The sequence below is a fragment of the Lissotriton helveticus genome, chromosome 6 (assembly GCF_964261635.1).
Source record: "Lissotriton helveticus chromosome 6, aLisHel1.1, whole genome shotgun sequence".
NCBI lineage: Eukaryota > Metazoa > Chordata > Amphibia > Caudata > Salamandridae > Lissotriton > Lissotriton helveticus.
This window is the reverse complement of record NC_136067.1, coordinates 1937483772-1937772129: the sequence shown is the minus strand read 5'-3', so window position 1 is coordinate 1937772129 and position 288358 is coordinate 1937483772. Positions and strand designations below refer to the sequence as shown.

General features: G+C 45.4%; 1 protein-coding gene across 1 annotated transcript; it reads left to right on the top strand.

Moving 5' to 3' along the window:
* Positions 1–98639: 98639 nt before the first annotated feature.
* TRIM35 (tripartite motif containing 35) lies at positions 98640–272010 on the top strand. Its single transcript, XM_078649936.1, has 6 exons — positions 98640–101639; positions 170282–170377; positions 187537–187767; positions 207013–207035; positions 218110–218231; positions 271319–272010. Exons 1-6 carry the CDS (start codon positions 98763–98765, stop codon positions 271885–271887), a joined length of 3918 nt encoding a protein of 1305 aa, XP_078506062.1. The 5' UTR covers positions 98640–98762; the 3' UTR covers positions 271888–272010.
* The last annotated feature ends 16348 nt before the right edge of the window (positions 272011–288358 follow it).

The following is a 288358-nucleotide window of genomic DNA, read 5'->3' as shown; positions in this document are numbered from 1 at the left end:
AGCCATTTCAAGGCGACACCTGCCACACCCACCTTTGAAAGCCGTTGGGTCAACACCTGATGGTCGACGGTGTCGAATGCCGCACTCAGATCCAGGAGGATCACTGCCACTGATCCTCCCGAATCTAAGATGCGCCTCGATTCCTCAACGACCGCCAGGAGGGCCGTGTCGGTGCCTTGGCCGGGACGGAAGCCAGTCTGCGAGTCTCGGAGCAGACCATTCGACTCTAAAAAGTTGGACAGTCGATGGTTAGCAAGCTTCTCAGCAATTTTGCTGAGGCCTGGCAACAGAGAAATGGGCCTAAAATTGGCCAGCTCAGCCGTGTCAAGGTTAGATTTTTTTAGAAGAGCCTTGACCACGGCTTTTTTCCAAGTGGGTGGCACCAAACCACGAGAGAAAGAGGCGTTAATCAGGTCCGTAATGGGCCCTACCACCGCGATTGCCGCTTGCTTTAAAATTTTAAAAGGGACTGGGTCCGTGGGGGAACCGCTTTTTATGGAAGCTATGGCTTTTAATGTTTCACTTTCTGAGACTGGGCCAAACGTGTCAAGGGAGAAAAGACACTCTTTTGTCCCAATAAGGGGGGGTTCTTCTTGGATCCCATGAGGTATAGCGACCTGGGGTAAAGAGTCTAGTATTTTTACGATTTTAATATGAAAAAAGTTGGCCAACTCCTTACACCTCTCAGGGTCATGGGTGACTGCTGGTTCAGGAACTTTTAGCAGTTCTTGCACCACCTTAAAGGTCTCCCTGGAGGAGTTTGAGGCAAGTTGTATTCGCTCCTCAAAAAATTGTGCTTTTGCCAGGCGGAGGGCTGCTTTATAAGCTCTAATCGCTGTCCAGTAGTCCTTACGCCTGGCAGCATCAAATTTCTTCCTCCAGGCCCTTTCCAGTTTCTTGCATCCTTTCTTAAGCAGGCGGAGCTCAGCCGTGAACCAGGGGGCTGAACCAATTCGTTTCTCCCTCTTCTGTAAGGTTTTCACCGGGATGAAGCCATCAAGCGAGGCATTCAACCATCGGTTGAGGTCAGCATCTCCTTTAATCGGGTCTGCCTCAGATGTAGGTTGTGAATTTGCCAAGGCGTGGGTCCAGTCACCAATCGGTAATCTGGACCATATGCGGTCCACCACCACCTCTTGAGGTGTCGGTTTTGAGGGCAGATTGATTTGCCATTCCATCGACACTAAGGAGTGATCTGACCATGGGAGCGGAAGGGCTGGCCTGGCCCTCAGCCGAGGGATGTTCGAAAAGACCGGATCCAACAGATGGCCCTTCACGTGGGTGGCTCCTGTGTTGACTAACCGGAGCTCACAAGCAGACAGATCTCCTTTGAGGTCTGCCGCAATCATATCTGCAGTGTCCTCAAAATGCAGATTCAAATCCCCTAACACAATGAAGGAAGATGTGGATGTTGCCAAGAGTGTTACCGTTTCCATCACAGAGCTTACAAAGTTGCTGACCTTACCCGGGGGTCGGTAGATCAGCAGGCCAGCCAATGTGACCGTTGGTGATATCTGTATAGAAAAGTGGCAACTCTCACAATCTGCCACCAAACCCCTCCAGACCCTGCAATTAAGGTTATCACGATAGATAACGGCGAGTCCACCCCCTCGTCCCTCAGGTCTATCCAGATGACAGATAAGGTAGCTTGGGGGGAGGGCGAGTACGATGTCCGCATCAGAACTAGAAGTAATCCACGTTTCCGACAGAAACAAGATGTCTAGTTCATGCTCTTGAATAAGAATATTAATTTCTACGGCATGACACGGAAGTGACCTGCAATTAAGCAGGCCCCATAGCAAGGTGCTTTTATCTGGGTGAGGATGAAACAATACGTCCAATCCTCGTGGGGATAATACCCGAGCACCCATGTTGCTAACAGGGTAATTTTCAGGGGGAATGATGCGTAGTGCAAGTAGCTCCTCTCGTGAGTAGATGATACGCAGTGGTGGAGATTTTGACATAGTGCCAGGCCCTAGGCCCGTCTGAGCCCGGACGAGCCCAGACGGGCAGGACTCTGGCTGGACTCCGGCGTGAGTCCGGCGACTCCACTGCGCGTCTCCGCTGCGCGTCGACATGGCGAGCTTTAAGTAGGGCGTGGATTCCGGTCTGCGAGGCTAGTGCGCTGGCCGAATGTCGCCACGAGGAGTCCCTGCCTCACCCAAGATGGCGGTCGCCGTTCTGAAGTGTGTCCAGAGAGCTAAGTGAGTCCGCTCCCAACAGCGGTGCTTGTTAACTTTTATGTGGGGGTAAGCGCTATGTGTCAGGTCCCAAAAACACTATTTACACCCTAAAAACCAAACAATATTAAAAAGCGCAAAGCGCTGCCAAAAATAGAGCCTGAAGTTTTAAAAGCGCGAGAGCGCTGACAAGTATACTATGAGCGCGTCAAAATCTTCCTGGAGCGCGATTCGAGTGCCTTAGTTCAAGGCAGAGCGAGCCTAGAAGCTCACCTTAAGTAGGGCGTGGATTCCGGTCTGCGAGGCTAGTGCGCTGGCCGAATGTCGCCACGAGGAGTCCCTGCCTCACCCAAGATGGCGGTCGCCGTTCTGAAGTGTGTCCAGAGAGCTAAGTGAGTCCGCTCCCAACAGCGGTGCTTGTTAACTTTTATGTGGGGGTAAGCGCTATGTGTCAGGTCCCAAAAACACTATTTACACCCTAAAAACCAAACAATATTAAAAAGCGCAAAGCGCTGCCAAAAATAGAGCCTGAAGTTTTAAAAGCGCGAGAGCGCTGACAAGTATACTATGAGCGCGTCAAAATCTTCCTGGAGCGCGATTCGAGTGCCTTAGTTCAAGGCAGAGCGAGCCTAGAAGCTCACCTTAAGTAGGGCGTGGATTCCGGTCTGCGAGGCTAGTGCGCTGGCCGAATGTCGCCACGAGGAGTCCCTGCCTCACCCAAGATGGCGGTCGCCGTTCTGAAGTGTGTCCAGAGAGCTAAGTGAGTCCGCTCCCAACAGCGGTGCTTGTTAACTTTTATGTGGGGGTAAGCGCTATGTGTCAGGTCCCAAAAACACTATTTACACCCTAAAAACCAAACAATATTAAAAAGCGCAAAGCGCTGCCAAAAATAGAGCCTGAAGTTTTAAAAGCGCGAGAGCGCTGACAAGTATACTATGAGCGCGTCAAAATCTTCCTGGAGCGCGATTCGAGTGCCTTAGTTCAAGGCAGAGCGAGCCTAGAAGCTCACCTTAAGTAGGGCGTGGATTCCGGTCTGCGAGGCTAGTGCGCTGGCCGAATGTCGCCACGAGGAGTCTCTGCCTCACCCAAGATGGCGGTCGCCGTTCTGAAGTGTGTCCAGAGAGCTAAGTGAGTCCGCTCCCAACAGCGGTGCTTGTTAACTTTTATGTGGGGGTAAGCGCTATGTGTCAGGTCCCAAAAACACTATTTACACCCTAAAAACCAAACAATATTAAAAAGCGCAAAGCGCTGCCAAAAATAGAGCCTGAAGTTTTAAAAGCGCGAGAGTGCTGACAAGTATACTATGAGCGCGTCAAAATCTTCCTGGAGCGCGATTCGAGTGCCTTAGTTCAAGCCAAGAAAGCCCTACTACGTTACCAGTGTGTAAGGAGGATAGTTACGATGTTTGTGGATATTTGGTACTCTGACTGTGTTTTGTTTGTTTCCTTGTAAGGTAAACCCAAGGGCTTCTCAAACTCTGCAAGTCACGATCCATCCCGTGAGTCACCACCCATCCACCCAAATCACCAGTCGCTGACGCTACTGACCAGTGGTTGTTCATCTCCTTCTACTCCCACTCCCTGTACCAATACCTTTCCCCCTAGGGCTAATTGCTCACATCCTGTTTCTTCCAGGTGTGGAGGACTAGCTCACGGGGTGTGAGCATGCAGGCTTCGCTCCCATGGACCCCTGGATTTCAGGCAAGTGGTGCTGGCCTGCCAATATCTCTAGGTAAGTCAAATCACCAAATACACATATATCACATATATATTTTATCTCATCCCGCCACTGGAATAACTGTTTTATAATACTTTTGGATCATTAGCAAATCCCTTTTTGCTTATACGTATTTTTTGTTTTATATTACCGTGGTGTAGGAGATTTTGTGCATTTTATGTTTATTCTGTGCATTATTAACAACGTGGAGAATCGGTTTCTACACCCGAATCTACATTTGTACTCTGGCACGGTGGTAGTGTTTTTTAAACATATTTTCATATGACTTATTAAAGTGCATTTTTACTGGCATATGCAAGCTAGGCCTCAACCAGGACGCAACAGCATCTTGTTCAAAATGGATGCCACATTCTCGGTTTAAAATTTCTGCTGCAAACATTCAAGCAGTTGTCCTCAAAAAAAACTTCCTAATATAAGCTCAGTATCGTATATTATTCAAGGTCTCTTCCACGCAGTACTGCATTCCTTCATAATGGCCCACTGTTGTTTTGTAACTATTTTGTTTTGACATCTCGGGGTGACTTGAGCCTCACCTGGCTGACCTAATGTTCAATAATGGCTTAGTGTTTATAGCGTTACCACTTTTGATGCTTAATATTTCTGTAATTTGATTTGTTAAATTGTATTATTTTGCTCACCCCATGATAAATCTGCACTTTCAATATATTCCTGTGAAAAGATTTCTTATATAAACCCCTGCATTTTGGGGTGAGCTAGATGGCTTTCCTATGCTAATAAGTATGCTGTCAATTTTCTTACTCATTTTGCTGCTCATTTGGAGCTAAGCATTTCCCTCTAATTTTACTATTTTTCTGAACTGATGGCCTTTATTGCAATGAATATATGCGCCTGACTTTTAATGATCATGTATTGTGCCCTTTAAATTTAACATTCCGCTCTAGAACTCACTCATTGAGTCTGTCCTTTCTTAATCAACTGTTATTTTTTGGATGTTGTTTGGTACTTCATCTAGGGTCACATTGCTTCACGAAATTGAGGTATCACACCTAACCTGATTCATCCACCCTTGGGCATGCTGTTGAGGTGCCTTTTAGAATGTCGAATTTTGGAGTACTCCCCAGCGCCCAAAAAACTTTGGGAGCAGAGGATGGGTGTTTCTTTAAGAGTTACCTTTTCATTTTTGTCATGTCCTTAGACTGGTTTTCTATCTGCATTCCCGAGTCAACTGATTTTGGATTATTTGCTATTTTGCTGAAACTGCAGTTGCTTTCCTGAGCAAAAAGGATTGTGTAAGTAAGATGGAATGATTCATGGGTTTGAGAGTGTTTGGTGTACATATGATGCACTGGGGGTTCTGTAGTTGAGAGTGAGGCTTATGGTTTGTGTTGAATGATGAATAGTTATACTGTATGTGATTTTTTTGGTTTTGTACTGCCAATGATTGGTTCAATTGCTGACTTAAATACTGTGATTTTCATGTACTTGTCTCATTTCTGATTTGCCTGAAAGATTTTCGTTTTATTATTTGCCGAGTATGTAATCTGATTCATTGTAGTCCAGGATCAAAAGATGTTGTTGAACTTGTCTGGAAAGGTAGTGTGCTTTGCGAGGCACTGCATTCACACAGATAAGGATTTTTCTGAATTAACATGTTTTTTCTCAGGATTTTGTATGACTAATTTAGGTTGGTGTTATTTGCTCCTCATTTCATGGGAGTAAAGTACACTAGTCAGAGATAAATTGCCGCTGGACGGGAGTCTACTTTTAGAGTAAATCTGAGTTTGACAAGTGCTGCGGAGGTACTAGTCTTGTTTCTATTGTTTGGTAGATTCTTTTCATTCTACTTTGCTAATTTTCTACTATTTAAGTTGATCAAACAAGTTTATTTGTTTTTTGTAGGTGCAGCCCCTTTCTTGTCAAGTTGTGCATTGTTCTTCCATTCTCTGAGTCGTACTATGATTGGTAAGTCAGCTGAGGAGTCGCACTGGGATTGGTGAGACGTCCCCACAGAGTCGTGCTGTCATTGGTTAGTTGTTGTTGTAATCGCGCTATGATTAGTTGATTTTCTGCATAGTTACACTGAGATTGATTGATTTTTTTTTCTTGTTTTATGAGGATTTTGGATGATATTGAATGAGAAAAAGGCTGCTACATTGAAAAAGCGTTAAGTCCCTAGCGTACCTGCAATGGAGGTTCAAACGATTCGTGTAGAACATAGGAAATGGTGACAGATGTTGAGTACCATACATGTACCTTGATTTGTGATTGGCAGGAGTATACCTCTGGTAATAAAGGTTTACACTTTCCTTTTCCGGGAACCTTTAATAGTAGGAATCGCAAATTCTTAAGGCAAACAACGAATGAGCGCAAGCCACTAGCTCTATTTGTAGTTAGAGAAATGGGATTGAATAACTACAGAATGACAATGAAGAAACAAGATAAGGGTTCGTTTAAACAGTGGTTGAAAACAAAGTGGGACAATCAGGAGAGATGTTAGAGAGGATATGGTTAAGGGACTGAGAGTCTTTCCTGCCATAGCCAGTGCAACAGCTGACAGAAAGAACGCTGATGAGGGTGACAGAGAGATTTGGAAGAGGAAGTAACTTTGATAATTATTTTGGGAATTCTAGATCTCCATATACAGATAATATTCAGAGACAAACACAGAGACCTGACATGGCTGTAGCGGGTGAACCAGCAACATTTACTTACAGTTGTGCCAACTGTATTTGTATGAGTGCTCTGCCTGAGAGTACTAGGCAAAGCAGTCATAGTACTATCAATGATATCTCTGCTTCCACTTTAAATACTGTGCTTACTGCTGTGCTTGATGCTGTGTCTGCTGCTGTGTCCACTAATGCTTCTGCTGTGTCTACACTTCCAAAAGAAAGAGATGTTAATATTGGACCCTTGAAGAATGGATATGGAGAAATGTTACAGGGAGCAATTGACTAACATAGACTAATGTCATATAATGTAGATGAAATAGATACCTGATCAGAGAAAAAGCAAGGTGTGTGAATGAAGAACATATAAAACTTGAACAATGAGCTGAAGAGTAGGAGGCTGAAATAAGTAGTTTGAGACACAGTGAAATTACAAAATTAATTTGTTTGCAGCACAAATAAAGAAAATGGGTCTGCTTACTTTACATGCTCACATTACAGGTTTAGTTGAGAGAACTAGAGATTGGAGCGATCAAAAGAAATTCAAAGAGTAGTGGAAGAAGAAAGTTGCCACTAAAAAGAAAACCACCAAGCCAGCAAAGGAAGCGAAGGTGACTGTGAGTGATTCAGAATCAGAAACAGTGATGGAGTTTCCTTTAAAGGAATTACATGCTAATGTATTATGCACATTTGCCTTGGCTTAGAGATGATCTTTATGCCATCATGACACATTTTCGGAAATTGAGAATAAACTGACAAGTGATGTAAAGAGGTTTATAGATTGTGACAATTTCGAAGACGCTTTGGATTGAGCAGAGTCTGATGGGTTGGATGACTAGAGTATCAATTACATGTTGAAGTACACCAAGATTGTAGGGACTGTTTTGATGTGAAGCAGAAAAAGAATATGGAGAAATTGATGGTGTCACAAACAGAAAAGATTGCGAGAAACAATAGACACCAGGTGATGGGTTCTTATTCAGATTGTCTGCAGCCTGATAATTCTGCAATGAATGGGACGCAGACGCAAGTCCTGCAAGGTGTCAGGGTGAGAAGTGAGATGATGCAGTGTCAAGGTCAAGGCAGGGCAAATGTGTATAATTCCAAAATGAATGCAAATATTAATTTGTTAAAGAAGAGGAGTGCTTGTCATTTCTGTTGTAAAATGAGACACTGGAAGCCCAAGTGCATACAGAAACCTGCTGGGACCCAGAATGATTTTTTTTCCTAGATGCAGCAAAATATAAAAAAGTTGCAGAACCTGTTTGCTGTCCCATCCCAACCAACTCCCATGCAGAATGTGCAAAATTAAGGGCAGTCCATGCAAATATGCCCACGGTTCCGGTACTGCAGCAAAACATGAGAAGGAAAATGCCATAGAATCCAGGGTACCCACAGAATCCATTGATCCAGAGAAATTATTTTCTCCAGTTTCCATTAGATACAAATTCACAATGACGGTGCCTAAGAGGGAAGAGGATTGCATGCGTGGTGCTGCCCTAAAGGTAGACCAGAGTGGCCCATATGCGGATGGTGCGGAGAATGGCCACCCAGTATTATTCTTAAATGCTACTGATGCTACCCACTCTACTGTTCGTTCTGTTGAGGTCATAAACCTAGCCCTCTCGGGAAAAGAAGTCCAAGTTCTAGCCAGTAGCAATAAAAAGATTTATAATCAGGTTTAAAATAGGATCAATAGGAAGCAGTCACTAGTTCATATTGTGTGATTCAAGTATTTTTAATTTGCTTGGCAGAGACCTGCTTTGCAAGTTGAACTGTGTGATTTACTGCATACAGATGGTGTTGCAATTGAAACACAAGATGAAGATTCAGGGCCTGATTATGGATACAGCGGTCCAATAAACCGCCATAGTCACGGTGACAGTGCAAGCACAACCACGTCGGCGGCCCGACTGCCCTATCACAAGTTGGGCGGTCGGACTGCCATGGGACCTCCGCAACCGTCAGGGACCAGAGATCCTTGGCCGTGTTGCGGCAGTCTGAAAGCTGCGATATGCTTGGTGGTGCCGCTGCTGCACCGCCAAGCCTATTACAAATTTTCTCTCCACCACTGTTTTCATGGTGGTGAGCAGCGGTGGAGAGTAAACAAAAGGGGCTCTACAGAGCCCCCTGTTGTATTCGGCCATGGTGTGCATGCAAATGGAACATGTTGTGCCCAGCTGTGTGCATCCACCCCAGTTCCGGCACAGCATAGACTTCAGAGTCCATGCCATGCAGAAACTGCCTTTGATGCTCCCAATGCAAAGCTTTTTTTCAGAGACACCGCTGTGGGACCGCCAAAGAAATGCATGCCAGACACAAGACGACTCATAATCTGGTGGGCGGTGCTCACACAGCTTTGGTGGTATGGGAGTGGAGCGGGCATCGTGGCAGTCCCACTCTTACACCGCCAAAGTCGTAATCGGGCCCTCAGTCTTTAAAATAAAATCACAAGATTCAAGAGCTCATCTGTTATTAGTCCTTACATAAGATGGCAAATATGACCTGCCTATGGATGTAAGACATACAGGAAAAGAATTAGGATTGATAAAAAGTGAAATCTCAGTCAGAATTCTGGTCAAACCTAATGCTGTTTTCCCAGACTTAGACAATATAAACTTTCAAAAGAAGTAGAAGAAGGAATTATGCCTGTCATAGAACAAATGATAATACAAGGTACTTCATGGAAGGTGCTTGGTAAGCCTTTAAATTCTCCTGTGATGGGCATTAAAAAATGAGTGGTAAGTGGAGGATAGTGCAGGACCTTCAAAAAGTCAACCAAATTGTGATCCAATATTGTCTGGTGGTACTAAATCTTTTTGCAGTATTGTTTGAGATTCCGAATGGTATCCAGTCACTGGCTAATGCCAAGTGCTCTTTTCCCTTTCTCTGAATGAAGATTATCAATATCATCACATTTCTGCTCCAAAATAAAATCGATGTTTGGTGTCACATCCTGCATGGCTGCAATTGAATGTCATTAACTTTTAAGTCAGATACTATCGTTTTTTAATGCTACAATTTCTTGTTTCAATGAATGAGCTGCACCATCTGGGCGATTCCCTTCTCCTATTCTGTTATAGTGTCTGTGTTTGTTTGCTTATCTTCTTAGATGCACACCGGATGGGCCTGAATATGCGCTATTGAGCACCTGGCCCACGGAGATTGGATACACAGATCTATTGGATCATCTTGCATTTTAAATTCCCTCGTCCTGTGGCCTGAGGAGTCCTCGTCTACGGTATCCATAAGAAGCTATTGGTAAGCCCTTTTCCTCTGCACGGGACCTTGGAACGGGCTCTTGCATCTCCCAGATCCTTTATACTTTTTTTTCATCCTCATTCTTTTGTTTAGATGATCATCCCAGATCCCGTCTCCTCTTTCAGATCCTGCGTGTTGAGCTGGTCTCAACTAATCTCTTCTACTGCAGTGTATTTATCTCAAGGCCCCTTATCAAGGTATATTGTGCATGTGTTTGTGAATAAACCTTCTTGGCTAATACTTGTCTCCATATTCACACTTTTAAACTTCACTCAAACTTGGGTGAGTCTCCCTCAGTCTTCTATCTACTGCTATCCTATTTCTGTGCAAAACCAAAGGGGATGATGGATGGAGCGTTTGAGCAATGCAAACACTCAACCCCAGTCAACTGATCTGGGTTTAATCCATCATCGTTCTTTAGCTCACTGCGCCACCCCAGTTCAGACATGGCCATATGCAAATCAGTCTGACCCTGTGCCTCATGGGAACAGTCCAAATGTGTGACTCCCTTTATATGTTTTGTCTGCACCAACGTAATTATGTTCTCTGTTATTGTTGCAAACCTTGACTAAAAAACTCTTTTTCCTAAAAATCTCTCCTATCTAATTGGGGGGATTGTCCCATTAGCTTAGCGATGGTCTCAGATATTGGTCACTTTATAAGCACCCTGATATCATTTTCAGGCAGATTGACTGTTGATTTGGTTATCGCTCTCCCCACCGACCTGCCTGTTATCTGCCCTCAGGGGCCCCCTTTTGTCGGAGTGATCACATCCTGCATGGCTACAATTGAATGTCATTACATTTTTAGTCAGATACTAAAGAGAGATTTTGAAAGTTTACAGTTACCCTTTAACTCTGTCTTGGTCCAATACATGGATGACCTGTTAGTGGAATCAAGGAAAAAAGAAGACTGCACACTACTTGCAAATTCTCTACTGAATCATCTTGCTCACAATGGTCACAAGGTCTCTCCCACAAATATGTAGTTCTGTAAATAAAAAGTGATTTTTCTTGATCATCACAATGAAAAGGGTGCAAGGAATGTCTTGAAAGAACACACTTCTACAGTCCTGAAGATGAATCCTCCAACCACCCTAAGGAGGTGAGGATGTTTTGAGAATAGTTGGCTACTGGTGACAATGGATTCAACCATGACTGCAAGCTTGTAATATGACTACCTCAGATTGATATCAAAGATATGGTTCCATTTGATAATGAGTGTTTGAAGGTCTTCTGAGACTTAAGAGAAAATATATGTGGAGTACCAAAGATGTTCCTTTTGAAGTGACTCATCGGATTTGGTTTTTGTGTGGGTTTTGTCTGAGAGACCATCAAGGAACATTAAAAACTGCCTATGCAGTGTGTTCTATTTCTAAAATGATTGAAGCATCATACTGGTCTGATGCAACTTTAGCACAAGTGGCACAGTTGAATGCTCTAACAAGAGCCTGCTGCCTAGCATATACATTGAGCATGACAATTTACACAGACAGCCAGTATGGATTTGGAGTGGTACACAATTTTGGGCAGTAATGATCACAAAGGGGTATTATGATATTTTCTGGTACTCCCATCAGGAATGGGCCCTATAATCTTGAGCTCTTGGACGCAATACAACAACCGAAAGAGATTGCAGTGGTCAAATGCATTGTTCAAAAAGCTGGATATGACATAGTCACTATGATCAAGTGGCTAGGAACTGTGCAACTGTGAAATAGAATGAGCGAATCACAGCACAAAAAACAGAGCAGAGATCTACGGAAATAATGATATCTCAAGTTATGTAACTTGTTTCTTGTTAAATCCAATACAAACCACATTGAGTGAACTGAGGGACCTCCAGGAAGAAATACCAGAGGATGAAAGAAAGAGATGTGAGTTGACAGGCTGTAGTCAGGACTACAATGACTTTTGGGTCATTTCTGATCCCTAATATGCATTTCCGAACCTCATGTTACATCCAATGGGCCATTATTTACATTTTAGCAATCAATGAGAACTAGCTCTGGTTTAAATTGTTTGTATGTCTGCGGGTGGAGGAAAACCATTAGGTTTTATGAAGGCCCTCACCCACCAACCTAGTTGGTGGCATGCTTCATCATCGGGCCCCACCCAAGGTACCAAGTGTACCTCAGATGTGCATCGACGCCAGATTACTGCGGAGCGGGTTTTTTGGGTCGTGAGGGTGCTGTGAGTGTGCTCTGAGTGAGGTTTAAAATACTGTCCTGGGTGTCCCAAAGACTGTTTTAATGGTGGGCCCCAGGCAGTCAATAAAAACAAAGGCTTTCGGACGTGCACAGTAGGCTTATGGCCTCCGACGTCCTGTGCAGTCAACTAGTTTCAGCCAGGCCTTTTCTTCTACTGGCTTTCGTCAGGACCTTATATGTGTAGGGTGTTACAGGGGTTTGTATGAGTTTGTCAGTGCCCTGTGTGTAAAGCACATGCTACGGTGCTTATATGTGCAAGAGGTGTTTCCTCTCGAGCTGTACATGTGGGGGGTAAAAAAGGACAGACATAACATTTAAGTCAAGGCTCCTTGTAGCAGGCTAAAAGCATTCAGTGAGGCCGCGCTGGGTGCCTAGAGGTGACCACCGACAAGGCGATAGTGTTGGTGTCAGTGCCGGGCAGTGAAAGTGTGGCCGGTCTCACAATATGCGTAATTATATGTGAAATTAGGCCTAAGTACCGTAACCGGAGTTGGCGTAAACAGTGGTGAAGGAATAAAAAACATTAAAACGGAGTTGGTTACACCTGATTTTAGCGAACAACTCAGCATGGAGCTCAGCAGGGGGCAAGGACCATCTGCACTCTAAATTGGGAGAAGAAAAGGAAAAAGACTGTTAGGGGAGGGGGGTAGTCTGGACCCAACAAGGTAACGGTAAAAGGATGCACACACAGACACGGCCTGGGGCAGCATGAATGGAGGCTGTACCGTTAACAAAGTCGAGTTCAGGTACTTACTGCGCGATGTCGCTGGGCCCGCAATGAACCTGTTGTCCGGGCAAAGGCTTCGTGAGAAGTGAGCTTCAGAGTAGAGAGCGCTTAAATACCAGTAGAAAGTGCCAGGTGTTGCTTGTTAGTTGTGTCAGGTGTTCTGGCCTGGGCACGTGTAACAGGGTGTGTTCAGCTTCCTGTTGTCGCGAGGAGATGCCTGTAGTAGAGGAAATAGAAGAAAGACTCGCATGCAGGTGTATGTTCAGCTTCCTGTTGTCTCGAGGTGATGCCTGTAGTAGAGTAAATAGAAGAAAGACTCGCATCCAGGTGTATGTAGCGCTCTCCTTATTTATTTTCATGGCGCAGTTGAATCTCTAGATCGCTTACATGCGCGTGCAAATGTGTGGTCATCTAGAAGAGTGCTAATCCATATAGGGGAGTCGCGCTCCATCTGTGCACTATAATGGTTACCATTATTTACATTGCCATTCTCATGTGAGGAGGGATAGTGTCATATAGCTACTATATATCTTTATAATGCGTTAGGTTAGCATAGGCACATTACATGTTTAAACGCCGTTTTTCCTTTTGCTACTTCTGCACACGACACTTAATTGTTGATTTAGCTTTCAACCTAGTAGTTCGTTGTGATTTACATGAGAATAATATGTTATTACTCTGATATCAGCTTTGCTCAATAAACTATGTCTGTACAGAGAGTGCTGAAGCTTCAGGAACAACAAGATACTGAATTGTTATGAGGTCTGATCTTCGCGCCTTCATAGACATAACATAAGTGCAGCTTCTGCCAACTTTGGCTTTAAGGCGGGTTTTATATTGCTTTGCTTGAGGCACACATAACACACTTGATGCTGTTCGCATGCAGAGAGAGCTGGTGTATGCTGATGTGATCTCTTCATTCTAGGATCCTGAGGTATGGGCCCGCCCTAATTCAACCCAAAGAGACCTTCTTAGCTATTAATATAATATGTGTGTTAGGGAGGGTGAGAAATAAGTGTTGTTAACTCTTATTCATTACAGCATGTTAACATGCTGTCACCATTCGCTTTTTATGGACTAGTAACTATGCTGATAGCCTTGCTTTTGATAATATGTTTCCTTGTATTATCTAAGATACTGCGCCTGAGAAGACGGCATTAGTAAATAAACATTTCAAATGCTCACGTGTTCTTCTTTACTCCATGTTCTGGTTTGTAATGATTGTATAACGAAATAGTGCTCATGTGTTCCACGTAACCTGAGGTATTGTAAGCTCATGTTCTGGTTTGTCTAAACATTGGGAGTTTGTTATGACCAATGAGACACTGTAGCTAGCTCGGTAAGGGGTTTGTTGGGTACTAAGGTGAGTTTTGGGTCACCCTAATTCGCTGAGGTTCCAATCCTCTGTGCACAGTTCTGTGGGAGAACAGAAACCCTGCTACATGGCGCCCGTACGTTGGTGGTCTTATATCATGACACTCGAGTAGTATATCATTCAAACCTTAACCCCTTCACTATCGTTTCCGGAAAACGGTAGTGTCGGTGAAACCTACCTATTTTTTGAAATAGGTCTTTTCAAGCTTGAATCTATCTAAAACGGTTTCCTTGACTTACTACCCAGTTGTGCTACAAAGTTTTCTTGGTTATTCAGTAGTTCCGGTGATATCATGGCTGTGGCCATTGCGCAGCATAGTCGCATTGCGGTGCGCAACCATTTACAAACTTACCAAGTCCCTTTGGAAGGCATGGCTGTGATATTGGTGGTGTGTGCAGATCCGGCGTACCCTTTCGAGCTGTTTTACTCGTGGGTCACATTTCCGGAGGTGGACGCGAATTCTCAAGTGTTCCTCCACTACACACCCTCCCTTGTACCGGCTGAATATACACCGTATAGGGCACTGGAAATACCTATTGATCATTGGCAGCATCGCGTTTGGTTTGATGGCGCCCTCCCCCACTCTTTGTCAGCTGCGAGGTTAGGTCCACTTTCCATTCCAGGTACAAATTGGCCTGCTTTGGGTGGATTTACCCCGCACCCGAATCACGGCGCTTGTCCCCTTGCTGATATTCGCAGACTACACGTTGTCTCGATTGCTGTGATTCGTGCATTAGTGCAATACATAGGTCGTCATCTCCCGGGTGGTCCCCCCGGGGGTGCGGCCATTCAAACGGAACGTGGCGGTTTACGCCTGAATCCGGTTATGGTAAATTCGGTTTTTGGTCAGCGTCCCGTTGATAACGATGACTTCCCTTTCTGGCTTGCCGAGAAGTTTGACCAACTGGAGGCTGTGTTTCCGAATTCTACTCCTGCTGATAAACATAGAATGTTGACGATTACTTTACCAAAGGATTTAACTCCTGAGCTCGTTGACTGTGAAAGCTGGGGAAAAACTTTTGCGGCCGTTTATACGAGGTGTTTTGGCACCCCGTCTATGACCGCACTGCCTGAGATCGTTAAACGTGTTCAGGATGATCACGGACCGGAGGCAGCGGTTGAATTGGGTATGCGCCTGTGTGATTCGTTTGAGATAGTAAGTGATCTCACACTCTCCAATATTAAAGGAGATGCGGTGAACTTTCAGGTGTCGAATGCTTTGGCTGCTCTGCCCGATGCCGATAAACCCCGACAGTTAGCGAAGATAGTTGTGGCCGCCTATAAGACGATTGGCCGCACAAGTAGAGGTCTGAAATATTTTCCTGTCAAGGAGAAAAAACAACCACAAGGACAGTCTGCTGCGGCAGATGTCCAGCCCAAGTCCAAAAAACAAAATTGGCCTAAAAAACAGACACAGGGGAAGCAACAAAAGCAGACTCAGGATTCTTATCCTGCAACACAAGTTCCCGCGCCGACTGAAAAAGTTTATGATTTGCGCGATCGCGCGATGATTAAATCGCCTGATCGATTTCAGGTTTCTGATCAACGCTCTCCTCGTTCCTTTCAGGACTCATCGGCCCCGAAAACCGGTGGAGGAGGAGGCGGTAGGGGACGTGGTGGCCAACAGGGACGTGGCCAGTCCCGCCAGACAGACGGCGCGGCGAAGCAGGAGGATTCTACGCCTAAAAGACCACAGTTTGCGAAAAAGAAAGTCGCAGCCTTAACAGCGCATCGATATGCCACAGATAGTGAGAACGCGGCTTCGGAATCTGACGTGGGCTCTGACCTTGCTGGACAGCGCGGCGGAGATTACCATAGTCAGAGAGGCGCTGCGTCCACTACTGAGGGTGACAGCGACTGATGTCTACGTTGTGATTGAAACAGCCGATACGAGACTTGCTCCCCCTGAAAGACTTTATGAAATTGTCCTGTTAATTGAAGGTGACATACAGCGTACCGTAAAAGGGGTGTTTTGGGAAAATCTGTCTTCTACGTATGATATTTTGCTTTCGGAGGCTGACTGGCCCCCACCTTTTGTGCTTGCGGCGCCGCGAGGGGAGGAGGTAATCCTCCCCAGTTTCGCGAACACTGTCTCGAAAGAGCATGCGCAGCATTTTGCAGAATAGTGGGCTCGGGCTCTCGCACCGGCTCTGTACCGTAACCAATGTGGTTGGGACAAATTATCCCCTTGCCACGAAATTCCGTTGCGGTCTCTGCCGCAGCCTCAACCTCAATATCCCATTCGGCGTGAAGCCAGAGCTTCCGTCGCGGAAATCCTTGAACAATTAGAATATCAGGGAGTTATTGAAACGTGTGTGTCACCGATGAATAATCCTCTTTTTACTGTGACCAAGCCTGACGGATCATATCGTTTGGTATTGAATTACCGGCATTTGAACTCGCATTGCCGTAACTGTGCGGTACAGAATACTCACGGCTCTGCCCTAGTGGATAGTCTCGTGCGTAAGCGTTTTAAGACAACGCTTGACATATCCAACGGTTTTTATGCCCACAGATTGGACAGCTTTAGCTCCCAATGGACCAGTTTTACATGCGCTGGGGTCCAAAAACAATTCCGGCGTCTCCCAATGGGCTATAAGAATAGTCCTGGTATTTTTACCGCACGCATTGTCTCTATTCTGGAGGCACTCGACCCAGATGCTTGTTCGTATGTGGATGACATATATCTCACAGACGACGAGATTTGGGAGCATCTATGTCATGTAAATTCTGTTATTTGTAACTTTGCAGACATGGGTTACAAATTTAACTTTGCTAAATCGCACATTGCTGAACACACGGTGTTGTTTCTGGGCTATGAGCTCAACAATGAAGGTAGAGGTTTGGCTCCTCACTTCTTGGAGAAATGCGCACAGCTGCGCGCTCCAACTACACTGAAAAAATTACAGTCTTTGCTGGGCTTTTTAAATTTCGGGAGGACATACATTCCGGAATATGCCCAGCGTATCAAGCCTTTGTATGCTTTGATACAACCAAATTTTTCAAAATCATGCTGGCTGCCTGAGCATTCAGCCATTTTGCAATCCTTGCAGGCTGATTTGCTCGCTTCTAAGTTCTTACTGACTCGTGACAACCATACCAACCTGGTGATACGAATAATACCTGGGACGGTGGGTTTCACGTACCTGACATTTAATGAAGGAGACACAGTTCCTATTGCTTACAAGTCACACTTGTACACTTCGGCGGAAATGCGGTTTCCCACTGTGGAAAAGGTTGTAATAGCTGTGCAGATGGCTATTCTTAAGGAACGAGCCCTGTCACAGGGGAAACGCATGTTGGTTGTAACACTCTGTCCTCATTTGGAGGCAGTCACGAAAGCCAGTGTACCAAATTCAAAAGCTTTGCACCCTTGGTGGATTCAGTGGGCTGCGTCCTTGACGTCCACGGATGTCACGTTTATTTTTGACGCCTCGTTGCGGTCGCAAGAGTACTTGCAGTATGAGTTTATTCATCCTGCTCCTCTAGCTATGCGACCTTTGGAGGACTTCCATTGCATCATTTACACTGATGGTTCGGCGCAGGTTGCGCATGGCTCTAAACATGCCTACGTTTCCGCATGCACCATTGTGGTCGGTGCTATGTTGAACGATGAGTTCATATCCAGGGAAGTGCACACGTTGCCACTGGGAGATTGCACCGCACAATTGGCAGAGCTTCGTGCTCCCTTACTAGCGTTGGAGTACGCAGATCCTAGTGTTACTACTCTTATTGTAAGTGATTCTTTCTACTGTGTCCAGTCTTACAATGAAAACTTGTTCTTTTGGATTCAGAATGACTTTTGTGGTTCCAAGGGTAGCACAATAAAACATAAAATGATCTGGGTTTGAGTGGCTGAGCTTAAGGCTTCGTTGCCGCTCGTTTTTGTAATTCATACTCTTGGCCACCAGCGTGTGGGAGTCCACGCTGTCGGTAACTCGCTTGCTGATGAAGCAGCGAAATCAGCAGTGTCTACATACTTAGTTGCAGCAGTTACACGGTCCAAAAGTAAGATTGATAGTGACATCTTGGCAGCTGTTGCTGCCACTGAGAAGGGAGGTAAACATCCTTCGGGGTTCCCTTCGAAGTACACATACCACTTAAGTCCCGAAAAGGTTCCTTTTGTGAAAATTCCTGATGTTGGTGAACGTTTGATTCCCAACGCGGATCGCAGGGCAGACTTGATTACTGTGGCTCATGAAGGTGTGGCGTCTGCGCATGCGGGCGTCTCAGCCACTGTAACTCAATTACAACAACGTTTCTGGTGGCGGGGACTGTACAAACAGACGCGTGATTATGTCCTTCTTTGTGACATATGTCAGCAGATTAAACCTTCGACTGCTGCGCGTCCGCCACAGACACAGTTGTACATATCTAATAAACCACTAGGTTGTGTTTATTTAGATCACTGCGGTCCTTTTTCATCTGATACTGCGTATAAGTACATCTTAGTTGCAGTTGATTCATGCACACGCTTTGTGTGGGTCTGGCCCCATCGCAGCGCTGATTCACGGACTGTCATTAGAGATTTGCGCATCTTTGTAGGGATTTTTGCCTGTGGTACCTTCCATTCGGATCAGGGTCCGGCTTTCGCCTCTAAGGCGTATAAGGATGCCATGCTTTCGATGGGGGTCCAAGTCAAGTTTTCGTCTCCCTACAGACCTGAGGGTAACAGTGTAGTGGAGCGAATGAACCGTGATTTAAAGCAATCTTTGACAGCTCGAGTTATAGGCACTGGCAGAAACTGGCTAGCCCACCTCTATGGCGTGCAGCGTGCTCTTAATAATCTCCCTAGAAGGTCTCTGGGTGGGCGGACCCCATACGAAATGCTCTTTGGCATCAAGATGTTCGTCCCTGACCTTGACGGTCTAGACTGCGTGGCTCGCGCCTCGACCTTTGACGTAGATGAACATTGTACTGTTTTACAGAATCTACAAAAGACCAGAGACAGTCTTGCAAAGGAACACTTGCCCTCCATGTCGGATGTTGCGTTGCAGATCCCGGTAGTCGGCTGGCTACCCCAAGTTGGAGAACTGGTTCGAGAGAAGATCGACAACAAGAAAGAATTTGGTCCTTCCTATCGAGCTCCGGTTCCAGTGCTTGGAGTGAAGGGCACAAGAACAGTCATTTTACCACCACTTCCTGGTCGTAAGGAAAACAGGTTTATCTCAATTGACAATGTCAAGATACACAGAGTGGCCGATTCTTCTTAGTATGACACCGGCTGTTTCCTGTCCTTCCATTGTGAGAACTTCAGTTTTGCCCACTGCTTCTAATCATGAAACTGAAGTAGCCATTGAATTACCTGCGATTTCCAGTCCTTTATTAAGTACTTTGCCCGGTACAGACCTTGCTGAAATTGACTATACTTACCCCACTGACTTGTCCATGCCTGACCTGCAAGCACGTTTGGCCACAGAATCCAGATTTTCCTTTGACTCTGTTTCCAATGCCTCGAAGAAACCTTCACGTTTTGCAGTTTATGCTACCTTATTTAAAAACATTTTTTAATTCCCCCTTGGACATATATTTGGCTGGTGCTTTTTTCGATATATCTTTTTATGTCAATTGGTTTTGTATTTTATTTTTTCCGATTGGTAAATGGACACTATGTCGAGGAAAGAACATGCATTCGCCATCTCAATGGAACTTTGGCCCCTCTTTCCTCATCGCATTCTGCACATAGACTGAGAAGAGACTTGACATTTGTTAACATCACTGCTTGGCCTGTCCTTGATGGGATCGTGTGGGATGCCGTTCGATTTCAAATTCATGGCCCTACGGAGGTTGTTAATGTCCCTATTTATTTATTTTCAAGCTTATACCGCGCTGGGAATCGACTCCCTGGGGAGTATCTCCGCGCCTTTGGCAACATCAGAAAGCAAATAGCCCTGTCATGTGTTAATAATGTTCCACAAGTTTCAATAATTAAATAGAAAAGTTTTTAATTTTTTCCTGAAAGGAAGATGTTCCCTGCAGGCTCTGATTTCCAATGGAAGTTCATTCCAAAGTTTCGGGCCTGCCACTGACAGAGCTCTACCACCTTGTCGTGTTTTCCAGAATCTGGGGACACATAATAGTTCATGGTCTCCAGATCTCAGAGTTCTTGCGGGAATATATGGGATGAATTTCTCTGTTAAGACCACCGGGCCACTGCCAGACAGGCACTTATGGATAGTGCAACAAGTTTTAAACAGCACTCTCTGTTTTATGGTGAGCCAGTGGAGTTTTTTAAGAAGCGGTTTTGAGGGGGTCCTGGCCGGGGCATTAAGAACAAGGCGGGCAGCCGTGTTCTGCACAACTTGAAGTCTAGCGATGACCCCTTCATTGTGCTTAGAGTTAATATGGGGGATGTGGTGAAACAAAACATACGTTCTGATGATTGGGATGTTCAGGCCGTAGAGTCTTTGTTTTCTGATTTGAAATACTATGCTGCCTTTGATGCTGAAGATTTATATTTAGAATCTGCTAATTATGGTGATTTGTTTTGCTTTCAACATTTTGGCAATCACTTCTTACATAAAACAGCTTCCAGAAGGAATACTGTAAATTTTACACAATGGGAGCATTGCCCAGCTCCTAAACAAAGCAGTTCAAGTACTTTTTTGAAAAAGTACACTTATTTTACTGACTTCAATCAGTCTAATCCCGAGTCCTTTTATTTTAAAATGACACAGAAGCCTATGTCCAAGGTTAGACTTACCGATACCAAATTATTGTATTCGAAGTCCTTTCTTGATCAGCTGGCTGTTGGCGGTTATGAATTATGGAAGGAAACAATTGACCTAAAATCAGTTTGGGGTTCTAAAAACTGGCAGGTACAAGGCGCTGAGGCTTTGCACCGTGCATGTCTCATCCGGAATCAGATTTTGTTTTTGAATTCTACTATTTCACAAACGACATGCTTTGGATTGGCTACTGCTAAAAAACTAAATTTTCCTTCTATCCCCGAGTTAGAGGAATATTCAGGCTGGAGTAATTATACTCGATTTTCGATTAGGGACTTACAGACCCTATTGCTGAATTCTTCCTTTAACATATCCAGTATAGACCCTAAAGGTTGGCTAGTGTGGCACAAGAGTGCTGATTCTTGCCAGCACCGTTTTCTGGGTTTGTCTGACGGCTTTGCTCAGGTTAAACCAGATTCACGTTTTGAAACTGAGCATTCTGTCACAACTTACTCTGTGGGTAAATTATGTCAAACGTGGCTGAAACATTCTAAATTATCTGCAGTTAAATTTACATCTTGCAAAACTAAATGATGATGTTGATTTAAATGATTTCATAAAAGGCCCGGCTAGTGGTAGGTCGAAAAGATGGATATATGCTGTCTACAATGAAATCTGGAAAACATCACAGATTGAAGCGGCAACACGACTTAGGGCTATAGATCAAGCAAATCTAGAGAAAGTGCTTGCAGTGGTAGACAATAGTATTAACATGCTTTCTTCCCGCATTTACACTTTAGATAACATTGTGTCTTCTGTAGTGGATATTGTGCATGATGAAGTATCTATGTTGTACCATGGTCAGAATCAATTACGTTCTATCATGCAATTTGCATGGACCCTGCAAACGCTTAAAGCTGGCAAGGTGCCATGGAGCTACATGAATGTTTCCTCTCTCTTTGCCCCCTTTAATTTGACTGACAAACAACGCTTGCTTTCTATGCGAGATGCTTCTTTTTCTATGTTACATATTGAGAAGTTGGAGTCCTTGCCTTTTTCTGTGGCAGAGGCCTCAGCTGCAACGTGGCTTATCCACGGTCTGATAACATTACCTTTTGCTTTGTATAAATTTACTAACTGTATGAAATATGTTGCCATAGGTCGCTATGAGCCTTTGGGCAGTGGTTTTCTCCATGAAGTATGGTCCCTTCCTTTCACTTATAGATGTTTGAAGGACGGCCAGGAAGTTTATCTAAATGGGGAGGAATGTACAGCAACTCCAGATCACTCGTTAATCTGTAGGCACATACAATTACACGGTTCTTGCAACCAGGACCGACCAAACTTGGCCTGTGTTTTAAAAGGCACTCCTGTACCAGCAATCACCCCGACTTTTACCTTGTTGGGGAACGGGAGTTATTTACTTTTGAATAATGTAGATTGTTGCGGGTTAATTAAAGGTGTAGCTTATGTGGTAACAGTAAGTGAACGTGTCGTTTGCTGCAGAAATGTCTTGTACCCACCCACACATGAAAATAGGGAGGTTTCCATTTGGCCACGCATACCAACCTTGAAGGCAGAGTTCAACGGCATGACTAGACTGAGGGCTCTATTGTCCCAGAAAGAAGTGGCCTTGAGTTCGGCTCGGGAAACTTTCGTGCTTCACATAGCTAACACCCGGACTGAGGTTCAGGCCCTTTTAAATACTGATTTACCGTTGCATTTTGGCGAAATGATACATTCTATCTTTAACGCGTCCTCGACATCTGGGCTAGCGCATTTTTTTAAAACAGTTAGCAACGGCCTTGTGACTTCATTTGAAAAGATATTTGGAGTGATCCCTACTTTCTTTCATTCCATTTTTTCGAGTCTGTTTGGTGGATTCCCGGTTTTACTGGCACTAGCGGCAGGCGTCCTAATTGTACTTTGCTTCCTTAAATATGGATGCCCCACATGTGGAAGAAGCCGCCCAGCCCCTGCTGCCGCTGTTTCGCAACCGGATGCTTGAATATTTTGGCACACTGCCGCTTGCGATTTTGAGCACGGCATATGGATTATCGTTTCGATTCTCCTACTTCACCTGTGTCCAACCTGTGTTTCACTGCCTGAGTTGTGATTTTGATTGGGCCATTGATTTGTGTCTCTGCGGACCGGTTTCTCCTGACGTCGATTTTAATCAGCTGATGAGTCCTATCACTACTCACGAGTTGGTTTGTTCTGACGAAAGGATTATGGCCTTAGCAGCGGTGCATGGACTAATGGGTCCCTGGGACTTATTCGCAGCAGCGCAGGATTTCTTGGAACTGAGCTTTCTTGAGAACCCACCGAGTTGTCCTCTGATGGTAATAGAGGCTCCAATACTTGAGGAACACGTATGTTCTTTTCCACTTTTGAATTGGATGGCTGAACTGTTTTCGGATGAAGACGGTGATTTCATGCTGGAGGCTGTTGCTGCATATTTTGCTCATACGGTCTTGTCCTAAAAACTTTTCCATGGTTTATTTCCGGCCATTTGACTTTCAGCTTACATATTTTGCGATTTTTGTTACATTGATTAATTTCCCAGATCTATTGACTTGAGCAACATATTAGAATTTTTTTAAGTATTTTCATGGCTCGCAGTTCTTGAACTCTGCTTTCATGAAGTTGCCCTTATCTTATCTTATCCGTCCTCAGATCATGGGGGGGTGTCATATAGCTACTATATATCTTTATAATGCGTTAGGTTAGCATAGGCACATTACATGTTTAAACGCTGTTTTTCCTTTTGCTACTTCTGCACACGACACTTAATTGTTGATTTAGCTTTCAACCTAGTAGTTCGTTGTGATTTACATGAGAATAATATGTTATTACTCTGATATCAGCTTTGCTCAATAAACTATGTCTGTACAGAGAGTGCTGAAGCTTCAGGAACAACAAGATACTGAATTGTTATGAGGTCTGATCTTCGCGCCTTCATAGACATAACATAAGTGCAGCTTCTGCCAACTTTGGCTTTAAGGCGGGTTTTATATTACTTTGCTTGAGGCACACATAACACACTTGATGCTGTTCGCATGCAGAGAGAGCTGGTGTATGCTGATGTGATCTCTTCATTCTAGGATCCTGAGGTATGGGCCCGCCCTAATTCAACCCAAAGAGACCTTCTTAGCTATTAATATAATATGTGTGTTAGGGAGGGTGAGAAATAAGTGTTGTTAACTCTTATTCATTACAGCATGTTAACATGCTGTCACCATTCGCTTTTTATGGACTAGTAACTATGCTGATAGCTTTGCTTTTGATAATATGTTTCCTTGTATTATCTAAGATACTGCGCCTGAGAAGACGGCATTAGTAAATAAACATTTCAAATGCTCACGTGTTCTTCTTTACTCCATGTTCTGGTTTGTAATGATTGTATAACGAAAGAGTGCTCATGTGTTCCACGTAACCTGAGGTATTGTAAGCTCATGTTCTGGTTTGTCTAAACATTGGGAGTTTGTTATGACCAATGAGACACTGTAGCTAGCTCGGTAAGGGGTTTGTTGGGTACTAAGGTGAGTTTTGGGTCACCCTAATTCGCTGAGGTTCCAATCCTCTGTGCACAGTTCTGTGGGAGAACAGAAACCCTGCAACAATAGCATGAACAGAACTTTCAGAAAGTACTGGCAATAAAACATTCAGAAGCGTGATAGAAGATTTTTGTCAGAGTTAGGGTAATTCCTCCCCGCTATATCGTTCAGATTAATATGCTTGTCTATTAAGATCCCCACTTCATTTGGACTGCCTATTATTTATCTGACAAAATTGGTAATATAAATATTAACAATTTCTTTCGATAAGACAATTGTATAAGCATGGAATTCAGCTAGGAACTGTTAAACTCTGTCTCATGAGCACTTTTATTTTTATCTAACTGACTATGGATTTTTGCTCGATCACTACAGATTATTCAACTTGCCCTAGGTACACGCCTTTTTTTAAATTCTTCTGTAGTACTTTATGTGGTTCACATAAATACTTTTTTGCTCAAATTCTCTTGTCCCAAGATATGCAGGATTTCATTTATAGTGTTTTAGCATATGCTCTTCTTTCCACATTAGAATCCAAGGGCTTGATTTAAGGTTTAACACATGATACTTCGTCCATCAGGGAGGTGAAGGACATTACCTGTATGCCAAATTTAGAGATCATTGTCGGCCCAGAAGTCATCTCTGTATATCAAAGGGAACTGCCGTCAAGGGGGTACCTTTGAATATACAAAATGTTTGGTGGACAGCCTCTGTCAGTTTTGACAGCTGTTCAACAAACTTCCCCAAAGTTTTTGTTATTCACAAACAAACTCCCAAAGTAGCAGTTTGTTTTATGAAAAACAAAAAAATCTAATTACACGCACACCCTAGTCAGAAACTTAATTTATGTCAAAAGGGCCTGCCTTGTAGCAAGTAAATGTCAAGTGACAACTGTGAAAGCCCCGGTCTTTGTCCTCACAGTGAGGCCTGCACCAAACTCAATGGGAGGAAGGCTACCCCCAGAACTGCTTTTGAGTGACTACAGTGGATGGGACTGCTCATTACCCGGGCCGCACCTCTGGATGGTCACACAGGCTGTGCACATGGGGATAAGGTTTACCCCATCTTGGAGTTTGAGAAGGATAGGAAATGTGGGATTGTTAGCAGTAGGGCTGTATCTGGGAACCTTTACCTTATTGGTTAGGAAGTGCCCACATGTCAACCCCCATTCACTAGGTGGTGCCAAGCATAAATGTTTTACCCCAAGCCACAATCCCCAGGACACTTACTGGACTTTACGCAGCCCTTGTAAATATGGGTCCCCGTCAAAATCAATTGGTGTTGCGGTGGAACGCCCACAGCACCACCCATTGCCTTCCCCTTTCACGCTAAGTATATCGTGAAACTGTGCCTTATTTACGAGGCACTGTTAAGCCACTTTAGGTTGCCTTAAGCCTGCCTTGTAAATAAGGCAAAGCACATTTCGCTAAGGAACGTCACTGAAAGTGGCATTTCTGTGGCAATAAGGACTTGTAAATATGACCTAATTCCCATTCTGTATTAGGAAAACTTTCAGAGGGAATTTGTTAATGCTTCAGAGCTCCAGAGGGACCACCTGCTTCAAGTATCCACCCTTCCGTTAAATGGAAGCAGCGGCCAGCTAGAGGGGGAGCTTTCTTCTCACAAAGTGACAAATTCACTTTCCACATTGGAACTTCGAAGAAATTGCAATGCTTTTCTTTAAATCAAAAAAAGTGACAAATAGCCTTTATAAAGTGGGACTTAGAAACGTATTCGAAATCTTTGACTTTTCACTAGGACCACTTTACTTGTTGTATCTGTCCAGGACTCTATTGTGGTCAGCTTCAAATCATGACTAGGTCTCACTCTACCACTGCCATAGATTATCATGAGCTCTTTCTGCTTTTCGGTTTTGTTTATGTATGTTTATGTAATGTTTTGACTTTATTATAACTCAGCATTACATGTTGGTACTGCATAAATACTTTAAACATTGCCTCAAGTTAAGCCTGTCTGATTTGTGACGTAGCTACCTAGGGTCTGAGCTCATGTTAATTCATTAAGTTTGAGGGTTCACCCTGTCAAGAAGTGTTATTATTCCTTGAGGTGGGCACTCGCCCTCGCTCACACCAAATAATAATCCGCGGGAGGGAAGATGAGGACAGAAGCGGAGAAGAAGACGAGGACAGAAGAGGAGAAGTGAGGGGAGGAGGGAAGATGAGAGGAGAGGAGAGAGAAGGGAGGAGAGGAGTGGAGTGGAGAAGAGAGGAGAGGAGAGGAGAGGAGAGGAGAGGAGAGGAGAGGAGAGGGGAATTGAGGGGAGGGGAACTGAGGGGAGGAGAGGAGAGGAGAGGGAAGGGGAGGGGAGGAGAGGAGAGGAGAGGGAAGGGGAGGGGAGGAGAGGAGAGGAGAGGAGAGGAGAGGAGAGGAGAGGATAACATGAAAGGGGCTGAATAATATGAGTTAAGAGGACACAGGACTAGATGGGAATGAACATCAAGATAGGAGAGAAAAAAGAAAAATTTGAGTAGAAGGGACTGAACATCAAGAGAGAAAAGGGGACAGGATGGGGGAGAAAAGGGGAGATGAGCGGACATGCAAGAAATAGAGTTTAACAAGGAGGAGCGGGAACCTGGAGGAAATGAGAGAGGAACAGTGAGAGTGAGAGGAATTGCCTTTCAAAAATGTCACTCTCTTCTATTTGACCATTGGGATCAAGAATTGATTTTGTGATTTCATAAGCAATGAGTCACTCTGGATAATTATGTGATCTTTATTGAGTTCGAGGGTTCACCCTGTCAAGAAGTGTTATTATTCCTTGAGGTGGGCACTCGCTCACACCAATTATTAATCTGCAGGAGGGGAAGGGAAGATGAGGACAGAAGCGGAGAAGAAGACGAGGACAGAAGAGGAGAAGTGAGGGGAGGAGGGAAAATGAGAGGAGATTAGACGGGAGGAGAGGAGACGGCAGGAGAGGAGAGGAGAGGGGAAGAAAAGGAGAAAAGAGGATAGGACAGTAGAGGAGAGGAGAGGGAGAAAAGAGGAGAGGGGAGGAGAAGAGTGGAGAGGAGAAGAGAGGAGAGGGGAGGAGAGGGGAAGAAAAGGAGAAAAGAGGAGAGGACAGTAGAGGAGAGGAGAGGGAGAAAAGAGGAGAGGGGAGGAGAGGAGCGGAGTGGAGAGGGGAGGAGAGGAGAGGGGAGGAGAAGAGAGGAGAGGGGAAGAAAGGGAGAAAAGAGGAGAGGACAGTAGAGGAGAGGGAGAAAAGAGGAGAAGGGAGGAGAGGAGAGGAGCGGAGTGGAGAGGGGAGGAGAGGGGAAGAGAGGGAGAAAAGAGGAGAGGACAGTAGAGGAGAGGAGAGGGAGAAAAGAGGAGAGGGGAGGAGAGGAGAGGAGCGGAGAGGAGAGGAGAGGGGAGGAGAGGAGAGGGGAGGAGAGGGGAAGAAAGGGAGAAAAGAGGAGAGGACAGTAGAGGAGAGGGAGAAAAGAGGAGAAGGGAGGAGAGGAGAGGAGCGGAGTGGAGAGGGGAGGAGAGGGGAAGAGAGGGAGAAAAGAGGAGAGGACAGTAGAGGAGAGGAGAGGGGAGAAGAGGAGAGGAGAGGAGAGGAGTGGAGAGGAGAGGAGAAGGGAGGAGAGGAGAAGGGAGGAGAGGAGAGGAGAGGAGCGGAGGGGAGAGGAGAGGAGAAGGGAGGAGAGGAGAAGGGAGGAGAGGAGAGGAGAGGAGCGGAGGGGAGAGGAGAGGAGAAGGGAGGGGAGGAGAGGAGAGGAGAGGAGAACATGAAAGGGGCTGAATATCATGAGTTAAGAGGACACATGAGTAGATGGGACTGAACATCAAGAGAGGAGAGAAGACAGAAAAATGAGAGTAGAAGGGACTGACCATCAAGAGAGAAAAGGGGACAGGATGGGGGAGTAACGGGGAGATGAGAGGACATGCAAGAAATATAGTTTAACAAGGAGGCGCAGGAACCTGGAGGAGATGAGAGGGGAACAGGGAGGGTGAGAGGAATTGCCTTTCAAACATGTCACTTTCTTCTATTTGACCATTGGGATCAAGAATTGATTTTGCGATTTCATAAGCAATGAGTCACTCTGGATAATTATGTGATCTAAAAGATAAACATAAGAAGAGATTAATCAATCAAAGATGAAACTGTTTTTGCCCTAGCTTGCGTATTAAACGATTCCCCTAGCAATAAGCGTACATCAGGCAGGTTTTTCATTCATGTGTAACTTTACAAGGCCAAAAGGGTATAATGGAATGAAGCATCTCACTTTGCAAATTTGTTTAGCAATGTTTTTGTACAGGAAGTAATTTCCTGCAAGGCCGAGCCTTGATTGCAGAATTAGTCATGAGGCTCATCTGGGAGAAGATCACGGTCATGTATATGTACTCTGGACATTCATCTGCCCACTCGGTCGCTATTCACAGGGTTCTGCACTTCATGAGATGGTGTTGCTAGAGTCTAGAAGGACATGTGGGGGAGCTGTGGTCTAATTGCTGTATTGTGCACTGTTTATATTTATTTAAAAGTGTTACATGGCACAGACCTTTTGTTTACTTCCGAACATTGGTTGTGAGCATTCCCTTAGCAGCCCAGGTTAACACCAGAACCTGGGCTGCTATGGGAATTCACAAGGGCATATTATCAAGCCCATTATCGCCGCTTTGGCGGCAGTTTCCTTCTGATAAAAGCGGCAATTATGTATCGTCCTTTCTTGATAATATGGCCCCTAGATTTTTGGGAGGATGCTGTGGTTAGAGTGAAGTCTGCACTGGGATGGCTTAGTACAATATATTTCAATTGCTTCCCACATTTTCTTGGACTTCACTTATTGGCAGCCCAGAACAGTCTGAGTTTGAGTCCTTTTCTGGATTGCATGCAATCTAGCTCTGTCCCAACACTTGGGTCAAAGGTTGCTACAAAATGTTTTCCTAGGACTTCCAAATATATCCCTCCATTGCCTTGGCACCGTCTGTATCAGGTTTTTTTAAACAGATTTTATTTGTCAAATATCAAATATAATGCGGAGCTCTGTACCCCAGATAACTTCCGCCACAATAAACGTACATAGTCATGACTATGACCTTTAGAAAAAATGTTCAAGGAGAAAAGGAAGGAAATACAGAAAAGAAATTAAGCAAGAACAAAAGAAAAGGAAGCCACAACATAATAACACTCCTCCAATTGCACTATTACCTTCCCTTAGCCTGTACGCCACTCTTGCACACTCACTAACATGTAAAAGATATTGCTACACCTATAGCTTCTTGTCACAGAAACTTAAATATTAACTGAGTCTATAACATCTGCAGTGGACAGGGGTCCAACTGCAGGCCCCGATAGTCCACCCCCCATCGTTTCCAAATTCTGAAATGTTTTTGTGTGCAACCCCTTGCTTTGAAAATGGGGAATTCCAACCCCATACAGAAGTCCAGGCCATTCTTCCAAGCGGACATCGAGGTCGCAACAGATGCCCTACAAGATTTTGCAATGTCTCTTTTGGCCAATGTAAAACCTAATAACATAAGGTAGCATTTATATATGTTGCCCCCAACCCCCTCCATAATATGCAAGAGTGCCAGCCTTGGTAAGGAAGGGAGGTCCCAACCCAATACCTCCGTGAGGCAAGCCATAACACCTCTCCAAAATGTTGCTAGGGCAGAGCAGTGCCATATTGTGCGCATTAGAGTTCCCTCCTCCCGTTCACTCTGGAGACACACAGGGGAAGCCACCAACCCCGGACCCTAGTATAGTAAACCCGATGAAGGTACTTGAACTGAATGAAGCGCAGGTACACCGCAATTGCAACTCCTCGAGGGGAGGCCAGCACCTCTATCCATTCCTCCCCCTCCAACGGGCCCACATCCCTCTCCCAAGCCTCTCTGAGTTTCTGCAGCATGGATGAGCTATGCGTAACTAGCAATTGGTACATTTTGGATATTTTATGGTCCTGAAGATCTCCCATAAACACCTTAGTCTCGGTCGGACTAAACTTGCGAAGAGTCTCCAAACCAACAAGACTAAGGGAGATAGTGTGTCCGCACTGAAGGTATCTGTAAAAGTGGGTCTTCTGCATCTGGAAGTACCGCTGGAGTTCTTGAAAAGGCTTCAAAACCGAACCCCGCATTACATCGCCCAAGGTAGAGATACCAATGTTATCCCCCCCACCAAACCCCGAAAGAGCAGCCAACTGCTGCAAACGTCCATTATACCATAGGGGAGTCTCCCTCGTCAACCTATCCCACCACCCCATCCTACGGAGGGCCTGCTTCCATATCTGAAACACCACCCTAGGGATAGGTGGCAAGGAGTTGCGTTGGGGTGCGGAATATAAAATAGTATGCAGGGTAAAATCCCCCATGCACCATTGTTCGACCACATACGCGGGGTCGGCTCTATCCCCATACCACCACTCATTCAGGGCAAGCAGGTGTGAAGCCATATAGTATGATTGAATGTCGGAGATAGCCAGCCCCCCACAGAATGTCGATTGAAAACATGTCCTCAGTGCAACCCTAAATGCTCCTCCCGCCCACAGGAATTGCCCCAGGGCCGCATTAACTTGCCGGAACCATTTGGGAAGGACCGGATATGGGTGATTTTGCAATTGACGCAGCAGGCGTGGCAGCGAAAGCATCTTAAAAATGGCCGAACTACCGTAGATAGACAAGGGCATATGGGACTATGCCCTAAGATCCTCCCGCACTCTCACCCACACCGGAGCAATATTTCTGTCCCAAGACACACTGAGCGAGTCAGATAAATATACACCCAAATATTTCACCCCCTCCCGTGGCGACCTGCACTGCGATGCCCATGGCCCAGATACGCTGCATCTCCCAGCACCCACAAGGTAGATTTGCGGGGGTTCATAAACAATCCTGATGACTCCCCAAAAACCTGCATAATGCGAAGAAACCTCGGACCCGTCCTATTGACATCTGTTAAAAAAAACAACACATCCTCCGCATATAATGCAATGCGGTCTGAGAGCCTGTGTGCCCATTCAAAGCCCACTTTGCGTCCATCCACACCCATGCAGCCAAGGGCTCCATAGCCAAGGTGAACAGATAGGGTGAAAGGGGACATCCCTGACGGGTGTCACGCATGATGGAAAAGGTGGAAGAAGCGGGACCCGCAATGCATACCAAAGCTGTAAGGTCTGTGTAGAGCAATGTCAGGTAAGACTAGAAGCGTGGTCCAATATTCAAGTGGCGCAGAAGTGCAAATAGATACACCCAGCTGAGGGAATCAAACGCATATCAATATCTGCTAATAACAATGCCCCCAGTTTCCCCAATCCCTGAACGGCAGCTATGGCAACATGATCCCGGTGAATATTATGGCGCGTCGCTCTTTGGGGCATAAAACCAGCCTGATCAGGGTGCACCAGGGTAGTGATATGGGACCGAAGGCAGTTGGCAAGAGCCTTGGCCAAGATTCTGGTTTCTACATTCAGCAGAGATAGGACGATACGAGGCATGTTGGTCTGGAGGTCGGTCCGGCTTATGAAAAACCACCACCTCTGCGTGTCTCCAGTCGCGAGGAAGACATCAATGCTCTCTTGATTCATCTATCACTCTGAGGAGATACCCCAGCTGTGGGAAGTATTTCTTAAAATATTTGCATGGGAAGCCGTTAGGACCCGGAGCCTTCCCAGAGCTCCAGTCCTCAAGGGCAGCACCAGCTCCTCCTCCGTGAGTGGGAGATCAAGTTCCGTATGTGCCTCATTGGTGAGGGCCCAGCAGATAAGCCTCTTTATTGGATAAACACTATGGTGAGAAATCCCCCAATTTCTTTCAAAGCTAGCAGCCATTGTACCAGAAAATGTGAGCATTCCACAGTGGGAGTGCATAGCAGTCGCCACACAGAAGTATCAGTAACATGCGGGGGTTTCCCTCAGCATCTTAGGGACAATATATTTACCCTTTCTTGCAAATCTGACACCAATTCCATGAAGGTATTTCATGAGGTTAACCCCTGCACACATGGGGAGAGACCGCTCACCCCAGACTGCGTGCCTGATTCACCACCATGATTTGCAGAGTCCTCTTCAGTTGTGGCTGTCAGCGGTGGCGCTGGAAGGGTGTCTCCACTATGTCAACCTCCCAAGGTATAAAATATTGGGCAGTTATTCAGCAAGAGGTTTGGCAATGGAATCCACCATTTGTTGGAGCTCTGGTATTTCCTTCCTCCAAATCAGGCCATGAGTAAGTTCCTACCTTCTTAGGCACTCTCTTGTGTTTTCGTGAAATATGTTTCTTCGGCATGTGCATTCTTTTTATGGAATACTGTCCTAAAAAAACTACTCTCTCAGTCAGCAAGGCTGTTAATGATTCTCAGCACCGTACAAACGAAATGGTGGCGGTTCTGCCTGCTCGGACCTTGCTGCTAAATACTGGAACGAGCTTCTCCTCCCTCTTAGATTCATCTCCGAGAAGAAAAGCCTTTTGCAAGCTCTTGAAAACTCATCTGTTTAAGCAGTAGGTTGGTGGAGCCTCCTTACTGTCCGTCTGCTTTAGTGCTGAGACACTCTCGTAGTAACTGTTGCACTTTACAACGCCCATCATTTGTTTGTTCATTCATTCATTCATTCAATGTAGAGATGTGGAGTACTCACACACAGGGCGATTATCATTGTAAGCCTCATGCTCTTGGCAAAGGTAACTCTTCGAGTCGCATTCTGGTGTTCGGAAGAGAGCAAGCATTTGCAATGCAATAGGTCTCGTATTTACGAGAGTTTGAGCTATTGGAATTGTAAATGACAATGCCTTTTATTTAAGTGTTATTTTTAAAACAGATAAATAAAAGGCATTGTCATTTATCATGCCAATAGCTTAAACTCTCGCAAATGTGAGACCTATTGCATTGCAAATGTGTTTGGCGCCCGTGCTATATAATATTTAAAAAGCGTTAGGAGAGAGCGTGTCCTGCCTGCTGTTGCTATTTGAGAAAATAGTGCTCGAAGGCTGTAATTAAAGCCTACCGAGTAACAACACTTGTAACAGGGAGCATCGCCATGGGAGGTTACAAAATGAGACAAGGTGGTACGAAGGAGGGACTACTAAGTCTATTGACCAACGAACAGCCACAGTTCACAGTGAACAATGACAAGTCAATGAAGAATATGGGCGGAGAGTGGGCGGGGCTTCAAGTCCCTACCTGAATACAGCATGCCTCGCAGAGCAGCGCATGCACTGCCCATGCTCAACCTAAAAAGGAATTGACGCGTTAGTGCGTCTGGCTAGCAGGCCTGTAATACCATCAGAGGACACATCTTAGCAGCAGAATGTAATGCATTCAAAGAAATGAAGGCGAACATTTCAGAGTCCTATTCCTGGTGACCTAATGGCACACTGATAGCAGGGTGTCTTTCCCTGTCTTGTCTGGATATTATCAGATTAAATCCTTTAATCAAGGGGAAAAGTACGGTCACCAGTGAAGAACACTGTTGTGTAAGTACACTCATGTTGGTTTGGGCTAGTACACATGTTATAGTATATTGCAAGGAATAGTATGTTTTCCATTGCCACTGTACCATACGTCACTGTGAGTCACCTCCGAATGTTCGGAGGCTACTTATGTGACGTCACATGAACTGCCGGTCAGATGCTGTTACCCTTTTGACCCGGGCAGTCCGTTCCTTCTAGCCTCTCGTGGGCCTTTACCTTTTGTAGAGATAAATTAAATCTCTTTTCTACCTTCTCCTGCGTGTCGTTCCTCTTCCCACAACAACTTGGCGACGAGGGAAACTGGAAGAAGGCTCACGAAGAGAAAATTAATAAAAATAGTTGAACCGGAGCATCTAAAGGATTGTAATACAAACAGAAGAACAAGGCACTAACTGGTAAATAGCAAAATCGTTGGTTTCGAGAGAAGAAGCAAACAAAAAGTAAGTGTGAAAAGAACGTTAAACTTTGTAAGAAAATACCGTGAAAGGCGACGATCGCATTTCCAGTCAGAGTAAATGCAATGCATGTCGGGAATGACGTAGGCATCAAACCCTGAGATATTATTGGGTGAGAGCCGGACACGTCAGACCGATGCATTACTAAGAGACGTGCTGCCATTTTAAAATAAGGAAATAGCGAATCTGACAGGAATTTCGAGCGCATAGGCGTATGGAAAAAAGGGTACAAAGAGGAATTACGAGCGTGTAAGCAAATACTTAAACAAAGTGAAATAATAAACGTGCGATAGTCAAAGACTATAACTGTGAATAACCAAGGAATTTAAAAAAAGAAAAGTGGTTGGTGAATAATTAAAACATATAAAGATCGAATATTAAAGGAAAAGGAAACCAAAAGAAAGGAAAAAAGAGTATGGCTCAAAGTAATAACTATTTCTAGAAGAGCCAGGAAAACCAAGCATGAAATGGAAGAGTTCGCTGAGAGCATTTGAAAATTACATTGTGTCAATTGATGGCAAAGGATATGATGCTGAGCGGAAAAAAGCATTATTATTTGGACTTTTAGGGAAAGCAGGACAGGAAATATTCGATAGCCTGCCTGACTATGAAAGGGGTTTTCATACCATTAAACGAATATCAGGACGTGATTAAAAGGCTTGAAAGACAGTTCTCAGAGGAAAACAATGTCATGGTAGGGAAACACAAATTTGCATTGAGGAAACAAGAAGACGGAGAGACAGTAGAAGAATATATCGCAAGTCTGCGGGTTTTAGCGACAGACTGCAAATTTGATGAAATGACTGACATCTATATAAGGGACCAATTAGTATTTTACTGTTATTCAAAAAAGTACAGGAAAGGCTATTAGCATGTAGGAACCCTAAATTACAAGAAGTAATAGATATTGCGAAAGGCATAGAGAGATTGCTAATATCTACCAAAGAGGTGTCAAGCACTAATAGTAATTCTAACGTGTTTTATTTACAGGAAAGAAAGAAATATGAAAGTAGGAGTTTTGAAAGTAACAAGAACGACAAGAAGGTAGGAGGTAAAAGTTTTAGTTGTTTCAGATGTGGATCACAGGAGCACTTAGCAGATTTCAAAGCATGCCCTGAGTTAGGGAAAAAAATGTTAAATGTAAAAAGTACGGGCATTACTCCACACTGTGCAAAACGAAAAAAACAATAGGTAATGTGAAAGTTAATGTATTAAGTGAGTTTGAGGAAGAAATGTGCGCAAATATTGTGCTGTCCATTGATGTTGTTGATGGGAAAATAAAAGGGCCCATAGGGAAAGTTATGATAGGCGATGTTGAATCACAATTCAGTGCAGACTCAGGGTCACCCATAACGATAATATCTGACACCCTATTCGAGGAAAAATGGAATGATATAAAATTGAATGAAACTGATGTAAACCCTAAAGCTTTTGGGGAATTCGATATCGACATGGTTGGTTATTTCTGTGATACACTAACATTTAAAGGAAGAGTTATTGATACCAAAATATATGTGGCTGAAAGAGGTAGAAATTTAGTGGGATGGAAAGATCTGGCCAAACTGGGAGTGATATTAAAACCCGGGGCAGAGGACCCTATAATTCTTGAAGAGGAATATGTGAATTCTATCCATGTAAATGACAATTGTGGAAATTTAAAGCAGTTATTAGAGCACTTCAGTGAGGTTTTCAAAAATGAAATAGGATGTGTAAAGGGATTTGAACATGAAATAAAACTAAAAGAGGGGGCAATACCTGTGAAACATAAGGTAAGGTCAGTAGCACTGTCTGTGAAGCAAGAGTTAAAAAATGTGCTAGACAAATTATGGGATGAAGGGGTCATTGAAACGACTGACGCATCACAGTGGGTGTCAGCAATTGTAGTTTCTAAAAAAAAAGGAGTCTGGCGAAATAAGACTATGTGTGGACCTCAGGTCGCTAAATAAAAATATCTTGATCAATTGCCACCCCCTTCCCAAAATACAGGAAATACTAACATCAACTGCAGGCTCAAAGTACTTTACATTAATAGACTTGAGATCGTCATATCACCAGGTATGTCTAACTGAAGGATCCAGGAAACTGACAACTTTTGTAACACCCTATGGGGCATTCAGATACACCAGGTTACCGTACGTATCTAGTGTCTTTCAAAAATTAATGGACATTCTGTTTGGGGACATTAAAGGCATCGAGGCATTCCAAGACGACATATTGATACATTCAAAGGATGGAAAAGAACATCTTGAAATTCTGACAAGGGTGTTGAGAATATTGAGAGAAAGAGGAATGACCGTATCAAAAGACAAGTGTAAATTCATGGAGAATAAAATTGAATATTTAGGACATGTTTTAACATCAGAGGGAATTAAACCAAAGAATGATCTTGTGAAGGCAATAAGAGATGCCCCCAATCCAAGTGATAAAGAAACTCTAAAGTCATTCATGGGGCTAAGCGAGTATTATTTAAGATTCATACAAGGATATGCAAATAAAGTTGAACCGTTAAGAAAGAAGTTACGCAAAAATGTAAAATATGAATGGAATGAAGAGCAAAAAATTGCTTTTGAAACCATCAAAAAGGATATTGCAGAGGCAAATGCTCTAAAACCATATGAACCATCACTAAAAAACATTGTCACTGTTGACGCAAGCGCAAAGGGAATAGGAACTGTATTCTGCCAGAGACAGGGTCAAACTGAGAATACTGTTGCCTTTATCTCTAGAAAGTTGAGTGATGCAGAGGTAAGTTACAGCACCATAGAACGTGAGACGCTCGCGTGCGTATGGGCTGTAGAAAAGTAAAAAAAACTTCTTATGGGGGAAGGAATTTGAAATAGTCACAGACCATAAACCATTGGTATACATGATGGATGGGTCTGGACGTGGAAATGGAAAGGCAAGTTCGAGGCTGATAAGGTTACTATCTAAATTACAGGAATATAACTTCAAAGTACGTCACATAAAGGGAGGTCAAAACAGTAGTGCGGATTGTTTGTCATGATTACCGGTGAATGATTACGAGGAAGGCGCCCTGGATGAAACAGAATGTGTGGTAGCTCATGTTGATGCCACGATTATGTGTTTAATAGTTCTATCTCAGAGAAAGAATGGTTGATTAACCAAAAGCAAGACAAGGTATTTGAGAAAGTGTTTCATTATTTATCAACAAAATAGCCTCCCATCAGGAATCTCCAAAATGAATTGAGGTGCTTCCAACAAATTAGTGATGAATTAACAATCGAGAATGGATTCCTGAAAAGATGTGACCTATTCATACCACCCACAATGTTAATGAAAAAACTCATTAATCTCGCACACAAGGCCTCCCAGGAAGCACGACTACTAAAAACATTTTAAAGACTTACTCTTGGTGGCCAGGTATGAGCAATGATATCAATGCTCACATTGACAAATGCGAACAATGCTTGAAAGCAGATAAACATTGGCGAGTGAGTAAAGGGGAAATACACATGGTAGAAATACCAAATGGACCTTGGTCAAAAATTGCAATAGACTTTGCTGGACCGTTTAATGTCTTACGGGATGATTGTAATTCTTAATTGTATTATCTGATTATTATTCAAAATGGGGCATTATATGTTTGTAAATGCATTAACCACTGAACAGGTGATACAATTCCTAAAGAAGGTCTTTGCAATGGAAGGGCAACCCAAAGTATTAGTCTCTGACAATGGTACTCAATTAGTATCAAAACAAATGACAGATTTTTTGGAAAAGTTAGGTATTAGACAAGAAAAAACACCATTGTATAGTCCTAAAAGTAATGGGCAGGTGGAGAGAATGAACAAGTTCTTAAAAGAAGGGATCCAATTAGCAATAGCCTCTAATTTGAATGTTAAAAAATACATAAGTGAAAAAGTAAGCACTTATAACAATACTCCTAATGATACTACCAAGCACACACCAATCTATTTGATGAGGGGGAGGAAATGTAACAGTGAACTCACACCCAAATTCAATGAGTGGTATAAGGATAGCAAGGTAACCGAAAGAGTAAGTGATGAAGTGACCAGGGTCAGGGAAAAAATAATTGCAAAGCAAGAGAAAACGAAAAGATATGCTGACACGATAAACATGGCAAAAGAGAAAGTACTTAGAAAAGGAGATTGGTTAATTGTGAAGAAACCGTACAAAGTAGCAAAGGGTGAGATCGTATTTACCAATCCCGTACGTGTAAAAGAGGCTTCCAAAGGTGCTGTGTTTCTGAAAGGGAAAGGATGGAGAAGTAAAGATGATGTAGTAAAGCTAAAAGCAGGTCAAGAAAAAATCATAATGAAAGGAAAGTCAAAACTAGAGGAAGGTGGTGATGATAGCATGTTGGATTTTGGTGAGGGAATGTCTGAAAGTCAAAGTTTTTATGACATGATTGAAAGCTTGAATTTATCTGCTACTGAAACAGACAAAACAAACGACTATAGTAAAGACAATACTATCATTGAGGTTGTGAATAGTACTCTAGGTCAGAACAGGTCAGATGACAAGGATGTATGCAGGGATATGCACAGGGATAATTGCAAAAGCTTGGATAACAATGTCGCACAACCAGAACACTGTCATATGATGCATCCTCAGACTAGGTCTGGAAGGGAAATAGGAATCCCTAAACGCTTCGAAGACTATATGTTCATTTAACATCTTTTCTATGTATCTTGCTGTTTCTTTTGGGGGGAAAAGGATATGTTGTGTAAGTACACTCATGTTGGTTTGGGCTAGTACACATGTTATAGTATATTGCAATGTTTAGTATGTTTTCCATTGCCATTGTACCATACGCCACTGTGAGTCACCTCCGAATGTTCGGAGGCTACTTATGTGACGTCACATGAACTGCCGGTCAGATGCCGTTACCCTTTTGACCCGGGCAGTCTGTTCCTTCTAGCCTTTTGTGGGCCTTTACCTTTTGTAGAGATAAATAAAATCTCTTTTCTATCTTCTCCTGCGTGTCGTTCCACTTTCCACAACATACACCTAAATACAAAAGACCTGTTAATCAAAATAAACAAATCAATTATCACTGGCTGGTTTAAGCAATGGTCTAGAATACAATTGGAACCTTGCATGGCAATAATCCTGGAAATACACAATGGATTTGTCCATCATTGTTTGTACAATGTACACCCAGCAAGGATTGAATTTATTATCTGAATATGTGATGATTGTATAAATATATAGATTTTAAACAGCTTTTTGTTTGCCTAAAGCAATCTTCGTGTACGGGTTGATTTGTTATAATGTTTGTGTTGAAACCTTAAACAAAAGTAAACACATTTGTTAATTTTGGTTTGTTAGATGCTTTTTTGAATGCATTAGAACGATGCCTTGATACTTTTTTATATATACTTAAGAAAATGATTTAATCTTCAGTTTGATTTATAGATAACCAGTAATAAGTTATGTTTGTTCAACTTTGAGTTAATTTATCTGGCTAGACCTTTTTCCCTTTTTGACTTGGATATTGTCAGAGTTTGGAAACAGAGTGACGCTGTTTGTCGTCAGACATTAAAGGGTTGCCTCTTCTACGGATAAAAGATGGAATTCATGCAGTTTTGTGATGTTCTCTTTAAATACTAAAAACAACGTGTCCGGAAGGCCAGTTCTTTACAGTGTTTATTTTAATCCTACAAGCCACACACAATTGGTCTACTTGTCTGTGTGCAGAAAGTGACTTAATCAAAGAAATGGGTTGGATATGAAAGGTGTTAATTAAAACCTCAGCGGGAATTACCTGAAAGTTACTGGCCCATCCTAATCTGTGCCTATAAAAACAACCTATAAGGCTCCATTTTGATACAATTTGATAGTTTATGCAACATATTGCTATGTTGTGTACTCAATATGTTAAAATCGTATGCAAGATGCACCTGTTTGGTAAAATGTAGTACCAAGGTTACCAATGAACAGCACTGTTTCGAGTGAGAAGTGAAGTGCAGTCACCTCCCAGAGACAATGTTGCTTATTCGTGCCCTGTGTTTATGGGAAACACAAGATTACTCATAGTGCCAATATCGGCAACACTCCCCATCCCTCCCACAGCAATAACTATGAGAAATAATCAGACAAGACACATTCTTAGTGGAGAAAATTGCTGCAGGTTTATTTGCATAACAAATATGCCAACATGGTGGGTTATCTTACAGGAGATCCCAGGGCAGGCAGCCCCTCGCCGCCTGCCCGCCTGATGAGCCAAATTACACCGTGGCTCAGTGGGTTTGGCACTGTTAAGCTTTCAACCCTCAAGTCTGTTTTGCTAACACCAAATAGTTTATGTTAAGGCAGTGACAGTTCTAAAGATACTGGTTCCAATGCTCTATATAAGATGTGCATTCTGATAGAGCAGAGCAATAGGGGGCGTCACGAGCGGCAGAAGAGCTGTCACGACAGGGCACGAGATGCGAGCAGCGTCTCCTGCCGAACGGGAGAGATGCTGCGTCATCGAGGTCACGCCCTGTTGGTGCCATGTCAAGGTTTCTGTAAACAGCACGGAGATCGCATTCAGAGATGGGCTGTAGACATGCGGCTACATACACACAGACCCTCATAGTGGCAAGGATGTTTAGAGCCTGAGCTAGGCGCTACAAGCGCGGATGGCCCGATCCTTGATTCCTGTTTTACCGGCTTTATTTTACATTGTCTAAAAGTAAACATATATCTAACAATTATTTTTTAGAGATAGTATTTGCATACTTACCTACTTACTTATGGTTTGTTCCTCTTTTCACTAACCATAAATAAAATAAAGTTACGCTCTCATGTCAGGAGCATCATCATGGGCGAGGTGCAGGGCAGTTGTTTGCTTACCTCTGCCGTCACACAACCCCATGCTATGCTAGGTTTATAGCATAGCCCCTATGGGGCTTATTTACAAGCCTCTTGCGCCACATTTGCGTAATTATTAACATGTGAAAAGTGACGTACGGGCAGGGACGGACTGAGAACCAAAACCGACCCTGGCAAGGTGCTCTGCCGCCCCTCCCCCCCACCCCCACGGGGGTTTGGGGGTGCAGCCGAGCTCTTTGCCAGGACCGGTTTTCTGTCGATTTTGTTACAGGGCCGATTTTGCAGCTATGCTGCAAAATCGGCCCTGTAACAAAAACGCCCCCAGGGGCACAAAACCGGCCCCCGCCCGTGCGGCGCACCAGTGGATTGCCCCGTGCCCGCTACGGCCAGTCTGGCCCTGCGTACGGGTAGCGCAAGGGACTTGTAAATAAGCCCCATAGAGCGCAGCGCATGGAGGCACGGAGGCATCCCAGCGCTAGTTGAAAAGGAACTGCTCCATAAAGGCTAGAGGTGCCATCTGAAGGCTCAAGTCTTAAGCTACTTAGAATCAGACTCTGAATTTGGGAAACATTAGGATATCTCATTGATGGGTGGCGTAGCCTAATACCTAGGTTCATGGTACCCCATTCACCCCACTCCAAAGGATAGTTCCCATAGACGGAGTGTATGCTTGCAGGAATGTAATATTCCATGGATTGGGGGGCAGGGTGCGGCTCCCTCTTCAAGCTCCAGATAATACTTCTTAGGCAGATCCTCACTCACCCATTACCTGCTCCCCCCACACACACACATAGTACTGGTACATGGGCATTCTATACCTCTCTTTATGGCCTTAGAAAGCAGGCCTATCACTAATTTTAAAAGGGAGTCCGCATGGGAGTGTCATAGAGTCACTCAGAAGTCCTATCTTCACTAAACTCCCAAACATTTGACCCTACGTGCTATTTTGCTGCAGTAGAATTGGAAACTAGCTAAACTCATCAGGAGTATTACGTCTTCTTAGTTTGAAACAATTAGATCATCTGTTTATATATATATGGTAGGGAGGGTGTGTGTGTGTCTATTATTGCATTGTTTTGCTGGTCGAGTCGAGATACGCTTTATTCGATTTGAAAAATCAGATCATAAAAGCACGCAACACGTCAATTAGTACAGACAAAATATTACAAGCAAATAAATAAAGTCATAAAACGTAAAACAAGTGTCAACAAATACAATTTCCACGGATAAAATCAATCAATTAAAAAGAGAAAACCACCATCTCAGTTTAGTGCACCTCCAAAACATGATTGATAACCATTCTCGTTTAATCGGGGTTCGGGCCTTGCATCGTTTTTCTAGTTCTGACCACCCCTTTCAGAAACTTAGCAATATGGTCACTAACAATTTCATCATCCAAAAGTTGCAGCTTGATAAAAGCGGGTTGGCAATTTCTCAAGCCTTGTGTTTTCAGAAAAGACAGAATCCATCTTTTCCTGAGTGAAGTGTAAAACTTGCAGAAGAACATGATGTGGATTGTTGTCTGTGTTGAAATATCGTCACAGGGATAATGGCATAGAGAACATGACCAATCGGAAAAGTAACCAGGGTGTGAAAGACGCCTAAACGTAGGTGCGTCAATAAAAACATGTCATATTTACTGCAAGTACGTAATAAATATGGTTGTATTCCAGTCTGAGTCAGGAGCAATTGGTTGGCTCTCACTGAAGGTTTCATGATATTAGAAGACAGCCTAATCATCTCCAGATGGTTTATGCATATTGATTTTAATTCCCTCCTCGTAATAAGGTACAGGCTATCAGGATTAGCAAAGAACTCAGGATGGCCTATATCGCACATAAAGTTTTTAATATAGGCAAGCCAAGGGATACTTTTTACTTGTTGCAGATTCTAAAATCACGTGCCGGTTAAAACCTGTGGTCACGCCTGTCCAGACCTTATGCCACAACAAGATCGGCTGTATTTTAATAAGATCTGACAGGTTTAGCACTCCCAATTCAGAATGACAAATATATGTAGCCGTACTATCAAGAACAGCTAATAGGTACCTCAAAAACTGGTTCTCAATTCGTTGAAGAGTCTCCACGTTTATAAATCCCCAAATGTCGGCTCCATACAGAGCAACTGAGATGCATTTGGCTTTGTAAGTTGTCAATAGATTGTTGATGGGACGCTGACCTAGTCTCCTAACGAAATTAATCAAGGCGCCTATAGCTTTTGCGAAGAGTAGTTTTCTACAGTTTACGACTTTTACCCATGTGGCCCGTTTATCAAAAACAATCCTCAGGTATGAAAAATTATCAAAAAATTCAAGTTTTCCTTTATTATAAAAATCTCTCGGAACTCAACACTAGGCTTACTACATTTCATGATAAAAGTTTTGGAGATATTAACATGAAAATCTAGGCTTGACATGTATGAAGCAAAGCTTGTGACGATTTTTTGTAGGGCAATTGGGGTGCATGCTAACAAGACAGCGTGGTCGGCATATACCAATACACCAACTTTCTTTTTACTGACACAGGGTAAGTCGTGACATTCCCGTGATAAAGTATCCTCAAGGCTATTTATGTAGAGAGTGAAGAGGAGTGGAGCTAGCACACACCCCTGCCTCACCCCTTTTTTAACAGGGAAGCTATGGCTGAGCTCACCGTTTCTGCCATAGCGAACCCTGGCCCTGGCCTCTAAGTAGGACTGTTTTAGGAAGTTGAATATTTGAGTTTCCACCCCCATGTCCTCTAAGATACACCAAAGCTTCTGGTGGTTAACGCAGTCGAACGCCGAGTTCAGGTCGGCAAAGCACATAAAAAGACTCCAGCTTTTTGCCTGAGTGTATTTTCCCATTAAAAGGCTCAGGTTCAAGCCCTGTTCCGCGGTGCCTATGTCTTTACGGAATCCATACTGGAGTTCTGAGATGATACCGGACTCCTTAACCCATACCTGAAGTCTGTTTAGGACCACACACCTGGCCACTTTCACTAAGGAACCCAAAAGAGAAATAGGTCTATAACAGGCCGGGTCATTGTGGTCACCTTTCTTAAAGATGGGAACCAGGATAGATTCTGTCCAGGTCGAGGTAAAGCCTTGTGTACAACAAGCCCTCAGGACCCTGGTTAAAAATTGTCTCTAAATTGTTGGTGGAATCTTGTATGTCAATCACACAGACTTGATGTTGCCTTTGCTTCCTCCTGCAAACCTTCCCGAAATGTTGAACTTTACTGGCTACCTCTTACTCTATACTTAGATCAATCTGCCAAAAAGATTTACTCTCCACTTTCTTCGGATAATTTCAAACCCCCCTGAACACATGTACTCTTGCCTGTAGTTTTATGATATTTTTCAGTTATGATATTTTTCAGTTTTCATATTGTAATTATTTAGCTTTATATTGGTCTCCTTTACTACATGTTCTTCATTCAAGTACTTACTGAATATGATGGTTTTTACTGTACTTTTTGATTAACATCTACTGTATTTTCTATATTTACTTATCCATCTTCTATGATAAATACCATGTTTTCTTTCCCTCTCTCCTCCCTTCCCCCTTCCTCCCCTCCCAAATAATTCAAAATGCTTTGTTTTTCATTGTGATATTGGCTGCCTCTATTTACTTTATTCCATTGTATGCCCTTTTCTCATATTTTGCTGATGTCACCTTATTGTAATATCTATTTTCCTTTAATAAAGCTTTCAAACATAAAAAAAAAAAAGTGGGCACCAGAGCAGAGGACAAGATTTAAAAAGGTCCACTGGTACACTGTCTGGGCCCGGGGCATTACCACCTACACTAGCATTGATGCCCAAAATCACATCATCCATTTTAAAGTCGAGGCAGATAGGGAGGTAACTACAGGAGCCCACACTGGGGCCCTCGTTGGTAACGGGGATGGCATTGTTGCAGTCGAGGCTAGAGAAGTGAGACACCCATTTATCCTCCTCGATCGTATTTGCGAAGGTTGGTGAATTTTTGGCAGCCAGGAATGGAGTATTTACAGCCTTCTAAAAACCTTTCATTTCCTTTAGGGCAGAAGCCTGCTTAAGTGCCTGCCATAATTCATGTCTAATGGCCTCTTTGCGTTTTTTAAGAGATGTGTTATATGCCGCCCTAGCCCATTTAACTGCTTCCCAATCTCTCCTCGTCTCATGCAAGGCAGATTTCAAAGCTGCGTGTGACTTGCTGAACTGGGAATCAAACCAACCTGGCCTACTGGTGGTTGTGCTTTTTTTATTTTTTTATAATTCTTTTTATTATTTTAAAACAAGGAAAAAAGGAATAGACATATCCGGTGCAATACATACATTAATAATAGGGTGAAACTGGTACTATATCAGGATAGACGTAAAGCAGCAGAAGAATCACTGAGCGGCCCGCACTATTGAGTACAAAATAAGATTTGGAGCAAGACAATCGATAAACAGTTTAGTTGCGGACTCTCAAGACCCCTCCACCCACAAAATCGAAACAACAGGAGAATCATGGCAGCCAGACACTAGAATTGAAGAACAACATCAGGATATTTCTCCAATATTGCTAGTAAAGGAGAAACTAAAAGGGAATTGAAAAAAAGGAAAAACCATATGAGCGATAACAAAAAGAAAACAATAAACCCATCCCCCCACCCTGCACCCCTGCAAACAGCTATCGCCTAACCCCCAGTAGCAGCGTGCCTGTCGCCCCAACTAACTAGGTTCTAAGAGAAGAAAAGAGAAACAGTGGGGGAGGGCATTTCTGTACGAGCTCCCGGTCCCCTTCCCACCCGCCAGAGACTAGCACCCCCCAAGATGAAAATCAATAATATCTAAAATCACAGAGAATAAATTAGGGGGAGCCATGATGCACCGCCCAACCTCCGGTGGAACCAACAGCCATTAATTTTACATCCGTTAAGGCCGTAATACCAGCTACAGTCAATCACTCTCAGCCCTGACCTTTCCGAACCATTACGTGAACCCCTCCCGGTGGGACCATTACTTCAACAGGAAAATCAAAGTGAAAAAAGAGTCTGAATAGATACAATACAAAACAGTTCAAAGTCGGTGAGTTTTCAAGGACTTCAGCAACATAGGAAACACTCATTCATGGACGGATAGTCCCAACGTAGTTTCCTCCAAGGACGCACAGTCACTGAAGATGAAAAGGATGGGACAGAAGTCCGAGAATAATCAGCCACAGGATTCTCCGGGAGGGGTACGCTAATCAAGTCTCCCAAAGTCAGCGATAATGATAGATGTGTCAATCCGTTCAAAACGCTAGGTTCAGGATGTTCCAGGAGACTATCTGAGGGCTGCAGCTCCTCTTGTCGCACGGGGTCCTCGCTCAAAGTCAGGATGATTGTCGTGGAAATTGCAGCTTGCGGTAATACCTGAGATGTAACAGGGTCCGGTTCCACGCCCTCCATGTCCAATAAGCCCATCATTATTTTATTAATCAGAGCATCCATATGTGAATGGAATGCCCGGATGGCTGCCAATACCGTCTTCGGCGACGGCTCACGCTCCGTCTGGTCCATTTCTCCACACTCAATACCGATCACATTCACTTTCCCCGGGGAGCCCGGTTTCTCCGGGGGGAACAGGCAGGAGCGGAGCGGACGGTGTCGGAGGGCGACTGATCGGTTTCTGCGGCAACAATACTTACCTCGCTTCCGTGAGCGAAGACCCCGACTCACCGAACCCTGGCCGCATCCCACCGGGTCTGCGGGTCAGGGACCTCCACCCCCGGTCACTGTCGTGCCAAGTCACTCCTCACTCGGTGTTGATCAGGCAAGATGAGCGCCGTTGAGATCGGGCAAAATAAAAACCTCCACTGCGGTAGACCGGACCCTGCTCGGACCTCACGGCCGATGTTGTGCAACTACGACACGGCCAAGTCAAAACTCGAGGCCTCGGCTATCCTGCTGGAATAGACCGCAAACTTCAACTCGACACAGCTACGTCACCGAAGCAAATTAAGTTACTGAATTTGCACCATCGGAGCGAGCGTCGGTTCAGCCACACGGAGGTCGGGCGTTAGATCAGGATTATAGACAGGATCATCTGGCAGGATACGGAGATCGGCGGAGCCGGGAGTCTACGCGGCCATCCTGATTGCAAGCTTGGCTCCTCCCCCCCGGTGGCTGTGGTTTTAAGTGTGGTTAACAGGTTGTTTTGAATGACCTTTGAGATATTACAAAAGGAGTTACAAATGATTAGGTCTGTGGCGTCTCATCCAAAAAATTCGAGAAGTCTGCTTTGCAAGTAGTCAGAAGTGACTTGGTTAGTTGTAAAGTGTCTAGCCCAGCCCATTTGATAGTATATCCGTTGGGCCTGTTAATAACAATATCTTATAAGGGCTCGATTGGCAGAGATCCTGTGGATAATGCTCGAACTGGCAAATCTAGAGTAAAACTAATTGGAAAATGATCGCTAAAAGCTACATCATGAGTGTTAAAATTGTAAATTTTGTTGGCGTATCTACTTGATATAAAAAAAAGTCAATGGTAGATAACAACCCACGACCTTTAAAAGTGCTACTAAACGGTATGGGCTGTGAGCCCAGATCATTGACAAAGCCTAGGTCCAGGGAATATTTCATCAAATTTAACGTTTCCCCAGCAGGAGAATGAGAGAAATGGGAGAAATCTATACCATCATCAGGTAGCAAGCCACAGTGACCTCCTTCCTTATAACTACAGGGGCCCAAATTAAAATCCACTCCCCAAATTATGCAATGATCTTTGGATGTATTCCCTAGGCTTACGTCCACATCCACCTGTACTTCCCTAATAACATCCCTCAAACCTGAGGCAGGGATATTATTATAAAAGTTTAAAAGGACAATACTATGATGTTTATCAATATGTATTTTTAAGACCTGGTAATAGATATTAGATGCAACAAGGAACATCCTACTTGCACTCAGCCTGTGGGATATGAAGATACTTAATCCACCCTTATTCCTCCCATGGCTGGAGGGCACTGCCGCGGTAAAGAAAGATTTAAACCCATTAATATGTATAATTTCAGTTGCCCATGTTTCCTGAAAGCATAAAACGTCAAAGTCATAAATGAATTTAAACCAGTCGGTAATGTACAGTTTGGTAATTAGGCCTACCACGTTCCATGAAAGCATGTTTAATAGACCAGACCTGAGATCTCCCTTGCTTAAACGCTTGGTAGAACCGTTATCCACGCTGGTTACTTTGGGATGAGGCACAGCGTCATTTGAGGAGCATGGGTGACTCATGTTTACATCTATTGTGTGGAGTCCCAACTCGTTATTATCTGTAGCTAGATGAGCGTTCGCCACTAGACCCGCCGGTAAGGTAAGACATTATCAGGGAGACCCAAACTTTGATAAGTGGGAGGGGACTCAACTAGATTTTCAATACTAAGTCTGATGTTAGAAATAGGGTTCATTTGATCCATAGATACCAGATTTAAGGTGGGGTGGATATTTTTTGTGGTCCTGCTTTGTGCCACAGGAGTAGGTAAAGAAACAAGTCAATCTATATCTTCTAAAGAAGGTAGAATGTCGAACCTGTTGTGAACAGGTAAGCTAAACTGTTGATGAGTATTAGCGGTTATCGGTTCCGCTGTAAAGACTGATAAGATTGATTCCTAGGGGGATAAAAATACCCCAGGGGCAGGACATTTATTCCAGATGTTGCTATCAGATCACTACCAAGTCTACAGAGAATCTCGTGTACCAAACATGTTGATTTAAAAGTAAGAACAGCACAGTCCCCAGAGAGTGTTTTTCCCCTTCTTCCTACCCAGCCTACCCTTCTTGCCATTTTGAATTCAGTGAATAAGGACTCTGTTAGCCCGGTTTTGGTCCTGAGCCAGCAGAGTGCCTTGTTTCTCATCGCCTCCCAAGAGTCAGTTGCCTGCGGGGCGAGGGTCAGTAGATTAGCTAAAACTATGGTCAATGGAGTGGCTTCGGGAGGCAGGCTCAAGTTCGCCTCTACTTTCTGCATAGAGACAACAGATGGGATAGGTGGCAGAACAGTGTCAGGGGGCTTAACACGAGCAGGGACGGAATTTAATGTTGGCCTGGAGGTGCTCCTTAATTCAATGGGTGCGTTATATAGAACATGAGGGGACTTGGCCCTACGAGGGGGAACTATTATTCTACCATCCGATACTGAATGGTTATGCAACACATTTCCAGCATATACTCCTTGACCACTACGTAACATGTCCTCAATTGCTGTTATCCTAGTTAACACATTTTTGAGTGGGGTTATAGCTGATGTGTGTGGTGCCACTAGGCCCAGACTCTCCCACGCGGCAGCAGCAGGCTGTAGTGTCTCATGTAGGCCGATCATTTTGCTAATAGCAGAGTCCAAATATTCCAGGAGCCCCCAAAATGAGGCAAGGCTGTTATCAAACAGGTCTTTTAATTGTGCAAAAACATTGTCCAGGGTTCCCCCCCCCCTAATGTCCACCTCAGAGTGCCCTGGAACACTGCATACAGAGGGGGTATTGGTAGTTTGTATGTCAGTTTGTGTGATGATAGTACGAGTTTGAGGTGCCTCGTGGGCATTTTGGTGGGGCTGTTTTTGTTCTTTTGATTTTTGGGTGCCCGCGCCTCTCCTTCACTTCCCTATAGACTCTCTTAGATTGTCCTTAGGATCCTCAGTGTCCTCACTGGGAGAGGTAAGGGTCTGCGACCTTGTTGCTATGTTTGTCCCGGATGGAATAATTGTGATAGATCTGTCAATTTCAGGGTAAGGCTGAGGGTGGCCTCTAACGGGGGGATTAGGGCAGTTCAACGGGTCAGTGCCCGCATCAATAATGCCCAGAGAATAGCGCCTCAACACAGCTAAAGGTTCAAGCGATAAGCGCCTCTCTGTGAGTGCAATCTCGTGGCAGAGCATTGATTCTGACCTAACAATGAAGGCATCCAAGGTGCCAAGCCACTCCCTTGCGCTTGCTCATTTTACTTGTACCCCCAAGCAACGGCTCGCAGCCGAGAGTGAAAATCCAAGGGAGAATTAGAAGCGCACAACGGTCAACAAAAAGGCAATAGGACATGGAATTTATTCCAGAAGGTATTAGTTAGCAGAGTAAAGACGTGTGTGATCCAGTTAGAGAAATATCAATAGTCAAAATAGTACCTTGTAAATGGCAGATCGTGATCAGAAACTACGAAAGTTGGAGGGGTGGCCCAGCCCAGTCTCCTTCGGGCGATGACGGGCAAGGACGGGCCCGCTCTTGGCCTGGGCTTAGCCTGCGCGCGTCCCGCAGAGCGGGGGCCGAGCTGAAATTTAAAGCGTCAAGGGGCGCACAGGCAGCATCAGCGTCAGCGCCTCCGGGCGCACAGGGAGCATCAGCGCCTCCGGGCGCGGTACCAAGCGTTATGGGGCTTGAAGTCCCCCCGGCGTTGCCGCTCGCTGGCTGGCTTGCGGCTTGTCTAAAATCACACAAATAGCATTTATGAGTGAGCAGCGATTAAGAATTGTTTGGTTATATCTATGTGAAATAATCGAGGTTCTTACATTGCCCACAGAAATATAGACTCAGATTATCACTTATATATAGGTAAATATACATTTAATATTCGTACTTCCACATCTACCTACCTTTAAAGTAAATATAGATCACCAGGTTATGTAGTTGGGGAGTTATAAATAGTAAATTAATGCATAAAATACTGAAAGAATGGGGACATTTACATTATAGTATTTAGAGAAAATCTCTGAGGCACATTAAGTATTATATTGCGTCTGAGATTGTCTCTAAATAAATATCCCCATGCGTTCAGTATTTTATACACATATTTTTTAAGGAATAGGGATGATGCCTGCACAAGATTAATTTAAATAACCATAATAGGCAATATAAATGTATAAATGTACCAAGACTCTCCTTTTTAGAATTAGTAAATTAATGCATACCTATATATACTCACCTTGGCAATAATCTGGATACAATATTTTTATAGGTAGGGTGGTGGAGTACCTTTTTGGCTGTGTAGGTTACCTAACAACCTAACAACTGATCTCTAGACCAGCCATAAAAGGGAAAGAGGCCTCTTGTATGACTTCAAGTGCAAGCATACATGATCTCAGTGAAGCCTTCACATGAGTGCACTCGAGTGCAACCAAGGAAGTATGTACCATTGTTGGGTATCTTCCTCCTCCAGCTTTTGGCCAGACAGGGCACACAAGAGTGAACATTGGCATGGAAATGTTGCCGAGCTGGCCACTGCCTGGCCAGTGTCATCCTAAGGATTTTGAGGGCCCCAGGCAAGACATACTTTAGGAGTCCTTGTCCGGAACAGCTTTGTATTTCATTATCCGTGTTCTCCTACTTCAATACCCATGATACCAAGCAATACTGATAATACTTTAAAGGTTCAGATGGAGAAATAGACAGATGTGAGATTGAGAGAAAGTTCATTTTCCCAAGTGGACTTTGGAAGATGAGGTCCCTGGGCAAGTGCCCACTTTGCCCATGCCTTAAAACATCTCTGTGCCAGGCTCATACTGTGGAATCCTCTGTACTCTTGGTAAAACATAGGCTGTCGTGAGTACGGCTAGTATTGCAACAAGAACGTAAAAGATGGCTACTCTACTGGACACACTACACACAGCCTTTTACCTTGGTGTCGATAGACAGCAGAGGAGTAACAAGGCTCTCTATAGTACATCACGATGCAGCAGGTATTGCCTGGAGACAACTGTAGCAAGTACATACGTTTGCCCTGTTTTGGCCTACAGACCAGAACTCACTTACACCATTGTAAAGACTGGAACTGTCCAAGTTACATTCAGAGCCAAGCCAGTTCTAGCCTGGTTGCCAACATCACTCACAGCAGTGGTGCAGGAACTAGGTGTGCGGGAGGTGCTGCAGCACCGTCATAAAACATGAGAGAGGTTATTAGGGGTGGGTGGAATATTTTATTCAGACCGCTGAATTGGTGGAATTTTGGCGACCGACACAGAGATCTGGCCAATACAAACTGGAGTTGGATCGTCTAAAGAAGGATCTGGAGGGACTATATGAGTTATACCCTAAAGATGTGTTCTCAATATTGGGTGATTTTAACCATAGACTAAATCCCCAAAAAATAGACGCATGGCAGAGTGACGTGCTAAAAGCTCATAGTATAGAATTTGCGAAATTCCCCCATTGTGTTAGCTCCACCCAAGATAAAAAGCTTGGGCAGTTGCTGGGAGCCAAGGGCCTGGTTTGTATTAACGGAAGGAAAGAACCAGATCGGCCCGCTAAACGCACCTTTAAAACAGGGCAGCAACTGTGCCCCATAGATTATGCATTTGTTCATGTATGGTGCTTCCATCTAATAAAACACTTTGAAGTACTTGAGCTACAGGGTAGCGACCATTCTCCATTGTTGATAGAATTAGAGGTAAACAGGGTCCCCTCAAGACAGAGAGTGTTACAAATGGATGTTAAATACCCAAAGCGGCTTATAACCCGGATCAGTGAAGAACATTTAGAGAAACTGAGAGCTCTCCAGTTAGTAGTTGGGCTAGAAATCCCCCTACCAGGGGAGGCCCTACCCTGGTATGAGGATATAATTAAACGACTGGTGGAGTGTCTTAGGATAAAAATCAAACGGGGAATCCATGGGCTAAAAAGTAAAGCCAGCGCACCTCCAGCCAATAAACCCTGGTTTGATGATTCTTTGTATATGTATTGTATGATGAATGTCGGAATGCTAAGGCCGCTATTAAGAAACATGAAAGAGATCTTAGGCGTAGCTATAATGATATATCATCACTAGAATTAAAGAAAGCAAGGTCAAAATAAAAGTCAACAATTAGAGAAAAAAAAAGGTCCTTAAAGGAAAGATGCTGGGTTAACTTACTCAAGGCCATGAAGAAAAGAATGTCAAAGGATTCTGGAAATTGATTAAAGAATGCACGGGGGAAGTTGTGGGATCCCTGCAGTGCTCTGTTCCAGAGGATAAGTGGGCAGTCTATCTGGAGGTACTATATGGCAAATGGCCTAGTAAAGGGGAATTAATACCGACATGCTGGCCAGAAGTTAGGGAGGATATACTAGTACACTTCACCCCAGGTCATATTAGGAGAGTAATATCTGGTCTAAACTTAACTCGAGCTGCCGGCCCAGACAACCTACCAGCAATTATTATAAAAACGAATCCCGACTGGTGGGCTGAGTTCTTTTTAAATATGTTTCATGGGATAATAAAGACAGGATTAATACCAGAAAGTTGGAAAGGGGCTATTGTTAGACCTATACACAAAAAAGGCGATGTAAATTCCCCAAAAAATTACCGCCTAATAAATCTCCTCGACATTGGGGAAAAGGTATTCTCCAAAGTAATCCTAGGCCTGCTAAAGGACTGGGCAGAGGATAACCAGATAGTACCCCCAGAACAGGGGGGGTTCAAAGAAGGGCACTCGACGGTGGACCACTGTTTTTCGCTTTGGGCCATCGCGCGATGTCGATAGAACAGAGGGGTAATTTATTCTGCTGTTTTGTGGACTTCCGCGCGGCTTTTGATCTTGTGAGCAGGGAACAGTTATGGTCAACTCTGGAAGGATATAATCTACATGGAGACCTACTGGCGATTATAAAAGCCTTACATACGGAAAACTGGGCCCAGATAATCCTGGACGAGGAGGGTGGACTATCTGGGAGGATCCAGATCGGAAATGGCTTGAGGCAGGGGTGCGTACTTGCCCCTCTGCTTTATTTCCCTGTTTTTGGCCGACTTACCAGAAAAATTGAGAGAAGTAAAAGGGGCTAGCCCAAAAGTGGGTGGTAATCATGTCTCGTGTCTACTATACGCAGACGATCTAGTGATTATGGACCTGACGCAGATAGTTCTCCAGAGAAAACTAAACATGTTCAAGGAATATTGCGTAAATAAAAAGCTAATGGTGAACATGGAGAAGACCAACATTTTATGCTATGGTAAGAATAAATCCCGGTTCCCTTGGTGTCTAGGCACAAATTTGCTTGAGAGGGTGAATGAATATAGATACCTAGTAATCTGGTTTATGAGTAACCTTAAATGGTATACCCATCTGGAGGCACTTAAAATGAGGGCATCTGCCTCAGTGAAGGGACTAAAGAAATTTAACAGTGTTTATGGAGAAAACTCAGATTGGCCGGTCATAAAAGCCTATTTAGCAATGGTCCCCCCCCCCCCAATTTTTGTACGGGGCAGAAGTGCTTTATTTAAGTGAGAAAAAAGGCTGGGATATAGAAGAAGGAAATATCCTAAAAAACGTACTCTCATTGCCAAAATCCTTTATGATACAAGCTGCAAGACTTGAGTTGGGAATTACCTCTTGGGCGGTATGGCACTAATCTGCTTTTGGCAGCGCCTAGGGTCTGAAGAGCACCAAAAAATTTCCCAGTGGTGTAAAAGTGAACTGTCCTGGGCGAAACTGACAAGAGCCGCACTAAGGGAAGCATATGGAGAATTGTGTTTAAAATTATGTCCGCAACTAAGTCACCCAAGCATAGCTAAGAAAGAATTAAGAACACTGGGAGCTGAGACTTCCCGCACAAATGATAGAGAGTACCTCTTGCGGAACGTTTCGGTGTCACATATGACTCTGGCTTGGGAATCTAACAAACAGTACCCCTATCTAGATAGATTGCCGAGCTTTCACTTAAGACGGGAGGTACTAAAAGTGCGAATGGGGATAAACCCCTGCTACGGGAATACTGAGATAAAAATGTTTATGTTGAATAGTAATGGTACCTGTACTTGTGCGTTAGGTAATCATTGCGATATTGTGCATATTTTATTAGATTGTACGGAGTTTTTAGATTTTCGGAAAGAAATTTTATGTCCGATATTTAAAAAGTATATGATCAGAAATAGGATGCAAGTCGTTAGCCTTCTTGTTGAAATGACGAACCTAGACATTGCTTGTGCTATTGGGAAATTTATGAATAAGGTCAGGGTGTTCCTCAAGTGTACAGAATGAAAATACTTTTGGAAGGATCGGGAGGGAGATGAAAGAACTGCCTGACCGAACTATTCGTAGATGGACATTTGTATCTTGTATGAAGGAAATGTGTATTTTATTATACGTATTATACCATGTTTTTAATATGATCTTGGCTATATTTTAATAGTATTTTATGTATAGGGTACACTTTTATGGTTGTAACTAACCAAATAAAGTTTTCTTACTGACTGATAGAAATCAGGGGCCATTGCTAGACTTACTGCATGTTTCATTGGCTCACTCATCATGCAGGATATTTTACCTTCGTAGTGCAAGCGAAATACTTCAGGATCTGACAAAGACGTTCTAAGTGTGGTTAGATAATGTTAAAACAATGGCACCAACAAGCATTTTCTTTGCAATAACACAGTGAATATTACAGTACATTTGGCCTCTCCCTCCATGTCCCGCGACCCAGTGATTTCTAGAACCATTCAAAAACAGGATTCAATAGATCCTTTTAAGGATCTCTGTAGGGCTCTCGTCTGAGTATATTTGTTCTGTACTTTCCGTACAGTGTTCCTCTGGCTGTTCGGGCTTGGATCTTGTTCCACAAAGACCCCAGAACACCTACTTTGTGTGAGTTACTGGCCAGGGAGGCTGAACTATCAATGACCATTTCACAAATGAACCTTCTTTGATACATGTCGGCGGGGGATAACCAGCACATACTCTACTGATTGCACAACAGCTCTGCAAGGAGCAAGGACAGATGTTAGATGGTTATACACCCCTAGAACCGTGTTGTTTGTATTTAGCAAAACTGCAGCACATTATGGATCAAACTCAACCGTGAATCCTAGCATGCCACCCCGCAGTGGCGTTGATGAGTCAATAATGTTAGGAGGTCTTAACCTGAGATTTTCCAACAAGCACCAAGGTGTACCGAATAAAAAAAAGTAGCATGTGCTTTGTCCACTGGATTGTTGTAATGGACAGGGTTAGGGGCATTCGTTTTCAGTTATTTGGGAAAGTAAGGCCAGTCAGCAAGGCGCCTCTGTGAGATAGTCTGGACTATGTTGTCCATTCTCGTCCAGTTCCTCCTCACAGCAATGTATGGCAGAGAAGCTCGAGTTTGGGATGGTATTCTGCTTGTAACTTCGCTGCATATACCATGTCCAGACATGTATACATTTGTGTAATTAGTACAAGTAAGACAGATGCGGCACTGCTGCTGTTAACATATTTTGGGTTTCCTCTTTTTCTCATGTTTGTCCTTTTTCTTGAATCTGGTGTGTGGTAGACTTCCACGCTACTGGCACACAGTGAGAATTAAACACTTGCACCCTCCATATTTGTTTATAGAGCGGTGCCCCCTTCCCTGAGCTGTTGTCAGGTAGAGGTGAGGTATTCTACCCAGTCATTACGGGTAAGATAATTTTTGTTGATCTCTGTAACACACATATTTGGTGTACTAAGCAGTGTGCGGAGCCTTTGGATCCCACATGCGTAGTCTGTAAGTCATATATGTTGTAAGTCACTGATGTTATCACACATGTTTTTGTATCTGTTCCCATTAGGTACAGTCACCTTTCTGAGAACAGGAACCGGAAGTACCAGTGGTTCCGTATGTTAGCACTAGTTTATCTTTTTTCAAATTATTTATCACATTGCAGCAGCATCTTTTGAGGTCCTGACGAAATCCCTGACACCTTGTGGGTCATCACGGCTGAAACATGTTGACCACATATTTCGTCTGACACATGCAGTTTAAATCCATACCGCAGGAGCACTGATTTTAATCCAGACAGTGAGAACACATCAATAAAGCACCTTTTTGTTCTCTCTAGTTAGTTTTAACATCACTCCCTACACATTAATGACATTTTTGTTGTGCTGCCCCCCTCACCCATACTTAGTCTCTTATTTGGTGGATTTAGACTATCCTTTCAGAGTAGACATCAAAACATCCCTGTGCTCCTCCCTCTCAGAGAGGGGGTTGTGGCTCTTGGTGGGACTAGGTTTTTCCACCAAGAGGAGAATTCCAAATGATGAAGCATGCCACCTTCGGTGGGTGAGGGATTTCGTCCTGAATTAGCACTGCCTACAGTGCTACCTTGTTCCTGAGTTATAGTTATTTTTTGTTCCTGTTTCTGAGCTGCAGCTATTTCTTGTTCCTGATTTGCACTGCTTGCAATGCACTCTTGACTCCTTGTTTCCTAAGCTGTAGCTATTTCCTGTTTACAGAACTAGCAGTGCCTGCCATGCTACTTAGATTCCAGAGCTATAGTTATTAATTATTCCTGAATTAGCACTGCTAGCAGTGCTTCCTAAATTACTTGATTGCAGAGCTATTGCTCTTTCTTGTTCCTGAACTAGCACTGCCTGCAGTGCTACCTTGGCTCTTGAGCTTTTGCTCAATTCTTGTTACTGCTCATGCACAGCCTTCAGTGCTACTTTGTTTTCTTGACTCCTGATCCAGCACTATTCTAGTATACCCTTGTAGCCTCCCCTTCTGTATATCCTTTTCCAGTCCCGGCCTTTAAACCCATTTCCTTGGTTCCCGTTCTTAGTTTGCTGTCTTTCTATTCTGCTGTCTTGCTTCTGTTACCTTGTATGTTTGTTACCTGCTTTCTGACAAGTGTGCCCTGTGATTTCCTTCCTTTCCTGTTAAGCACTCCTCCGTGCTAGCTCTTTGTCTATCGTGCTAGTGTTTAGTTCTACCCCTTTGCTGTTACTGCCTTGCGCGTTCCTGTTTGATCGCCAGGATCCGTGGGCACAGCTGACAACCTAGGTGGTGTTTCTTGTTCATTGTGAGTATTGTCTTTGAGTTACATTTATAACATCACCATAGGTATAAGCTCCACAGACCCTGCCTTTGCATGCATATGCTATATGTGGGTATTTGCAGTCAGTATCTGTAAAAGCAATTGTGGGTGAGGAACTTACTGAGCTTCAGTCTTACCTCGTGGAGCTCCTGAGTGCTTTATCCTACATTCCCTTTATTGTTAATGTTGTTTTATATATATATGTCTTGCACATCTGTCCTGGGTGTAGTTATTCTGAATGCTAAATCCCCTCCTGAGTGCCAACCCTTCCCGAGTTCTAGTTACCTTGTTCCTTTGTGCACGCTTCCTCATTGAATCCCTTTTCTCCTCTCTGACTTCCTGTGTGGTCCTAGGCAGCGCTGTGCACCCCTTCCTGCTTACTTTTCTACCCAGTCACCAGTTTGACAAAGTCCCTGACAGTCCCTGACAAAAAGATGGAAATGGCATCACAAATTTAAGGATATGAAGAAAATGTACTTGGATTTGAATTCTGAAGGACATTGTAAATTGTGTCATTCGGTAATCAACCTTCACAACAAAACTATTATCCCGCATTCCATCACTCCACATACCTTCATAACTAAAGTACCATTACTCCGCAATACCTTAATGACGCATGGCATTACATTTTATATGCTTTTACCATGCACGCTTTTACAATGAAATTCGTTGTAAAAGCATGTATGGTAAAATCATATTGTTTTTATATTTAAGTTTAAGGTAAGTATATGGTTTTAGTTTGGGTGTGTAGGGTTATATGTTTTGGCGTTCAGGGGTATTTTAAGGGTTAAGGATGGGTTTGGGTTATGGGGTGCACAGGGTATTTTTAGAATATAGGGTTGGTTTTGGTTTTTGGGTGCTCGGGTATTTTTAGGGTTAAGGGGGTATTAATGTTTTGGGGTGCAGGAGATATTTAATTTTGGGGTGATGTTGTTTTTTAGGGTTTAGGGGGTATTTAGTTATTGGGGTACAGGGGCATTTTTTGAATTTAGGGTGGGTTTGGGTTTTGGGGTGCAGGAGATAATTTTAGGGTTCAGGATGAGTATTGATTTTGGGGTACAGGAAGTTTTATTAGGGCCCAGGGAGGGTTTGGGTTTTGGGGTGCACAGGGTGTTTTTAGGGTTTAGGGGGTATTTAGATTTTGGGGTACAGGTGCGTTTTTAGGGTTTAGGGTGGGTTTGGGTTTTGGGGTGTAGGAGATATTTTTAGGGTTCAGGGTGAGTATTGATTTTGGGGTACAGGAAGTTTTATTAGGGCCCAGGGAGGGTTTGGGTTTTGGGGTGCACAGGGTGTTTTTAGGGTTTAGGGGGTATTTAGATTTTGGGGTACAGGGTGTTTTTAGGGTTTAGGGTGGGTTTTGGTTTTGGGGTGCAGGAGATATTTTTAGGGTTCAGGGTGAGTTTAGATTTTGGGGTACAGGGAGTTTTATTAGGGTCCAGTGAGGGTTTCGGTTTTGGGGTGCACAGGGTGTTTTTAGGGTTTAGGCGGTATTTAGGTTTTGGGGTACAGGTGCATTTTAGGGTTAAGGATGGGTTTGGGTTTTGGGGTGCAGGAGATATTTTTAGGGTTCAGGGTGAGTTTAGATTTTGGGGTACAGGGAGTTTTATTAGGGTCCAGGGAGGGTTTGGGTTTTGGGGTGCACAGGGTGTTTTTAGGGTTTAGGGGGTATTTAGGTTTTGGGGTACATGTGCATTTTTAGGGTGGGTTTGGGTTTTGGGGTGCAGGAGATATTTTTAGGGTTCAGAGTATAGATTTTGGGGTACAGGAAGTTGTATTAGTGTCCAGGGAGGGTTTGGGTTTTGATATTGATATGTATTTATTGAGCGCTCGTACGCCCGGGGGCTTCATGGCGCTATAGACAGGAACACAACGCGTCAGTCAGGAGTGGCAAAGAGGAACTCAGCAGAACGCTTGGGAAAAAAGCCATGTTTTGAGGGAGTGTCTGAAACTGAAGATGTTATCGCATGTTTTGAGGTGAAAGGGAAGAGAATTCCAGAAGGTGGCTGCAAGGTGGTCAAAGCAGCAACCTCCGAGACGTTTCCTCTTGTAAGGAGGGACAATCAGAAGGGATTTATGCATGGAACGGAGATTACGGGGGGGATCATATTTTTTAAACAGATCTCTAATGAATAGAGGACCAGAGTGATGTAGGGATTTAAACAAAATACACCCGGTTTTGAAAGCTACCCGTTGCTCAACAGGCAGCCAGTGTAGCTGTTTTAGGCCTAATCTGACAGACTGCCTTTTAGGTAGGTTGAGAATAAGTCTGGCTGCCTGGTTCTGAATCAGCTGGAGACGTTTTAGCTCTCCAACCTGGAGCCCGAGATAGAGGCTATTGGAGAAATCCAGCCTGGACAGAACCAGGGAGATGACAATCTGTGTGAGGGCCTCCAGGGAGAAAAAACGAGCAATTTTCTTGATTTTCTTCAACTGAAAGAAGCTAGAAGACACCACTGCGCCGACCTGCCTTTTCAGAGAGAGATCTTCACTAAGAAAAATGCCTAAGCTCTTAACTGAGGGCGACTTGGGTGGTGGGGCTCCCATGCTGGCTGGCCAGAAGCCAGGGTTCCAACTAAGTACACTCTGCCCAGGCAAGACCAGTTCAGTCTTGCCTGGGTTGAGTTTCAGATGACTGCAGCTCATCCAACTCAGGATGTGAGACATGGTGTTTTGAAACTCTGCCACTGAGTCCTTGGTGTTTAAAGGGAAGATGAGCTGCAAGTCATCTGCATAGTTGAAGATGGTTACCCTGGCATTCCTGAGAGAGTACAGCAGGGGGCGTAAGTATAAATTAAAAAGCAAAGGTGACAGGGATGAGCCCTGAGGGACTCCACAGGTGGTAGGGATGGTGGGGGCTGTAAAGGAACCCAGTCTCACAGATTGGGTGCGGCCAGTAATAAATGAGCGGATCCAGCTCAGCGCAGAGCCCCTGAGACCTGCCTGCTCGACACGGTTGACCAAGATGGTATAGTCAACCGTGTCGAATGCGGCCGATAGGTCCAGTAGCACCAGAGCCTGGTGGATCCCCTCCTCGGCATTCCGCCTCAAAGTATTCTGTACCGAAACGGTAACTGCTTCGGGGTAGAATGATAAGGGCGGAAGCCAGCCTGATTAGGCGCAAGGTACTGTGATTCTTCCAAAAATTGGGAGATGCTATTACAGACATGAGCCTCCAATAGTTTGGCACAGTACGGCAGCAAGGATATGGGCCTATAGTTAAGTGGGTCCAATGGGTTAGCCCCCGCTTTTTTTAACAAAGGAATAAGAAGAGCTTTTTTAAAGTTATCGGGGACTAGACCCTGTGAAAGAGATCCATTCATCATGGAGAGCATGCTCTCGGGGATGGCGGTTCCCACTTCTCTCAAAATATATGGGGGGCAGATGTCCTCAGGAGAGCCAGATTTAACTTTAAGAAGGAGTTTAGATTGTTTTGGGGTGCACAGGGCGTTTTTAGGGTTTAGGTGGTATTTAGGTTTTGGGGTACAGATGCATTTTTAGGGTGGGTTTGGGTTTTAGGGTGCAGGATATATTTTTAGGGTTCATGGTGAGTTTAGATTTTGGGGTACAGGGGGATTTAATAGGATTCAGGCTGGGTTTGGGTTTTGGGGTAATGGGGTATTTTTAGGGTTTAGGGGGTATTTAGTTTTTGGGGTACAGGGGCATTTTTAGGGTTGGTTTGGGTTTTGAAGTGCAGGGGGTAATTTTAGGGTTCAGGATGGTTTTGGGGTGCTGAGTGATTTTTTTAGGGTTTAGGGGTATTAATGTTTTAGGGTACAGGGGCATTTTTAGGGTTTAGGGGTATTAAGGTTTTAGGGTAAAGGAGGTATTTTTAAGGTTGTGGTGGTTTTAGGTTTTGGGGTACAGGGGTATTTTTAGGGTTAAGGGGTTGTTTGGTTTTTGGGTTACAGGTGAATTTTAAGGGGCCTTAGGGAAAAGGAGTTTTTTTAAGGGTCAGGGTGGGTTAGGATTTTGGGGTGCAGGGGTATTTTAAGGGATCAGGGTGTGTTTAGTTTTTTGGGTGGAAAGGGTTTTTTAAAAAAAAATATATATATATGTATATATATATGTATATATATATATATATATGTGTGTATTTATAAAAAATAAATAATTAAAAAATTGATATATTTAAAAAAAGATATGTATTATATAAATATGCATACATAATACACATGGATATATATATATATATATATTCACTGAAAAAAACATGGGTTAAAGACCATATATAGTTAGGAATTAGCATTTACAAAACCTTATTTTACTCACACAAAACCATTGAAATTCCATATATAGTTAGTTGCACTAACTATATATCGCGCACCCGCAATCCACTGCTGATGATGTCACATATTACATCATTCATGACATGGTCAGTGACATCACTGATGACATCACTGATGACATCTCAAATGACATCACTGATGACATCATCCAGTGACTGTGTGTTTCTGTAAAGTTTAAATATGTTTTACATATTGAAGAATGAGTAGATGTAGAAGTGTCTGGATGAAGGATTTAGTAGGTGCGTGACTGACTGTATGAGTGAGTGATTAAATGTGTCTCACTGAGTGCATGGGTTAGTGACTAAACTGTCTTAATTTGTGCATCATTATGTCTGTTCTGTAAACTGCTGCATGTGTTGATCAGTAGCTATATGAGTAACTATATGGGTTATTGATTGATTGTCCAAGTATTTGTATGGGAGACTGAGTGTGTGTGTGGCTGGCTGGGAGATGTGTGACTCTGTGCAGATCAATGTGTTCTTGTATCAATGATTGTATAAGAGAGTAAGAATGTGTTAGTATATGTTTGAAAATGTAAGGTACTCTATGGTATAGATTAGAAAATGGAAGTGTGATTGATTCTTTACAGGACTGACTAGGTGTGTGAGTAACTCCATGGATGAGTGGCAGAGTGTGAGTGTCTGTATAGGTGTATGAGTGCATATGATAGCGTTGTAAAGATGAGTGATTGTATGTATGAATGATTGTATGGGTGAATGAGTGAATGTGTGTGTAGACGTAGGAATCAGTGAGTGCATATGTAGTAACTAGTATTGGTGTGTCAATGGTTTAAAAAATTATATTCTGTATTTAACACTGGGTGTAACAGAGGTTATATTAAAGTGTGAGGAGATGCATTGTATTGTCACATGAATGATATCATCAGTGATGTGACCATTGATGTCAAATGAGATGTCATCAGTGATGTCATCAGTGATGTAATTTGAGATGTCATCAGTGATGTCATCAGTGATGTCATTTGAGATGTTATCAGTGATGTCATTTGAGATGTCATCAGTGATGTAATCAGTGATGTCATTTGAGATGTCATCAGTGATGTCATCAGTGATGTCATTTGAGATGTCATCAGTGATGTCATCAGTGATGTCACTGACCATGTCATGAATGATGTAATATGTGACATCATCAGCAGTGGATTGCGGGTGCGCGATATATAGTTAGTGCAACTAACTATATATGGAATTTCAATGGTTTTGTGTGAGTAAAATAAGTTTTTGTAAATGCTAATTCCTAACTATATATGGTCTATAACCCATGGTTTTTTCAGTGAATTTTCAAGGTTTTGTAAATGCTAATTCCTAACTATATATGGTCTATAACCTATGGTTTTTTCAGTGAATTTCAATGGTTTTTTATTAGCAAATATCAAAAGCTTTAAAATGTCAAGTACGTGGTAGGTAAAAACATTTTCGTGTTTATGCACGCTGATGTGCTTTGAACGCTGCCCCCCCCCTCTTTTCTTTTAGGAGTATTCTCTCTTTGCAGATAGTGAAGGGTAGGTAACGCAGGCCTTTTCCCCCGTTGTAATACGTCGTGCCTGCTTCCCTCTCCATTTGATTGATTGTTATCCAAGCATTTACTGTTTTGGAATTGGTTCTCTTTGGTTCATTCTCTATTTACAAACAAGCACAGAGTCGCAATACTCTGTTTAGTCTTTGCAGATAGTGAAAAATTGTTAGAAAAAACAAAAGGAATCAAGCAAAATCAGTAGGCCACTAATGGGATCTCTTTTTGACCTCGCTAAAATAGAAACATTAGGAACAACCCCTCATGAGAAATATGAAACTAGTGAGAGGAACCGAGCTCGACGCCATGATGGCTGCAAGACAGCTCGGCTCCGCCGCCCACCCCGCCCAAAATAACGACAAACCCTATGCAAATATTATAAATATATACAACACACCAGCAAAGTAACAGGGTAAAACGTTTTATTAAATAACTATTTACATGGCAGCCTGCTGCAACATCGATCCAAATGCATGCCGCCGTTCCCGGGATTTCTCCCTGACTACTCTGCGGCCTACGAGATGGAGAGGCCGGGGCGTTGACTAGGCGGGGCCTCCGGCCGCAACAACAGCGCCAACGATCGCTGCTGACGGAGGGGAGCCTTGCCGGTGAGACCACTGATCTGAAGAACCGCTGCCTGCGGTGCCTCCCTGAGCCGCTTGACGGAGGCCCCCGAGGTGCGATGTGGTGGCGCGGACTCGGAGGGGGCGCTTGGCTCCTGCCCCCTCCCCAAGTCTTGTTGCCCTGGTGTGGCCTGAGATCGCCCCCGACATAGGCGGCCGGCTCCCGGGGTCAGGCTGAACTTTTTGCCTTTTGGTGACTCTTCCATTCTGGACCTTGTCCCACAATCCGTTTGACCTGAAGACACGTCCTGCGGTGCCCTGGTCCGACCATCACATATACCTGCGCCAGGAGATGGCGTGGGGTGCACTGGAAGGGAGAGGCGGCGCGAACGAGCCTCCCCCACCTCCCCAGGTGGAGGTTTCTCAGCTGCACCCCAGCGCTTCACTCGGCCAGCTGAATTGCGCCCGCTCTTGCGGCACAGTGCCTCGCTCGGCCAGCTGAGTTGCGCCTGCTCTTGCTATTACAGCGTCTCACCCGCCATCCGGCTGAATTGCACCCACTCTTGCGGTACAGCGACAGGCGGCTGCCACGGAGCTCACGAAATGGGGGTCGGCTCCACAGACTTGGGCCTGGCCTGCAAGGATGGCTCTGGGCAACCCTGGAACTCGGACGCTTGACTGCTAGGGCATGGGCCCCATTCCCAAAAGTGTCCCCTCAGCCTTGAAGATTCTACAAGAGTCACCGGGGCCCCCGACTCCCGCAGACTTCCGGTGGGGAGCGACTGCCATGATTGCTCGCGGAATGGCCACGACGTAGCCACGGGGTGCTCCCATGCTGACGCCAGCTTCAGTCTGAAACATCCAGAAACACTGTAGACTACCAATTCGATCAGTTCCGGTGGAGCCCCAACGTGACCGGGTAGAGAAGAACTTGCCCTCCCCTCTTTGACTGATGGTTCTTGTTGCCTGTCCCTTCTGTTGTCATTTAACGGAACTTTTTGGACTGCTGAAAGGGGTTCTGTTCCAACCGCTGGTTGGTGGAGACATTTTGACTATATTCTGGACCTGCCCGGCCTCGCCCAAAATGGCGTCGGTATAAATGAGACTCGCAACTCCTTGATGTGTACTGGTTGCTCAGCCTTGATATCACGAGATATGTATGCAGTTTTGGAGCACATGGCGGGCGGGGACGGGTACTGATTGAACATTTGTACATCCCTATTGATATTAAGTTCTGATGTATTATTCATTACTGCACTATTGAAAGTTCGAATTAACGTTACTCATGGTACTTGCCCGCAAATGTATATCTAGATAATTTCATTGTAACTGGTCCTGTCGTACTTTCATTATAAAATTAACGTCCACCGATTCAGCAACTGTTAGACACCTTAATTCCTGCAACCTAATGGCCCGCCCGTTACGTTTTTCCACAGTGTAAAGGTCCCCTCATCATATACGATTCCAGTTTGCTCCGTGGCCGGCCCACGTGGTTGTAGGCCCGTATTTGTATACTGACATTTTTGCAAAAAAGAGTTTTCGAAGGAAGTATGGAATCAGCGTCATAACAATCATCTAGGTTGGTAGGATTTTAGAATAATGGCTGTTATTCCCAAACAATAGAAGACAGATAATGCAGACCCTTTGCCTGAATTTTGGATTGATTGAAATTTGTATCCGTCACACCTGCCCTTTTTCCAGAATTATTAGAAAATGGTCGACCGTAGCTTAAGGTATCTGCCGAATGTAAGGTGTGGTATTTTGTCCCATAAAATAAGACTAATTGAGAAACAAATACACGAAGAGGGAACTCGAATTTAGAGACAAACAAAATGAAACATTTTTTGGCATCATAAGAAGGGGAGGATATGTTACACAGAAAAATAATGCGAAAGGGATAGCCAAGATCTGTTGTATCACACGTTCCTGCAGCTAGTCTGATACATGGTAAGTAGAAGCTTTTTCGTGTTTGCGCGCGCTGACATCCTCTGAATGCTGTATCCCCCCCTTTCTTTTCTCCTCTGTAGGTTACATCGGAGTTCCGACTGAAGAATGGAGTGGACATGGATCGCACCGTGCTCCATGTAGGGAAAGACATAGACAAGCGCTGTGAGATATTGCATGGAGTGCAGACCATCACTGTGAACGTGAAAAATTGTATGGTGTGACTGTGCGTACATGCCCTGATTGTATGGTATGAATGTGTATGTATTCCATATGCCCGGCCTATAAACGTTCTGTTTGCGCAACTGCCGCGTTAGAAAACAACATCGTGACGCGTCACGTAACCCCGACGTATCGCGTTGTCGCGTAATGCGTCATATGACGCGCCGCGTTAGCGCACCCGGAAGTGCTCCGGTGCGCGAGGCGCGAAGCGCAGCTTCCCGGAAGCGATCCGGGGCGCGGCGCGGAGCGCGTAACGTAAGCATAACAGGGCATGTGACTTGTTAATAAAACTTTTCATTGGTTCATTTCACTTTTGGGTTCCTAATGATGTAAGGCTAGGTCATGTGACCTAAAAATAACACTTTTCATTGGTTTAGAACTATTTTTTGTCCCAAATGATGAAAACCCCTCCTTGTTTCCTCACTCTGACTTTCATCTTTGTGAGAGGAAGACCTTTTTTCATCACTTAGCAATGGCAAGTGTTGTAGCTTCAGCTGGTGCATCCCCACCACCACCACCACCTCCTAGGAAGAGAGTACCACCTCCTCAGGTGGTGGTTGAGCAAGAGGTGCCCCCCCCACCTTCTTGTTGCCTGATTCGGCCAGCTCAATCGATCGAGCATGAGACTCTGTTGTGATCTGAAGAACCGCTGCCTGCGGTGCCTCCCAGAACCGCTTGATGGAGGCCCCCGAGGGGCGGTGTGGTGGCGCGGACTGGGAGGGGGCGCTTGGCTCCTGCCCCCTCCCCAAGTTTCGCTCGGCCAGCTGAGTTGCGCCCACTCTTGCGGCCTACGACATGGAGATACCGGGGCGTTGACTAGGCGGGGCCTCCGGCCGCAACCACAGCGCCAACGATCGCTGCTGACGGAGGGGAGCCTTGCCGGTGAGAGCCACTGATCTGAAGAACCGCTGCCTGCGGTGCCTCCCTGAACCGCTTGACGGAGGCCCCCTATGGGCGGTGTGGTGGCGCGGACTGGGAGGGGGCGCTTGGCTCCTGCCCCCTCCCCAAGTCTCGCTCGGCCAGCTGAGTTGCGCCCACTCTTGCGGCCTACGACATGGAGAGGCCGGGGCGTTGACTAGGCGGGGCCTCCAGCCGCAACCACAGCGCCAACGATCGCTGCTGACGGAGGGGAGCCTTGCCGGTGAGAGCCACTGATCTGAAGAACCGCTGCCTGCGGTGCCTCCCTGAACCGCTTGACGGAGGCCCACGAGGGGCGGTGTGGTGGCGCCGACTGGGAGGGGGCGCTTGGCTCCTGCCCCCTCCCCAAGTCTCGCTCGGCCAGCTGAGTTGCGCCCACTCTTGCGGCCTACGACATGGAGAGGCCGGGGCGTTGACTGGGCGGGGCCTCCGGCCGCAACCACAGCGCCAACGATTGGTGCTGACGGAGGGGAGCCTTGCCGGTGAGAGCCACTGATCTGAAGAACCGCTGCCTGCAGTGCCACCCTGAACCGCTTGACGGAGGCCCCCGAGGGGCGGTGTGGTGGCGCGGACTGGGAGGGGGCGCTTGGCTCCTGCCCCCTCCCCAAGTCTCGCTCGGCCAGCTGAGTTGCGCCCACTCTTGCGGCCTACGACATGGAGAGGCCGGGGCGTTGACTAGGCGGGGCCTCCGGCCGCAACCACAGCGCCAACGATCGCTGCTGACGGAGGGGAGCCTTGCCGGTGAGAGCCACTGATCTGAAGAACCGCTGCCTGCGGTGCCTCCCTGAACCGCTTGACGGAGGCCCCCGAGGGGCGGTGTGGTGGCGCGGACTGGGAGGGGGCGCTTGGCTCCTGCCCCCTCCCCAAGTCTTGTTGCCCTGGTGTGGCCTGAGATCGCCCCCGACATAGGCGGCCGGCTCCCGGGGTCCGGCGGAACTTTTTGCCTTTTGGTGACTCTTCCATTCTGGACCTTGTCCCACAATCCGTTTGACCTGAAGACACGTCCTGCGGTGCCCTCGCAATGCGGCCTGGTCCCTGAATGTGTGCAGGGGGACGGTATTGATTGGATCAAGATGGCGGCTTCACACAAAGCTGACTCAAGTGTTGCTGCTGATGCTATGCAGACAAAAACTGGTTTTCAGTTTGTACATTCTTCAGGATTTTTCCATCCAAGGCTGGTTGAGAGTTTGTAGAACGATGGCTTCAGATTTTCAACATACTACTCTTCAACATTCTTCATAAATGTAACAATGTGAGACTCACTAGGAGAACAGCCGTTTATCTTTCCTTTCAAAATGCTGCCAACAATATTTTCTGAATGGAAGACACCATCTTGTAGCATAAAGGGCTGCGTCAAGGGTGGTATTGCCCAGAATGTCTTGTTTTCTAGTGCTCGTAATGACGAAGCCAGAACTGCCGAAAAGGATTCTGGTCCTGCCGCTACTTATTGGAGACATTGAACTATACTCTGGACCTGCCTGGCCTCGACCAAAATGGCGCCAGTATGGGAGCGACTTGCAACTCCTTATGACGTTCTAGTTACTTAGCATTGACGTTATGGGGGATGTATGTGGTCTTTGTGCACATGGCGGGCGGGGAAGGGTACTGACTGGGAATACGGACAACCCTATTGATGTCGATTTTTCATTATTGATTATTGATTATTGTATTAATAAAGCTTCGAAGTAATGTTACCCATGATACTCGCCCATGGTGTGCGTATGGACGATTTTATTGTAACTGATCCTGTTATACTTTCAATTATAAAATCAACCTTCACTGATCCTGCAACCGTTTGTCACGTTTAGTTTTTTCAATTAAATGGCTCGCTTGTTACATACTCCTATACCCCTGGCTTTTGAAAGACATCATCTTGTAGAATAAAGGGCTGCGTCAAGGGTGGTATTGCCCAGAATGTCTTGTTTTCTAGTGCTCGTAATGACGAAGCCAGAACTGCCGAAAGGGATTCTGGTCCTGCCGCTACTTATTGGAGACATTGAACTATACTCTGGACCTGCCTGGCCTCGACCAAAATGGCGCCAGTATGGGAGCGACTTGCAACTCCTTATGACGTTCTAGTTACTTAGCCTTGACGTTATGGGGGATGTATGCGGTCTTTGTGCACATGGCGGGTGGGGAAGGGTACTGACTATGAATACGGACAACCCTATTGATGTCGATTTTTCATTATTGATTATTGTATTAATAAAGCTTCGAAGTAATATTACCCATGATACTCGCCCATGGTGTGCGTATGGACGATTTTATTGTAACTGATCCTGTTATACTTTCAATTATAAAATCAACCTTCACTGATCCTGCAACCGTTTGTCACGTTTAGTTTTTTCAATTAAATGGCTCGCTTGTTACATACTCCTATACCCCTGGCTTTTGACCCTTTCCTACGCACGGTCTGTACTACCGCCCTCGGGCGATCTATGTAATGAACAGACTACCATTGCCGAAACACAAGGGAATGCATCTCAGAGAGATAAGTCAAGTACGTGGTAGATAAAAACATTTTCGTGTTTATGCACGCTGATGTGCTTTGAACGCTGCCCCCCCCCCTCATCATTTAGATTACCACCGCCCATTGCACAAAAGCGTACCGGGCGCTCCCCACGCAAAAAAAACAATTTCTTTTTATTTTATATTTTTTATGCCCCGCGGGGCCCTTTTAAAGCCTCCACATCAAACCTAGGGGGTCAGGGAGGATCTACTATGCCCCTTATGGTCATTTCCCCCTTTGTTTTGGCCTCCTCTTGTCTCTCGATCCTACCGAGAGACAAGATGGCGGCCGCTCCGGACTGTTTAGAATGTTGACAGACACCGGAGAGCCAATCAGCTTCGCTTCGCGAAGTTCCGTTACGCGTCAAGTACGCGAACCGGAGCGCTACCCGGAGCGCTGTTACAGATATATATATTTTTTTGAACGTTAATTTATCAAAATCCACTGGAGCACATATATTGAGACCTAGCAAAGGCACATCGGGCTACCAGTCCCTACAATTTTGCCAAGTTTCGTGCAAATCCATTCAGCCGTTCGAGCTAAAAGTGAGGCCAACCGCCCTATGGAAATTAACATGGGAAAAACGCGTTTCAGGGGCTGCTCAGAAACAAAATGTTCCATTTTCCTGAACATTTCAGCCAATTCCGTCCACAAACGCCAAAGTTATTAGACATAGAATTTTCAAAAATCCCATAGAGAAAAAATCCTAACTATATATACCTACTGGCGACCGCCAGTAGGTAATATATATGTATATATATTACCTACTGGCGATAGCCAGTAGGTATATATAGTTAGGATTGTTTTCCATAGGGAAATCGCAACATTCTATTGGGAATAACTTTGGCGCCGGTTGAGGAATCTTCCTGAAATTATCCTTAGCTTTGCCTCGCGGCGCTCCGCTCCTTCCCTGAAAGTTTGGGGGGGATTCGTCAAGCGGGGGCCGAGATAAAAGGGGGGTCCCAAAACATGTTTTCCCGATGTTAATTTCCATAGGGCGGTTGGACTCACTTTTAGCCCGAACGGCTGAATGGTTTTCCACCAAACTTGGCAAAATTGTAGGGACTGGTAGCCCGATGTGGCTTTGCTATGTCTCAAGATATGTGCTCCAGTGGTTTTTACGAAAATTAACTTTGAAAAAATATATATTGGGCTACATTGGGCTATATATATGTTAGAGCCCAAAGGCAGCCCAATGTAGCCCAATGTAGCCCAAAGATGGCCACCAGAGACAAAAAAAACTAATGTAGCCCGCATATCAGCCAGATGTAGCCCAACTATAGCCCAATGACAGAATGTCCCAGAGTGTTCTAAAGAACAACTAGAGCGCTAACAGTCTTACTTATGACAAAAGTATGGCACACCTGAAGTCATCTTGATTGGAATAAAGTGTTAACACTTTAAACATTTAATTTGCAAAGGAACAAAATGAGGGGGTTCATTTTGCCATAGAAATTATGATTAGTGCTGAAGAAAGAAAAATTAGGGCACATTTTGAGTGACTTCTCAAATCCTCTTATATTTCATTAAAACAATTCTGATATGCAGTCTCCCAAGATGGCCACCAGAGACAAAAGAGTCCAAATGTAGCCCAAATATCAGCCAGATGTAGCCCAACTATAGCCCAATGACAGAATGTCCCAGAGTGTTCTAAAGAACAACTAGAACGCTAACAGTCTTACTTATGACAAAAGTATGGCACGCCGGAAGTCATCTTGATTGGAATAAAGTGGTAACACTTAATACATTTAATTTGAAAAGGAACAAAATGAGGGGTTTCATTTTGCCATAGAAATTTTATATATATATATATTCACTGAAAAAACCATAGGTTACACACCAGTTATAGTTAGGAATTAGCATTTAAAAAACCTTTGAAATTCACTGAAAAAACCATAGGTTTCACACCAGTTATAGTTAGCTGGAAATTTTACTCGCATAAAACCATTGAAATTCCCACGTTATAGTTAGTTGGACTCACTATAACTTGCACGTCTGCAATGCACTGCTGATGACGTCACATATTACATCACTCATGCATATATTTAAATATTTAAACATTACTCGCTAATATATGTATTCACTAAGATACACTTAATAAGCCAGTTAACCAATCAATTTTTTTTTAAAAACACTGAAAAAACCATAGGTTTCAGGCCTTATATAGTTAGGAATTAGCATTTAAAAAACCTTTGAAATTCACTGAAAAAACCATAGGTTTCAGGCCTTATATAGTTAGGAATCAGCATTTAAAAAATCTTTGAAATTCACTGAAAAAACCATAGGTTTCAGGCCTTATATAGTTAGGAATTAGCATTTAAAAAAACCTTTGAAATTCACTGAAAAAACCATAGTTTTCAGGAGTTATATAGTTAGGAATTAGTGTTTAAAAAACCTTTGAAATTCACTCAAAAAACTATAAGTTTTAGTGGTGTTATAGTTAGCTGGACATTTTACTCATACAAAACCAATGAAATTGCTCCTATATAGTTAGTTGTACTAACTATATTTCGCGCACCCGCAATCCACTGCTGATGATGTCACATATTAGATCATTCATGACATGGTCAGTGACATCACTGATGACATCTCAAATGACATCACTGATGACATCATCCAGTGAATGTGGTTTGCTTCGTTATTTAAATATGCATTATATATATAGCAATTTACATTGAAGAATGAATGGATATATATAAATAAATATTTGGATGGATTGACCAATTTATAATGTCTCACTAAATATAGTGGATAGTGACTAAACTGTGTGAATATCTGTATCACTTTGTCAGTTGTTGTGTAAACTGATTCTACAGTTGGTTACTAGCTATGTGAAAGTCTATATTAGTTATTGATTAGTTAACTGAGTATTTGTATGGGAGTGTGAAAGTGTGTGTGGTTCGGTGGGGGGTGTGTGACTGTCCAAAGATCCAGGAATGCTCTAAAGAACCTAACAGAAGACAAAACAATAACGATAAAAACAGCCGACAAGGGCGGTAATATCGTCATTTTAGACACGACGGACTATGTAACTGAAGCTCATTTGCAACTTAACAATAAGAAATACTACAGAAAATTGAAACTTAATCCAACGAAACTGTTTAAAGAAAAATTGGATCAAAAACTCGAACTTTGGAATAATCAAGACCTAATCGATTTGGATGAAAAGAAATTCTTAAGCACCGAACATCCAGTTACCGCTACGATTTACTTCCTACCAAAGGTGCACAAAAACCCACTTAAACCACCAGGGAGACCAATAGTGTCATCGAAAGGGTCTTTAATGGAACCAGTTGCGAATTACATAGACTTTTTTCTTATGCCATTTGTTACCAACTTGAGCTCTTATCTGAGAGACACAACTGACCTTTTAAAACATCTTGAGGACTTATCTTGGCAACCAAACTTTCCTTTTGGTCACGATGGACGTCATATCTCTGTATACGAACATTGATAATGAGATTGGCCTAAATGCGTGTGCATTCTTCCTGAAAGAACGTGATATCCAGTTTAATAGACATAACCAGATGCTAATAGACATGATAGAAATGTGTCTAACACAAAATATCTTCTTGTTCGGGGAAGAGATATACCAACAAGTCCATGGATGTGCCATGGGTTTCTCTTTCAGCCCGGCATACGCGTGTCTCACAATGGGATGGTGGGAGCAGCAGGTGGCTTGGCACCCGGACAACGATGTGTATGTGGAAAAAATTGCAAAATGGACAACGTATATAGATGACCTTCTTATTGTGTGGGAAGGAACAAGTGATAAATTTGAAAAGTACTTCCAAATCCTTAATTCCTCGACCTCGAATATTAAGTTCACTTACCAAATAAGCAAGGAAAAAGCCACTTTCCTTGATACGGAGATCTATATCCGGAACAACAGAGTAGAAACCACACTACACAGGAAAGAAACTGCCACCAACTCTACTTTGCATTTTGAAAGCTTCCATAAACCGTCCGTGAAGGAAAACATACCGTATGGTGAATTCCTCAGACTACGGAGAATATGCTCAGAGGAAAGTGAATGGATGAGAACCTGCAAAGATATGGCACAAAGATTCAAAAGCAGAGGTTATACCAAAAACACCATAGCAAAAGGATGGCAAGGAGCAAACAAGAAAAATCGAAAGGATGCTCTGACAACTAAACAGGAAATAAAAAATACCATGAATGAGTTAAAACGGCAAAAAGAGAAATAAGATTGATCCTGGATTATACTAGGGAATCCAAACAAATTGTTAACATCCTAAGAAAAAATTGGAAATTGCTGCACTTAGACCAAACAACTGGCAAAATAATGGGAAAACATCCCTTAGTCACATTCAGGAGAGCAAGGAACTTAAAAGACAGACTAATACAGAGCCACCACCATGACCATACAAAAAAGAAAAAAGGAATCCAGTGGCTGAATACCAAGGGATTTATAAAATGTCAACATTGCAAGATATGCCAAATTGCGGTAAACAAGAAGGAAGTAATGTTACCAAATAAAAAAATGTGGCAGATAAGACAATTGATTGACTGCACAAGTACACATGTGGTATATGTGATCGAATGCCCGTGCTCACTAAAATATATTGGCAGCACAAAAAATGAATTTAAAAAGCGCATTTTGGAGCATGTGAGAGCAACGACAAACAAAGACAGGAGCAATGCAGTCGCCAAACATATGGAGGTGACGCATAACAGTGATTGGAAACTCCTAAAAGTTTATGCACTCGAATGTATTCTGCCACATGAGAGGGGAGGAGATCAGGAAAGAAAACTGAGATGAAAAGAATCAAGGCAAATCCTAAATTTTCGAACAATGACCCCATGGGGATTAAACCAGAGTGAAGAACTTTATGTACATTTATAAGTCTTCGTTGGATGGGTTGATCCGTAGTCTCAGAAAGCAGTAGCAACAATACCAAAACATAATAGAGACTGGCAATATGAAATAATGTAGATATGTTATAATATTGATGGGTAATGATGTGATGTGATGTAGGTGGCCTCCTTCGTCTACATAGACAGTGATATGTACAGTATGTAGCCCCAACAAAAATTAAGATTAATCTTATTGGTCTAGATGCACGTGAGATGGTTGCGAACACCTTTGCTATAAATCAAATAATTAGGACTGTAACTACTTGTTGAATTGTGGGAATCCTTATAGCCCACCAGAGGGCATGATTTTGAGAAATACTACGTTAATGACAAGCGAGTGGATGTCCTAATTGCAATGGGTGGTTGAAATGCCCACCAGAGGGCGTTATCGTCGTTTATCGAAAATAATTTGACATATAAGTTGGGCATAAAGAGAGCAGACCATGTTATAAACCTTGAGGGCGGATGTCATACTAGACGAATATGTACATTATAACTGCCACCTGCCACGATGATAATTTGATGCCGATAAATGTCAATATGCATGTGAAAAACTACAATTCCCATCTAACTTCCTGTAAATCCAACAGGAAGTGAGATTACGATCAGAGTTACTGATGGGTCCTTCGCAATATAGGAGGGGCATGAATTTGTTGCACTAACCGTGAACAAGCGACATTTGGTTGGGAAACGCGTTGTTGTTTTTTACTATGCTGGAGTGATAACAACAAAATTAAAAGATTGGGAAGAAGCCTTTGTGAGTGCTGACTTATTCTCTTTTCTTAAGAGAGTTGTGGAATACAATCAAGCGTGGCTCTGCTTGGAAGTCGAAGCACCGATGATACAGAGCGCCATTGGACCTAAAACTTGAGCCAAAGCTGTGGATATATATATATATATATATATATATATATATATATATATATATATACAAATATATATTTAGGCTAAGTACTTTTAGAAATGTTATGCCTTCACCACGCATGCCTGTGCGTTGTAATGGCATGCGTTGTAAAGTCATATGCGGGGTAAAAATGTGCAGGGAGATTGTATCGCGGAGTAATTGCACCCGCGTTGTAAAAAAAGCGGAGTGATGGTATGCGGACTAAATGACTGTGGGATTACGTCATATATTCGTTTAATTCACTTGTCTAATGCTTGTCTTTAAGTGGTGGTTAGGTTCTGAGCTACCTTTTCTAATTATATGGCTTTGCTGCCATACTAAGTGTCCATGGATGTAGTAGTTGTAATCTAACTTTCCACAATATCAGTGTCGATTAATGGTAGGATATCATTTGTCAGTATAACATGAAAGCATGTGCCACTGAGGGAATACATAGGCAACTGTATGAATTTGAATTGTATTGTGACAGGAATTGTGTCTAAAGTGTACTGTTGCTGCACGATGACGTGTAAGTAAAGCTTGAGCTGGATGTGCTTCTAATCTAGCAAACAATGAAACATCTGGATAGTTTGAAGCTGATTGATTGTCCCAAGAGAAGTCTCCTCACCCACTGGCATGTGATGAGGAAATGAAGAGATTTAAAGATAGAAAAGTTAGATGGAATCAGACTGAGGCCGGAAGTGGATAGGAGACACCAAGTCCTAGTTAACGCCCACCACCCTGGTGCTGCAGATGATAAGGGGCCTTAATGAAGACTCAAAAGAAAGGGAGCAAGCAGGGGCACAGTTTAGACAAGGATATCTGTAACCAAAGCATTTACCCACCAAGGTATCTTAAATAGACTTCATATGTGGTATCTAAAATTACATGCCGTGGTCTGGTGAAGGTACAGTGCTCTGTGGAAGGTACCACAACCATCCAAGCTGTTGTAAGAGGACTGAAGCTGTGACCATTGTTCTAGTCATTATTTTCAAGCTCAGTCAGGTAAAAATAAAATCACAAAAATCGTCACAGTTCAGTATGTTCCCCCTTTGAAATATAAACATAAAGCAACAACATATGAAAAGTATTTTTGAGCTATCAAGACTATTCCTGAGTTCTTTAATGCAAAGAGAGGTGGAATTGCTATGTGAAATCTGGCATAGGGGCAAGGGGTAACTGGTTTTGTATTACCTGTTGCTTCCTTGACACCTCATTCTGCGTCTGTGAATTTAAATTTTAATTTTGAACATTATTACTTTGCACAGCCTTACAGTCATTCTTCCAATGCCCCAATTTTCTGCACCAGTGACAGGGAAACTTTTTCTTTGCCTCTTCTCTGTTTCTTCTTCCCCTAGGTTTGCTCCCATTTCCTTCTCCTTGACCAAATAATTTTTCAGCTGGTTCAACTGGAGTTCCTGTTGCTCTGCTAATTTTACCTGTGCCCACATTACCTTTTCCTCTAGATTCTTTCGTCTATTGTCAATTTCGTCCCCTCAATATTTTGCATATTTCAGAATTTCATCCACAGGCTTTGCTTGCCAGCAGATTTTATGATCTTTAATCATTTGGGAAATTTCTGGCCTTAACCCTGACACAAAACGATAAATAAAATGCGTCATGTCTTTGGTATCAATATTCTCCAACCCACTGTACTGCTTGAATAGAGAGATGCACATAACCTCCTCCTGGAACCTCTCTCATTGGGCACAACCTTTCTACCGTTTCTGGTTCTTTTAGTAAATATTCAGATGTAGTGTGATTTGCCTGAGCTTCCTCCTTTTTCTTTGTCCATCTAGCTCTTCACCTGTCTAAGTCACCCCATTTTTGCATTAATGACAACAATTCTTTAATTTGCACTTTTCGACCTGACACATTCATGTTTTCCAAATCTTTGTCAGAAAATTCAGCTCAGTAAGGTTTCTCTAACACTTTAGATTTACCTTGGTCAATTCCCATGTCAGGGGCCAAATTCATTAATTTCTCATGAAAATGTTTTGTATTTTGAGTGATACTCCTGCATATTAACAATAACTCTTCTTCACTGAATGTATTTAACCTTTAAAAACCCCACATTTCCAGCAATCATTTCTTCCAATTCGACACTCAATTTAAAAATATCTAATACTTTTGGCTGGGATTTTGGCTTTTCTATTTCTCGAGACCACCTCTCTATTTCTTCTGGGGATACTACTGTGGCACTCCTCGTTCCTGTAGACGTTTCCATCTGTACTTCTCTAGAGCTTCCGGGAGTGTTTTTCCTGATCGAACCACCCACAGGTTCCCTTATTGGTAAATCCATTAGGGAAATTACCGACTCACACTTACTTGCCTGGTCATCAACAATTAAGGTTTCTTTTCTCTGCAGCTCTACAGGTGTAGTCAGAACGGGGATTTTAGGACAAGGCTGTTTATCTCCGTACAAGGGAACAACAGGACCTATAGTTACCGGAATTGTTAGGGCTTCAGGACTCTTTTTCCTGTATTTACCTAGAATGGTGTGAAGGCCAACCCTGGCCACGGGCTGGGGCAAAGAGACAGGACTCCCAAAAGTTTCAGGTGACAACAGGACAGAACAGGTGCAGGTCAGGACAGGTGATGATCAGGACAGGACAGATGCAGTTCAGGACAGGTACCCTCAGCTAAGTGTAACGCCAGCGTCACACCCCTCTCTGCGGCTAACAGCCGGACCCCGATTGGGTTATCGATAATTCTCCTCCAGCAACACCCAGATTCTTCTGACAGTGTGCTCCACCAGCACCTCTGCTCTCGATCTCCTATAGAGTGCGTTGGGTCAGTGACAGGTCAGCTATTCGGACAAGTCAGACATTCTAACTGGTTACAATGCAATTCGGACAGTGGACCACTTACACACAGAACACAGCACCAATCCAAATATCACCCAATTATTCAATTTGCAATAAATCAGCGTGCACATTCCACATGCTCCCTGTCCCAAGAGCACCACCCAAACTTGGGAAAAAGTCTATTTTTATCCTGCGTGGAAAAGCACCGCTACAGAAGTAAGTCTCCACCAGTCATAGGAGAATGAAAAGCCTTTGAAATGTCCTTTTATAGAAACGCTGAGTCGTGATGTGCAAAGGTCAATGTTCTTTTAATGGTCCACTTAAAGACAAGACACCAGCCAACGCGTTTCGTTCTCCAAACAGAACTTCTTCAGGGCTTGTATGATTCCAAGGCTAGTTCAGTGTAGTCAACAAAGGTCCCACCGTCTATTCTTTGTAGGCAACCATAGAAATAACTCCTTGCGGCAATTGCCTGTTCAGTCAATTCGAGTATCTTCAAGTCGGCGTCTTCAAATCTTCGTATCTTCGTATCTCGACACGCAATCGTCTCCAATTGGAGACGATTGCGTGTCGAGATACGAAGACGCCGACTTGAAGATACTCGAATTGACTGAACAGGCAATTGCCGCAAGGAGATATTTCTATGGTTGCCTACAAAGAATAGACGGTGGGACCTTTGTTGACTACACTGAACTAGCCTTGGAATCATACAAGCCCTGAAGAAGTTCTGTTTGGCAGAACGAAACGCGTTGGCTGGTGTCTTGTCTTTAAGTGGACCATTAAAAGAACATTGAACTTTGCACATCACGACTCAGCGTTTCTATAAAAGGACATTTCAAAGGCTTTTCATTCTCCTATGACTGGTGGAGACTTATTTCTGTAGCGGTGCTTTTCCACGCAGGATAAAAATAGACATTCTAACTGGCTAAGCCTACCTTAGTTATACCATATTCCAGGGCAATGTACCACCCCCCATGTTGCAAATTCGTGTATTCCCTTGGTTTGATTGGTCAGAAAGCGAGGAGAGGTCATCACACTATACCAGTATGAGATCATTTTCATTCAATTTAGATCAATGTTCCCGCCCATAATTTTACTTTCCCATGAATTATATTCCACCCAACAATATTAGTTTCAATTTATACATTGTAATAAATATTTGGTAAGTTGTCTTCCCCTTGTGGGGTCAAATGTTCATCTTCTCACAGATATTGCAAGTGAGCCAGGACTTGGCTGCGTTTCAATGCCAATGCTTCAGGGATTTAGAGTTCCTCTGCGCAGACGCAGCTCTTTCAAGATGGAGTTCAGAGAACACCCGTCAGGCCCAAACGCGAGCTAACAGCAAAGTCAAAGAGAAACAATTTAGAATGCGAGAATAAATGAATGCACTGTATACCACCTATCTCTACTCTATTCCCATTACTTTATTTCAACTATAGCGTTAGTGGTTAAGCAGAACTAACACGATTTAGTTAAAGCAGTAGCAGGTGCTTTAGTATGTAAAACATGAAGCAGCCATTTTTAATGCTAGTGCGCAGCTGCAAAGAATTCCCACCAAAAGCGAAAGACATCACACCACGTAGATGTGGCAGACGCATGCGCAGAAGAGTTTCCGCGTTTTCAGCGGCCATATTAATGCATTCGAGTTACGGTTAGCAAAAGCACATTGTCAAGCTTCCCCTAGATACAAAAAATGTTGTGTGGTGCAATTATTAGTAAGACAAAACATACTGATTAATACATTATTTGTTATTGCGAGAGGATTGAATCAGAGCAAGTCTCTTTACGTATAAGAGCTTGCTCCATCAATACGTTACCAAACTTTGGGTGAGTCAATATTAAAAACTGATTGGTTTTTTTTAACACACCATTACCCTGTATGTTTGTATGCAAGTGGAAGATCTTGCTCTCCTGTGAATGTTTGATGTTTCAATCAACATACACCTTGGGCACAAGACAATGAATGATAAAAACAGCAAACAATGCGACAACATATGAATTCACCTCCTAAGTATTGCAAGACGTGATTGCGCATGCACCAGTAAGGCACCGATTGTGGTGATCTGCAAGTGAGTGCCTATGTCGAGTTGCATGGATTAAACATGACACGATCACTACACATGGTATTAACATGCATGAGGATTTGTGCATGTCAGATTTTAAACAGCCACACAATGGCATATGATAAAGGCACAGCACCATATACGCAGCCAATAAATGTATAAGCAATCTGAAATTATATTCTCTTTTACAGGTCGTACCAACAGTGGCAAATATAAACCTGCCAGGGCATGCGGTTGTCAATTGCATACTACAGATGATCAATCAATCGTGCAATTAACTAGGGGTGGGCAGAATTTGTGTAGTCGCACTACGCAAAGCTCTGCAAAACGGTACAAAATCTCAGCGCGCACGTAGAAATTCCGTGAACACGCCGGAATTGCTTGTTCTGCCCGTTCGCAATGCTTTTTTCCTGTTCGCGAATGCTGTTTACGTGCTCGGGGGGAAATAGCTCACAAAAACGCATTTCGAAAGCGCAAACAAGCCAAAAATTCTGCAAAGCCACAGAATTTTTGGCAATTCTGCGTTCTCCGTGGAACGCGAAATTACCCAAATTCCGCAAATTCCACGAGCGGAATGGAATTTACCGCCCAGGCCTACAATTAACTGTATCACTGGGGGAGCGTTCCACAGTTTAATCCACACTGACGAAAGCCTGGAGGCCCATAGGAATGAATGTCGATTACCGTTTATCTGTAAATACCGAGTCCGTAAAATAGGGAAAGGGTCAAGGGTGGCAGGGTGTCACTTTGACACCCTGTTGCACCCCTGAATAGTGCTTGTGTGCACATGTGGTACACATACATGCCCTAATGGCATGTATGTCTGTCACATGGCATAGGTGTAAATGCACAGATTTGCATTTACAGAGGTATTCGTTATTTACCACCAACTAATAGTTGGTGGTAAATAACGAATCCTGTAAGCACAAAAGCACTCTTCAAAGTGCTTCCTACATTTCATTTACCGATTCGGTAAACACCGAATCGGTAAATGGTGATTCGGTAAATACCGAATCAGTAAATTTGCCACCTACATAGGAAAAGCCTATTACCAGTCAGTAACGGCCGATTTCGGCTGTTACCGACCGGTAATAGCAGTTAAAGGGTGAGTCGGAAGGAAAGAAAATAGAGATATTGGTGATGGAAAGTGTCAGGAAAATCTGTTGTTAGGAAACACATTACAGGAGAATTTCTGGCAGGTTGCAATTCACTTAGAGAGCAACAGTTGTAAAGCGTTCTGATATCCTTCGGGATCTTGTTCGCGCAATATAAAACTTCATTAAAAAAAACGAGGTTCATGGCTTGTGTGGTAGGGATGCTTCCAGTGTTTCTGAGTTAAGTGCCAGAGGCACAGAATGCCTGCATCTTTATTCATAAAGTAATTATATTTAATGATGCAAATGCCCGAAAGGAAAACATGTAGAAATGTGTTTATTTACGTTTAACATCTTCTTTCCTAAATCCTTTGCTGACTGAATGTTAAGTATTTAAAAATACCCCAATTTTTTTGTTTAATGTGTATTGTCTGACACAGTACACATGGACTTGAGTTATTGTTAGTAGGGTTCTATTTTTATTTGGACCTCAGTCTGCTTGGATCTCTGCTCGTCTGTACTGCTATTTTCCATTTGGGGATATTTTTGCTAGAAGCATTACATTTTTGTACATCTCATAATATGCTTGCGCATCTGCTTTACTGTTGCTTGGAGGTCTATTGACGCCGCGCTCATTTTAACTTTAACTTTCATAGCACAGATAGCACTGTTGGTTTATTTAACTTCAAATCAACTTGCTTGGCGTGCACAATTTACGGGCTCTTTTCCTGAGAACACACAATATTGTTTTTCTCACTGAGAGCATTTCTAGCTTATTCTAAATATTCTGGTAATTTGATTGTCTTTTTTTAAACTGGATTGTGTATTTTTTTTTGGCAATTTATGTGCTGACAGAATACAATTGATTTTCGGTTCTGTAATATTTTTGCTGACTATAGTGCAAGGATGTAAATTTAATTACATTCAGTAAATAAATCTAGTGATAGGAAGACCAAGTGAGAGCCTTTTGGTAAATTATTTTTTTTCCAGTTTTGAATTCACTTTGCCACCCACTTATTTTGTGGATAGACCCTTTTTTATTTTTCAAGAAAAGCGTTGACAGTTTTTGGTGGAGATTGTGGACTATAGGTTTAAAGAACTGTCAGGGTACCAGTTTTTGGTGGATAATTCTAGGGAAATAATTACATAATTTGGATTTTAGATTAGAGAGTTCTATGGGCAGTGTACACTGTCCTCTGGCATACTGTCGTTTAGTGCTCTGTTCTGTGCCGAGGTGATCCAGTTAAGGATTGGTGAACGTGAGAGGCTTTTGATGTGGAAGATAGAAGTGTGCTTTTAGTGTGATAAGAGGCTGTGTTATTATTGTGGATGGTATTGTACATTGTTGGTAATATTATTATTGTTGTGATGATGCTGTATTAATACTGTTAGCTATTATGTGTTAACTTTATATGTATGTTTGTGTTGATTTTTGTTGGTTTTGGTAGACTCGCTAGTCAGCTATAGGGCCAAGAGTCAGGTATAGCAGCCCAGGTATAGTGTCTGTGAAAGATTAAGCTGTGGCATTCCAGGCCCCAAAGTTTAAGTTTTTTTATTTCTTTAATGGTCAACGAGGGAGTGTGCACTAATTTGGGATGGAATAGTAGTAGTAGTTTATTTGTGCAAAAGAGGTAAACTATTTCAGGTCCTGATTAGGTTGTCACTGTTCCAAGACTAGCTCTTGGTATATTTGTGCAGTGCCACTATGCGGTAGTATACTTGTGGTGAGTTTAAATTTCCTTCCTGTTTCTCGGTGTTCACAGGCAGAGCTGTTGCTTGTTTTTTTTCCTACATGAGTATTGTATTTTGCAGCACATTGTTTTGTATTCATTCATATTGGCTTTGCATTTATTTGAACTTTATTAAGTTACTAGCAGCCCGTCCCGACGTTGTCTGGGAGCAATTAGGCTTTAGGGCCCCCGTCCGGCCCGACGTTGTCCGTGGGTCCCCCGGAGCCTTCCTCCATATATTGCAGTATTATACCTCTATGTTTACTTTGTACGCTTTTGTAACATGCACACGTCACTTTTTCCTCCTGTAATGCAGTATTATACCTCTGTTTACTTTGTACGCTTTTGTAACCTGCACACGTCACTTTTTCCTCCTGTAATGCACCGTTTAGCTCACTTTTGTAATGCACCGTTTGCTTCCTCTTGTATTTTGTTGGCTCACGATTATCATTTTTGCTTGATTTAATGTAACGCTCGCTTACTTTGTACGCTTTTGTAACCTGCACACGTCACTTTTTCCTCCTGTAATGCACCGTTTGGCTCACTTTTGTAATGCACCGTTTGCTTCCTCTTGTATTTTGTTGGCTCTTGATTGTCATTTTTGCTTCATTTAATGTAACGTTTGCTTTTGTATTTTGCCGCCGCTCACCGCTCCTAAATAAATAAATAAATAACCTACCTCATCCGCCGCTCACCGCTCCTCCCCGCCTGTCCGCCGCTCCTCACCGCCTGTGCGCCGCTCCTCACCGCCTGTCCACCGCTCCTCACCGCCTGTCCACCGCTCCTCACCGCCTGTCCACCGCTCCTCACCGTTTCTCCCCGCCTGTGCGCCGCTCCTCCCCGCGCTCATGTCCACCGGTCTTCTTCGGGCTCCTGTAAGCCGCTCCTCCCCGCGCTCCTAACGTCAGCACGCACGTCGCGGCCGGCGCTTCTTCCAAGGGACTACTTTTTTGTTGTTAAATTTTTGAAATTACGTATATTTATTACGTTTATATAGCCTATGTCCATCGGGAAACATTCTTTACAACGCAACTTTTACCACGCAGTGCCTTTAGACGCAACTTTTACAACGCAAACCATTACAACGCATTGCGCTGGGGGGCGCTCTAGGATAGGGAATAAGTTTAATTTACTATCCAACACCTTCCCTAGTGTCCACGGGTACTGGACTTGGAATAGTAAATTAAACTATTCACTATCCAGCACTCCAAAGCGCTATGCGTTGTAAAGGTTTGCATTGTAAAAACCGCGTTGTAAAGGCATGCGATGTAAAAGCATGCATTGTAATGTCATACATCCATGTCCAACTGCACACCCTGGCGATTACAACGATGTATCGGGTGTGTGGATTGGCGCTGTGGTTCCCAAGTTTACCCGCCTCAAAGGTTCAAAGTTCTTCCTTTATAATAGTAGTATAGATGATTTTAACAATGGGTGCAAAGTTGGGTAACTGTGAAAATGTGCTTGATGAACTACCTTTTTGCCAGTTCTTTAGACCTGGTGGCTTCCTGCTTGGTAATAGCTTGGAAGTAGCTCAGTCAACAAAGAACAACTATTTATTTTTTTATTAGAAAAGCACGGCGTGAGCGAGTAGCTCTGCCTCAAGGGGACGCTTAAACAGGCTTTTCTTGAACCATTGTGGCAAGAATACTACCCATGTCAACAAGAGGGGAGGACGTCGCGACAACGAACAAGAATCCAACGGTTTGAGACATTCAGATTGTGTCGCCGGCATGCTCTGGCTCCTGTCACCGATTAACTGAACCACCAAATAGCGGAACTATCATACTGCTGAACGATGAGGCCATCCGGATCCATCCAGGCCGCAGCTTACAGAGATCACCCCGGACTTCACTATATCATTTCAGAGACTCTAACAGCAGTAGACTGGGCTAAAGTCCAACCCGGCCTATGAGCCCAAGCTCCACCATGAGAGAACCTGCCAGATGGAACAACCTGTGAGTCTAAGATGGCGGAGTGCAACACCGGGAGTACCACGGCAAGAAGCCTAAACAAAATCTTGACCCAGAGCTAAGGTGCAACTGAATGAAAAAGAAGGCGAGAAGAGATCAGCATAAAGGCATACAATTACCCAGGTAACTCACCACAACTCTACCCTGACCAATCCCATCTCCATGCTGAAGCCGGGAAACCCTCTGCGTGGAGCCAGATGGCATGCCATAGACTCACACAGAGGATAACAACTTATCAACAATGAAGGGACAATAAGAGAAAAGCAGTGCCGCAGGAAAAATAAGTAAGAATTACCTGTTTTCGAGCTTTTGTAGCAACACACTTAGTATGCCTGGCCCCAAGATGGCATCTGATTTGTGACAACAGCTGACTGTCGATTGTCTGACCTTAACATGGCGCATGCTTAAGTAAATTGTGAAGCACGCAAGTCTCGGACAAATTAACATGCAAGTTCACCGGAAATTCGGACTACAAAAATATCCTGTGTTTGAGGCAATGGAGGAGTTTGTCTTGGCTTAAACTTTATGCATGCGCATTGCCAAAAGCTTTAGCCTCTAAGAAATTAAGATAACGGAGGGTCACCACTAAGTGATGCAAGAAGTCACCACTATTTTAAGCCAAAGTAGCCTGCACTACTGGAATTAAGATATCATCTAACAAAATTGACGCTGCTGGATAACTCATTCCTTCCGGAGGTACACAATGCTCATCAAACACTGCGGAAGGAGTGCTGTATACACGTTGTATAGAGTGCTGGGTATACACTGTAAAGAGTGATCTGCCTGGTTTAAAAGATCAAAGTTGACAAGGGGGGCGTGGCCAAGTTGGCGGCGTGAGCAGACGTGTTGCTCTGTCGCTCCCGCCGACGGCCCACTGAAGCACCAGCTTTTGGCAGTTTCCCGCTGCTGCCAGCTTGAGCACCGGGGCTGACTTGACAGCGGGGCTCGCGGGGATCTTCTCCCGCGAAGTGGAGTACCGTTGGAGTGTGCGGTTCTGGCGGTGCGGGGTGAGCGGCTGGTAGTGTGCCCTACCCGCAGGGTCATGCGGTGAGGCCCTGGGGTGCCTAGCAGCATGGAGAGGTGAGCGGACATCAGAGTTGTGAGCCCTGGGGGCCCGACAGGAAGAGCAACTGGCGTTGGTGGCCCGAGCCGCAGAAACTGAAATAGCAGATGACTGTCTCGGAGCGGTGCCTCAGCGGGGTCCCGCGGAAGAGGGGGAAGGAGAGGAGCCTTACCCGCCCACCATCTTGTGTCCGCTTCTGCCGGGCCTGGAAGGGCACGAGATCGGTTGAGGGCCCGGTGGCGGCAACGGGCCTTCTCGCTACGGTACTTGCATCCCTGGGGGCTGCTCCGAGGGGGCAGCTGGTGGCAGTACTTACGGCCCTCCGCAGGACGAGGGGAGACTGTGGGAGCGGGCAGCAGCCTGCCGTCTGGGTGGAGATACCGGAGGCCTGAGAAATAGAGGAGGGACCCCAGACTGCACAAATCCTCTTGGGTCTCGGCGGCGGTAAACCTGTCACACTGCGCCACGAAGATAGAAAGCGCCACGTGCAGAGAGGAGGCCAAACAACACAGAGCCCGACAACACCTGTGGTAGTGGATACGGCAACAAAGGAGGGGCTCTATCAGCGACCGGGCATCAAGTGGAGGGAAGAAGGGGAGCACCGGTAGACCTGCAGCGCTGAGAGCTTGTGGGGGACCCTATCATCTTGGCCCGCCCGGCACTGGCGTTACTACTTACTACCAAGGGTGCTGAAGGGTGGCACAACTGGGAGGCGGGAAGCCAAGCCAGCCTGAATGGAGTTTCGCCAAGACGTGGTCTGTAGCACAATATGTCCTCCTCCCGAGGGCGCAAAGACAGGACCCTCAAAGACTTATTTGTGAAAGCACTGGCTGGCCAACAAGTTAACGACATGGCAATGGGCACTGTACATCCCACACACGAGCGAGACGACGGCGCGGAACCGTTATCTCAGGCCTTCCTGGAATCCATGTTTGTCACACTGAGGGAGGATATCCAAACACTCAAATGTGACCTCACTGCAGAGATTAAAGATGTCCGCAGGGACATGGATGGTATCGGTCAAAGGGTCACCAAGCTGGAAGACAAGAGCGACAGGAGAGACACGGAGTTGGCGGCGTTAGAGCAGGAGGTCCTAAGGATCCATGATTAGCAGGTGGACCTCCAGTCACACCTCGAGGACCTAGAGAATCGCTCCCGGCACCATAATTTCTGAATTGGAGGTGTGAGGATAGATGAAGACACAAGTGACCTCTTCAAATACACAAGGTAGCTCTTCAACCACATCCTGGGCAGACCTCTGGAAGCGGACCTATGCCTAGACCGAGCGCACAGAGTGGGCCCTCCGCGGGCCCCACCGCCAGATATTCTTGTTTGCGTTCAGGACTACCGTACAAAAGAAGACATCCTCCAAAGAGCGCGCCAAATGCACCCCCTGACATTTCACGGCCAGACACCTGTCCTGTACCAGGACTTATCAGCACTCAATCTGCAAAAACGAAGAACCTTCAAGCCTATCACAACACATTTCAACAACACAATATCTCTTATAGCTGGGGCCATCCATTTCGCCTGGTGTTCCGCATGGACTACAAGCTATACCAGCTTCGCTCCTTGTCAGAGGCTTGTCGACTGCTAGGTGTAGAGCCTCCTGCGGAGGAAGGCAGTGAGGAGGGCCTTAAAGTGGACGTGGATTACTCCAAGCCCCGATGGTGCCAACAGGGCCGAAGACGCTGCCTCAAGAAGCCTCCTCCTGCCAAAATAACAAAGGGTCAGCAGTCAGCTCTTGAGACTGTCTCTGCAGAACTGGCCAAATCCCAACCCGGCTGACTTCTATAGCTCCAATTGGCCGGTTGTCAGAGTCTTTTGGTGCCCCGGGCCATTGGCGGGAGGGGGGCTATTTGAGACCACGTAGTTTACCCCAAAAATGACTCATTTCCAATCACCAACAGATGATGGACTTTATGTAACTGTTCTCTTTTCTCAATTGTTTAAGGGTATTGTTTTTGGAGGGGGGGTATTTTCCATTTTTTGGGGGGTTCCTTGTCCACCGTTTTTTTAGCCACTGCGCGCCCCAGCTTGCATCTGTCCCTACTACCCGACAGCTGTTATGCACACAAAATGTTTGGGTGGCTGGCCCACACCTAGAGCGCATCTCCCAGTTCTTCTTAAATTACCCCACCATGCTTAAGATACTCACCCTGAACGTGCAGGGCTTAAACAATCCTGTCAAGCGCAAGGCGATATTGTTCTGCCTAGAACACACGGGAGCGGATATATGCCTTCTTCAGGAAACACATCTCTTGGCGAAGGACTGTCACTGCCTCAAATCACCCTGATTCCAAGCCCCGTTGTTCTCCTCTGGCACCACGAAATCAGCGGGGGTTGCCATTTTGGTGGCGCAAAGCTTTTGCTGGGACATTTTACACAAAGAAGCTGAAATAGAGGGTGGCTCCTTACCTACCGCTTTGCATTGGGTGGCCTCACCCTCACCGTTGGCTCAATATACTGTCCCAATGAAGGCAGGAGAAGTTTCTACACACAGCGCTTACGGAGCCGACAGCTACGACAGAGTGTAGACTCCTCTTGGGGGGCGACCTGAACCTAGTTTTCGACAACGTAGTAATCAGGTCTAGCCAACTTTCTCATCAAACAGGTGCATTATCCGCGTCAGGCCTCGCCCGACTGCGCAACCTTGACCTTCATGACCTCTGGCGCTGTGCACACCCACACAGTCGTGAATTCTCCTACTTCTAAAATGCACACAAAACGTATGCGCGGTTAGACTACCTACTGGCCTCCACTTCCATCCGCACATTAGTCCAAGATGTAGACATAGGGGTGGCCTCCCTGTCGGATGTCGCACCAGTCATGGTCACTCTCATACTGCCCCCCATACAAAGCCCCTCACGGGTCTGGCGCCTCCGTGAAACCCTTTTACATCACGCAACAGTGGTAGAGCAGGTGCAGCACTCCATAAAAGACTATCTCTCCCAAAATGCAAACTCGGACACTACATTATCCACGCAATGGGTAGCGCTGAAGACGGTTATTCATGGGAACTGATAGCCATATCAACTGCGGAGAACATAGAACGGAAGCACAAGAGGGATGACCTCTCTCAGAAAACGAGAGAACAAGAGCAGATTCATCAGCGAACAGGTGCGCCCCGAGTGTGGGGTCAACTTAAAGCCATGCGACAACAGCAAGCCACTCTGGATCAGGACAGGGCGGAATACGCTTCCCTCCAGTTGAGGCATGCGTACTATATGGGGGCTGACAGATGTGGTCGGGTACTTACCCAGAAGCTGAGGGAGACTCGCCAAAAACAAGGGGTGAGCGAGCTCCAACCGGACGACGGTAGTTGGGTCTCATCCAACTCAGAGATAGCGGAGACATTCCAAAACTTGTACGCCCGGTTTTACTCTGGCGCCCGCCTCGCTCCCGAAGATGGCGCAATGTGAGGGAGACCCCGACCCCGCACGTAATCCCATAAATGAGCATAAGGACAAGCCACCCCATACAACCACTGGCTGGATCCCTTACCTCCTTTGCGGCGAGGAAGATTTAAAGAGACCCACACGGCTAACAACTGACTTTCCCCTCCTCTCGCAGAATCCCGGAAGTGACCCAGATGTGGTCCGTTGTTGCGAAGGCGGGACCCACCTCCTTAGCAGCCAATCGGGAGACGGGATGAAAGGTCACGATGTGCAAAAAATGGAAAGAACCGGATCAGCAAGGGCATCAGCTGAGGAAAGACCGGAAGAGGAGTGTCGAGGAGTCCCGGATCTGAAGATGAGCAGCGTCGACGCCGAGGGAGAAGCGGAGCACCAAGAGTCCCAGGACCTGCATAAAGACAACACCGGAACAGAAGCAGACGACGATGGAGGTCCAGAGACGTGGACCGAAGAGTGGTGGAGCCCGGAGGACGCACGAGCCGCCACAACTCTGGAGAGTTGTGGCTAGTGGCGGTACGTGGCGGAAAAAGGGCAAAGGGAAGGGGAGGAGGGAGGTGTAAGGGGCGGCAAGGTTCACATAGTTTAAAATTGGTTCTTAAGCATGGTTCCTAACCGTTTTCCTTGGTATAAAACCGCCCTCAGCTAAACCCTTCCATCATTACACATCAACCACTGCCAGCAAAAACAGCCTTAAAGCCCTCACCTACTTAAAGCCCTAGACAAAGTACAGCACTTTTCCTACCTTTTCTCCCCCCCTATTGCTTCCTGTTTCCACCTCACGTGGTTCGGTGATGGTGACATATCCCCTTTAAGCCGCGTTTTGACCATTACTCTCTTTTGTTTTGAGGCAACTCGTGGACCGGGCATACCAACTGAAACCCGTAATATGTTTCGAAGACCCACTGAGGAAGAAGTGTCCAAACAGCTGTACCAACGCCCTGAAGAGTCCTTTGCAGCTGACGTCCATTAACCTCCGAGCTCCCTCAGACTTTTGCCTTATTATCCAGACTATTTGTTACTCCCAACAACTTTATGTTTCTTTAATAAAACCCTCATTATTGACCCCATACGGCCTCCTCGCTTCTGATTCCGACCATCCCTCCGACACGCCGATTACTTAACTCCAGAGGTTTTGTCTAGTCTGTCAAAGGCTCAGGCAGACCACCTGGACCGCAACATTAGAGGTCATCGCGGCCGTATCGCGACTCAAACCAGCCAAAGCTCCGGGCCCAGATGGCTTCTCTGCCCATTTCTACAAAATGTTTTGCCGGATACTGGCCCCGGTACTCACCAAGCTTTTTAATTCATTCTTGGAACCTGGCGCGATCCCGTCGGAGATGCTCGAGACCTCCATAGTGGTCATCCCGAAACCTGGAAAGGACAGGACGGTGTGTGGTGCCTATCGGCCCATCTCACTCCTCAATGTTGACCTCAAGCTCTATACTGGTATACTTGCGGCTCGCCTTGCGCATTAAATGCCCGAGCTTATCGATCCGGACCAGGCGGGGTTCATTTCCAAACGTCAGACAAGTGACAACACTAAACGGGTCCTCCATCTCATCGAGAAGGCCTCCTGGTCGCAGGGGAATATATGTTCCTTACCGTAGACGCCAAAAAGGCCTTCGACCGGGTACATTGGCCATACCTGGAACAGGTCTTGACCCGCGTGGGCGTAGGAGAGAAATTTTGCATGTTCATCCCCAACTGCTACAAGTTCCCGACGGCGATGGTATGGGTCAATGGTCACACGGTCACACTTCCTCTCGCTTCCCCATCGAGAGGGGCACACGTCAGGGATGCCCCCTGTCGCCGCTCCTTTTTGCCTTCTACATGGAGCCACTGGCTTACCGCCTCCGCACCCATCCTGGGATCTCCGGCATTCGGTTCGGAGACTATACACACACGGTCAGCCTGTACGCTGACGATGTACTGATCTCTATATCAGACCCTCTCAACACGCTCCCGGTCTGCCTAGCGGAGCTGGAATCCTTTGCCCTGGCGTCGAGCTTTAAGGTGAACATGGCCAAATCAGTAGCGCTCGATCTCACCCTCCTCACGTCTTATACACGTGCGCATCTTCAAGCGTGCCATCCCATACAGTGTGTGACTAAGGCGATCCCCTATCTAGGGATCCAATTGTCTCCCACCCTGAGAGATATAGTACACATTAACTATACTAACCTGCGCCAGAAAGTCCGCAAAGAACTGGGCCGTTGGAGACACTACCCGCTCTCCTGGCTTGGGAAAATAGCTGCGATTAAGATGACTGTTCTGCCCCAAATCCTATAAATCTTTCACACTTTGCCCCTCTGGCCTCCCGTTGGCTGGATTAAACAGATCCAATCTGACCTTGCTCATTTTATTTGGAACGGCCGCAAGCCACGGATGAAGCAACCCTTGACGATGCTTCCTCCTGAGGCGGGGGGACTTGCCGTTCCCGACCTCCTCCTCTACTACCAGGCGGCCCAGCTGCACCACTTGGTGGAATGGAGCCGACTAGAGTCGGAAAAACACTGGCTTTTCCAGGACCAGGCGATAGTCGCTAAACCAGTGCAGGGAATTCCCTTTCTCAATAAGAAAGGCAGCCCGTCGTCCCTGTATGTGTCCCACATCACCAGGGCTACCCTGGATACATAGGATCACACTGTTCTAAAATATGACCTCACCACCTTCCCCTCGCCCCTTACCCCGCTGTTCGAAAACCCTGACTTCCAACCAGGTTGGACGCGTCGATGGCTATCAGATGGAGGGCTTTGGGATTTTGGCCAGCAGGCCAACTTTTCGATCTGAACGGAATCATACCGTTTCATCAGATGAAACTAGATTAAGGTCTCCCTGAATCTGAGAGATTTCGCTATGGTCAGATTCGCCATTGGATCCTTTATTCCCGGATGCAATCGGGGGTCAACAGGCTACTAACTCCATATGAAAAGTGGCTGGTCACCCCCACGTCTGACAAGAAACTCACATGCGACCTCTATAAAATGCTCCTTGCCTAGAATACATAAACGTATAGCGCCAGCCACGCGAGGTGGGAAAAGGAACTGGGTAGAACATTTACTCTTAAGGAATGGGAGGGAATATATTATAGATCCCGTCACTCGGCTTACCACATGGGGTTGACTGAAACTCTCACCAAACTTGCCTCCTACTGGTATTATACCCCTGAACGACTCCACACCATGGACCCCTCTCGGGAAGCCACCTAATGGCGGGGATGCGGGGAGGTGGGTACACTGGTACACCTGCTCTGGGACTGCACACACATTCAGGGATACTGGCTCCAGATCTTAGACGAAATAGACAGACACTTCGATACGCAGATACCACGCTTCCCAGCCTATGTTCTCCTCGGCCTCCCAAACCCGGTGACTGTCCCACTACGATCCCGCCGAGGCCGGCTGATGGTGATTGCACTGGGCACGGTGGTACACACCCTTTTAGCACATTGGCGCACTTTTACCAGCTGGCTACATAGGCTGTGGCACGTTTTGGGGATGGAGAAATTGACATTGACGGGAAGGAGTTCAGAGTTTGTAAAACTGTGGCAACCATTTCTGTCCCTTTAGGCCTCCGAATTTAGGGAAGTCACCTGCCCAAGGTGTCTCTTTTCTGTCTACATACACTCCTTATTCTCTGCAGTACCTTGTTAATGACACAGTTCCGTGCCGGAACGTATTGTGTGTTTTGAAAAACCTAATAAAGGAGTTAAACCATAAAAGATCAAAGTTACAGCGTAGAGCTCTCAGTCAAGAAACCTCCGAGCGGAGACATGGCAAGCACTAATTAAGTGCTGATTCCCGAAGCTAACAGCTGAACGAGCTCACCTGTAACTGAACATATGCGAAGCCCTAGAGCCGGGAAAAACTCCGGTGCTGCAATGACCGAGAAAGAAAATAAATCGAGTCTCAAGAGGATTAAGTCTGGCCTGCCAAATCCAGATTCCCCGGTCAAGAATAAGCAGGACATAACTGCAATGATGGAAGCAATTCTAGTGAAGCTAGCAGAAGTCCGTGACCTGGCAAAATCTACAAAAGAAAACAGGGACTCTAGGCAATTAGAAATCTCAGCAATCCGCTAAGAGATTAAAGAGACTAACAAGAGGGTGGTTGAGGCAGAAAGCAGAATAGGTAAGCTTGAAGATAAAATGTCCTGCACACAAAAGTCAATATCGAAGATCAAGTCATCCTCCAATGCTTATGCCAAACAATTATCAATTATCCGATTTGGAAGATAGAAATCAGAGAGCAAACTTGCAAATTTTTGGTATGCCAGAGGGCAGCGAGGATGAAGCGGGCTCCTGTGTGGCCTTCCTAGAGAAATGGCTACCGCAAGTTACTGGTCTGAGCTTCGAAAAACCTCTGGAGTTCGATAGAGCTCATAGAGTCCCAACAACAAGAATGATCAACCAGCCACATCCAAGACCCATTGTTTGTAAGCCACTAAGATATCAGCATGTAGAGCGCCTCCTTTCCTTATTGAGGAAACAAAACCACATTATATAGAACAGCAACAAAAATGTTATTGCACAAGACTATTCAAAAGCCACAGTTGATACTAGGAAAAGTTTTCTTGCTCTACGACCTAGGCTGAAAGCACTGGGATACCAATTCTCATTTGCGGGCCTTTCCAGATACCGTCTAATCGCTCAAGGTACTCCTCATTTTTTTACTGAAGGAGAAGCTATGCGAAGATTTCTGAATAAAGCTGAGGAAAACAAGAAGGACACCTCTACACCAAGCGACCCGGCGCTTAGATCGAAACGTTGACCCTCACCGATAGTATGGTAATCCAAGGCATTCTGACTTCTATTCATCTCTGGCGCTCACTGAGCTGAGTCAGACTGTTCCCAATGTTCATGTTTGAAGTGAAGTGAATATTGATGCAGTAGAAGGCAATTAAGTGTTAGAATAATAATTACCCATAGCGTTACATTGTTGTTATCTGGCTTAGGAGTGTGTTAATCCCTTGCATTAATTATCATGCATTCCACATATACCATTACAGATAATTTCGGCAGTTATTTCTGGCATTGAAGATTACCATCATTCACAATATTCTCAATGCTCTTAAGGATCTAAATACCTCATCTGCCTTAATTACTTCAAATGCTCTAAATGTGAGAAAGGTTCCAAGTGTTTCTAGACTTAAAGATAGAGGTTATAGTGGTATTTTTCATGAATATTAGGTTCACTAGCGCCTCTACAGAGGAGCGCTTTCCTTGTTTTCGCCATGCCTGTTGCTATCTTAGGTTTAGGGAAGGAGAAGTGGGGCAAGGAGGTTTGTTGTTATGTTATTTTTATTGGTACATTTGGTGTTTACTTCTTCTTTTTCCTCCTCTCTATCTTTTGTTTTTAGGCATTGGAACATTAGCTCACCACAACCGTTCTAACACCACTCATGAGTCCGGGGATCCACCCTAACAAGCAATCGTTACTAATATCACTGACACAGTCGCTGACAGAAACCATAAGTGAGTACTGCTCAACAGTTAAGGTACTTTTAGGTGTATTGAGCTAATCGAACCAACATCAGGCTCTACGTTTACAAGAAACTAAACGTTGGCAACTGAACCTAGTGCCATGTTCTTTCCCAAATAACAAATGACACACAAACACCAACAAAACATTGAAATAGTATCGCTAAACGTTAAGGGCCTGAACCACCCGGTAAAAGAAAAAAAAATCGATGCTACTCTAGCAGAATCACTATGTAGTAGTCAGTTTACGGATGTTGCCTACTCAGCTGCCATAGGGAAGAAAAACAGAGTAATAATACTGATTGAAAGGAAAGCTAAAACAGATGTAACCTCATACACGGCTGATACACAAAGTAGATGGGTGATAGCAAAATTAGAAATACAAAACACAACACTATACATAGCAATCATTTATGCTCCCACGGGCGATGACCCAGAATTCTGGGAGGACCTAGCGACACAAATCAAATCCATACCAGAAGCACAGACTTTGATAATTGCTGGGGATTTTAATCTCCTCCTTGACCCCACCCTTGACAGGAAGTCTGCTGACCAATTTAAACCAAATAAAGCTCATAAGGCCTTAAAAAAACTTTCCATTAAGTATAACTTGATAGACGCATGGAGGTTACAAAACCCAACAGAAAAAGACTACACAGTTTATTCCTTTCCACACAGCTCGTATTCCCATATCGATTACTTCTTAATCTCAGGTTACTCTACTAACAGAATGGACCAAACAACCATTGAACTGAGAGTAATTTCTGACCACACCTGTATCACTCGCTCTATAACAGATTCAACCCCCCCCTCCTCCCCCCACTTAGAGAGCCTTATGGAGATTCAATGATGACGATCTTAACTCGAAGTCAAATAAAGTAATAATTGAAGATGTGATCAATAACGTTCTATCAGAAAACCAAGGAAAATGATACCTCACACTTCACTGGATGGGAAGCTCATAGGAGTTGTGATTAAAATCAAATCAAACATGAATAAAGAAGCTAATGCCAATCTTTTGAAATTAGAGAGGGAAATATCTGGATTGGAAAAACTGCATATACTTAGAAATGACCCAGTAACTTTAGATGAAATGCTAAACAAAAAATATAACTACAACAAAATGATCAGTACTTAAACAGGGGTATGGATAAACGAACAAAAAAGCCTAAGATTATGCAAGGCAAACAAAGCTGGGAAGTAACTGGCCTCATACCTAAAGTACAAGATACAAAAGTATGGTATTAATGCCATTAAAGATGAGGAAGGTAATATACAAACTAACCCACAAAAAAAGTCACTGATACATTCAAGAACATTTACCAAAAATGATACAAAGCTAACCACAATCTCTGGCAATCGAATAATAAAGAGTACTAAGGAGAAATATCTCTTAATTCCCTATCTGAGAAATAAATGGCTCCAATTATTGGCCCAATTAACCTACAGATGCCAATACCACCACCAATACCACCACTATCAGTATCACCACCAATACTACCACCACCAATACCAATACCACCAATATCACCAATACCACCACCATTAATACCACCACCAATACCAGCACCACCACCAATACCAAGTCCACCACCAATACCACCACCACCAATACCACTGCCACCAACATGACCAATACCACCACCACCACCAATACCATCACTGACACCAATATCACCACCAATACCCCACCACCAATACCACCACCACCAATACCAATACCACGACCAATACCACCATCACCACCAATACCACCAACAGCAATACCACCACTAATACCACCAATACCACTACCACCACCACCAATCCCACCACCACCACCACCAATACCACCACCACCAATACCACCAACAATACCAATACCACCGCCAATACCACCACTACCAATACCACCAATATTACCACCACCACAAATACCACCACTAATACTACCACCACCAATACCCCACCACCAATACCATCGCCAATACCATTGCCAATACCACCGCTACTAATACCATCATCTCCACCAATACCGCCACCAACACCAATACCACCACTAATTCTACCACCACCATCAATACCACAACCACCAATACCACCAACACCAATACCACCACCACCGAAACCACCACCACCAATACCAGTACCACCAATACCACCACCACCAATACCATTACCATTACCACCACCTCAGCACCTCTCCCTCACTAGTAATAGCAGGGGCATTGTACGAGGCCACAGCTGCAGCTAAGAATATCCTTCCCTCCCTCCATGCCTGCCATGAAGCACACCCCACCCTGCACCAATAGGTGAAGCCAGGGCCCTACTACAGCTGGAGTGTTTTTTATTAGGCCAAAGGTAACAATGACATTACGCAATGCCACACTGCACACTCAAATCACGGAGAGCGCAGGAAATAAACCTCCGTGCCGCTCTTCCTCCTGAGCCGCTACAGTGTACTCACAGAGCGAAAGGTGTTGGAGTGCTTTGTTAGTGTTTATAGCTCGGATCATCACTCTCACTTCACACTTTGTGTAATTTACAACGCTTACACATCTTCTTCACTGCAGTATTTATCACTACTTTGAAGACGTCGCAGGCCGGTCTCTTCCTCTGATATTTACGATCTAACAAGCAGTCGAGAAGGTCCTTTATTGCAATAGGTTTCACATTTGCAAGAGTTTAAACTATTAGTATTGTAAATGACAATGCATATTATTTATGTTTCAAAACATAAAAAATAAAATAAAAGGCATTGTCATTTACAATGCCAATAGCTCAAACCCGTGTGAATGTGAGACCTATTGCATTGCAAATGCTTGTTTTACAATTTTTCATTAGAAGGACATACTCCAGAATTCAGCTGGTAATACCGTTACCTTACCTCTCAAAAAGAATAGATCTTTATCACCATGAAATCTCAAATGACTGAAGCAATGAAAACCGTTGACTGGCTCCCAAGCAGGCTTTACATTTGCTAATTAACCAATTGCACACATTTACGTTTCTTCCAGGTAGCTCTGTAGGCCCCCAGGCACGAAGGCTTGTTTCTCCTTTTACTGTGTGTGTGTGTCCCTTCCTCGGTTTTGCAGTAAGTAGCCTACCTCCCTTACCCTGAAGTTTGAGCCACGTCAAGGTCAGCAACAGCTCTCCAGGGACTTTAAAAAAAAAACACAGGGAAAATTGTTTTTGTAAAACTAAAGACAAGTGGGACTATCGTTTCCACCGGATCCTGCCCACTTCGACCAGTGCAGCAATGCAGAGAAACACTACATACAAATATAAACACAGGATGGAGAAGCAAGAAATTAACAAAACGCAGTATAGCATGAGGCAAACTCATTGGATAACGAGGTAAGCCGGGGTATAGTGAAATAATAATATGCTGACGTAACAAATAGATGGATACTAAAGTACTAAAAAGTTGGACTACTATTCCCAGAATGCAATTGAAAAGAACCGCTAGGGGACATACTCTCCACCGAAGTCCGTCAAATTGAAATGTATGGTCATTGGGTGAAAATGTCACGTATATTGGCGCAAGTTACGCGTGCGCGCACCCACCTAAACCGGAAGTGCTCAATTTAAAGTGAGCCAGGTGCGGAGCATAGGCTGCACGCTTCAGGCGTTTGCAGTCCAACAATCTCCCTTAACTGCTCGGTTAAGCGGGTATTCATGAGTGTGTAAGGCCTCGGCTCGTATGTTAGCGTGGCTTTATATTATGCGGAGGGCCCGTGAGACACAGCAGAGCCGGACTCAGAGTCATCAGAGGCCCCGCCTGGGCTCCGACTCCACCGAGAGAGGCGGCAGGAACCGGGTCCGTGCAGCGGAAGGCGCGGGTGCGCCTGTGGCCCCTACCCCGGGCCCCGCTGCTCCTCCGGTGGCCCCAGCTCCCCGGAGCGCGAGTGCTCCGCCCCCCGCCTCCGTTACTTCTTCTGTTAGGAGGAGGAGAAGGAAGAGCGCTACTGCCCTCGGCAGCCCCCCGCGCACACGGAGCAGGAGTGCCCGGGCCCCTCCGGGTACTCTCTCGACCCAGGGCGCACCGGCCCCTCCGGGTCCTCCCTCGACCCAGGGTGCGCCTGCCTCTCCTCCACAAAGCCTGAGTCCCGTTGTCCCTCTGGTTAATCTTGCCCCATCGATCCAGAGCGCCCCCGCCCCTCTGCTTCCTCCTGCCCCTGCTCCCCAAAGCGCCTCTGCACACGTTCTTGCCCCCTCTGTCCAGAGTGCACCAGCCCCTCTGGTTCCTCCTACCCAGAGTGCCCCTTCTCCCCTAAGCCAGAGTTCTGTTGACCCTCTGGTTCGTGCCCCCTCTACCCGGAGCGCCCCAGCCCCTCTGGTTCCGCCCTCTACCCCTTCTCGTCGAAGCCAGCGTGGCACTGCCCCTCTGGCGCTTCCCTCTACCCCGCGCTCCATCGCCCTTGTCCGTCCTGACTTTAGCCATAATTCGACTGACTCTCTGGATCGCCCCTCTACCCGGACCACAAGTGCCCCCGTCCCTCTGGTTACCCCGTCTGGACGCCACAGGGGTGCCCTCAGTCCACTGGGACCCTCCTCTGCCCTGATCCGGCGCAGGGCCTCTTCTCTGACACCCTCTTCTACCCAGGGCAGCAGTGTGCCTACACCCGTGATTCCCCTCTCAACCCTCAGTAAAAGTGTGCCTGCCCCCCTGGTGCCCCCCTCTACCCACAGCCAGACTGATCCTGGCTCTCTGGCACCCGCTTCTCACCGCAGGAAGAGCCACTCTGCCCTGGTGGCACCAACTTCTGCACAGGGTCCATTGATACCACCTTCTAGTGAGAATATTGGTGCACCGGCACTTCCAGCACCAAACTCTACCCAGAGCACCCGTGCTTCTCTGACCCCTTCTACTCAGACCAGGAGTGTCCCTGCGGTAACCCCCTCTACCCAGAGCACCCCTGCTTCTCTGACCCCTTCTACACAGACCAGGAGTGTCCCTGCCCCTGTGGTAACTCCCTCTACCCCGAGCACCCGTGCTTCTCTGACTCCTACCCAGACCAGGAGTGTCCTTGTCCCTGTGGTAACTCCCTGTACCCAGGGCACCCGTGCTTGTCCGACTCCTTCTACCCAGACCAGGAGTGTCCTTGTCCCTGTGGTGACTCCCTGTACCCCGAGCACCCGTGCTTCTCTGACTCCTACCAGGACTGTCCCTGCAGTAACGCCCTCTACCCAGAGCACCCGTGCTTCTCTAGTCCCGTCTTCTACCCAGACCAAGACTGTCACTGCTGTAACGCCCTCTACCCAGAGCACCCGTGCTTCTTTGGTACCTTCTACCCAGACCAGGAGTGTCCCTGCCCTTGTGGTAACTCCCTCTACCCAGAGCACCCGTGCTTCTCTGGTACTGCCTTCTACCCAAACCACCCGTGCTTCTCTGGTACCTTCTACCCAGACCAGGAGTGTCCCTGCCCCTGTGGTAACTCCCTCTACCCAGACCACCCGTGCTTCTCTGGTACTACCTTCTACCCAAACCACCCGTGCTTCTCTGGTTCTGCCTTCTACCCAGACCACCCGTGCTTCTCTGGTACCTTCTACCCAGACCAGTAGTGTCCCTGCCCCTGTGGTAACTCCCTCTACCCAGAGCACCCGTGCTTCTCTGGTTCTGCCTTCTACCCAGAGCACCCGTGCTTCTCTGGTACTGCCTTCTACCCAGAGCACCCGTGCTTCTCTGGTACCTTCTACCCAGACCAGGAGTGTCCCTGCCCCTGTGGTAACTCCCTCTACCCAGAGCACCCGTGCTTCTCTGGTACTGCCTTCTACCCAGAGCACCCGTGCTTCTCTGGTACCTTCTACCCAGACCAGAAGTGTCCCTGCCCCTGAGGTAACTCCCTCTACCCAGACCACCCGTGCTTCTCTGGTACCTTCTACCCAGACCAGAAGTGTCCCTGCCCCTGAGGTAACTCCCTCTACCCAGACCACCCGTGCTTCTCTGGTACCTTCTACCCAGACCAGGAGTGTCCCTGCCGTAACGCCCTCTACCCAGAGCAGCATTGCCTCTACCTCCCTTGTTACCACTGTTACCCAGGTCAGGAGTACCCCAGCGGTACCTCGTACCACCAAGAGCAGGAGTGCCTCCGCCCCGCAGGCCCCCTCTTCCACTCCGAGCAGCGGTACCTCGGCCACGCCCCTCCCTCCATCTCGCCCCGCCATGGCCTCGGACGCCGGCGCCTCCGCGAGCTTCAAGGAGGAGCTGATGTGCCCCATCTGCTACGACCCCTTCAAGGACGCCGTCACCCTTCCCTGCGGGCACAACTTCTGCCGGGGCTGCGTGAGCCGCTCGTGGGGCTACCGCGCCGACCAGGCCTGCCCCGTCTGCCAGGAGGTGGCCTCCCTGGAGGCGCTGCGCACCAACCACACCCTCAACAACCTGGTGCAGATGCTGCGCCAGGAGGAGCGCCAGCGTGCGCGCAGGGGCACCGAGGCGCTCTGCGCCCTGCACCAGGACCAGACCACGCTCTTCTGCCTGGACGACAAGGAGGTCATCTGCGCCCAGTGCCACGCCTCCCCGCAGCACGAGAACCACAAGGTGCGGCCCGTGGCCGAGACCGCCAAGGACTACAGGGTACGTGTGAGCCTGCCGTCTGTATTACCCCTTCATGTCTTGTCACTGTGATGTATTTTAGTGGTATGGTGTTTATAGCGCTCTCCTTAGTGCGCGCATCATCTTTATTATGTTTTCTTGTAAATTGCATCTTGACGTGCTCTTGTCATGCATGTATTCACCTGATTTTTCACTTTAATTTCTACATTATTTTATGCTTTTCATATTTTAAATGTACATGCATACCTTATCTCTTCTACATCACTGTTGGACTTGGCCCTCTCTGCAGGGTCATCCTCAAACTGTTTGCCTTCACCCTCCTGTTATCTGAACCCATTTTTGTTGGCTTTTAGGACTCTGCACACTTTACCTCTAGTAACCAGACCTTACGTGCTTGTGCTCTCTCCTTTAAATATGGTGATATTGGCATACACCCATTTGGCACTTTTAACTTTCCTTGCAAGTCCCTAGTAAAGTGGTACTACATGTAAGTGGGAGAGGTGTGGCGCCAGGGCGACTGACGCTGGAATCTGGGGACCACGGTTCGATCCCCGGCTCCGGCGGCAGGTTAGCCCAGCACCATGTGACTCTGGGCAATAGCTCGCTTAATCTTCCCGACGGCCCCCAGCGCCTATAGACCCTTACGGGTGATTGTGCGCTTTACAAATGTGGACTTTTTACTTTTTACCCTGTACCTGTAAATTAACCCCTTGCATGTGGCGTGAATTTTCGCGCTGTGCGGGGCAATTTAAATAGTGGGCGGGATTCGGACGGCCCCCGTCCTCACAAGCTCACCGTGATGCATGATGGCAGGGGGCCGTCATGAGCATGCAAAGGGTTAAATGCTGCTAGTTGGCCTGCATCATTTATCATGCCACCTGCTTAAATAGCCTTTTAAAACGTCTCAGGCCTGCCAGTGCAGCCTGTGTACAGTTTTAAACCTGCTATATCTACCCGGCAAATAAACCTTTTGCCAGGTCTAAACCGTCTTTTTTAATGCATACATGGTACCCATAGGGTAGGCGTCAAACTGCCCATATTGGAGATGTACCTTTTTAGATGTTCTGGTGGTGAAAAACTCTTCACTTGTGTAAGGCCTACCTCTCTCATTGGATAACATTGGGTTACCGTATTACATTTAATTAGTGGTGACTTTAAATTCAGAGCTGATCTGATTTCGGCGGAGGAGGCGGTCTTGTTTTCAATGCTTACGATCGCCTCGGCGGCTTCCTTTAGGAGTACCATTATCTTCAACCGGCTGGTGAAGATAGAATTATTGGTCTATTTCAGACCACAGCCCTCTGGTGTGAGTCTTGGTGTCAGTTGATGCCTCCACATAATTTGTTTCAAGTTGGATGCCCAATCACTGGGATCCACCATCAGCGGTTGTCAATACCTTCCCCCTGTCCTGATGAAGACCCGCCCCTGATGCCTAATAAGCTGCGAAATTTCCAAGGGTTGAAACTTCGACGTTACTGTTACTTAGTCCATGCAGTCTCCCTGACTTGAACAGGAAACTAACACTAATGTTAAGGATTTATGCATTTATGAATGGACTTGACTAATTAGTACCTGTTAGAAATGGGATCCCTGGCTGGCCAGGGCTTGCGCCAAAGTCTGTCAGAGACCACCATTCCCACGCCAGGGCAAGGGAGTTACACGCCAAGATAACCCCTGCTCACCCCCCTTGGTAACGTGGCACGAGCAGTAAGGCTAAACTCTGAGGCAATGTGAGTTAAGTGTTTGCGCACGCACCCCCAGCAACAACACCCAAGGCCCACCACAAAGGAAACTCCACACAAGGTTATGTATAAAAATATCCTTTGTATTGCACTAAACACATTAGATAAAAACACACACTTTACAATGTGCCAACAGGCACGGGCAGAATTAACAGGGGATATGTACAAGACGGGGCCACCTGGACCACTGTCAGGAATCAGCACTTTTAAAACTAGAAATACTGTTAAAAATAGCACGTTGTAGATCATAGAATAATAATCACTTTAGCACAAAATAGGACCCAAAGCACACAACCAGTAACCACTGGTAACAGGTAAGTACCACCTACGCAACCCTAACCACCTTAGGAAAAGGTCACGCAGGGAACCAGGACCTCACTAGCAACACCTGTACTAGCAAGAACAACCACCTAAGTATCACAATACATGTAGGGGTATAGGCATAAGACCATTACACATGATGCATCACAACATTCAGAGGTGTAGGGAAGGAAAACACATGATGCATAAACAAACACATTCAGAGGTGCAGCACAGAATAATTTGCAGAAATCACATAGGCATAACCATGTAGAACTGTTCCCCCTCCCCCCATCCCCCCCTGGCCAACTGGCCTCTCGGGGGCTAGGACGCCCTGTGTCCCAAATGTCAGGGCAGGCTGCAGGCAGCCAAAGAACAAGCCTAAACGTGGCAGCTGCCCACTAAGTGCTGGGCAGCTGTAGTAGGGAGCCTGGCACCAGCGTGCCTCCTGGCTCTCTGCGGGGCTCCTAAACAATCAATCACTGGGGCCAAGAACCACAGGTGAGCCTCGCTGGGCTCAAGAACAACTGTGGGGCAAAGTGGGAACCTCGGGGCCCTAAACAAATACAATGTCCCCCTGAGCCTCTCGGGCTCTGAATAGAAATATGCCCCCGAAGTGATGGAGCCTCGTGGGCTCCTAGAAATACTGCTGGGAACCGAGGGGAGCGGTCCGCTGCCAGCTGGGGCCGCTCTACTACCACCCTCAATGTCCCCACGAGCCTCTCAGGCTCTAAAGACAAATGCGGCGTCGTTTGATCCCCCCATCTGGGGCTCGAGATCACGGAAATGGCCCGGAGCCCTCGTGGGCTCTAAAGAAGAATGCCGGCTTTGTTGGAGTCCCGCTCGGGGGACTCTACAATTAAATGTCCCCTGAGCCTCGCAGGCTCTAAATGCACGAAAATGCCCCGGACCGTTGGAGTCCCGCTCGGGGGACTCTGGATTAAAAAATGCCCAAGAGCCTCTCACGGGGCTGAGGAGGGACCCGCGGGGACGCCCGCTCTCACCGGTAGTAGGCGACGTCTCCCCTCGACGGCGTTTCCTCTCGGCTCCTGGGCTGCGGGGCTTTCCCTCCTTTCACGGGAGCCCCGATGGGGGGAGAAACACCGGCTTCTTCCTTGTGGCGGCGCGGGGCTCTCCTGCAACACCGGAGCCCTTCCTGCGCTTTCAGCCGCCCTGCTCCTCTTCTCGTGCTGCGGGGGCGGTACTTCCGGGTCGTCGCAGGCAGCGTGGCGGCCCGGCGAGGAGGACAAAGAAGCCGGTGGCACAATCCGGGGCAAATGCCGGGTGGGCACCGGCTCCGGTCCTCCTGACGCCCAGCAGCAGCAGCCCCTCTTGGCAAAAGGATCCTGGAAGAGAACAAATTGCAAGGGGCCACAGCCCCTTTTTATACATCAAATTACTTTTGTCTCAGGGTGCAGGGTGGGGGAGAAAGCAGTCGCAGCTGGTTTTGGAGTACTTTGTTTTCCCCAGCCACCCTGTCCATTCACCAGGCAGGCTAGGGTCATCAGTCGCTCCACAGGGGGCGGAGCCAGCATTATGTGGGAAAGCCCAGCCCTATTCAGGTCCCAGGTGCACCACTCCCTCACATCACACATGCTAATCTCAACACTCACCACCGGGGCAGACCCATCCAGACTCCTGGAGCCAAGCTCACCAGCCAGCTCCAGCCAGACTCCTGGAGCCAGGCTCACCAGCCAGCTCATCACACGCCAGCACACTCACTGCACACCCATGTCTAGAAGTGGCACTTCCACACTAGACACATACACGCCGCATACTTCATTGCGCAGCATTCAATCACACGAGTCCGCACATACCAGACTCGAGCCTGCACACCCCACGCATCAGGAACTATCAGGGATACATACATTCCCCATGCATTCCTATGGGAGGGCAGGCCTATCTCACCACATGCACTCAGAGTGCGCACACACTTTCCACTGGGACACAGTGAAAGTGCGCAGAAACCAACAAGCATTGGAAATGCAATAGGTCTCGCAGTAGTAAAGTTTGAGCTATAGGTGTTATTTATTTTTTTGTTTTTTATTTATGTGTTGTTTTTTCTAAATAGCTAAATTAATAGCTTTCTTCTTTACAAAGCCAATAGTTATAATTTTTGTAAATGTGACACCTCTAGCATTTGGCAATCCTTGGACCTTCGGTAATGCCAATAAAGCATTATTGCCTAGCATTGCATTGTATCGTTGACTGTTTACATTCCTGGCCTACATACATTATGCAACGTTTCTTTGAAGTTACCAGACCGGACAGTTGTTGTTGTTGTTTGTAATGGCTGCTTATCACCTCAATAATAACTCCCCCTGTCTCCACCAGCTCCCTCCCGCGCGGCCCCGCAGGTCCCCCTCCCCTTGGTGTCAGGGCCCACCGAACTGCCACATGGGCACTGATAAAGAGTGATGGATGGGCTGTGGCTGGCTCCACTGGGGCCAGTGCTCGGCTGGGAGCATCTCAGTGCACCGGTGGCCAGGAGTCTGGCAGTGTGAGAGGAGGAGAGAGAGAGAGGGAGGGCAGGGGGGGGGTGTAGGGATGCGATGGAGAGAAGCAGGGCAGGGAGGGTGGCGTAGATCAAGGCAGTCTTAGAGGGAGATGAGAAGTGTGAGGGAGGGAATGAGGAATCTGGAAAAGAAAGGATTTAAAGGAAGAATAACGGGTGGAAAAGAGGAGAGACCAGTGGAGGGATTGAAGAGGGGAAGGGGAAAGGAGAACACAGCTATGGATAAAATAAATTGGTATATAGAAGAAAGAGACGTTGGAGGGAAGAGTAGAATGGAAGAGAGAATGGAGGGAAGGAAAAGAGAGGGTTTAGATTAGGGTGGGAAAGAAGGAGAGGGCGGAGGAAGGGAGCACGACAGAGGGTGGACACAGCGAAAGATACAGGGAGGACAGGAAAGGAGGAAGTGACTGTCTCACTGGAGAAGCAACAGCTGCATGAATGTCTGAGAGGACAAACAAACAACAAGTTCTTATTAACTCAGATCAAATGTGCTTTGCAAATGTTCTGCTGCAGGGGGTTAAGCGCTGTCGGGTCATCGCAGAGCTGCACAATGGTGCTTCAACGCTGGGTTTGGCCTGATGCTGGGGGGCTCACAAGTGAGAGTGACAAAAGTTTCCTAAAGGGTGACCAAATGAGGCAGGCACCAAGTTGGTCGGAGGGGTGGGATCTGGGGGAGGCAGGGAGCTGCGGCAGGTAGCGGGAGAAGGAGGTTGCCGGGTGGCTAGTATTGCAAATAGAATAAGAAGTCCTCTTATGGTGCGCCAAGCCAATGAAGCTTTTCGCCCCACAGGGGTTAACACCATGGTTTTCTAAATACTCTATTTGTGGCTCTATAATTCAAAATGACCTTCGTTATGCAGGGCCAGCATTTTAATTTTGGTTTAGGACAAAAATACATATACTATGCATTGGTAGGAGGTTGCCGGTCTGGTGGATGGGGACGGGTTGTGGTCTTGGGGATGTACGGGGCATCATTGGGGGCGTAAAAGAAATACTGCGGGGAAAGCGAGGCTCGGGAGATGGCGGGTAATGCATGAGAGGTGGGCTGCTGTTAGAGGCTGTCGGGCGAGAGCATTTGAATTCCGAAGCACGGGAAATGCGGGCGATGGTCGCGTGTAAGCACCACTTGGCACGGAGGTGCCGACCGAGTCCGGGGTCGGGGTGGCGAGACTTGTGACACCTGGGTATAAGGTCCTGGGTGTAAGATGCTGGATACAAGTGGGCTGTCGTGGTGCAGCATGTTGGAGGCGAGTATTGTACGGTGTGCTGACTCCTAGGCGTGCGACCGATGCTTCGTCCAACTAGGGGGGGGAGGCAGTGCGGGGGCAGCCACGGTGGAGTTTGGTTTCCTGCTAGACAAGCGAAAGAAGCATGGCCCCAGATCTGCAAGAATGGGCTATGACCCCCCTCGCCCCCCCTTCTTGTCCGTCTCACATGCTGCCACACCATTAACTAAGAAGCAAAGAACGACAAGTGGGAGGCGGCGGGGGGGGAGACACGCGAGCCAGGTTTGCAGGAGAGGTGTGGCGAGGGCGCATCTGTCTGCCGGGGGGCGGACGAGGGTTGGGGGCTCTGTTTTGGAGGGCGGTCTCGGGAGGGAACAAATGGTGGTGGGGTGCGGAGCGGGCGTCTAAGCAAAGGGGACAGAATAACGAAGAGGTATTGTAGGCATGACAACATCATATCGGGTGGTGGTACTCGTGGATGAAATATGACAACAAACAGTAGCAGTGGGTCAATAATTGTGTACCTCTCTCATATGAATCTGGAACAATAGTGGATAGATGCAAGGAGTGAAAACTAAAGAAGAATATCTTTCCTATGTGGAACAAGCCTTTCACCGTAACACGGCTGGCAGGGGAGGGGGCGGAGAGGGGAGAGGTGCGACACGGCAGTAGGAGGAGGAGGGGGAGGAGAGTAGGGGAGGCACGGCCTAGCGGCAGGCAGGCAGGGGAGGAGAGGAGGAGGGGGGAGGAGAGTAGGGGAGGCACGGCCTAGCGGCCGTGCAATCAAGTAGTGAGGGGGCGGAGCTGGGGGAGGCTGTGAGAGAGAGTAGGCAAGGCAGGCGGCTGGGGGCATGTGCACGCGCTTTTAAGCTCAATGCACATGCGCATTGAGCTTAAAAGTCACGGGCACTGCAAGGAATCGCCACGATTCCTTGCAAGTTAGATAAAGTCTGGATGAGCCCCTATAGTCTCGCTTGCTCGATGCGCATGCGCATCGACAGGCGAGACCTAAAAATCACCGTCACCATTAAAAGCAAAAAGTTTAGGGGTGAACCCGCCAGAAGGGCCAAGTCCAACAGTACCCCTTTGCATTTTTCGAGTATATGTAAGTTATGTCACCCTTGTACAGCACTTCGTCATGTATCGTTACAAGTCACTCATTGCACACCAGTCATTTATATACTCGCTGTATCTCTATTGTGTCACATACTGCCATCTCCATTATCTACAGTTGTATAAATACTAAGTAAATAACTTTATTTTTGCTAAATCAATTTGTTTCTTTCGGTGTGGTGTGAAATTATGATTATGACTTGTATTTCTTAGTGTATTCAATACCTTGAACAAAGCAATTGGCATACCAGATAGAACCACTTGTTTTTCATAATGAACTTACCCAGGTTCTGAGGGTCACAGGGTTACCCCATTATCTTTAACCCCTTCCATGCGTCGGACTGCCCCCGGCTGTCCGACGCCACAGTGGGTGTGTGCGTCTGTCAGCCGGGGACCATCCAAACCACTCGCACGTCATTTTTTTCAGCACCCTGGTGGAATGTCCGCCGCGGCAAAGGCATTAATGGTTTCATTTGGGAGCAGGTCGAAATATTTACTTTGTCTATAGAATTGTAATTTAAAATCCCCTTTTATTGTAACGTCAGATTTTAAAACACAATTCTGAAAATGCTACTTTTCCCCCCCCAAAGTTGCAATTTTCTTGTCTTAACCATTTAGTCCCTGTATCGTGGGTCAAATGTAACTGTAGCTGGCACTTAGTCTTATGTTTATTGCTCCCAGATAGTGAGACAAAGGCGAAATAGGTGTTTTCGCAGGATTGGCCATCTGACATGAGGGGGAGGATCTGTCACCTACCACACTTGCATATCACAAAGGCTTTGCCTGAGCGCACTCACAAAGGGTTTGACACTAGTCTTTTGTGTCCCCAGACAAGCTTGAGGCAGGAAATCCAAACCCGGTATACATCTTGGACCCCCCCTAACTCTTCAGTACACCTCTGGACTTGTGGAAAGGCTCAGATGGAATGCTGTGCTGCTCTCGTGCAAGGACTGCTCCTCTCCCCTGCTACCCGAGTAAAAATGACTGACCCTGCATCTTAAACCCAGGAACACCAGGGTGACTCTAAGGGTTAGTTGTCCTGCCTCCTGCTCAGAGCCTCGGGGACAGAAAAGGATTCAACCACTTTGAACTTAACACCTGGACTTTGTTTACTGTCAGTCTGGACACCTCTAGGCCACCCCTCTCCCCCCCCTTCAAAAAATGTATTGCCATCCCAGCCCTGGTACCTTGGAAGTGGACCTAAAGGCACTTTGCCAGCCCAGCTGTGGTCCAGGCAGAACAGACCATGCAGCCCTGCATCAGAAGTACCTCTGCATGACTCATCCCTGATGCAGGATCCTACATTGCAGCTCCTTGGAAATGCAATATGTTGGGGGCCAAGGCTGTACACCAGGAGGAGACATTCCTGTTTTAACAGATGCCCTCTCTGATCAGACTGTAGTGAACTGTACTCCACTATCTGAAAAGTCCAGTCATCTTATCCACGAAACAAACTTGGAAGTCCATCTGCATTCCCATGGTTCATTGTCACTTTATTTTGCACTGGTTGAAATCTAATCATAGCTGTGAGGTGGGCCATCAACCAGATGAGGGGGTTGTGATCCTTTTGAACCTAAAACTTTGTACCAAACAGAGCTGAAACCTTGTTAGAGGCTACACTGTGGCACAACCCTTCATTTCACTTTTGCCCCATTCTGCTTCCGATATGGAAACATCCAGCTCATAAAGGCCACTCAAGTTGAGCCAGCACTGCCTAGTTTTCCTTGTCTGAGGCATTGGGCTATACTAAAGGATGACCTTGCTCTGTGTCCTTCAAGACCGGTGCATCACATAGTGCTCTCTTTATTTCATCAGTAGTGCTCAGACACACCACAATGAAGATTACCTTCTTGGGCTGTTTTCTGGATGGCAACGTCATCAAACGGGCTTCTATGGCCCCAAAACCAGCTACAGAATTCTTAGAATAAACCAGTGTTCTCTGATTAGATGCAAATATTTGAAGAAGATTGATTCTATGCTTTCAAAATAAAATTATCACAAATACAAATTGGATAAACCTGTTTTATGTACCATTTCTTTGAAGCATTGTTTAACCCCTTGCATGCTCGTGACGGAACCATTCCGTCAAGAGCCACGGTGGTGCTGCGCTGGTGATGCGGCACTGATTTCGTGCCTGCGCGGCGCGTTCTATTGAGCGGTGGGGCTGTGACGGAACCATTCCGTCACAAGCACAGCGCCACCACGGCTCGTGACTGAGTGGTTCCGTCACGAGCAATGCAGCGCCGCGCGGCCTGTCCCCCCCCCCCAACCCCCCCCCCCCCCAGCGCTGCGGCCGAATTACCGCCGCGGCCAAGGGGTTAATACAATTATTTGATACATGCTAGTATTTCCAAAAATATTTATAATGGAACATCATTTTAACCAGGTTCATCAAGATTATGGGAAACAGGAAAATAAACAAGCTTTGGCGAAGCCAATAAGGTTGACATTGTCATTCAGATGTGGTTTTTTTTTTTTGTTTTGATATGGTTTTTGTAAAACTTTATTGCTGTGGGACCGGCCAGGCCCTCACCATTATAGCAAATATTGCCCCAAAACATTTTTGGTCTCAAAAGGCACACATTGCCACAGTAATCCCTGGCAATGAACAAAACTATGCTGTGTGGTGATATGCTCCTTGTGACAGTAGAATGCTGTCGCTCACGGTGAATCCAGCCGATAGATGGAATTTTAATAAATAAAGGTGTAGGTGAGCACCAGTTCTAAAAGTCACAGAAGTACACCCATGGTATATGTCCTTGCACTAGTGCAGATTTATGGCATTCATAAATGTATAAGAATTTACAAAAGTAGGCCTGGAAATGGTATTCCTAGAAAATAGTTGTAAACTGTACTTATAGCATGAGCAAATGTGCATGTATAGAGTTCCTTCAGCGACAATCTGCAGAGCGTTTACAAGTTCACATTTCCTTTTTCCCCAAACCTGGAAGAATTGTAACTTCTGCCATTGTCTGGAGTACATGTCCAGCCTTTTTCTGTAATGGAAAAGATTAAAGAGCTGGTGAAAACCCCTAAAACATGCAAGTCAGTAGCTTTGCACAGACTCAAAAGGGCATTCCAATGCCAAAACGTTCTTACTGCTACCACCAGCTCCAGTATGTAGATGTGTTGAGGTGGTAGTCGGTGAATTAATTGCTAGTATTCAAACCCTTCTATGGTATGAGCCTTGGCATAATCAGAGAGCCTACTATCGGAGCTCTTGTATAATGAGATTGCTGCCATAATTTATTGCCACACTACGTGGCACCAAAGGGTCAAGTGGATTTTGAAATATTTTTTTTACAGGAAAAGTGGATTTGTAAAACAACCTGTCTCATGGACAAGTAGATATTTTATAAAATTCCACACCCCTGCTTCAGGCATAGAAAATATACTATTCTCCTCCTGTGTTCTAGAACCAGTAGCCAGTGGTCAGATTAAGGGTGCTCCAGTGCTTTGCAGCAATCAGCCAGTCAACAAGCTCATGAGCGTCTGTCTTTGTGCCTTGGTTGAGGGCCCGGTACTACACACAAGCGCAAGACTGTGGCTGCTCACTTGGTCACCAACACCTTGGGGCTGGCCCAGTGGCTATGACGTAAGTGGTATGTTTTTGTTGGTGTTCGCCATTATTCATGTACCTAACGTCATATCTAGAGTGGAACAGTTCTGATATGCAGCTGCAAGAAATTACCTGTCAACATGTAAGCGTATTGGGGGGTGTGGCTTCGGCGCGAAGCGGAATGGCTGCCTGCTAAGGGAGCTCCGCGCGCCGGCACCTATATCCTGCTACAATATCCTTCATAAGCCCTCTGTGCGCCGAAAAACCCTCGCGGGGCATTGTTCGAGAGGCGAGGCACATAATTGAGGTGTTGGTGTCGGGCTGTGTCGCCGCCATACCGCGACCCTGCGATTATCGCGGCTCCGAGGAGAAAAAGGTGCCGTCTGAGTAAGCGCGAATTGGAGATCGGAGCTGCGCATCCTGGATGGGCCTCACCATTCGGTGGTCGTCTGTGGACCTGGGACCCTCATCTGCGGCGAGAACTCTACGTGAATGCGGCTTGGATCTGGGTCCGCTCACGTCGCCATGACTGTGCGCTGCGGAGGCCTGCAGGGTGAAGAGGCCTGGGCCGCCTCCCGACCTACTCTACTGGCTGCGGCATCTGCTGAGCTGGCCCCTGCCCCCGGGGGCTTCGCGCGGGACCACAGATACGCCTGCAAGGCAAGAAGGGAGAGGCGGAACCGGCGCGGAGGAGCGGCGCTGGAGGTGCCCTGACATGGTAAGAGACACAGCTAGGTGGGCTGGGCCTAGGCCGTTGGGGCGGTGCAGCCAACATTGGGCGCCATCTTCGCAGGTGTGGTGGCGCTTAGTGGGAGTCGGGCTGTCGAGTGGTGAGAGGCGCGGACCTGAGGTGGTGGGTGCTGTGTGCTTGGGGCAGTAGCAGGACTGCTTCTTGGAGGCTGGGGGGCACTACCTTGTGGACTCCTGGGCTTCCACTGGTCTGACTCTGCAGACCAGAGGGGACACGGGGGGTGGGGGGGGGGGGGACACGCTTGGCTGGAAAGAGGTGAGATCAGCGCTGCTCTGGGAGCGCGGTGTAACTCACTACATCTAGTCTCCTGTCGGGGTGCTGAGGCTGGCCCTACAAAGCGCCGGGTGCCTGGGACCCTCCCGAAGTGCGGAACAGCGAAGATCTACTGCCGGGCGTCGAGACAGTGCACAGGAGTTACTGCCTGCGTCTACTGAGTGCTGATACACTAGCTGGCTACAGAGGACACACACCTGTACACTAGATACTGCTTTGTCCTGTGAGACACTGTCCACGTTTAGACAACTAAAGAAGTGGCGTGAGAGGTTAATACTGTGGACAAAGTGGCTGATCATACAGCTAGAGACGCTACTGTATCTACAGCGGCTCCAGTTTTCGCCATGGGCAAATCGGAACCCAAGCAGGCCAAGCTACAGTTTGATAACAAGCGCACTACCCGCGCTGCGGACGGAATAGGCGACCAGAGCGACTCGCGGGGTGCTCAGGGCCCTGAAGAGAGCGCAGCAGGTGACACCAGGACTATTTTACTGGAACTCTGCGCTGGCATGAAAACAATAGACCGTATGATAGACGCGCTAGTGACCGGATTGGACATGGTCAAAAAGAAGGTGGAGAAACACGAGCATAGACTGGATGTCCTGGAGAATAGAGTATCAGACACACAGGATGCACAGGCTGAATCAAGAACACACATCCTGCAAATGGAAAAGATCTTGGAAGTCATAAGAGGGAAAAATGAAGATTTGGAGGCACGCTCGCGACGCAACAACCTGCGCATCTTTGGACAATCAGAATTGACGCCAATATCCAAAATGGAGACATTCGTTGAGGGTCTGCTGCGTGAACTGTATGGTCCTGTGCTCTCCACCGTAATGATAGTGGAACGGGCGCAACGCTCGTTAGGACCACGGCCTAAACCGGGCGCACCACCGCGCCCAATCATAGCGCGTCTTCTGAGTTACGCTGTGCTGCGGGAGGGGTGGGCCAAAGACCCGGTGGTCTATAAAGGGGACAAGCTGACCTTCTTTCCAGACTACACTCCGGGAGTCCAAGCGGCACGGAAAGAATTTGTACCGGTGAAGAAACTGTTGAGAGAGAGGCCTCTGTCCCTTACGCTATGTTCTATCCGACCAAGTTGAAGATCACACATGAGGAGCAGTAGCATATTTTCACGGACGTACAATCTGCATTGAAATTTACCAAACATATTTGCAAGAAAATGCCGGCGCTGCACATGCAGGTGGAGGCAACTGGGGAGTCTGGATTGGATGATGCGGATTAGAGATGCACGGCTGGTCCGCCATTGATACTGGTGGCCGTGGGAACTATATTGCCGGCTGGAGTCGTCCAGGTGGAGGTGAAGGTCTGACTGGTTGCTCCAGTGCGGCGGGGGGGGTGGCCGACGGGGTCTCGTAGACACTGAACAATGTTTGCTCTGAGAGACACAATATTGCATACCCATAATGTCACGCCGACATAAGGCGCATAGGGGGCTGACTGCTAAGGTCCGGCAACCGCACCTTGGTGCGGATATTCGTTGCTGAACCATTTCCCCTGGCGGGTGTTCCCGAATGTTGGGATTGTATGGAGAAAGATACAGTTAGGAGGGTGGGTGGTAGGTTTCTTTCTCGACCTGATTGGGAGGTTAGAGTGGGAGGAGGGGGGGGAGGAGTTGGGATGGGCTATGTTATTTTTAGTTTATTTGTTTCACATCACATTTCTTCAGCTGTATGTGGGTACAATTTGAGCGACTGTATGGGTTGTGAAAATGTTGGCCTGGCATGCTCATTACTCCTCTGTGAAGAGATGCGCTACAATTGTAAGTAGGTATCAGGAAATAGATGGCAGATAAGTGCAGATTATTGACCTGGAATGTAAGGGGCCTCAACTCGCCTAAAAAAGTGAGACAGGTGTTAGCATACTTGAATTGCCATATGATACATGTTGTTCTGTTGCAGGAACACACTTAACCAAATACACAGATGGTGGCATGGCGGGCAGATGGGCGGGCTTTCGGCTGGCTGCATCTTACTCTTCTTAAGCGAGGGGGGGGGTTATGATACTGGTCAAGAGGGGAGTGGAGTTTCAACCGTTGCATACGTATGCAGATGAAGAGGGCAGATGTGCTATGGTTTGTGGTCGGCTCAGTGGACGATTGATTACAATAGTAAATATGTATGGACCCATTGTAGATGATGCATCCGGTGTAGCTCGCATATGTGGGGTATTGAGGGAATGGGCGGAGACTCCTGTCTTCTGGGGGGGGAGACCTGAACACGTATCTGAACGCAGAATTGGACAAATCTAATCCCATTTCACACCGTACCCCCTAAGGTTGCTAAAAGTCTTGGATGTGCAATGGAACAATTTGGTGTCGGGGACATTTGGCGAGTGCGTAATCCACAGGTACGGGAAGGTACATATGCGACACCCGCACATGACAGCTGGTCGAGACTGGATTATTGGTTTGTAGGGACAGAGATGATGGACTGGGTGAAGGGAGTCGCGCCTCTTGCCCGAACACTGTCCGATCACAATCCGGTGCAACTAGATGTGATATTCCCGGCAGCTATATGCCCTCCCTTTACATGGCTCCTGTGATCTGAGGCACTACTAGATCCCATATATGAGACGGCGGTGAGGGAGGCCATTATACAATATTTTGAGCTAAACAAGGGCACTGTCGCAGAAGCTGCTACACTACGGGATGCCTTTAAGGAAACCATTAGAGGGGTTTGCATCAGCACGGCGGCGGGTATACTGAGATGTACGTACTCAATTGAGGAACACTGAGGACACACTGCGAGAGTTGGAACGCGAATATGAGACAGAACCAAGAGCAGACCAGCTGGCTCAACTGCAGAAATTACTTAAGGATTGAGGAACTGGCAGACACAGAAATAAAATACCTATCGCGTAGGCACACAGCTAGACGATATGGGGAGGGAGGACGGCCCGGGCGCACCTTAGCGTTTAAAATAAAGGAGCGTATTGAGCAACCGCGAATAGATAGGCTTGTGGACGAACAGGGGGGTGAACAACTCGATCCGGGCGACATTCTGGATCGGTTTAGGAACTTCTACGCTGACTTATATAAGTCGAGGGGACATGTACCGGAGGTAGAATTTGAGCAATATTTAGAAGACATAGCATGTGCCTGGCTTTCTGATGGCCACTGAGAAACTTATGTGTGCCTATAGATGAACAAGATGTTATGAATGCGATTGCAGCGTTAGCTAACGGTAAGGCGCCAGGGCCTGACGGGCTAACGGTTGAGTTTTATAAGAAGTATGCGGATATCATTGCGCCGCATCTCCTTGAGATGTATGCAGAGGCCTATAACTCGGGGAAGTTACCTCTGTCCTTAAGAGAGGCATTAATGATTACATTGCTCAAAAAGGACAAACCACCGGATAGATGCGACTCTTACCGTCCGCTGTCGTTGCTTAACATAGACGCCAAGATTCTGGCGAAGATTCTGGCGACCAGACTCAAACCCCTGATGCAAAGCCTGGTACTGTCGGATCAATCTGGTTTTATACCTGAACGATCCACATCCTATAATCTTCGAACTTTCTTCTCTATGTTCCCTGTTCTCGAGCCGTCTCTACAGGCCGCTGCAGTGCTTTTAGACACAGCTAAAGCGTTCGACTCGGTTGAGTGGCAATATTTACATTATGTATTACGACGTATAGGGTTTCCGCCGCTGTTTCTGCAATGGATAACGGTGCTATATACAGAGCCAAGCGCGCGAGTGCGCATTGGGGGGGGGGGTCTTACATCGGATCTGTTCCAAATAGGGAGGGGCACGCGTCAGGGGTGTCCACTATCACCGCTACTATTTGCACTAGTGCTGGAAGCGTTGGCATGTGTGATTCGACAGCCACACAGGAAGACAGCACTTAATTTTAATTTTCGACCGGTAGCTATATCGCTTTATGCGGATGACCTGGTTCTTTTTGTCCGATTTGTCTAGATACCGGACACAGCTGCTTAGAGAATACGTTTGCTTTGGTCGTCTTTCGGGTGTATATATAAATTGGGATAAATCCTTTATAATACCACTGACCGCGTCAACTGTCTGTCCTGACTTGGAATTCCCATTGGTATGGTCCACAGATCCGGTGAAATACCTAGGAGTCTGGGTGCATCGTGACCCGAGTGTAGTTGTCAGGGAGAATTACGGGAGGGCGTATTCGGCATTGGAGAGCCAGGTTAACACCTGGATTACGCTGTCGTTGGCAGATCGTATTGCTCTTATAAAGATGGTGGTATTGCAACATTTTCTTTAACTCTTTCTTAACATACCAATAGTGCTATTCTTTAACCCCTTGAATGCTCATGACGAGCTGAGCTCGTCATGAGCCACGGCGCTCCGGTGCTCATGACGAGCTCAGCTCGTCATGAGCCGTGGAACGCTCGCATGCGGGGATAATTCCCCTGCTGTGCTGAGCGTTCCACAGGAACGGGTGTGGCCGTGACGAGCTGAGCTCCTCATGAGCACAGGAGCGCCGTGCCTCATGACGAGCTCAGCTCGTCATGAGCATGTGAGTGCTGTGCGCGCCCCCCTCCCAGCACAGCGGGGGAATATCCCCTGCAGCGAAGGGGTTAAGAGTATAAGGAGTCAGCTGATTAGATTAGCGTGGGGGGGGCAAACATGCTTGTGTACCATGGACGATCTTGAGTAGGCGATATGAGAGGGGGGGTTTGAAGCCCCAGAATTTTATGTATATTATTTAAGTGCGCAAGCCCAGTACATATATCACTGGTACAGACCACATGCATTTACTCCGCTTGTCGCGGTGGAGGAGGGAGATGTTGCCCCGATTCCGCTACACCGTGTGATCACTCAGCGAAATCGTGGTACTCCGAAGGAAGAAATCAACGCAGTTGACGTTACTATTGCCGCTTGGTGGAAGATCGGGTACCTGGCGCAAAAGCTCCCGCTATATGCCCCATATCTGTACCTGGAGCATCATGCCACCATGTCTGTGACGCAGGAGAAGCCATCACTCCGATTGCTGCATGAGACGGGTCTCCGACACATGTCAGATATTTATCCGAATGGTTCCTTTATCGCACAGGAGGACCTAAATTATGTTAGTAACCAATCATTACTGTTCCGGTTTGCAGTGCATCGCCTACGACACGCGACCAAATTGCATTACAACACCTATCCGCAGGAACCTCCCACGTTGCTGTCTTTGCAATATGCGCTCACTACTCCTAGCAATAAAAGTTTAATATCGAAATTGTACAAAATGATAAAGCTTGAGAGTGTGGATGTTCAGGACCGGAACTGGTAACGGTGGTCTGAATGTTTTCCTGAGCCAATTTCGGAGGCAGACTGGAAATATATTTGTGGCTTGCCGGGGACGCTTAGCATGAATGGGAATTTGAGGATCATACAATTTAAGTACATACACCAGGTATACTATACCCCAGTACGATTGCATGGATATGGGTTGTGCGCATCTGCCAATTGTGCAAGTTGTGGCCGAGAAAATGCGGATTTTATGCATCTGTCCTGGGAGTGTCAGAGGGTATGGGAGTTTTAGGAGAAGGTGGGGGGGTTGTCTGAAAGATATGGTGTCTGTGGATCTTCAGTGCACTCCGCTTGTCTGTTTATTATGTTGCGTGCCGCATATTAAGGGGGTGAGTGGCAAATTCGTGCGTCTGGCCTTGCTGCTTGCAGCACGGAGAGTGGCGATTACATGGGGGCGTAGATGCAGGCCAGAGGTCGAAATATGGATAAAAGACTTGGTATATTGTAGAGATAATCTAGTGACATACGCGGAAGAACTGCCCATGATTTCGAGGCCCAGAGACATTTGGGAACCACTGCGAGTATATCTGCTTAGTCAAGATGATTCAGACAATGTCTAGAGACGAATTCAGAGGGGTTAATGATCTATTGTGTAATGTTTTGTTATAATGCTGGTGCGGGATAACACAACCTAGAATTATGCATTGTCAATGAAGTGAACTGTTTAGTTTTGTTTTCTTTTTGTTCTGTTGGGTTTTCTCTTGGGGGATTGCTACTTTATTTGAAGAGGACTAAGTTATACCAAGATTATGGTGATCTGCACTCTGTAACTGGATGGACTGTAAATACTATACTGTCTTGTGTTATGAGCAGATTCACTGCTGTGATATTGTAGACGAATGCTAGCTTTGTATTTGGACTTGTACTACAATTCAATAAAAAATTAAAAAAGAAAGCTTGGCTCCACGGGCACAGACCCTCAGTGCCTAAATTGTTTTGAGGCACTGGAGAAGTCAGACCATGAGGCCTTCTGTGAAACCTAGGGTGCGCTTGAAGCCTCACTCCATCGTGCCGAAGACAGCCAGGCCCTGATTTGTGAATGAGGCCTGGCACTGTGCGTTGTTACTAAGCAACCTTGTGCCTGATCAGGAAGGACACCAGTCAATCACAAGCAGAAACTGACCACGCAACAGGAATCGGTGATGCACACACCAGTGTCGAGGTTTCCAAGAGCCTGATGCACACCCATGGTTGATGCCGTTTAAGTCGGTGATGTGCACACTTATGTTCAAATAGCATTTACTCAATTAAGGAGGATCTTCTCAGACTTGTTCATAATTTTTCTTCACATTTTCTGAATCTGGCTGGCATTTTCGCTGTTCCGGCACAACTACTAGATACGTTATTCCTATTTCTGAGTCTGTCTGTGTGGGTTTTTAAGTTGACGTTATAATGTAAATGTTGTATTGTTTTAGAATGTTTTATGGACCAGTGTCCCAATAAACCTATTTTTATCTCTCCAAAAAAAAATGTAAGCGTATTGCTGAAAAGCTTAAAATCCTGTCTGATGCCTGGAAAAATGTACATAGTGAGGAATCTACGATTAGAATCTATAATAGAAAAGGCATTACCAAAGTAGGTAACATGTTCTCACGCCCTAGTCACGAGCAAGCTGTGCTACTGGAAAACCCTTTACGTTGTGATCACCAAGCAACTTGCCAGAAGACTACAAACCATCCAAAACTCTGCAGCCAGAGTCTTCCTCAACCTCCCACACAACTCATCACACCACATCCAAGGGAGCTCTACTGGGTCCTGATACACAAATGTGCTAATTTTAAACCACTCACATTCCCATTGGAGGCACTGCACATCCCCTGCATGCACAGCACCAAATCCAGATGAATATTCTTATTTCACTCTTAAAGCGTGGACAACTTGTAACTCCAGATCTGATCCGCCTCTTCTCTTCTTGTAGTCTGCAAAAAGCTGAAGAAATGGTTTTTTCAATTAACATGGGCTATGCAGACACACATGCTGAGGGCCGGGTTACACTCGCAGGTGATAGTGCCCTTTGCAAATACGTGTAACAATATAGTAATCTTCTGTTAAGCAAGAGAAAGTAATAAGATCAATGGCTTTTGAGGCTCTACAATAATTGACTCGAGTATAACTGTTAATTTAACCTTCAGCATACTTTCATTCTCATTATCAGCCTTCCAAATCCTAAATATTTTTGTTCCATTTATTGATCAGCTATTTTTTCCCCTTAAGTGACAAGATAGCTTCTGAGGTTCCTGCTGATGAGGTTTCTATGGCACTGCACTTTCAGACCTATTATAACCCAACAAATAACTTTTGGCCCATGGGTAATTAGGGAGGAGGGGGAGTTACTGAGCTCCAGTTGTTACAATTGGAGTTTTTGTCTTTTCCTTTTTCCTACATTTGATGTTCTGGGCTTTTATCTTACTCCTGAACCACAAATTGAGTCAGGGAAAATAATCCAAACATCCCAAGGATTGCTTGGATGGTGTGGGGGATAGAAACTCTGTGTATACCTGCAGTTAATCATGTATGTGCCAGCCAGCGCTTTTACCGGCATTGCTAGAATAATGATCCTGGGTTACAATTTTCCTTTCACTTTTTCTTCCCAGATCAGCAAGAACTATGAGGCTAATGTAGGTTATTGGACTTTCCCTTTCTGCCGGGTCATCACCAAATTGTATTACCTTTCCTTTTTTTGTTTTTTTTCTTTCTTTGTGCTGAACTCGGTTTGTCAGCCTTAGGACTTTGTGCACGTTACCAGCTTATGTGCTTGTGCTCACTCCGTAAAACATGCTAACCTTAGCTTGTACCCAATTGGCTTATTTAATTTACGTAGAAGTCCCTAGTAAAGTGCAACTGCATATGCCCAAGGCCTGTAAATTAAATACTACTAATGGTACTGCAGCACTGATGGTTCCACGCCCATTGGTAGCCCTTACAACATGTCGTCTCAGGCCTGCCATTGCAGCCTGTGTGCAGTTTTTAAACTATTTTGACCTGGCAAAGTAAACCTTTTGCCAGTCCCAAGCTGCCTATATATATATATATGTGTATGTGTATGTGTATGTTATCTTTTTTTAAATACATATAACTTGCACATAGGGGAAGGCCATTTTCAGCCCAGAGAGCAGGTGTGCAATGTATTCAAAAAGTAGGACATGTACTTTAAGTTTTACATGTGCTGTTAATAAAAACGCTTATGCTTTGTTTTTCACTTCTAAAATTGGAGTTACCGTGTTACATTTTAGAAGTGTAATTTCCCGATGGGACTAGGTAACCAGTTTGTTTGGTGTCTCTGGAATCTCAATTTAAAATCCAAACTTATGATCAAGTCAAGGGGTGTTGAATTTAATAAAATATCTACTTGTCCTGTAATAAAATCCACTTGTCCCTTTGGTGCTATGTAGTTCGGCTACAAATTATGGCAGCAATCTCATTCTGCAAGAGCTATGATATAGCCTCTGATTATGCCAGGGCTCATACCATAGTAGTGTTTGAATACTTGAAAACCCCTTATGTTGTCACTTTTCCGCAGATCTACATATATGGGCTGAAGTTAGTGGAAAGTAACAGTTCCAGGAAAAGAATGCCCTTTTAAGTCTGTGCAAACCAACTAAATTGCATGTTTTAAGGGTTTTCAACAACTCTAATCTTTTCCCATACTGAGAAATGCTGGAAATTTACTCCAGACAATGGCAGACCTAAACCTTCTTCCAGAGTTGGGGAAAGAAGTGGTCGGAGGTAAAGTGAACTTGCACACAGATTTTCGAAAGAGCAAATTTACACATGCATATTTGCTAATGCTAAAATTCAGTTCACAAATATTTACTAGGAGTACTTCACAAAAGCTGTATATCTGCACTTATACCATGGGTGCACTTTTGAGACGTTCTTTAATAATTGGGACCCAAATTTGGTCTGACGTTGACCATGACCTTTTGGGCTTATTAATATTGTCTGTGTCTGCTGCCTTCACTGTGAGTGACAGAGCAGAATGCTATCTCAAGGAACATATCCGCACCCAAATTAGTTTTGTTCAGTGCCATTAACTACTGTGGCAGTGTGTGCTTTTGGAGACCCAAATTATGTTTTGCTTGCCAATGTTTGTTATAATGAGTAGTGCCCGGCAGCTCCCACACTAATAAGGTTTTACAAAAACCATGGCAAAAAAAATCATTGACTAAGCTAAAAAGCTGACCACCAATTTGAAACCTACTGGCTTTGCCAATTCTTGTTTATTTTCGTTTCCCTTAATCCTATTGAAACTGGTTACACTGATTTTCAATTATGAATATTTTTGGGAAATAATAGCATGCATCAACACGTTACTAAATGATGCTGCAAAGAAATGGTACATTACATTTTACAGTCGTTTAGCAATATGTTGTTTTCGTCCTTTCATTTTGTTATGAACATTTTATTTTGAAAGCAAAGAATCATCAATCTTGCTTTCAAGCTTCTCAAAATATTTGCATCAAATTAGAGCATTCTCGGAGCATTTTACAAAAAAAATATAAATCTGTATTTGTAAAGCGCGAACTACTCGCCCTTGTGGGTCTCAAGGCGCTGGGGGCCCTTGTGGATATTAAGTGAGCTATTCCCCAGAGTCACATGGTGCTGAGCTGCCGCCGGAACCGGGAATCGAACCGTGAGCCCTGTGCTCTGAAGTCAGCTACGCTGGCCGCTGCAGCACACCTCTCCACATAGCTTTATATTGATAAACTTTGAAAACGTGTGTACACATTTTTACACTGGAACCACTGTCAGCAGTGCAGTCAGAGCTTACAATATTACTTAGCGCGCTAACCCTAATAATAAAGGCTTTCAATTAATGAACCATAAATACAAGTTTGAACAACATTAACATATGGATAAAAATTACCTTAACTGCAGACCGTGCCCTTAACTGATCCCTAATGTGGTACAGCAAACTGACAGCCAAAGAATTTGTGTTGTAGGGGGTGGGGCCCACTTTTCCCAAGGACAAAATACACATGAAAACTTGACCCCAAACAATATGTCTTGGGCGTTTGGCTGTAGGAATTCCCCAAATTTTTAATTGCATTACTGAAAATGGCACATTTAGAAAATTGGCATTTTCTTGCCTCTGCCTTTTGGTACCTGCAGCCTAGCCGGTCTGTGGGTCACATTACTGGGTGTAGTGTACAGTTGTGCTTTTAGCATTCCTTCTCGACAGCCACACACAATGGGGAGCTTAGGTGTGACTGGATGGGCCATCGCTTGCAGGATGGGAGGGAGAAGCTGGGCACAGCCGTACTAAAATATGAATAGGCTGTGTCCTGCCGCCACACCAAGGGCTGAATACCTCCTATAGTTAGTCTGGGGCCAGGAAGGAAGGGCATCTGTGTATTCAAAGTCATGGGTCTAGAAGCTTCTTCCCACTTTAAAGGCACAACTGTGCATAAATACTGGACCTCTGACACCACCCCTTCAGTACAGATCTAGACCTGTGGATACCTGCCAGGAAGGAGGACTACTGTGTTGCTACAAGGACTGTCCCTCTCTTGGACTGCTGCTCTAACAGAACTGTTTCCCTGCTGTGTGGACCTATTGCCCTCTTGCCTGGGAAAGAACTGGACCTGCTACTTTATCTTGAACCCAGGACCCCAGAGTGACTCCCAGGGCTGTTAGAGCGCGCAGGTCACCCGACTATGAATTTACCATACTCACCTGGGCCCATAATCAATGACATATAATTCAATCGGGTAACCTTCGCTCTACCACCAGTTTATTTTACCTACTAGGTCCTATACCAATGACTTACCAATCCTTGTCAGTGGTACCTGTAAACCTATTGGATCAGGGTGTTAGAATAATAGTAAAAAATAACATTTGCACTCATGTAATAACCACAGACTCTGGAAGTTTTAAGCTCTTTATCTAAGTTTCTTAAATGGTCATGACCCAAAGATTAAACACAAATAAACTCTCAATGAAAATCAGAATCACAATGTAACTATGCAAAAAATGTAATAAACTAATTTCAATAATTTAGAAATAGAGAATATAAGGAAAAGGACTTAATATACAATCAAAATAAGCATTTAACTATAGGGAGGGTAAAGCAAGGAAACATAAGATACGATAAAAACGATTAAACATTTAACAAAAAGGGAGGGGAGAAAGGGAACATGTCAAACTTTATCAATAGGATGGGTAAAAAGAAGGAACATAATATGCAAGCACTATTATCAATATGTAACATTTAGGGTGGGAGAAGAGAATGAAACCAACTATGACGAACCCACACGAAATTTATATTTACCTAGGAATGGTGTGAAGAACTAACCCTGGCCACAGGTCAGTTTAAAGGACAGCACCCCGAAAGTTGCAGTCCCCAGTAGGCTTGCAGGTGCAGATTCAGAAATGGGACAGGTAAAACCAGATTTGGATCAGGACAGGATCACCAAAGGTTAAGACCAGCACCCTCAGTTCAGTTGCAACACCTGCGCTACTCCCTCTCTGCAGCTAGCAGTCAGAACCCCGATTGGGTTTATCGATTTCACCGACAAAGTGCTTCACCAGCACCTCAGCTTCCCGGACCCCGATTGGGTCCGCAAATCTTCTGACAGAGTGCTCCGCAGCACTTCTGCTCTCGAAAACCTATTGAGTGCGTTGGGTCAGTGACAGGTCAGCTATTCGGACAAGTCGGACAATTTCTCTAGCTAAACCAACGCTAGTTATACTATTTTCCAGGTCAGTGTATCACCCCCCAATGTTGCAAATGTAAGGATCCCCAATTTTGATTGAACAAAGAATGAGAGGTCATCACACCACACCAATTTTTGATACTTCATTGTTGAATATTAATTTTATGTTCCCGCCCATCAATTTATTTTCACATGACATCTTTATTCCACCCAACAATGGAGAATATAACATTGAATACATTGTAATAAAACGGGTACAGTTTAGCTTCCTCTAGCAAGGTGAGGGGTCAGCTTCCCATGCACATCTTGGCTGTGACTGTCTTTGGCTTGGTTTCAATGACAAATGACTTCAGCTTCTCTCTGAAGCTTGTCATGCGCAGAAGGACTTTCAAAATGGAGTAATAACATCTCCCAGGCCCAAGATTACAATATATAAAAAGTAGAAAAGAAACCATATTAGAACACAGAATAAATGAATACACTGTATACCATGTAGCTCTACTCTATACCCATTATTTTATATTTAACTATAGCATTAGGATTAGGCAGAACAAACAGCTTGGCAAACGCAGCAGTGCAAGCTTCATGCATGTGAAAACATAGAGCAGCCATTTTAATACTACTGCGCAGACGCGAAAAGATTCCCTCCAAAGCATAGAATACGTCATGTGATTATGACGTACGCATGCGCAATAGAAACCCTCGCGTACCAGCAGCCATCTTAAATGCAAGCGTAATATGGTTAGCAAAACACATAAGCAAGCTTCTCTCGGACACCCAGTGTTTAGGTAAAAATGTGATTTTAGTAAGAAACATGTTGATTAGTACCTTTAACGTTATTCGAGATTCATGAATACAAGCTAGTCGCTTCATGTGCGAATCCTTGCTCCATCAATCCCCTCTTTGATGATATTTTATATCATCACCAATTAATGAAACAGATGCCAACTTTTCACAATTCACCCAACTCAATCTCTTCAAACTTTCTATTTTGCTTTTTTTCATTATTATGGAAATTTTTCACTTTCTCTTATATTTTCCCATTCACTTCTTCAAATTCAAGTTCATCAATATTTCTCTTTACTCCTCGCCTATTTACGAAGTATTTCTTTTTATGTTTCCGACATTTGCAACAGATTATTATTACTAAAACTAGTAAGCCTATTCTTACCATTGGCATCAGTATTCTACCTACAACTTTTTCCTACGTTCGAAAGCCAACTACCTATAGAAGAGAGACCATCAGTAAGTCTCTTCCATGTACGATCAACCTCCAGTGGTTTAAGCTCTTTTCCCAAATTAGAAATATTTCTCACATACTTCTTACTTTCAACACTTTTGTCAGGTATGTAAGTGCAACAATGTTGTGCTTTCAACATTCTACAGACTCCGCCCTCTTAGAGCAAGTCGATTTTTGTAAAACCATTGATCTGATCGCAACCAATTCGGTATTGACCATTAAGAAACCTCCAGCAGTGTCAGTTAATTAACCGATCCACTACTGTTGACAATTTGCAGATTCTGTGTGTATTTAGAGCCACTTTAGGTATCCATGCACTAAATATGTCGCCTACTAGCTCATTTACTATGTACTAATCCATTAGTTTCTTCATTGCTTCCAGTGATTTTTATCTACATGATATATTTTTGGGAAGACTGTTCCAAAATAACAACTCCCATACCAGTGATTTGGCAATTTATAATAAGCCTTGTTTCCGCATATATAATAAATTCCAGGAAACACAGGGTCAGTTCCATCTTTGAAACTCCAACCCCCAATTACCTTATAATTGTGTTCACATTCACTGGAACCAATGAATATATTGTTATAATAACGAGTTATTTCCCCGTGGAGACAGTTTCCCTTCTTTTCAAAATCCAGCAACATAGCAGCACGAGTCTTGCCATTCAGGGTAGACCCTATATTTTCAGCCCATTTAGGAATTTTATGATTCTTGTCATTTGCTTTTCTCTGGAAACTTTTCTCTACCATATTCAAAAATATCTTCTTTCTCTTGTATTGAGCATGTTAAATTATTCTTGTGTGCTTCAGCTATATCTATTGTTAGAAAATATTCACCCATGTAACGTGTTGCATCACTAGTAGTATGTACAGGATTCAGGTTACTACGTATAGGAAGTTCAGAAAATATCACATTTGAATTAGAATAGTAATACTGCAAAGGTCCTTCGAATAAACTGGCTAAAACACTACATGAAATTCCATGTTAGTGGTAAATGGTGATAGGTAACACCTTCAGCTACTGAAATAGGCAGTTTCATACAGACATGGCAATCTTCTATTTCCATAGCTTCTACATAGTGTACTAACAGATTTGCAAATGCATTTAAGTGAGTTCTGTTTTTGAATCTAGTGTAATGCAGTCTTTCCTCATCTGATGTTCTAAATCTACCTTTTGTGGTCTAATGCTAAGTGTTTCTTCTTGTGTATCTATTCTTGCAGGTGTATCTTTTGTTTGTAGCTCATCTGTATCTACTAATGGTTGCTTATTGGTATCATTCTTCATCTCTCTGCTCATTATGTAAGGGATAGCTATTGTCAGTCCTATCCAAACTATGAATACTATGGCTATACTACATACACATACTCTACAGCACATTTTTAAACAATTTCTTTTCGGTCTTCCATTAACAGCACAATCAGCCATTTCTGAATAAGAAGATTCAACCCCTCTTTGTAACTTTGACACAGCTTCTTTACCCTGTGAGAATTTCAAGTTGGTCTCACTTCTTCATCAGTTTGATCAGCAATCAATTCTTAATCACTTTCATCACGTATCTCCAAGTTTTCAAAATCTTCCAACACGATGTAGGTCCATTCAGGGCCTTTGTATTTATTATTCAATCGTTTTAATTGTGGACTTCTTCTTTTTGGTTGTATCACAGGTTGGTCAGCTTGACTTGTTATTTCATTTACCTGATCTGGTTCTTCAATAATTGTCTTTAAACGTAGTCTCAGTCTTTTGACAAACCTAGGCCACTTGTCTCCTTTTCTGAGTCTTTTAGCTGGCACTGTGCTTTGGCCTTCTTCCAATGCTCTTTTATTTTCATTCAGTTGTGGCACATCTATTTCAATGTTTTCTTCTGTGTCCCTCTCTATCTGACTAGGTCCAGGTCTTATTACAGTTTCTTCTGCCTGGTTATTAATCTGGCCTTGTTCAGGTATTTTCTGACTGACTTTGTTTTGATTCACCTTCTTCCTGAACACCTTTTTCTATGCCTGTCTGGTCCTGCTCGGGCTCTTCAAACTCTTGCTTTTCTTCTGCCTGAGCTTTCGCCCTAATGCCTGTCTGTCCCTTCTCAGACTCTGGGAGTTCTTGGTAGTGTCGATTTATCGGAGTATTTTGATCTATCACTATCTGTTCCTTCTCAGAATCACTTTTAGCTTGTATTTCTATGATCCGAGTACCTTCTTCTAAACCTGTCTCATCCTCACCATCACTCTGCCTATCTTGGTAAGTTTGACTTCTGGTTCTTACATATTCTGCAGGTATATCGATTTATTGGAATCCAATCCTCTTGATTGGTGCTCGGTTGTTCCTCTTCAGCTACTTCAGGATCGATATCTTGAGACCCTTCAGCTGCACAACCTTCAGCTTCAATTTCATCAGGTTCAGTCACTCTTTTTGTGTGACTAGCATGAATCCAGTGTGGAACTCCTGCACACTTTACAGCTGTGGTGGTAACCAAAATCACTTGACGTGGTTTTCCCCACCTCGGTGCAAGGCAAGACTTTTGAGTATGTTTCTTTAGCACTACCCAACCTGGGTTCAGATCATGTGCTGGAGTGGCTTGTCTGGCGACGGCGTCTTCCCCAACCTGGTGAGAGATGGAACGCACTTGGTCAGTCGGTTCTTTGCAGTACTCCAGTACTAAATCATCAGATATACTGATCAGCTTATGTCCTGGCACCCATGCTTGCCTCATAGCTCTTCCCATTAGTATTTCATGGGGACTCAAGCCTGTGTTCCGATCTGGAATACTTCTAAGTCCCATCAGAAAAAGTGGCAAAGCATCTGGCCACTCCAATCGGGTAGACTCATATATCTTTCCCAGTCGTGACTTGATTGTGCCATTCAATTGTTCTACCACTCCAGAAGCCTCTGGGCGATATGCACAGTGTAGTTTTTTAGGTCTCGCACGAAACGATCGTCGCTGCGAGACTCTATTGCAATCGTTTCTGCTTACAACGAGCCAAGGGAGACAGGAGACAAGTGATGTGCGTGCGTAAACAAATCAGGTTGCACGCGCTTCCTGTCTCCCATGGCTCCTTGTAAGCAGACACACACACACAGAACCCCCCCCCCCCGCTGCGCGCACACACATAGAGAACACCAGCCCGGCGCCGCGCATACACACACGCATAAAGAACCCACCCCACCCCACCCCCACGCGCACACACCCTTGCCCAGCTGGCGGCCGCGGCACTCGTCGCTCGTCGCTCACCACCACCTCCTTGATGTGCCGGAAGGACACAGTGTTTAGGCTCCAGTCCCGCAGCCGGGGGCAGCAGCAGTCGAGCAGCAGCCGGGGGTCGAAGAGCAGCGTGTCATCCGGCATCATGGCAGGAGGGAGCGGCTACCTGTCCAGCCCCGGTCGCTCTGAAGTAGCACGGTGGGTACGGGCTTCTGGCGCGTGTAGCATTGTTTATGGAGGAGGCGGCGGCTTCCGACACGCGCCTTCGGATTGGGTCGCGCGCGTGAGCGTGTAACGTAAACAGCCCACGATGCGACCCAATCCCAAGGCACGCGTCTGAATCTTCCTCTGCCTCAAGTTTAGTTTAAACATGAAAATAAAATAAATGTCAGCTCATCGGACATCTAAGGGGGAGGGAGGGGGGGGTGCTGTGGCTGAACCCCCAGCGACGGCAGCATACAGGTTGCCATATTGATACGGGTAGACGGGGCAGTCTGAAAGCCAGTTCTGTCATCTATAGGACACCATTCATATTACACGTGGTTTACCTGTTTCTGAACAGAAGTAATCCACCCCCAATGCCTCAGTCTCTTCCCCCCTCTCTTTCACCCTCACCCCCCTCACCTCCCCCGCACAATGTGGAAAATAATTTTAAGTTTGAGGATTCTGAGTGCAGTTGAAAGGCCCACCGCATTACTACAGGACAAATTAAGCATTGCTATCCCCCAGTTTAAGAGTCCTCAGTTTACGGCCTTCGAGGAAGGGCAGTCTGAGGCTTCCCACCTGGGATCGCCAGACACTGCGCATCTCAACAGCAAGCGTTTAATTCACGCCCCCAATCTTGTTCAGCTGCGCCCTGTACAACTCTTCCCTTGCCGCATTATGTCAGAAGCCTGGTGGGTTTTTGTAGATGGCTGATAGCATTGTTTTGCTAGTTTTTTTCTGAGACCAGTTTTAAATATTTAGGCCACATGATATAATTGCAGCAGGGTTTCCACAGCCTTTCATCCTCTCGGGTCGATAAATCGGACCCACTTGTTCAAATTAGTTAATAGTAACGAACACCTGTTTACCGCAGAACCTCAGTATCGAGTGCCGTGAAACATACCATGACGTGTTGTGCGGTGTTTTTTGAGTTAATAAATTGAGGTGGTGCATCAGTCCCTTGGGAGAGCTCTGCTGATGATCAGCGTTTCTCGAGTGAGTTCTCTGCAGCCAGGGGCGAGATGTCGGACGCTCTAACTCCCATCTGTCCGAGGCGTTTATGGATGTCCAGAGCCATTGAAAGTGGCTCGACGTTTCAGGTTCCAGTCTTCACCTACAGTGAGTTTTCCCTCTGGTTCCATTTTGTTCTCCGCGGTCTAGTGCTGTTCGGCTATATATTTGGGTAGTTTTCCCCGTAAATTCCACCCCTTCGCCCCTTGCTGCTTTTGGGTTTTTCATCTAGATGTGCATTAATTCCGCCTTTCACGCGCCGGTGAATACCTTCCCAAGTATAGTCGTGAGGTTGGCAGGTTCAGGGGCCCCAGGGTCGGATCTCTGCCCCGGCCGCACGTGGCCCCCTCTTCCTCGGATTCCTGGGATGCTCCAGATGTGAGCGGGGGCTGCCCACCCCCCTGGTGACGTCTGAGGGGCTTGGCCAGAAGTTACAGGTACGAGAACACCTTTCACTGGGAGATAGACAGCAGTGTGGTAGTACGTCACTTCCGCTGTCTTTCGCAAGGATGGCACATTTTCCCTGTGTGCCCCCTACTAATTGTGCCCCGCTCCACTGACGAAATATGACCCTCATACTGAACTGCTTTCACGTACCCACACACCCCTACCTTGGCACTAGCTCCACCCCATGAAAATGACATTCAGGAAAGACATTCAGGAAATACATGCATAAAAATGTTGTCTTTACTTCCGGTCCACACTGGAAACGTTCATTTCCAGCTGTCTTTGCAATCTTCGATCCGGCTGCTTCAGTTCTTTTGTGTCATGGAGCCTCCTCAGACCCTCCACCATCAGCTATAGGCCTCTCTGTCCTGGCAATCTCAGCCCTGGGGACGGGACATGCTGTCAAGAACCTAGGGTTTGTCAGTCAGGCAAACAAAACTTTATTTGATTTGTTAAAACCTTAAAAGTACACTTCCCACATTTGTGTTTGTGATTGATAAAGATCTAACTTGTACTTCACAAGTCAAAAGATCTGGCAGTCTGGGCTTGATATGCCAACCTAAGATAAAGAGAACCCGTTGGGGCGGCAAGTCTTTCTCCTACCAGGCAGTTAAACTATGGAACACCCTGCCCACCGAGCAACGCCTGGACACAAACAAGATCCGTTTCAGAAAAGCACTAAAAACCTGACTCTTTACCATGGCCTAATTGGTAGTTCCTTCCTTATTCCTCCTACAGCGCCAAGATGCCTCGGCATAAGTGCGCTTAATAAATAAGTCAGTTTACTGAGGGTGCACACTGCTGGGGCTTAGCCGTAGTGTGTGACAGGTTTGCTGGCCCACTGCTCAATGAAGTCATAACATTGTGTCCCTTTGTTTCCAAAAGATGTCGGACTACCATAATATTAACATCCTCTCACAAAGGTTAGCAAGCCCAGGCACTAATGAGAACACGTCACAGAGGACAATGCCTCTTTGATATCCCTTTATTTATTAGATCAGAAAATCCTCACCCACAATTTGTGGTATTCATAATCATTGGGTCCTTTCTAACCACTAACCTATTTCTACAGTCCGAATGGGCTGGACCAACCGTGGAAGCCCCTGATACATTTTTGGGTTAAAACTCAATATAAAGTGAAGGGAGAAGATAACCAACATTTGCAATGCAATGGGTCCCGCATTTACACAAGTTTAAGATATTGACATTGTAAATGACAATGCCTTTTATTTATGTTTTAAAAAGCAAAACATAAATAAAATGCATTGGCATTAATAATGCCAATTGCTCAAACTTGCGTAAATGCGAGACCTATTGCATTGCAAATGCTTGTGCTTAATTTTGAATGCTTCACACATTAGGCCAATTATTTCATTATTAAAATGGCAGCCTCGGTCTGATTCAATTGTTACTGGAAAACCGAAACGTGGTATAAGCTCTCTAAGTAGAAGTTTGGCTACAGTGATACTATCATTTCTGCGTGTGGGGTAAGCTTCCACCCATTTTGAAAACAGGCAGACAATGACAAGAATGTACTTTAGTCCTCAACAAGGAGGTAACTGAATGAAATCAATCTGCAATCGAATAAAGGGACCCTCTGCCTTCCCAAACTTTCCTGGTAGCACTACGGTTTTCTTTCCTGCGTTAATTTGTTGACAAACCAAACATCTCTGGCAAAGCGCTTCTGCTATGTTCCTGAATTTCGAATTGAACCATGACAGTCTGAACAGACGTATCATAGCATCTCTTCCCAAATGAGAATCTCCGTGAACCATCCTAGCCATAGGAGCAAGCATGCAGTCTGGTAACACTGGCCTTCCATCAAGATATACAATGACGCCATCCTCCACTCTTCTCTGACAACCTATTTTCCTCCATTCTTCCTTTTCCTTTGGTTCTGCTCCAATTTGCTAATCTCTCACTTCCTCCCACGTATTCACACCTTCCAGCAACATAAGTTGGCAGCTGTTTCCACCCACCTCAACTTTCTTATTAACAGCCATTTTATATTTCGCACAATGTTGGGCTAACTGGTCAGCATATCGGTTACCGGCTGTCACTTTGTCATTACCAGATTTGTGAGCAGCACACTTGACTTGGGTATGCTCAGACGTGAGTCCCATGCTCTCCACGCCACACCACTGGAGTCAAGCTATCCTGGCTGAAGACGGCTGATAGCCAGAAACCGGTCCTAGGATGCTTGATTCCGGTCCAGGAAAGACATGGCTTGGCAGTTCGGGCTGGACTGTTCCCATGAGGCACAGGGTCAAGGCTGATTTGCATATGGCCATGTCTGAACTGGGGTGGTGTGGGGTGCAAAAAAACGATGGATTTAGGCCCAGATCTCTGTACTGGGGTGAATGTATGACATTGTTCTGCATTCTGTCCATCAACTGTTGTTTTTGCCTTTGCACACTTGACCACAGCCACTTCTTTTGGTAATTGAATTGCTTAAAGTAAATCTTTTACATGATGACCACTTTTAATTGGAGTACCTGAAGATGTCAAACTCTCTTTGCATCCATAGTTGGCCATAGTCATGCACTACCCCGTAACCGTACTGGCTGTCAGTGTATATGGTTACCTTCCAATTTTTCCCAAATTTGCAGGCCTTTGCTAATGCAACCAATTCGGCTATTTCTGCAGACTTGACTCCAGGTAAGTAGGATGCTTCAATTAGACCCCCCAAAGTGCACACCGCTTAGGCAGCACTTAGACCTCCTTCCTCATGTCTCATGCATGAGCCATCTACAAATAGTTCATATTCTGAATCAATTAGTGGCTCTTCTCTTATGTCTGGACGTGGTTTTGTACTTTATTCAGTCAAGTCAATACACTAATGTTCAATCTCCCCCTTTACTTCTGCAAAATGTGAATCAGGTAGCAGTGTTGCTGGGTTCAGAATATTGCACCTAGCAATGGTTACATTTCCTGCACCTACCAGGATTCTTTCATACTTAGTCAGCCGACTAGGTGTGAGATACTGAGTTTTAGTCCAGGTTAGCAAAATTACAACTGCATGTGGAACATTCACGGCCACAGGATGTCCCATAATAATGGACTCACTCTGTTCCAGGCTCATGCAAGTTGCAGCCACTGCTTTCAGGCATCCAGGCAAGGCAGATGCCACTGGGTCTAATGTGGAAGAAAAATATGCCACTGGACGTCTCATCAGACCATGAATTTGAGTTCAAACTGATAGTGCACAATTATCTCGTGTGTCACAGAAAAGTGCAAAGTCCTTTGAATAATCGGGCATCCCTAATGCTGGAGCTGTACACAGGCATTCTCGCAATTTTACAAAAGCAGTCATGCTTTCATCATCCCATTCTACTGGGTCTTTTGCTTGTTTCTTTGTCATTTGTATCAGTGGTTTTGCTAGGACTGCAAATCCCACAATCCATTGCCTGCAGTAACCTACTACGCCAAGAAACATTCTGATCTCATTCTGAGTTTGGGGGTAAATTCATGTTTCTGATTCTGATTATCTCTGAGGTAACCCTCCTGACACCTCTTTCTATCTGGTGCCCCAGATATTTCACTGACGTTGTGCAGAATTGTAATTTCTCTGGTGACATTTTATGTCCTCCTTCACCTAAATGATTCAGTAAAGCAATGGTATCAACAACAGTCATTTCGTGTTTTAGATGCCACCAAGAGGTCATCTATATACTGGACCAGGACTGACGGTCCAGGCAGTACCAAAGACTCAAGGCACTTTTTCAAAATCTGATTAAAAATCGAGGGACTCTCTGTGTACCCCTGAGGGACACGATTCCAGACATAAACATGGCTGTCGAATTCAAATGAGAAAAGAAATTTGCTATCTGGGTGTAATGGAATCGAAATCAACGCGTGATACGGGTCGATGACTGTAAACCATCCAGCCTCCCACGGTATCTGATACAGAATCACCGCAGGGTTTGGCATGACTGGACAGCATGGAACGACAATCTTATTATTTTTTCTGAGGTATTATACCACCCTGTACTTGCCACTCGGTTTCTTTATACCAATTATGGATGAATTACAAGGACTACTCATTATCTCCTGTAAAATGCCTGCTTCAACCAAGCGTTTTATTTCTGCTGCCACACCTGCTTTTATTTCCGAGCTCGTTTTGTACTGTCTAGTATTTGGGTAAACTGCACCTTCTTTTACTGTCCATTTTATCGGGTCAACATTTGCCATTAATCCTACGTCTTTTCCAGTAGAATCCCATACATTAGGTTTTACAGTCTGTTGTAGTTCTTCTGGAAAGTCTTCTATTGTCAGTCTTTTAGTCTCTGTCTCTTGTTTTGCTAACATCAGTTTATAAACTCCATCTTCGTCTGGGGTTTGAATTTCAACACCACTTGGGGTACAGAAAATGGTGCAATTCATTTTGAACAACAAGTCACGACCTAACAGGTTTACTGGACTTGAATCGCATACAACAAATCTATGCATTTCTTTAAAGTTCCCTATTCTAACTTCCATTAGTTCTGTAACTGGGGTACTAATTTGTTTATTAGAAACGCCCACTACTTGGATCGCTTCTCCCGAGAGGGGCAGGTTTGGAACGTCTGCTGTTCTCACAGTAGAACGGGTAGCACCAGTATCCAATAGAAAGGTGACATCATTTCCTTAAACCTTTCCTTCAATGTATGGACCGGATTGGTCTACCGGCAAGGAGGCGCCAAGCACGCACTCCTCGTTCTCCCCTCTCAGGCACCGTCAGTAAGGTTCTTCACTCAAAAATGTATCACTCAAAAGAAAATGTGAGGTTGCTGAATCTTTCCTTTCACTTCCCTCCCAATTTGTGGTATCTACACTCTGTTGTGCTTTGCTCCTGTAATTTGGCATAGGTGTAGGGGGTAACTGGGTCTGTATTACCTGCTGCTGTGTCTTCCGTGGCACCTCATTCTGCGTCTGTGGATTCAAATCATTATTTGCACATTACCATTTTGCACAGCCTTACACTCGTTATTCAAGTGCCCCAACTTGCCACACCCATGACGGGAAAACTTTCTTCTCGCTTCCTCTCTATTGTATTTTCCCCTTGGCTTTCCTCCATTTCCGTCACCCTGATTCTGGTTACTACTTAGTTGGTTTAACTGGGGCTCTTGTTGTTCTGCTAGTTTTACTTGTGCCCACATTACCTTTTCTTTTAACTCTATTTGTTTATTGTCGAGTTCAACTTCACAATATTTAGCATATTTAAGGATTTTGTCTATAGGCTTAGCATGCCAACAAATTTTATGATCTTTAATCCATTGTGAAATTTCGGGTTTCAATCCTGACACAAATCGATAAGTGAAATGCGTCGTATCCTTCATATGTATGTTGTCCAATCCACTGTATTATATAAACACTTGCAATAAGCGTTCATAATATGCATTCACAGATTCATCTTTATTCTGGGTGGTTCTATCTATTCGAGTCCAATCGGTTTCTTTTGTGGGCGCCTTCCCTTTGAGGTAGAGTATTACTTGGTTGTACTTTTTCATAACGTCTTCGGAAGGAGCCCCTGTCTTTGGGTCTCTAGGGTACTCCTCACTAGGCCAGTTGACAGCAATTTTACATTCCGTCCACAAATCTACAGGTACAACAATGTCAAATCCATCTAAATCTTTCAAAAGACATTTTGAAACTTTTACAAATCTCTCGACTTGTTTGTACCATTCTACAGGTTTCTCACAAAGTTTTGGGAAGTCATTTGTTAATGACAAAATATCTTGTCGAGACCATGGGACATGCACATAACCTCCACCTGGTACCTCTCTCATGGGACATACATTTTTCACCTTTTCTGCTTCTTTTAATATATATTCTGAAGCAATGTGTCTTGATCGAACCTCTTCCTTTTTCTTTGCCCATCTAGTTTTCCATTTTTCTAGTTCACACCATTTTTGCAATAATGTCATCAGTTCCCTGATCTGTACCTTTTTCCCGGATACATTCATATTTTCTAGATCTTTGTCAGAAAATTCAACTCAATATGGTTTTTGTAATACTTTAGACTTGCCAATGTCAATTCCCATGCTAGCTGCTGTGTCCATTAATTTTTCATGAAACACTCGTATTTCTAGGAATGCTTTTACATATAAATAACAATTCATCTTCACTAAATTTATTTAATATTTCCAGCCATCATTTCCTCCAATTCAACTCTTAATTTATATACATCCAATGGTTTTGGCTGTAATTTCGGTTTCTCTATTTCTCGTGTCCATCTCTCTATTTCTTCTGGGGTTACAACTGTGGCACTTCTTGTACCTGAGGATGTCTCCATTTGTACTTCTCTCAAATTTAACGGAGTGGTTTTTCTAATTGAACTACTCTCTGGTTTTCTTATTAGCAAATCCATTAAGGAAATTACTAATTGAACTACTCTCTGGTTTATTATTAGCAAATCCATTAAGGAAATTACTGACTCGCATTCACTTGCCTGATCATCTACTATTAAAGGTTCCTTTCCTGGCTGTATTACAGTTGTAGTTATGACAGGACGTTTAGGACTAGCTTGTTTATCTCCGTACAAGGGAACAACTGGACCAATAGTTACCGGAATTGTCAAGGCTTCAGGACTTGTATTTAATTGAGAAATGTTCTGAATCAACTCACTTCTCTGTTTATTTAATGCTTCTTATTCTCTATCTTGTAATACCTTTTCTATGGAAGTCTCATGTACCACTTGCGGAATAAGAGGTGGTTTCAGAAATGGTGCATTTGGATTTACAGTGCTTGGTTCCTCATTATAAGGTGGTGGATTTTTCATTAATAAATCCTCCATATAATCATCATCTGACTTACCACTAGCCATTAAATGTTTTGTTTTCTCAGTCCTTTTACTTCCAGTGGGCTCTTCTAAAGTTAATACAGGATATAGTCCTTCCACTATCATGTTCTGTCTCCATTGTTTCATTTGTTTATCTCTAGTTTCTCGTGGAAATTTAGGGTAGAACTTACTCAATCCTTTGTCAGTTCTGGGTCTGTCTCGCGACAAATGGTGGGCGAAAATAAAGTGGCTAACGGATATCAAAGCCTTACTTACCAATCTGGGGCTGGAAGAAGCTTGGCACCAACAGTCAGCCCCCCCCAAATCCACAATAAAACAACTTTATTGGAATTGGGTGACAAACAGAAGGAATTCCTCCACCTCGATATGCAAATCGACTAGAAACTTCATGGAGTCCAAAGATACCCCCTATAGAGAACTGTATCTGGACACCATCTCAGCCTCTTGGGAAAGGTCCCTGTACTTTAAATTCAGAATTGGTCTTCTCCCCGTAATGGAATTTACTTGCCACTGGAAAATCCCATACCAGACTGCTCCGTGGTGTCCCTTTTGCCCACAGCGCAGAGAATCTGTCCCCCACTTTTTATTCGAGTGTCCTGCATATATAGTTCCACGGTCAAAATGGCTCAAACCCATGTGTCGTACTCTGGGCACTAGGCATTGCAACGTGGCCTTAAGAATTCTTTATTCGGACACTCGTACTTTTTACGCATGTGCCACCTCGAAGTACCTTGGGTGGGCATGGCGAATCCGGTCAAAAAGACTTAGGCAAATTGTTTAATTACACTTTTTACCATGGTCTGTTTTAAACTAAATGCTTATTTTTAAAACCTATAGATCCATTTTCTGATAGCAGAAAGTTACGGTTTATTTTAAATGTACTGAAAAGTATTTTTTTATTGATTGTATGCTTTTTAAGATATTGTTATATGTCGAAATAAAGCCTTTTTGACTGACTGACTGACTGATTAATAAATCCTCCATATAATCATCATCTGACTTACCACTAGCCATTAAATGTTTTGTTTTCTCAGTCCTTTTACTTCCAGTGGGCTCTTCTAAAGTTAATACAGGATATAGTCCTTCCACTATCATGTTCTGTCTCCATTGTTTCATTTGTTTATCTCTAGTTTCTCGTGGAAATTTAGGGTAGAACTTACTCAATCCTTTGTCAGTTCTGGGTCTGTCTCGCTCAAAAGCCTCAATCTCCCATTCTTCTAGTGCCTCATACTGCGTTAGTCTAGGTCTAGGATGTAAATCATTCATTCGTGTCCTTAAATTGAACAAAATTCTGCCATTAAATGTGTCATCTAAGGGAAATGCCAAAATGCCGTCATCTTTAGTGTATTCCACCCAATTCTCTAACCATACACAAGTGTGGCAGCCTCTGTCAAACATCATGAATGATGCAGGCGTATTTGGTGGTGGAATAACTCCTTCTCTAGTTTTAATTGGTTTATCTTTTTTTAAAGAAATTCTTAAACTCTTTTTACGAATGACATTTTTCTCTCACTGCCAGACATCTTGTAAGGTCTGCCCCTTAACATCTGTTCTCTAGCAAACCCTAAGTATCTTCTATCGGGTCGAGTTTCTGTGATTCCTGGATTTAAATACCACATATATTTGGAACTTTTTTTTAAACTTGTACAATAACACTCAAATTTGTTTACAAAATAATTCCAATACTTCCAATACCAGCGCATCTTTTATTTTCTTCAACCAATCAACAATGCGGTTTCAAATAATTTTAACCATTGATTGTGCGGCTTTTCTCGTGAGATGAGTTCCCACGCTCCTGTGCTCACCTCTCCTTTACAATACTATCTCAGCTACACGCCCGCTGTCTCAACCAATACCAGCGCGGCTCTGAGTGACGTCAGCGCAGCTCCGCAACTGACTCCCTCCTTCATAAGGAAATGCAAAAACTCAATTCTTTTATTTTAAAGTGCAATTCTTTTTTAATCAACAACGTGAAAACATTCGCCACTGTACCAGAGTGACTAGAAAGAAAAGATATATTTTCACTGCAAGTAAATCCCTTCCGTTTACTTTTCATATACAAGTAGATCCCTTCTGCCTACTCTTCACACAAGCATTAGAGAACCTGCTACTCCTTTGGACTCATCCACTCCGGGATATATACTAAGGCCAAAGTTTCACCAGCGAACCCCTTTGCGATCAATCAAGCTCAGACGAACCTGCTACTCCTTCCGTGTGACACTTTCTAGGTGATATCACACTAAAAGTTTTGCTAGCGAACTCTTTGCTATCATTTATTCACACATTCATACAGAAACCCCTAAATAGTGCTTCCAGTTTTACCTAACCATGCACTAACTTCCTGCGAGTAAGTGACCTCACTGCAGTGTGGCTTCCACTTACCACCCACTATTCTGCCCCCGGGGATTCCGGACAAAACATATAACTGGTACGAACAAATTTTAGTTAATACATAAAATCAATACAGCATCAACAAAAATCAATAATATATCGAGTAATATCACATTTGATCAATATTTTACTAACTAATTACCTATTTTTAACTAAACCCTAACCTTACTTCTGCTACCAAAAGAAATACTGTTAGAGCGCAGGTCACCCGACTATGAATTTACCATACTCACCTGGGCCCATAATCAATGACCTATAATTCAATCGGGTAACCTTCGCTCTACCACCAGTTTATTTTACCTACTAGGTCCTATACCAATGACTTACCAATCCTTGCCACTGGTACCTGTAAACCTATTGGATCAGGGTGTTGGAATAATAGGAAAAAATAACATTTGCACTCATGTAATAACCAGACTGGAAGTTTTAAGCTCTTTATCGAAGTTTCTTAAATGGTCATGATCCAAAGATTAAACACAAATAAACTCTCAATAATGAAAATCAGAATCACAATGTAACTATGCAAAAAATGTAATACTAATTTCAATCATTTAGAAATAGAGAAGATAAGGAAAAGGACTTGATATACAATCAAAATGATGTTAAGCATTTAACTATAGGGAGGGTAAAGAAAGGGAACATAAGATACGATAAAAACGATTAAACATTTAACAAAAAGGGAGAGGAGAAAGGGAACATGTCAAACTATATCAATAGGAAGGTTAAAAAGAAGGAACATAATATGCAAGCACTATTATCAATATGTAACATTTAGGGTGGGAGAAGCGAAGGAAACTAACTGTGACGAACCCACACAAAATTTATATTTACCTAGGAATGGTGTGAAGAACTAACGCTGGCCACAGGTCAGTTTAAACGAAAGAACCCCGAAAGTTGCAGTCGCCAGTAGGCTTGCAGGTGCAGATTCAGAAACGGGACAGGAAAAACCAGATTTGGATCAGGACAGGATCACCAAAGGTTAAGACCAGCACCATCAGTTCAGTTGCAACGCCTGCGCTACTCCCTCTCTGCAGCTAGCAGTCAGAACCCCGATTGGGTTTATCGATTTCTCCAACCGAGTGCTTCGCCAGCACCTCAGCTTCCCGGACCCCGATTGGGTCAGCGGATCTTCTGACAGTGCTCCGCAGCACTTCTGCTCTCGATCACCTATTGAGTGTGTTGGGTCAGTGACAAGTCAACTATTCGGACAAGTCGGACAATTTCTCTAGCTAAACCTACGCTAGTTATACTATTTTCCAGGTCAGTGTACCACCCCCCAATGTTGCAAATGTAAGGATCCCCAATTTTGATTGAACAAAGAATGAGCAGAGGTCATCACACCACACCAATTTTTGATACTTCAGTGTTGAATATTAATTTTATGTTCCCGCCCATCAATTTATTTTCACATGACCTCTTTATTCCACCCAACGATGGAGAATATAACATTGAATACATTGTAATACAACGGGTACAGTTTAGCTTCCTCTAGCAAGGTGAGGGGTCAGCTTCCCATGCACATCTTGGCTGTGACTGTCTTTGGCTTGGTTTCAATGACAAATGACTTCAGCTTCTCTCTGGAGCTTGTCATGCGCAGAAGGACTTTCACAATGGAGTAATAACTTCTCCCAGGCCCAAGATTACGATATATGAAAAGTAGAAAAACAATATTAGAACACAGAATATATGAATACACTGTATACCATGTAGCTCTACTCTATACCCATTATTTTATATTTAACTATAGCATTAGGCAGAACGAACAGCTTGACAAACGCAGCAGTGCAAAGCTTCATGCATGTGAAAACATAGAGCAGCCATTTTAATACTACTGCGCAGACGCGAAAAGATTCCCTCCAAAGCATAGAATACGTCATGTCACGCGAGTATGACAGACGCATGCGCAATAGAAACTCTCGCGTAGCAGCAGCCATGTTAAATGCAAGCGTATTATGGTTAAAAAAACACATAAGCAAGCTTCTCTCGGACACCCAGTGTTTATGTAAAAATGTGATTTTTAGTAAGAAAAACATGTTGATTAGTGCCTTTAACGTTATTCGAGGTTCATGAATACAAGCAAGTCGCTTCATGTGCGAATCCTTGCTCCATCACAGGACTAGTCTGCTTCTGCCTACTGCTCTGCGCCTCAGGGGCACAAAAGGTTCCACAGCCAGCTCCTGGGCTGAGCTGCAGCGAGTTCCTGATCCTTGGTGTACTTCAGCGACCTTAAATCAGGATTTTGGGCCCTTCGCTATACCAGCCCCCCTCCGCACTACAGCATTGACCGCTTGCAGGGAACTGTCAATGCCACTCCTGGGCTACTCCTTTGCGCCCAACCAACATCCTTCTGCAACGCTCTTTTCTGCCCTCTCCAATGCAAGTGGGACACAGGGCACATACCTTGAGCAACTAAAACTTCAGGACTAGTCTGGGACTATACCAGACTTCTGCTCCATCGCGGTCGGCCTGAACTTTTGACTTAGGCCCAGTCTAGCTCGAACTGATAGCTGCGGTTGGTGCTTTAGGCACCATTTTACACTTGATTCTTAAAAAATCATATCTCCGGTCTAATGATTGGATTTTGTAATTTTGTTTTTATTCAATGTTTTCCTTTTCCTAACTCTATATTTGATTCTTTGTTTGGTGTTTTCCCTGTTTTACTCTTTGAAGTGTTGCACAAATACTTCACACATTGCTTCGGAGTTGAGCCTGACTGCTCCATGCCAAGCTCGTGATGGTTGAGCACAGGTTATTTTAGGGTTTTCTTGTGCCTTACCTTCACAATGATTTTGGTTACTGCTTGACCAGTGCTCTCTCCCAGTCAGCCGGTAACCCAATTATTCACACCAATAATAGACCGTTGTTTCTAGACTCCCTTTATTTGTGCCCTGGCGTTTATCATTTACTCTACTTTCCCCACAGAATGTAGTTGCACACATTCCCTCTAGCTGTTCAGCGGTCATCCCCTGTGGGGTGTTGCTAGTGGGCTGGACTGCTGCACTTGCCAGTTTGTGTGTGACTGCATGTACTCACTGGTAAGTGGCAGCAGCTGCCCTGCGGACTCCTGTGCTCTACCCTCGGTGGTGCAGCTATACACACGCTTGTGCCTCTGTTCCCATAGAGTGGAATGGATACTAGGGGAAAAAGTCACACTTTAACATGTCTGTTGGGGAGCACAGTTTTACTTAGCTGGGTCCTCTTCTGGCCGAAAGCTCAAACCTGCCACTCCTGACTCCCATGATCTTGTTGAGTTTGAGACCACCAAAGTGAGGGCACAATTTTTGCCTCACTTTTCCCTGCGCTTATCCTAGGAATTTAAAGGTAGATACTGGGTGCAAATGTTCGCGTGCCTTAGGCTTTCACATGCGTTTTGTAGTTCATTCTTTCTTGTGTAGTCACTTTTCACAGTTAATCAGCCACCTTCTGTAATGCTGTGCGGTCCAGGCGCGTGAGGTATCCAGCATGGAGTGAATATCTTTACCCTAGGGAACAAGACCTCACTAGAGAGTCTGGTTTTGTAGATCCTTCCATGATTTAGGGACACGCCGGGAGGCGTCACCAGGCGCTTTACAAACCCCTTTAATAATAATAATAATTTACAGCGGATTGCAGTGCAGTCCTTTATGTACCGGTCCTGGCAGCCTCCCCTTTGTACAAAGCTGCCACTAGGACCCTTTCTCAGATGTCTGTTGGCTCCTTACCTCAACGTGTCTTCAAGGCAACTATTTTTTTTTTTTTTAGCGTGTTTCAGAACTTTATTGGTTCTTGTTTCTGTGTTTGGCAAAAGTAGTCCGTAACAGACCCCACTGCTCCCACCCAACTCCTGTACACAGAGGAGATTTCAGGTCTCTACTGGTGTGACACTCCCTTGTCTGGTCACTGAGAAATCCCGGCCTAAAAACTGGTGGTTTCTGCTGTATTTCTGCCCGGTTCGCAGGCATGGAGTGTTTCACAGATCTGGCTCAGATCTGTTTCAGGCAGATGCTGACTACTGCATATTCCTTCTAGACTGCTGCAGCTTGTTTGTTTCCTAGTGTCTCTGGGAAGTATTGAGGCTTGGAGCTCCCCTTCTGGGGATAAAACAAAGGTACAGAAGATTGATCGCCTTTATCAGGTGCCTCTTGATTCGTGTTTGGGGAAAGAGGGGAAGGTGTTTTACTCCTTTGAGCATGAATGGATTAGGATGGGTACAAGGGCTGGCCCCTATACATAAAGGAGTGCACTGTCTCCTATGCTCCACACCTCTGAGCCTGCTCGATTCCAAAGCTCCACGTTTGATGAATGGCATGCCCTCTTTCCATCCGGTGCAGGAAATCAAAGCGGAAACCCATGCCGCTATACTGAAACACAAGCTCTGTACTCATCCTACTATACATACAGTGCACATGCCATTCATGTCCTACATGGATTTGTTTTTTTATATTGAAATGTTCTATGGATTATCGCTCCAAAAAGCATGAGTGCTGTTCAAGTAAACATTGACATTCAACATCAGAAACATATCCTCCTATTGTGACTAAGCTGAGCCCAAATAAACCTGCTAGTGCATTGGTGGAAGTCTACATATTGACAAGAGTTCTGTCTCCAGCTGTCAATGGAAGGGCAAGTTGCGGTTCTAGGAGGGGGATGGTAGCTCCTGAAAAGGAACAGTATTCAGTGCAAAAGGTTCTCAAAGTTTGGAGCAGGCATGCAATATTTGTTTGTAGACCTAGTTTTCAGCCGTTATTACATCTAGAGTATGCACAGCTATCGCAGAGTGGGGTGATGAACTAGACACTTTTTCTATGAAAAAATCAAGACCATTCAGAACCACTTCCAGAGTAGTGCTCAAATTTTCCAAGCACAGGCCCATACTCGAAAAGAATGTGCTTCCCTCTCCTTGTCTCTCTCCCTAGACAAATTAACTCCCCTTTCTCTTGATCGGTCACTTTCCGGATTAGAGGGCTTGAAGTCCGGCTCTCCCTTCGATCCCTGCCCGACTTCTGTGCCAACGATGACGGCTCAATCTATCAATTCTACTGTGAACAACATATGTAACACCTCGTTGGCAACAGACGTGGTTCCTTTGGTCTGGAAAAAGGCAAAAGGGCTCCTACTGATAAAAAGGCAGCTGATCCCAAGCAAGTTGCGACTTTTAGGCCCATCTCCCTCGAAGATTCTGGAAATGGAAGTCAACTGTCAACTTTCCCACTATTTGGAAGAAAATAAAATATTACATCCCTGCCAATCGGTTTTTGACCTCATTTCAGCATGGAGACTGCACTTCTTGAATCAGTTGAACACCATAGACCAGGTAGGCAAAGCCATTCTGATACTCCTGGACCTCAGAGCAGCTTTCGATACCGTGCCACACTCTAAGCTGCTTGAAAATCTTCAAGAGATGGGGATCAACCACTCTGCCTTGAACTGGCTATCCTTATTTCTGGATAGATGTACTCAGAAAGTATGGCTGCCTCCTTACACCTCGCAAGTCAGAACCCTGACGGTGGGCCTACCGCAGGGCTCTGCTCTGTCTCACCCTGTTTAATATATATCTCACGCCTTTGGCTACACTAGCTAAGTCCCTGGGAGCAAAAGTCATCTCTTATGTGGATGACGCACAACTACTTTTCGCCTGTGAGTAGGGAACTGTCTTCGATGGGAAGCTCATCTCTTGGTGTCTTGCCAGGGTGTTTCAGTGGCTGGACCCATCCGAGATGCAATCTGGATAAAACCGAGATCGTGATTTTTCGTGATGTCCCTCCAATTTTGGTGGAAACCCGCTGGATGAGTGAAATGCCTCAACCTGGCTCCCCCCCAAAAAAACTCTGAAGAACCTAGGGATTAAAATGGACCGCTTCCTCTCCTTCCAACCTCTGATTCAAGCCCTTGCTGGTTCTTGCTTCGGCATTCTCTGCATGCTAAATATTTCTACCTCTCATCTGAGTCTGGTGGTAGAAAGGTGGTGCAGGCCCTGATCACGCTGAGGCTACACTATGGAAATGCCCTTTACCTCTGTCTCCCTGACTTTTGGTGCAGAACTGATTAGCAGTCTAGCTGACTAGACTTCCACCTAGGTCTCACCTGTCCTCTCATTTGTGGGTCCTCCACTGGCTCCCTATAAAAGAGGGTTGTCATTAGGGCTATGGTCCTAATACATAAGTCCATGCATGATACGGGTGCCTTCTATCTCGGAGAGAGGATCAGCTAATACATTCCAGCACGCACCCTCCACTCTCTTCCTCTGCCCACCTTGCAACAGTGCCCCGCATCAACCGCCTTAGAATAGGTGGGAAATCCTATTCCTATTTGGGGCCACTCAACTGGAACAAACTTCAGTAGACATCCGCATGGTAAATAACCTGGGACACTCTGCTGAGTATCTGTGCGCTTACAAATCAGATTAACATAACGAACCTTTGGCAGAGCACATTTAATCAACACAGGCTCCACTTGCTTTCAGTAACCCATTAGTCCAGTAGACCAACGACGAAACAAAAATATTCTATCTAGGTAGAATGTAGTTCAGTTGTCCAATTCCTAATTTTTCGAACACCATGAGGGGCACAGGGGTTAAGTTACTTCAGCACAGACCCAAATACAATTACCGTTTATTAATCTTCCTCCAGCTGCATGCCCGTAAGTGGCAGTCTTGACTGGGGTACCCTCACTGATGTGATCAGCGTGAAACTGCTAAGCAACTTTTTAATAAAACCTTAGACTGGCTTGTTCGACACAGAGGTATGTCGTTCTTTCAAGGGATGGGGAGGCCTCTTTTAGACTGTGCCCCAATTTTACACCCTGGTTTTCATAAGGAGAGATTCTGCCCACAGACCACAATGCCCTGTGGGCCTAAGCTTTTACTGATTAAGGGACTAGCTCAAAACAGTAATTTAGTCTCCATTATGCAACATTCCTCGGATGGTTTAGATAATTTAGTGCTTGAAAAAGCCCTAAGATACACGATTAGCCTTAAGTCACACTGACGTATTTCTCAATCGTGTAGCTGAGTGCTAACAAGAGCCGATGGCCTTGCATTATAATAGGTTAATATGCTCAATCAGGGAGTTCATGCTCCAGCCAATCCACACACCCAACGCGGACCAGAGATGGTTCGATTGGGCGTGTTCCCAGGCAAATTGTAAACTGAGGGAAATACTAAACGTACAGCCCAGGGTAAGTAGTGAAATTTCCTTGGCATGTATTGCATAAAAACGCACTCTCAAATAGGAAGAGGGACGTGTGTAAATACGACTGGGAATTGCGGAAACACGCATCCCGTGGAAAGGGCAGCAAATTCTTTTTAAACTTAATAAAACAAATTAGATTAAAAAAAATCCCCTACCAACCCTCTCCTGCAAAATACCATTTTGGGGACGGACTTGGTCACCCGTTTCATTTATATCCAGTACATTGAGGATGCCCCAATTATGTCAGCCTCTCTGTGCAGTAGATTGCAGTACTCTCCTCCACTTTGATTAACGGTGCATGAAGTAGAATTGGCCATCCACCATAGTAAGAGTGGGTAAGTGCCAGACCCAGATTGGGTAACTATGGATCTGTTGAAATCCATGCCTGAGATATGGGGCCACCTTATTTCTAAGACATTGAATACCTACTTATCAGTTAATATTCCTCCTTCCTGGACTACCACAACAATTGTGCCTATATTTAAAAAGCAGGACTGCATGTCCCCTAAGAGCTATCAGCCTATTTTACGTATTGACCGCACTATTAAAATAATTGAAAGGGTAATTTATGACTGTTTGGTCAAATGGGCAGCTGACAAGGACATACTCTCCTTTTCAATTTGGTTTTTGCCCGAAATTAGGTACTAATGAACAGTGTCTGAACCTGGCTTTGACAACTTCCAAATATACTAAGGCCAGTCGCTCTCCTATTTACTTAGCTTTTATGGATTTGTCCACTGCCTTTAATTTAGTAAACGGAACCAAACTGGCTAAGAGTGGATATTACGTTGCTAAATTTCCTGCACTCATTACACACATCTCTCCACTAGAGTTCTTTTAAATTCTTATTGTGAGCTCTCTTCTGATTTTCCCCTGAAGAGTGGAGTAAGGCAGGGGTGCATATTGGCCCCTTACTGTTTATTGTATATAATAATGGTTTAACAGCCCACTTATCTTCCTCTCATACAGACATACCTAGAATTGCAGGCTCCGCAATTCCCGCACTACTGTATGCAGATGACGTGGTATTGCTAGCCCTCGCTCCAAATAAATTGAGACATCCGGTGGACAGTTTTTTGCTGCTTTTATGCAAAACCTGAATTTAAAGACCAACTATACCAAGTCACTGTCTTGTGCCCCGGGTAAATTAAGGTCAAATAAAATTAGTATTAACGACCAGCAATTGACGAGTGTTCAACGTTTGTTATCTAGGGTTAACCTTCAGCTCATCAGGCTCGTGTAATTCCCATCTCGCTCAGTCTAGCCTGAAACTTTGCAAAACTGCCAGTACAGTCTGTAACCTTATTATACCACTCATTAGAGGGGCTGTCCTACCACCACTGAAAGTATGTAACTCAGTGTACTAGTGCAGCTATTTATGGTGCAGGAGTTTGGGGTTTTAATAAATTGTTCCTTACAGGCTGAGTTTTTTTTTTTTTCCGACTGTTGCGGAGCTTACCACTGTCCACCTCTAGTCTTATTACCCACTTTGAGTTAAACCAGGGATTTATAGCGGGTAAGGTATAGCTGGTGCCACTTTTACTATGGGTTAGTATTTAGACGAACCCAGCAGCTAAGCTTTGTAAGGATATTATACTTGACTGTCTAACGTTGGACAAGGCCTGTTCAATACCATGGTTAAGCTATATACAGGACACTTTAGGATCCCTGGGTTTATCTTCTTGGTTCACTGAACCTAGTTGCATTGCCAAACATGCTAAGCTGGAGGTGAACACATTGTTCAAGGAGCTTGTGTAGACACACATTTGATTCATTTTTCAATCAATCAAGCAGGGGATTGAAAGTGCGCTACTCGCCTGTGACGGTCTCATGGGAGTGGGGGGGGAGGGGCCATAGAACTACCTAACCGAAGAGCCAGGTCTTGAGTTTTCCTGAAGGTGCTCAGGGAGGGGGCGTGTCTGTCTTCTAGGAGTGCTTTCCAGCTCTTGGCTGCAATGTGAGAAGGATCTGCCTGCCCTGGCTCTGTGGATACTCAGGGTTTCGGCTAGTGCGAGGTTGGGGTTTCTGAGGTTTCTTTTGGGTACGTGGAAGTTGATTCTGTCGTTGAGGTATGTGGGACCCGTGTTGTGTAGGGATGGGTGAGGATTTTGAAAGGGACTCTTTTCTCCACGGGGAGCCAGTGGATCCTTCGTAGATTGTTGACTGTGATCGTGCCAGGGATGCCCAGGACGAGCCTGGCGGCGGTCTTCTATATCGTCTGGAGTTTGCGGAGTAGGGATTAGTTTATGCCGACGTAGAGTGCATTTCCATAGTCCAGTCTGCTGGTGATGAGTGCGTGGGTGACAGTCTTTCTTGATTCGGGGGGGATTCATTTGAAGGTCTTGCGGAGGATAAGGAGGGTGTTGAAGCAGCTGGAGGTGGCCGCGTTGGCCTGTTGGTTCATGGAGAGGGCAGAGTCCAGTACGATGCCTAGGTTTATGTCGTGGTCCGAGGGGGTGGGGGGACGGCGGTGGGCTTCCGAGCGCGGTCAACCACAGCTGTTGGGGTTGGTGACGAGGACTTCTGTCTTCTCTGCGTTGATCTTTAGGCAGCTGTTGTTCAGACTGCAACCTCCTGCATTCCTGTCTGGAAGTTGACTTTTGGCAGTGGTGCGGTCCTTGGTGAGGGAGAGGATGAGCTGGGTGTCGTCGGCGTAGGATACTATGTTGAGGCTGCGTTGTCAGACTGTTAGCTAGGGTGGGGGGTGGTCATGTAGATGTTGAAGAGGGTGGGGCTTACTGATGACCCCTGTGGAACTCAGCTGGTGATTTCTGTGGGATCGGAGCGGTAGGGTGGCAGTCCAATTCTTTGACTTCTTCCGGTGAGGAAGGGTTGGATCCAGTTTAGGGCTGTTCCTTGTATGCCGGCGTTGTGTAGTCGGGTGACGAGTGTGCAGTGGGAGACGGTGTTGAAGGCTGCTGATAGGTTGAGTAGGATAAAGGCTGCGGAATGGCCTTGGTCCAGGAGGGTGCGTATGTCTGTGGCGGCGAGTATGGCAGTCTCTGTGCTGTGGTTGCTTCGGAATCCGGATTGGGATATGTCGAAGATGGCATTGTGGATGAATCATGTCGGTTCCCTGTTGACTGTTTTCTCTGCCACTTTGGCCGCAAATTATAGGAGCGAGAAAGGCGGTAGTTCTTGAGGTCAATAACATTGACAAACGCGGCGACCTAGGCTGCGGTAGTAGGCTGCTGTGATTCCTCTTGTGTAACCCATATCCTGATGCTGATGTACTAGCACGCTATTTAAGCATTTTTTTTAAATTGTAATTTGTATTTTACTCTGATCTTCTGCTGATTTAAAAGCACGCTGATAATTTTTAAAACTGCATTTTGCACATTGTATTTGGAACGAGTCTAAGTCCCTCTTACCTGCACCTTTCCCTCGTGGCCCCGTTCCGCCCCGGCTTGTGCCGTTTGCGCGGAGGGTCAGTTCGAGGAGCGGTCACTTCCTGTTAGTGACACCACTTCCGCCCTGCACAGAATCCTAGCAGGTCAGCGGTCTAGTGCTCCCTCCCCTCTAGTATTTAATGGCGGCCTGGAGGAAGCGCAGCAGACGAGCGCAGCGGGAGCGCCGACTTCGCGCCGAAGTCGCGCACAAGTCAAGCCCGTCTGCGCCCGTCCGCGGCCGACCGGGCCCAGGGCCCTGTCGTAATGCCCAATTCCATTCTTACTCCTCCGCTGACCTCCTGAGACTGAAATCATCAGGACCCATCCCGGCCCGTGCCGTTAAAGCGGCTCAGACATGTGGCATTCTTGTTCCATCTGACTTCTTGTCACAGGCCCATTCTCACCATTCCCCCCCCCCCTTGTACCTCAGATCTCCGCTTCATTATCAATCTACTACCTTAACACCCGCTCCCTTATTCGCCATCAGATTGAGATCTTTCAATTATTGCATCAGAGCTCCATTGATATCCTCCTCCTAGCAGAAACTTGGATCACCGAAGACTCAGCCCCCGACATCCTTGCTGCTATCCCTACTGGATATTACATTATGCACGCCAACCGCCCCACTGGGAAGACTGGTGGCGGGGTGGCGGCCATCATCCGCTCTGAACATACCTTTTCTGAGATCTCGATGACCCCTCTCCCTAAAACTGAATATATGGCACTCAAATTCACCTCCCCTAAATGGTCCTTTGTTTGCGTTCTCGTTTACAGACCCCCTGATTCTATGCCTCTTTTTCCCCAACTCTTCAGCGACGCCATTGCTCAACTAGCAATTAACCACGCTAATATCATGGTTATCGGTGACTTCAACTATTGGCCATCCGATGTCCACGAAAGCCAATCGTCGTTGGACTTTTTTACTGAACTTTTAAAAACCATGAATCTCTCCCAACACATTCATACCCCCACCCATCGGAAGGGCCACATCCTCGACCAAGTGTGGACTTCTAATCTCGACATTTCCCCTCCCTCAGTTGTCCCTTGCTCTTGGTCTGACCACTATTTCATCTCTTTTTATTTATATCTGCACATTTTATGTCCTCCCCCCCCCCCCCCCCCCCCCCAGTACTAAGAATCTTATGGCCCGCAATTGGAAAAGGGTGAATCTGCCTGTTTTCCACGATTCCCTGGTGTCTACTGCACCCACGTTGCAGTCCCCACTAGAGAACCAGGCTGACACACAACGATTGGCTGCGTCAGGCCAGCGACAAAGTCGCCCCTCTCAAAAGAATAAAAACGAAGCGCCCCCACGATGCCCAATGCTGGTTTACCGACCAACTTAAAACGGACAAACTTGCCCTACGGCAAATGGAGCGCCGCTGGCGTCGCCACTACGATCCTCAGCTCAAGCTTGCTTACACGGAGACCTTAAAAACCTATAAACAATCAATCCTGGCAGCCAAGACGGCATATTTCTCACAAAAAATCTTGAATTCTAACAATAAATCGAAAGATATCTTCGCAATCGTTAATGAGCTCTCCCGTCCAGACAGTCACCCCCCAACCTCCACCTACCCAAACCCTCTGTGATTCGCTCAATTCTTATTTCATAGAAAAAATAATTACAATAAAAAATAATATACCGTCCCCGGCATCTTCTACTCCTCCTCCCCTCCCCCCCACCAACACCAGCACCTTGACCGAGTTTCCACCCATATCTCATCAAGAGTTCGTCTCCCTCCTTCACAAAGTTAGTTCGCGCTCCCCTAATGATTGCTGTCCCCCGCAGGTTCTAAAAGAAGCCTTCCTCGCATGCCCAGGCCCCCCCCTAGCATTGCTTAACAACTCTCTTGCTAATGGGGAGGTCCCATCGTCTTTCAAGCGAGCTGCTGTCTTACCTATTTTTAAAAAACTTAATGCAGATCCCACCATACTCAGTAATTACAGACCCATCTCCCTCCTCCCATACCTTGGAAAGATCTTGGAGACCTACGTCACCCGCTGTCTGAGCTCTTTTATAGAGAAATCTTCTTTTTTAGATCCTCAACAAGCAGGTTTTAGACCCCTCCACTCCACCGAGGCGGTCATAGTAGCAGTCATGGACACCCTCAGGAAAGGTGCTGACAAAAACATCTCACAAGCCCTTGTCCTATTAGATCTCTCGGCGGCATTCGACACGGTCGATCATACCATCTTGATCGACAGTGTCCACAACGCCGGCATTCAGGGATTGGCCCTTGACTGGATCAGATCTTTCCTTCACCAGCGCTCACAATCTGTCCACCTCTCCTCCTTTTCTGCCTCCTACACTTCCCTTACCTGTGGTGTCCCTCAGGGTTCTGCACTATCCCCTCTACTCTTTAATTTGTACCTCCAACCACTTTTAGCTTCCCTCCGAAATTCCCCGGTCACAATCTATAATTACGCAGATGATCTTCAATTAATTTTCCCCATCGACTCACACCCTTCCTCCCGCATCGACTTCCAGTCCACCATGCTGACCATCGCGGAGTGGATGTATCACAGCCACTTAAAGCTGAACCCTACCAAAACTGAGCTCGTCCTGGTAGGAGGACCCAACCACCCATGGAATGCCACCTTCTGGCCTACATCTTTGGGGACAGCACCCACTCCAGTGAGCTCTGTCAAAAGTCTGGGGGTGATCATTTCCATAGACCTCTCAATGAGACCGCACATCAACGCGGTCACCTCTGCCTGCTTTTTCCACCTGAGGCGGATCCGCAAGATCAGCAGGTTTCTTACCAAAGAGGCCCTAACCCAAGTGGTAATCGCGTTCATCACCTCCAGGCTCGACTATGCCAACATTCTTTATGCAGGAATCCCTGCAGGTCACCTCCATCGACTCCAGCTGGTGCAGAATCAGGCTGCCCGCCTGATTTTCCGCCAACCCAAACATCAACACGTGACTCCCCTCCTCCGCACTCTCCACTGGCTCCCAGTTTCTAAACGCTGCATTTTCAAACTTGCATGCACCACCTACAAGGCACTTTCGGACTCAGCCCCCTTATCTCTTCAGCCTTGTCCCGTCACATTCCCTCTAGAGCTCTTCGTTCAGCATCTCTAAACCTGCTCGAAGTCCCCCGCTTCAAAAGAAAAAAGCATGGAGGCCTGAGTTTTTCTGTCTTAGCCCCCTCCACCTGGAACTCCCTACCTCCTTCTCTACGGCTTTGCCCAAAGTACGACTGCTTTCGCAGATCTTTAAAAACTTTGCTCTTTCAAGCTGCCTATGACTAAACCCTGGATTACCGTTTCACGTCAATGAGCGCCAAGAAAATGATGGAGATAGTGCCCGTTATAAATAATTGTTAAAGTAAGGTTTTAAAGTGAATGGGGTCAGCTGTGGGCTTCTCGAGCAGGGTCCTGACTTCTGTGTGTTTCCAGTCGTCTGGGAAGGTGCCTGTTTCGAAAGTGGTGGTGTTAGTGCGTGTAGTTCGGGTGCAATGGGGTGGCGGCTCTGTGGTAGATATGTGGAGGGCAGGGGTCGGTGGGTGCCCTTGAGTGGATGCCTTTCATGGTCGAGGTGGTGTCTTCGGTCGAGATCAGTGTCCAGGAGGAGATGGTGGGCTGGCTGGTGTCTGGGGGGGGTGGGCTGGCTGTGATGTCCGGTGGATGGTCTAAGTTGTCGTAGAAGTGTTTGATCTTGAGGTGGAATTTGGTTCCAAGCTTGTCGTAGAGGTCTTGGGATGGGGTGATGTCCGTGGCTTCGCTGCGGGGGTTGGTGAAGTCCTGAATGACACTGAAGAGTTCCTTGGAGTTGGTGAAGTTGGCGAGGATTTTGTTGTGGATGAAGGTCCTCTTGGTGGTTCTGATTTGGTTGTGGTAGTCCCTCATGGCAGTCTTGTAAGTGGCGTGGTTTTCAGGTGTCTTGGTGTTTCTCCAGTTCTTTTCCCTGCGTCTGCTGGTGCGTCTGGCTTCTTGGAGATTGGTGGGGAACCAGGCGGCATTGCTGGGGCGCTGTTTATCGGGGTTGCGTAGTGGGGCGGGATAGTCTGCGCAGTTGGAGATCCAGGTGTGGAGTTCCCTGGCTGCAATGTTGGCGTTGGATGCCGAGGTGTGGTTGTCTCGGGTGAGGGCGGAGTTCAGTTGCTAATCGCTGACATTGCTCCAGTTCCTTCTTTGTGGGCGTGGGGGTAGTTTGAGAGTCTTTGGTTTGTCGGCAGTGAAGTGTACACAGTGGTGGTCAGTCCAGGGGGGGGCGTTGTGTGGCTGAAGTGAACACTGCTTCCTGCTGCAAAGGTGGGGTCGAGGGTGTGTCCTGCTTTGTGGTTCGGAGTGGTGACGAGTTGAGTCTGAAGTTGGTGAGGTTGTCACGAAGAGTGGTGGAGTTGGGGTTGCTGTGGTTGTCGAGGTTTAAGTTGAGGTCTCTGAGTATGTAGTTCGTTGAGGTGATGGCATGGGGTGCGATGAGTTCAGTGATGATGGCAGCGAAAGGGGTCCGGGGGTCCGCAGAGTGTGGAGTTGAGGGTGATCTGGAAGTGCAGGTGTTTGGGGGAGGGGGAAGGTTTAGCTGGAGGGGGTGAGGCAGAGGGTGTTTTGTTGGTGATGGCGAGACCTCCTGGGTGGTTGCCGGTCCTTCCTCTGGATCTTGTATCCGTCCGGGATGGCTGTGTTGATGTTGGGGGCGGAGGAGGCGTTGGTCCAGGTCCCCGTAAAGAAGGAGATGTCGGGCAAGAGGGAGTTGAGTAGGTTCCAGATTTCTACAACGTGTTTCTGCACGGAGTGCATGTTGAGGAGGATGCATCTTAGGGTGTTGTCGGTGTTAGTGTAGGTGATGCTGGAGGCCGCAGTCGTGGTGAAGGTCTGGCGGCAGTGGAGGCAGGAGAACTGGCCATGTTCGGCGTGGCCCGCTAGCAGTCGCTGGCTCTTCTGGGGTTGAGTGAGTGGAGGGGGAGGGGGGGGGCGGCGGCGGCGCTGCTATCTTGTAGCGGTACGTGGGACAAGATGCAAGGTCCCTGGCGCTGGTCGCGGAAGGGCGCAGACGGACTCACGGCGTGGCGGCTGCCATTAAGTTGGGGAGGGGCGACAGGGCGGGAGCGGGGGGCTGTCTGGGGGGGTGGCGGGTCACAGGTGAACCTCCCATGTATTGTCTAGATGGGAGCAGTCATTTTCGTTTTAGAGCGGGGTCAATTCATTGGACCTTATTTATAAAAAAATATATATGTTTAGATTCAGAGGGCGGCATAGTATCTACCTGTCCTTGTGACAGTCAGTACAATCACGTTTGCACTTTGTTATTCTGCAAATTGCACAGTTCAGCACAAATGCAATTTCTGGTGCCTTTGTCACGGAATCTAGGAATCAGACGCAGTAGAGTAGCCCTCCTCCCCTTACATGTTTTTAAGTTCACCTGAAACTGCTTTTTGTGTCGGCGCTTTTTTGAAAGCCATTAGGGTTAGGAACATTATGATGGGTTAATTGTTTGATTTATGTCTAAAGTGGGTTAGTATGTGGAGTTTGAGATGTTTTGGTCTTATTTTTGGCGATGTTAGGGGCACTATCGGAGACTTTTGTTCTCCCCCCTTTTTCCCTCCCTTTTTTTTAAACCTAAGCCAATTCCTAGAAGAGTGTAATGGTACTTTAAAATGTCACCACGATTTGCACGTTTTGCTCTTTTTAAGCATGGTTATTCGTTGTACTGTGCCATTTTATAGCTTTTTATGGACATCTGCCTTTCAGCTGTTAACTTAATGCAATCGTTTTTATACTTTTTTGTGAGATAATCGTTATGTCCTATATTTCTATGTACTTTTATGGTCTACTCTAATTAGACTGAATAGAGAAATTGAATTTATGAAATGCCAATGGGCAGGGGTAACGCCCCTCTCACTGCAACAATTAGTTACGCAAAGGCCAGGAGATCTCTTACAAACATTATTGTATCACTTCAAGGGTACAGTAGACTGCCTCGTGGTCATATCGCTTAATCGAGACCCAAAGCTAGATCTGGGTATGTCTGGAAAATGCTATTTTATTTTTGGCAATTTGTATATAGCACAAATTCTGGCCCGATGGCTTTTGGGGGCTTTACACGAGCACCAGTCACATTACACAAGGTAAGATTCATTTTTTGTGCACTGGGGAGATGTGATTTGCGCAGAATCACAGGATGTTGAGCTGACGCCGAGACTCGAACCTTGCCCCAGTTCCATAGTCACATCAGGGCCACAGGACCCCCCGCCCCCGTGATGCCCAAACCCACAAATAACACACAGACACAAGTGTTAAGTTTGGGAAAGTTTGCTGCAGGTTTATTACATACAACATATGTAATGATGGTGGGTTAACTTACGGGCGATCCAAGGGCAGGCCGCATTCTCCCCACCTGCCCGCCTGTTGAGCCAATCAGCACAGTGGCGAACCACCCAACTGCTGCACAATTATTATAATTATTATATTATACTACACACGCCCCTTGCAGGGCGTGACTAGGCAAACCCCCGGCTGCACAGGCCCACAACCGCCCGAAGGACTACTGGGGCGCCGACACGAGTTCCTGCACCTCCCATGAGGTTACAGGTTAGGCTCTGAGGTTAGGCTCTGGCACCCCTATGTGCCCGCCGAAGTAGTTTTTTGCACCTCTCTTCTTCCGGATCGCCCAGTAACTCCGCCACAGCCCGTGCGGTGGTTCCCGCTGCCGCACGGGCCCCCCACCTCTGCTACTACTCTTTACCTGCAACCTTTGCTCAGAAGTGCTTCCTTCAGATAGAGGAGGACCAGGTTAAGTCTGGAGGCGTGAGATGAACACCATCTGCCATAAATAACCCCTGACCCCCAACCTTAGCTCAGCAGAGCTTCTCGTCAGTCCAAAGACAAGACCCAACGACCGGTGCGGGGACCCTTTCCCCCATAACGAGACCAAATCTCCTGACATGAACCTTACATGCCAGAAGGAGAAACAGGCCCCTCTGCCACATTCTGCAGATCCCCCCCCGGATCCAAATCAAGAAAGTGTGCTTACATAAACCCCTGTGCTGCAAACCTCAAAAGAGCACAGGGGGATTGGAGGGATAAATACATAGACTATATACCTTGGGCGAAGTCCCATCATATGCTAAATACAGGATTTAACAGGAATTACAACAGGCATCACCTGCCCTCTTGGGTTTTAGTCTGGAAGCAGCTTAGGCCATGCTACCACTAAGTTAGCTAGTCTGTAGGTTGACTTACGACCACCACCAAGGGATAGCTGTGACTAACCAAGAGCCCCTTAAGCTCCTGACCTGCATAAAGACACGCCTGTAGAAACCCATGCCACTCTGACACTAATCAGCATATCCACCCCGGGAACAATCCCTCTACAGCAATAGTGTAGACTATCCCAGGTACGTGAGGTCATGCCCCTGGCAAGAGACCAGGTGATGAGGGGGCCTCCCCTGCTGATATCCCTCCCTAATCGTACAGAGGGGAACCAGCGCATGTCACTGAGACACACCACACACCTTCACACAAAGCATCAGAAAACTACACCCAATGCAGTAAGACTTCAGCCGAAGCGCAGATCTTTAAATTCAACTGTAACTGCAATGTTTACGCTTGTGCACTAAACTCACGAAGAATACCGAAGTCTACCGCAGTGCGCAAAAGCATATATTGGTATAAAACTTGCGAGGTGGACTTACATGTGATATACAGGAATACCAAGGTAACAGCCGGAATCACATGCCCCCTAGTTTGGCCTGTAGGCTGCAAGTTCTATGCTACCACGAGGATAGCTTGTCTTTAAGGATGACATACGACCCCCCCCCTAAGGGATATAATAAACTGTACCAAAGGGGGGGGGGGCCAAGGTTGGCGACATCAAACGTCAGGCCAGCTTCTCACTATGGGAGGGGCATAACGAAAATTTGAAGGTTACTCAGGTTCCTTCACGCGGCTGTTCAATGCAAGCCAAGGGGGCCCCACCATACAAACCGTGATAGAGTAGCCGTGTGTCCACCCTGAAAGGAGCCCAACGTGACAACCACCACCCATAAAAGAGAAAACGGGCCAAGGGGGGGAAGATACCAGATAGTGTTCTAAATAAGTCTTCTAGGGGCCCACTACTAGGGGGGGGGGGGGTTATTGGCAATCCAGGCACAGGCTGTGGTTGCCACCGTTGCTCCACTTATACATGAAATGGGTGTTACACTGCAGGCTGCAGACCCCCCCCCCCCCCATTCTACTGAGAGGCAGCAGGAAATCCCGAACTGGAGGCGCGGCGGGTGGGCTGCCTTCGGATACCCGAACCTTGGATGAACAGACAGACAACAGCAGAATTATGGAAGGGGCGAAATGACTATTGACATGTGACCTTTCCTACTCAAAGGTAAATAAACCCAGTACCGGTCCCAGGATGTACAGATAACAGGACTACCTATACCTCTTGGCTAAGGCCCCAGGAGATGATAGCACCAGGGGATATTCCCATTAGTTTAGGGCTGGGCCTAGAACTTGCCAATAATCCTACTATGGCACATCCTCGACTGTCTAGCATACAGCCAGACCTTGCCATGACAAACAGTCCGATAGAAACACAGATGTGAGGGCCCTTCCCAATGGAGCGCCACAGGAGCAAGCACAGCAGCAAAACTGTAAAGTGTATGAATAATAAGGTGCCCTAAATGCCGCACACAACCAAGGTCAAGTCTGATGACAGTGACAAGAAGACCACCTACTTTCACAAATAAGCGGGACACGTGGAAACTAAATTACTTATTCTAAGAGTAAGTCAGGATGGCTGCTGCCCTGTTACTTTTCATCCGAATAGACATGCCCTTGCTATTGTTGTAAGGAGCCTCTTAATATAGGATATTAAATTTCCCTGGCTCAGGAAGGTCCTCCCAGGGAGTTCAGTTTGTATGGAAGTCTGCCCCAGCAGCCTGTCAAGCAGCATGTTACCTTCTCTCTGAGCTTGGGCCACTACTGGAACTGCGCACTTCACTCTTAGAACACCCCACTACCTGCGCATAGTGTGCTCACGCAGCATGCATACCAGACCCTTTCCTCCTGTAAGGGCCCATAAACTCACTCCTGATGTATGCTCAGGGAAACAGGTCTGTACCTAGCTCGACACAGCGGCCCAACCTGGTGGACTTTAGAAAGTGGGAGCAGGGTATCCGAACCTCAAGTGACTGTACAGAACGCAGTTTGGCAGTGCCTACCCCCACCTGTGGAGGAAAGTGCCCCGACACCCTACACATGTATGAGAGGAACCATCAAACAAATAAATACATTTGAGAGAAGGGCTATGGAAAGGTGAGAGGCACTGCACTGTTGGTTTATGATAGTGAGGGGAAAAGCGAGGAGCCCCCACCAAGATAGTAAACCCACCTGGCCGTCCAATCCTTTCTGCACAAAACAGTTAACTTAAATTAGAGACACCAGCAACTTTTGACAAGATGAACAACTTTGAATGGAAAGATGGGTACCATTTAATGTCTCTGGACTTAGTGTCCTAAAACACTGGGATGATAAGGGCACTAGAGTATTTTCTTAGCAAAGGCAAACCAAGACTTTTGCACATTGCTGCAGCAGGGAAACCTTCCCTACTACAAAGAATAGAACAGGCGATAGTAGCAGAAAGTATTTAGAAAATTGGTGGTTCTACTTATACCAAGGGGGGGTGTAAAGTCCAAGTATGATGGGCATAAGGTCTGAATAAGAGACGCTGGTATGTGGAGTGAAAATGATTGGGTCAAGTAAAGTATCTTCAGAGCAGGTAAATACGGATCCACCAAGGGAACACTTTGTTCAAATATTGTGACTTACCCAGTTCCCTTATGGTTAGAGGGTTACTTGCCATTTTTATTCCTGATAATAGCAGAAAGAATACAACACTATTCTCTGTCATACATGGGACTCAAGGTAATGTATCATTAGAAATAGAAGCAGGGATAGAAGGAAGGATCGCTTTCAAAAGTCTATAATGAACCACTCGCACCCTCCATCGCCAGTGAAACTGTCCTGCTAAACTCCTGATGACGCTGACAGAATATCCAATATTTATCTTGGGTAATATGATCGTGGGCATGTCATTTGCCACCTAAATGCCAGGCATTGTAATGGAATGGTTGGACAACTTATAGCAAGATACCATTGGGACAGGATGTTTGCGCATTAACATAGACTTCCCCCTATGCCGGGCTCCCAAACCGGACCAAATTGGCGTACAGGGGGACCATGAATTTGAAATATTCTTAACTGCACATCCTACAAAATGAACAACTGGTGACGTATAAGGCTTGTGCACTCGCACCTGTTCATAGAGACTTGTAGGGAAGGCACAACTGATGCGGGTGAATTTATAATGAAGTAACATGAATTAAGGGTTAGCACCGCACGGCTGACCCCCATTCAAATCGTATAGTGCCCTTCCTTATAAATAGCTTGTAAATTTCATAACCGAGGTACCTGGGAACAACCAGGAAAGTTATTCCAGCCAACCAGAATTACCTACATGAGTATCTGTGCAACACTTTCAGTTTTGGGCCCGGGCCTCTTGGTTTGTGCTTTTCTGCTAGGCTGACATGAATACTCTACACGCCTCCGTTTCCGTGCTAATGGCATCTTGAAAAATTCGCTTTAGGGTAAGAGGCCTAAATATTTGAGGCTAGAACTGGAAACTGAGCTAGGGGACTTGTTGTGCCTTTGGAATACCATGCTGCTACCTCTATAAATGGCGGACAATATTTAGCATCTCTTTTACCACACGCAACACACATAACCGCACTGCGCATGGAGACTCTAGCACTCCGAAAGGCAATCTGCCTACTAAGTTCACCCGCCCAAATGAACACTCACAACATATATGCTACTAATGGGGCCACCTGGGGAGGGAGGTGAGAAGGTATGCGAACGTCGGAGTGACCCGAACTACATATTTCAACATGCAGTGTGTTCTGCGCACTATGCATGAGAGCACTCCAGTACTTCCGTTCCACTATACACACAAGCTGGGTGAACTCGCCTATATCAGTTTTGTCCAGGTTGAAAACCCTAAAGGGAGGCGGATGGCAGGGACTCAATACCATGATTCAGTGGTCATAACAAAGTGACATGGCCAGCCCTAGTGTACTACCCCAACCAGCATAACTGATCGCGCCCTAAAGATATAACTACAAAGCGAATTGCTGCGCTACGACGCCCTTTACTGATTTCAGGAACCCCTGCCAAAAAACCCCAGGTGCGCCCGTACAACATGCAAAGACTCATTGTGCGAGCCCTGGGGGCTTTGTGAATATATAATGCTACGAAATTCAGCAAAAGTGTACAAGGAAAGTGAAACGAGCAACTACAACATCAAACACCTTTCTGCAAACCTCGTTGACATTAGATCATTACAAACAGGGGCCGGGGCACAGAGAGGATTCTATATGGGTATTAGGGACTTTCACTTAGTTAAAGTCAAAGTTTCCGAATAGCAACGCTACTTCTAACTGGCATACATTCCTGTGAAATTCATGTAGAACATAAGTCCCATGAGTACATACATGGTATATACGTACATGGTACGACTATTCGGCTGGAGAAGGTAACCACCGCGTTTAGAGCGCTTGAGCGAATTTTAGAATAGCGCTGTGCTGTGGCTCGCGCTTTGCGTTTTAAATACCCTTTGTGTATTTTGGTTGTAATTGTGTTATATTTGCCCCTGATTTTAATCCGCTATTGCAGCGACCCCCCCTGGCCCTCACCACACATAAAACAAATTCCAGCACCGCTACTTAGCGGGTCCGGGCTCCGGGGTTCCTGGGTGACGTGACGACGACGCCATCTTGGGAAGGCTGTTACCTTCCTTGTTGGGGGTTAGCGCGCTAGCGCTTTTGACCACCACTCGCCTATTTAAGGTGAGCTTGGACTCGGGGTTTGCCTGGAGAAGGTAACCACCGCGTTTAGAGCGCTTGAGCGAATTTTAGAATAGCGCTGTGCTGTGGCTCGCGCTTTGCGTTTTAAATACCCTTTGTGTATTTTGGTTGTAATTGTGTTATATTTGCCCCTGATTTTAATCAGCTATTGCAGCGACCCCCCCTGGCCCTCACCACACATAAAACAAATTCCAGCACCGCTACATAGCGGGTCCGGGCTCCAGGGTTCCTGGGTGACGTGACGACGACGCCATCTTGGGAAGGCTGTTACCTTCCTTGTTGGGGGTTAGCGCGCTAGCGCTTTTGACCACCACTCGCCTATTTAATGCTCGCTTGGAGCGTAGCGGTCTAGCGCAGCGTTCGCGCCTTCGCTACGCCTGAGTCTCGCCAGAGTCCTGCCCGTCTGCGCCCGTCAGCGCTAAGGCAGGGCTAGGGCAGGGGACTCCAGCTCACTCAGGATGATATCTGCTGAGCGCCTGTGTTTGCTGCGACACCAGGTACGAGATTGTTATCATGGTTCTTTGGATCCCCTCAGCGGGCCGTATCAGTGCCCCACCTGTTCTTTTAAACTACCTCTGCCTTTGCCTATTAAGGGTTTTCAATTTAGGCCTCCAGTCGACAGCAAACAAGATATTGTTGCAGACTTACCCACTCAATCTACCCTTAAAGTTTTACATCTGAATGTCAGATCATTGTCCTGCCACTCCCAAGAAGTTTTTTCCTTGATTACCGATGATCCGGATATCTTTTTTTTCACGGAAACCTGGCTGCATGATCAGTCTATGGCGGTCACGAATCTAGCTCTCCCCGTGGGATACACCATGCACTCCCTCCCTCGCAATGCTAGAGGTGGAGGTATAGCAGTTGCGGTAAAATCATGCTACCCCTGCATATGGAAATCCATCACCATTGCAGGATGTGGGTGCCCTTTTCAACATCTCAGTGAATCCCCATTTTACTTTTACGGGACTACTAATTTATAGGCCCCCTGGTCCTGATGGCGCTTTTCGCCAAAGCCTCCCGGAGGTGATTTCCTCCCTAGTTTTAAAAACAGCTAATTTTACGATTATCGGCGACCTTAACTTGCATATGGATGTCCCATCCTCCAACTCGGTCCATAGCTTGTTAGCAGATCTTGAAGCGCTGCAATTGATTCAAATGGTACAACTACCGACCCATATAGGTGGCCACTTACTAGATCCCGTTCTGACGAATCTTGTGACTAACATCTCAGTGCTGCATCCTAGACCTATGGCCTGGACTGATCACCACTTGATTGAAATTCGTATCATTACTACTATTCCTCTCCCGAGAAATAACACCCCAGCCAGTTTCAGGCGCCCTTGGAGAAACCTGAATTTAGAGCATTTCCACCAGCTCTTGATGAAATACCATCCCCTACCCCCTACTGAAGTCTCTCGCGGCTATGATAGTTTCTGCGAATGGCTAAATCACTCGCTAGATATGCTCATTCCGGCCAAGTGGAGTAAGACTAGATCTAGTCCTTCTAGCCCTTGGTATGATGATTCTCTTAAAATACTTAGTCTCCTGTAAAAAGGCAGAACGCGCGTGGCGCAAAACATATGATACTGACCTCAGGGCGGCCTATAGGGCCTGCACTAGAGTGTATCATCGGGCCATATGCGCAGCTAGGGCTGCTTTTTACTCTCAGGAGATTAAGAACAGTACAAACCCGACTAAGGTCATCTTCAGGGTGTGTAAGGACCTTACAAGCAAGAGGACTGATAGTGCTGCTACTGAACCCTCCATGGCACACTGCGAGGATTTAGCCTCGTTTTTTGTAGAAAAAGTGGAGGCCATTTACAGATCATTTTCTCAGCTCCCCATCAGGGAGAATTTGTCTAAATCACTGGTTCTCAAACCATTGTTGATTATTCCCAGTCCTACTCTGGATGAGTTTTTAGCTTTGACGACAAAAGTCAAATCCGGCTCTCCGGATGACCCAATGAGACCCGCTCAATTTCGAGAATCTGCTGAATGCTGTTATCCTGCCTTGCAAGGTCTTATCAATTTGTCCTTTAGCACGGGCAGTGTTCCCAGGGCTTGGAAACAGGCGACGGTCATCCCTATCCTTAAAAAACCTGCCCTTGACCCCACTAAGCCAGAACACTATCGCCCCATCTCCCTTCTTCCTTGGCCAGCCAAACTAGCAGAAGCGCATGCTAATCGAATTCTATCATCTCACCTGCAAGAAGCGAATCTACTGGATAAATCCCAGAACGGATTCCGTGCGGGTCATAGCACCGAAACTGCTCTTTTGGCTGTGGTGGAGCACATCAGGAAGATGTTGGATCAGGGTCAGACGGCGGCACTGATCCTTTTGGATCTCTGCCGCCTTCGATACGGTGTCTCATCAGATTCTTTTACACCGTCTGATGGAGGCAGGAGTTGGAGAGGTGGCACTTGAGTGGTTTTGTTCCTTTCTTAAGGATCGAGGCTTCAAAGTGTCTACACCTCCTTTTGTCTCAGCTTCTCGCCCTATACTTCAGGGTGTTCCCCAAGGTTCGGCTCTTAGCCCTACCTTATTTAATTTATATGTTCAGCCTTTGGCGGAGGTAGCCCATAGTTTCGGTCTCTCCTTAGTGTCATACGCCGATGACACGCAGCTGGCGGTGGCACTTAATGGCGACTCCAACATGGACGCCCCCACCTTCCAGTCAGCGCTAAAAGCTGTTGCTGGCTGGATGGTGAACAATCGAATTCAACTTAATGCCTCTAAAACCGAGGTCATTATTTTTGGTAGGGAAAGTGGGTTATGGGGAGATCAATGGTGGCCGTCTGATCTAGGCCCTGTTCCCACCCCTGTAAGTGAAGTCAGAAACCTCGGGGTAAGGTTTGATGACAAGCTTTCTTCACCTCCCACACTAAGCGCGTGGCTGGCGCATGTCTAGGTACTCTGCAGTGTCTGCGACCTATTTTTAAGTTTTTTGATGCGGAGACCAGACCGATTATAGTCCAAGCTCTGGTTCTTACCAGATTGGACTACGCCAACTCTCTGTTTTTGGGTCTAAATCAGGCCGAATTATCCCGACTTCAGAGGGTCCAAAATGCGGCGGCTAGGATGCTTGTCGGCCTTCCGAAGTTTGTCTCAGCTCGTCGAACCATCCAGGATCTTCATTGGTTACCGATGGAGCAAAGAATTAAGTTTAAGGCCCTCTGCCTAACTTTTAAAATTCTTAAATTTGCCTCCCCTCCTATTCTTTCACAGACTATCCTGCACTATGTCCCTGCTAGAACCCTTCGATCTGCTGGATTGAATCTTGCCATTGTACCGCGTTTTAAGAGAGCTAGAATGGGTGGACGTTCGTTCTCGGTGCTGGCGGATGCCCTCTGGAACTCTCTGCCGGCTCCTCTCCGCTCAATCCCTGACCTGCTCCCTTTTAGGAAGGCAGTGAAGACCTTCCTCTTTTCTACAGTGTAGATTTTGTCTCCTGCCTCTGTTGTGTTGTATTACCCAACTCTCCAAAGCGCCGGGACGCCTCTTGGCTGCGGCATCCGAGCGCTATACAAAATAAAATAACATAACATAACATTCCCTAACATTATTATTTTTTGATGCACATGTTTAGGAAAATGTAAATATGTTCCATTACTGTTTCGCTACTGCCTTGGTAGCTTTGCTAAGTTACAGTGCAGCCTCAAAACCGCATCACATCTCCAGGAATATGTCAACCATTCTCATGCATAGCCCCCCCCCTCGTCGATCAGCGCTCTGAGAAAACCAGACCATGCCATAATAGCCCGGCATGTCAAACAGGAAGCGGACCAAGTCGAGCCAAGCCACTCGATGAAAACAACTGTCCACAAGAGTTGCATGCTCGCCGCATGAAAGTTCCCCGTGCCCCGACCTACACGAGGTTCTCCCAGTAGAGCACGACCTACACGAGGTTCTCCCAGTAGAGCACGACCTACACGAGGTACTCCCAGTAGAGCACCACATCCTCAACGCGCCACACGCGAACCCCTAGTAGGCCCGACTCCCCGAGTGGTGTCCACGGGCGAAAACCCCTAATGCCGTCGGAAGTAAGCACTAGTGTGCGAGTCGCCGCAACGGTGCATAAACAGCTTTCTGACCGTGTAGCAGGGGGAAACTAGGGAACGAGGATACACAAACTGGTGGCGCCCACTCTGGGATAACCCCGGCATGCCGTGTCTAAAGGCCCCCCGCCCGTAAAGGAGTCGAAACATAACCCCATATGACAAAATAGGCCTGGGGGGGGGTGGAGGGCGGTCGACCATTAGCCTTTAGGCCAAGCCCCCACTTGCGACACAGCCGATGGGCCCCGCCGATTGAGGGTACCCCACGCCACGTACCTGCCACTGAAAGTGTAGGGCAATGCGCCGAGGAAAGTCGCGGGGAGAGAGGTAATGATCCTGGCCCCAAGGTGTGCCCCGGATTTGCCCAACGCCGCGGGAAAAGGGACGGAAAGAGGAGGTTCGCCCCCATAGGAGAACACCCGCACACGGGGAGAGTGGCACTCAGTGTTAAGCGAAATAGTATCCGTACCAGATAGCAATATCGTAGCGTGGAGAGCCACCGCTGAAGGCACGCATTATGTGAAATGAGGACAGATTCCTGATCGATCAAGTAAACAGTGGACCGGCCTAATCTAACCAGTTCTGCTTACGGGGGAGGCACATCACGAGGAAAGGGAGGCAACCATACAAGTTACGGACAAACAAAACTAACCACTCGCCAACAACATCAAATTAATAGGCTGCATCAGTAATCGCGCTAGTAATTCTAGCAAGATATGCCAGAATTTGGGCCCCGAAATACCAAGAAAGCGCCATAGAAAGCCTGCGCTCGTACGATGCAAACCATCACGGCATTCAAGGGCCTGAGATGGGCGTCATGACGATAATACAACCATACAGCTTAACACATGCACGCGTGTTTGTCTTCCGCTCCCCCTGCAGCCTCCCAAAACGCGCTACGCCAAACAAGGAATGAATCCGCCCCGAAGCCTTGCAAAGTGTAGTTTTTATATACAGTCCTCATCATGCTCTTTGCATAACTTCTACCCCGGACGAACGAAATATATCCTCATTAGCACGGCCCTATTGGCGCGAAACCGGGTCTCCCAGCCGGAAGTCGACTGCTCTATCAACTGAGCTGCGCCCCAAATCTCAAAGTCTGAATACTTTCCTCAATCGTGACTCTGATTACGTTTCGCATAACAGATTCATATGATGATTAGCCCAGATCACACAGTGTATTGTGTCGCCCCGAGGCTCGCACCCCGGTCTCTAGAGCCAAATCAATAATCCAGCCATCGGACCACATCCGCTCACTTATTTTCCGTAGCAATGACGCGACAAGAAATAAAACACACCGAATGTATGCACAGAAGAATCGGACGTTGGGACGAAAAGTACCCGTGGAGGGAGATGGAACAATGACACTGAGGAGAACAATCAGCTGCTCCATCTAGGCACAAACTCACAACCATGACTTATGGCAAGCACTGCGTACAAGTCCCAGGCACTTGACCTATTGTGCCACTGGAGGTTACCCGACATGTGGGGGGAATGGACGAAGAGGAGGGAGCCGCACCAGTGACCCCGCATGCCCTCGAACAAATAACAATGGCCAACAACGCCTCTCCGTGGGAACGCGGCCCACCTCACCATCCCCACTCACCACAAGCAACGCAAACAGTCGAACGCCGGAGAACTCATCGACTCGACGCAAGACCGGACCTCTGGACGTGACCAGAGGCGAAGAAAAGAGTGTCCCAAAGCTGTAGCGCGACGTCCGGAGCGGCAAAGAGGCCTCCACGATGGTGCAAGGGAGTGATAAACCCCCTGAGGCTCCTCCCAGCCGCCCCGGACGTGCGTCAGCGACCCGCCTACCTCTACTGGGCGATACCTGCCCAGGTGAGGAGTGGCTGGCCACAAGGTGGGCGGGGGCAGCCCTCCGTGACTAGGAGCCCGCCCTCCTGATGGCCACTGCGTGGCCTCGGGCAGGCGCAAAGTAGGCAACGCTTGTCGTAACACCATAACCTTTATCTAACAATTACAATCCTTCAGAAAGGACACGAAAGTCTGTATAGAAAAGAAACTCCTTGCTTATGGCCTCATAAGAAACGAGAATTGGAAACACTTTGTAACTCTCCATTGCTTAATTTTTAAAGGGGAGGAGTGCCGGTATCCGCGGCTCCGCTCGGAATCGCGCCGCTTTACAATTAAATGTCTGGGTGCCCAGGCTGCGTTCTCGTGAATGCGCCCCGGGCCTCTTTAACCCCCTACCACCAGATACTTCTGCCCCTTTACTTCGCTCTTGCAGGTTTCTCCCTTTGTGACAGGGTTTTGTCTTTTTGTCTTTCAACTTTATTTTACGCTCCCCAGTAAAAAAAAGTTCAGGTGCCCCCGCCGGCTCAATTTAAGAGCTGCTCAAGACTAAGCCAGATAACTTTGATGCATTTGAAGTTGCTTTTTCATATACTTTAATTATTTCATAGCTTTCTTAACCCCCTCTGAATGCCCTCCTACCCCATTAAAAACCTATTTCGGGTTAACTAGTCCTACAAAATCCTAGACTGTCTTTGCCTCACCGCAGGCAAAATCCTGTTCAGGGGCCCCCCGTGGAGCGCCAGCCATTTCTTCAACACAAAACTGCTACACGAAACAACTTGTAGTTGTATCCTCTATATTAATTAGTACTTGTGACCTGCTATTGCCTTTTCAAACTCCATGCAAACTAGCCATTCAGTTTTGCCAAATAGGGATGTAAATTATGGGTAAACTGCCTTTTTACTTGCACTCCTCAGGTGCACATGTAGGTTTTCTGCTTGGGGCGCGTGAATTTTCATGGTGATTTATTTAACTCGACCTTTGCGACCCATAATGAAACTCGGACCCTGCTCTTCCCTGCAGTTCTTCCTCCATTGCACAGGACACAACTGCCTGATTGTGACCTCCATGTTTGCCCTCCATGCCTCGCTGCTGTCCAGTATGGCTTGCATTGCCTCTTCGGAGTGTGCTTGTTTCAGCTGGTACCCTATGGGTATGAACCCGACAGCACCACGCGCCAGATATGGATGCAAGTACCGGTCTGCTTATGCAATACGTCTTCTCTCACCCCTTGTTTTCATGCTATTTTATTTTTTCCTTTCCTTCTTGACTGTTAAGACCGGTAGGGAATGCACCGTATTATAAAGGCATAAGCGAATGGTTGAAAAGATGCAAGCCCTGTTACAGAATTACTAATGTGTTCTTGTCTTAAAAATGTATTAAAACATTACCGTTCTGCTAACCTCAGGCTCTCGAATATACAAAGAACGACAAGTTTCCAGGGCAGCCGCTGAGATGCAGCGAGTCACCAGGGACATCTGACTCATGCACTGGAGTTTATTCAAACACTGAAATTATACAGATGTGGCAGCTGCCCACGTGTCTGTTCTGTATCTTAGCAGGAGTCTCGCATTTGTTAAACACAACTCTGTGTAATTCTGAAGTAACCAGACGATGTAGAAACCCTGTAGAACGTGATCCCTTAAGCCTGATTCTTTTTTTTTGCAGGCCAAGTGGAAGAACATGGAGACCTCCCTGAGGGACAAGCTGCAGGAGTTTAGCTCTGTCAAGGGGACCTATGACTCCATCGCGAAGCACAACAAGGTACTTTGAAGGCCTGGTGTACACCAAGAGGAGTGTTCCAAGTAATGCTTTCTGACCCCATGTGGTATCTGTTCTGTTAATATTGTATTCTGGTTGGAGGTGTGGGGCGCCCAAAAACCTGTTTCAAATATTGGTTGTGGGTGAGGGTCACACTGCAGATGCTTGTGGGGTCTTCCGCTGCTGCTCCCAAGTGTTGTATATGATTGTTGGGGGTGGAACTGATTAAATGAGGCATGTATGGGTAAGGGGGCATGCAGTCATGGTACCCGATGTGGAACTATTGTCTTATCAAGCGCAGGACTGATGCTGCTGCCCTTAATGCATCGGTTTTATCTAGGTGAAGCCTTTTCGCTATACAAAATCCACAACTAGTCATTAGCAAGGGAAGTGGGGAATAGTGCATTGTGCAAGATGGGGTTTGGAGAAGGAATTCAGCACCCAGGTAGGGGTGGCAGGAGAGGGGCACAGAGTATATGGAAGGGGAACAAATTGTGTTTAGGATACACGTCTCCATTTCACATTCAACTGGTGCAGCATAGACCACAGTAGCTCATGATTTCACCACAGATTTGTAGACTAAGATCCACATGAACATCAGCAGTATACATTTTCTTCACCCCAAAACTATTACTGCCTGTGCAATAACCACGAACAAGTTACTTACCTTTAGTAACACTCCTGGTGGGTACTCTGTCCACAGATTCATCATCTTGTGATACCCCAAGGCACCAGACTGGTTTGGAGATTTGTTTCCAGCAGTTCCCTTGTATGCTGGTAGGTGGCATCATACAGCTCTGCATCGACTCTGTCCAGTCCCAGAAATGATGCTGGCGCCACATAGAACTCCACCCCTGTTACTGCAACAGAAGATCCGTCCGCAGCAGCAGCCTGATTGAAGGGCAAATGCTTATGCCCAGAAGTTCAGGATATCCCCTCCTGGCCCGATCCAGATCCTCTAAGATGAACTGTGCCAGGTCGTCCCTGATCTTCTTCAGCACTTTGGTTAGAAGAGGTAGGGGTGTGAAGGCCTACAGGAGTCCCGAGCTCCACTGTAGGCGGAAAGCGTCTCTGAGAAAGTTGCTTTGGTAACTCCAACAGGCAAAAAACTTGGACACTGCGCGTTTTCTGGGGTGGTGAAAAGATAGAGCCCGGGCTCTCACTATTGATGCAAGATGCCATGCGCCACCCCGGAGTATAATTGCCATTTGTGATCTGCTGGCATTGCTGGCTTAGATTAGTGCCATGATGTTCAAATATCCTGCCTGAAGGTTGGCTAAAAGGGAGATTAGTTGACTTTTTAGCCAGTTCCAGAAGCGCAGAGCCTCCTGGCACCGGACTGAGGTCCCCACTCTGCCTCATGGTGGTGATCTTGTCCATGAGTACCAGACTGAGCCTCCCCTTGAAAGTAATGAGGAAGACATAGAGTCAAATGAGTCACCTACTTTTGCAGTAAATTGATATGGAGGCGGCCATTTTTTTTGTGAGCACCAGCACTGTAATCATCAACACTGTGGTCAGATCTGTGAGGGTTGCTGTACTTCTCCACTGCATCCCTTCAACATACCTTGCAAAGAAGTTCAAACCCATTACTGTAATTTGCAACCTCTGGAGCAACCAAAATCCTTTTATATTCATGTGAATCACAACCACTTTCCTCTCGCATTATACTACTAGAATTCCGACAAACCCATAATATCAATGCTAGGCCACCAGCTAAATATAGAATATGCCTCTTCGGTCTTGACATCCCAAAATGACATTCAAAGATCTTTTTCTTCATCCCAGCGGCGGAACAACTTTATCCCCCTCTAAGCAGGATATCACAAGCTGTCATGAATGCCTCTTTAACTTTTAAAGAAAGGAGACCAATTACCAATCCTCCTTTAAACAAATATTCTGAAACCAATGTTATCTCCCCATCATTGGCCATCACCTTTTGCCACTTCTCTTTAGAAATGATGGGTTGCAAACCCTAACTGCTCTCCATCTTGATGTAATCCGTAGTGTTGGCTACTTCACATTCTACCTCATTCATGCCTGAATCTCACACGTCTACCAATATTTCTGACAAAAAATCTGCATGCACACTGGATTCCCCATGAACATATTCCTCTCTTAATTGATGGGCTTTAAGCTTTGCGGAAAAGCAAGATAACCATGTAGTCCAACATCTTCCACCATTTGCAGATACATTAGAAACTAGCAATTTATTATCGATCCTTAAAACAAACCTTGTACGCCCCAAATTGTCTTGAGATGGTCAGCTGCCCCAGTACAGGATAAGAGCTCCTTTTCAATTACTGAACAGTTTTTCTCAGACATCCTCAAGGTTCCTGAGTGATAAGAACCCACCAATTCTATAGCTTTGTCCTTTTGTAATAATACAACTCCAAGTCCATATGCACTTGCATCCACTGCAACGACTCGTTCTTTGCGCACTTCAAATGATTTAAGAAAGGGAGTGTTCACCAATTCTTTTGACTCACCCCCCCCCCAAGAAAAAAAGTAGTGTTATGCTTCACCCACACACACTGGATATTTTTATTCAAAAGACAACCTTTAGAATTGAATTTTAATGCCAAAAATGACACCAATTGCTCATAAGAAATGTAGAAATGGGTGTGTTCACCATGGTCTTAACATGGTTTTGTTTGCTTCTTGGTGATTTGATGACTAAAGTCCTGACCGTATCTCATATTTTTAATTTAAAAAAAAAGCAGAAAACATTTTATTTGTAAATAAGTGTACAAAGATGACAAATAGTCACCAGTATCTGGGTTAGGGAAAATGTTGCTTTCTTGATAGGCACTATGTAAGATGTAGGCCTGACTCATCCGATCTATCCATGTGACCCTTTCTTCTCTCGTTCTTCTCTCGTCCAAGTTTGCAACCGTGCAGTGTCCCGACATCCCACTAGTTAATCCCCTTGCCTCCATCCATAGACCCCAGATTTTGTCAAACTTCTGAGGGCAGCCCCACAACTGATATACCGTCTGTTTAGCATAAACCAGTCTCTGTTCTGCTCCCAGCGGGTTGTGCTTGGAGGCTTCTCTGTACCCCAAGCCGGTATAATGTCCCTCCTGCCACATCAGAGCAGTGTTGCAGAACAGAAGGGAATACCATGGCAGCGTCTACTCCCCCAGAGACCCAGACACAGAGTCCGTGCTGACATATCTACCAGATCTCCCACTGGCTTCTCTAGATGTCCCCCTACGGTCTGCCAGTATTGGGGCGGTGGATCTAGTCTAAAGTAGTATTTTTTTAGACTTTCATATTTCTTCTCTCAATCTGTCATCCAATTAATTTTATTTTTTCTTCAGCAAATTCCTTACCACTATGGTTAAGAAACCCTCCCACAAACGTTCTGTAGAACTCTGCGATTCTTAAGAACGTGCTGACCTTTTCTTTTTCACTGGTCTGGGGGATGAGCGGTGTTGAGTTGACAAATTGCGCTTTCGGTTTTTCTACCTCTTTCATTATCAAGTGCCTTTGGTATGCCATCTCTTCATTATGAAATGAACATTTTCTACTTTTCAGAATTATACCCACTAAAGATTGACAGCACCTTTTTGTACTCTTTCATTGTGTTGCTCTACAGTAGTTCTACACACTAGAACATCATCTTGGAAACATTGCACCCCCCTTATATCCTACTAAACACATGATGCATTGAAAGACCGACTTCACAGATACTATCCCAAAAAAAAGCATGCGCACATATCTGTATATTCCAGAATGTGACCGGGAACACTGTCTGGTCTTTTTAGTCCTTATTGAGACCAGTCGGGTCTGCCAACATCAAGTCTAGTAGGGAGAACGTTGTGTCACCAGCCAACATTCTAATAATCTCTGTAATATTAGATAATTGGTATTGGTCTACAACCATGCCTTTATCACCTCTCTGCAATCTATGCAGATACTCACCTCTCCACTAAATTTGCTGTCCAACAGGTGCCAGCCACTCTCTTGTATCCACCAATTCAATACTGCTGTCCCTTTTTTTTAACCTCTTTAGTTCCTTCTACTATCTGACATGAATGGAGCATTTAGTACCTTACTACCCATCCATCTCAACCCATTTCCCATGCTCCTTTTGGTTCCAAATTGTATCCTTCAACTTGAAAAAATTCCTTACCAAAACTAACGACTATCCACTTTGCTGTTTGTATCAGAAGGCCTGTCTTGGGATTCCATGATATTCCTAAATTCCTTTAATGAAGCCAACGAAGAACACTGCTCTATTCAAGCTTACCTGATCCAAAGTAAAACTATTAATAGATTCACCCAGGAGTTTTCACTTGTAAAACCACTTTCTTACATGGGTATTTATCTTCATGCACTTTCACAATACCATTCCTGCTTCTCCATTTCGCATAATGCCCTTTCTTGTTACAAGTTCCTCATGTCGTATGTAATGGAGGAAAATTTTAATTAGCCAAGTGTCCATCTAACCCACCCCTGTAACAAACCCCTTTCAATTGACATTTCAGCATTCCTCAATTTTGCTTTAACCATGACCGCTTGCACACTCATCTTGCTGTCCGTCTCCCTTCAGTTCCTCCACACAAGCTAACAAATTATTTGTCAGTTTGGCACATTTCAAACCCCTGTTAAGATCACGGTCTTCTTACCTAAATTGGTCGCACTTTATTTTCTGACCCAGAGCATCAATTCATAACTGATTCTCTCCTCAACATTTGCACAAACTTTCTTGGCGTAGTCGCAGAATCCTCCAGTCTCTATCTTGTTGATCTTGCATAGCAAAGTAAGGCCTGTCAGGATTTTGGCTGATGTGAGGTAAATGGTGCTGATCGAGTTTCCTTTCTGCGCATCACCTGATCATTAAAATCTGCAAGGGAATCTGGTAAACTGTTTAACCCACTTCGAAACAGTGCATTAACAACAATGTGCTTGTCATTATAAGATTGTCACCAACGTTAATATAGTTAATAGTTTTATGATTTCATCTGCTTAATAGAGGGCGCCACAGCCTAAAAGGATGTGGTGGTATATTGTGCAGTTTGCTATCACATCATAACAAGCCACGCACAAATACACACGAGACCAAATTAGCTGGACACAAATATCTGATCGGATACCAGAGAAATGCATCAGTTCCTTGGATTGATAGACCAACCAACATCTATACACAGAACTTGTCTCAGAAGGAGTATGCGGACGGAAACACTTCAGGATTAGGAGATGTTCAAAAGGTATCATGCATAGTACAGAACTTTATTTCTTCCACCTAAATTCTGAAAACACGTGTTTTAAGTTGGGTGCTCTGATGACCGCATAACCTTTTGACTTTTCTAGAAGTAGCTGATTTCAGAATTTCAAAATCTGTTCAAAGCTGTCCAGGCAGGCTGTTTATGTACAAAGCAAAGCATCGTTTCCCTTACTAGGTCATCTTTAAAAACCTTTTTTTATTTGTAGTTGAACATTACACCAAGTGTGACCAGCTAGTATTCCCGACAACTGATCAGTTCATACCAACTCTGTACTGAATTTCCCCTCTGCCACCGACAGCTGGCATGCTATCATGCATTTGTGGAGGGCTTTGGAACGCTATGTTTCTGTACACTGACTGTAGATGGGGACAGAAGTTGGGAGAGCATTGTTTATGTACAAAGCAAAGCATCGTTTCCCTTACTAGGTCATCTTTAAAAACATTTTTTTATTTGTAGTTGAACATTACACCAAGTGTGACCAGCTAGTATTCCCTGATCAGTTCATACCAACTCTGTACTGAATTTCCCCTCTGCCACCGACCGCTGGCATGCTATCATGCATTTGTGGAGGCCTTTGGAACGCTATGTTTCTGTACACTGACTGTAGATGGGGACAGAAGTTGGGAGAGCAAACTACCTCTGTCTGCTGGTAGCTTGTCTGGGCTTCTGATCGTGCGTCCATCACTTAGTCTTTTTTTTCCGGGCCCCCTCTCCTGCAGTTCTTACAGACTCGTATCATTTCCTTGAGTATTCCAATTGCTCTCACAATTTCAGTGGAAGCCCCGTGATTTACACTCGAACTCTTCTGCCCTCTTGCACCAGTTGAGATTCGATTCGCAGTCATGCAGTGTCGGTATCAACCCCATTGTTCAACTATAATCTCCCCGTGCCACTGCTAGGGATGCATTACAAAATAGTGTTGGCAATTTCTCTAGTGTTTGCTCCCCATATACCCAATGCAATCAGCTGGGCTGTAAGTTGTATCTGTATTTCAGTCACGTCTGACAGCCTGTCCCCCCCCCTCCTCCCAGTATCTAGGTATGGGTGGGCTAATATGTAGAATGTATAGCAATTTCGGCAGGTAGATCCGCAGGAAGCTGCAACAGTGGCCCACTTCTCGCTTGTATGAATCTAGGACTTCGTCTAAGTTTTCTCAGACTCAGCTGTCGGTCCTCTGATTTCTCTTGAGGTTTTGCATAGATTTTTTTCGGAGAGACAAAGCTGATGTAGTTGTGATATTTCTGTTGATCAGGAATCTAAAGCCAAAATAAATGATGTTTTTGTCGTCCATGTGAAGAGATTTCCCATGCTTAGCAGAATTTTCAGCAGCACTCAAATACCATGCAGCAACTTGCCTCCTCGCCCCTACCGCTTGATAAAATTGCTATTGTAAATCTGAATCTCAATATTTGGGATGACAACAAAATTGTTAGATGGTGTAAATATTCTATGGGACTAGTTGGGTGGAAGGGTAAAAGAAGCACAGCTGTGAATGCTTATTTTTTGTTTGTAAAGCAGTGGCATATTTGTCCCATAGAAAGGAATTGGGAAGCTTGTTTTAGAGGGTCACAAAAGGGAGCATATTTAAAGGTTGATAACCGATTTGAGTAAAAATATAAACCTGTTGTTGGTATCATACAAATTGTGAGAATTGTTGTGTAGAAAATGCTGAACCTCTGAGATGTTAACAATGTATCAGAGAAAATGGCTTTCTGATATAATTTTCTTATGGAAGTTAGGATAAGTGGTCCAAAAACGGAAGCAAGGGCACAAATGTTTTTCGATTTCTTCATTCCCAATATTTTTCTTAGCCAGGAGACTAATGTCTAAAATGCAGACGAAAATGTACTTCCCATGAGAGGAGTCTGCTGCAGTTTGACTATAGCCGTCCAATGAAACACTAGAGTGCTAACTAAGTCTATACAAGTGTAGCACACCTGATTGCCATATTGCTGGAATTGAATGTAAATATGTTCTCCTATAGGAGACTCCATTAAATGAACAATCGGTTGAGTTTCACTTTGTGGTGGATGTTAAACTTCGTACTCTTGAGCGTCAAAATGACACATTTTCTGTACATTATCTTGACCATCCTTGTTGGAAATACGTCTTGCACGCTGAGTGAAACGTACTTTCAACAGCAGAAGTCTTAATTTATTCTCCAGTGGTAGGCTGCAGCTTCACCACAGAGTTCTAATAAACACCTGAAGTGCTAACATTCAAACATGACCAAATGGATACATTATTGCTGAATAAATGTTCAATGCATTTATTCGGAGCAAGCTAAAAGGAATGAACCTTTGTTTTAATGCAGATATGGTACCAGCTGAAAGAATGTGAGTGCTGGTATAGTTTTTAGACATTTTGGGGATCGTATATTTTTAAGGGCTAAAAATAGTTTGGCAATCCCTGCTTGAGTCGGGCATCCCTTTCCGCATGTTTCATCAGACGTTCCATCCCGTCTGTCGTTTAAAGCCTCATTCAGTTTAAAATAGTAACATTTTATCTGATGAAACCGTTATAGATTCCTTACCTTAGAATTACCCCCAGGCATCAGACTGGATCCGGAAAGTTTTTCCTCAGCAGAACCCCTGTGCGTTGGAAGGTGGAGTCGGTCGAATCTGCGTTCGGCGTGGTCCCTGGGATGACATCGCGGTAACTACTTAGACGCCACCCTCGCGTGCTGAGGTCCGGTTTTTTTTTCGTGCCAGCAAATGCAGATCGGGAGAGAGCGGTACCTCCAGTCACTTTTTGACTGACTTTTTCACGACTTTTGTTGACTTCATTTATTGTGTCTTGACTCCTGGTGCACGAGGGATGCCTGGCTTCAAGGTTTGTGGTTGCTGTAACCGACTGATGTCGGTGACGGATCCGCACCGCGTGTGTCTTTAATGCCTGGAGCGCGACCACGACCCCATGTTGTGCTCCGACTGCCGGACCATGGCTCCGAAAGCTACTTGTGACCCGGCAGTCTGCGCCGTTCGAGGTCCCAGTCGCATAGGAGGTCGAGGGATGGGTCGTGGAGCCAGCCCCATTCTTCATCCAAGTCTTTGCCCTCTGGTTCAGGTAAGTCGATGCACAAGAAGTCGAAGACTCATAGTCTCTCTTCAACTTCTCCCTGTCTGTCAGGTGCCCCTCCCGCCTGTGGGGTCTGCTCCGGGCCCCCGGCGCCTTCCCTGGACTCCTGACAGGCTTCGTCAGTTTTATGAAGCGATGCACACCATCTTTGGGCAGCCAGACTCCGCCGGCACGCCATCGGGCCCCGCGGACTTGGCTGGGGGCCCTGGGCCTTCGCCGGCATCTTCGGCCTCTGCACCGCAGGGTCACCTTGGATCCAGATCAGCGCCGGTCGACATTGTCTCCCCCGCTGCTGGTTCCACCAGCACAGCGTCCACAGCAGGCATCGGCTGTGTCTCTAGCAGACGTTGACCCCGGACTCCGGTCTCAAGGTAGACACTGAGCCGAACAGGTGTTGATGGGTGGGGTAAATCACTCAGAAGCAGGAATGACTTGTAGAGAGGTTTATTCTCAGGAGACAGCTTGTACAACCACCACAGATAAGTACACAAGCTAAACTGAAGCTTGACAGAACCTTACACATCTAAGAATGTAACAGGAGGAAGAATCATAACAATTCTAAATGTAACGTGAGAGATGGAATACCACACACCTTCCCCCCCCTAAAAACAAAAAAAAATAATAAAAAAAAACTTAGAGAAAATAATCACGCAGCTTTACTGGAATGTACTTAACTCGTGCACTTTTCCTTTGAACAGAATTATCATTAGAAACATCAGGACATAGCATAGGAACATTTTCATTAATGGAATTTCCAACCTGCGAAGTAATGGGTAGTTCATTACTCGAATTGTCATTTGCAATAGTATTATCCACATTCCGATTTTCATAAGCAAATGTGTCAAACAGCGGAGAATAAGATGCATCACTTTGTTCAACAAAAACGTTGGGTTTAGAGATGGGATGCTCACTGGTGGAGAGTAAAGGATTTAAACCTTGATATAGAGAAATCCTCCTGAAGTTCCATATTTTCCCATCCGCAACTGTCACGGCTTTGGAAAATACTTCGATAACCCTGCAAGGATCTGACCACTTGTTCCACTTATTGTCGAAGGCCCTGCCTAACTTGACACGTACAAAATCACCCACCTTGATCTTCTGGCCAGAATTTTTAGGAGACAAAAATTTAGCTTTCATTCTCTCTTGATATCTCAGGACTCTGTCCTTAACCCTGTCAGGATTCACTGAAGACTCACAAGGAAACTTGATTTTCATCCACCAGGGGAGAAGTTTTGATCCAGGTTTCCTACCCCTAAGCAACTCAAATGGTGAGACACCTGTGACAGAGTTGGGCGAAGTCCGATATGACAATAAAGTAGAACGCAAAGCTTTCCCCCAATCTAAATTACTCTTAATAGCTAGCTGGATAGATTCTTTGATGACTCTATTGAAGCGTTCTGTTTGACCATTGGCCTGGGGATTGTAATTGGACACCCTTTTGTGCACAATACCACACCTCTGAACAAAAGAGGAGAACTCTTTGCTAATGAATTGTGGACCATTGTCCGACACAATTTCAGCAGGTATGCCTTCTCTGCAAAAGACTTCATCTAAAAACTGAACAACTTGGGTAGACCCAACTTTGTCAACGATTTTTAATTCTGGCCATTTTGAAAAATAATCGATGAGGACCAAACACATTTTGATGAGTGGATAAATTGAGAGGTCCAATCACATCAATGCTCAACTTCTTCCAGGGACAAGAAACAAATTCAATAGGTGTAGTGTCAACAGCAACAGGCTTGACAGTCTTATCACTCTTACCACAAGGAGAACATGAGCTAACCCATTTATCGACCATTTTATCTACACCAGGCCACCAGTAAAATTCACGAAGGCGTCTTTTAGTACTAGACATGCCCATATGTCCCTCGTGAGCCATAGAAATAATTCTACTCCTCAAAGAAATAGGAGGGATAATCTTATCACCTCGGAGGACAAAACCTTGGTCAAACATAAGTTCATCCTTCACCTTAAAGAAAGAAAGAATATCGCCAGACAAATTTCGTTCTTGAGGCCACCCATGCTGTAAATACCTAGTCAACAAAGGCAAACTAGAGTCATTCGCCATTGCTTCTCTCCATTCAGCTTCAGCAATGCCACCAGAAGAATCTGTAGTACAGCAATCATTGAGGTCATCAACATTGTAAATGTAAATGTAAATTGATACTTGTATAGCGCACTACTCACCCGCAAGGGTCTCAAGGCGCTTGTACGAATACCGCTGTGGAACCCATCCTGGCTTTCCCTGTGAGGTGTCCACTCCTGGGCACCCCCAAGGTGGAGGCCAGGCATCCTTAGCGCTGTGGGGGCCGTTGTGGAGATTAAGCAAGCTATTGCCCAGAGTTGCAGAGTGGGACTCCATGATTGGAATAGGCACCGAGGCGAGAATTATCAGGTCCGTGGAATTTTTTAGCTCAAGACCCGCCGAGGCGGGGAATTGAACCCTGGTCCCGGGCTAAAGCTCTGCATCAGGGTCTGCCGCTCTAACCATTGAGCCACACTTCTCCACCTCTCATTGAAAACATCAGAATCGTTATCCAAAATGCCAGAAAAAACAGAATTGATCAAAGGCAACCTGGACATGCAGTCAGCATGCACGTTTAAACGACCAGGAACGTATTCAACAATACATTGGAACTCTTGTAATTTAGCAGATAGACGTGCTAGACGAGAAGTTAATTTTCTACCACCACCAGCTGCCAGCATGTTAATTAGATTAAAGTTTTCTTTTTGGAGAACAACCATCCTCCTCTACTACATCTACATAAGCTAAAAATGTTGGGTACCAAAGATCCCATTCCACTTTAGGATCACCAGCAGAAGGTAAGAAATGTGCTGGTGAAGTGATATTGTTAGACATTTTACAGAAATATTAATGAAGTAAATAGAAAAAATAACAAAAGTGGTCACCGTTGTCTAGTTGAATCAGTTGTTACAGGCATAGTCATTCAATTGATGTCCTTGTGAAGTTGAAGAATGCAGCGATATAAGAAATGTTTTCAAATAGATAAGAAATAAGATCGAGTTAAGCAGGCTTAAAATCGGCTTCCGACTCGATTCTAGTTACTATGGAGATAAAATGGCTGCTGGAGCGCAGCGTTGCGCGATGAGGTAAGCGCGTAGGAGTCAAGTGCGCTGTGGAACGTGATGACGTAGAGACGTGATGATGTGGTAAGCGCGACCTGAATGCGCTGTGGATTGTCGAGCGCACGGTGTCCAGGCGCGCAATGGAGAACTCCCAACAGCACGGAATGCTCACGCGGGTAGAAAGGTACCGTCTCTTTTTAAAAAAAAAAAAAAAATGCTTCTCAAAGGTTAAAAGTAGAAAACTACCAGAACCACAACAGGGACAGGTCAAAGTCAGAACGAAGCTTCGCGTAGCGAGGTGGAAACAAGAAGTGTAAAATAAAGGCGAATAAAATTAGTAGAACAGTCAGAATAGAAAAATTTTGGCATAAAAAAATGGTAATTGGAGAACAGCCGCAGGTGCAATCAAAGCACATAAGGTGGTGAAAGCTGCCGCTGGTGCTATCATTAAACACTTAAAAGAAATATAAAGGAATACCTTCAAAGGGTCTTTGCTGGAAACGGTGAACGCTGTCTCCAAACCTCGTTTTGTCAAAAAAAAACACGGGTCCTTTTCTAGCTTCACGCTTGGATATCCCGATCGTCGCCAAATTATGTGGTAAATCACTCAGAAGCAGGAATGACTTGTACAGAGGTTTATTCTCAGGAGACAGCTTGTACAACCACCACAGATAAGTACACAAGCTAAACTGAAGCTTGACAGAACCTTACACATCTAAGAATGTAACAGGAGGAAGAATCATAATTCTAAATGGAACGTGAGAGATGGAATACCACAATGGGTACTTTGGTGCCCCTGTTCTACCCGGGCCCTTTGAGACCAGATTGGCAGCCTGAAGAGGGTGAGGGGTCTAGGGACCCTGTACCCGACCAGTTAGGTTATGAACCGAACTGGAGAGAGGAACTGGGGAAGCCAGTGGTCTGGATACATCCCCAGACCTTGGCGTGTTGTCTTCTCCTACCGTGGCTATGGAGGAGGAAGCGTCATACGCAGTTGTGTTGCGTAGGGTGGCCGAGGCTCTCGAGCTACCTACGGTGGCAGTCAGGACTAACCCCCTGACAGAGGTGCTTCAACCAGCAGAGAGCTCTTTGGAGCCCCTGCTGCCGTTTAATGAAGCCCTCACGGACATCCTTTTGGGCACCTGGTCCAGGCCCAACACAGCGGCTCCTGTGGACAGGATGATTGCCCGACACCACCGCCCGGCCCCGGGTGATCCGACTTTCCTCTCCCAACACCCCACCCCTGAGAGCTTGGCGGTCCAAGCCTCCACTTCAAAGGCGCATTCCCTAACGCACCACCCGATGGGGAATCGAAAAAGCTGGACCACCTTGGGAAGAAAATGTTTTCTTCCTCCAGCTTGGGACTGCGGTCTGTAAACACTCGTGTGCTGCCCCAGTGCCCGGAGGAGGCCCACCCCGTGCTGTCTGGTGTAGTTGCTGATGGGAGAGACGCAGCGAAGTTTACCATCCGCTGTGGGCTGGATTCCGCTAATTCACTAGCCAGGACGATTTCCACGTTGGTAGCCCTTCGACACTATGCCTGGTTGAGGTATAGGTTTTTCGGGGGATGTCCAATCCACTCTTATGCACATGCCCTTTGATGGCTGTCGCCTTTTTGGTGACCAGACAGACAACGCGCTAGAGCGCTTTAAGGACTCCTGAGCTACGGCCAGATCCTTGGGCCTCTCCACTACCTGCCCTGCGCAGTCTGCCGTTTGCCTCTTTTGTCACTACCTAAGGGGTGCCCGCCATGTCCCACCCAGGGCCACAGGCCGGCACAAGCTGTTCAGTCTCTGCTAGGCCGGTGACGTGAAAACCAGCGCTGTGGTTCTGGGGGCCGGCGGGCCAGTCCACCACAGCCCCCTCTGCAGCAGCCTCCAAACCCTCCTAGTCCGACCTTTCAGGGCCACCAAATGCCAGTGGGCGGCAGGATTCGCCATCACCTCTCTACTGGCGCACAATCACGTCGGACAGGTGGGTTTTGCAGATAGTCTGAAGGGCCTACTCCCTCCCCTTCGAGACTGCCCCTCATTCCATGCCACCTCAGTACCATCGCATGTCGGAGGATCTTCTAGCCCTTCTCCAACAGGAAGTTTTGGCACTCTTGGCCAAGTGAGCCATCAAGTGCATTCTGTCCCAGAAGGAGATCGTGGTTGCTATTTGCACTACTTTCTGGTGCCCAAAAATGACAAAGGCCTGCATCCTATCTTGGATCTTAAGAACGTCAACCGTTTCCTCCGGAAGGAGAAGTTTAAAATTTTGACGCTCGCCCAGGTCCTGTCTGCCCTCGACCCTGGAGACTGGATGGTAGAATTAGGCTTGCAGGACGCTTACTTTCACATCCCCCGTCCTGCCGGCCCACTGGCACTACCTGCGGTTCACGGTACGCCACAAGCATTTCCAGTTTACCATGCTCCCCTTTGGCCTTACCAGCGCCCCTTGGGTGTTCACGAAAGTGATGGCAGTGGTCGCAGCTCCTCTGTGCAGATCAGTGGTTAATCTTTCCTTACCTCGACGACTAGCTGTTTAAGGCGAGCCCGCCCCAGGCTGTCATCTCCCACCTCCAGACTACGGCCGACCTCCTGCATTTGCTGGGGTTTTCCATCAATGTGCCGAAGTTGCACCTGATTTCCTCTCCGAAGCTCCTCTTCATCGTAGAGGTTCTGGACACAACACAGTTTGGGGTCCATCCTCCCGAACAGCGAGTCCAGGATATTCGGGCTATAATTCCGATCTTTCAGCCTCTATTCCAGGTTTGCCAGGATGACCCTCAGACTACTGGGTCTGATGGCCTCCTGCATCCTGCTGGTGAATCATGCCAGATCAGGGTATCCTGTCCATTGCGTCCGGATCTCGGAGGGCACTGCACACCAGTTGCAGTGGTGGCTAACGACCTAGGATTGGGTCTACGGCAGATCCCGCTCCCTTCCTCAACCAGAGTTCACAGTGGTGACTGACGCATCACTTCTGGGATGGGGCAGCCACATGGGAAGGTGGAGATCCGGTCCAGGCTCCATATCCACCTTCTGGAGGTTACTGTGGCCATGTGGTACTGCAACAAACTGGGCGGGGGGGTCGTGGACCCTATGTCAGCAGGTCCTCCGCCTCTTGACATGGCTGGAACATCAGGGCATATCCCTGGTGGCTCAACACGTGGCAGCTTCCCTGAATGCCAGGGCGGACAAACTCGGCCGCAGGTGCATGATGGATCACAAATGGCATCTTTACTCTGAGGTGATGCAAGGTCTTTCAGGAGTGGGAGAGCCTGGGTTGGATCTAGTCGCCACCAAAAAGAATGCACAATGTCAGCAGTTCTCCGCGTTGGAATTTCCAAGGCGGAACTCGCTAGGTGACTTTTCGTCGTGAGTGGAATTGTGGTCTTCTACACGCTTTTCTGCCTATACCAACTTCTGCCCAGAGTGCTGAAGATCAAGCGCGACTGGGCCCAAGTCGTTCTTGTGGCTCTATATTTGGCACGAAGAGTCCGGTATCCAAAGCTGCTCCACATGGCCATCAATCCTCCGATCTGACTGCCTCTTTGGTGGATCTTCTGTTGCAGCAGCAGGGGACTAGCCTCCACCTCCTTGGGTGGAGATTGAGCGGCTGCAGTTGACGTTGCTTGACTTGCCTCCATAAGTCTGTGATGTTATCTTGGCAGACAGGCGTCCCTCCAATGAGACCGTATACTCCTGCAGCTGGAACACATTTGTGGCATGGTGCACAGCAAAGGCTGTGGAACCCCTTCCCCCTCTTTCTGAGGTTTCAGCCTTCCTTCGGCTTCCTGATCAGCCTTCTCTTCTCAAGTCGCCTGTTGTAAATAGATTCCTTAAGGGTACTACTCCTTTTCCTCCTGTTCCCTTCGTAATGCCCCAGTGGGACTTGAACTTGGTCCTTACATATCTTATATGCGCTTCCTTTTTAGCTGCTACATAACTGTCTTCTAAGACTTTTCACTTTCAAATTAGCCATTCCAGTGGCCATCACCTCTGCATGCAGGGTGAGCAAGCTACAAGCTTTGTTCCAAACCTCCCTTTCTGGCCGTCCATCCGAACAAGGTCGTCCCTAGAATTGGACCTTCTTTCTTCCCAAGGTGGTTACTTTCAACATTGGCCATACCATCACTTTGCCCACCTTCTTTCTGCATCCTTCGAAAGAGGCAGAGTGGCTCCTCCATCTGGATCCAAAACGTGCGTTTTCCTTCTACTTGGATTGCACCAAACCGTTCCCGGTGGACGACCAGCTCTTTGTTGATTACGTGGGCGCTAAGAAAGGTCGGGTTGTGCACAAACAAACCATCTCCAGGTTGGTTGTTCTGTGCATCAAAGCCTGCTGATCTTTGCCAAAGAAGGAGCCTCCAGTGGAACTGCGTGCCCGTTCCACCAGGGCGACGGCAGCTACCACTGCTTTAGGACGAGGAGTCCCCTTGAATGACATCTGTCAGGCAGGTACGTGGGCATCACTGCACACATTCACCAAACGCTACTGCCTAGACAGCCAAGTCCGAGGGACAGCTTCTTTGTCTTTTCTGTTCTCCAGGACTTTCTGGTGTGAACTTGGTTCGCAGACCCACCTCGGGGTTGGTATTAATGGGGTATCTAAGATAAGCAATCTATAACTGTTTCTTTCAGATGAACAAGTTACTTGCCTTCTGTAACGATATATCTGTAAGACACATAGGTTAGTTATAGATTCCTTACAGCCCCACCCATCCTTCTCGTTCTGCGAACTGACTTCTAGGGTTAAGGATTTCCTTTCAGAGCCCTAGTTTTATGCACCAGTGGTCAGTGTCTTGCATGGTTCTGCGCCTCTGGCGTGGAAAGCGTGTTCAGAACTGACGTCAGCGCATGAGGGCGGCATCTAAGTAGATACCGCAACATCATCCCAGTGACAATGAATGTGGAGTCTATCAACGCCACCTTCCGACGTGCAGGGGTACTGCTGACAGAAAAACTTTCCGTATCCAGACTGACACCTGGGGGTAATTCTAAGCTAAGGAATCTATAACTAACCTATGTTTCTTACAGATTTATCGTTACCGAAGGTAAGTAACTTGTTTGTGTGTGTTCCTATGGCCAGTGAGACCCTTCAAAAACTTTTATTTTTTTTTTACTTCTGTCTACTTCCGTTTTTCAATAGTTGCATCTCCATGCATGGATGCTGGCATAAAAATTATTGGTTCATGAGTTAAATATAAGGAAGTGATGAACATTTTTTGTCTATGAAAATGTTACACTGTATACCTTAATAAAGAACTAGGTTCAGAAGTAATTCATTGGAACATTTTGGAATAAGTAACAGTGTAAGTCCGGCAGAACATTGTCGCTGTTTTTTTTTTTCCCAGTGTTATGGTCTACACAATACTTGGAAATATTTAAAAATATAATGCAAATGGAAAAATATTTTTGGTGACTCATTTATTTCAGCAGGAACTTGTAATAGTTAAGAACCATGTTCCTGTACACATTCAGTGTTTTGCACAGGAAAGTGTAAAATTGTATAATGTCTTCTCCAGCAGCATGTCTCTCAATTCAGCCACAATCTTTGAGCAAGGTAGTGATGTGTGTTCATACTGTAATCTGGTTTGTCCAGGAGCTAGCTATGAATCTCATTGATAGCAAATCAATTGCTTAGTCAAAAAATATGCATCTTTATTTGAATGTTAGTGTCCAGCTGTCTCATTTGTGTACTTGGTTAATTCACACGTCCTACAGATCATAGAATCTCTTTAATAGTGTTCTCTTCATTACTGCTTTTCACCAGTCAGAAAACCTCCGAATCCAAGACCAGATCAAGAAGGAGTTTGAGAAACTGCACAAGTTTCTGCGCGATGAAGAGAAGGCAGCGCTTGCTGATCTGGAAGAAGAAGCGAGGCAGAAAAAGAAGCTGGTGGAGGAGAGGATCAAAAAGCTCCAGGAAGAGATGAGCTCCCTGTCACTTGAGATCAGCAAGCTGCAGTCCGAAATGAAGGAGAATGATGTTTCCTTTCTAATGGTAGGTGCAGAGCGCGGAACTGCTACAGACCTTTGTATTGTTTTCCAAGCCAAAACATGCCATGCTAAAGCTTTCATTTGTAATGGTCTGTTTGTGTGGCCTGGTCATTGCTGTCTCTGAATGCCTGATGTTAAAAATGCTTCAAAGCATACCTCTCTGCTCCAGATAAGTCTCCTTGATGAGGGATGGATCTAGAAAACCAGATATAGGCCAAAGAGGGCTTCAGAGCAGGTCTCAAATTGCTGAGCAGGGTTTGTGTCACCGGATATAGCGTGGCTGACCTAAAAAGGCAGCTCCAGAGCAGCACTTCTGAAGTTCACCAGTGGACTGTTATCGAGGGATCAAACATTAAAGTTGAGCTTTAATGTCCCCAAATAACTGATCTGAATTCTAGTCCAATTTCCTCATCTGAGCGGGGCCAGGGTTACAACTTTTGAAACGCATTGTGCATCAAATAAAAACCTTTAAAATCCCACTGAATAAAGACTTTCTGGAAGTTCTCAAGGTTTATCTTCCAGTGACTATACCATCTCCTCCATGGAAGCTCAACTTAGTGCTTTCTAAACTGAGTCCACCATTTGAACTTCAATCGAGAGCTACTTTGAAGCATATTTCAAGGGACGCAGCATTTTTAATAGCAATCTCATATGATGGGGCAGTGAATTGCAAGCCCCATAGGCAATAGAACCATTTATCAATTTTCATTCTGATAAGGTAACATTTAGGAGTTCCCATCCTTACCTTAAGTAGAAGGCGATTTCTGCATCAATCATTCCACTACTCTTCTGCTTTCTTCACAAGTCTATCATCCGACAGGACTCTTCACTCACTAGATGTTAGGGGAGTCTTCCGATTTTACTTGGATACAATCAAGGATATTAGAAAAAAGAAACCATTATTTGTTAACTGTGTTTGGAAATTGCCAGATCTAGGACCAATCTATTGCCGTATGAGTAGTAGCTGGGCCTGTAATGAGCTGTCTAACAAATCTCTGCCTGGTAGACCCAAGGCCCATTCCACAAGAGGTAAAGCTGCAACCAAGGCCTGGGTTAGATATGTCCCTATCACTGACCACTCTGATGCGGCGACCTGGAAATCAGTGCATGCTTTCGCTAGACACTATTGTCAGGTACTCTAGCAGAGTTAAAATTGACAAATATTCAACTTGCTACTCTATTCAAGCTTTTATAACCACTATGAGGATCTTACAGTACGGAAGAAACAGTTGCTTACATGTAGTTCTAGTTCTGCATTGTCGTAATCTCCATTGAAGGTCATAAATGACCGCCCGCCTCCCTGGCTGGTTATTGTTGGGCTGTAAGCCTTCTCTGTATTCACCTGTACTTAAGGACTGGCTTCGGTAAGAATCTACAAGTACAACAAATTATAGAAAGGAGAACATTCCAGATTCCTAAATGGAGTCTTTTTTTTTTTTCTCTTCTGAATGTAAGCCTAGCAGGCTGCATGCATTTCTTCTTCTACAGAATGTTTTAAAGGGGTTTTGCATGCCAGGTGCTGCAACTCAACACAGACCTTTTAAAGTAGACCTTCAGGAGACAATTCCAGTTGTGGCAGACCTCCATTGTATATGATTATACTTGAACCCATGGATATAGATCTTCTGCAATGTTAGTTCCATAGAAGAAAACGATACAGAAAGGCCTTCGACTGTCCATGCACCAAGCAGAACCTTTATTCGAGTTTGACTTCAATTAAGATTGCTACGCTGCAGAAGCAGCACTATAGATATGCACATTTTTATTCGTTTCCTTTCTCTGCAATGTCCAGAGAGTGCAGGCCCCTCTGATACAGAATCCATGCCACATACTAATAAACCAGTGGTAACACTGGGATTGTTGCATCATGCTCTGGTATTTCCTCTAAAAATGTATGTTTATCCTTATTGTATTCAAGGTGTTTACAGATATGGCGCTGCCTCATCCTCTGGCACTGTTAAACCAATTCCACAGCCCAACAATTGGGATACGTGGGTTGATTTGTGTCTAAAGGTTCTTTACTCCCAGATTGGCTACCCAAACTGCCAGGACCATAAACCCTTAAGCCCCTACCTTTGTGGTCTGGTATTCTGTTACATTAAACACCCCTCTTGTAAATTTAAGTATGGTTCTGCTATGTAATAATGTGGAGATGTCCTCAAAACGTGGTGTTTGGAGGGAAAAATGTATATGAAAGATGATTATGCTTTTGTCCATTATTTATAACCTGGAGGGTTTCCAGAGGTAACCGGCTTCTAATCAGTGTACTGAGGTGGTACAATATTTCCTCCCAGGAAATGCATGCAGTGGCAACAGAAGACTCCGACCATATGTTCCTTTCCACTATGGGTGAATCCCTGGAATACCCACATCATAAAATGGAGTAACAGTACGTTTGTAGCATGTGAGGCAGTATATATGCATGCTCTGCACACTTCTGGCATCTAGTTTTTAGCTTGGTCATTTGCAAGATGTTTTCCTTCAAAGTAGTCTTTCAAGTCAGTTCTACTCCTTCCTCAGTTTGCAACGTGCATGAACATCTACTCCAAGTTAGATTGTTTTGTTTCGGCCTCTGAGTTTACACATGTGCCAACAGGGCTCCTTGTTTGGGACTTGTAGAGCTTGCCTTCGGACCCATTTGGTTTTCGACTCCGGAAGAAAACTCACCTTTGATGGTTCCAGACTCCGTAGTTCACAGATGACATTCAACAGACGTGTACCTCCACCTCCATTCAACATTTTTCTGTTTGGGCTCAGGCCCTCCCTAGGAAACTGTGCCCCGTGCATGGAGGACTTGCTCATCAAGAATGCTTGGGCTGTGATGGAAAGCATGCCCTCCCACTGCTACTCCAAATTTCAGTGGACTGACAGTGAGTGCGGCTTGACTCACCTTCTGGTTGAAGAAGGTGGTTTGTGGTGCCTGACATTGGACCACAACTCCAAGGCCTGTGGCTCGTGCATCCAAATGAACTCAAAGCTATTCTGGGACACAACTCTGATTTCTATGTCTCCACCAGTGCCAAAAGGATGATACTGTTCCCGCCCCTGAAGTCGGTTGTGTGGCAGGTCTTCGTCATGGTCGAAGTCTTCAGGAAAGTTAAAGAAGAAACGTAAATATTTTAAGTGGGAAATTACCCCTTCTTGCTACTCTTGAACTCCAGAGAGCAAGTAGTAGCATATAGAGAGGCTATGTTGTGGATAGTCAGCAATTTAACCACTCACTTTGGTGTACCTTTAGGATTGATACAAAGGTGGTTCTGTTGGGTAAGGCAAATCACTTTGGCAATGCTAATAAATGCAAATTAAACGTTTAAAAACTCTCTGAAACACATATGCAATGAGAAAATGTATACTCCAGCAATCCAATAATCAACTTCATATAGCCAATGGGTGATTTGGAACGAATTTACATTAGGATTCAATCATGTTACATCTGAATTAATTCATTCAATGATGGCATTGGATACTTTTGAAAGACCGTCAAACACAAGTGAAAATTATGTGACAATTGGTGACAAGTGCTTGGTGCATGAAGTAATGTACAGTGAAATCGAAAAATACATATATACAATTATGTACAAGGGTTTAATTGGTCAGAATCTATTTCACAACCAAGTGATCCTAGCATTCATTTCAAGGATCCTGGAGTTTAAAATGAATGCTAGGATCACTTGGTTGTGAAATAGATTCTGGCCAATTAAACCCTTGTACATAATTGTATATATGTATTTTTCGATTTCACTGTACATTACTTCATGCACCAAGCACTTGTCACCAATTGTCACATAATTTTCACTTGTGTTTGACGGTCTTTCAAAAGTATCCAATGCCATCATTGAATGAATTAATTCAGATGTAACATGATTGAATCCTAATATAAATTCGTTCCAAATCACCCCTTGGCTATATGAAGTTGATTATTGGATTGCTGGAGTATACATTTTCTCATTGCATATGTGTTTCAGAGTTTTTAAACGTTTAATATGCATTTATTAGCATTGCCAAAGTGATTTGCCTTACCCAACAGAACCACCTTTGTATTTAACGACATTCACCCAGGTTCTGAGGGACACAGGGTTACCCCTTTTTCTTTAAACCATACCTTCAGGATTGACCTAGCGTAGCACCAAATTCAATGCCTACATCATTGCCGCCAACTGCTTTAGCCCATTCGCATTGACGCCAATGACTCTAGAGGAGGAAGTACAGCACCAATCTGAATACAAACTTTTACCAATCACTGTCACTTTTGCCCTTTCCTCCATTGTAGGGCCTGGCCTTCATAACCTTTTGAGCATAGGTTCTGATTATGACAACTGTGAGGAGTGACTTTTATATGCCACTGTATGATGACAACTGGAATGAGGGGCTACAGAATGTCTGTGGCCTTGATACTTCACATGATATTGGTCTTGTATGTCCCACAGGTCCTGCTATGGAAGAAAGTGATTATTTTGCTGTTGTGATGCAAAGGGCATATTACTTGCAACTAACTACCAGCTATGGAAGTCAAAATGAATGTCCTAACTGATGTATTGTATCTTGCTCAGTCTCCTGTTAAGCTTCTCCTGCCCTATTATGAGGCACTTACTGACACACTTTTGGGCAATTGGGCCATGCCCTCTCCAGGACCACCCATCAACAGACAGGTTGTCTCTGTCTATTGCCCTGCTCTTGGCAATTCTGCCTAAAACTGCGTTCCACTCCGGACGCATGGTGGCCCAAGCTTCCAACTGCAGGGTCAATCCAATCACTTTCCCTACCACTCCTCTCAATTATAAATTTAAGCAAAGTAAGACTTTTGGCAAAAGGATATTCTCTCCTACAAGCCTTGCTTGAAGATCGGTCAATGCCAGCTGTCTGCCTGGCAGTTATTACCATTCCTTTTGGTATACAGTGGCACAAGTTTTTTCCTGGCTGTTTCAGATCGGGCATCTGACGCAGGTTATTCAGGATGGTCATGATGCAGCAACATTTTTGATATGCTGCGACCTGGTTACGACAGATTGCTTGGGATGAGCCACACAGTCGCCAAGCCTAGATGCGAGGTAGCGCCTGGGGATTTTCAGGCATATTTAATGGACTTGCCCATCGACTGATCTTGCCTTTTTGAGGATAAAACAGGCGCTGCCTTAGAGTACTTTAAAGAGAGCGGAGCCACAATGCATTTCTTGGATCTTGGGTTTATTTTGATGTTAGCTAAAATAAAGAAGCAATGAAGGTGTCCTGCACCACTTGTCTGTAGGAACACCTTAATTTGTAAAGACCTCTTGCACTAGACATGGAAAAAAATTGAGACTCAAAGATTTAAAAGTGTTTCACCTTAGTACATCAAATTGGATCACTGCATTGAAAGGCACTTATTAAGAGAATTTTTAAACATGAACCTGGAAACGTGCAGGCCACTCCTGTCCTGATGACCATGCCATAAGTGAACCAAGAAGTGTCATTGGTCATCTGCACCCTCTGAATGACCTAGGCTGTTATAACTAAACAACATTGTAGTTCAAGCACAGAAGGTTTTGTACAGCACACTTCTTGAATTCCTTTATTTCAAGATGTTCTGACATGGTAATGAAGAAAAAGGAGGCCAATTGAAATAAAATAATTGCCTAGTATTACACATTCTGGGCAAGTGGGGGAAGCTAAGATTGATCCCTGTTTTCTGGTTCACATTGTGTAATTGAGCCACTAGAGGAGCATCCCTTCCCCCCCTCATGTTTTACATTGAAAGTGAATACTGTCTTTAATTCTTGGCACAAGGTTAGTGCCAGGGTGGCAGACAGGAGCCATGTGAAGGCTCAGTTTGTTGTCTGCACTGAGTGCATGCTTTGGTCCCCCCCCCCCACCCCCCCACGTCCACCTTAGACCAACCTGACCCTTATCCTGCTGGCAAGAATGTATGACGTTACAACGCATACTTTTACAACGCATAATTTTAAAACACCACATCCATTACAACGCATTCCATTACAATGAATATTTAAAAACTACCTTTACAACGCATTCCATTACAACGCATACTACCTTCCCAACGCATACTATTACAACACATACCATTACATTGCATGTATGGTAAGTATTGGATAGTGTAGGGGTAAAAATTGCTATTCTAACTCCAGGGGGTGCAACAGTAGGGTAAGTGTTGGATAGTGTAAGGGTACTATGCGTTGTGATGGTAGGCGTTGAGTGATGGGGGGGGGCGTTGTGAGTGATGGGGGGGGCGTTGTGAGTGATGGGGGGGGGCGTTGAGTGATGGGGGGGGCGTTGTGAGTGATGGGGGGGCGTTGTGAGTGATGGGGGGGCGTTGTGAGTGATGGGGGCGTTGTCATGGCATGCGTTGTAAAAGTTGCATTGTAAAGGTTGTTTCCCGCTGGCATCAATGTGGCCCTCGGACATGCCACTGACTATACATTTTGGACTCTAGGGAAATATTTGCTAGTGCCCATGTTTAAACAATCATTATTTTACTGCATGATTGGCTGAGTGCAGCTGATGTCACCTGCTGCTTGATTTGACACACAAGTGATTGTAATTCAAGCCTTTGTATACTGTTCTTCCCAGCATACCACCTCCTTATGGGCTGTCATCTTACACATGCTATCCACAATTCTTTAGGATGTTTACTACCCTCCTACAACAATTCTGCCTGCCTCTCTAAGCGAGTGAGGCACAAGTTATTATTTTATTCATTATAATGCTGAAGAAAGTGATCTTGGTGCTAGCAGTGTTTTTACCTCCTTTAATTATGTTTCCTAATGTCAAGGGACTGAATAAATCCATTAACGGATGAAGTAAACTTGACTCTTAAATCAAAGGTAAACTGTGGCAAGAGATCTGCGTTCTAAGTGCTCTCTCCTAAACCAACTGAGTTGAATGTATTTTTTCAGTCAGATGAGGACGACTGTCTCGTTCACGGAAACACATTTTTCACCTTAATGTCACCAAAGGTGAAAAATATCACCCCGTGTACTAACTGAATGAACCACATTCCCAAAGGCAGACTGGCATCTTTTAGCACAATCTATTTACAAACATCCTAGTCTGTGCAGACGGCAGCAGTCAGATGGTTGTCAAGGTGCTTGTTGCCAAAACAGGCTTTGGTATGTTAAAAACTTTTTTTTTCTCTCTGGAATGGCAAGTACTGGCAACATTTGCTGACTCTCTGGACCACCTCCTTTTTCCTGGATAGTAGCGAATAGATAACTGTCGCAACAAAAGAAACCTCGACCAGATAATCATAGTGACATTAGTGGCTTTCTAAATGTTATTCCCATGCTTGTTCGTTGTTAAACTTTAGTCCTTGATTGCCTTACACTATATACCCTTTAACCTGCGCAAGAAAAACACCTAGACATCTTCATAGTATCTTCTGTTGGATATAAAAACCTTGCATACTTGTCCTAGTTGTGAACTTTGTTTCAACCAGACAGGAGTAAAAGCTGGTGGATATCGGGTCCATTGAGCAGCTCAATCTGATTTGGTACTCATCCTCCTAAGTAGTGAGCCGTCTACTCCGCCATTATCTTCACTTGTTTGTGAAAGTTGTAAGCGACCACAGACTGCTTCTTTTACCTAATCTTGTACTTGTGCACTTTCTATTGTGAATTACTGCATAGTCGAACTGGTTTTGTTGGAAACTGGATTGGTATGTAGGGGGCAAGATTCATTCTTGATGTGAGCTGTAATCTAGCCCATACAATGTCAAGTAGTCTAGTTTCTAAATGTAGATGCAGGTTTCTTTGAGGAAACCCAGGCTTGGCATTAGTAGCTTGAAACAAGTTTGCAGGCAAAAACTTAAATCAAAGCTAAATCATGAAATTAGATTTCTAAAAAACGTAGTAAAAGACGCCACCATAAACTGGTGTAAGAGATCAGCAGTTAAGAGATTTTAAATCTATGGCTAAAAAGCATCTGTAGACTCTGAATGTCATGTTATCCCTGGGATGCCATAGACCTGTTCCTAGGCACCTATTGCTACCAGCTACAATGGAAGCGAAGATCAAGAGTTTTACCTGAAAGCTTAAACAGTTTTCAGAGCTCAAAACCCATACATTGGACAAGATGGATTCTGGAAATTCCCAAAAAGTTGTTGGATCCCTTCTTTTTACTGTTCACCGGTAAACCTTGTGCTTAAAGGTCCAAGTGTTGTAAACCTGGCAATGGTGTGGTCCAGGCCAGTGTTTTTCAGGTAGGCTTGACGCATTGAGTCCTCCAGAAGATGTATTTGGTCCCACCTACACCAAAGGATACCAGGCCTTCGATTTCAACACTCCCTCGCTCCTCACGGTGCACTGTATTCCTTTGACTACCTTCTTTGGGGGAAAAAGGTGATCTAAATCGGTGGCGAAGGGATCCAATTTAAAACTGCTAGCAGGAAGTGCTAGCCAGCCGCTACTCCAGGCAAACATGTTTTCAGGCTGGCTTAAAATAAAACCGAATGTTAACGTTTCTTTGAAATGTTCTTATTTGTCTGAAAAATAATGTTCGAGGTATATGAGCTGTAGATCATATGCGTTAGCATTGATCGCCATCTGGTGTTGGGCTCGGATGTTTGCACTTTGTTTTTCTTCAAAGAAGTCTTTGTAGTCACAAGGTAGGTGACTCCTCCTTTTGGTGATAGTGCGCATGGGCATCAACTCCATCCTCCGATTGTTTTTTTTTTTTTCCCTCCATCAGGTTCGGTTGTGTATTGCTGCGCTCTGGTTCGGTATCATTCTTGAACCCTCCTCGACGGTGTTGTCTTCGATCGCGTTTTCCCATTCATTGCGTATTGTCCAAACTGTGAAAACCTTTGATAGGGAACTTCGAGGTGGGCTGTCGAGCACACCTGTGCCAACCGCTCCTGCAGTGGATGGAGCGGACTCCGTTCTGTTGTGATTCTATCTAGGACACTAATTCGATATTCCCGATTTATGCCCTTATATGGTTATAACAAATAATATCCTTATAAAGGCATAAGAATCATATCCATATTTAGGAATAGCCCATGCAGTCCAAATACGGCAAGGCTACTCCCATAGACTCCTAGAAAGTACAACGCGTTCTTTAAACAAACCAAGCCTCCATTAGCCCGGGAAATCCCCCTGCTTTTGTTTTGATTTGCACAAGAACTCCTGGAGTCCAGAAAGAACTGTTAGTTCTTAGTGACGTCTTATGTCCAACCTTGAGTCAAACCCGGCACCTTCCAGGTATAAACATACCAAGGGTGCCTTAAGCGCAAACACGGTGGTTTGGAGCAGAGCGGCTATCTACTTGCCCGACGCCCAGCTGATGCGAGAGTCGAAGGAAGCCGACCCTCCCATTTGACGCACAGAGAGACGCTGTCTATTCTCCTGCCGAGAAAATCCAGCTCCGGTGTTTCCAGTCACCCTTGCGGGTTGCTGGGAGATCGAGTCCTGAGAGAGATACAAGACCTCCTACATTCTTACCAAGGTACGGAGCTGACTAAATCCTTAGGAGAATTCTTGATTCAGATTCTTGGCAAAAACCAACTTAACTTTAACTGCAACTTATTTACTCCTTCCCACGTATTAGGCTTAGGTCAGGTACACCGGGGTAGGCGTATCTTAGAAGCACCAGTTGAGTACGTTAGTCAATGTTTTTATGTATGTATATATTTTATCCATTTTAAAGTATCATATGGCTAAGAAACCATATCAATGCTTTTACAGTATTATTTCATAATACTCCTTTTACTGTACGCACTTTACTTTATGATAAGTATTGCAATTGTGGCAACTCATTTCTCTTGCATGAGAAAGAAGACTGCTCAATAAATAACTTTTATTGAAAACGCCCATCTCTCTATTTCTCTGCACTCTGGTGAAACTAAGTATGCACGATTGAGTGAAATAACTGTCTATTGTTTTCACACGACTCTAGAGATATACTCTTTATTCTGAGGGAGCAAAGTTGTCATGTTTATGCGGTTGTCAGAAACTAATCCCTTCTTGTCTAAATCAGGACGGTTAACTCTTTCCTGAACATTCGAGAGTTTCTAGTGACCTCTGAGCTAGCTGGCAAAACTAATTAAGTCCAATATAGTCAGTGACCTAGATGACCTCAGTCCTACGTCTACACTGCTGTTTATATTATTCCAATGGTTGGGACCATTCCCTTGAACCTTATACTGGATCTAGCTTAGATCTAGCTATAGAGTATTCTTTGATGGAATCACAGGCACAAAACATTTAACTTCCAGGATACAAAAACATTTATTAAAATGACAAAAATATGAACAAATTTACAGTTGTACATCATACATTTTATAAAAAGAACGATTAAAATTACTCATGAACTAATGAGACGGTTGGACAATTTCTTGTGACCTGCACAAGCAAACGGACAGACAGAAATTGCAAAACATATAAATTGTAAAATACACGGTGTACATTCAGTGCTTCGATTTAATCTCTCCCTGGTCTTGTAAACTGAAACTTGAAAATCAACAAAGGAGGTGAAGGTTTGAATTGTACTAGATTTTAGGCGTCGACGCGTTTCGGTGGATATAACGTATTTCTCTTCCACCTTTTTCAAGACTACAAGTTCGGTGTCTGTCTTGTTTTGAGGCTTTGCAATAGTCCTATAATAGATGTACATACAATTACTGTTCAGTTTATTTCATTAGTTATATACATATGCATCATTATAAAATACAATCCTAGAAAAGGGTCCTAAATATGCACATTTCCTATTTTGTAAAAACAGTCATGTATCATGAATTGCATTTAACATAACCCGCGTGATACTATTGCAGTCCTGTCTGCACTACCTGTATGTACTGCGTCCCTAAATGTGTGCAGGACTCAACCTATAGAACGAGAATGCCACTGTGTAGTTAAAAGGGTCTCTGACACATTTCCAGGTGCACAGTCATAGTCTACAGTTCAGGCCCTTAGACTTTATATCAAGTCTAGACGGTAAGGTAATTACAGTAAAATACTCCTAGACTAAATCATTTTCTCTGAACATACCTCTACCCCAGGTATCTCCCCCTTTTTTGAGCCACCAGCCCCATAATGAAAGTAGTTTTAGAGAAAGGGTTTAGTTATAACGGCAGACAGTTATCTACCTAGATAGCTACTTTTTCACCTGGCACCATAGTGTTGATAACTCTACTTTTATCCATTCTCGTTCTATAGGTTGAGTCCTGCACACATTTAGGGACGCAGTACATGCAGGTAGTGCAGACAGGACTGCAATAGTATCACGCGGGTTATGTTAAATGCAATTCATGATACATGACTGTTTTTACAAAATAGGAAATGTGCATATTTAGGACCCTTTTCTAGGATTGTATTTTATAATGATGCATATGTATATAACTAATGAAATAAACTGAACAGTAATTGTATGTACATCTATTATAGGACTATTGCAAAGCCTCAAAACAAGACAGACACCGAACTTGTAGTCTTGAAAAAGGTGGAAGAGAAATACGTTATATCCACCGAAACGCGTCGACGCCTAAAATCTAGTACAATTCAAACCTTCACCTCCTTTGTTGATTTTCAAGTTTCAGTTTACAAGACCAGGGAGAGATTAAATCGAAGCACTGAATGTACACCGTGTATTTTACAATTTATATGTTTTGCAATTTCTGTCTGTCCGTTTGCTTGTGCAGGTCACAAGAAATTGTCCAACCGTCTCATTAGTTCATGAGTAATTTTAATCGTTCTTTTTATAAAATGTATGATGTACAACTGTAAATTTGTTCATATTTTTGTCATTTTAATAAATGTTTTTGTATCCTGGAAGTTAAATGTTTTGTGCCTGTGATTCCATCAAAGAATACTCTATAGCTAGATCTAAGCTAGATCCAGTATAAGGTTCAAGGGAATGGTCCCATCTTTTCAGGTTTAACACCCTATTTCCCTTGTCTATTCCAAGGGGTCCCTCTCTCTCTTTTTTATATATTATTCCAATGCGCAGAGCCTATTGGGAATATAGGAACTACACTACATGGCGCCCCACATTGGGCGCCATGTAGTGTAGTTCCTATATTGATGATCATCATAACCCGCAAGACCCAGACATATCACATGGCACTGACCCATGGGATGATTACGATAAGGATCCAGATGTACCAAATGACCCTGATCTCTATCCCTCTAGGCCTTTCCCACCTGATGACATTGGCTTTGCGCAACTCGTAAACAGAGCTGCCCAATATCACCGGGTGGAACTGCATAATGAACCTCTAGAAGAGACTTTCCTTGTTGAAATGTTCACACATTCACAGAGGTCTACTAACACTACCCATGCTAAAAGGCATGCTAAAATATACTAACTAGAACTAGGTATTTAAAGACCCAGTTAGAGCCAGAATACCAACACCTCGGGAAGAAAAAAAAAATACAGGTCTGCTCCTACAGACCCTGTATGCATAAAAGGTCGGTTACCCTTAGACACGCTTGTTCTGTCTAAAGCCCGCAAGAGAGCCTACTCTCAAACAGGTGACGTTCCTCCTCCTGATAAGGAGTCAAAACGTATTGATGCCTCTGGCAAAAGGCTAGCTTCCCAGGCCGCAAACTCTTGGCGTATTGCCGATGTTCAAGCTCTATTGGCACGTTACGTCAGGGCACATTATGACAAATTAGAAAAACTTCTACAATACATGCCAGGAGAACATGAGGCCAAAGCGAACGACCTCATTCAGGAAGGGAAGCTTATCACAAACACTTCCATAAAATGTGCCCTAGATGCGGCAGACACAGCTTCGTGTGCTAGCAACACTAGCATACTCCTGCAGAGACACGCTTGGCTTTAAATCTCTGGATTCCAGCAGGAGGTACAATCCCCCATACTTAATCAGCACTTCGATAAAGAACATCTTTTCGGGCCAACAGATACTTCATTCGAAAAAATGAAGAAATATACTGACACGGCAAAATCCATGGGAGCCCTACAATTACCTCCTAGCAGGGGTTCCTTTCGTCGCTCCTTCTACAAGGTTGGCTCAAAAACAATGTTGGAAAATGCCTCTTCTTACAAGGGGAACAACTAATCTAGGCCCTCCGGGGGGTAATTTTGAGGAGGGGCAGAGGAAGAGACCACTCCATCAGCACTTCCCCTGCCAACAAACTGACTCTTCTCTTCCTCCCCCCCCCCCCACACACACTCCACTTATGTCGGGACGTCTCTCACAGTTCCTGTCCGGAATTCAATCATTATACAAAATGGTTATCGCCTGGAACTTACCAGCATTGCACCAACAATCCTCCGAGAGCTCAGGCAATGTCACCAGAACATCTTCTCCTGTTAAAACAAGAGGTCCTCTCTCTGTTAGACAAATCTGCAATAGAACCAGTCCCCTTACATCACCAATGGACAGGAGTGTACTCCCTATACTTTTTGATTCCCAAGAAGGACAGCTCTCTCAGGCCCATACTGGAACTCACACAGCTAAACCTCTACATTCAATCGGATCACTTTCATATGGTCACCCTACAACAGGTGCTCCCATTGCTTCAGTAAGGTGACTTTCTTTCCATTCTAGATTTAAAGGACTCCTATTTTCAAACTCTCATTCACCCGGCTCACAGGAAATCGCCGGTTCGTGGTGGATGGACAACTCTACCAATTCAAAGCCCTTTAATTCGGGGTCACTAAGCCACCAAGAGTATTCACCAAGTGTCTAGCAGTAGTAGCAGCTCACTTAAGAAGACAACCCATTCACGTCTTCCCTTACTTAGACGACTGGCTAATAAAAACCAAGACGCAACACAGCTGCCTACACCACACTCAGAAAACAGTTCAAGAACTTCACAACTTGGGATTCACTGTGAACCTCACCAAGCCTCATCTGCAACCCTCCAACATGCAAGCGTATCTAGGAGCTACAAGACACCCGCAAAGTACTAGCGTACCCCAACCCAGTCAGAATACGCAACATGCAAACCCTTATATCACAATTTCAACCGCAACCCTCACTACCAGCCCGAGTGTTTATGCAATGGATCGGATTGATGGCGTCTTGCATTCAAATTGTTCCTTACGCTAGACTCTAAATGCGTCCCCTACAGTAATACTTAGCACATCAGTGGAACCAGGATCATGGTCACTTAAACGATTGGTGTTGGTGGACGGCCACACATCGCTCTCTGCAGTGGTGGAATACACAAAATCTTTCCAAAGGGTGGCCATTAATCGATCCGGTTCCGCAGATGGTGCTAAAAGCAGACTCATCCCTCACTGGTTCGGGAGCTCATCAACAAACTCATACCATTCAGGGCATGTGGACTTTACAACAAAAATAGCTCCACATAAACCATCTGGAGCTGCTTGCAATTTTTCTAGCATTTCAGACGCATCTAGTAGGCAAAGCTGTCCTAGTTTGTGCAGACAGCATGACCGCAATGTACTATGCACAAAAACAGGGAGGGACACACGCTCCTACAACTTTCACACCTAGCTCTGAGCATCTGGAGGTGGGCCATACCTCAAAACATATACCTCCTTGCTCAACATCTCGCAGGAGTAGACAATCAGATTGCAGATCTACTCAGTCGTCTGACAACAGATCCACAAATAGGAACTACATTCCCAAGTACTCCTCCCATTCTTTCAAATGTGGGGCTACCCAGAAATAGATCTATTCACCACACACCACAATGCAAAATGCCCAAACTTCTCGTTCAGGTATCTACACCCCTTGTCCAAAGGAAATGCACTATGGATGAATTGGTCAGGGAAATTTGCTTACGCTTTTCCACCTCTCCGGCAAATTCCATTAGGGGTTCGGAAGCTCACTCAGCAATCCCTCACAATGATCCTAGTTGCTCCCACATGGGCTCGACAACCATGGTTCACAACCCTGTTGGAATTATCAATCGTTCATCATAAAGTTCCACCTACCCACAAGCTTCTCACTCAGAACCATGGATATAAGCCATCCAGATCCCAGTCAACTCAACCTTGCGATCTGGCACATGAAGTCTTAGAATTTGGCTACCTTAACCTCCCACCTGACTGCATGAACATTATTAGAGAGGCTAGAAGTCCTACCACAAGAGCATGCTATGCAGCAAAATGGAAACTATTTGCAATTTATTGTACTAAAAACCAAATCAATCCGCTAGATGCCTCCACTCAAAACATCATTTGCTATCTGTTACACCTACAACGTGCTAACTTAGCAAATACGTCCATACGATTACATCTTACCTACAAAACAATAGGCCAGCAAGGGATTTCGTTTGTGTTTTGAATAACAGCTAAAAGGGTAATGAATTTAATTGAACACCCTCACTAGTCTGATTTAAGTAGCTGAAATTGATGATGAGGGGCCAGTAAATGGTGTTACCACACTAACAAAGAAAAGCACTAAATACAAAAAATACAAAGACCAGGTTTTATATCAAAAGATTGTTATTTTCTTAAGAATAAAGATGTTACTGATGGAACAGGGTACAGAATAAAAAATGGGGGTACAGAACAAAATGCATTTCAGATGTACAAGGGAGTTGATAATATATTCCTATAATACATCTAGAAAATAAGTCTAAACTGCTACAAAGAATACAGCAATGACTTCAAATCAAACGTGACTGAAAGTCAATTGTAGTCGGTCAGTAATGTGCAGAATTAGACACAACAGTCGACGTTTCGGTCTTTGGCGAAATAATTTCAAAAGACCATCATCAGGACATGGGTTTTGTGCATATATTTGATGACCTTTAGAAGATATCAACCATCCAATTTCTATTCACATCAAATGTTCGTATTGGAAGGGACACTCTTTCTGATATTTAGGCAGGAACTCCAAGATAGGAAATCCTTTGAATTATATCACAGGAAGTGGGTGGTTGAGTGTCACTTTCTCCCGCACTGGAGACTGTTTCGCTGCTGACGCTGATCACGCTGTAGCTACGCATCCTACTTCGAGAAATTGTGACGTTTGTCCAACTGTGACTCAAGCATCAAACTTTGATGAAAGGAAGTAAGAAAAATTAAGAAAGTGACGCTCAACCACCCACTTCCTGTGATATAATTCAAAGGATTTCCTATCTTGGAGTTCCTGCCTAAATATCAGAAAGAGTGTCCCTTCCAATACGAACATTTGATGTGAATAGAAATTGGATGGTTGATATCTTCTAAAGGTCATCAAATATATGCACAAAACCCATGTCCTGATGATGGTCTTTTGAAATTATTTCGCCAAAGACCGAAACGTCGACTGTTGTGTCTAATTCTGCACATTACTGACCGACTACAATTGACTTTCATTTACGTTTGATTTGAAGTCATTGCTGTATTCTTTGTAGCAGTTTAGACTTATTTTCTAGATGTATTATAGGAATATATTATCAACTCCCTTGTACATCTGAAATGCATTTTGTTCTGTACCCCCATTTTTTATTCTGTACCCTGTTCCATCAGTAACATCTTTATTCTTAAGAAAATAACAATCTTTTGATATAAAACCTGGTCTTTGTATTTTTTGTATTTAGTGCTTTTCTTTGTTAGTGTGGTAACACCATTTACTGGCCCCTCATCAATTTCAGCTACTTAAATCAGACTAGTGAGGGTGTAATTAAATTCATTCCCCTTTTAGCTGTTATTCAAAACACAAACTAAATCCTTTGCTGGCCTATTACTTTTCAATTTAACTTTTGCCCAAGCCCGCAAGAGTATATTGGTTTGCTCACCCTATCTCAAAATACCTACAAAACAGACAACACTTGTCTTTGTTTCGAGTACCCGCTATCAAAGCTTTTATGGAAGGACTCAAAAGAATCATTCCTCCTAGACTTACACCTTCTCCCGTGTGGAATCTTAATATAGTCATTACAAGATTCATGGGTCCACCGTTTGTGCCTGTGCACAGATGCAAATTACAATTTCTAACTTGGAAAGTAGCCTTCCTTATAGCCATCACATCTTAGTTGGTGAGCTCCAGGCACTAACTACAAAGTGGTTCTTAGAACTAACCCAAACTTTTTACGCTAAGTTGTTTCTGCTTTTCATCTCAACCAGTCTGGTTTTCCTCAACCAGACTCAGTAGCAGAACGTTCTCTCCACACATTAGATGTAAAAAGAGCGATACTTTATAACATTGAAAGAACCAAACCTTTTAGGAAGATGAATCAACTTTTTTTTTTTGTTTCACCACCACATAAGGGCAACCCCATTTCAAAAGCAGGTATTGCACGATGGATAGTTAAGTACATACAGATATGCTACCTCAAAGCTAAACGTACCTTAACAGTTCCCCCTAAAGCGCATTCTACACGCAAGATGGGGGCTTCCATGGTATATATAGGGAACATGCCCTTAAATGACATTCGCAAAGTTGCAACCTGGTCTACACCACACACCTTCACAAAACACTATTGTGTAAATGTGTTAGCAAAACAACAAGTTAGTGTGGGCTAGGCTGTTTTAAAAACACTTGCAGACCACTGCAACAGATACAGTTTAGCCACAGCTTGGGAAAGAATTGCTATATAGTCTATGCTAACGCATATGATCTACAGCTCATTTGCCTCAAACGGAAAATGCAACTTACCCAGTATGCATCTGTTCTTGGCATATAGAGCTGTAGATTCCCTAGGTATCTGTACCTGTTGCAGTATTATCTTACTTAGATATTCTATACATGGACATCACTTTCTACTCTTATTAACTCCTCACCCTTGGTGGCAAAACAATCTAAGGATGGAGTCGATGCCCATGCACACTATCACCGAACGGAGGCGTCACCTACCTCGTGACTACAAAGACTTCTTCGAAGAAAAACGAAGTGCAAACTTCTGAGCCCAACACCAGATGGCGATCTATGCTAACTCATATGAATCTACAGCTCTATATGCCAAGAACAGATGCATACTGGGTAAGTAGCATTTTCCTTACCAAGTATTCATTTTTTAAATCTATTAGTGCATTATCACTAGAATAATGTATTCGCTGTTTGGAGTCTTGTAGAAACAAATTGGCTTTAGACACTACAAAGCCTCAAACAATAGTGGCGAATAGTGCATCAAGGATCCTGGCCTATTCAGTCCGTGTTTTCCTTTTCATAGTTCAGGCAGGCACAACTTTAATATTTATGGAGGTTGTGATGCTAGGTCTTACAGTTTCAAAATACATTTACAGCTGTCTTACCTGATGCCCAGTTCATTATTTCAGTGTCCTCTATAGGTAGGTCTAATGTTTCATCACGAACATTCAAGGCTTTGCAGTCTGTTTCCTATGTTTCTTTTGTGGATGGTAAGTCTTACTGTGGCCGGCTTGTAGGTATTTACTGTTTAGACCACTTGCGTAGATTTTATACGCTGTACAGAGTACTTTCATAAATGTCATGTTTTTAAAACTGTTTCCATGTTGGACCTAAGGGAGAGAGGCTGTTTTGCAGTATGCCACCACAAAGTGCTCAAAAATGAATTTTCTAGTTAAAAGCATGTGTACCACGCAGTAACTTTCCTACATTCTGATGTCATTCTGTTAGTGCTTTTCCTGTCTCTTCTTACATATAATTTAAAGATCTCAATCGCGATTTACTAAATTTGTTGCAGTCTTCATCCCACTCGATCTTATCAATTTTTCTACCCAGCAGAGCTTTATACCTTTTTTCTGTGCGTTTTACATTTTTTTAAATTTTAAGATTAACCTTTCGTGAAGTGTTTCCAGGAACACTGTCTTATTCCATACTATACTGAAAGAAGAAATTCTTATGTTTCACATTCAACATGTATTGTTAGCTGTCCACCAACTCCATTTTCTGTTCCTTTTTTACTATAGGATTTGAGCCTAACGTAGAAGACTCTACCACACATTAAAGTCCCGCTCCAGCGTTAAAGGCCTGAACCAAAGGCGAGGGCCTTTAACAAGGGAGCAAGCTTTTAGTGGCCGGTAGAGCCAGCTATGGAAGGCTCTTAGGCTATTGGAACATTCCTACTACCTGATAAGGCAGTGGTCTAATTTGTAAAAGCAGACCTCTCTGGGCCCGAGGGGGTTGAAATCCCATTGGGCTCCGGGAGGCCTTTGTTCACAGCAACAGCTGTGAAATTAAAAAAACGCATTGGAAAGTTGCTCTCTAGGCTTCTATCAGCCAGTAGAAACACAGAGCACTCCATTATCTAGAATGGAGCATTCAACATTCCAATGTTCTAATAAGGAAAATACAATAATGTATGAAACTAAACCGAATTCTTTTAGAATTAGGTCAATCACTTTATTCACTGCTTGCCATCTGATATCTGTATGTCTCCAGAATGTAACACTCTTCACTTCCTTCTCTTTACAGAAGCACAAAAACAGAAAACGAAGGTATGTACCACATTTCAAGGTTTCTGCACTAAGGTCCTTTTATGTAGGATTGCTAGTGATGTCTCTGTAGGGTACAAGTGCAGATGGGCTCAAACTTGGTTCTTTATTCAATGCAAAACTGGCCTTGTTAAGTGAGATGTCATTGAGACCATTTAGTATTGCTGCCATGGTAAACCTAGGTTTTGTCTATTTGTGCTGCATTAGTATCATCGTGGCTGTGCTGTTTGTGCTCTTAAGCCAAGCATTTGCAGGGTTTATGGCCCTGTTGGGAGTATAGTACCCACAAGAACAACAACAAGACGGACAATGTATTGTTGCTGGATTTGTCAGTAAAGGAATATGTCTCTAGTCTGTTACATCGACATGGATTAATGTTTTACTTAACACGGTAAGTGATTAAGTATGCCTTTATCGGAGTGTAATCGTTTATCAACTCACTCCTAAAAACATATCTAGGCGACGAATGCAAGTACACCAGGTTCTTGAAATACACTTTTCTATCTAGTACGGCCGCTAAGGGCGTGTTACCTTTACACCTTAGCCATTACATCGCAGATATGGGGTTGTTTTTAGTACCTTTACATGATGGTATTTTAAATCACTGGTAATGTTCAAAATGTTTTTGTCATAATGTTAACATATTTCATTTCAGTGTACACATCTCTCCAACTATATCTATGCACACACACACATCCTTACCCTTCAAGGTGTAGTGATGCATAAGTTATGCAAAAAAAGCAGAGAACTGTGGGTAGTTACCAGGTTTAGGTAAACAGCAGCTCCTGTACAGAGCACCCTACAACACCAGCTACACTCTGAATCTGCTCACCTCCTATGTCTGTGTTTCTAGCAACTTTTTTAGAGCATAGGATTAGCACAGTGCCATCCACGCTGAGCTAGAAAGGGACAACCCATAGTTTTCTGCTTCTTTTTTTGCATAATTTATGCAGCACTCTAAGACCGAAAGGGTATTGTTTTGACTTACACTGGGTGTCTGGGCAAAGTGAAACTGGTCTGAAGCGCTATAATGATAGCAAGATGCATGTCATGGGTTACTTTATTCATTCCAGGTTGGCTTGGATGTTTTTTTTACCACTTCAAAGCTGAAATACTGTTCCTGGAGAGGTAAAAAGGCTTTTGTCATTTTACACCTCGGTGTGGATGGCATTGTGCGAATCCTGTGCTTGAAAACTTTGCTGGTGTTGTAACTATAAATGAGCACTGTAACAGTAGAAGAAACACATGTTTAATAATTACACGGGTACAAAGCCTGGGGAGATAAAGGATTGGCCTTTGAAACGTAGAATGATGAGCCGATGCCAGGACTCTGTGTTCTACTTCATCGCTAATCAGATTCATAACTCCAGCACAGAGAGTGACCGAAAAGAGGTAATGGCAAGCACTTGTCACTTGTTGGGTCACACGGGACCAGGACCAGATGTGAAGTGGCGAGCTCTTAAATTATTATTTACCTATTTGACGTCATATTTGGATATCGCCATGCCGTGGCTGGCTCCCGTCACCCACACTTTTACTCCACAGCCATTCTTAAAGCACTAAATCCAGAATTAACACCTCTATGAGAATTTGAGCATATTTGCAGTAAAGATACTTGAAAGTTCCATACCTTTCGAAAAGGGGCATAACCCCACATTTCTGTTCTGGTTTGCCAAGATGTTTGTATAAATGTGAAGTTTTCCATTGTATAGCACTCTTGGGTGCGACACTTTTCACTCTTATCTTGCCCACTTGCTGGGCATGATGAGGCGGGGACAGTAGCAACCGAAGGAAAGGCAGCAGCAAGGGATGGGCAATGACCAATCACTGCATGGCTTCATAATAGAGCCATACTGTGATTGGCCAGGTTATTCTTTAATGCTAAACCTCTGACCCCAATGCTGGCTCTAAGACTAGGCCTACTCATTGTCTCTTGAGCCAATCCAGGCGCTGCTCACTTGCTGAAAACCACATAAGAGCAGCGCAAGGATTGTCTAGAGCAGGGAAAGTTAGCCCTCCTTAGGAGACCGGGGAGGCTGCGGCAGTGATCCCTTGGCTCACTAACGTTGCACTAGTAGAGTCCTTAAGTGCGCATGTCGGGTTGGGCGTAGGGCGACACCCGTCCAACCCAACATGTACACTAACATGTCTTCAGATCTAGCCAGTCTTTCTGTTGCTGCAGTCTATAATGATGCCCCCTCATGAGTTGAAAGCCTGCTGCCTGCCATGTGCACTCAGCCCGCACCTGAAATAAACACTATGGCCAGGAATATAAACCTAAATGCATTTAACATTACTATTCAACATTTTGAATACAGTCTCCAGGGGGCAATAACTATAAGGGGGTGGATGCCCTCATAGGGGAAACTGCTACTGCCGGAACTATGGAGAAATCTGATCCCCAGATCTCAATTGTGTCAACCTAGCGTTATTGCTCCTCATGTCATAGATTTTGGATACCTCAATCTTCCACCTGAATGAATGTGCATTCTTGGGGAAGCTTGTAAACCTACCACTTGAGCTTGCTACATAGTCCAATTGAAAAGGTTTGTCTGCTATTGGCTCTTTAAACATATTGACCCTTTTATTGCAACAGTACAAAACATTGTCTGTTACTTGCTTCATTTACAAATCTCTCTCCTACAGTTCACCTCTATACCGTTAGCTGCCTATCTTCAAAATAGTCAACCCGTCAATTTATTTAAGGTATCAGTTATTAGGGCATTCATGGAAGGTCTCGAGTATTTCCACCGATGGTCCCATCTGCATCCTCATCAAATCGTAACATCGTCCTTACATGACAGATGAATCTCCCATTTGAATCTCTTCACAACTGTCCCCTTCCGTTTCACACTTGAAAAGTGGCGTTTTTAACTGCGATTACCTCACTTATTTATTTTATTTATTTGAACGTTTTATAGAGCGCGAACAAGATCCTTGCGGATATCGGAGCGCTTTCCAGTATTCAGAGTTGCATAATACATGGGGAAAAGTGTGACAAATTATCCAGGTACTAAAGGAGGGGTAACATGAGCAAGGGACAGTAGAACGAGTGCAAAGTACGAAACGTGGGGAAGGGAAACATGGGATAACATTAAAAACAAAGATCAGGACCAGTAGTAGAGAGCTTCATGTGAGTATCTCGATTACTTAAGTTCCATGGCAGGGTAAAGTGCTTAGGTGGAATGGATAGCCCCCCCAATGCAGGAAATATTGTTCTTCAGATTTGATTAGTGTTGGAAGAAACCTTCTTCCAGCTCCATAGAGGTTGTCCTCCGCACCCACCCTACATTCCTTCCAAAGGTAGTCTCTCATTTCCACCTCAATCAATTGATTTACCTTTTTTCTTCATACAACCAGACTCTTTTGCGGAAAGGGCTATCCATACATTAGATGTCAAGAGCCCTCCTGTACTTTATAGAACCAACTTTTAGGGAAACTCAGCAAGTGTTTGTTGCTTTCTCACCACCACATAAGTGAAAGGATCTTCTATGACCTTCCTTGGGAACATTTCCAATAGCTGAAATTGATATGTAAGGCAGCTACAAGGTATACACCACACACATTTTTATTTAACATTACTGTGCGGATGTTCTATCGTGCCAGCAAGCTAATGTAGGTCAGGCAGTGCTGAATGCACTTTTCCAAACAACTGCAACATCCCCAGGTTAGCTACCGCTTTTCAGAAGTATTGTTTTACAATAGTATATACAAAGCATGTGTATCTACAGTCATACGTTAGCTAGTAAGGGGGCACCCCCCTCTACAAGGACTAAGGTCAGGGAGAAGAGGGGAACACTACCGAAGAATATGCAACAAGCTCCCTCATGACCTATGTTTCTTTATTTTGTGTATACATTATCAAATCAGGGCTACACCTAATATATACACTTTGACACTTTAATCATTAATTTGTCATAATTTTGTATTCAAAAATACATGTAAAGGTTTTTATCCATTTTCCTTTGTTCTATACACATCACTATAAAAATATCCATTTACATTTGTGTACAATAATTTTTATACATAATTATGCACTCCTAAGCGTCATAGGAACAGTTATGATCTATAGTTCCAGACCCCTAAACAGTTATATGTACTCAACTTTCATCAATTCTCAAACTTATTCAATCATACCTAAACCACATTCTCACATCATCCAATATCGACCACTCTTCATATTTGGATCACAGGGAGTCCTAGAACTAATTTGTCTCCAACCCCTATTGATGATCTAAATTCAACAGGGTTTATCAGAAGGTCAACACGCGTTTCGGTGGGTTTGGAAACGAAAATGGACCACCTTCCTCAGGATCATGCCAAATAAGCTGGCAACCATACAGGGGTACAAAGAGTGTGTTAATGCACCTTCAATTTCAAATAGATATTTTTATGGTGTTGGATGTATATCACAAAGGGAAAAACTTTTACATGTATTTTTTTAATAAAAAATGATGACAGATTAATGGTTAAAGTGTATATATTCTGTGTAGCCCTTATTTTATGTTGTATACACAAATTAAAGAAATATAGGTCGTGAGGGAGCTTGTCGCATATTCTACAGCCATACATGCCTTGAACGGAAAATGTTTCTTACCCTGTAAGCCTCTGTTCGCGGCATGTAGTGGTGTAGATTCACATGCAGGACACCTCTGGCTGTTGCAGTTTATTTTCTCATATATGAATGGGCATCTCTTAACTTATCACTTACTTTCACACTCCATTCTCTCCATTCTCACCCACTGTGCGTGGCAACAATTTAACAATGGAGTTGAATCCCATGTGTATTATCACAGAGGAGTCGCCGCTCTACCTCGTGACTCAGACTTTGCAGAAAAACTACATGCACACACCCGGACCCAACACTAGATGGCAGGAGTATGCAGCACCATGTCATGAACAGATGCTTACAGGGTAAATAACATTTTCCTTATTTCTATACTACAAAAATCTTAAATTCTAAAGTTCTAGTTCTAACTTGGTTAGAATATCTGCCCCTCCCAAAACATACTATAACTCGCTCAAATCCATACACAGTATAGTAAACTCACTAGCCAGACTAAGTGAGCTATAACTTGCGCCTTCCCTTTGCACACCATACACGCTTTCATATTACATCATTTATACTATTTTAAATCATAGCAACAAATGACCTCTGAAGTAACATTTATGAGAACACTGTGCATGGAGCAGGGCGATTTGTAGTTGAAACACTAAATAACCCCTGGAGCAACCAGCACAGTGTCTATAATCTTCCTCTAGCAAGACCATAAAATGCAGCGACCAGCATCGTCTGAGGTTCCTGACCCCTTTTATGCCAATCTGCCTAGTAGAAAGAAAGAAGCCAAAGTGGAGATTCAAGAGGTCATTATGAGACTTCAGAGTCAAAAAGGAGGATATCTAGAGCCCCTGGAAATAATTGCTAGTCACGGCTGAAAGCCAGGTAGACTCCCTTTGCCTCCACAGCACCTTTGGGTCAGTCTCTAGCCCCAAAACGATGTCTGATAAAGGCAGAGCAACCCCTTCAGTGGAAGTCTGGATTCAAGCCCAGTGTTGAGCCAAAAATGGCTAAAACCTTCAGGTCCAGCTCCTCTGACAGGCATGCCCCAGGCTCAAGACACACAACTGCAAGGGTCTAAAAAGCCACACTCCGACCCAAAATAAATGGGAAAAGCTACTCTGCCTCTGGCACCAAAACAAATGCCAAAGCCCCCTTCTACTCTGAGATCTGATGCCACAGAGGGGTCTATTTTTGGGAAATTGTTGGTCATTGATGCAAAGCAGAAGAAACTGCATGTGTGTATGTGTATATATATGATTGAGAAAGGTTGGTAACACAACCGAAATGCGTCTCTGAATCGCTTTTTAAACTGCTGGGTTGTGGTAGCCCTACGCATTAAAGGAAGGTGAAGCGAACAGCCCTCGTGTGCGTGCTCTCTATTTATTGCATTGGAAGTTGTTTTGGGATATGTCTCTCTCTGACTCTGGCTCTCAATGTCTCTATCTGCCTCTGTTCTCCTCCTGGCGCCAGTAGGTAGTTCTAGTTAGGACCTTGTTTCTTTTCAATTTATTTTTCTTTTGCCGATATCTTTGCCGCCATTTGACCAATCTTCGCGAAATTTTCAAAACTGATCGGGTGGTCAGTTGAAAGTTTCAGGGGGACCCGTCAAGTGTGGGCCAAGAAAAAGGGGGGTATCCCAAAACACATGTACTCCATGTTAATTTCTATAGGAAACTTTGCATGTGGCTACAGCTGGAACTGCTGAACGGAATTACACCAAATTTGGCAAAGATTTAGCTCTTGGTCCAGAAAGCACTATTTTTTGTTAAATGGTGTAAATCTGCTCAGTTGTTGCTGAGAATTGGAAGCATTTATCAGATATCCATATATCGACATGAAGCGACTGGCCTCGCTTTCAACAAGGAAGTGTTGGCAGCCATCTTGTGACTCGGTTGAACTTAGTCACTAGACAAAAAGTAAAAAAAGGATTAAAAATAAAAGGGGGCAGGGTAGAAACACCCTGCTCAGGGGGGGGTCCCACAGGTACTGCCAGGAACAAAAAAATCGTTTTTTTAAATTTTCAGCGGGAGTCGCGTTGGGTCCACAAATCCCTCAGAAAATTTTATAAACTAAGCGCAGACTTCCGTGCTTTTTGTTTTCTTTAAACCCCCGGTTGGGCCAGTACCTACGCCGACAACACCCAGCTCATCCTCTCACTCACTAAGAATCCCGTTGACATCAGACTCCAGGAAGGAATGAAGAACGTGGCTGCCTGGTTCTTCGACTGATTCGGAGCCCCCCCCCCCCCTCGTTCCTTGAGACCCTCACAGGTGAGTAGCACGCTCCATGAATCACTGATTGATTGAATCATCAAAATACATGCTGAAGCCTGCCACCTCCGTGGGACTATATTCATTAAATGCAGGGTCCCCCTCCCCACCCGCAGGCCCTTGGGACCACCACCTCCCCCGGATTTATATTTTAAATAAAAGCGTGGAGATGTCTCCTGCCCCCCCTACAGCCCTGGGGACCACCACCTCCCTGGATCACAAATTAAGTAAATGCAGGGGTCTGTTACGGACCCCTAACCCCAGGGACCACCACCTCTATAAGGCTTCTTGAATTACGCAAGATGCTGAAGGGCCTGGCTTTTCATGTAGTCCAACTAGGTCATAGGTGTGGCTAAAATCAGACCTTCTCTTTATCAGGATACCCTCCAGGGTGATCCTGCGATATGCATAACATAACCAAGGCCATATTGCATTTCTTTGGTATCTGAATAGATCCTGGAGCCAGGGGATCGGCAGAACTCTTCCCTGTATTGGTGAATCAGTGAGTTTGAGTGACTATGGATGACTCAGTGGGTGCGTGACTGATTAGGTGTCTCAGTGAATGTATGGGTGAGTGACTGGTTGTGTGAATGTGTGTATCTATCGGTCAGTTAATGTCGAAGTGGGGGTATGTGAGTTAGTGGGGTACGTGAATGGCTATATCGGTGATTGATTGGTTGTCTCACTAGGTCTATGGTTGTCCATGTGTCTTTGTGGGTGAGGAGGTGTGTGACTGCCTGTATGGATCAGTGAGTGAGTGAGTCAGTGGCTGTATGAGGTACTGTTGCATGTGTGAAAAGTTGCATGAAAGTGTCCGTATAGCTGTCGTAGGTTGTGTGCATGTGTCAGTATGGGTGAGTAACTGAGTATGTGAAAATAAGTATTCATGAGTGACTGGGTATATGAGTGACTGTGATATTGGCTACATAGATGAGCGCATGCTTCTGTCGGTGACTATATAGCGGAGTATGTGTTCCTATTTGTATGAGTAAGTGGGTGGGTGTGTCACTGGGTGAGTAAGTGGTTGTATGATGGACTATGGGTGAGTGTCTAGGTGTGTGAGTAGTTCTATGGGTCACTCAATCAGTGTCTACGCCTGTATGAGTGGATGTCAATGGCTGTATTAGTGTGTGGGTCTGTGAGTGGCAGTATAGGTGAGCAAGTGGGTATAGATCAATGAATCAGTGAGTGGGTGTGTAAGTACTTGTATGGCTCTGTGAATGGCTCTGTGAATGGTTGTGTGGGTGCGGCAATGGGTGTATAAAAGATTCTACAGTGTTCAGCGTGTGCGTCCGATACTGTGGATGAGGTAATCAGTGATGTCATCAGTGATGTCCTTTGAGATGTCATCAGTGATGTCACTGACCATGTCATGAGTGATGTATAATATGTGAGGTCATAAAGTGCATTGCGGGGTGCAAGTTAGTTACCTCCTCTAACTAGAACGGCTACATTTTTCTGGTTTTGTACGAGTGAAATGTCAGACTTTTTTACACCAACACCTCTTGGACCCTATTTTCACCACCTGTGGCAAACAAGTCTAAGCCAACACCAGTCACCTTGACAGACAACACCCTATACTGCCACTCACAGACCCACACACTAATACAGCCATTGACATCCACTCATACAGGAGTAGACACACTGATTGAGTGACCCATAGAACTACTCACACACCTAGACACTCACCCATAGTCCATCATACAACCACTTACTCACCCAGTGACACACCCACCCACTTACTCGTACAAATAGGAACACAAGTCACTAAATTAATCTGTGTTTAACCCTCCCATAACTTGTCACAAAAGCAATCCGGCTTAACTCTGAGTCAATGTGTGAAGTATTTATGCCGCACATCCACAGCAATAAAGTGGAAACCTAAAACGAAAAAACCACCAGTTTAGAAAAATAGAGTACATTTTAATAAATAATTTGACACAAAAACAATCAGTAGAACTCGATGTTGGAATTTTTAAAGTGAAAAATAGCACCTAAAAAATAAAAGTGCCAACTGTAGACCTCTAATTGTGAGAGACTGGGACCACATCGAAAGTTATGGTGACTACGATGGAGTGCAGTTTGGATACACTAAACTGATTGGGCCTGGCCTCCGCTTACCTTCGGACTTTGAAGAAAAAATGTCAGAGCAGGTAAAGTTCAGCGGGGCAGGGCAGCTGGTGATGCTTTAGGTGTAGGTGTGGTCGGCAGCAAGCCATTGGATGAAGTCATGGTGAAGATTTATGCATTCTGACTTATTCTCTTATATGGAAGTCTTAATCTCCAGGGGGATGAAGCTGCAGGCTGTAGCTACAGAGAACTCCTCGTGGCTGGATGCCGCTGAACAGGATTTGCTGCTATGGAGAAAAATGTAGCGGGAGCCACCGTAAAGTGATGATCCTCAAATGTTTTCTCCCTTTTCTGCTTTCCCTTCTCTCCTTACCCTTGCATCCCTCCCACCCTCCCTTTGTGCTGTGACTGCATCCACACTTTTGGAACTCTGCTCTGTGATTTATTGAAATAACTCTAATCACTGGTAAATGCAGTAGACTCTTAGAGTATATCCATTCATTTCCCCTCCCTATGTATATAGGGATAACTCCAATCACTAGTATATGCAGTAGACCTTTGTACTCTCTACCATTCCTATGTGGCCCTTAGAGTATATCCAGTCATATCCCTCCCTATGTATATAGAGATAACTCTAACGACTAGTCGCCTATGTGTCTGTTAGAATATATCCATGTGTATCCCTTCCCTATGTATATAGAGATAGCTCTAATCACTAGAATATGTAGTAGTCCGCGTTGCTCTCTGCCCTTCCTATGTGACTTTTAGAGTATATCCAGTTTTACCCCTTCCCTATGTATATAGAGAACTCTAATCACTAGTTTATGCAGGAGTCCGCTGTGCTTTCTACCATTCCTATGTGACTCTTAGAGTATATCCATGTGTATCCCCTCCCTAAGTAGATAGAGATATCACTAGTATATGCCTAGATTTTATCCATTTGTATCTCCTCCTTGTGTGACTTTATCTCTAGTACATTTGCAATTTTTTTCTGTTTGTACCTTTTTATAACGCATGTAATCCTAAATCTTTCTATAACGCATGTAATCCTCAATCCGTATGTTTTCAACTGGTTCTTATGTAAGTCAACAATTTGCAAATTCTTTTTGTACCGTCAGTCCTTATGTTTGAAACTGGGTCCTATGTAAAGCGCTCTGACACCTTCGGGTAAAGTTCGCGCTATATAAAATCGCATAAATAAATAGAGGCCAATGCACTTTTTGGCTAAACATTTTCTAAGTCCCGAGTTCTGGATTTGGGCTATGTGGGCACCTTTGATACCACTCCAAAGGGCCAAGAACCAGAGGGGCACGATTTAGAGGGTCAGGATCTCACTCATGCGTGGTCCAGGTGCGGGTTCAGGATGGTTGGAGCTTTTGCTGTCCCTGAGGCGCTGTTTAGCAGGCCATCCAACTAGCCCTTGAAGTCACTCTGGAAGTCCTGTGTTCAAGCAGAAAAGCAGGTATTAAGCAGCAGGACAGTGCGTCTGTGGGTTCACGTTTTAAACCTGTTTTCAGGTTTTTTAATGGAAGAAACGTCTAGAGACCCCCAAAACACACACATGATTTCCTGCCTCCTGTGGGCACAAGGCTAGTGTGAATTTCTGTGTGTATGTGCTGAAACAGTGTCTTTGAAGTTCAAGCAGACTGTGCACAACTCCACCCCACCTCATCCTGCTAGGATGATCTATCCTTCCAGCTACCAGTCCCTCTGTGTGGCTGTCCGGGAAGAATACACAAAGGCCAACTACACCTGGGCATGTAACCCGGGATATAAACTGCAGGCAAGAAAATGTCTTCACGATTGGCAGGGTGCTTTTGGGGAATGTCCTACTGTTGGCTCTTAGCTTAGCAAAGCTTTTACATTTCTCCTCCTAAAATGTTTGCCCATCCTACTGGGCTTAGGGTGCAAGTGCTGTTTAAATCGGTATATATGAATCATTATTGTGATGTTGAGTGTGTGCTAATCAGCTAAGAATGAAGGTTTGCTTTTGTTCTTGCTCTATGAAAAACCCTGTAGTGTAATGTGCTGCCTTATTAGAAAATCACTACAAAAAAAACAGTTGGTCATCCACTGCAATCCCTTTTTTTTCTCCAGAGATCACACGATCCAATGGTTTGCACATTATTTTTATAGTCCCCTTTTTCCTCTTCCTCCCATTGTTTGCAACTTTCAGGATCGCCTGCACCGCAGAGGAGCCAGAAGCCATCGTAACCGGCACGCTGATTGATGTGGCCCACCACCTGGGCTCTCTGCAGTACAGAGTCTGGAAGAAGATGCTGAACTCCATTAAAGTGGGTAAGGAAACCATACTGCAGCTTGACTATGAGCGGATTATGGGATCAGTGCAGATTTCTGTTAACTGAGACTGGGTGAGAGGTCCTCGATCAAACATATGGGAGAACAAGTTTAAAAAAGTGTGTGTGTGTGTGTGTATATATATATATATATATATATATATATATATATATATATATATATATATATATATATATATATATATATATATATTAGTGCAATTCATGGCTCAAAAGAAATGAGTGAGTAATACAAGTGTGGCATGTACCTAAATAAACTAGTGTTAATAAGCAACATATGGTGGTAGCAGTGGTCTGAATCAATCGCAAATCTCCAGAGAAAAAATTTGGTTTAGTATATTGTTACAGTAACTATGTATTAATCATGCATACGTTAAGTGCTTCCAACAGCGTTTAACACCGTGCTACCTGTAGAATGTTACATGCGTTGTGACCCTAAATAGGTTACAATCCAAAAACTGCACTGACACCGGAGCACTATCATCCGTTGAATCAACAAGTATCAATTATTGTGATAACCAAACAGTCCAGGTGTTCATTTGGCTTCTTCCAAGTTTATTGTAAATGTTTCCAGTTTATCAAAAAAGTACAAACAACAAACACATGTTTAGTCGCATACTGACTGCAATAAGTACAAAGAATATAATGTAGTTATCTTAAATCGTGTGTGTATATAAGGAAAAACTGTGCCAATTGTGCCCAGACAGAAAAGTCAACTGTGTAACACCAGAAAGACGAAAAGTGTCTGTCTAATTTAAAATCCATATCCTTGAAATTGCCACAAGTCAAGTATTCAAATGAGAGTAAAATGGTCCAGTGCGAAAAGAAAGAGCTCATGTCAGACAATGCATATTGGAGAGGCCGATGAATCCGCCATATTGAAGTGGTGCGCATCACCAACATTCAGCGGTAGTACTGCATTTAAAAAAGATTCTGAACTGCGATCCTGAGTGAATGTGGGTAGGATCAGCGAGCGTGAGGGCGGAATCCAAGGGGTGGCTGAAAAGGACAATTTTCTGTAGCTATTTTTTTGGTCTTTTACATTCAGGTACCTGCATATAAAATAATGCAACCTTAAATAAAAAATAAATGCAAGTGAATCTAATCAACAGGAGATGTACTATTTTATGTTATGAAACCCCTATTGGTTAATGCGATTACTGCAGATGTGTGTGTAACCAGAGAGTCTTAGAACTGAATCTTGGTTGGTTCAGTGGGATAGAGTAGCTTGTGTATATTTAGTGCTATGAAGTACCCACCTTCCCACACTTAAGCAGTGTAAATATGTAAGTCAGTATTTTAAACTTGCATCACACACAGTAAGATAGGCTGCCGCAAAATATAGATCTTATGAATATGCTGACTGTACCTCGTGCAAATGTTTTTTAGAACTGTCCATTAAAAGCAAGCACAGATCGGCTTGTCGCAGGAAAGCAGGTTTTACAACACGATTTTCACATTGCAGTGCTTTTGCCACACATTTATTACCATGCGTGTTTTTAACTTATACGCCTTTACAACAAAACTTTACCATGCTTTTAAGGTAAGTATGCGGGTTCTCGCCCCAAAAGTAAATTATATATATTTTAAACTTGCCTTACTAATACCTACCGCAGTTAGACAAATAATGCGGTGTAAAGGAATGCAATGGTTTTACCTGCTTTGTTCCGTCGTACAACCCATGTTGCCTTGCCATTCCTCAAAAAAATCCTGAAGCTTTAAGTGATTTTAGTCAAAGGCAATATTGCTTCCAAGCAGTGGCGGCCACCGCCTATCTAAAGTGCTAAGGCGGCTGGAGGGAAAGAGTGGTGGGCTGGGGGAAAATATTATAAAAGTACAAAAATACCTGCCGCTCCACTCCGGGTGATGGTCGCCTCGCTGCTCCTCTCGTCGGTCCGGAAGGGGATGGGCTCTGCAACCAATCCAAACGCTGCTCTCATGGCATGGGGACAGCGCCAGGATTCGTCTGAGTGACCTCCTTTGCCGCTCTCAGTGCATTGGAGCCTGTGATTATTCTCCAACCTGGCTGTTTAACACATCTGAGTTGGATAAATTGGAGCGCGCGTGTGTGTTTGACCAGCCTAGAACGGCCGGCCAAACATTCATGCGCACTAGAAGTGCACACTACTACTCGTCCTCCTCCCAGACATGCCCACCCTATACTTATTGCGTGGTTTAGACCGCATTAAAAAAAAGATACGTTTTCGTTTTATCTGCTGGCGCGGGCTGTGGGGCGACATGCCGCCATTACGAAGGAGCCGCCCCTGCTTCCAAGCAGCCTTTACATTTGCAGATTAACCATTTTTATACATTTTACATTTCTCTCGGGCCGTTGCCAGGCAGGTGAGAAGGCTTGTTTCTTGTTCTTCGCCGCACAGGAGACTCCATCTCTTCCACTTCAGCTACAGCATCCTAAATGTCAGGCTTAACCGTCCCTGGCAGTTGTCTTTTAACAAAGTTGGGGAACCGTGTTTGGACTTTTTTATTAAGAAATTATGGGCACGATGTGCCCCTCTGATACCTCTCACTTCGACAACTGCCAACATTAAAACTATTAACCTAAAGTATTTGTTGGTAGATCATATACTATTCATTTATGTCAATCCCAGTTATTTATGTCAAAAGATAACTTGCCGGATTTGCATCAATGAAGTTCAAATAATTTCAAAAACCCATTCAAAATAGCTAACCCAAGATGAGTATTTAATGAGGTACCTCCATACTAAGTGCCTGCATGCCTGAGCGAGTAACCCTTTAAGTATAAAGTAACGAGAATCCCTACATGCATGCGGCATTGATAAAGTATTGAGACCCAACAGTGGGAACAGCTGCAAGAAGTGGTGCTAAGCCTAAATCAGTTTAAAGTTCGAAGTGTTGCCTACCAGATGATTAAAAAAAAATCCTGAGTGCAGGTCTTAAAGGAAGTTTAAAAAGTACTTAACACAGCATATTTATGAAAATCAATTTCATTAGACAGTTTTGTAAGCAGTCTAAAACTGTATGAGATTTGTACCATAATACATTGAATAGTGAGCCACTCACATCAGAACCTTGTGTGCAATTTCCTCTTTTTTTTTTTTTTTAGGTAAAATTGCTTCGTTTGGTTGTAAATTAAACACCACATACTTTAAAACACATTGTTAATTATAACCGCACTTCTCTATTTTCTCGCCGCGGTCATACATTACAATTAATATTCCGAAGGAACACAATCTCAAAACTCCCTGTTTCTTTACAAAGTGATCAGAAACGTGCAAAATGTTGCTACGCAGATGAACAAAAACTCCAAACTTCTCACATGCAAAGTGCGTATCAGTTTGTATCCAATGCCCATCCAACTAACCTGTGCAGTGCATGTGACGTTGTATGGATTCAGCGTCAGCACTGTGTGGCTACTAGTTTACACGCTTTTATTTCTTTCCCCTTCTCCTTCCTTGAGTCATGCCGTACGTACCAAGACGCCTCCGCTAACCAGGAAGCTTGTGTCCAAATCCGCACATGCCTGTAAAACAACAATCACTCTGGCCTGTTCGCTTTGCATTTATGAGTACGTTAAGTAGTACTGCAGGAGCACTCTTTTACTCACTCATGCCTTTGTGAATTAGTCCCAAAACATCTAAAATGGCAATACGATGGAAATATTCAGGACTATTCGAATTCAATTGCTTTAGATGATGACTGAGCCCTCCTTCCACATTTACAAATTCGGAGCGGAGAGTGTGGCACGGTTAATTCAGTCTTGCAAGAGTAAGTAAAACAGTACTTCTGCAGTACTGATTCCCATGCTCTTCCCCTCGCCCCCCCCCCCCCAGTCAGAAATGTTTACATGAGGGTGTTGGTGTTTAAACCCTCTGGGTTTAGCACACTCCTGCTGAATCCTGAGAAGCGGGGCTGTATGCTAAGCACACACCGCTGTAACTGCCTCCATAAACTAACCGTCCATCTCGACTTTGAGAAGCACTAGAAGGGCGACTGATTGCCCGATAATTGGCTGTAGTCTCCACAGTGATGGTCCCTGCGGTATTAATCTGATTCTCCTATAATGCATGTCACAAACCTCAGTCAGCAGGCTTTGGTACGAAGAGGAGCACCCTACTGCTTGATGCGGTTTCATCTATCCAAAGTGTTTGCAGTGGTTCAAGGGTGGGTGGCATGGTGTCTTGTCCAATTGATGATTGATACATGCAGGCGTGCGCAAAAAATGATGGTCCGAGTAAGGCATATTCACATTGCAGGGTGGTTGAAGCATACGATTTCTATTGGTGAGCCGGCAGAAACTTAATGTCATTGGTTTCTGCACCCAGATACTGTTATAAAGATATATTGAAAATGTGACGTCAGAGTTGAAGATGTCAATGGGGCCAGCAAAATATTTTTGGCTTTGAAACTGTGTTGGTCATTCGTATATTCCAGTGCAGCACATGTAGAATCAGCCATGCAGTGTTTCTTGTCCTGGTTAGTTGGTTAATGGGATGGACCGCTAGAACCTCCTGCTATCAACATATTGGCTGTAACCAGTACCATCTGTGCATCAGCACCACCCCTGCTGTGTTTTGCTTTCCCCTGCCTCTTTCACGCCGGCCCGGTGCTGTGTGGTGAATGCAGAACAGGAATCTACAGACTCCACATCAGCGCTAGAGGGTGGGTGGGGGGGTTAGTGATGTAACAGTAGCCCCACTGTGCCATAGGGCCCTCCGGCACCGTGCATGGGCAGAGGGCCCCTGGCCGGAGCACTCTAGATTTAGTCCGAAGCAAGAGAGGCTTCCTCTATGTACTTTGCAGTGGGGCCCCCTCAAGTTTAATGAAGCAAGTAGGGAGTATCCTTTTTCAGAGAATCTGCCTGCATTCAGTCGTAAGGATGTCTGAAATGTGACACTCGTCCACGGACCCCGTAGGCTGGAAGTGTACTGAACACACTTTGTTCCTTGTTGCTTCCGATCTTGAGTGCGCCATTAGTTATTCTGAATGTTTTAAAAGCCAAGCCTACAGCTATTTTAGTGCACTACACAAAATTACATACAAGCTTGTGTGTCTCTCAAAACGACAATTGGGAGAACTAGTAGCATCCATCACCTCCTTTTTAGGTCGCGCCTATAGCAGCGCGCATGCGCTGCTATAGGAAAACAACCTCTTGCAGCTGACCAGGACTTTTCACAAACTCGTGCGCGTCTTTTTCCATTGGTCTTTGCGTGCGTATTTAAAAAACGACAGCTCGCAATTGTCCTGCCTTTCCCAGCCAATGTATCCGCCCATGGCCTAACCAGTGCGGTTACGTGCAGGGGGCACCATCAGTTCCAGACGGGGGTGCGGTGATTGGGAACAGATGGCCTTGATGATCGCAAGAGCGCGCGCAACTCGCGGGCTTGTTGCTGAATAGTCTCTGCTGTGAACAGCATCAAAGGGGTCGTTCAGCCTGCCCCTCTCTCTTGGGACCTCGACAGCCCCGGTCGCCTCACCGGCCCTTCTGCCTGATCACTTGTGGGACACCCCCGCGCTGCACGGCCACCAGCTGCTGCGTGTGTCTCCCTCTGCCTGCCCTCTGCCTCGCCGCCGGCCTCGCTGACGCCTGGCCGCTCCCCTCTGGTTTTGCCAGTGTTTTTGCCCAAAATTTGTGCTTGTTTTTCTCTGTGCCGTCCGATCGCTTTTTTAGCGGTTTTCCTCTGTTTTGCCCGTCTATTGTGCCTGTATTCCCTTGTGCTGTACCATCGTTTTTCCTTCCTGTTTTTGCCTAATTTTCCCTCCATTTGTGCCTGTTAATTGTAATTTTATCCTCTTTGCTGTGTCCAGTGTCCTTCCTGTCTGCCCGCCTACCTCGCCGCTCTCCCTCCCCGCTTCCTGCCTCCCGCCACCGCCTGTGGCCACGCCCCTTTTCTCTTCTGTTCCCTCCCCGCCTCCCAGCTGCTCCGCCCACCCGCGCACTTCGCCTTAAATGGCGACCGTGCGAACGCGCAGCGTTGACGCCAGGACCCCTGGCCCACGAAGACCCCGACCTACCCGCCTGACGTACTCCGCCGCAACCCTCATCGCACTCAACACCGGCCGACTTCCAGACTGCCACCAAGCCACTCCACGACGCACCCACGGACCTTTCAGCTGCCACGCCTGCAAGTTCACCTGCACCCGGACCTGTCCCGCACCAGCACCCGCCAAGTCGAACACCAGCAGCACCCACCTCAAGTGCATCCTGCTCAACACCCGCTCCGTCCACAGACACGCCATCGAACTCTGGAACCTCCTAGACGCCACAGCCCCTGACGTTGCCTTCCTCACGGAGACCTGGATGAACGCCTCGTCAGCTCCTGACATCGCCATCGCCATCTCAGAGGGCTACAAGATCGTCCGGAGGGACCGAAACGCCAACCAGATGGGAGGAGGCATCGCCATCATCCACAGGAGCACCATCCGTCTTACGACCAGCATCGACAACACTCTGACCAGCGCCGAACACCTGCATTTCCAGATCCACACCAACCCGAACACCACCCTCAGAGGCACCCTGATCTACCGACCCCCTGGACCACGCACGCAATTCAGCGAGGACATCGCCGACTTCGTCAGCCCGCATGCCCTCCCCTCCGCTGACTACATCCTCCTGGGAGACCTCAACTTCCATCTGGAGAACAACAACGACCGCAACACCAGCACCCTGCTCGACAACCTCGCCAACCTGGGACTCAAGCAACTGGTGTCCACCCCCACCCACCTCGCCGGACACACACTCGACGCAGTCTTCTCTTCCAGCACAGACATCGACTTCAGCCACGCCACAGAGCTTCAATGGACGGACCGCAGCTGCGTCCACTTCACCTTCAAGAGAACAACGACCCACCAACACCAGCAACAGGCCGCCCGCAGAAGCTGGAACAAGATCACGGCAGACCAGCTCGCCACCTCCCTGAGCCAGCACCCTCCTGCCAGCTCAGCGAACCCCAGCCAGGCCGCCGACAACCTCACGAAGTGGATCAGCAACTGCGCGGACGAACTCGCCTCACTGAGGACCCCGCCTAGCAGACCCGGCAGCAAGAAGGCCCCATGGTTCACCGACTAACTCAAGAGCTCCAAGAAGAACTGCCGAGCCCTCGAAAGTCTGGAGAAGGGAACCGACACCAGACAACAGGACCTCCTTCAAACTTGCCACCCGGAAACACCACCAGCTGATCCGCGCCGCCAAGAAAACAGCATTCAAGGACCGGTTGGACAACAACGCACACAACTGCAAGGAACTCTTCAACATCGTGAAAGAGCTTTCCAACCCCAGCGCAGGAAACAACGACATCACCCCATCGCAAGACCTCTGCAACTCCCTCGCTTCATACTTCCACAACAAGATCGCGGACATACACAACAGCTTCAACAACCAACCAACGCACACCAGGACCGAACAACCACCACCCCCCACCACCACCCTCCACGCCTGGACCCCGATCAGCACCGAAGACACCATCCGCACGATGAACTCCATCTACTCCGGATCACCGACCGACCCCTGCCCTCACCACGTCTTCAACAAGGCCGACGCTGTCATCGCACCCCACCTGCGAGACATCATCAACACATCCTTCGACACCACCATCTTCCCAGAGAGCTGGAAGCACGCCGAACTCAGCGCTCTACTCAAGAAACCAACAGCAGACCCCACCGACCTCAAGAATTACCGCCCCATCTCGCTCCTCCCGTTTCCAGCCAAAGTCATCGAGAAGACCGTCAACAAGCAGATGGCCGCCTTCCTCGAGACGAACGGATCCCTCGACCCCTCACAGTCCGGCTTCCGAGCCAATCACAGCACCGAGACCGCCCTCCTCGCCGCCACCGATGACATCCGAACCCTGATGGACAATGGAGAAACAGCGGCCCTCATCCTCCTAGACCTCTCCGCGGCTTTCGACACGGTCTGCCACCGCACCCTAGTGCAGCGTCTCAACAACGCCGGAATCCAGGGGAAGGCACTGGAATGGATCATCTCCTTCCTCGACGGAAGAACACAGAGAGTCCGCCTACCACCGTACAAGTCAGAGGCCTCCGAAGTCATCTGCGGCGTCCCCCAAGGATCATCTCTGAGCCCCACCCTCTTCAACGTCTACATGAGCCCCCTCGCGGCCATCGTACGCAAACACAACCTCAGCATAATCTCCTACGCCGACGATACCCAGCTGATCCTCTCCCTGACGAACGACCCCGCCGCCGCCAGAGCCAACCTGCACGAAGGGATGAAAGAGGTAGCCGAGTGGATGACGACCAGCCGCCTGAAACTGAACTCAGACAAGACGGAGGTCCTCATCCTGGGCTCCTCACCCTCCGCCTGGGACGACTCCTGGTGGCCCCCCCGCCCTGGGCACCGCACCCAAACCGACAGACCATGCACGCAACCTGGGCTTCATCCTGGACTCCTCCCTCTCCATGACCAGGCAAGTCAACGTCGTCTCCTCGGCGTGCTTCAACATCCTACGCATGCTACGGAAGATCTTCTGGTGGATCCCCATCGAGACCAGGAAGACCGTCACCCAGGCCCTCGTCACCAGCCGACTGGACTACGGCAACGCCCTCTACGCCGGGACCACCGCCAAGCTCCAGAAGAGACTCCAGCGGATCCAGAACGCCTCAGCCAGACTCATCCTCGACATCCCACGAACCAGCCACATCTCCGGACATCTGAGAGACCTTCACTGGCTCCCCGTCAACAAAAGAATCACCTTCCGCCTCCTCACCCACGCACACAAAGCCCTACACGACCAAGGCCCGAGCTACCTCAACAGCCGAGTCAACTTCTACGCTCCCAAACGCCACCTCCGATCAGCCAACCACGCCCTCGCCGCCGTCCCCCGCATCCGAAGAGCGACTACAGGAGGAAGGTCCTTCTCCTACCTGGCCGCCAAGACCTGGAACTCCCTCCCGACCGACCTGCGCCTGACCCAAGACCACCTCTCCTTCAGGAAGAAGCTGAAGACCTGGCTGTTCGAGTAGTAGCGGCACCCCCCCCCCCCCCAGCGCCTTGAGACCCTAAGGGTAGGTAGCGCGCTCTATAAGTGTCAATGATTGATTGATTGATTGATCACATTTCAATGGTCTGTTTCGCGGCCCCCGGGGCCGCGCTTGTTATATCACGTCTTTATCTGTAGAAATGATAGCTCCTAACAACACGGTGTACGTTTATGTGTTAAGTACTATAATCAATGTTTATCTCGCAGAGCTTAGCGATGACCATGCCAGGCACTGTGCTGCTATACAAGTAAGGATTAATAATTAGTAACACTAAACAAACAGTTTTTCTTTTTATAAAAAAGGAAATCCACAGAGGAAGATATGAGAACTCCATTAAGCCAAAGATCACACTGCTGTTTCGGGTTGGGTTTGTTACTTCCACTAATACGATATTCTGCCTCGTTACCACTAGACAGCACCCCCTCACTCTGCAACATAAGATACACGCCATGGCTGCTAAACAACCATCGCATGTTTTCGGTTCAAGATGTTGTTGTGGGTCATTTTCTCTGTACTGGTTTACTTGGCTTTGTGGGGTAAACACAGCGGTTCCTTGCTGCAGGCAGCGCTTTGCTCCCACCCTCAGTTGCCAGCCCCGTGTTATTACTGTGTAGGCATCCTTAGTCTGCTGCGGCCCAGGCAGGCTGCTGGCACCGCGACTCTCTCTCTGATCTATAGCTGTTCGCAGGGAAGCCTCACTCAGATACTTCATAAATCCCCTCTAAATGTTAATAACGACCCTAGTTCATTGATCAGGGTGGCAGCATGTCTGTGTGAGCGTGGTATGCCTTACCCGCCCAGCTGGCAAGGGTCCTCTGATCTGTGGGCATCGAGCTACCTCTAGCCTCCTGCTTCTTGCCCTGAACTGTTGTCACTGTTCCCACGCTATATATATAGGAATACTTCAGCATTGGGTCATTGTTAATTACCTCTGGTAGAGTGCGAGACGGTTTCAACCAGAGGACGGTTACTTGAGCCGATCTAGTGACAGAAAGCGATCATAGGAGTTTAGTGTCACTGTGTCATGGAGATGGGGGCATTGCCCAGGCCTTAACCCTGGCATATAAATCTGTTACTTAATGCTATAGTTGGTAGCATGTGTGTAGCACTTACATTTCACTAGTGTGGCATCGTAGCGCTCAGACGTCCCAGAGCGATTGTAAGCAGACGTACATGTTTCGCAGGTGATGTACGGTGTTATGTTGGTCTGTAATTTATTTAAATCGGTTCTAGCATATGTGTAGTGCTAAACTTCCACTATTGTGGTTTCGCGGAGCTCGGACGTTCTGGAGCGATTACAAGTGGTGAAAGCGTGTGGTGCTGTGATATGCTCTATTGAACGTGAAGGCAGCTAACACTTAAGGTGACTGCATGAGAAATCTGTAGCATGTGTTGAGCAGCGCCACCTTAGAGGAGCCAGGTGGAACCCTCCACCAAGCCCTGCCAACCTCTCTCGTGTCCTCCCTCTTGCACAGTCCCATGGGAGAGGGTTAGTTATGCAACATATTTGTGGTTTGAATTTTAATAAATCATCAAAAAGACAAAGGCACCAAGTTCTCTAATGAAGAAGTCATTGGAGTGATTACACTGCGTCGTGTCAGCAGCACTGGTCGTGCCATCAAGACCGCTCAATCCCTCAATAAATTTAGTGCAAGAATCTGAGTGCCACCCACAGGCAAGCAAGGCTTGGAGCCAGGCGGGACAGGCTTGGTGTCTCATCCTTTCAAGATCGACAAAATGCATGCCGTTGAGTTCCACAGCAACAACTTGGATTCTTTACAGCACTTTACAATTCAAACCGTTCTAGGCTCTGTGAACCAGCCTCTCCTAACTAGGAAGTGCCTTGAAATGGTTTATTTTAAAGAGACGTGCAATATAGTTAATTTAATAATTCACTGAATCATTCAGTTTTTATTCATTCTGCTAAGTAGGGTTATTTTTGTAACCTGCAGTTGCAATCAATGACGCCCACGGCGAGTGATATCTGAATAGAAAATCACTCAATCACGGGCTGATTGAAACTATGGGGCATGGGAGGGTAAAGCTGCGACAGAACCTGTGGTCGAACCTGATGGGCTCTATTGTGAACCACTTTATTGATCTGTGTTTCTATCAGATCAGTTTGTTCTTCCACGTCTCGCTCATTATAGGACACACCACTAAGCACTGCCCTTTGTAGAACACAAAACCATCCTGTAGAGCAGGAGTGACTGCAGGCACTTCCTCTCCTTCCCTTTCAATCTAGAAAGCTGCTAATCCAGGGCTTGATCCTGTCCAAATTGGATTACGGTAACTCCCTTTTCCTTGCAGCCCCCCTTGCCACCATCAAGACTCTTCAGCGAGCTCAGAATGCCGCAGCTAGGCTGCTGATGGGGGCGCCGAGAAGGGCCTCAGCCAAACCATTGCTGAAAGCCCTGCATTGGCTCCCCATCCAGGAGCGGGTCTCTTTCAAATCCCTTTGTATTGCACATAAGACCCTGCAAGGCAAAGGCCCGCCAGCCCTGAGAGGAGTGATCCGATCTTACAAGTCGTTCAGGGCCCTTCGCTCGGATGGAGAAAATCTTGCCATTGTCCCACGAGTGAGGAAAGCGAGAACAGGAGGCCGACGGTTCTCACTGAATGTGTCAAACAAATGGAATGCCCTCCCTAGAGAACTCCGAATGGAATCAGATCATCTGAAATTTAGAAGGGCACTTAAAACCTTTCTGTTCCCTACTACCCTCTAATCTTTCTTTGCTTGAGTTCACCTGGTTCAGATTAGGATTAGCGCTGGGACGCTTTAGGGCAGCCATGCGCTCTACAAATCCAAATCAAATCAAATCAAATCAAATCGATGTGCACGTGCTCACTCTGCTCACTTCTCAAGGATGGAGAAGTTACAACATAACTTCATGCCAGGTGAGCTTTGTAGGGGGAAGGGACAACAGCCTTTAAAGAGTCATTTTCTCTCTGGATTTCCATTCTCTTTTTCAAACTCAGGAGCAGCAACATTGTCGTGGTGTCACCGGGGCTTTAAGTGGAACTTTTTAAAATATTATATATGAGCCATAGTTGCAGCGTATTTATTTTATGCAACTAACAACCGTTGAGAACTCCAATTGTCCTGATTTGTTGTAGGTATGATGTTACTTATTGTATCATATACTTGGCTAATGTGCTGCATACCTAATCACTTATAAGGTCCCAAAGGCGAGACCTATTGGCTATGCCAAGGCTTGTTCTAACTTGGAGGTACTGTGAAAGAAACTGAATAGAAAAGCCACCTAAGTCTGTAAAAGAAAAAAAATCTGCGTGCCTCCAAGCCAAATTACATATAAGCCATTGGTTCAGTGGAATTGATGTAGCTGCTTGCCTTCATTTCTGCGGTTTGTTAAAGTTTACTGATATGTGCTTGAAAATACGTTGCCTTGTAATAAAGGTACATTTTTGGGAAAGATAACATGACCACGGGCCATGTTGCCAACACGGTACAAAAGGGCGTGGTGATGGACAGAGCATCTGAACCAATCAAACACTCACACCCAGTCAAAAGGTCTGGGTTTAATCCATCACAGTTCTTTAGCCCACTCTGCCACCCCAGTTCAGACATGGCCAAATGCAAATCAGTCTGACCCTGTGCCTCATGGGAACAGTCCAGCCCGAACTGCCAAGCCATGCCTTCCCTAGACCGGAAACAAGCATCCTGGGACCGGTTTCTGGCACTTCAGCCGTCTTCAGCCAGGCTTGCTTGAATCCAGTCCCGTCCATCACCACCCCCTTTTGTATCTCTGTTGCCAACGCAGCATCAACTGGCAAATGCTGAACTTCACAATCATTACATTTAAAATTTAGAACATATGATACATCAAAAGAACTCCCATATTGCAAATGGAACCCAGCACCTTCCAGAACAACACTATATATCTCCCTCAACATAAAATGAGAAATGAAACACATTAAAATACAACCATGAGTATTGCAAAAGAACACTATATACAGGATAATTCCACCCAGTTTGACATAATACAAAGGCCAACAGACTGTGGGTACCTCACATAATCTTTATGCCAAACAGGAACAGACCTTCGCCTGCTGCACTTGTCATCCCTTACAACCGTGCCTTTTCCCATCACTCCCCATCTTCCCCACAGCATACAACACTTAGCTGGCCATGTTCTAAGGCACAACAGAAATGCAATCTTTATTCCATACCCTTCCATCTGACAGCACCACTACTTTGTCTCTCACTTCCTTTACCTGCATGGGTGACGAAAAGCAGTTTTTTTTTTTTTTTACCTGTACAGGTTTTTTTATCCTTACCCAATCACCACAATTCATCCCAAGACTGTTTTCCCTTTTGATCATATGCAATGTTCTTCTTTGGGACATTTCTCACATCAAATAACACCATTCAGCTTCTGTGAATCAATCTATTTTTCCCCGTCCATTCTCTATTCATATTTGTCCCGGCAACCCTACATCTTAAAGTAAAGTGAATCACCATTGCTAACACACTGGGTAGTTCTTATTGACATAACATATTTCTTCCATCACTTATTTTCACCAAAGCCAACTGCAATTGATCTTTTGACAGTTTATCCCCTCCACCACACCACCACACCATTGCTTCTAGGGTGATATAGTGAGGTTCTCACATGCTTAATTCCCCTGGACTGCAAAAAAATCTCTCATTTCACATGAAACTGAGTGCCTTTATTAGTCACAACAGTATCAGGATAACCCTCCCTTACAAAAACGCCACACAGGAATTCAGTGACACAGAGTACACACATTCTCCACAAGCTTACTTTCCGGACATTTGGACATGTTGTACATCCTGGCCAAAGCGTACTTAGGAACTTCCCAAGCTCACCAAATGGCTCGGAAATGTCCAGGGCAATCTTGTTCTAAGAAATCCAGCAAGGGAGAATCCACACTCACGGGATGGAACGCTAACCTGAAATTAATCACGTACTACTTCTACTCGTCGAATCCTTGCTTGTGGGCTGGGTGGAGATGTGCATCTTTAAATTTGAGCTGCTTGCCGGAGTCCACTGGAATGGCGCACTTATTTATCGCCCACCAGATGCTAAAAAGTGCTTAGTCGTCTCCTAGCCAAAATCATGTACCCTTTTACATGGTCTTTCAAAAACGTCCTCCTATCGGGATAGTGCAACTTTCATGTGGCAGATGTTGCCCCAGACATTGCCAAATTCTTCTCGGATATGGAGATGCATGGCTTCCGCCAGATTGTACTTGACCCCACTTGTTTTACGAGTCATACCCCGGACTTAATTTTCACCCAATTCCCCCCCCTCCCAGAGAGTGAATGCCCTCTTCCTTTGACCTGAACAGACCACTACTTAATCTTGGCACATTGCCCGATCCGATATGTTGACCCATTCTGCCAAAACACCTATTGAACGTGGAATTCCATCTCACTGGAACAGTTTTCGAATGTATTCGTCCCGGTGGCTGTTACCCAGTGTTAAGATGTTAACACTGCAATAACCAACTACCACCACGGTCTCACAGTAGCATTTGGCAGAACAGTACCGCTTACACAGGCCAATCCTTCTCCTCCAGACCTCCGGCCCCATGCTTCTCCACAGACCTTAGTATGATGAAAGCGACCTGAAAAAGGTTGTAAAAACTATGGTGAATTCCTAAATCTCGAAGACCAAGCAGCCTAAAACTTTTACTGGCAAGCTATCACATACACACCAGGAAAACTAGGAGAAGCTACATCTCTAGAAAAATTGCCAGCATTCTCGATTTTGTGAAGAACTCTACAAATTGCTCAATCACTTCACCAAGCAATGTGAATGTTTCATGGTGATCCTTGGCTCTCGGCAACTATGCGACTATAAGTCATCAACAAAAAATTTCCAGTCAGACTAACCCAACTGCTCTGACGGTCCAATCTGATTCCATCCACCTCCTTAGTAGGTTTGAACATTTTTACATTGGATACAATTCTGGGGCTCTTGGCTAAAGCTAAAGCTGGTTCACCTGCAGACGTTTGTCCAACTAGAATCACCGCTAATCTCACATCTCTTATAGCCCCTACTATCTTCTCACTTTTTAATGTTCCCTTGGACACGGCTAAAATACCGCTTGCCTAGAAGGACGCTCTGGTCTCTCCGATATTTAAAAAAAAAAAAAACACCTGCAGACCCAAAGAGCTTGTCCAGCTATCACCCCATCCCACTTCTCCCACTATTGGTTACAATTCTGGAAAGCTTAGTTAACAAACAGCTCATGATGTTCATAGGCATTTAAAATTCTAGATCCCTCTCAATTGGAATTCAGCCCTGGCCACCGCTGCTGGTGGCAGTTGCAGACACCATCCGCCTATCTCTAGATGCAGACTCTCCTGCCATGCTAGTGCTGCTGGACTGGACGGTGGCCTTTGACGCAGTTTCTCATGAGTTTGCTGGGCAGATTGCGTGAGATCGGGGAAATGCCTTACTGTGGCTTACTGGCTTCTTAGACCGCCGCACAAACAATCATACTGGGTTCACTTAAGTCCTGCTTCACCTCTTTGAACAAAAGAGTGTCTCGGGTCTCTTCAGATGCCTTTAAACTTGGCAAAGTCAGAATCCATGTTTTATGATTGGTGCACCAGATTACTCTTACCCCACACAGATTTTAAAATGCATAATGCCCCACCACAAAGCCAGAGCTTCTCTTTCAATAGTGGAATATGTAGCTTCTGCTCCCCTTAGAGCCCTGGATCAAATGCCGCAATCTTGTCTTTACCACATGCCCTTCTTTGCATCAGAACCGCTCGTAGACCATGATCCCTGGCATCAGTCATGATTAACTTGCATCCTTGGTATCAAACGATATCAGTGATTGTGCCGTAACTATGTCCTATTTGATTAACCCTAATGCTCCTTCACACACACTCCTATATTTTTCATTTATCCAGCAGTTTATATGATGGTGTTTTATCCACAAAGTTTGGTACAAATTTGGAGTAATACTCCACTAAACCTAAAAGACTAACTGATTTTTTGTCCATGCGAGCAAGCTTTTTCAATGGCTTTTAGTGCCTTCAACTTCGGTTGAATTCCATTCTTGCACATGTGCTGTCCCCAATAGTCCACCCCATTCTGTACAAATTTACATTGGTCTTTTCTCACTGCTCTCAAGAATACTCAAAATTCTGCTTAACCTCTTACCATACCTGGATCAAGTCTCTTCCATACACCAGGATGGCATCCTGGGAACACCACTCCTACATATTTGAACAGGACATTCATGGCACTCTGGAATACAGAGTACGCTGACCACAGACCAGAAGCAATTCGCCTTTACCAATCAGCACCCTCTGGAGTTACGAAAGATGTGAGATGTTTCGAATCCTGGTGTAACTCCACTTGATATGCCACAGACCTATCCAATGAAGTAAAAACCTAGCTCCCTTAAGAGTGCATAGTATTTCATTAATGTTTGGAAGTGGCTGCTGATCCACCCACATATTAATATTTAAGTCCTTAAGGTCCTCAATGATTTGTCTGCCTTTCTTGCCAAAATCACTGGTGCTTGCCCCTCGGAGCTTTCTGTTGGTTCCATTATCGCCAAATCAAAGTTTTGTAATTCACATGCAAACTCTTGTCTCGCTCAAAGGAACCTTGCACAATTTGTGCAACACAAGCACAACCCTTCTTTTTAATACAATTTTATGTTGAATGTTTTTTCAGATCACAAAACACTTTGGGGTAAAGTTCTGTCCACTGCTTCATTCTATCACTAATTTCACCAATGTGCCCCGCAACTGTAATTGTAGAGCTCAAAATTATCTGTGGGGGATGATTTGGGTGTTAAACAATATTCAACTCCCTTTGCATGTTCCAGACTAGACCAAAAGATTATCCATCTTTTTCAACATCCATCTTTTTCAAAAACTGAAAAGTTTTCCCTGAACTCCAAATTTACCTACAATGTTCCTATGGCATACACTTTCTGATCTCCATAAGCAAACATCTCGACTGTGTTCTCTTCTAACACTCCATTGCCCAATGCACTAATTTCCTCGTCCCCATTTAAGGTAAATGGAGAACAAGAATGTGCCATTATTCTCATAGTTTCCCCTTTTTTAATTGTGGTGCTCTTTCCCTGATGATCATTTGGCAATGGGGACTATTTCCAACTGCTCATCCAGTTTGGTCTTGGAACAATGAGAATGCAGTTAGCACTCATCACTTAAGGGAACCATTGTTTGCTTTCTCAAATCCTTCATTACAATTAAGTTCTGATTTTTTATTTTTTTTATTTCTTCTTTTGCTGAAGCACTCCCTATCACCACGTACCCCATAGAAAGTGCCACTTCTTGTTGCAATGAAACCATGCAGGACATGGTTTACGATTTCCCAGATGTGATTTACTGCCACAGCGAAAACACATGCAATTCACCTCACTATACACTTCTCTTGTCATCTGCTCGTAACTGACTTGGGTTGAAACTAGGTTTGCCTGTAGTTTTAAGTACATTCACATTTTTCCTACAGGAATTAAAAATCATACCCACAACAGACATTTCCATCATATAAGTCTCTAAATTTTCTATTACTCTGGCAATAGTCAAAGCCGTCTCTAAAGCTGAATTTTCTGTAGATAACCTTTCCTGAATCTTTCTATGGTTTCTTTCAATAAGTTCATACTGACTGATTTCAATTTTAGTCTTGAAAATTGCACATAGCTGCCAAAGTACGCAATGCAGCAACACAATCATCCACATGGTCTCCTGGTTGCTGCGCTCCTTCGCAAGAAAATTTGCCTTTGCAAAACTACATTTCTCATGGGGATTTAATCTTTTTGTCCAGTGTTTTCAATACAGTCTCATACACTTCCATCATTTCTATAGTACCACCCTTTCCATTGCACACTTTCACTTCGACAACTGGTGATTCATTCAAAATTGATCTACTCTCTGGACCAACGTGATGTATTAATAATGCTCCCAATATGGGGATGGGTCTCATAGGGGCGTGCATGATGTAGTTAAGGGCGTGGCTTAAAAACACACTAACAAAAAATCTGTGAGCATAGTGTGCCGCCCCATTGGTATTTTGCTGCATTTTAGGATCCAGCCCGGGAACATATAAAGGAGTTATTCCTAACATAGACTCTAAAAGTGAATGTAGAGTTCTTGCTAATGTATTTATTAACACGCGAGCGTGAAATCTTGACATTTGTTAACATCCGATTAGTCATTCACAAGAAAAGTCTGTTCGTGTAGAAATCTGTGATGTTACCTTGTAAAGCAAGTATGAAAAAGTTGCCTTGGAGCACCAGGAACGAATGCTATTTTTCTATTTACCAAAAGGTAGGGATGCAGATTGTCTTAAAATTCTCACAGAACAGGTGAGACTGCAGGTAAACAATGCGAGATTCAGAGTCCTTTGCTATTAAAAGTTCTGCAGAAGACCTCCTCATGTGACCAGCTCTTTCCAAAGCTGCTCAGCTCGCACTTAAAATAATTCCTCACCAGCTGCAGCACATACAGGCCTCATGCAAATCCGAGAACTTGCCAGAGGCTCAGGAAGTCCACGGGGCAAAGCGTAGTACCCGTTCAGACACCGGAGGGTGCTTGTGCCAGTAGGGTGCCACACACCAGGCCTGAGAATATAGATATATGGAGGTACCGGTCTGCAGTACGTCTGTGCAGGGAGAGGCCGGTACCTTGGAATCCTCCCACCTGGCACTACAGGACAGAAGGACTGCAAAGCGTGGACCACTGGCTGGTTCCAGAACAGCTGGTTTCCGCTGAAAAGATGTTGCATTATAATAAAGGTAAGTTTATATGAAAGATGAAATTACAACCGGTCAGCTTGCCAACACAGCAGAAACTGGCAACTGCTCGATTGAGCAATTATTACATTTAAAATGTAGAACATAGATAGAATATACGAAAAGGACTCCAACTGTACAATTGAAACCCACCATCTCCCAGCACAACCCTACAGTGCTCTTTCACTTTAGGGCCAGCGCATGTTCAGCACCTCATTGGCTGCTTCCTCAGCACTTTCTAAACTTGAGAATAGATTATGAACTCCCCATGTTTCTCTTACATAGTCCTTTGTAAAGGAGGTAAAATAGATGTCACTTAATTAAAGGTTGTCTGCCACCTCTGCGGAGTCACAAGCCCTCGTCCCAAGGAGGCCACAACACACCGCTTCCTTACATAATAATACACATTAAAACATTCAGTGTAAAAAGTCCATCACATATTGGTTTGTTCAGTTTGCCCCAGCTTATTAAAATACATTTGAACTTGTAAATAGTATACAACACTTAGTCTCTAGACCTAACCATCCGTTTAAGCAGTTTAAAAGGACAAGTTACTTGCCTTCAGAGACAGACATGATCTGCCGCAGATTCCTTACTGTTGAATTTCCCGGGTGTTAAACTGAATTCGGAATAAATTTCTTCGAGCAACATCCTTGCACGACAATAGGTGGCGTTGTTCCGCTCCGTATGATGTCGTCATGGCTGGTCTGTGCTCAATGACTACAAAGTTATTAAACCACAAACGTATTTGAGTACAGGCTATAAAATGAAGACAAAAGAAAAAATAAGTCGGTATGTTACCGATCCTCCCGCCCTAACCCCCTGGAAAGGATATCCGGAGAGCATACCTGCCGCCTCTACGGAACAGGAAGTGAGGACCTTGTGCAGGTTATCTGTGTTTGCCCAAGCTTACTGGACATTAGACACCCTCTACTTCGCCCAACATTTAAACAGACCGGCATTAGGACTTGCAGGCAGTGATGCTATGCTTCAACTCTACTGTTATTCTACTAAACTGCCCCTTCACAAAGTTGTACAGTATAGCGGATAAGAGACTTACTCGAACACTGCCATATTACGAGGGCAAATACAAAATCTACTCAGGAGGTTACTGGTTGCTAAATAATAATCAGTACACTACAATTCATAGTGCTACATAGGAAAATCAGGGCACTACAACAATACATAGTGGATGAACACTTTATAATTTCTAGTTAAATGCATTCCGACCCATCAGTCAATACCATGGGATCAGGAAAAGTCCACAATGATCTTCTAAGAACAAAATGAAAGGAAATGCATCTAAGCGCAAGGAGCTTCGAATAGCCCTTCCCTCAAAGATCAGCATGATGCAGGAGAACTTGTCAGGTCTATTGAAATTCCCCTTCAGAATGAAAGGAATCCTCATGTGTGGACATGCCATAATCTGCTTTCAAGGAGAAGACCTCCTATTCAGAGGAAAATTCTTGACATTTAAATCACTGGCATAAAGAAAATTGACAGGACACAAACTCTACGCACTTTGACCCTCCCTTGAGCATTTTAGCCTATAGCTTAATTTGTTATCTAGCACAGTATCTGTTTTAATTCCTCAAGCTGGATACTAGTCTCAAGATAACTTCACAATAGAATAGCTTGGAGTGGTTCACTGGGAATTGGATTACAGGCATGGTTTATGCTGATTTTCCCTATTCGCTGGTCACAACCGATGAGGGGATAGAGTTGTCCAGCACTCCACAATCTGTTTACGCACTAAGGACTTTAATTAAGCAATTAAGCAAGTATTAAAGTGTATATTGATTTGGTTAATATGTACTGGTCATGTTTACCTTTCGACGCACTGGCATTTTAACTTGACAAATACTTCTGCTTCTAAATGGCAAGCTAGGATTGTGACCTGGGCATGGTCTCCTTACTATGTTGCATTATTAGTGAACTCCCTGTTAACGAACTGTACATTTTGGCGCAGCTGCACATGGTGCAAACATCTAAAAGATGGATGGATTTTATGTGGTTTTAATTAAATGATCTCATTTTTTATTTTATTTTTAATATTTTTTTATTAATAGAAGAAAAACAAGAGAAATTAGTACACATACCGGGTATCATACAATAGGACACATTACAACGGTGGACAGGCAAATAGACTAATAGGGTTCAGATCAATTAAGGGAGTTCGAGACACCAACATTAGTAAGTACATGACAGGGGAAAGGACATCACAATCCACAACCCCGCTAAGCTGAAGCCGTCAGTCTGTCCACCCACAAATCAGGATAATTAAGACCAAAGTAGACACTCGAATATGAGAAAAATATCAGCTCAGGATAAACAACCCGCCTCTCGTATAAGAAAGAAAAGAAAGGAATGAAAAAAAGGCCATAGAAACTAAACAAAACAAAAGAACCCCCCCATTCCCCACCCTGCACCCCTGCAGATGGCTACGGCCTGACCCCACTAGCAGTGTGCCTGTCGCCCCACTAACTAAGTCCTAAAAGTAGGAAAAGAGTGGAGGAGGAGATGTCATACAGGCTCCCGGCTCCCCTTCCCCCCCCGCCAGAAGCAGAACGACCCCTACATTCAATCAAAACATTATAAAAGGTAGAAATTACTAGCCAAACAAATCGGGGAAATTATGAAAACCGCCCGACTCCCGCATCGTTATAGGCAGCATGTCCCGTTATCCAAGGAAGTCTTTATATCAAACCCAGACAGTCAAACTCATCCCTGGCCTTTCCGATCCTTCGTGCGAGCACCCTCCGCTAGAACCGCCATATTCACAGGAGAGTCAAAGCGTTCAGAAAAGTCAAAACCACTACATTCGAAGCGAGTCCAAAGTTTTAGTTCTCGAAATCCACCAATTACATGGATACACTCTTCCACCGACAGTAAGCCTCGAGAACGTAGTAGAACCAAATGGGAGAAGAAAAATGGGAAGTCAATCCGATTAGTACTGAAAGCGTACTCCAGGTGTGAAAGATTGGCCGTGTCTATCTTGGGCGGTATCGCTATTGAATATGTTGAGTTTTCAGTAGTTCCGAGCTCGCAAGCTGTTCGGGAGCTGACAAAAGACGCCAGTTCTGGATGCCGCACGGGGCCCTCTTTCTCGAGTATAACCAGCTGCACGGGTAACACCATGTGTTCCAGGTCTGGCAAAGGGTCGGAGTCCGGTCTCAAACACACAGTCTCTACTGTTACGACCATTTTTTGGATGATGGCGTTTACTTGTGAGTGAAGCGCCCAATGGCGGCCATTACTGTTCTCAGCGACGGTGTACATTCCGCCCGCTCCATCTTCTCTCGCTCAACGACAGATCAGATCTTTAACCCCGGAGGTCGACTACTCCGGGGGGAACAGACACGTGTGGGGCGGACGGTATCGGTGGTCGATCCGTCGATCCAGCGATCTCTGCCCCGTCGCCGCCAGCGAGGATCCAAACCCGTCGACCCCGGGAGGTGCAGCAGGGTCCCCGGGTAGCGGACCCCCGTCCACAGCCACAGATGCGTCTTGCCGCCGTTCCCTTAGTATCAACCGGGTCACAGGACCACCATCCAAATCGACCAGGATATTCTCCACTATCGGAAGACCGGACTCCGCCCAAGTCCCGCGGCCTATGTTGTTCAACTCCAACCCGGCCGGCTCAGTACTCGAGGCCCCGGCTCGCACGCTGGGTTAGGCCGAGAATGAAACACGGCGTAACTTCCTCATTCGAAGCGATAAAGATCTCCGGATTGCACCTTTAGGTTCAGCAACGATTCAGCCACACGGGAGTCTGGTGCAAATGCAGGATTAATAACAGGATAGATCAGCAACTGACGGAGGTCGACGGAGCCGGGAGCTTACGCGGCCATCTTGGTTGCTAGGGTAGCTCCTCCCAATGTTCTCATTTTTAATTATGACTTTTGATTAACTGAACAATAAACTTACTATATATACACCAACTTGGCGTGCTGACTTCTGTTACTTTTCGCGACTTTCCACAGCAGGAAGGGAAAGTCATGAAATGGACTGACATTGGTGTGTTTCTGAACAACAAGGGCCCTGGAAGGGAACAGCCCTGACCCTAAAAAGGAGTGGATGGGTCGGTAAGAAATCTGCACTGCACAACCTTTCTTCACTTCCACGATTCCCACAAAGTGTTGGTCTTCTACCCTGAATTCTTTTGTGCAGTCGAGGTAGAACAACAAGACTCTTTTTGGGTCCAGACGATGGAGTTGCTACTCTTCTTTAGAGGGATACGGAGGCATGTAGAAAGTGGTCAGGGTGACAGATTGTCTGACGTGCAATGGTGTTACCACTGTCGGTAAGAAGGAGTCCCTAGTGTGAAGCACCAACTTATCTGGGAAGATGGTCCGGTAAGGAGGCTTGCATGACAGAGCCTGCAATACGCTCACCCTCCTGGTAGATGTTATTGCCACTAAAAAGTCTTTTTTTGATGGTGCGCAGCTGGAAGGGGGAGTTGTGCAAAGGTCTAACGGAGCTCACATTAGGAAGGTGAGAACCAAATTAAGGTCCCACTGAGGCATGATGAAAGGGTAGGGGGAAACCTGTGCAAGCCCCTTGAGTAATCTATTTACAATAGGCGATTTAAATGAAGCGCGTTGGTTAGGCAGCTTTAGAAAAAAGCAGACTGGGCCGAACGGAACCCTTTCAGAGAGCCCAGAGCAGTTCTCTACGGGACAAGGGTCAAAATAAAAAGTAGGACTTGATAGAGGGAAGCAGAAAGCGGATCAATAGATCTTTCTGTTCAAGTTGCATATTTATTCCACTGGCAGGTGTACACCTTCGTGGTGGAGGGTTGCCTGGCACCAAAATAACAGTGCAAACCTTGGGAAGAAGGCTGACCGCTATCAACGGCCGCTGTGCAATCTCTGCGCAAGAAGGTGTATAGTTGACTGGTTTGGGTGGCGGAACCTCACCTGCTGATGTGACAGTAGATCCTCCTGAAGAGGCAGCCTGATCGGAGGTTTGATGCTCAATTGGAGAATCTCGGGCTTCCAGATTCTCCGTGCCCAATCGGGAGCCATGAGAATGACTTTGGGCCTGGTCGCTCCTGATCTTTTTGAGCACTCCGGACAGGCGTGGTATAGGTGGAAAGGCATATAGAAGGCCTGAGCTCCACTTGACGAAAAGCAGCCAGTGCGAGAGCCCCCTTGGAAATTCCAGCATGCAAAACTACCGACCTTGTGGTTCTCTTCGGAGGCAAACCAATATAACTAAGGTTCTCCCCACTGCTGAGACCATGCGCCACCTCCGGATAGAGAATTCATTTATGATCCACTAGGCATTGACGGCTGAGCTTGTCTACCCTGGCGTTCGGAGAACCTGCCAGATTTTGAACCACCAGGGATATGCCCTGTTCTAGCGTTGTCCAGAGATGCAGGGCCTCTTGACAAAGGGTCTTCGAACCCACCCTGCCCTGTTTGTTGCAGTACCACGTGGCAGTAGTGTTGTCTGTGAAAATTTGAACCAGCTTTCCCTTGATTGAAAACTTTCAACGCCAAGCGACTCGCTCTGAGCTCCAGCAAGTTGGTGTGGAGTTTGGATTCTGCAAGAGATCAGAGTCCTCATCTCCTCTACCAGATGGCCACCCCGTGCCATGAGTGACTCCTCTCACCTCTGTGTGATCTGGTTGGGGAAGGGAGAGGGGTCTGCCTCTGACCGCGGTTGGTCAGCCACAACTGCGGGTCCTGTGTAGTTCCCTCTGAAATCTTGACCATGTTGGAGAGATTCCTGTGTTGCTGGGCCCACTGAAACTTCAGGTGCCACTGCAGAGACCACATATGCCATCTGGCATGCGTCTTAGCAGGATGCAAGAGGACCAGCAGCCTTTCGTTCTCACCGGAATCCAGGATAGAGGCTGAAACATCAGTTTCTGAGGAAAGGAAGTGTCTGAGATGGTGAGGTTTGACTTCTGTACATTGATGGAGGACCCCAGCAAATGTAGGTGGTTTGCCATAGTCTGGAGGTGAGACGACAGCCTGGGATTAGCTTGCCTTCAACAGTCAATCGTCGAAATAAAGGTAGACTGACACCCCTGATCTGGGTCGATGGGCTACGACCATCACCCTGCTGAACTCCTGTTGGGTACTGGTAAGGCCAAAGGGAAGGATTGTTAATTGAAAGTGCTTGTGGCCTACGGTAAACCGCAGATAGCGCTGATGGGCAGGCCGGAACAGAATGTGGAAATGAGCATCGTGCAAGTCCAATGCTTGCATCCAGTCTCCAGGGTCAACAAGACCAGAGCCAGAGTAACCATCTTGAACTTTTCTTTTTTGAGGAAGTAGTTAAGGGCTCTTGTCCTTTTTCGGGACTAGAAAGTACTGGGAATAACAACCACAGCCTACTTCTGGCACCGGAGCCCTCTCTGGCTCCCTTAAACAAGTGAGTCATGACTTCCTCCTGAAGCAAAGTCAGGTGATCCTCCGTCAGCCGGTTGTAAGTTGGAGGCGTGGAGAGAGGGGTAGTCTCGAAGAGGAGAGAGTAGCCCATTCGGACTATTTGAAGAACCCACCTGTTTGACGTGATGTTTTGCCAGTAGTGGAGGTGATGGCTGATCCTTCCACCAACTAGCAGCCCATGATCTTGAAAGGCCAGACTAGGAAGGTTTGGAGGTTAGTGTTAGATTGACCCGACCTCTGGCCACCCAACCCACGGGGTTAGAACAAGCTGCGTCCAAAGCTGCGTAGAGGTTGCTAAACTTGCATGGTTCTGTGACTGGGGTATGACTGCTGGACTGAAAGCTCCTTCCATAGCCTAGATAGGGGTGAAAAGCAGACTGGATGTGTGGCCACTGAGCAGCTGAAGGACTTGGCCACATCCTGCAAGACTTTAAAATGCTCAAGGGCCATGTCTCCCTTATCTCTAAAGAGAAGGTTGCCATCAAAGGGCATGTCCATGAGGCAAGCTTGGACATCCCCAGAAAAGCCAGACCTACTCAGGCAGGTGTGATGTCAAACAGCCATGTCAAAATTGCTCTGGCCAGTGAGACCACACTGCATGGCAACATTTGCTGCATCTCTCCTGTATGATACCGCTTAGGAGAGGATAGCCCAGGCCTCCTCCGTGACCTGTGGCAGCACTTTGTGGGAGTAACAGCCCAATAGGCGACCAATGTTCATCGACCGCAATGCAAGGCTGGCGGAAGAGAAACTTTTCTTACCTCACCTGTCCAGCCTCTTGGATTCCTTGTATGGGGATGAGGAAGGGAACATGCTCTATGATGTAGAGGCTTGGACCACCGAGCTCTCTGGGTAGCATGAATGGTGAGGTAGTTTGGGTCACCCAGTGCAGGGCAATGGTGGCAGGCGATTGTCCTATTCACAGGAGTCCCTGTGCTGGGCTTGGACCGGGTTCCCAGTAGGACATCCGTCAAGGCCTCATTGAAAGGTTCAGAGTATGAGACACTGCTGCAGGGCCTCAGTCAAGACGTGCATCTGGACTGTCACAGATAGGAGCTAAAGGTTGAGGATCTCAGCTGCCCTTCGCACCACCATAGCATATGAAGCTCACTCCTCCTTAGCTATGGTATGGCGAGAAAGCAGACCAGAAACTGGAGGTGGCCAGTACACTGGCATCACCCAATTCCTCATGCCAGTCCATTTATTGCTCTGGCTGGTCTTGTTAAGGGTCCAACGACCGTCCTCTCCCCTTTCCCCTCAATCTTTCTCCATTCCTTGCCCTTCAGAATAAGGTTGAGAAAACGACCTAGGACCATGGGGTTCTGTCTGTGCTGGAACCAGCATTGTATGCGCTGATCTGGCTCCAGGTTGTTTGGGATAAGAAAGGGACTGATGTTGGGACTCTCAGCATGGGGTCCTGTGCCAGGGATGGGTGCAGTGTCGGTTTGGATCCATTGGGGGGGTGAGGGGGGAGGAGTGCATCGAGTCCAGAGTCGCTGTGGGCAACACAATGGAGCCCCTTCTGAGCCTACGGGGTCCAAAGGTGCACTGATGGGGTCAGGCCATCCAAATATGAGGCACATGGCGTCATAGAAGTCCTTGAGGCGGGTGGGGATTGCTCCGGCTCCTGGGTAGGCAGGGAAGTGCAGAGCCAACTCAGGCACAGGTTCAGCCAAACGAAGACTAGAAAGCTGAGACTCCTCCATCGCATCAGCTGACCAGGGAGAATGTGTAGGCTAGTCCACTAAGAGTAACTTCAAATGTTAACATAATTTCGTATGGATCCTTCGAGCTAAACTTACCTTAAAAACCATAATCCTTTAACTCCTGAAGCCACCCAATGTTGGGCTTCTGTTTATTTATTCTTTTTAGTTTGGGGTACTTTGTGCTCAAGGCTTCTGCAACAAGATTTTTACTCTTAAAATCCTTCTCTTCCTAGCTTTCTGGAGCCAGTGGAGAGGTTTAAAAAAACAAAAAAAAACATTTTTGCATTTTTGTAAATGGTAATCAATTTCCCAGAATTTTGTGGTTTTAAGTGTGAAACGCATGGCAGAACTCTGAAAGCTATGCATTTCTGAAGAGTGGGCAAAATGTGGAATGCAGCAAGGCGTTTGTTAATTGTATCTGGTTTTCCACAAAAACAAACTAATGAAAGAAAAAAAATATTGAAAAAAAGTAATCTGGAACTTTTTGCCTCGATGGCTGACTTACAAATATCTGGTCACAGGGGCATTTAGTGCTTTTTGTCCAAAACGCCCGAGGCAATACTTGAGCTCCGGCTTATACTTGTTTTTCTTTGTTTACCAACTATGGATTCATTCATATGGTAAAAGTAATGATTGAAACATGGGTATGAAAGAAACGTATGCATTTTTTTAAAATGTGTCCCAGGTACTCCGTTAAGGAATACTGTTCTTTTGTACAACTCTCCATTTAGTGTTACCATTCAGAAACCTTTCTGTAAAATGTATTTTTTCTTGCATGGTGGCTTAAATTTGGAAGCCAAAAATGAAGAACAATTACATTGATGATAATTCTGATTATTCTGTGTTCCCACATTTGGGTGTTTCGTCCTTTGGCCCACAATTGGAAAGATCCACAAAACGCAACATGGAGACATCAAGATTTCGCCTTGCAAGATTACCCTTTCTGGCTATGTGAGCAACTGCAGTAGTTGGCCCTGGGATTGGCTGCCTCTCAGGCAAACCTACCAAAACCAGACATTTCTGAAAACTAGACACTAAAGATGGGCCCATGATGGCGTGACTTGTGCGGTTCACACTTTGTTTTAGAGTTTCCTACAAACGTCAAGTTTTGGCAAAAAAATGCATTTTCCTCATCTGTGAGGGGAAGCTTGAACCATCTTTAGATCCAACTCTTCTCCCAATAAACTTGCTACCCCACATAAATGTGGCTGGACCTATCCTCTACAACACTAAAAGGTTATCCTGTGCCCTGGTGCAGTCAAAGTGGTGTCATGGTGCTACTTTTGGTCCCTTCTAAAGATGTGTGTTGGGTCCATCCACACCACCCACACATTAGAGGCAGTGTTTTAGTTTAGAGGAGAGTTGGAATGTAGGTTGGTAATACTTTTGCCACTGGCTGGAAGTGGCAGAGTTTTCTCTCCCTCGAATATGGGAAAACCAATCCCTTTTTATTTTTTACCCACTCCTTGATATTTGCAGTTCATTCTGGGTAAGAAAACAAGTTGGGAGCCACGTAAGGTACACCACCCTGGATTTCACTGAGTATCTAGGTTCCTGACCGCCAACTGACACAGAGCCACTCACATTAGAATTCAGAGGAAATCTGAATTTCTATTGGTATAGTTTTGGCTTATTGGTTGATGGAGCGGGGTACAGTCCTCATTCTGGCTCCCCTTGGGGGCAGAAATACTGACTGGTACTGGAGTAGAGTAAAGGGGGATGAAGACCAATGTCACGTTAGGCCTGCATCCAACTTCATTCTTCAGAATTTAGTTTGGGTAGGTTGGTGGGCCTTCCGCAGGCCTAGGTGGGCAACTTGGGATGTTTACCACCTGTCTGTAGGTCTGGGTAGGATCGGTTGGTCAAAGCCCAACAGTCCATCAGGGAAAAATGTGAGCGACAGAATTGGGTGCATGGTTTGCCTGTCCTAGCACTATACTCCTAAACCATCCCCAATCACCAGATAGTCTTTATGCCATCTAGGGGAGGTAGAATTAGGGACAGGAGGTGCTACCCCCCTCTGTATTTGCCCATTTGTTAAAATTATATCCAAAATGATCCGCATGTTTATCTCAACTACCATGGGTTGTTCCAAGCCCCAGGGGTGCAGAAACACTGCAGGGGCTTTAGTTGTGGATGTGCGGCCCAGTGCCCTGGTTGGCCGAACCCCACCGTATTTGCTTTTGTTTTTACATCTGTCCCTAGCATTACACAGGGATTTCTGCCTGCACCTCTTCTGGGGGCAGATTTGGGTTAACCCCTTCCGGGCGGGGCTGTTTTCCCCCCACTGTGTTGGGGGCGAGGGGGCGCGTACAAGGTCAGCTAGTCATGAGCTACGGTGCTCATGATGAGTTGAGCTCGTCATGACCACGCCCGTTCCAATGGAACGCTCGGCACAGCAGGGGAATCAGCCCAGCATGCGAGCGTTCCATGTAACTGGCGCAGTCATGACGAGCTCAGCTCGTCATGAGCACCGGAGCGCAGTAGCTCATGACGAGCTGACCTCGTCATGAGCACTCAAGGAGTTAAATCCTCATTCTGCTGTAAGAGAAGGGCTGTCTGTTGGTGGCTTTGAGGGGGGAGGGACCAATAGCAGAGGCCTTCAGTCCCCACCACCAAATCGTTTTCTCATGCAAAATTAACCCTCTACTGATCTTTCTGCCCTCTTGGGGAAGGGGGGGGGTTGAAGGTAACCATAAAGACTGTTGGTGGTCTTTAGTGGTGGGGGTCAGGCCTCCTCATGCTGGCTGTTACGTATTTATTATTTGCTTGGGTACTTGGAGGGCGTGGAAGTGGAGATTGGGGGTAAGCTCACAACGGTAGCAGAATGGTAGTGGTTTTTTTCTTTTATTGAAGTAGGGATACTTCCTATGCCTGGGGAGTTACACACCCCTTTTCGTGTCTAGTGGGTGCTTCCCTGCTTGGAGTTCGCCCTTCTGTGCCAATTGCCAAGCAGGGATTCACTAAGGAGACGTACAGTAGGGAAAGTGACATTGATTTCTCTCCCACCATTTGAATTATTCTACTTTTTAAATGTTTTTAAGTGTATTTTATTTCATGTACTTTTTTTTTATTTTCAAACAGTTTTAAGCTATTGTATTTGCTTTTTTGGCAATTGCTGACAATATCTTACTACAGCAATTTAGAAAATGCCTTTTCTTTTTTCTAATGTAATTGTTCTAAAAGTGCTTGAGGAAAGTTTCTAATGTCTAAAGAGGAGGTTCATTAACTACAAAGTAAAGAGCAGGGTTTGAACGGAGTAGGCTCTGTTGGTTGGCTGCATGGAAGCAGGTGATGCATACCAAAAAGAATGGAGAGCATTAAGAGAATGGGCAAGGCAGAGAAATTAGATAGTAAGGGCATTGAGACTATAATTGATTTCAGCTATGTGATTGCTGATATTAAATGCAACCGGTGATGTTATGAAGATTCAGTCCAGAGTAATGTGAATGTCCTCTGTGGCAGCAATGAAGGCAGTGTGCATGCTGTGATTGTGTCTAAAACCAGACTAAGTGGTGTCGGAAGTGGTCGTCATTGAGGTATTCGGTGAGTCATCCGTTGATGATTTTCTCCAAGACCTTAGTCTGGAAAGGTAGCACTGATATCGGTCTGTAGTTGGTGTGTGTTGCAGGATCTGAGGAGGGTTTCTTCAGCATTGGGAGAACTATTGTTTATTCCAAGGTTCTGTAAAGGGCGCAAAAGAGGTGGAGGCGTTAAGAATGGGTGTGAGCATGATGCTGTGTTACAGTCCTTTGGAGCTGACGTGGGACGGGCTGTGATCCAGAGGTGCCGCTGAGTGGATGACTTCATGGTGGCAGCTGTTTCTTCTGGGGTGATGATGACTTACGTGATTAGCATTTGTCCATTGGATATGAATGGTGGCTATGGGAAGGTCTGTCTGGTTCAGTTGAAGGTGATGTAAATGGCAGTGTTTTTGTTGCTGACAATTAAGTAAGATAGTTATAGATGTCCTGAGAAGAAAGGATAGTTTGATGCGCTCACTAGAAACTGAAATCCTTTACAGTGGCAAGGATATCTTTGCTTCTGTTGGTGCTGGCATCGATGCGGTCCACCAGAGCAGTGCATTTGGTGGGCTTGATCTTTTAGTGGTTGCGGCTCAGGGTGGACTGGAATGTACTCCTAAAAATCAACAGGTTGAGGCAATAGCAATCCGCACCTGACAATAGAATATGTGGGTAGTAGCTAGCAGTACATGGAACCATGGAGTACGCCTCTCTATACTCCAACATCGAACATTTTCCTAATCAAACATTGACACAATAGAGTTCTGCATTCAAAACGTAACATGATAGTCAAGACAGTCTTTGTGTGCTTATTGAAAAACTTCCAGCTCACGATTATTTCTTTTTGTTCTAAACTGTTCTTTATTAAACTTTCAGTTAAAATTCAATAGCCATGGGCGACACATTTGGTCCCCAAAGGGACTTCTTCAGGGTTATAAAAAAACATATATACAAACATTTAAAAACAAATTCACTTATAAACATGAACACACTAATACAATTTGCATCTTACAAAGATACACGTTCGGATCATAACAGTCAGCTATTCCTGCCCAATCATTTGATTAGTATTCTCAATTAACATGATTTGGGCCCATATTTTAGTGGTCGGAGCGATGGGGGTATTAATTGACAATTTAATTTAATTAACCGTCACATTTTTTTTATTTTTTTTTATTTTTTTTTTTTAAATTTTTCCAAAACCTTTATTGCACTTTGCACAATACACAGCGGGATGCCTACAACCCTGCGGGCCGGCCGCCATTTTAGGATCGTTATGCATAACATACAGCAGAAGAGTGTGACGGTAGGTAAAGCTCATACTAGTATTTATCAAAACATGCTGTGTAAGAAAAGCGCAGTATTAGCATATAAAACATTCGGAATATGTGGTTTTGGTAATCTTTTTCACTTTTTCTGTTTAAAACAACAAACTAGTAACATTAACCTGTTAGGAACGACAGTATGGTCCGCTATAATACAATACAGTGCCAGTTAAGAGCGATATTTCAGAGGACAGTAAGTCGAACCACATTCCTTTGTGCCCAAGTTTGTTCAACAATCAATACACTCTCCCTCACTGCCTGATCAGCATGGCATATCCCGCCCGAAACCCACCCATGCCTCCAACCCCCCATTCCCTCCTGCCTCAATCTTCATCATTTCCGTCATCGGAGTCGCCCTGGTCGTCCTCGGGCAAGGGCTCACAAATATCTCCCCGAAATACATTCCATTTTAGCCAAATCTTGTTCCATTTCCCCGGGCAGGCTCGGCTGGAATATATTGCCCTTTCGGTTAACATTACTTTGTCCAAGGTACGGCACCATTGGGATCTAGACGGTATGTCTGCTGCCCCCCATCGCTGTGCTATGTCGCGTTTCGCTACCATGACCCCTGCTGTGAACCAGAGTTGTTCATATCTGGACAGGTCAGTAGGCTCCCATATATTCAGTAAGCACCTCCGCGGGTCAGGCAGTAGGGATTGTTCCAGTGTTTGTGAGAGAGTGCGGTGTATTTGTCTCCAGTACTCCTGGATTTTGGGACAGTCCCATATGGTGTGGAAGAATGTGCCTTCCTCTCCGCAGCCGCGCAAACAGTAAGGATGGGGCGTGCGCTGTATGCGGTGTAGCACCATCCTCGTGTAGTAAACCCTGTGGAGGATCTTGAATTGTATTAATCTCATGCGTGCAGAGATGCCTACCACCCTAGGCGATTCAAGTGCTGCGTTCCAGTCGTGTTCATCCATATCGTGAATGTCCCCCTCCCATTTCTCCTTCAGGTGGAGTGTTGGATCTGGGGTATTATTAAGCAATTTACGATATGTTAGGGACGTCGCTTTTTCTAGCATGTAGTCAGTGAGGAGGCGGTCTTCCAGAGGCGAAGACTCCGGTAGGGGCGTGCCGGGTGGTAGTATTGCGAGCAGTGCATGGCGGACTTGGACGTACCTGTAAAGTTCCCTGTCACTGAAATCATACAGCTCTTGTAGTCGGGCAAAGGGAAGTACTTCCTCCCTCTCCCACAGATCTCCTACCGTGGAGATGCCAATTGTGTCCCATTGTGCGAACCCCTTGGTGTTTCTGAGATTGCCCAGCGCTCGGGAGTCCCACAGCGGGGTCATCTTGGTTATCTTCCCTTTCCAACCCAGGGCCGTCGTTGCCGTGTGCCATATTTGAACAGTTAACTTCGTGGGACCTAGTAGCTTCCGTATCTTACGGCTATCGTATAATGGACCCAGCAAATTATGTGCGCCCAGTTGTGTCCTATCTGAATGAAAGGCGGGGTCAGTATGCGGTGCGTGGATCCACTGATTAATCGGTTTGAGGTGAGCCGCCCAGTAATACAATTTCAAATTTGGTAGTGCTAGACCCCCACTATACCAGTCTCTGTGTAGCTTTGACTGTGCCACTCGTGCCGGGAGGTTACCCCACAGAAGGTTGGAGACCAGAGCCGCCACTTTCTGGAAGAACTTAGGCGGCACAGGATATGGTGAGTTTTCAAGGACATACAAAAACCGCGGTAGTGTCAACATCTTATAGAGCGCCGCCCTGCCCAGGAGCGTCAATGGTAGGCCGGACCAAAATTCTACATCTCGTTTAAGCCGGACCAGGTGTGGATTCAGGTTCTTATCCATGAATTCCGCCGGGTCCCTAGTGACATGGATTCCAAGATATTTAAAGGACGTGCCCGCCTGCTTCAGTGGGCATGCAGTATCGAGATTCGGGGCTGGACCTCGCAGAACGTACACTTCCGACTTGGCCCAGTTCAGAGTATAGCCTGAGACATTACCGTGTGTGTCGCAGATGCGCAACAACGCTGGTATGCCTTCATCGGGGTCGGTTAGGTATACTAGCATGTCATCGGCGTATAAAGACAGCCGATCTTCCCAACCCCCTGGCCATGTTATGCCTTTAACTAGGGGTGAAGCCCGTATGAGGGTTGCAAGGGGTTCCAGAGAGATGGCAAACAGCAAGGGTGACAGAGGGCACCCCTGCCGCGTGCCCCTGCCCAACGGGAATGCATGCGAAACATGGCCGTTAGCTACCACGTGCGCCATTGGGTCCGTGTATAGCAGCCTGACCCATGCACAAAAACGAGGGCCGAAGCCCATATGCGTTAGTGTCTCAAACAGGTATTCCCACTCCACCAGGTCAAACGCCATTTTGGCGTCAAGCGTTAGAATCACCGCTGGCGAGGTAATGGCGTCCGTTCTGGCCAGCACTCCATGTAGCCGTCGCAGGTTCAACGCCGTGTTTCTGTGCGGCATAAACCCGGACTGATCCGGATGTATGATAGATGACAGATGGGGCAAAATTCTTTGAGCCAGGAGCTTAGCCAGAATTTTCACTTCCGCGTTTAGTAGGGAAATGGGTCGATAGGAGGAACATTCCTCCGGCGGCTTACCCGGCTTGGGAATCGTCACAATAGTCGCCATTCGTTGGTCCAGCGGAAGGGAGCCCCGTTCAAGACTGTCTCTGAACATCCCCAACAAATACACACTGAGGGTCTCCGGCATCGCCTGGTACCATTCTACGGGTATACCATTTGGTCCCATCGCTTTGCCAGGGTTCAGTGCCCGAATGGCCAGCTGGATTTCCTCCACAGTTATATCTGCCTCCAATTCACTGGATGCCTCTGGTGACAGTGTTTGGACCTCAATCGGAGCCAAGAGAGCTCTTGCGGTCTCAGATGTGACCCTCCGTTCCGGGGCATACACTTGTTGGAAGTGGGCCGCTAGTATCTCCGTGATGCGCCTAGGATCGGAATGTGGCACCCCATGTATGTCCATGAGTCGCTGTATCCCCCTGTGGTTGGTCTCCCGCTTATCCAGCCATGCTAGCATTTTTCCTGCTTTGTCCCCCACATCATAAATTCTAGTTTGAGTGTCTGTTATGTATCCTTTAACGACCACGCGTAGATGATCGTTATATAACTGCTGTTGGAGAGTGAGTGCGTGCAGGGTGGAGGGGGAGGGGTGCAGCTCATGAGCTGCGGTCCGTTCCTTCAGCGTCACCTCTAAAGCGGTCAGTGCCTGGGATTGTTGCCTCCTGTATCCGGTGATAGTGCTAACTGCATGCCCTCTCAGGACCGTCTTATAGGCTTCCCATATTGTCGCTGAGGAGCGTACAGAGTGAACATTTTCAAGAAAGTAATGTGTCGTGGCATGTTTAAGGGCCTTGCGGACCTGTGGAACTTTAAAGTAGGATGCATGAATGGGGTAAATGCGCTTGCGCGCTCTCGTGTGCTTGGTGAGGTTCATTGTGAGGGGCGAGTGGTCTGAGATACCCCGAGGGTGTATCACTAGGTCATCTACGTGGTGAAGGCCACCACCTATCGACAGGAAGTAGTCGATGCGGGACAGGCTTCCATGCACTGCGGAGAGAAAGGTGTATTGTTTAGCGCCCGGGTGCAATTGTCTCCAGATGTCAGTCATCCCCATGGCCGTTGCAAACCGCCGCAGGTACGTGTCCCCCCCTGTCAGGGTCGGCGCTGGGTGCCTATCCAGTTGCGTGTCCATAACTGCGTTGAAGTCTCCCCCCAGGACAACCTCACCCTCCGGGAGAGTCAGAAGGAAGTCCCCTAGTCTCGGGAGGTGTACTGAGTGTAATGCCGGAGGAATATATACTGACACAAGATTGAAAAGTGACCCCTCCCACTGCCCATGCACAGCCGCGAAGCAGCCCTGGTCATCTTTTTGTGATGATAGAGGTATGAATTGTGAGTTCTTTTTTATTAGAACGCCCGATCCCCTGGAGCCGGACGTGAAGTCAGAATGAGCCCACATTTTGTAACCCCGTCTATCTAGCGCTTTTACAGCCCCCCCTACTAGATGAGTTTCCTGCAGCAAAGCCACGGTAGGTCGCAGTCGCTTAATAGCAGCCAATATTAACCCCCGCTTAACCTTGTCTCCCAAGCCCCGTACATTCCAGGACAACAAGGACAGAGTCGGGCATTGTGTATCAGTGGATTCCGTTCCCATTAGTGGTGCCATGTCGTTGGTGGAAGTATCGTGTAGACCTATACGGGTACAGTCTCGGTAGAAATAGCACAAAGCAATTTCTCCTCTCTGCTCCCGCGCCTAGCTGTGTCAGGTGGACCGACATACCCCCTGAGTGACTTGGTGTATCATGTGGCCGTACATAAGTGTTCCTAACAAACAATCTTGCAACCGTTAAAAACTCAACCCTCCCTCTCAAGAAGGACCTAACTGTAACTTTTTCCCCCCTCCCTGCTCCCCTGCTCCCCGGACAAACCCCCGCCCGGGACCCCAACTGTGCAGAGTGCTTTAGTCCCTCCCCATCCACCTTACTTTCTCGTGGGGTTGATGAGTTCCTTACAGGCACCAGCTGTGCCCACCCTACTCAGCCGTTTCGGTAACTAGGTCCATAGCATTTCCGCTCCCCTTGCTCCGCTACAGAGAGTCATTAAACCGGGGCCGGCTGCCCCGAGTCGAAGAGGTTCTGCGACGCCTCGAAATCAGCTTCTTCCGTGTCGTCTCGGCGCGGTGAGGGAATCGTCTGTACATTCCGCTGGTTGCCGCTTCGGCGGTCGGTCTGTTCCTTGCTTGTGCGACGTTGTCGACCAGTCTGTCGCCAACCGTCGAGCCAGTCCCGGGCCACTTCCGGATTATCAAAAAACCAAGTCTTACCCTCGGCGACAACCCTCAATTTAGCCGGGAATAACATGGAGTATGGAAGGTCCCTGTCCCTTAGCGTTTTCTTAACCTCCGTGAACGATTTACGTCGTCTGGCCACCTCCGCCGTGTAGTCCGGGAAGAAGGCCAAGGTAGCGTTTTGTATCTTGACAGGGGGGGAGACTCTCGCAGCCTGTAGGATGGCGTCCCTGTCCCTGAAGTTGAAGAGTCTCGCCAGCACAGGCCTCGGTGCTGCACCAGTTTTGGGCGGTCCACCCGGGACTCTGTGTGCCCTCTCCACAGAGAAGAAGTGGGAGAGCCCCTTTGGCTGTAGTTTGTTCTTGATGAGATCCTCAACGTACAGGTCCATGGCTCCCTTACCCTCCGTCTCTGGAAGGCCCAGGATTCGCACATTGTTCCGTCGCGAGCGTCCTTCTTGGTCGTCCAGCTTGTCCTGCAGCAGCCTGGTGACCTTCTCCATCCGTTCCATGGCTGTTTGGAGCTCCGATGTATCCTCCACCAGGGACTTCGTCACCACCTCGACCTGGGACACTCTTTCTGACATTTTTTGGAGGTCTGCTCGCAGGAGTGTGACTTCAGTCGAAATAGATCCAACCGTGGCTTTGACATCCGACAGCGTCTTCATGATGTCCTCTAGCGTTACCTTTGCGGTTTCTTCCACCTCCTGGGGCGTCCCGGTGGAGGTCCGTCCGCCGTGTTGGGATCTGGCATGTTGGCTGTAGGCAAACTTGTCAAGCTTGGCCTGCGTTGAGCTACTCCTATTCGATTTCCCCGTCATGGCGGGAGGTCCGTAAGTCACGGCCCCGAACCTGTCTTGCCTGGATGACGGATGAGGCTGCCTCCGGAGTCAGGCGCAGCGGAAGTGTGGTCGCGTGGATGGAGGAGCCCCTCCGCCCTGGTCTCGCTGCGATTATCCCCTTCTTCGCCCCGTTGCAGCTCGAAGCCAATATCGTTCGGGTTGCCGCCGGACGCGTGTGTGCAGTTGCGTCACCACACTCCCCCCATCTGTTGAGCGTGCAATGTCCGGGCTGAACCCCAAGATGCCCGCCGGCGGGACCCCCCGGAGTCAGTGTGCCGCCACGGGGTACTCACTGGACGTTTGGTGCGAGACCGTTCAGGGATTCTGCAGGGTGTCAGTAGCGCCAATTCTGAGTCCCGGGCGCTACAAAGGCCTTATCATACATGTGGCAAGAGCACCGCTGTATCGTCCAGTGTGCATAGAACGTCGTGCCTGTGGCTTTGCGATGTGGATCCGTTGCACTGGTCGGGAGGAGCTGGAAACCCCCTTGCTCTCGACCGTGATGCCCCTTCGTTTATTGCGTCCGTCGCGGAGAAGCGTCGTGGCTCTCCAGGTCGCCGTCTGGCTCTCCGGCTTACCCCCGACTCCGCTGCTCCGAGCAGTGCCGCTTGGCCGTTTCAGCCCGCCCTTCTGCGTATGGTCTGAATAGTCCCCCTGGGGCACTTGTCGCGTCCCTCCTCAGGTCGGACCCCAGTCCTCGGTGTCCGCTAATCTCAGGGGGGGGGGGGGGCCCCAGCGACCGCTCTGTCCGGTTCCTAGTATTTAGTCCGCAGCCGCACTGCGTTGCCCAAGGTGTTCGGTGCAGTCCGCTGAGGCGTTTCCACTCGCCCGTCCCCCAGAGGCGACACCCCCTCCTTACCAATGGGGCACCCGTCAGCAGGCTCAGTGCCCGCCGAGTCCCAAGGTTCGGGCCCGGCCACCCGGAGGATGTCTGGAGTCCGGTGCTGGCGGGTCGGAGGCGCCGGTTGGGCACCGGGGGCTGCCTCCACCGGTATGCTGGCCTGGTCGCACTTCCGCCGGGGCTGGAGGCTTACTTCAGTCCGGTGTCTCCTTCCCCAGTGCAGGCCCAACCGCGTCAGACGATGCCGGAAGGGAATGCCGCCGCCGATTGCCTCCAAAAGCGGATCAGGATCTACCGCTTCGGACCCAGTCCCCGTCACAGCCGCTTCAGGTGGGTCATGTACCGGATTTGTGTGTCGGATCGATGGTAGGCCTTAGTGCCCTCAGGAGCTCCTACGTTATGCTGCCGCCATGCTTGGCTGCTAGCCACGCCCCCAACCGTCACATTTTTAATAAAGAGGACGATAAGGGACATTTCTTGACAAATTTACATAGTGCACAAACCTGTGTTATCATGATCACATACCTCCACAGTGTAATAAATAGCTTCCACTAGTGACATTTTGTTCTGTAGTCTGGCTGAGGTCCTCTTTTCAAATATTTTGTATGGTATATATTTCCTAATACAATGTACATCATTTGCTGATCTAATATAGGCAGTATTTGCACATATTTACTCCTATTATTGTTGCAAAGCAACTAAAATTCCACTATCAAATGCATTTTCTGAAGGAATGTTTATCATTGATTTTATCTACATTTCATGCCTAATGCATTAAAACAGCATAGCTTATGTACCTTAGCAATTGTTAGATTTCCAAGTTTATGTATCTTTCTTATACAGTTCGTAATGCATACAATTACAAAATGTGCATAACTAAGTGGCTTGGAAGTTTGTCAAAGCTAGCTTTTTTTAAAATTGTATATATTAAAGTATCTCCTTGTGTTTAAAAAACAAACAAACAATTTAGTTATCATAAGCGCAATATATTGTAAACAGTTCTATGGTTATTACCACAGTTTCTTCTCTATGAAAATGACATGTACTATATAAATGTTATCTTTATACCCTATATTTACTAGTGCTCGTCCCACAGAGTAACGCTATCACACTTTCCAACATTAATCTAATATATACTCTTCTCCGATCTAAATTGTGCAGTATGCTTTAGTCAGTAAGGTATTTTCCAACATATTTGATTTGTTTTGTGCACCTCGTGTGCACATGCGTTGTAAATTTATCGGCAAGAAATGTAGTAGATATTTATCATCATGAAACACTGATCACTGACAAAAGTTTGAAACTTCAGATTGCAATCTAAAATATGCTTAAACGCTTCTCTGATAAGCTTTGCATAACTAATTGACTGCACTATTTCAATAAAAAGGAGATTTGTACTCCTGCCTGCATTGTCCTGGCTCATTCTCCATTTGCACTTCAGTTGTTTGCAGTGACGTTTCAACAATCTGAGTTTTCCTGTGTACCAACTGGCCTGTTTTGTTGCATTGCTGTGTTTTGAGGGAGGGCGAAGGAGTGAGTATAAAAGGTAATCTAATTGTAGAAATAAATTGTTTACGGCTTTGAGGAGGCGCTTACTGAATTTTGGTCGATCAGTGTTCAGAGCAGTGTTTTCCAGTCCTTGTCCGTGATGCTGCTCCAATTTTGATGGACTGGTCTCCCCCCCCCCCCCACCCCAATGTGCCGGCGTTGGTGCAAGAGCTTTAACCCTCTTTAAACTCTTGAATGGATCTCTGTCATCAGCCTTGGTACCACAGGCTTGAAAGCAGGTTAAAATCTGGCTCAAAATTTTTCATGCTGACCCAGCTGAATTATGCAACTACAGACCTATAGCCTTGCTTCCAGCTCTGTCGAAAGTGTTGGAGAAACATGTCCACTCTCAGCTCTCCCAATATTTGGAAAGCAACAAATTACTACATCCTAGTCAGTCTGGCTTTCCCTCATGTTTTAGTACAGAGACTGCTGGTGGAGGCAGCAGATTACATCTGGAGTACTATAGACTCCGGGGGGGAAGGCATTGCTGATGATGTTAGATCTTTCAGTGGCCTTCGATACCGTACCCCATGTTGCTCTAGTGGCCCGCCTCAAAGCTATTGGAATTTGGGGCAAAGCCCTGGACTGGCTGACATTGTTCCTTAAAGGATGTGGGCAAGAGGTCTAGAGTCCTCCTTTTCATCTGGACCACTTGTATTGCAAGTTGGAGTACCCCATAGCTCTACTCTGAGCCCAACTTTTAATTAACATCTACCTCACTGCTCTTGCTCTACATGCGGAGACCTTGGCAGCAAAAATACTCTTATGCTGAGGACACCCAGCTATTTTCATAGGATCGTGAACCAGGGATCCCTGGTGAAAAAATTTGAACATGCCTGTCACCCGTTTTTCAGTGGCTAACATACCATCAGCTCAAATGCAATGCAGAAAAAACACAGCTGTTATTTTTTGGAGCGAAGACCCAGGAAACATAGCAATTTTTCTGGCCAGTTGAAGTCCCCTTTCCACGGCATCAAGCTGATTCTGTGACTAATTTAGGCATCTGATTCGATGATGGACTTTTTTTTACCGCAGGTGCATTCAGTGGTGGGGTCCTGCTTTGGAGTGCTGTGTCTTAAAGTTTCTAAACTTTCTGTCCTTCTCAACCAGGAAACCGGTGATACAGGTGCTAGTGTCATCTAGGCTGGACTATGGCAATGCCTTTTATCTGGGCCCACCCGATTAATTCATCAACAAACTGCAGGTGGTACTAAATGCAGCAGCACGTACTCTCTTGGGCTTGCATCTGAAAGCACACATGTCCCCCCACTTGAGGGCATTACATTGGCTCCCCGTCAAAAAGAGAATCTTATTCAAGACTCTCGTTTTGGTCCATAGAGCCCTTAATCAGAAAGGCGCCGGCTACATCAGGGAATACGTTCGTTTTTATGTTCCCTCTAGATGCCTTCGGTCAGCCTAAGCTCTTTTATCCAGCACTCCGAAGATCAGGCGCGCTAGGGCTGGGGGCAGAGCCTTCTTTTTAGGGTCAACCCCTTTGAATAAAGCTTTGAATAAACTTCCTTCTGAAATTTGGAGCATTAGACATTTCTCAGTTTAGGAAAAGACTGAAGACATGGTTAATTAACCAAGACTAAACTGATTAGCCCTTCTATGTGTGCTTTGGCAGAGGTGTAGAGTGCCAGGAAACTTTGGAGTACTAAGGCACTTTATAAATGCCCTTTCATTCATTCCTACCATCAGACTTTCTATACTACTTTTCGGATTAAAAGATGCTTTAAGTGAATGGAGTGGTTCATTTGCTTAGGGAAGTCAATCATTCCCTTCACTATGTGTTCGTGCCAATCGCTCTTCTAGGACGTGTCATTTTGTGTGCTTATGATCCACATTTTAAAAAAAATGGATGCTTTCGCTGCTGCATAGGAGTATCCTACTGATTTTAACACCACCTATATAAACACATTATTGCACATAACCTGTACAATTTGGTATCCAACTTTTATAGATGCTATTGCGTCCTCCATAATGGAGGGTTAAAATAGTATTGAACGTCTATCAATATTTAGGGTGAGTGTTAAGTGGTAAGGTGGAGTCCAGGTTTAGTTTATTATGCTCTGGGTTTTTGTTTATCAGCATGAGACAAAAGGCCTCGAGGAAGTAGTAGGAATTGGCAGCGCTGAAATTGCCTTGTAGTATAGTGTACTTGAAGGACAGCATGGGGGTGATTTCATACATCATTTGATTTCTATGTAAAATAACTTTCACATAGGTTGTGTGAGCTGAAGGCTTAAATAGTAGAATACTAAATGTTGCCAAATAATCAACACAAACTGACTAATAGAAGGTGTCAGGTAATTTGGGGGTAAAAACAAACTCCTGCTCTAAATCTATAGCCAAGAATGAGTGCTTGCTGTCCAGGTCTAGAATACCCTACCCGTCTGTTAGGAAAAACCCACCTTCAACATCATGAAATGGCCATTGGTGATGACAGGCGATCACTGATTGGGTGGAGACACTCCATGCGCTCTTTGCACCCATGCTTCCATTCATCAGTCCACTGACTCATCCTTCCATTTACCCTCTGACCCAATCGCAATAAAACATACACAAAAACATGCCCAAACTCCACATTTGCAAGATAAAGTATGCAAGCATAAAAAAGAAGTCATGGTGCCTAAACTTTATGGATATATGTTTGCAATAACAAACCTCAACATAGTAGTGGGTGTCAGTCTTCCAAAAGACTTCATTATAAACCGATCATACCTAAGGAATCTGACATCATTTTTCCCAGTGAACTGATAATGCCTAGAGCCTTTTCCAATGGCTTTGCATTATATACAGCCCAGGCCTACAGAAGTGCACAAAGCTGGCATCCATCAAGTATGCATTTTTACAACTACAAATCGGTACTAAATTGCAGTTGGCAAAACAGTGTACAGCCCCTCCCGCTCTATAGGGCCTAATCACAGTGAAATTCTAATCCAAGAGTTTCAGGTTTGGTGACCAACACAATAGCACTTGCCTATGATGGCAGTCTGAGATTAAATGTAGTCAAATATTGTTCTACCGCCTGTAATCTAATGGGACAACAATCCACTGCTAGAGACCTGGCTTTACCATATGCTTTTCACAAGACATTAGCCACGTTTCCTGCCTGTGTAATCACTTTCCATAATAAACAGACCAGACCTATGGTATCTGTCATAACGTGTCCCTGCAAACCAATCAAACCTATAGCTGTAATCCTTAGCTAGTCCCCATAGCCAACTCTGACGTACTGTACTGACCGTAAAGTGTCCCACAAGGCAGCTGTTAAAAATGTGGTTTCTGGTTGCCAGATGTATGCACCCTGTCCAAGCAGCAACCACAATCCTAGTCAGGATAAGTCATATATACACACTCTAAATTAACCTGTGCTCACCCTTGGTAGCTTGGCACAGAGCAGGAAGGCTTAACTTAAGAGGCAATGTGTAAAGTATTTGTAAAACACTTTAAACAGTAACACAGTGAAAACAAAATGACTCCGCAACAGTTTAGAAAAATAGATTGATTTTATAAATAAAACAAGACCAAAATGACAGTCCAGTAAGTAGCGGAGTTATGATTTTTTTTTAAAGATTAAAAGTATAAAAAGCGCTTAGAAGCAATAAGTACATTTGGGCGTTATGCGGTTGTGCTGGACTGAGGCAAAGTCCAGCATTCAGTCCGACCACAAAGGAGCGTGGGCCAGCCACGCAAGACCTGAAAAAAGTACTTTGACCCTGGTTGCAATAATGATATGCACGGTGTAGCCGAGCAATGCGTCTGTCGATCCCGCAGTTGAGGTAATGCATTGCTTTTTCTCCATACAGTGTTGACGATACACTGGTTCCAAAGACGAATCGCCGGTTCCTAGATTTCATTGGTTCAGAGTGCGATGTTTATTTTCATGTTATGAGGGAGGTGGATGCCCGGTATTTCAGAGAATTTAATATCCCGTTATCGATTCTTATGGTATAAAAAGGAAAGAAACACTGGGCGCTTTTGTACAACAGTCATTTGTCTGCTCCAATTAAAGCAAAATAAAGAGTACATTCAGGGCAGCATTCTTTGACTTATGAAATCTGTACACCGATTTTGAAAGGGCACCTTACCAGGATCCTGTTGCGACCATGGGTTGCTTTTAATTCGAATTTCGAGAGTGTGAGGTGTTCGGAATGTACTTTTAATCTGCGATCTTACAACCAGTTCAATACAGGAGGAGATAGTGATTGAAGCCCCTCTGTTACCAAATCCATTCTTTGGATAATTTCGATGTTAGGATTTCTGGACACGTCTTTTATGAAAGCCTGAAGAAGGTGGCTTGAACCAGTCATTGCCACCGAAACGCGTTGGCTTTGGTCATTTTTATCAACTTGTCATGTTTTTGTGTTATGTTATTTGATATGTTTGTATGAATATAATATGCTTTTTAACTGTGATTTGGAAATGAATGCCGATTACATTTTTCACCTGCGAGAAATTGATTTGTTCAAGGTGTTTCACAGCAGTGAGATTTTTTTTTTCAAACATGACATTGTATTTACTATATGAATGTGAATTCATAATGTAATGCTTTGCACTGACACTTGTATTTACTATATGAATGTGAATTCATAATGTAATGCTTTGCACTGACACTTTTTTATATATACAAAATACTTATTTACATTGGGCAGTTATTTAGCAAATAAAGCATTTATATACTACCCTTTGGCGATTGCTATGGTTTGTACGTGAGTTAAGTGTGAGAAAAACATGAGTATCCCGGTATGCTATTGAGGAGTACCAAAGGGAATTTTCTTTGACTTGGTGTCATTATTGTGTCTTGTCCCTTTGGTGAGGAGGACCACTCTCCAATTTTTTGGTATCAGAGTGCGATGCACCAGGTTTCTCCACACAACCATGGGATGCATCGATTGGCTCTCGTGCAGTGGCGGCGATGCGGTGGCTCGATGCATCTGTTTTCCAATGGCGATGCGCTGGTTCCAAGTGCTATGCGCCTGTTCTGTTTCCGCAATAGCGGTGATGCGTTGATTGTCTCACGCAGCAGAGGATGGGTCTTTCACTCGAGCAAGCACCTGGATTCACTTCCAATGTACTAGGCACAGAAGTATGGCATAAGACTTGGATATCCCAGAGTCTTAAAATAGAAGGCAAGCCAGCATGCCCTTAGCGATCACTCTGGGTTCAAGCAAGAGTCCAGTTCTTCCTCAACAAGGCGGATGGTAGCAGGCAACACAGCAGAAAAGCAGTTCTTCCAGACAACAGAGTGACAGTCCTTGTAGCAACATAGCACTACTTCCCCATGTCAGTTTCTTCACAGGTCCAGTAGTGTCTGATTTGGTGGGGTAAGAGACCCAATCCTTCTACCTAGTTGTGTTTTTGAAGTGGAGGTGACTTCAAAGAAGGGCTTTGAAGTGCACAGAGGCCCTTCCTTCCGGCTCCAGACCCACTACGGGGGAAGGGGTATGCAGCCTTTTGTGTGGGCACAGGACCCTGCCTTTTCAGGTCTAATGTCTGCTACTCCCTCCCATCCTGCCCAGGATGACCCATCAGTATGAAGATGGCCACTCTGTCACACCTAACCTTCCTTTGTGCATTCCCCATATACAACAGAGAAATGCCGTCTTTATAAAAGTTGCATTTCTAAAATAGTAATGATAGATTTGTCTTTGCCAGCAAAGAGGATTGATCATTACCACTCCAGTGATCTGAAACATGACAGAGCAACTACTTCTTAATCCTGGATTACAGTTTATAAGTGTAATAAGGATTCCCAATGTTAACCAATGAGAGGATTAGGCCTCACAGTAGGAAAAAACGAATTTGGTACAAATACACAGCACCATGCCCTCTGTGCTACGTAAGGCCTACCTTAGGGGGGACTTTTATGTAATAAAAGGGGAGGTTAAGGCTTGGCAAGGGGTTTTAAATGCCAAGTCGACATGGCATTATACATTGCAAACAGGCTCTAGGCACATGTAGTGGACTCTAATAGAAACTTATAGATACATTAAGTATGCCAATTGTCAAGTCAACCAGAACATGTTTTAGGGGAAAATCACATGCACTTTAGCAGTGGCAAAGTGCTCAGAGTCCTAAGTCAACAAATAGAAAAATCTACTATACTCTCAGTTTGTCAGATGGGGCAACCAACAGCGAAACCCTTCCCTACTTAAGTAATCCGAGATTCCATGTATCAATTTCAAATTTCTGTTTGATTTCATTTAGAGTAATAATCCACCCCAAAATGCCCACCTATTGCCTTTAACATATGCTTCTCAAAATGAATGTGAGGCCTACTGCTTTAATCATGACTTTTCATAATAAACAGTCAGGTTATAGCCTTAATAATTGGCATCTCACCATAACCAACCTAAGCCCATTGTACTGGGCATAAGCTTTCTACAAGGTAACCATCTGACCTAGTCAAAGTACAAATGTATACACAACTAAAAAGGATTATTGTAGTGCATTTCTTTTCTTCCCACAACTTGTTCGGACCAACACCAAATCCCTTTATTAAAAGCTTATTATATGTTTATTTTACACAAATAAGATTTAAACATGAATGTTTAATCCTTAATTGGAAACTTCTAGCATACGTATAATTATTCCTAATATCACAAATTTAACAAAGATCGTTTAGTTTCACAAAATTAATTTTTAATCCTAGAACATCGCTTCATGACACCTGTCTTAACACTGCATAATGATTTGAAAGTCAGTCAACAAGTGTTTCATGTTATCATTATTTAAACGTTTCTTCAAGGCTGTAAAAAAGTGCACATACAAAATCATTGTATATCTTGGATCCAAAAACATTTATACAGTAATATATAAAAACTTTACAATCAAATGTTCAACTTATTGTAGATACATCAATCCTAGTGGATTGTGTTGAAATTCAACCAATATTAATCCCCTTAAAAATGGTACTCATTGAAACACATCCATTAGATTTCTAATACATCAATGTATCTGGTTTCAGTAATACTGAATATTCCATTAATATTGTCAACCAAATAAAATTAAATTTTTTAAGCACTATGTCGAAACAAAAGTTTTTGAAGTATATGCTATATATCTAGGTCCCTTAATGTATTGATTTTAATATCTTAAATCGTTGAACATGAGGGCCACTGGAACTGTGCGTTTGTGGGAGCACGTTGATTTTCGCATAAATATAGATTTGCAGCATTTGTCACATAATCCATCTGCCACATATTATGCAGATTTTAACAAAAATAATTCTAACTCGAATGGTTCAAAAGTTACTAAAAAAGCAGCAACATGTGTTGCCGTGCAAAGGGAGGCCCTTTGCAAGCTAGACTGGTCACATTTTTGTTGCTTATTGCTATATTTTGGTGTTAAACTGGTATGAATGAGTTGCAACCAATGCCCAGGCAATGTTACCAAGTTTAAAAATGGCGAAATAATAAAGTAATATTACAACTGTGCTGCATTATGCTGCATAATTTACCTTCGCGTGCCACATATTTTACTCAACCATTCCTCACAATTTGGCCCTTTCGTTCAACACCATTCCAGTGCCCCTGGCCAAAATGCCTGTGAAACCTGCAAAGCTAATATAAAAATATTTTTATATACAGTGATTTATGAAATTGTGCACACTAGACATTCTTCTAACCATCATAAAATGTGCCACCTTTTACTTATCTTTTTCACACTTCTCTTGGATTTCTCTTCACAGTATTATAGCAATAGTTTAGAGACAAGACCATGATATATAAAAACATTATTTCATAACTAAATTTATAATGATCAATAATCGTGTGAAAAAACTCATCCTATATTCAGGATAGGCATCCAATTGTAATGTTTGCTCAATACGTTAAAATTAACTCTTTCTCTGTTCTGCTTTCTTAATAAAATCTATCACTGGTGCAGCAACTAACACCTTCACTAAAGGTTGACCAGACCACATCTGCATTGCAGCCGCTAAATGATCACCAATCGTGAACTGAAAAATAATTGGTATACCATAGTACCATCAGTCTTAAATCAGATGAACCTATGTTTTTCATTCTTACTCTAGTTACAATATGTAAATGCAACTAAAACTCCTTCATTAGCACACGTTTACTGTTGCCCAAATTCTTGAACTTTTAAAAAATAAGCATTATCAAAAAATCAGTGACATGTTTGTTTTCAGTTAAACACACCAAAAACTAGACCGATCATATGTTAATTACCTATTAAAACTTGAGCAATATAATAAATATGACCGAAAGCACATAACTGAAAATAGGTTACTTACCATTTCCATGCATTTAAGTGTCACTTTTAACTCCCAAATCCAATTAAAGTAACATTTCACTTCTAACAACTTTATTTCAAGTAAAAGGCTTGGTTCTATACTTGCGTTTTTAGTAAATCCTGCTTAAAGCTTCAAACCATGTATCTTTTATCTATTCTTTTTAAATCTGTGTTTAAATGTGGCTGGAACGCGCAAGCTTTCATTCACACATTTGTGGTGGTGTTAGCATTTATAGCTACTTCATCATTTGTCTCAGCCAGCTCTTTTTTAAACATCCCCTAGTTACTCGAAATAACAGAATACGATTAACGTTAAAACTAACACAAAGTATCGGTTAAAAAAAAATATCCATCCAACTAACCTCCAACCAAAAAACTTCACTTATATCCGCTGCATGGTCATTTGATCTTTCTTAAATCAATCTCTTTCTAAACGTCACTTATTTACGCGAAATAACAGAACAATCTGTGTTAAAGTTTAAAACTAAAATAAACACTGCGCATTTAAAGCAGCAATCCAAGTGACTCAGGCGATGAAAATCGCATGTATTGATTACCTGATCCGACTGGAAAACTGCCAACTGGAGCAGAAGCTCCCGTATTCCTTGTCCATAATCTGTGTGTGCTCATTAACACCATAGTGATCAAAACCTCATTAAAAAAAGTTACTAATTAAAACAAAAAAACTGCCCTCCATGAAAATCTAAGTTTCACTGGCTGAGTAATTTTGTGTACAGTTCGAATCAGAATGTTTAATTGATTTTCTAATTTATAGATCTCTTTTTTTGAGTTCAATAAATTTTTATTGGTCGATCAAAGGAAAAGAAAACAAAAAAGATGATAAAATACAGTAATATTCCACCTAGCATACATCAGAAACCTAAAATGTAAAAACAGAGCGAAGCATAGTCTGAATGCAACATCTGTAGCGTAAATGGTGGAATGTATAATGGAAAGACAGTGTTACATACATCATATAATAATCGAACGAGACAGAAATCAGATGTAATGAATAAAGCAAATAAAACAAATACTGTGTGTCTTAGAAACTAAATATGTGTTGTTTTAGTTAAGTTATTTAAGTACATAGTAATTGACGAAAGCAGAGCCTGTAGTGAAGAAGAAATGGTGGTAGTGCATTTATACATCAGACAGCTATTATACTGATTAATGCTAGCAACATCATTAGATCTCTAAATGGCATTCCCATGTCTGGATTAAGAAAATGATTATGCTATAGCTGCCAAAATCCCACAGAAATAAAATAAACCTCATAGAATGCTTCAGTTACCCAATCTTGATCTCCCTTGCTATTCTAGAATACTGTACCACACCTTGAAAAATCTCCAAAAGAAACGGTTCTAAAATTATAGCTGGCAAAATTGTACTTCAGGATTACAAATCTCAAGCTATTCAAATGTACTTGCATAAGAAACGTATGTCGCGCAATCTCAATCTTATGTATTACTCTAGATCATAAGTGCACTAATTGCATATATCCACAATGCCCTGTCAGTAAGTTAGTTCCTCTTTAATCACATAGATGAATGACTTTGCTCTTCCCATATGTGCTGCTGGCAGGGAAAAACAGAATATGATCTAGTTATTGAAGATACTTTTTTAGCATTAAAATTACGTGTGCCCCTGGAATTCAAGCTGGGCAGATGGATAATTAAACAAAATCATCCCATCTGCGTAGAGGGCAAGTGTTTTTTTTGTTGTTTTTTTTTGTGGAAGACCATGTCAGCCCCATAAAAAATATGTACTCCTGGCTTCCAACGTGTGGGCGGAGCCAAAGTCAAGCGCTGTGATGCTCACTTAATTGTCTGTGGCAGCTGGGCTGTCGAGCCAGGCCATAAACTGATCTAAATTGAGGGTCTGAAAGAGTACTTGTAATGAGGATCATTGCCACTATTGGTACTCCTGCTTCAGTTTTTGCACTCTTTGCCCATTTATGCAATCTGCTTTAATTTCAAGTTCCTACTACTCTATAAAGAGATGATGAATTTTGTGTTTCTTCCTGTTTACGCGTAAATTGAATTTCACCTCAAGGATAATTGCTCTCCTCGTAATGTAGGCTGGAAATTCCTAATGCTACTTCTGATGGCTTTTGCACTGACTGCTTTTAAACACTGGCAAACACATAATGGACACCTTCAAACCACCATAGCCACACCTCTTCCACAAACTCCGGCCCACCGACCCCTGACCGACAACGGCCACATTCCTGCCCAACAAACCGCCCCCACTCTGGGTTTTACTTTTCATGTTTTATGTTTGTATGTCTCTTTTCTTTGTTTTTATACAAAGGTCAGCGAATAACATCCAAAAATGTTTGCTATATCTGTTACATGTAACCTGTAAATACCAATAAACAACAATAAAAAAAATAAAAAAAATTTTTTAAATAATTGGTTAGGAGAAAGTTTTAGTCATTTTGGCAATTATTAATTGTATAGACCTGCCTTTCCCAAACTGAGTCACTGCAAGTCAATATTTTTTGTGTCTGGAAAGGCTGAGCGATAAAGATGCCTTTAAATTGTTTATTTTGGCATATTTGCCAGTGTTTCAAATGCAAAGGTCAAATGTCAGGCCATATCTTCTGTCAAATTGCTGCTTACTCTTTTAATATGGGGATTGTTGTTTCCTTTGCTTTCTCTGAATTCAAAGGGAGAGAAATTTTTAAAGTAAATTATGTGACAGTCTTTCTGGAATACAGGGATTGTGAAAGGAAAGCCTGTAGGATGTTGTTTTTTTTGCAACACAACCAAGGGAAGCACCCTTTTTTCTCATTTTAAAATGAGCTGGAAACCGAGAATTTAGGAGGCTCAAAATCAATCAAGACACTGCTTGTGATGCACACATGATAAACATGATCATTTGTGGGCTTCGTAGTTTTATCAGTAAAACTGTTTTTACAAATTTGGTGTCCATTTGAATGGAAAATGTGCTGTCTGTAAATGACAATGATGATTTAGATACGTTCAAAAAGCGCTCTGCCTCATGACCGTTGAAGATAGGTGAGTGGCAAAAGTTTCTTTCGAAAAATTAGGTGGTGGTTCTAAAACGTTTTAAGCCCTGGATCAAATGTTTTGGCTCGGTTCCAGGTTTTCCTAAATCAGGCGAACGTTTTGTACACTTCTATAAACTTCCACAAAGCTCAGTAGCTGTGGTGTTAACCAAGACCCTTAGAGTTTACTAAAAGTATAGCTTTATCTTCTAGGGGTTTTCCACCAGTCCTGTTCATCCATTGGTCATTTGTCTGATTCACAGTATCCTTCATCTTGCTACAGCATGAGGCCATGGGTCAACCTACTTCAGTGATCTGCTAACTTTACTGTGAATTACTGTACACTTTCGTAGGGAGGATAATTAGGTTACTTGAGTCCCAGAGACTACTTTGTCAATGTGAATAATACATTATTTAGCTTTTTACCATGTTCTAATTTTGGTAGTGAGGCCTGGCACCTTACCCAATAATAAACGTTTGCAAAACGCATGCTAAAACAAAACAAGCTTTGACATACTTGAGGCCGTCAGCCAACATCAGACCTATTTGCTTTGCCAGTGCCTGTTTTTATATCCCAACTAGATGAATCTTTGTACACCTTTGCATTCTATTATGTGGACCATTTTTCACCATATCTTTATAAACCTTTCTTGAAGTATGCTACACTAAAGCATGATACTCTATCGGTTAGCCTTCTATCAGGCACTCAGAGAGGAGTTGACCTAACGACTGGGGCGGTTGACCTCCAATCTGGGGAATCTGGTTCGAGTCTCGCAAGAACGCGCAACATCCTGTGATTCTGGGCAAATCACTTTATCTCCCCGTGCCTAACAAAAATGAATGTGTTCTCATGTAACGCAACTGGTGCTCGTGTAAAGCGCTCTGATACCTTCGGGTCAAGTTCGGGCTATATAAAACTCTGTAAATAAAAAACATGCAGAGGTTAGCATCCTGCTTTATAATACAGTCCAGTGCATGAAAACACAGTATCATGTTAAGTGTGAACGATGCTACACAAACACATTGCTCCAGTATGCTGACAGACCAGCATATAAACATACAGTAACAACCACTCACATGCATGAAATAAATTAAACTACACCATAAAACAGCATGTCGCTACAGATAAAATTCACTTGAAGTATCCAGGGTCCAAAATGGTCCAGCTCTTTCATTCCAGTAGTTGCTGAGAGCAAAGCTATAAACAACTGACCTGTGAAAACCACTACCCCTAGAACTTAATCTTAGATCAATGTTAAGGTCTGAGATTTACAGATGGTTGGAAAGGGTTCCATCAAAACCAAAAAACTCACTTGCATCCTAACTGTTTGAAATTATCACCTTAGGGTCTCTGCTGGACTAGAATTGTTTAGTTGATTCATTACATTCGCAGACACGAACGATGATGATGGTAGGTGCCAATCCGATATCAGGACGACACCCAAAAGACAGTGAATGGGGTTTGTGTAACTAGGATTGCGATCTTGGTATATTTACAATTCAGGTATTGCCCATTATTCTTCATTGAGAGTACAGATACCCTTTCAAGATCCAGTAGAATCTGTCTCTTCATACATCAAACTCTACAGACCATCCAGATTGAAGAAGTTTGCCTGTTTCGAAATAAATTGGGAGCCGCAACCAAAACCTGAGACATTCTAAAGGTAAGAGCTGATATAAGAGGACGGTTGCTGCATTTGAACATGCTTACCTCATACCTCCGGGGGAAAAAAAGATCCATTCCAATGCCGTTCTAGCTGGCTGGTACTTGTGATCAACAAGAGTTGTGGTTGATGGTGTCATGTTGCCAACAGGTTTGCTCATTACTGGACTCCTTTCACAATCATTTAGATAGCAAGCTCATTCTGTAATCATTTGATCTGTTGTAGTTATCTTTCCCCTTAACGCTATTGCCCTGAAACCTGCCCTTTTGATAGGATTATACTAGTTTAACATAAAAGTCTTGAAGGGAGATGTTGTTGAAGTAGGCTCAGGACGTTTGCCTGAAATCTGTTTGAGTGTCGATCGATAGCAAATTAACTTTTTTTTTTTCTCCATTTCCTCAGTTCCTTTCAGTTTTGACCCGAACACTGCTGCGGGCTGGCTTGCTGTTTCCGACAACCTAAACAGTGTGACAAATCATGGGTACTCCTTCCTAGTGGAGACCCCAGAGCGTTTCACCTCTGCACCCTGCCTATTGGGTTCCAGAAGTTTCTCCAAAGGCCAGCACTCCTGGGAGGTGGATCTAGGCGGCATCCAGAACTGGCGTGTTGGCGTTACCAAGCAGCCAAATGGGAGGAGGAAGAGCTTCTACCATGACTCCAAATGTGGCTACTGGTACATTTATCGCATGCAAGGAATTGAGGGCGAGAAGTGTTGGGTCTCCAATTCCTCCAAGACTGAACTGACTTTGAAAAGGAACCTGAAGAGAATCCGGGTGGAGCTGGACTGTGAGGAAGGAGAGTTGTCCTTTTATGATGGTGAACACAAATCTCATCTCTACACATTCCATGAGAACTTTTCAGGTGAGGTCTTCCCATACTTCTATATGGGTAGCCTGAAGCCTGACTCAGCACCAGAATCGCTAATGATCTGCCCTGTAAGTATATCTATCCAAGAGGATCCTGTGCTTTAGCCAGATTTGAGTTAAAAGAAATTGGTGTGCTTATGGATTGCATCCCACTAACTTGCCAAGCTTCTTGTACTTCAAACCATGCTACTTCCATAATCCTAAGAAAATGTATATATAAATAATATTTAATATGTCAAGCATGTAATTGCTTTTTAAATCTAATGAAAGAAAAAATATATGTATTAGTCGTATGCTTAAAAAGAATATTCTGTTTAACTGTTTAAGATTTTCTAAATAAAGCGTGTACAATAGTTGGCTCTCTTCGGTTATTTACAAAAGGTTCACTTGTGTAAGATGGAATACAATTGACTTTCTTCCTTGCAAGAACAGCTGATCACAATTTGTCATAGAACTGCCTCACACATGCCCATATCAGGCTGATGTATATATTGAAAGCTGTTCACAGGAGAGGTTCCTTGTGTTGACCACACAGAACAGTTGTTTGACAATGTACAGCTGGGTATGAGGTAAAAGGGGGCACTTTCTAAATTGTTTTATGAACAGGTTGAAATTGTTGGATCAGGGATCATTGCCATCCTTGAGACCCAGGGGATCTCTTCTAGATGCAGATTTTGGAGCCTTTGTGTGTTTAATATGCTGTAGATATTTTAATATTGAAATTTGGAAAATATCATGGCCCAAATCGCCTGATGTGGAGTATATTTCTACCGTGTAGTAGCCAGTGTTAGATCCAAGTATCTGCCTGGCTGCACCCTTTGCTCATAAGCTAGATTCCTGCATATCTGAAAAATTGCCTCTGCTCCCACTACAATGCTTCTCTTTGCTAAGGTTGCTTGGATCTTTCCTCCAGGACACCATACAGAAGAAATGCACCATAGTAGCCATAATGGGTTTTGGTTTTGTAACTTCACAACAGTCACTCTTCACTGCTCGGTGGTACCATTTTCTGTTCTCAGGACTCAACGTTTTGAAGGATTTCATGTTTCATTGTTTTGTCTCTGGTTTCTTTCAGTGATTAAGTAGTATCTGTGTATATACTATTTTGTCTAATTTCATCTTGGCTTGGCAATAACTCTGATTTAAGATGTGCAGCATCCATTTCTAGTTGACACCTGCAGTAATTGCCAAAACAACATTAATGGCAGAGCTCTGAAGTTCTAGATTCCTAAACCGTAAGAACTGCAATAGGCCGAGGATTGTGGGTATTTTCCCTTTTCTCCTTTGTGCTTCATATGAACTAACATTGTGGTGGAGGGTAGACCTCTTGAAGAGATCTATGATGGGATTGTCATAAGCGGTCTACGTTTTTGCAGTTTCAAGATCTTGCCTGGTCTAAAGTAGTTATAGCATGTTTGTCAAATGTGAATTCAATTAAAATTGAGATTTCGCTTAAAACTAATGCATCAGAACAGGAAAACTGCATTGGTTCTTAACCCCTTGGGTGCTCACTCGTCATGAGCTACGTCGCTCCGGTGCTCATGACGAGCCGAGCTCGTCATGACCTCGCCCGTTCCGTGGAACGTTGGCACGCTGGGCTGATTCCCCTGCTGTGCTGAACGTTCCATGGGAACGGGTGTGACCATGACGAGCTCAGCTCGTCATGAGCACCGGAGCGCCATAGCTCATGACAAGCTGACCTCGTCATGAGCACCGGGGCGCTGTACGCGCCACCCAGCCCCCCAGCACAGCGGGGGAAAGTGCCCCGCTGCCAAGGGGTTAAAGCATCTCCCACCAAAGTGAATGCTGAATTAAACCCCTTTCTGGACAGCGTTCCATTTTCAAATTACACAGGATAGTAGTTTGCCCTGGCCAATCAGTGTATTAGTGGCGTTACAATCATGGATTCATTTTATTATGCCTCTCTGAGGACCAAAACATAGTGCACTGTGTACCTTCTTGATAAAGTGCGTGATGTGAAATTTGCCTTCTCCACTGTATGAACAGTGTCTAATAAATTGTCGTTATTTTCTGCCTAATTTTTCTGTAAAAATTGACAAGATCTCAGAGAAACTGATTTTTCAAAATTAATCCAACGTAGTGTAATAGCAAGCTAATAGAATCCCAGTGCCTTACAAAGTATTCATGGTTTACTTTATCTCACAAATGGTGATCGAGCTCACAGATGTTTGTTTCTGTAGCTTTGATAGTGATTCAATTTGAAAAAGTATTGTTTTTTGTCAAACTTATATATTATGTGACCTGGTAGGGATTAGTATATACTATAATTTTCTGTTGTAAAGGGTAACGTATAGTTGTGTGGGGCAAAGCTAGATCACCCTTTTTGAAGATAATTATGCCATCTTTTTCACCCCAATTGCTAGTTACGTCCTCTGAGATGAACTCGCTGTTAACTCTTACACAAAATCTATCCCATGAAGTCTGCCTACCAACCATAGCATTCCTTCAGGCTACTGCGCGGGGAATCTCACCCTATTTTGATAGACTGCCTTTGCATAGTCGACATATACTAACCTTACTTTTGATGTCATTGATGTAAGGTGTGTAGCAGTTGATAAAGGTGTGGACTTTCTCCAACAATCGGACAATATGGCGAGAGTAGAATCCATATATTCTCCTATGACGAGCATTTCAGTGGGGGCCTGGTTCAAAGTTTGGTGTTTAAAAATAAAACCTTAGTTTTGGGGGGGGGGACAGAATACTATACTTTTTCTCTGTTAGCTTAATTTGCAGTGATGAAATTAACATAAATCCTCCTCCTTTCAGGTGTAAGTGCGAAATACGGAGCAGGTACTACTACACAGCTGGACATCTTGTGTTGGCATGCAATGTCAGAGTAGACTGATGCCACGTGCGATCTTCCAGGGACCTATCCTTTACCTGAAGTATGTGCTACCACTCTTGTTGGAGTAAAGGAGTATACAATTGAAGCGGAAGCACTTTAAGAAGTGCTGCTGCATTGCTTAGTTCCATATCTAAAATGTAAGCTTGGACCATACAGTTTGGCCTCCTGTGCATTCTGACTCTGGCTTGACACACCAAACTAGATTATTTGATCGTGTTCCATTTCACACAGTATAGATGGTGCACAACCTGCTATGGTGAGCTACTACATTTTCGCAAAGAATTCCTCTTTAGCACTCCTGTTTATGCACTTTATACATAAAACAAGAGGGTGACTAGGCAATCACTCACTTCTTTAACTTTGCATGATAGGTGATCGACTGATGACCACAGGGCAAACACTCTGGATAGACTGTAGAGGTGACCTGTAAGACCATACGAATACTTCCACAATGTGTGTTTATAACCTGCTTATCATAAATTCGTACTAGAAAATTAATGACCGGTTTACTTGGTGCTCTGTATTTGTTTTCAATTGCAGAAACCTTTTTTTTTAATATTTTCTTACTATATAAAGTATTAGTCATAGCAGTTATTGGATGTACACAATACAAGGCAGTTAGTTACTCTGGGGTGGTTGACAGTGCTCTAGGATCTTATATTGGTTTGAAATATCTGCATCACTACTAACCTCAGTTGAACCTTTCTGACTCAATCCAGGACAGTTCAAAGGAACCGTCCCAGCCCACATCATTGGCGAGTATTATGATTCTAGATACTACAGGACGATCCCCCAAATGCACCCCCCCTTGCAGTGATCCGTGTCAATTTTCTTTTGCCTCTCATACACCAGCTCCTTCCTTACTCAGACTAGTGATGTTTTCCCCTTGAACTCCAAAGACTAGTGCAAGGAGGGTCTAGTGTAAGGAGGGTCTGGTACTTACTTTAGCATTATAGCCCATTCCACTAAATCTTCTGTTAATTTATACTTTTTATGTTGAGCATCAGCGCTTGCGCTGTCTGCAAGACCCTGCTGTAATATCTCCACGGAGCGCAATTACAGCTGCTGCTTGCCATTGGTTCAAAACTCTATTGCTCTTGTTTCCTGGCTCCTTATTGGCCGGTGATCCGGATAAATCACTTCCGTTTATAAGCCAGGAGCACCAGCTAACTAGTTTCCTTACACCGTAGGTGTTTATTGCCTACTTAGTGTTTTTTTTTTTTTTTTTTTTTTTTACAACTTCCCATTCCGCGCTTTCCCTTTAATGTGGACTGTTACACTTTTTTTTAGACGAGGCTTGTTTAAAGGGTGTGCAGCCTCAGCTGGCTTCATTTTGTTACTGGCTCCACACGGCTTTTGGTTTCAGATCCACTTGACTGTAACTTGTTTAACTTACCTGCAGACGTTCAGCACAGTTTTGTTCTGCACGTCACTTCAGGTTTCGTTCCCATAATTAAACTAATTTGTGCCAGTGAGGCTTGTGATTTGTGCCTCAATTTGTTTTATCCGGTTGCTGGGAGGGCACTCTTGAGCACTCAGTCGAGGGGTACTTGGAGCTGGAGGTATGTGAGGTGAGATGGCACTGTGCACAACACTGCTTCTAAGCAGATGGACAAAGGTTCATTCCAAGTCTGTATCTCTATTCGGTTTCTCTGGGATATTCTGTTTACATCTGCCTAAAACTACCTACAGATGCAAGCAACACTAAAAAAGGCTCTCCGTTTGTGTACATGTTTGTGTCCCCGATCGCGACCCCCATAGCATGGTGAGACGAGTGATAAATGTAAATGTACAGGAATTTATATAGCGCAAATCACCGAGCGGTTTCTAAGCGCTTGCTTAGGGAACCCGTCCTGGTATTCCCCTGTGAGATAACCCCGGCAGGGTATCCGCAAGGTGAAAGCCAGGCATCCCGCCGCGAGGGGCCGTTGTGGAGATTAAGCAAGCTATTGCCCAGAGTCGCAGAGTGTGAACCCGTGAATCGAGTAGGCACCGGAGCGAGAATTGTAGAGTCCATGGACATTTTAGGACTCAAGACCCCGCCGAGCCGGGAATTGAACCCTGGTCCCGGGCTGACCTCTGCTTCCAGGTCTGCCTCCTCTAACCAGTGAGCCACACTTCTCCACAGTGATACATAAACATGCCTCAGTTTTTGCGGCAGACTGCAGTCGGCTGCACGCTGGGGCTGACCACCAAATTCTGTATTACAGCCCCGTAATCTCTCCATTGTGCTGTAGCAACAATTGTATAATCCCTCGCTGCAGGTGGGAATTTAATTCAGTTTACTTCATGGTTGATGTGACAGTTAGCGCACTAGTGTTTGCCGCTAGTGCGGGCCAGCCAATCCCTGCGCTCGCACCAGCCGGCGTGAGCACTCCCTTAAATTAAGACTGGCGGAGCTGCCAGCAGTCCGAGCCAAAACCACTAAGCGGTGTCTGCGTATTTATTTTAGCAGCGCGACTCACGGCCTTAGCTCGAGGCCTTTCGGAGGGTGGGTGGGCCCCTCCCTGAATGCAACATTGGCGACTAGGAGCGGAGGCAATTCACACCTGCTCCTACCCGGCACAAGGACTCTTCAGCATGCCAGCACCACGTGGGCGGTACCCACAGACTGGAACCCTGCCAGGACATAATGCCACAGTCCCTGCCAAACCGCGACCCCAACCCCAGCAGCTGACACCAGGCAGCAGTATTCTGCGCTGTCCTCCCCCCTCCAGCATGTACTGTCGGTTCAAAAGGAGCCTCACAGTCTGGGTGAGACTAGCCAGCCGAGGAGAAGAGCCTCAAAACGCACCTTACTCCAGGTTAGGCCCAGCCATGTGCCATGCGTCCAGGCGCACAGGTGCTCACTCTATGCCCAGCAGCTGCGCACCACCTCTTGGCGTGCCAGAGCCTCTTGCTAGTGGACATCATTCTGAGCACGCCACCTCTCCACGCACACACTTCCCTCCATGGAGGGTCAAGACCACACGGCCGAGACCCAAGCGCCTCTGCGCCCCCCCCCCCTCCCTCAGGAGTCCTACCTACATTTAGCAGCAGACCCAACCACAGCAGCCCCCAGGTAGCAGACCTGGATCGACCTGATAGAAGAACTATTCATTGCCGCGAGGGAGAAGGATGGGGCGGTGAAACGGTCGCTGTTACTCCACTATGCAGGTGAGGAAATCTACCTGCTATTCAAGCACCTACCGAACACAGGCCCTCCCGACAACTACAAAGCAGCGGTTATCATGCTAATCGCTCATTTGGATCCCCAAATGAACCCAGATTTGGAAAACTTCAAATTGAGGCAAGCCAAGCAAAGGGAGGGTGAGTCAGTGGACGCCTTCCACGCAAGGGAACAGAGCAATAGCCTACCAAGAGGGCGATTCCACATCAGAAGACAGAGCGACATACCTAGTCTCTTGCACCCAAGCCCTAAAGAGCAGGAGACTGCCCCAACCCCTCTGCAATGTACAAATTGCAGGATTAGAGGTCAATGCAGTGATTGACATGGGTGCATCAGTGACAGTGATGGGGATCTAGCGGAACAAGAGGCGAAGACCCAAGCCGGAACTCAGACCATTGAAAGCATAGATCTTCGCGTATGGCAGTGACTCTCCATTACCCCTCCGAGGCAAAATGACTGTGCTGGTGCCGTCAGGAGGCATTGAGATCACCATTGACATCCATGTCGTCATTCAGGAAGTAGACCCGCTGATCAGCAGTCCTGAAGCTGAGGACTTAGGACTGGTGACGTTTTGCAGAAGGGTACAGGCAGACCAGACTGAACAAATCTCCTAACTAGCTCAGTAACTCTTCCAAGGTCTGGGGAAGATAAAGAGAGCCCCAGTTTCCGGCCCACATAGACCCCACCATCCTGACAACAGCGCTAAGACACTGGACAATCAAGTTCCATCTCTGACCCCTGGTAGAGAAGGAACTACAAAAGTTCAAAGACCAAGGGGTAATAGAGAAGGTATCCGGACTTACACTGTGGGTGTCCCCCATGGTAATCCCAGAAAAGCCTCGCCAACCAGGGAAGATCAGACTCTGCATTGACATGGGCCTCCTGAATAAAGCCATCCGGTGAGAACGCCACAACTCCGATCATGGACAACATTGTGGCCGATCTGAACGGACCTAGATGGTTCTCGAAGCTGTATCTAAATGGATGCTATCACCGACGTTTAGCACCCACCTAGGCCTCAGGAGGTACAAGCGGCTCAATTTCGGCATATCATCTGTCGCGGAAATATTCCAGAACGCCGTCAGATCCTGGTTGGACTATCCGGCATCTTAAATGTGAGTGACGTTCTCATCCACTCTAAGACGGAAGAAGAACATTACTGCTACGTGAGAGCCTATACAAGGAAATGTGCCTGCTGTTCCAGCAGAAGATAGTTCTTTGGCTACACGTTTACCCAAGAGGGCATTCAAGTTGACCCCCGGAAGTCCCAAGTGATCAAGGCGGCAGTCACTCCCCTCACTGTGGCAGGAGTACACAGCTTCCTCGGAATGGCCTCCTACTGCTGCCATTTTATCCTGGATCTAGCTACACTAGCCGAGCCCCTCCGGAATCTCACTCTGGCTGAGGCCATGTGGCAATGGGGCCCAGTCGAAGAAACAGCATTTTGAGCCATCAAGCAGGCCCTCCTTGACCAAACCCCGCTGGTGTACTTTGATCCCGTGAAGGAAACCAAAATCCTGGTAGACGCCAGCCCTGTAGGCCTAGGAGTAGTCCTCACACAGGAACAGGAGCCTGGTTGGTGGGCCACCCTCGCGTATGCCAGTAAAGCCCGATCTCCAGCGGTACTCTCAAATTGAAAGCGAAGCACTAGCCATTCGGTGGGGCTGCCTGCATTTTCACTTGTACATTTGTGGACACCTGTTCACTGTTACAAACCACCAACCCCTGGTGCCATTGTTCAGAGGGTCCACACCACCTTGTGCCACGAATTGAGAGGTAAGCCATCGGGCTCCAACACTACGACATGGACATGGTATACCGGCACGGTGCCAAGAACCCATCCGACTTCTTGTTGAGACACCCAGACGTCTCGAGCGATGTGAGTGAAGAACCCGGCAATGAAGACACGGAGGCACACCTTGACCTGATAGCAGCACTCGCGAGCCCTCAAGCTCTGACGCTTGAAGACGTAGCCACAGCAGCAGATCATGACCTCGTCATGGCCAAAGTTTGGAATACCATCTTAGGGGGGCTGTGATGCCAGTTCCTGCAGTCAGCAAACACATGCTCGAGCCCAGAGAAGTAAGATCTAATGCACATGCGGAGGGTCAGGTACGAGCTAAGCCTCACCCAAGGGGGCATTCTCCTCAGAGGACCCAGACTAGTTATCCCGGCATCCCTGCAGAAGCAGACATCACAGCAGGCCCACTGAGGGCATCAGGGCGTGGAGAAGATGAAAACCCGCATGAGGGCAAAAGTCTTGTTCCCACGATTGGATGCCAGAGTGAAAGAGACTCTCCGGAAGTGCCCGTCCTGCCAAATAACAAGTGGGCCAGGAACGATCCACACAGAAGAACACAGCCAAAGCCCATGGGAGAAAATGAGTGTGGACTTTGGGAGTTTTCCTGATGGGCGGGTCACACTGGCCCTCATCGACAGCTACTCCAAGTAACCAGTGGTAGAGGTCGTGAACTCAATGGGTTTTCTGCATGACGGCCCAGTTCTGGAGTAAATGTTTGGAATGTTCGGGTGCCCAGAAGAACTCCCCAGCGACAACAGGCCCCCGTTCCAAGGACACAAGTTTCGCAAATTCATGCACCACCATGGCATCAAGCACTAGCGTATCACCCCGCAGTGGCCCTAGGCCAATGGAGAGAATGAACATTTCATAGAACAATCAACAAGACGCTTCGCATCGCAGCGGCGGAACAAAGTGACCCAGAACAGGTGCTGCAGAGATACCTGCGGGAGTATCGAGACACGCTGCACTGCTCAACTAGACAGGCACCCTGGGCGCTGATGTTCAACGGAGCCTGGCGGGACAGGCTTCCCACTGCACCAGGATGTACCCCTCCCCCTCCCTCTTATGATCAAGATCACGCATTCAGGAGGGGAGAGAAACGCAATAACACCGCCAGCCAAACCAGCGAGCAATATCCTGCCAACAACAGCAAGGAGACAGTCATCATAAAGGACCGAAGGCCCGGAGGGAAGTTCCAGTCTCAGTACGAGCCAGAATACTGGACCGTGGCAAACAGACAAGGGACCCTAGTGAGGAAGGGTAAACAGTGACCCGCAACATCTCGTGGTTCAAACAAGTAGACAGGCCCGCTCTTCCTGCTGACACCACAACCCACGCGGGGGAGATGGAGGTCAACCAAGATGAGCCCCAAATGGTTAGCGGACACTACCCAGAAGCGACGGTTGGGCCGGCAAGTCCAGAGTCCTCCCGTGAGACGCCTAACCTGCCTACAGGCTCCAGCACCCAGACTCCTGCCTCCACCTCCGGTCGGGGGCCTTCCAGATATGCTTTGAGAGAAAACCCTCCACCGAGCACCCACCTGAGAGACTTTGCCTGTCAAGCAAGTGAAACCCGAGATTCGAGAAATCCAGTCAAGGACTGAAGTGGGATGGGATGTGACAGCGCATTAGCATTTGCTGCTAGGGCGCGCCAGCCGTTCCCCACTCCCCTGCACTCACGCCGGTCGGCGTGGGCGTGCCCTTAAATAAAGACGGGTGGAGCTGCGAAGTCAGTCTGCGCCGAAACCACAAAGTGGTGTCTGCGTATTTATTTAGCAGGGTGACTCATGGCCTTATCTCGAGGCCTTACCCCCTTCCTGATTGCAACACTTAAGATGCCCCCCTCTCTCCCTCACTCACTTGCTTTAAACTTCCGGAACCCTGCAAGTACTGAAACCTGTTTTGTACGGGCAAAAAGCGTATGTTCTACTTGCGTTTCTGTTGGATATTTTTGTTTACAACTTTGTTTTAACAATGTAAATGTTGTGTAAAACTACCTACTTACTGTCTACTTTCCACGTGCAAGCAACATTAACAAAGGGTCTGTACCTGATCGCGACCCCATGGCAAGCCTCGCTGGAGGTGGGTATTTATTTCAATTGACTTCTTGTTTAAAATACCCTCCACCCCCCCTCACACACTCTCTCACACACACACACACACACACTCTCTCTCTCACACTCTCTCTCACTCTCTCTCTCACTCTCTCTCCCTCTCTCTCTCACTCTCACACTCTCTCACACTCTCTCTCACACTCTCTCACACTCTCTCTCACTCTCTCTCTCACTCTCTCTCTCACTCTCTCTCTCACACTCTCTCTCACACTCTCTCTCACACTCTCTCTCACACTCTCTCTCACACTCTCTCTCACACTCTCTCACACTCTCTCTCACACTCTCTCTCACACTCTCTCTCACTCTCTCACACTCTCACTCTCTCACTCTCTCTCACACTCTCACACTCTCACTCTCTCACACTCTCTCACACTCTCTCACACTCTCTCACACTCTCTCACACTCTCTCACACTCTCACACTCTCTCACACTCTCTCACACACTCTCACACTCTCTCACACTCGCTCACACTCTCTCACACTCGCTCACACTCGCTCACACTCGCTCACACTCGCTCACACTCGCTCACACTCGCTCACACTCTCTCACACTCGCTCACACTCTCTCACACTCTCTCACACTCTCTCACACTCTCTCACTCGCTCACACTCGCTCACACTCGCTCACACACTCTCTCTCACACTCTCTCTCACACTCTCTCACACTCTCTCTCACACTCTCTCTCACACTCTCTCTCACACTCTCTCACACTCTCGCTCACACTCTCGCTCACACTCTCGCTCACACTCTCTCTCACACTCTCTCTCACACTCTCTCTCACACTCTCTCTCACACTCTCTCTCACACTCTCTCACACTCTCTCTCACTCTCTCACACTCTCTCTCACACTCTCTCTCACACTCTCTCTCACACTCTCTCTCACACTCTCTCTCACACTCTCTCTCACACTCTCTCTCACACTCTCTCTCACTCTCTCTCACTCTCTCTCTCACTCTCTCTCTCACTCTCTCGCTCACACACTCTCTCGCTCACACACTCTCTCGCTCACACACTCTCTCGCTCACACACTCTCTCGCTCACACACTCTCTCTCGCTCACACACTCTCTCTCGCTCTCACACACTCTCTCTCGCTCTCACACTCTCTCGCTCTCACACTCTCACACTCTCTCTCTCACACTCTCACACTCTCTCTCACACTCTCACACTCTCTCTCACACTCTCACACTCTCTCTCACACTCTCACACTCTCTCTCACACTCTCACACTCTCTCTCACACTCTCACACTCTCTCTCACACTCTCACACTCTCTCACACTCTCACATTCTCTCTCTCACACTCTCACATTCTCTCTCTCACACACACACACACATTCTCTCTCTCACACACACACTCTCACACTCACACACTCTCACACACACACACTCTCACACACACACACTCTCACACACACACACTCTCACACACACACACTCTCACACACACACACTCTCACACACACACACTCTCACACACACACACTCTCACACACACACACTCCCTCTCACACAGTCTCCCTCTCACACAGTTAGTGCGGGAGGCCAGGGGGCTTGGAGAATTTGTGGGGGGGGAAGTGGTCTCTTCTGAATCTGGTGATCACCTGAATCTTGGATTGTGGGGTGACAGTAGAAGGGGTGTCGTATGAGGAGGCAAGAACTGCCGCTTCACTCAAGCACATTGCATCTCTTGTTTTCTTTGGTCTCTGTATCTGATTAGCTAGGGGGGATGAGAGCCATCTAGGGTGTGCAGCCTTGGTTGGCTTTTGGAGTGTGGGTCTGGAGAAAGTGGGAATTCGGTGGTGGCTTTGGGAAGGCTTTTGGAGCGTGGCGAGGTTAGTTAGGATCTCGTTAAAGCCCTGGATTATAGTTGCTAGCTGGCTTTCAAGCAGGGTGCGATGCTGCCCTGTCACTTTGGAGGCTGTGGTGGGGGGTCATCCCTAGAAGGGGAGAGCCTAATGTTGCTACGTTGCCTTCTTGTGATTGTGCTGGCCGTGTAAGCTCTGAGCGGGGCCTTGGGTGCGGGGTGTGGTGGGTCGTGTTGTGGCTTCTGTGTTCTTTTGCATGTGGGTATAGAACGGTAGTTGGGAGTCGTTGACTGTGTGTTGACATCGTTCATTGTTGGGGGAGGTGGTAAGCGGGGGGAGGGTAGAGGTGGCGGTCGGAGGGGGGGTAAGGGAGTCTTGTTCTTGATGAGAGGTGTGGGTGGTGTCTCGTGGCGAAAAGCTGGTGTTGGTAGAGGGACAGGAAGGGTAGGTGAGCTTTGCTGGATGGTCCGGCTGTCTGGGGTGGTTCGGGCGGGGGAGATGTGCGTGAGGGGGGGCAATCCGAAGTGAGGGGAAGAGGGAGTCAAATGCCTCTAGGTTGTAATCGTTGGCTTGGATCAGGACTGTGCCGTTGGAGTAGATGGTCACAGAGGTGTTCCCATTCTGCATCGGGCAGTTGGGGATTGAGATTCAATTTGCAACTGAGGAATGTTATTTTGGAAATGTGGCACTGTGATCTGAGGATGGAGTTCCACTTTTTGGGTCTTTCAGTGTAGAAAATGAGATCTATCTTTATCTGGCCTTTGGAGGAGCAGTGATATATGTCCGCGTATAGTGACTCTGGATGTTGAGCTGACGCATAGATTCGTGCCTTCCCTGCTTAAACGAGCCCCAGTTCTAAAGTCTGCAACTCTAGCAGTCATGCCACATTCTCCCCCGCCCCCCCCACCCCCCTCCTGTTCCAGTTTGGCTGCCTGCTCGGCTGCGGTTATTGATATTCGGGTCTACAGACCACTGCAGGAGCGATTGCTTATGACTGGAAACTTCTATGTGCAATAGTACACTTTAGAAAGCGAACTGTCTCCCTGCAAAGTGGCCCAGTTCAGTTCATTGTGGCCACTTCGTAGCGCTTGGTTTAATTTGTTGTATGTTCCTTAATAAATAAGGTAGTAACGGGGATTTTGTTCGCTTTAGCATGCAGAAGGTACTTATAATATTGCTTTAAGAGAAGTTAGTTAAGTTTTATTTTGTTAATTGCTACATGCAACCACTAGACTCTGAGTGCGAAGTAAACAGGAGTCACAACACTGTTGTGCTGCTCTGTGTTAGAGTCCGAAGCATACACTGCCCACTTTCTGTTGGCAGTTCTGTCAGGGGTGATTATATGTTTGCAGCATGAGCAATGTGTGCAACAGGAAAGAGCAAGATAATGTGAGATGCTCCACCATGATGGTTTGCTGTTCCTTTGAGATGTATATAAACTGGATAATAACTGTTCAGTCCTATGGGTATGTAATATTTGTGAAACCAGAGACAGTGCTTCCATGTGAGATGTTCAAGCATGAACTGCTCCACAGGTACAGCCCTGGCTATGAGATCCTTGTCATCTACACTCTGTGTCCAATGCATACGATAATAAAATGTGTGATCTAATTGATAGCTTGGCTGTCTGAAACGGACTGTGAGATCGATCTAATATGTAACCTTATTAATCTGTCATAAGTCTGAGTCCCTACAGACACTATAACCTGAATAGCTGCTCGAGGGCCTGAACCCACAACATCCCTGCAATCTGTAGTTTGCCACTAGAGCTTATAACGTGTAACCCAAGCAACAAAGGCAATGTGGAAACTGCTGGAGAATGTTTTAAAAGCTCAGCACTGTGCTTGGAAAACAAGAAATCCAAGGGAGGAAACTAATGTGCACCTACCCCAGCACCATGAGTAAAATCCCTGGGATCCTGAGTGTGCAAAAGTCTCATGCTATTTCTAGTCACAATAGATTAGAGTCCCAGTCCTTTCCATTGGGCAAACTGTCATCTCTTCTCCCCATCACAAATATGTGCTTGCTAAGCACCCAAGGTGTTTTCCCCCCTGAAAGTTGGGTACATTACGGACTAATGTCTATGTGGTGGAACTGTAAGATCTGAATCATGGAGGGTGTAGGGCGTGGCTAGCCTGCGTTTTGGAGCTTTGGTGTTTGGGCAGCTTTATTTTATATATGACATTGTTTCCTTCGTTCATAGCACCTATTATTTAGTATGCGGGCATCCATGTTGCACATAGCCCCATCACATCGCCAGTGGCACGTGAAGTTACAATGTTGTAGCACCCAGGATAATGTAATTCATGGCTAAACACTTCTAAAGTCCCAAAGGCAAGACCTATTGGCTATGGCAATGCTTGTTTTTGGTGCTTTTCCTTTGCCATCTGTGGTCTATTCCACCATTTCTATAGTCGGTGGCTGTGGACGTACCTAATAATGGATATTTTCATTTTTCTAGTATAAACTCCAAGGCAGCAAACTTGCACTTAATATCCCTTTTTTCTTTTTGGTAGAATACCTAGAATACATTGGATCATCGACTTCAAAGGTAATTCTGCCACCAATGAAATCTTGGGACTATACACATCCTGTAGCTATAATCATGTCACATCCTGTAGCTATAATCATGTGCTACATCTGGGGCATTCAGATGTTTTACACTTCAAATCTTCAGTGGCGCTGTGTATGCCGTCTACATAGTGAAATTGGATCAACTGGAATCTTCTTTTGCAGGTTTTAATATTTTTGCAGATCCCATCCCAAATTTTGTGATTTGGTCCTCAGTCAATGGCCCACCTATTTTTTTGCCAGATTTACACCCGTCCTCCCCCACCCCCCTTTATCTAGGCATAGGGTTCTGTATAGACTTACTCCATTTTCCTTCCCTGGGCCAGGTTTACAATCTTTTCACAGTCCATGTCGATTCTGTGGCCAAGGAATTTTTTTTTCTACTTTTGAGCCAGATGTGCATGTGCACACAAGTTCCAATCCCAAGGCTGTTCTGTGCATCTTCAAATATTGTAAACATGCCATTGCGGTACACTCCCAGATCACTCAGGAATCGCGGTAACAATACACACCCTTCTGCTTACTCTCTTGTACTCGTCCACAATAAGATCCGACAGAGTCACGAAATAGTTTAAAATATCTATTTTAACTAACGTGCCCTAAAATGCAGTACATGTGCCGCAACAAGTAGAAAAATGCATAGTACAAATATAGTCCGCATAGCAGCTAGTCCATAAATCATGAAGGGAGTTGTAGTCGTAAAAAAAAACTGGAGCCTATCCTCCCTTCCCTTGCTAAGTAGCAGTATTATATGTTAGGAGATTTCTGGGCTTTGTCAGCAGACCCCATACCTTAGCCAATAGATGGTAGATCAACATCCCAGGTGTTTCGCTCTTCTCCCTGGAAAGGTCCCTCTCCAAGTGTCTTTTACCTAATTCATGAACCCCAATAAGAATCAAAAAGTACGTTCGCCAAACAGCTGCATCAGTATGTTTTGTCTAAGGGCTCAGGTATGGCCAGAACTAAGGGGCCAAAAACAAAGGGGCATTGTTATTCGACCTTGCACATAATGTTCAGTAAAAATCCCAGGAACATGCAGAGAGCGAACCCAGCGATGACTTCTCATGTGAAAGCAGTCTTTTAAATGTTGCAAAAATAAAAACTTGTTACAACAGTGGCAGCTGGATCGGGTTTGGCAGCTCCGCAAATTGAACATCCATTGAGGAGCAATAATAGGAGCACTAGCACAGCGCAAACCAACAGAAGCACCAGGGGAAACCCGAAGGCACTGGAAAAAATGGAACGGATAAAGGCTGGTATTACTTCAAAGATAGTCTGAAAAGAAGAAACTAGGCCAGATCCCACGCGTTAAAAAAGGTGGGCAAGGCCCTCTGTATAAGACTTATTAAAAATTTGGTTTATTAATTCTCCCAAATGGAGTGAGATTCGTGTTTAGCAGCAAGTGTATCTCACTTGCCGTTCTCGCCATCTGCAATCCGAAGGTCTCTCGCGCTGATGAGAGCCCCACTTCTTGTTGAACCAATAGCGTTTTTTGTCTGCTTAGTTTTTTCAAATCTGTTTTCAAAGTTGGAATAGAAGGCCAAAGCAAACTCTCTACCATCCCATGTGAGGGTGGAAAAAGGACATTGCTACAACATGTAACTGTTGCAAAACAGTCACGAAACGGTCACTATATATGGGACACTGGCTCGTAAGCCGCAGCAATCATGGTTATTCAAAATAAAACCACTACCATTTGAAAGCAAAGTTAGTGCTGGAATAATAGCTGGGACGGGTGTACCTTTTAGAAAACAAGCCAGATTAGGTGCCAAAACATTACAGGCGCTGTGCAATTTATCGTGTTTTACAGACTAGAGCATGTCCTACTATGGAAACACAGTCCTTCCCTGTTTGGAAAACGTCCTTATCCATGCACTGACATCTGTAGGTGAAAGGTAATGACCACAATTCATGAAGAAAGGTGCTCCTGACGGGCTCAAACCTCCCAACTGGAAAGTGTTTCATGCAGGATTTAAACTGAAATAGTGAGATGGGCAGTGAAATAACACTATGTATTAACCAGACCGCTGAATCAGTCTTTGCTACTGAATATGGTACCTTTTCCAATTGTTCAATGTAACGATGTGTTGCGTCTTTGATTGACATGAATTTCTGTTTATCAGTTAAATTAAATAGTAAAACAGTGCAGAAGTCTTCAAATAATCCCAAGGAACCTTTCCATTTTTGAGTGTAACGTCCACGCAAACTGCATTACAGAACGTAATTGATTTTGACCATGATACAAAACACACG

Excerpts from the sequence above, each read along its gene's own strand:
- TRIM35 (XM_078649936.1), top strand. The coding sequence starts at position 98,763 with ATGTTAGCGTGGCTTTATATTATGCGGAGGGCCCGTGAGACACAGCAG. Across the intron at positions 170,378-187,536 it reads CCATCGCGAAGCACAACAAG|TCAGAAAACCTCCGAATCCA; the intron begins GTACTTTGAAGG and ends GCTTTTCACCAG. Across the intron at positions 218,232-271,318 it reads GCTGAACTCCATTAAAGTGG|TTCCTTTCAGTTTTGACCCG; the intron begins GTAAGGAAACCA and ends CCATTTCCTCAG.